Source organism: Lissotriton helveticus, chromosome 7 (assembly GCF_964261635.1).
Source record: "Lissotriton helveticus chromosome 7, aLisHel1.1, whole genome shotgun sequence".
Lineage (NCBI taxonomy): Eukaryota > Metazoa > Chordata > Amphibia > Caudata > Salamandridae > Lissotriton > Lissotriton helveticus.
The window spans coordinates 84,413,971-84,662,761 of NC_136068.1; the positions used below are offsets into that span (position 1 = coordinate 84,413,971).

Below are 248,791 nucleotides of genomic sequence, written 5' to 3' on the forward strand. Positions count from 1 at the left end.
CCGCCCCATCCTCTGCTCCATCACCCTCCTGTACACTCACACATTCCTCCGCCCCATCCTCAGCTCCGTCACCCTCCTGTACACTCACACATCCCTCCGCCTCACCCTTCCATCCTCTATTCCTTGTCACCCTCCTGTACACTCACACATCCCTCCGCCCCGTCCTCTGCTCCCTGTCACCCTCCTGTACACTCACACATTCCTCCGCCCCATCCTCTGCTCCGTCACCCTCCTGTACACTCACACATCCCTCCGCCTCACTGTTGGACTTTGGCCCTTAGGGCAGGTTCACCCCTAGACTTTTTGCGTGAAATGGTGACCTGGTAATGGTGATTTTTGGGATTCTGCGCACTTTCACTGTGTCCCAGTGGAAAGTGCGTGCGCACTCTGAGTGCATGTGCTGAGCTAGGCCTGCCCGCCCATAGGAATGCATGGGGAATGTATGTGTCCCTGGTAGTTCCTGATGCGTGGGGTGTACAGGCTTGAGTCTGGTATGTGTGAACTCGTGAGAGTGAATGCTGCGCAACGGTATGTGCGGCTTGTATGTGTCTAGTGGGGAAGCGCCATTTCTAGACATGGCTGTACGTGTGCTGTGAGGGTGCTGGCGTGTGATTGGCTGGAGCTGGCTGGCATGCCAGGCTCCAGGAAGTGTGGATGGGTCTGCCCGGTGGTGAATGGGAGATTAGCATGAGTCATGTGTGGGAGGAGTGTACCTGTGTCCTGGATGGGCTGGGTTTTCCCCACACAATGCTGGCTCCGCCCCCCTGTGGTGTGTCTAATGACCCAAGCCCTGCCAGTGAATAGAGAGGGTGGTTGAGGTAAACAGAGTACTCAAGAACCAGCTGCGACTGGTTCCGCCCCCACTCTGCACCCTCAGACAAAGGGAAATGGTGTATAAAAATGGGGCTGTGTCCCCACAGATGTTGTTCTCTTCCAGGATCCTGAGGGGGCTGTTGCAGCTGCTGGGCCAGAGGACCGCCACTTGGGGTGTCTCCCTGCCTGGAGACCCAGTGTGCTGGCTCTGGGCCCAGCCTTGCCCCCCCCTTGCCTGCCTGAAGGACTTTTAACTGGACTTGTGCTCTCCTAAAGCACCTGGGAGCGCTTTAGTGTCCATAGCGCTTAGGAGCGCTTTATTTTGCATATAGCGCTTGGGGAGTGTTGGAAATGGGATCCCCGGCTGGCCAGGGCTTTCGCCAAAGTCAGTCAGAGACCACCACTCCCAAGTCAGGGCAAGGGAGTTACACGCCAAGATAACCCCTACTCACCCTCTAGGTAACGTGGCGCGAGCAGCAAGGCTAAACTTGGAGGCGATGTAGGCTAAGTATTTGCGCACGCACCCCAGCAACAACAACCAAAGGCCCACCACAAAGGAAACTCCACACAAGGTTATATAAAAATAGCCTTTGTATTACACCAAAACACATTAGATAAAACACACACTTTACAATGTGCCAGAGGCACGGGCAGAATTTACAGGGGATATGTACAAGACAGGGCCACCTGGACCACTGTCAGGAATCAGAAGTAGCACTTTCAGAAATAGCACTTAGTACATAGAATATAGCACAAAATAGCACACAACCAGTAATTACTGGTAACCAGGATCTCACTAGCACCACCTGTACTAGGGAGAAAACAACCACCTATGTATTACAATACCTGTAGGGGTGTAAGAGGAAAACACATGATGCATCACAATACATTCAGAGGTGTAAGGCACATGACGCATAAAAACACATTCAGAGGTGCAGAAAGTACAATTGCGCCAAACCCACGTAAGTCACCACCTGTGACTGTCCCTGTGTCCCAATGTCAGGGGCCTAAACGTAGCAGTTGCCCACAAAGTGCTGGGCAACTGGTGCAGGGAAAGTTAGGGCAAAGTTGGAGCCTCTCTGGGCTCAAGAACCACCACTGTGGCACTGCGGGGCCTCTCTGGGCTCCAGACAAGAAATGGCCCTCCTGAGCCTCTCTCAGGCTCTTCCACAGAATGGGCACTCGAGCCTCTCTGGGGCTCGCAATGCAGAAGGGCTGGAGCCTCTCTGGGCTCCACCACGAGGGAATGGCACCCTCAGAGCCTCTCTGGGCTCTTAAACAAATAAGGGTACTGCTGAGCCTCTCAGGGCTCCAGCAACAAAGGTGCAGCCTCGCTGGGCTGTGGGGTCCTTCTCTGGGGACCCAGGAACACTTCGGGCGCTCTGAGCCTCTCTGGCTCGCCAAACCACTGCGGTGCTTTGGAGCCTCTCGTTGCTCCAACACTAAGGTGCCCCCTGAGCCCTCAGGCTCAAAACAAAGAGATGCTCTCTTGAAGCCCTCGTGGCTTCACTCCGCACTGTAGCGCTATCTCGCGCTACGAGAAAAAGGGGGGGGGGGTGGCGTACACCGACAATGTGTCCCGGCGCCCCTCCCTCCAGCACTGCCACACTCACCGGCTTCGCGCTGGGTTCCAGCGAAGGCGGGTCTCTCCCTCTGGTCCCGGGGCTCTCCTCCGGACGGGCGGGGCTCTCCTCACTCGCCGCTCCGCTCACCAGACGCTTAGGCGGGCTCTCCCCCTTCTCAGGAGAGCCCTGCTGGAACCAGCGCTGGCGTCTGGGCACTTCTTCTCCCTTCTTGCACCGGAGCACGGGGTGGGCTCCCGTCAGCTTCCGGTTTGCCTCGATGTCCTGTCCCCGGCCCGCCTGACTTCCGGGTCGCGGGGGCGGGCTTTCCGTCCGGGCCGCGCTCGGATTGGCCGGCCGGCCAGCCACTTCCGGGTCGTCGCGGGCAGCGCGGCGGCCCGTTCCAGGCACTCGTAGGCGGGGGATGAGTTTACCGAGGAGTGGGCTCCCTCGAGGTAAACCTAAAATATAGCGGCAAGGTCCCTGGCAGGGTGGGCACCTGCCAGGGGGCAAATTAACCAAAATAAGCGAGGTGGGCACTCGCTAGGCAGGCAAAGCGCTCCTCAGCGCTAAAAGGCAATTTACAGCGCTCCCTGCGCTAAATGCCAAATACAGCGCTCTCAAGCGCTAGAGGACCAAAATAGAGCGCTCCCAGGCGCTATAAGTAAAATAAAGGTCCCAGGTGCCCTCAGCAAGCAGGGCAGAGTCCCAGCAGTCTTTGGGCAGGCAGGGGGGGGCAAGGCTGGGCCCAGAGCCAGCACACTGGGTCTCCAGGCAGGGAGACACCCCAAGTGGCGGTCCTCTGGCCCAGCAGCAGCAACAGCCCCCTCAGGATCCTGGAAGAGAACAACTTCAGTGGGGACACAGCCCCATTTTTATACAGTGCATTCCTTTGTCTGAGGGTGCAGAGTGGGGGCGGAACCAGTCGCAGCTGGTTCTTGAGTACTCTGTTTACCTCAACCACCCTCTCTATTCACTGGCAGGGCTTGGGTCATTAGACACACCACAGGGGGGCGGAGCCAGCATTGTGTGGGGAAAACCCAGCCCATCCAGGACACAGGTACACTCCTCCCACACATCACTCATGCTAATCTCCCACTCACCACCGGGCAGACCCATCCAGACTTCCTGGAGCCTGGCATGCCAGCCAGCTCCAGCCAATCACACGCCAGCACCCTCACAGCACACGTACAGCCATGTCTAGAAATGGCGCTTCGCTACTAGACACATACATGCTGCATACACCATCTCGCAGCATTCACTCTCACGAGTTCACACATACCAGACTCAAGCCTGTACACCCCACGCATCAGGAACTACCAGGGACACATACATTCCCCATGCATTCCTATGGGCGGGCAGGCCTAGCTCAGCACATGCACTCACAGTGCGCACGCACTTTCCACTGGGACACAGTGAAAGTGCGCAGAATCCAAAAATCACCATCTCCAGGTCACCATTTCAAGCAAAAAGTCTCGGGGTGAACCTGCCCTAAGGGCCAAAGTCCAACATAACCCCCTTCCAGCCAAAACGCAGGGGAGAACAATCACCACCGTGATGGACTTCCCTGCTTGGGGCGATAGAACACGGACGCAGGCCCGCAACTGCAGGGACACCCTCCTGTTCTACGCCACGGTGAACCCATGGGATTCCTTCTAAACACACTGTCTGGACCAACTGGGCTACCCCACTGGTACTCCCAAGTTGTCCGCGGCCAGGACCAGGCCCTGGGCCACCCAGGTGCCACTGGTCCATGCCAATTCGCAGAGCGGGGGGTAGTAACCCCTGGCACATAGGAGCCATTCTCCACTCTTCCTGTCTGCAAGACAGGACTAGACTGCCACTGGTACTCCAGCCTAGGGCCTACAACCTCAGGCGGACCAGGAGTCTCAAGGAAGGCTCTCCTCCCCTTACCTCTTCTCCTAGGGTTCCTCCTCCTCCGGCGAGGGGTACACCTAGAACGCCATCCCAACCCAGGGCTTATCCACTCAGGTTGCACCGGGGTCAGAGGGGGGCTCTCCCACCCTCTGCACCCCCTTCCAGAGGTCTGCCCTCTCCCACCTGGAGAAGTTCCTCTGGAAGAAGAACCGGTCAGGACACTGGTTACAGTCGTCCTACCCTTCAGGTCAGGCTGATCCTGAACCTGGCCTCCCAACCTCTGGTCTAGAACCTTCGGTGGAACAATTGCCTGGCACTCCAGGACTTCTGGGGATTCACACGCAATCCCCCTGAGGCTAACAAATGTCACATCTGTTGCGTGACTGTCTGTCTGGCGCGGATCTCCCGCCCTCTGTCCACCTGACAGTGCGTGACGATCCCCCAGACCAGAAGTGGTGTTACCATGGTCACTACACGGGAACCTAGCCCAACTGGGTAGTCCCTGACCCACTGGTCCTTCCACTGGGGAACTCCCCCAATCACTCCTCACTCTGGACTCCTGTACCCTCCCTATCGGAGCGGTACTGCCAGACTCTAGAACCACAGGAGCTCTGGTTACAGACGCTCCAGGTCCTCTACTCACTAGGAGATCCTCCTCAACTGGGTTAACAGGACAGCCTAGGTCCCCAACCTGGTGTTCCCTCAAGAAACCACCCAGGTTCTGAGACAGGGCTTCGGGCCTCTGGGGGCTCTCAGCCACCCACTGACTCCTGCTCCACTGAGCCAGGCAGTCAGCCCCTACACCCTTCTCACTAACCAGGGACCTAGCTGGGCTACACTGAGCCTCTTCCACCACGCTGGGCTGGAAGATCCCTGACCCACTACTTTTGGAGTCACTCACCAATGACTCTACAGAACCTCTGGTCCCTTCCCAGCGGTCTGCTTCCTCTGCCAGCTCACATGGTTCAGACAATCCACACCCTAACAGGTGTTGGCGCAACCCTGGTGAACAACAACTGAGCAACTGCTCTCTGAGAAACATATCGAACAATCGGTCCCAATCATTTTTCGTGGGCTCCCGTACCCAATCACACAGGGCTTCACAACAGTCATCCTCAAAGTCTTCCCAAGACTGATGAGACGGTTTCCTAAGGTTCCTAAACCTCAACCTATTCTCCTCCTCTGGGGAAACAGGAACCATACTCTGGGAACTGGGACTTTCTAGACTGAGATTTAAATAGCTGCCACCACTGGACCCAACCCTCCCTGGGGGATCCAGAAACTCAACACTGCGCGCAGGGGATAGTCTACCCTCCAGAGCTACTTCGCCTCTGGTGGAGGCCCTCTCAGCCTCCTCTATCCTTTCCTGCACTAAGACCCTCTCGGTCTCTAGCTGTTGCTTCTTAACCTCCAGCTGTTGCTTTCTAATGCCCAGCTGTGCCATAGCCTGGGCATGCTCCAACCTGAGCCTCTCTAAAGCCAGCTGGTGCTCCCTTTCTCTCCTCCTATCTTCCAGCTCCTCTGGGGACAGGGAAAGGGATGAGGCGCTGCCTCCTAAACTGGACCCAGCAAGGGACTCCCTATCTATGGGGTCCTCACTCTCTGCTGGCGTCCCTGTGCTGTCATCTTCTTCCTCCTCAGACTCTTCAGGGCTCCCCTCTGCCCCACCACCCTCATGGTGTGAGACCAGGGCCCTCTCCTCACTGTGCTCACGCTCCCAGTCATCCTTCTGCCATTGGATCAGGTTACCCCTAAGTTGGGACTGGGTGTCTGACTCATTCACTGCAATGTCTCTCTCTTCGCAAAACTCTCTCAGTTCATGCAAAAACAGACCCCAGACATTAAAAGCAGACTCCATCTTGGCAAGATGATCACAGACACGTGCAACACAGGGGACTGAACAATCTGAAGTAAGAGGACTCAATTCCAAAATTTCAACAATCTCCTTATCAAAGAGAACTCATACTCATGCGTCCAGGAAAACACACCATTCATCCACACACACCCTCCCCTCGGATCGGTAAGGCAGTTTCTACCACCCCTGACTTCTCAACCTGACCAAAAGCGACACAGGTACCAAACTCTGGAAGCAGGGCGGGGGACAAATGTACTGAACACAATCAAATGACACTCTTCAGGAGAAGAAACAATGGAATTTCAAAAACAATCCCCTAAAATGTGGTCATCTAAATGCAGAGTTTTGTGGTGCAGCCAGCCGCTACTAAGGTACAACGCAAACACAAATCCTTATCCCGCCGCTTGCCGCCAATGTTGGAAATGGGATCCCCGGCTGGCCAGGGCTTTCGCCAAAGTCAGTCAGAGACCACCACTCCCAAGTCAGGGCAAGGGAGTTACACGCCAAGATAACCCCTACTCACCCTCTAGGTAACGTGGCGCGAGCAGCAAGGCTAAACTTGGAGGCGATGTAGGCTAAGTATTTGCGCACGCACCCCAGCAACAACAACCAAAGGCCCACCACAAAGGAAACTCCACACAAGGTTATATAAAAATAGCCTTTGTATTACACCAAAACACATTAGATAAAACACACACTTTACAATGTGCCAGAGGCACGGGCAGAATTTACAGGGGATATGTACAAGACAGGGCCACCTGGACCACTGTCAGGAATCAGAAGTAGCACTTTCAGAAATAGCACTTAGTACATAGAATATAGCACAAAATAGCACACAACCAGTAATTACTGGTAACCAGGATCTCACTAGCACCACCTGTACTAGGGAGAAAACAACCACCTATGTATTACAATACCTGTAGGGGTGTAAGAGGAAAACACATGATGCATCACAATACATTCAGAGGTGTAAGGCACATGACGCATAAAAACACATTCAGAGGTGCAGAAAGTACAATTGCGCCAAACCCACGTAAGTCACCACCTGTGACTGTCCCTGTGTCCCAATGTCAGGGGCCTAAACGTAGCAGTTGCCCACAAAGTGCTGGGCAACTGGTGCAGGGAAAGTTAGGGCAAAGTTGGAGCCTCTCTGGGCTCAAGAACCACCACTGTGGCACTGCGGGGCCTCTCTGGGCTCCAGACAAGAAATGGCCCTCCTGAGCCTCTCTCAGGCTCTTCCACAGAATGGGCACTCGAGCCTCTCTGGGGCTCGCAATGCAGAAGGGCTGGAGCCTCTCTGGGCTCCACCACGAGGGAATGGCACCCTCAGAGCCTCTCTGGGCTCTTAAACAAATAAGGGTACTGCTGAGCCTCTCAGGGCTCCAGCAACAAAGGTGCAGCCTCGCTGGGCTGTGGGGTCCTTCTCTGGGGACCCAGGAACACTTCGGGCGCTCTGAGCCTCTCTGGCTCGCCAAACCACTGCGGTGCTTTGGAGCCTCTCGTTGCTCCAACACTAAGGTGCCCCCTGAGCCCTCAGGCTCAAAACAAAGAGATGCTCTCTTGAAGCCCTCGTGGCTTCACTCCGCACTGTAGCGCTATCTCGCGCTACGAGAAAAAGGGGGGGGGGGTGGCGGACACCGACAATGTGTCCCGGCGCCCCTCCCTCCAGCACTGCCACACTCACCGGCTTCGCGCTGGGTTCCAGCGAAGGCGGGTCTCTCCCTCTGGTCCCGGGGCTCTCCTCCGGACGGGCGGGGCTCTCCTCACTCGCCGCTCCGCTCACCAGACGCTTAGGCGGGCTCTCCCCCTTCTCAGGAGAGCCCTGCTGGAACCAGCGCTGGCGTCTGGGCACTTCTTCTCCCTTCTTGCACCGGAGCACGGGGTGGGCTCCCGTCAGCTTCCGGTTTGCCTCGATGTCCTGTCCCCGGCCCGCCTGACTTCCGGGTCGCGGGGGCGGGCTTTCCGTCCGGGCCGCGCTCGGATTGGCCGGCCGGCCAGCCACTTCCGGGTCGTCGCGGGCAGCGCGGCGGCCCGTTCCAGGCACTCGTAGGCGGGGGATGAGTTTACCGAGGAGTGGGCTCCCTCGAGGTAAACCTAAAATATAGCGGCAAGGTCCCTGGCAGGGTGGGCACCTGCCAGGGGGCAAATTAACCAAAATAAGCGAGGTGGGCACTCGCTAGGCAGGCAAAGCGCTCCTCAGCGCTAAAAGGCAATTTACAGCGCTCCCTGCGCTAAATGCCAAATACAGCGCTCTCAAGCGCTAGAGGACCAAAATAGAGCGCTCCCAGGCGCTATAAGTAAAATAAAGGTCCCAGGTGCCCTCAGCAAGCAGGGCAGAGTCCCAGCAGTCTTTGGGCAGGCAGGGGGGGGCAAGGCTGGGCCCAGAGCCAGCACACTGGGTCTCCAGGCAGGGAGACACCCCAAGTGGCGGTCCTCTGGCCCAGCAGCAGCAACAGCCCCCTCAGGATCCTGGAAGAGAACAACTTCAGTGGGGACACAGCCCCATTTTTATACAGTGCATTCCTTTGTCTGAGGGTGCAGAGTGGGGGCGGAACCAGTCGCAGCTGGTTCTTGAGTACTCTGTTTACCTCAACCACCCTCTCTATTCACTGGCAGGGCTTGGGTCATTAGACACACCACAGGGGGGCGGAGCCAGCATTGTGTGGGGAAAACCCAGCCCATCCAGGACACAGGTACACTCCTCCCACACATCACTCATGCTAATCTCCCACTCACCACCGGGCAGACCCATCCAGACTTCCTGGAGCCTGGCATGCCAGCCAGCTCCAGCCAATCACACGCCAGCACCCTCACAGCACACGTACAGCCATGTCTAGAAATGGCGCTTCGCTACTAGACACATACATGCTGCATACACCATCTCGCAGCATTCACTCTCACGAGTTCACACATACCAGACTCAAGCCTGTACACCCCACGCATCAGGAACTACCAGGGACACATACATTCCCCATGCATTCCTATGGGCGGGCAGGCCTAGCTCAGCACATGCACTCACAGTGCGCACGCACTTTCCACTGGGACACAGTGAAAGTGCGCAGAATCCAAAAATCACCATCTACAGGTCACCATTTCAAGCAAAAAGTCTCGGGGTGAACCTGCCCTAAGGGCCAAAGTCCAACAGGAGCGCTTTAATTGCCTTTTAGCGCTGGGAGCGCTTTATTTTCATTTGGGCCTTCGCTGAAACCCTAGACCAAGGGGAGCTTTATGGCCTGCTAGTGCTCGGAGTGCTTTTCTCACCCCCTGCTTCTTTCCCCGGGATTTGCCTCAGCAGCGTGCCCAGAGCCGAGGAGGGAGGCTCGTCAGGGAGGCTGCTCTGCTATTGGCTGACGAGTCAGCCTATGCCCAGAGAGAGAGAGAGGGGCAGGAAGTCTCTCCCCACACAGCCCGGAGCCGAGAAAGGAAGCCTACAAGCTGGTGAGTGGGGCCCCGGGGGCATTCCTTCTTTGAGCCCGGAGAGGCTCTGGCCTCATACTTGTTTTATAGCCCTGAGAGGGCTCTGGGGGCAGTTCCGGATTCCGAGTCCCAGAGAGGGGGACTCCAACAGCTGGGCACAAGTTTCACTCGAGCCCTGAGAGGCTCCCCACCCCATTTGGTGTTCGAGCCTAAGAGAGGCTCGAGGCACCCCCAGAGGGACCCCAACAGCCCAGTGAGGCTGCACCTTTCTGCTTTTGAGCCCTGAGAGGCTCGAGGTGGCAGATTGATGAGAGGCTCGGGGGCATTTTCTGTTTGCGAGCCCCGAGGCTCAAGGGGGCAATTATTTCACGAGCCCTGAGAGGCTCTGGAGGGCCACAGTCATTTCTTAGGGCCCGGAGAGAGGCTCCAGGTGCCAACGTTGTGTTGAAAAGCCCAGAGAGGCTCAGGGGGACATTTTGTTGCTGCAGAGCCTGTGAGGCTCCCACATCGTGTTCGCCCCACCAGTGTTCTGAGAGCCCAGCAAGGTTCCCACATTGGCCCCATTGTTGTTCTTGAGCCCTGCAGGCTCAAACATTGTTGCGCCAGTTGCCCAGCACTTTGTGGGCAACTGCTACGTTTAGGCTCCTGGACATTGGACACAGGGCGTCCTAGCCCCAACAAGGCCAGAGGGCCTAGGGACAGTCACAGGTGGTGACTTACGTGAGTTTGGCGCAATTGTACTTTCTATGCACCTCTGAATGTATTGTTTATGTGTCATGTGCCTTTACACCTCTGAATGAATGTCATGCATTGCATCATGTGTATGTTCTTACACCCCTACAGGTATTGTGATACATAGGTGGTTGTTTTCTCCCTAGTACAGGTGGTGCTAGTGAGATCCTGGTTACCAGTGATTACTGGTTGTGTGCTATTTTGTGCTATATTCTATGTACTAAGTGCTATTTCTGAAAGTGCTACTTCTGATTCCTGACAGTGGTCCAGGTGGCCCTGTCTTGTAAATATCCCCTTGTAAATTCTGCCCGTGCCTCTGGCACATTGTAAAGTGTGTGTTTTATCTAATGTGTTTTGGTGTAATACAAAGGCTATTTTTATATAACCTTGTGTGGAGTTTCCTTTGTGGTGGGCCTTTGGTTGTTGTTGCTGGGGTGCGTGCGCAAATACTTAACATACATCGCCTCCAAGTTTAGCCTTGCTGCTCGCGCCACGTTACCTAGAGGGTGAGTAGGGGTTATCTTGGCGTGTAACTCCCTTGCCCTGACTTGGGAGTGGTGGTCTCTGACTGACTTTGGCGAAAGCCCTGGCCAGCCGGGGATCCCATTTCCAACATTGGCGGCAAGCGGTGAGGATAAGGATTTGTGTTTGCGTTGTACCTTAGTGGCGGCTGGCTGCACCACAAAACTCTGCATTTTAGATGTCCACATTTTAGGGGATTGTTGTTTTTGGAAGTTTCCTATTTTCTTCTCCTGAAGGTATCATTGTGCAATTGTGTCAGTACATTTGTTCCCCCGCCCCGCGCCCAGAGTCTGGTACCTGTGTCACATGTGGTCAGGTTGAGGAATCAGGGGTGGTAGAAACTGCCTTACTAGTCCGAGGGGGGGGTTGTGTGTGGATGAATGGTGTGTGGCACTAGGCAAGTGAGTGTGAGTTCTCTGGGGTAGAGAGCTTGCTGATACCTTTGTGAATTGTGTACTCCTGTGTTGGCTCAGACCCCTAGGTTCCCTGTGTAATCTTTTCTCTAGAACGTCCGCCAGAATGGAGCCTGCTTTTGATTTCTGTGTTCTGTTTAGATACAGTATGGGAGAGTTGGTAAGGTTCTGTGAAGAGAGAGACATAGGGGTGGATGAGTTAGACACTCAGTCCGAACTTAGGAGCAGCCTGATCCTATGGCAAAAGGGTCAGTGGGATTTTAAGCGCAGTGAGGAAAGGGCCCGGGCCTCACACCAGGAGGGTGGTGGGTCTGTGGGGAGCCCTGAAGATTCAGAAGAGGAGGAAGAAAATGATAGCACAGGGACGCCAGCTGATAGTAAGGACCCCATAGATAGGGAGTCCCTTGCTGGGTCCAGCGTAGGAGGCAGCGCCTCATCCCTTTACCTGTCCCCAGAGGAGCTGGAAGATAGGAGGAGAGAAAGGGAGCACCAGCTGGCTTTAGAGAAGCTCAAGTTGGAGCATGCCCAGGCTATGGCACAGCTGGGCGTTAGAAAGCAACAGCTGGAGGTTACGAAGCAACAGCTGGAGACCGAGAGGGTCTTAGCGCAGGAAAGGATAGAGGAGGCTGAGAGGGCCGCCACCAGAGGCAAAGTAGCTCTGGAGGGTAGACTATCCCCTGCGTGCAGTGTTGAATGTCTGGATTCCCCAGGGAGGGTTGAGTCCAGTGGTGGCAGCTATTTAGATTTCAGTGTAGGAAATCCCAGTCCCAATTCCCCCAGTCTGGTACCTTTTTCCCCAGAGGAGGAGTTAAGGTTGAAGTTCAGGGACAGTAGGAAACTGCCTCACCAGTCTTGGGTAGATTTTGAGGATGAATGTTGTGATACACTGTGGGCTTGGGTGCAAGTTCACACAAAAGATGATTTTGACGTATTGTTTGGTCTGATTGTCAAAGAGCATCTGCTCAGTTGTTGCTCACCAGGATTGCGCACACACCTGTTGGGGTGTGGATTGTCTGAGGCATGTGAGCTTGCAGATGAAGCAGACTGCTGGGAAAGGGCCAGAGGTTCTCTAGAGTCATTGGTGAGTGACTCCAAAAGTAGTGGTTCAGGGATCTTCCAGCCCAGCGTGGTGGAAGAGGCTCAGTGTAGCCCAGCTAGGTCCCAGTATAGTGAGAAGGGTGGAGAGGCTGACTACCTGGCTCAGTGGAGCAGGAGTCAGTGGGTGGCTGAGAGTCTCCAGAGGCCTGAAGCCCTGTCTCAGAACCTGGGTGGTTTCTTGAGGGAACCCCAGGTTGGGGACCTAGGCTGTCCTGTTAGTCCACTTGAGGAGGATCTCCTAGTGAGTAGAGGACCTGGAGTGTCTGTAACCAGAGCTCCTGTGGTTCTAGAGTCTGGCAGTACCGCTCCGCTAGGGAGGGTACAGGAGTCCAGAGTGAGGAGTGATTGGGGGAGTTCCCCAGTGGAAGGACCAGTGGGTCAGGGACTACCCAGTTGGGCTAGGTTCCCGTGTAGTGACCATGGTAACACCACTTCTGGTCTGGGGGATCGTCACGCACTGTCAGGTGGACAGAGGGCGGGAGATCTGCACCAGACAGACAGTCACGCAACAGATGTGTCATTTGTTAGCCTCAGGGGGATTGTGTGTGAGTCCCCAGAAGTCCTGGAGTGCCAGGCAATTGTTCCACCGAAGGTTTTAGACCAGAGGTTGGAAGGCCAGGTTCAGGATCAGCCTGACCTGAAGGGTAGGATGACTGTAACCAGTGTCCTGACCAGTTCTTCCAGAGGAACTTCTCCAGGTGGGAGAGGGCAGACCTCTGGAAGGGGGTGCAGAGGGTGGGAGAGCCCACCTCTGACCCCGGTGCAACCTGAGTGGATAAGCCCTGGGTTGGAATGGCGTTCTAGGGGTACCCCTCGCAGAGGGAGGAGGAACCCTAGGAGAAGAGGTAGGGGGAGGAGAGCCTTCCCTGAGACTCCTGGTCCGCCTGAGGTTGTAGGCCCTAGGCTGGAGTACCAGTGGCAGTCTAGTCCTGTCTTGCAGACAGGAAGAGTGGAGAATGGCTCCTATGTGCCAGGGGTTACTACCCCCCGCTCTGCGAATTGGCATGGACCAGTGGCACCTGGGTGGCCCAGGGCCTGGTCCTGGCCGCGGACAACTTGGGAGTACCAGTGGGGTAGCCCAGTTGGTCCAGACAGTGTGTTTAGAAGGAATCCCCTGGGTTCACCGTGGCGTAGAACAGGAGGGTGTCCCTGCAGTTGCGGGCCCGCGTCCGTGTTCTATCGCCCCAAGCAGGGAAGTCCATCACGGTGGTGATTGGTCTCCCCTGCGTTTTGGCTGGAAGGGGGTTGTGTTGGACTTTGGCCCTTAGGGCAGGTTCACCCCTAGACTTTTTGCGTGAAATGGTGACCTGGTAATGGTGATTTTTGGGATTCTGCGCACTTTCACTGTGTCCCAGTGGAAAGTGCGTGCGCACTCTGAGTGCATGTGCTGAGCTAGGCCTGCCCGCCCATAGGAATGCATGGGGAATGTATGTGTCCCTGGTAGTTCCTGATGCGTGGGGTGTACAGGCTTGAGTCTGGTATGTGTGAACTCGTGAGAGTGAATGCTGCGCAACGGTATGTGCGGCTTGTATGTGTCTAGTGGGGTAGCGCCATTTCTAGACATGGCTGTACGTGTGCTGTGAGGGTGCTGGCGTGTGATTGGCTGGAGCTGGCTGGCATGCCAGGCTCCAGGAAGTGTGGATGGGTCTGCCCGGTGGTGAGTGGGAGATTAGCATGAGTCATGTGTGGGAGGAGTGTACCTGTGTCCTGGATGGGCTGGGTTTTCCCCACACAATGCTGGCTCCGCCCCCCTGTGGTGTGTCTAATGACCCAAGCCCTGCCAGTGAATAGAGAGGGTGGTTGAGGTAAACAGAGTACTCAAGAACCAGCTGCGACTGGTTCCGCCCCCACTCTGCACCCTCAGACAAAGGGAAATGATGTATAAAAATGGGTCTGTGTCCCCACAGATGTTGTTCTCTTCCAGGATCCTGAGGGGGCTGTTGCTGCTGCTGGGCCAGAGGACCGCCACTTGGGGTGTCTCCCTGCCTGGAGACCCAGTGTGCTGGCTCTGGGCCCAGCCTTGCCCCCCCCCCCTTGCTTGCCTGAAGGACTTTTAACTGGACTTGTGCTCTCCTAAAGCACCTGGGAGCGCTTTAGTGTCCATAGCGCTTAGGAGCGCTTTTTTTTGCATATAGCGCTTGGGGAGCGCTTTAATTGCCTTTTAGCGCTGGGAGCGCTTTATTTTCATTTGGGCCTTCGCTGAAACCCTAGACCAAGGGGAGCTTTATGGCCTGCTAGTGCTCGGAGTGCTTTTCTCACCCCCTGCTTCTTTCCCCGGGATTTGCCTCAGCAGCGTGCCCAGAGCCGAGGAGGGAGGCTCGTCAGGGAGGCTGCTCTGCTATTGGCTGACGAGTCAGCCTATGCCCAGAGAGAGAGAGAGGGGCAGGAAGTCTCTCCCCACACAGCCCGGAGCCGAGAAAGGAAGCCTACAAGCTGGTGAGTGGGGCCCCGGGGGCATTCCTTCTTTGAGCCCGGAGAGGCTCTGGCCTCATACTTGTTTTATAGCCCTGAGAGGGCTCTGGGGGCAGTTCCGGATTCCGAGTCCCAGAGAGGGGGACTCCAACAGCTGGGCACAAGTTTCACTTGAGCCCTGAGAGGCTCCCCACCCCATTTGGTGTTCGAGCCTAAGAGAGGCTCGAGGCACCCCCAGAGGGACCCCAACAGCCCAGTGAGGCTGCACCTTTCTGCTTTTGAGCCCTGAGAGGCTCGAGGTGGCAGATTGATGAGAGGCTCGGGGGCATTTTCTGTTTGCGAGCCCCGAGGCTCAAGGGGGCAATTATTTCACGAGCCCTGAGAGGCTCTGGAGGGCCACAGTCATTTCTTAGGGCCCGGAGAGAGGCTCCAGGTGCCAACGTTGTGTTGAAAAGCCCAGAGAGGCTCAGGGGGACATTTTGTTGCTGCAGAGCCTGTGAGGCTCCCACATCGTGTTCGCCCCACCAGTGTTCTGAGAGCCCAGCAAGGTTCCCACATTGGCCCCATTGTTGTTCTTGAGCCCTGGCAGGCTCAAACATTGTTGCGCCAGTTGCCCAGCACTTTGTGGGCAACTGCTACGTTTAGGCTCCTGGACATTGGACACAGGGCGTCCTAGCCCCAACAAGGCCAGAGGGCCTAGGGACAGTCACAGGTGGTGACTTACGTGAGTTTGGCGCAATTGTACTTTCTATGCACCTCTGAATGTATTGTTTATGCGTCATGTGCCTTTACACCTCTGAATGAATGTCATGCATTGCATCATGTGTATGTTCTTACACCCCTACAGGTATTGTGATACATAGGTGGTTGTTTTCTCCCTAGTACAGGTGGTGCTAGTGAGATCCTGGTTACCAGTGATTACTGGTTGTGTGCTATTTTGTGCTATATTCTATGTACTAAGTGCTATTTCTGAAAGTGCTACTTCTGATTCCTGACAGTGGTCCAGGTGGCCCTGTCTTGTAAATATCCCCTTGTAAATTCTGCCCGTGCCTCTGGCACATTGTAAAGTGTGTGTTTTTTCTAATGTGTTTTGGTGTAATACAAAGGCTATTTTTATATAACCTTGTGTGGAGTTTCCTTTGTGGTGGGCCTTTGGTTGTTGTTGCTGGGGTGCGTGCGCAAATACTTAACATACATCGCCTCCAAGTTTAGCCTTGCTGCTCGCGCCACGTTACCTAGAGGGTGAGTAGGGGTTATCTTGGCGTGTAACTCCCTTGCCCTGACTTGGGAGTGGTGGTCTCTGACTGACTTTGGCGAAAGCCCTGGCCAGCCGGGGATCCCATTTCCAACACTCACCCTCCCATCCTCTGTTCCTTGTCACCCTCCTGTACAATCACACATCCCTCAACCCCATCCTCTGCTCCATCACCCTCCTGTACACTCCCACATTCCTCCACCCCATCCTCTGCTCCGTCACCCTCCTGTACACTCACACATCCCTCTGCCTCTCCCTCCCATCCTCTGCTCCCTGTCACTCTCCTGTACACTAACACATTCCTCCGCCCCATCCTCTGCTCCGTCACTCTCCTGTACACTCACACATCCCTCCTCCTCTCCCTCCCATCCTCTGCTCCCCGTCACCCTCCTGTACACTCACACATCCCTCCGCCCCATACTCTGTTCTGTCACCCTTCTGTACACTCACACATCCCTCCGCCCCATACTTTGCTCTGTCACCCTTATGTACACCCACACATCCCTACGCCTCACCCTCCGATACTCTGTTCCTTGTCACCCTCCTGTACACTCACACATCCCTCCGCCTCTCCTTCCCATACTCTGGTCCTTGTCACCCTCCTGTGCACTCACACATCCCTCTGCCTCTCCCTCCCATCCTCTGGTCCATGTCACCCTCCTCTACACTCACACATCCCTCTGCCTCTCCCTCCCATCCTCTGCTCCCTGTCACCCTCCTGTACACTCGCACATCCCTCCGCCCCATCCTCTGCTCTGTCACCCTCCTGTACACTCACACATCCCTCCGCCTCTCCTTCCCATCCTCTGGTCCTTGTCACCCTCCTGTACACTCGCATATCCCTCTACCTCTCCCTCCAATCCTCTGCTCCCTGTCACCCTACTGTACACTCACAAATCCCTCCGCCCCATCCTCTGCTCCGTCACCCTCCTGTACACTCACACATGCCTCCGCCTCTCCTTTCCATTCTCTGCTCCCTGTCACCCTCCTGTATACTCACACATTCCTCCGCACCATCCTCTGCTCTGTCACCCTCCTGTACACTCACACATCCCTCCGCCTCTCCCTCCCATCCTCTGCTCCCTGTCACCCTCCTGTACACTCACACATTTCTCCCCCCATCCTCTGTTCCGTCACCCTCCTGTACACTCACACATCCCTCCGCCTCTCCTTCCCATCCTCTGCTCCCTGTCACCCTCCTGTACACTCACACATACCTCCGCCTATCCTTCCCATTCTCTGCTCCCTGTCACCCTCCTGTACACTCACACATTCCTCCGGCCCATCCTCTGCTCTGTCACCCACCTGTACACTCACACATCCCTCCACCTCTCCTTCCCATCCTCTGCTCCCTGTCACCCTCCTGTACACTCACATATCCATCCGCCCCATCCTCTGCTTTGTCACCCTCCTGTACACTCACACAGCCCTTCACCTCTCCCTCCCAGCCTCTGCTCCCTGATACTCTCCTGTACACTCACACATCCCTCCTCCCCATCTTCCTCCCCATCTTCTGCTCCCTGTCTCCCTCCTGTACACTCAAATATCCCTCCACCTCACCCTCCCACCCACTGCTCCCTGACACCCTCATGTACACTGACACATCCCTCCGCCCCATCCTCTGCTCTGTCACCCTCCTGTACACTCACACACCCCTCCGCCCCAAACTCTGCTCCCTGTCACCCCCTGTACACTCACACATCCCTCCTCCCCATCTTCTGCTCCCTGTCTCCCTCCTGTAAACTCACACATCCCTCTGCCCCATACTCTGCTCCCTGTCACCCTCCTGTACACTCACACATCCCTCCTACCCCCATGCTCTGCTCCCTGTCACCCTCCTGTACACTCACACATCCCTCCGCCCCATCCTCTGCTCCCTGTCACCCCCCTGTACACTCACACATCCCTCCACCTCACCCTCCCACCCACTGCTCCCTGACACCCTCATGTACACTCACACATCCCTCCGCCCCATGCTCTGCTCCGTTACCCTCGTGTACACTCACACATCCCTCTGCCCCATCCTCTGCTCCCTGTCACCCTCCTGTACACTCACACATTCCTCCGCCCCATCCTCTGCTCCATCACCCTCCTGTACACTCACACATCCCTCTGCCTCTCCCTCCCATCCTCTGCTCCCTGTCACCCTCCTGTAAACTTATACATTCCTCCGCCCCATCCTCTGCTCGGTCACCCTCCTGTACACTCACACATTCCTCCACCACATCCTCTGCTCCGTCACCCTCCTGTACACTCACACATCCCTCTGCCTCACCCACCCATCCTCTGCTCCCTGTCACCCTCCTACACACTCACACATCCCTCCGCCTCACCCTTCCACCCTCTGTTCCTTGTCACCCTCCTGTACACTCACACATCCCTCCGCCCCATCCTCTGCTCCGTTACCCTCCTGTACACTCACACATCCCTCCGCCCCATCCTCTGCTCCCTGTCACCCTCCTGTACACTCACACATTCCTCTGCACCATCCTCTGCTGCGTCACCCTCCTGTACACTCACACATCCCTCTGCCTCTCCCTCCCATCCTCTGCTCCCTGTCGACCCTCCTGTACACTCACACATTCCTCCGCCCCATCCTCTGCTCCATCACCCTCCTGTACACTCACACATTCCTCCGCCCCATCCTCTGCTCCGTCACCCTCCTGTACACTCACACATCCCTCCGCCTCACCCTTCCATCCTCTATTCCTTGTCACCCTCCTGTACACTCACACATCCCTCCGCCCCATCCTCTGCTCCCTGTCACCCTCCTGTACACTCACACATTCCTCCGCCCCATCCTCTGCTCCGTCACCCTCCTGTACACTCACACATCCCTCCGCCTCACCCTCCCATCCTCTGTTCCTTGTCACCCTCCTGTACACTCACACATCCCTCAACCCCATCCTCTGCTCCATCACCCTCCTGTACACTCCCACATTCATCCACCCCATCCTCTGCTCCGTCACCCTCCTGTACACTCACACATCCCTCTGCCTCTCCCTCCCATCCTCTGCTCCCTGTCACCCTCCTGTACACTAACACATTCCTCCGCCCCATCCTCTGCTCCGTCACTCTCCTGTACACTCACACATCCCTCCTCCTCTCCCTCCCATCCTCTGCTCCCCGTCACCCTCCTGTACACTCACACATCCCTCCACCCCATACTCTGTTCTGTCACCCTTCTGTACACTCACACATCCCTCCGCCCCATACTCTGCTCTGTCACCCTCCTGTACACTCACACATCCCTCCGCCTCTCCTTCCCATACTCTGGTCCTTGTCACCCTCCTGTGCACTCACACATCCCTCTGCCTCTCCCTCCCATCCTCTGGTCCTTGTCACCCTCCTGTACACTCACACATCCCTCGGCCCCATCCTCTGCTCTGTCACCCTCCTGTACACTCACACATCCCTCCGCCTCGCCTTCCCATCCTCTGGTCCTTGTCACCCTCCTGTACACTCGCATATACCTCTGCCTCTCCCTCCAATCCTCTGCTCCCTGTCACCCTACTGTACACTCACAAATCCCTCCGCCCCATCCTCTGCTCCTTCACCCACCTGTACACTCACACATCCCTCCGCCCCATCCTCTGCTCCCCGTCACCCTCCTGTACACTCATACTTCCTTCCGCCCCATCCTCTGCTCCCTGTCACCCTCCTGTACACTCACACATCCCTCCGCCCCATACTCTGCTCCCTGTCACCCTCCTGTACACTCACACATCCCTACGCCCCATCCTCTGCACCGTCACCCTTCTGTACACTCACACATCCCTCTGCCCCATCCTCTGCTCCCCATCACCCTCCTGTACACTCATACTTCCTTCCGCCCCATCCTCTGCTCTATCACCCTCCTGTTCACTCACACATCCCTCCTCCCCCCCATACTCTGGTCCCTGTCACCCTCCTGTACACTCACACATCCCTCCGTCCCATACTCTGCTCCCTGGCACTCTCCTTTACACTCACACATCCCTCCGCCCCATACTCTGCTCCCTGTCACCCTCCTGTACACTCACACATCCCTCCGCCCCATACTCTGCTCCCTGTCACCCTCCTGTACACTCACACTTCCCTCTGCCTCTCCCTCCCATCCTCTGCTCCCTGACACCCTCCTGTACACTCACACATCCCTCCGCCCCATCTTCTGCTCCCTGTCACCCTCCTGTACAATCACACAATCCTCCGCCCCATACTCTGCTCCCTGGCACTCTCCTGTACACTCACACATCCCTCCGCCCCATACTCTGCTCCCTGTCACCCTCCTGTACACTCACACATCCCTCCGCCCCATACTCTGCTCCCTGTCACCCTCCTGTACACTCACACATCCCTCTGCCTCTCCCTCCCATCCTCTGCTCCCTGACACCCTCCTGTACACTCACACATCCCTCCGCCCCATCCTCTGCTCTGTCACCCTCCTGTACACTCACACATCCCTCCTCACCCATCCTCTGCTCCCTGTTACCCTCCTGTACACTCACACATCCCTCCTCCCCATCTTCTGCTCCCTGTCACCCTCCTGTACACTCACACATCCCTCCGCCCCATCCTCTGCTCCGTCACCCTCCTGTACACTCACACATCCCTCTGCCTCTCCCTCCCATCCTCTGCTCCCTGTCACCCTCCTGTACACTCACACATCCCTACGCCCCATCCCCTGCTCCGTCACCCTCCTGTACACTCACACATCCATCCGCCCCATCCTCTGCTCCGTCACCCTCCTGTACACTCACACATCCCTCCGCCCCATCCTCCGCTCCCTGTCACCCTCCTGTATACTCAGCACTCACACATCCCTCTGCCCCATACTCTGCTCCCTGTCATCCTCCTGTACACTCAGCACTCACACATCCCTCTGCCCCATACTCTGCTCCCTGTCAACCTCCTGTACACTCAGCACTCACACATCCCTCCACCTCTCCCTCCCATCTTCTGCTCCATGTCACCCTCCTGTACACTCACACATCCCTCCGCCTCTCCCTCCCATCCTCTGCTCCCTGTTACCCTCCTGTACACTCACACATCCCTCCGCCTCTCCCTCCCATCCTCTGCTCCCTGTTACCCTCCTGTACACTCACACACCCCTCCGCCCCATCCTCTGCTCTGTCACCCTTCTGTACACTCACACATCCCTCCGCCTCTCCCTCCCATCCTCTGCTCCCTGTTACCCTCCTGTACACTCACACATCCCTCCGCCCCATCCTCTGCTCTGTCACCCTTCTGTACACTCAAACATCCCTCCGCCTCTCCCTCCCGTCCTCTGCTCACTGTCACCCTCCTGTACACTCACACATCCCTCCGCCCCATCCTCTGCTCTGTCACCCTCCTGTACACTCACACATCCCTCCGCCACTCCCTCCCATCCTCTGCTCTGTCACCCTCCTGTGCACTCACACATCCCTCCTCCCCCCATACTCTGCTCCCTGTCACCCTCCTGTTTACTCACACAACCCTCCGCCTCTCCCTCCCATCCTCTGCTCCCTGACACCCTCCTGTACACTCACACATCCCTTTGCCCCATCCTCTGCTCTGTCACCCTTCTGTACACTCACACATCCCTCTGCTTCTCCCTCCCAGCCTCTGCTCCCTGTGACCCTCCTCTACACTCACACATCCCTGTGCCCCATCCTCTGCTCTGTCATCCTCCTGTACACTCACACATCCCTCTGCCTCTCCCTTCCATCCTGTGATTCCTGTCACCCTCCTGTACACTCACACATCCCTTCGCCCCATCCTCAGCTTCCTGTCACCCTCCTGTACAGTCACACATCCCTCTGCCTCTCACTCCTTTCCTCTGCTCCCTGTCACCCTCCTGTACACTCACACATCCCTCCTCCCCCATACTACGCTCCCTGTCACCCTCCTGTACACTCACACATCCCTCTTCCCCAGACTCTGCTCCCTGTGACCCCCTGTACACTCACACATCCCTCCGCCCCTCCCTCCCATACTCTGCTCCCTGTCACCCTCCTGTACACTCACACATCCCTCCACCCCATCCTCTGCTCTGTCATCCTCCTGTACACTCACACACCCCTCTGCCTCTCCTTACCATCCTCTGCTCCCTGTCACCCTCCTGTACACTCACACATCCCTCCGCCCCATCCTCTGCTCCCTGTCACCCTCCTGTACACTCACACATCCCTCCGCCCCATCCTCTGCTTTGTCGTCCTTCTGTATACTCACACATCCCTCTGCCTCTCCCTCCCATCCTCTGCTCCCTGTTACCCTCCTGTACACTCACACATCCCTCCACCTCATCCTCTGCTCCCTGTCACCCTCCTGTACACTCACACATCCCTATGCCCCGTCCTCTGCCCTGTCACCCTCCTGTACACTCACACATCCCTCTGCCTCTCCCTCCCATCCTCTGCTCCCTGTTACCCTCCTGTACACTCACACATCCATCTGCCTCTCCCTCCCATCCTCTGCTCCCTGACACACTCATGTACACTCACACATCCCTCCGCCCCATACTCTGCTCCGTCAACCTCCTGTACACTCACACATCCCTCCAACCCATACTCTGCTCCCTGTCACTCTCCTGTACACTCACACACCCCTCCGCCCCATACTCTGCTCTGTCACCCTCCTGTACACTCACACATCCCTCCTCCCCCCATACTGTGCTCCCTGTAATCCTCCTGTACACTCACACATCCCTCCGCCCCATCCTCTGCTCTGTCACCCTCCTGTACACTCACACATCCCTCCTCGCCCATCCTCTGCTCCCTGTTACCCTCCTGTACACTCACACATCCCTCCTCCCCATCTTCTGCTCCCTGTCACCCTCCTGTACACTCACACATCCCTCCGCCCCATCCTCTGCTCCGTCACCCTCCTGTACACTCACACATCCCTCTGCCTCTCCCTCCCATCCTCTGCTCCCTGTCACCCTCCTGTACACTCACACATCCCTACGCCCCATCCTCTGCTCCGTCACCCTCCTGTACACTCACACATCCATCTGCCCCATCCTCTGCTCCGTCACCCTCCTGTACACTCACACATCCCTCCGCCCCATCCTCTGCTCCCTGTCACCCTCCTGTACACTCAGCACTCACACATCCCTCTGCCCCATACTCTGCTCCCTGTCAACCTCCTGTACACTCAGCACTCACACATCCCTCCACCCCATACTCTGCTCCCTTTCACCCTCCTGTACACTCAGCACTCACACATCCCTCCGCCCTATACTCTGCTCCCTGTCACCCTCCTGTACACTCACACATCCCTCCGCCCATCCTCTGCTCTGTCACCCTCCTATACACTCACACATCCCTCCGCCCCATCCTCTGCTCCCCGTCACTCTCCTGTACACTCACACTTCCCTCCGCCCCATCCTCTGCTCCGTTACACTCCTGTACACTCACACATCCCTCCGCCTCTCCCTCCCATCCTCTGCTCCCTGTCACCCTCCTGTACACTCACACATCCCTCCGACCCCATCCTCTGCTCTGTCACCCTCCTGTACACTCACACATCCCTCCGCCTCTCCCTCCCATCCTCTGCTCCCTGACACCCTCATGTACACTCATACATCCCTCCGCCCCATACTCTGCTCCGTCACCCTCCTGTACACTCACATATCCCTCCTCCCCCATACTCTGCTCCCTGTCATCCTCCTGTACACTCACACATCCCTCCGCCCCATACTCTGCTCCCTGTCACCCTCCTGTACACTCACACATCCCTCCGCCCCATGCTCTGCTCCCTGTCACCCTCCTATACACTCACACATCCCTATGCCCCATCCTCTGCTCCGTCACTCTTCTGTACACTCACACATCCCTCCGCCCCATCCTCTGCTCCCTGTCACCCCCCTGTACACTCACACTTCCTTCCGCCCCGTCCTCTACTCCGTCACCCTCCTGTACACTCACACATCCCTACCCCCATACTCTGCTCCGTCACCCTCCTGTACACTCACATATCCCTCCTCCCCCATACTCTGCTCCCTGTCACCCTCCTGTACACTCACACATCCCTCCGCCCCATACTCTGCTCCCTGTCACCCTCCTGTAGACTCACACATCCCTCCACCCGATACTCTGCTCCCTGTCACCCTCCTGTACACTCACACATCCCTACGCCCCATCCTCTGCTCCGTCACCCTTCTGTACACTCACACATCCCTCTGCCCCATCCTCTGCTCCCCGTCACCCTCCTGTACACTCACACATCCCTACGCCCCATCCTCTGCTCCGTCACCCTTCTGTACACTCACACATCCCTCCGCCCCATCCTCTGCTCCCCGTCACCCTCCTGTACACTCACACATCCATCCGCCCCATCCTCTGCTCCGTCACCCTCCTGTACAGGCACACATCCCTCCGCCCCATCCTCTGCTCCCTGTCACCCTCCTGTATACTCAGCACTCACACATCCCTCCGCCCCATACTCTGCTCCCTGTCAACCTCCTGTACACTCAGCACTCACACATCCCTCCGCCCCATACTCTGCTCCCTGTCACCCTCCTGTACACTCAGCACTCACACATCTCTCCGCCCTATACTCTGCTCCCTGTCACCCTCCTGTACACTCACACATCCCTCCGCCCATCCTCTGCTCTGTCACCCTCCTATACAGTCACACATCCCTCCGCCCCATCCTCTGCTCCCCGTCACCCTCCTGTACACTCACACTTCCCTCCGCCCCATCCTCTGCTCCGTCACACTCCTGTACACTCACACATCCCTCCGCCTCTCCCTCCCATCCTCTGCTCCCTGTCACCCTCCTGTACACTCATACATCCCTCCGACCCCATCCTCTGCTCTGTCACCCTCCTGTACACTCACACATCCCTCCGCCTCTCCCTCCCATCCTCTGCTCCCTGACACCCTCATGTACACTCATACATCCCTCCGCCCCATCCTCTGCTCTGTCACCCTCCTGTACACTCACACATCCCTCCGCCTCTCCCTCCCATCCTCTGCTCCCTGACACCCTCATGTACACTCACACATCCCTCGGCCCCATACTCTGCTCCGTCACCCTCCTGTACACTCACATATCCCTCCTCCCCCCATACTCTGCTCCCTGTCACCCTCCTGTACACTCAGCACTCACACATCCCTCCACCCTATACTCTGCTCCCTGTCACCCTCCTGTACACTCACACATCCCTCCGCCCATCCTCTGCTCTGTCACCCTCCTATACACTCACACATCCCTCCGCCCCATCCTCTGCTCCCCGTCACTCTCCTGTACACTCACACTTCCCTCCGCCCCATCCTCTGCTCCGTTACACTCCTGTATACTCACACATCCCTCCGCCTCTCCCTCCCATCCTCTGCTCCCTGTCACCCTCCTGTACACTCACACATCCCTCCGACCCCATCCTCTGCTCTGTCACCCTCCTGTACACTCACACATCCCTCCGCCTCTCCCTCCCATCCTCTGCTCCCTGACACCCTCATGTACACTCATACATCCCTCCGCCCCATACTCTGCTCCGTCACCCTCCTGTACACTCACATATCCCTCCTCCCCCATACTCTGCTCCCTGTCATCCTCCTGTACACTCACACATCCCTCCGCCCCATACTCTGCTCCCTGTCACCCTCCTGTACACTCACACATCCCTCCGCCCCATGCTCTGCTCCCTGTCACCCTCCTATACACTCACACATCCCTATGCCCCATCCTCTGCTCCGTCACTCTTCTGTACACTCACACATCCCTCCGCCCCATCCTCTGCTCCCCGTCACCCCCCTGTACACTCACACTTCCTTCCGCCCCGTCCTCTACTCCGTCACCCTCCTGTACACTCACACATCCCTACCCCCCATACTCTGCTCCGTCACCCTCCTGTACACTCACATATCCCTCCTCCCCCATACTCTGCTCCATGTCACCCTCCTGTACACTCACACATCCCTCCGCCCCATACTCTGCTCCCTGTCACCCTCCTGTAGACTCACACATCCCTCCACCCCATACTCTGCTCCCTGTCACCCTCCTGTACACTCACACATCCCTACGCCCCATCCTCTGCTCCGTCACCCTTCTGTACACTCACACATCCCTCCGCCCCATCCTCTGCTCCCCGTCACCCTCCTGTACACTCACACATCCCTACGCCCCATCCTCTGCTCCGTCACCCTTCTGTACACTCACACATCCCTCCGCCCCATCCTCTGCTCCCCGTCACCCTCCTGTACACTCACACATCCATCCGCCCCATCCTCTGCTTCGTCACCCTCCTGTACACGCACACATCCCTCCGCCCCATCCTCTGCTTCGTCACCCTCCTGTACACTCACACATCCCTACCCCCCATACTCTGCTCCGTCACCCTCCTGTACACTCACATATCCCTCCTCCCCCATACTCTGCTCCCTGTCACCCTCCTGTACACTCACACATCCCTCCGCCCCATACTCTGCTCCCTGTCACCCTCCTGTAGACTCACACATCCCTCCACCCCATACTCTGCTCCCTGTCACCCTCCTGTACACTCACACATCCCTACGCCCCATCCTCTGCTCCGTCACCCTTCTGTACACTCACACATCCCTCCGCCCCATCCTCTGCTCCCCGTCACCCTCCTGTACACTCACACATCCCTACGCCCCATCCTCTGCTCCGTCACCCTTCTGTACACTCACACATCCCTCCGCCCCATCCTCTGCTCCCCGTCACCCTCCTGTACACTCACACATCCATCCGCCCCATCCTCTGCTCTGTCATCCTCCTGTACACTCACACATCCCTCTGCCTCTCCCTTCCATCCTGTGATTCCTGTCACCCTCCTGTACACTCACACATCCCTTCGCCCCATCCTCAGCTTCCTGTCACCCTCCTGTACAGTCACACATCACTCTGCCTCTCACTCCTTTCCTCTGCTCCCTGTCACCCTCCTGTACACTCACACGTCCCTCCTCCCCCATACTACGCTCCCTGTCACCCTCCTGTACACTCACACATCCCTCCTCCCCAGACTCTGCTCCCTGTGACCCCCTGTACACTCACACATCCCTCCGCCCCTCCCTCCCATACTCTGCTCCCTGTCACCCTCCTGTACACTCACACATCCCTCCACCCCATCCTCTGCTCTGTCATCCTCCTGTACACTCACACACCCCTCTGCCTCTCCTTACCATCCTCTGCTCCCTGTCACCCTCCTGTACACTCACACATCCCTCCGCCCCATCCTCTGCTCCCTGTCACCCTCCTGTACACTCACACATCCCTCCGCCCCATCCTCTGCTTTGTCGTCCTTCTGTATACTCACACATCCCTCTGCCTCTCCCTCCCATCCTCTGCTCCCTGTTACCCTCCTGTACACTCACACATCCCTCCACCTCATCCTCTGCTCCCTGTCACCCTCCTGTACACTCACACATCCCTATGCCCCGTCCTCTGCCCTGTCACCCTCCTGTACACTCACACATCCCTCTGCCTCTCCCTCCCATCCTCTGCTCCCTGTTACCCTCCTGTACACTCACACATCCATCTGCCTCTCCCTCCCATCCTCTGCTCCCTGACACACTCATGTACACTCACACATCCCTCCGCCCCATACTCTGCTCCGTCAACCTCCTGTACACTCACACATCCCTCCAACCCATACTCTGCTCCCTGTCACTCTCCTGTACACTCACACACCCCTCCGCCCCATACTCTGCTCTGTCACCCTCCTGTACACTCACACATCCCTCCTCCCCCCATACTGTGCTCCCTGTAATCCTCCTGTACACTCACACATCCCTCCGCCCCATCCTCTGCTCTGTCACCCTCCTGTACACTCACACATCCCTCCTCGCCCATCCTCTGCTCCCTGTTACCCTCCTGTACACTCACACATCCCTCCTCCCCATCTTCTGCTCCCTGTCACCCTCCTGTACACTCACACATCCCTCCGCCCCATCCTCTGCTCCGTCACCCTCCTGTACACTCACACATCCCTCTGCCTCTCCCTCCCATCCTCTGCTCCCTGTCACCCTCCTGTACACTCACACATCCCTACGCCCCATCCTCTGCTCCGTCACCCTCCTGTACACTCACACATCCATCTGCCCCATCCTCTGCTCCGTCACCCTCCTGTACACTCACACATCCCTCCGCCCCATCCTCTGCTCCCTGTCACCCTCCTGTACACTCAGCACTCACACATCCCTCTGCCCCATACTCTGCTCCCTGTCAACCTCCTGTACACTCAGCACTCACACATCCCTCCACCCCATACTCTGCTCCCTTTCACCCTCCTGTACACTCAGCACTCACACATCCCTCCGCCCTATACTCTGCTCCCTGTCACCCTCCTGTACACTCACACATCCCTCCGCCCATCCTCTGCTCTGTCACCCTCCTATACACTCACACATCCCTCCGCCCCATCCTCTGCTCCCCGTCACTCTCCTGTACACTCACACTTCCCTCCGCCCCATCCTCTGCTCCGTTACACTCCTGTACACTCACACATCCCTCCGCCTCTCCCTCCCATCCTCTGCTCCCTGTCACCCTCCTGTACACTCACACATCCCTCCGACCCCATCCTCTGCTCTGTCACCCTCCTGTACACTCACACATCCCTCCGCCTCTCCCTCCCATCCTCTGCTCCCTGACACCCTCATGTACACTCATACATCCCTCCGCCCCATACTCTGCTCCGTCACCCTCCTGTACACTCACATATTCCTCCTCCCCCATACTCTGCTCCCTGTCATCCTCCTGTACACTCACACATCCCTCCGCCCCATACTCTGCTCCCTGTCACCCTCCTGTACACTCACACATCCCTCCGCCCCATGCTCTGCTCCCTGTCACCCTCCTATACACTCACACATCCCTATGCCCCATCCTCTGCTCCGTCACTCTTCTGTACACTCACACATCCCTCCGCCCCATCCTCTGCTCCCCGTCACCCCCCTGTACACTCACACTTCCTTCCGCCCCGTCCTCTACTCCGTCACCCTCCTGTACACTCACACATCCCTACCCCCATACTCTGCTCCGTCACCCTCCTGTACACTCACATATCCCTCCTCCCCCATACTCTGCTCCCTGTCACCCTCCTGTACACTCACACATCCCTCCGCCCCATACTCTGCTCCCTGTCACCCTCCTGTAGACTCACACATCCCTTCACCCCATACTCTGCTCCCTGTCACCCTCCTGTACACTCACACATCCCTACGCCCCATCCTCTGCTCCGTCACCCTTCTGTACACTCACACATCCCTCTGCCCCATCCTCTGCTCCCCGTCACCCTCCTGTACACTCACACATCCCTACGCCCCATCCTCTGCTCCGTCACCCTTCTGTACACTCACACATCCCTCCGCCCCATCCTCTGCTCCCCGTCACCCTCCTGTACACTCACACATCCATCCGCCCCATCCTCTGCTCCGTCACCCTCCTGTACAGGCACACATCCCTCCGCCCCATCCTCTGCTCCCTGTCACCCTCCTGTATACTCAGCACTCACACATCCCTCCGCCCCATACTCTGCTCCCTGTCAACCTCCTGTACACTCAGCACTCACACATCCCTCCGCCCCATACTCTGCTCCCTGTCACCCTCCTGTACACTCAGCACTCACACATCTCTCCGCCCTATACTCTGCTCCCTGTCACCCTCCTGTACACTCACACATCCCTCCGCCCATCCTCTGCTCTGTCACCCTCCTATACAGTCACACATCCCTTCGCCCCATCCTCTGCTCCCCGTCACCCTCCTGTACACTCACACTTCCCTCCGCCCCATCCTCTGCTCCGTCACACTCCTGTACACTCACACATCCCTCCGCCTCTCCCTCCCATCCTCTGCTCCCTGTCACCCTCCTGTACACTCATACATCCCTCCGACCCCATCCTCTGCTCTGTCACCCTCCTGTACACTCACACATCCCTCCGCCTCTCCCTCACATCCTCTGCTCCCTGACACCCTCATGTACACTCATACATCCCTCCGCCCCATCCTCTGCTCTGTCACCCTCCTGTACACTCACACATCCCTCCGCCTCTCCCTCCCATCCTCTGCTCCCTGACACCCTCATGTACACTCACACATCCCTCGGCCCCATACTCTGCTCCGTCACCCTCCTGTACACTCACATATCCCTCCTCCCCCCATACTCTGCTCCCTGTCACCCTCCTGTACACTCAGCACTCACACATCCCTCCACCCTATACTCTGCTCCCTGTCACCCTCCTGTACACTCACACATCCCTCCGCCCATCCTCTGCTCTGTCACCCTCCTATACACTCACACATCCCTCCGCCCCATCCTCTGCTCCCCGTCACTCTCCTGTACACTCACACTTCCCTCCGCCCCATCCTCTGCTCCGTTACACTCCTGTACACTCACACATCCCTCCGCCTCTCCCTCCCATCCTCTGCTCCCTGTCACCCTCCTGTACACTCACACATCCCTCCGACCCCAACCTCTGCTCTGTCACCCTCCTGTACACTCACACATCCCTCCGCCTCTCCCTCCCATCCTCTGCTCCCTGACACCCTCATGTACACTCATACATCCCTCCGCCCCATACTCTGCTCCGTCACCCTCCTGTACACTCACATATCCCTCCTCCCCCATACTCTGCTCCCTGTCATCCTCCTGTACACTCACACATCCCTCCGCCCCATACTCTGCTCCCTGTCACCCTCCTGTACACTCACACATCCCTCCGCCCCATGCTCTGCTCCCTGTCACCCTCCTATACACTCACACATCCCTATGCCCCATCCTCTGCTCCGTCACTCTTCTGTACACTCACACATCCCTCCGCCCCATCCTCTGCTCCCCGTCACCCCCCTGTACACTCACACTTCCTTCCGCCCCGTCCTCTACTCCGTCACCCTCCTGTACACTCACACATCCCTACCCCCCATACTCTGCTCCGTCACCCTCCTGTACACTCACATATCCCTCCTCCCCCATACTCTGCTCCCTGTCACCCTCCTGTACACTCACACATCCCTCCGCCCCATACTCTGCTCCCTGTCACCCTCCTGTAGACTCACACATCCCTCCACCCCATACTCTGCTCCCTGTCACCCTCCTGTACACTCACACATCCCTACGCCCCATCCTCTGCTCCGTCACCCTTCTGTACACTCACACATCCCTCCGCCCCATCCTCTGCTCCCCGTCACCCTCCTGTACACTCACACATCCCTACGCCCCATCCTCTGCTCCGTCACCCTTCTGTACACTCACACATCCCTCCGCCCCATCCTCTGCTCCCCGTCACCCTCCTGTACACTCACACATCCATCCGCCCCATCCTCTGCTTCGTCACCCTCCTGTACACGCACACATCCCTCCGCCCCATCCTCTGCTCCCTGTCACCCTCCTGTATACTCAGCACTCACACATCCCTCCGCCCCATACTCTGCTCCCTGTCAACCTCCTGTACACTCAGCACTCACACATCCCTCCGCCCCATACTCTGCTCCCTGTCACCCTCCTGTACACTCAGCACTCACACATCTCTCCGCCCTATACTCTGCTCCCTGTCACCCTCCTGTACACTCACACATCCCTCCGCCCATCCTCTGCTCTGTCACCCTCCTATACAGTCACACATCCCTCCGCCCCATCCTCTGCTCCCTGTCACCCTCCTGTACACTCACACTTCCCTCCGCCCCATCCTCTGCTCCGTCACACTCCTGTACACTCACACATCCCTCCGCCTCTCCCTCCCATCCTCTGCTCCCTGTCACCCTCCTGTACACTCATACATCCCTCCGACCCCATCCTCTGCTCTGTCACCCTCCTGTACACTCACACATCCCTCCGCCTCTCCCTCCCATCCTCTGCTCCCTGACACCCTCATGTACACTCACACATCCCTCGGCCCCATACTCTGCTCCGTCACCCTCCTGTACACTCACATATCCCTCCTCCCCCCATACTCTGCTCTCTGTCACCCTCCTGTACACCCACACATCCCTCCGCCCCATACTCTGCTCCCTGTCACCCTCCTGTACACTCACACATCCCTCCGCCCCATACTCTGCTCCCTGTCACCCTCCTGTACACTCACACATCCCTACGCCCCATCCTCTGCTCCGTCACCCTTCTGTACACTCACACATCCCTCCGCCCCATCCTCTGCTCCCCGTAACCCTCCTGTACACTCACACATCCTTCCGCCCCATCCTCTGCTCCGTCACCCTCCTGTACACTCACACATCCCTCCGCCCCATCCTCTGCTCCTTGTCACCCTCCTGTATACTCAGCACTCACACATCCCTCCGCCCCATACTCTGCTCCCTGTCAACCTCCTGTACACTCAGCACTCACACATCCCTCCGCCCCATACTCTGCTCCCTGTCACCCTCCTGTACACTCAGCACTCATACATCTCTCCGCCCTATACTCTGCTCCCTGTCACCCTCCTGTACACTCACACATCCCTCCGCCCATCCTCTGCTCTGTCACCCTCCTATACAGTCACACATCCCTCCACCCCATCCTCTGCTCCCCGTCACCCTCCTGTACACTCACACATCCCTCCGCCTCTCCCTCCCATCCTCTGCTCCCTGACACCCTCATGTACACTCATACATCCCTCCGCCCCATACTCTGCTCCGTCACCCTCCTGTACACTCACATATCCCTCCTCCCCCATACTCTGCTCCCTGTCATCCTCCTGTACACTCACACATCCCTCCGCCCCATACTCTGCTCCCTGTCACCCTCCTGTACACTCACACATCCCTCCGCCCCATGCTCTGCTCCCTGTCACCCTCCTATACACTCACACAACCCTACGCCCCATCCTCTGCTCCGTCACTCTTCTGTACACTCACACATCCCTCCGCCCCATCTTCTGCTCCCCGTCACCCCCCTGTACACTCACACTTCCTTCCGCCCCGTCCTCTGCTCCGTCACCCTCCTGTACACTCACACATCCCTACCCCCCATACTCTGCTCCGTCACCCTCCTGTACACTCACATATCCCTCCTCCCCCATACTCTGCTCCCTGTCACCCTCCTGTACACTCCCACATCCCTCCGCCCCATACTCTGCTCCCTGTCACCCTCCTGTAGACTCACACATCCCTCCACCTCATACTCTGCTCCCTGTCACCCTCCTGTACACTCACACATCCCTACGCCCCATCCTCTGCTCCGTCACCCTTCTGTACACTCACACATCCCTCCGTCCCATCCTCTGCTCCCTGTCACCCTCCTGTACACTCACACATCCCTACGCCCCATCCTCTGCTCCGTCACCCTTCTGTACACTCACACATCCCTCCGCCCCATCCTCTGCTCCCCGTCACCCTCCTGTACACTCACACATCCATCCGCCTCATCCTCTGCTCTGTCACCCTCCTGTACACGCACACATCCCTCCGCCCCATCCTCTGCTCCCTGTCACCCTCCTGTATACTCAGCACTCACACATCCCTCCGCCCCATACTCTGCTCCCTGTCAACCTCCTGTACACTCAGCACTCACACATCCCTCCGCCCCATACTCTGCTCCCTGTCACCCTCCTGTACACTCAGCACTCACACATCCCTCCGCCCCATACTCTGCTCCCTGTCACCCTCCTGTACACTCAGCACTCATACATCTCTCCGCCCTATACTCTGCTCCCTGTCACCCTCCTGTACACTCACACATCCCTCCGCCCATCCTCTGCTCTGTCACCCTCCTATACAGTCACACATCCCTCCGCCCCATCCTCTGCTCCCCGTCACCCTCCTGTACACTCACACTTCCCTCCGCCCCATCCTCTGCTCCGTCACACTCCTGTACACTCACACATCCCTCCGCCTCTCCCTCCCATCCTCTGCTCCCTGTCACCCTCCTGTACACTCATACATCCCTCCGACCCCATCCTCTGCTCTGTCACCCTCCTGTACACTCACACATCCCTCCGCCTCTCCTTCCCATCCTCTGCTCCCTGACACCCTCATGTACACTCACACATCCCTCCGCCCCATACTCTGCTCCGTCACCCTCCTGTACACTCACATATCCCTCCTCCCCACATACTCTGCTCTCTGTCACCCTCCTGTACACCCACACATCCCTCCGCCCCATACTCTGCTCCCTGTCACCCTCCTGTACACTCACACATCCCTCCGCCCCATACTCTGCTCCCTGTCACCCTCCTGTACACTCACACATCCCTACGCCCCATCCTCTGCACCGTCACCCTTCTGTACACTCACACATCCCTCCGCCCCATCCTCTGCTCCCCGTCACCCTCCTGTACACTCATACTTCCTTCCGCCCCATCCTCTGCTCCATCACCCTCCTGTACACTCACACATCCCTCCTCCCCCCATACTCTGGTCCCTGTCACCCTCCTGTACACTCACACATCCCTCCGTCCCATACTCTGCTCCCTGGCACTCTCCTGTACACTCACACATCCCTCCGCCCATACTCTGCTCCCTGTCACCCTCATGTACACTCATACATCCCTCCGCCCCATACTCTGCTCCGTCACTCTCCTGTACACTCACATATCCCTCCTCCCCATACTCTGCTCCCTGTCATCCTCCTGTACACTCACACATCCCTCCGCCCCATACTCTGCTCCCTGTCACCCTCCTGTACACTCACACATCCCTCCGCCCCATGCTCTGCTCCCTGTCACCCTCCTATACACTCACACATCCCTATGCCCCATCCTCTGCTCCGTCACTCTTCTGTACACTCACACATCCCTCCGCCCCATCCTCTGCTCCCCGTCCCCCCCCTGTACACTCACACTTCCTTTCGCCCCGTCCTCTACTCCGTCACCCTCCTGTACACTCACACATCCCTACGCCCCATCCTCTGCTCCGTCACCCTTCTGTACACTCACACATCCCTCTGCCCCATCCTCTGCTCCCCGTCACCCTCCTGTACACTCACACATCCCTACGCCCCATCCTCTGCTCTGTCACCCTTCTGTACACTCACACATCCCTCCGCCCCATCCTCTGCTCCCCGTCACCCTCCTGTACACTCACACATCCATCCGCCCCATCCTCTGCTCCGTCACCCTCCTGTACACGCACACATCCCTCCGCCCCATCCTCTGCTCCCTGTCAACCTCCTGTACACTCAGCACTCACACATCCCTCCGCCCCATACTCTGCTCCCTGTCACCCTCCTGTACACTCAGCACTCACACATCTCTCCGCCCTATACTCTGCTCCCTGTCACCCTCCTGTACACTCACACATCCCTCCGCCCATCCTCTGCTCTGTCACCCTCCTATACAGTCACACATCCCTCCGCCCCATCCTCTGCTCCCCGTCACCCTCCTGTACACTCACACTTCCCTCCGCCCCATCCTCTGCTCCGTCACACTCCTGTACACTCACACATCCCTCCGCCTCTCCCTCCCATCCTCTGCTCCCTGTCACCCTCCTGTACACTCATACATCCCTCCGACCCCATCCTCTGCTCTGTCACCCTCCTGTACACTCACACATCCCTCCGCCTCTCCCTCCCATCCTCTGCTCCCTGACACCCTCATGTACACTCACACATCCCTCCGCCCCATCCTCTGCTCCCCGTAACCCTCCTGTACACTCACACATCCTTCCGCCCCATCCTCTGCTCCGTCACCCTCCTGTACACTCACACATCCCTCCGCCCCATCCTCTGCTCCTTGTCACCCTCCTGTATACTCAGCACTCACACATCCCTCCGCCCCATACTCTGCTCCCTGTCAACCTCCTGTACACTCAGCACTCACACATCCCTCCGCCCCATACTCTGCTCCCTCTCACCCTCCTGTACACTCAGAACTCATACATCTCTCCGCCCTATACTCTGCTCCCTGTCACCCTCCTGTACACTCACACATCCCTCCGCCCATCCTCTGCTCTGTCACCCTCCTATACAGTCACACATCCCTCCACCCCATCCTCTGCTCCCCGTCACCCTCCTGTACACTCACACATCCCTCCGCCTCTCCCTCCCATCCTCTGCTCCCTGACACCCTCATGTACACTCATACATCCCTCCGCCCCATACTCTGCTCCGTCACCCTCCTGTACACTCACATATCCCTCCTCCCCCATACTCTGCTCCCTGTCATCCTCCTGTACACTCACACATCCCTCCGCCCCATACTCTGCTCCCTGTCACCCTCCTGTACACTCACACATCCCTCCGCCCCATGCTCTGCTCCCTGTCACCCTCCTATACACTCACACAACCCTACGCCCCATCCTCTGCTCCGTCACTCTTCTGTACACTCACACATCCCTCCGCCCCATCTTCTGCTCCCCGTCACCCCCCTGTACACTCACACTTCCTTCCGCCCCGTCCTCTGCTCCGTCACCCTCCTGTACACTCACACATCCCTACCCCCCATACTCTGCTCCGTCACCCTCCTGTACACTCACATATCCCTCCTCCCCCATACTCTGCTCCCTGTCACCCTCCTGTACACTCACACATCCCTCCGACCCCATCCTCTGCTCTGTCACCCTCCTGTACACTCACACATCCCTCCGCCTCTCCCTCCCATCCTCTGCTCCCTGACACCCTCATGTACACTCATACATCCCTCCGCCCCATACTCTGCTCCGTCACCCTCCTGTACACTCACATATCCCTCCTCCCCCATACTCTGCTCCCTGTCATCCTCCTGTACACTCACACATCCCTCCGCCCCATACTCTGCTCCCTGTCACCCTCCTGTACACTCACACATCCCTCCGCCCCATGCTCTGCTCCCTGTCACCCTCCTATACACTCACACATCCCTATGCCCCATCCTCTGCTCCGTCACTCTTCTGTACACTCACACATCCCTCCGCCCCATCCTCTGCTCCCTGTCACCCCCCTGTACACTCACACTTCCTTCCGCCCCGTCCTCTACTCCGTCACCCTCCTGTACACTCACACATCCCTACCCCCATACTCTGCTCCGTCACCCTCCTGTACACTCACATATCCCTCCTCCCCCATACTCTGCTCCCTGTCACCCTCCTGTACACTCACACATCCCTCCGCCCCATACTCTGCTCCCTGTCACCCTCCTGTAGACTCACACATCCCTCCACCCGATACTCTGCTCCCTGTCACCCTCCTGTACACTCACACATCCCTACGCCCCATCCTCTGCTCCGTCACCCTTCTGTACACTCACACATCCCTCTGCCCCATCCTCTGCTCCCCGTCACCCTCCTGTACACTCACACATCCCTACGCCCCATCCTCTGCTCCGTCACCCTTCTGTACACTCACACATCCCTCCGCCCCATCCTCTGCTCCCCGTCACCCTCCTGTACACTCACACATCCATCCGCCCCATCCTCTGCTCCGTCACCCTCCTGTACAGGCACACATCCCTCCGCCCCATCCTCTGCTCCCTGTCACCCTCCTGTATACTCAGCACTCACACATCCCTCCGCCCCATACTCTGCTCCCTGTCAACCTCCTGTACACTCAGCACTCACACATCCCTCCGCCCCATACTCTGCTCCCTGTCACCCTCCTGTACACTCAGCACTCACACATCTCTCCGCCCTATACTCTGCTCCCTGTCACCCTCCTGTACACTCACACATCCCTCCGCCCATCCTCTGCTCTGTCACCCTCCTATACAGTCACACATCCCTCCGCCCCATCCTCTGCTCCCCGTCACCCTCCTGTACACTCACACTTCCCTCCGCCCCATCCTCTGCTCCGTCACACTCCTGTACACTCACACATCCCTCCGCCTCTCCCTCCCATCCTCTGCTCCCTGTCACCCTCCTGTACACTCATACATCCCTCCGACCCCATCCTCTGCTCTGTCACCCTCCTGTACACTCACACATCCCTCCGCCTCTCCCTCCCATCCTCTGCTCCCTGACACCCTCATGTACACTCATACATCCCTCCGCCCCATCCTCTGCTCTGTCACCCTCCTGTACACTCACACATCCCTCCGCCTCTCCCTCCCATCCTCTGCTCCCTGACACCCTCATGTACACTCACACATCCCTCGGCCCCATACTCTGCTCCGTCACCCTCCTGTACACTCACATATCCCTCCTCCCCCCATACTCTGCTCCCTGTCACCCTCCTGTACACTCAGCACTCACACATCCCTCCACCCTATACTCTGCTCCCTGTCACCCTCCTGTACACTCACACATCCCTCCGCCCATCCTCTGCTCTGTCACCCTCCTATACACTCACACATCCCTCCGCCCCATCCTCTGCTCCCCGTCACTCTCCTGTACACTCACACTTCCCTCCGCCCCATCCTCTGCTCCGTTACACTCCTGTATACTCACACATCCCTCCGCCTCTCCCTCCCATCCTCTGCTCCCTGTCACCCTCCTGTACACTCACACATCCCTCCGACCCCATCCTCTGCTCTGTCACCCTCCTGTACACTCACACATCCCTCCGCCTCTCCCTCCCATCCTCTGCTCCCTGACACCCTCATGTACACTCATACATCCCTCCGCCCCATACTCTGCTCCGTCACCCTCCTGTACACTCACATATCCCTCCTCCCCCATACTCTGCTCCCTGTCATCCTCCTGTACACTCACACATCCCTCCGCCCCATACTCTGCTCCCTGTCACCCTCCTGTACACTCACACATCCCTCCGCCCCATGCTCTGCTCCCTGTCACCCTCCTATACACTCACACATCCCTATGCCCCATCCTCTGCTCCGTCACTCTTCTGTACACTCACACATCCCTCCGCCCCATCCTCTGCTCCCCGTCACCCCCCTGTACACTCACACTTCCTTCCGCCCCGTCCTCTACTCCGTCACCCTCCTGTACACTCACACATCCCTACCCCCCATACTCTGCTCCGTCACCCTCCTGTACACTCACATATCCCTCCTCCCCCATACTCTGCTCCATGTCACCCTCCTGTACACTCACACATCCCTCCGCCCCATACTCTGCTCCCTGTCACCCTCCTGTAGACTCACACATCCCTCCACCCCATACTCTGCTCCCTGTCACCCTCCTGTACACTCACACATCCCTACGCCCCATCCTCTGCTCCGTCACCCTTCTGTACACTCACACATCCCTCCGCCCCATCCTCTGCTCCCCGTCACCCTCCTGTACACTCACACATCCCTACGCCCCATCCTCTGCTCCGTCACCCTTCTGTACACTCACACATCCCTCCGCCCCATCCTCTGCTCCCCGTCACCCTCCTGTACACTCACACATCCATCCGCCCCATCCTCTGCTTCGTCACCCTCCTGTACACGCACACATCCCTCCGCCCCATCCTCTGCTTCGTCACCCTCCTGTACACTCACACATCCCTACCCCCCATACTCTGCTCCGTCACCCTCCTGTACACTCACATATCCCTCCTCCCCCATACTCTGCTCCCTGTCACCCTCCTGTACACTCACACATCCCTCCGCCCCATACTCTGCTCCCTGTCACCCTCCTGTAGACTCACACATCCCTCCACCCCATACTCTGCTCCCTGTCACCCTCCTGTACACTCACACATCCCTACGCCCCATCCTCTGCTCCGTCACCCTTCTGTACACTCACACATCCCTCCGCCCCATCCTCTGCTCCCCGTCACCCTCCTGTACACTCACACATCCCTACGCCCCATCCTCTGCTCCGTCACCCTTCTGTACACTCACACATCCCTCCGCCCCATCCTCTGCTCCCCGTCACCCTCCTGTACACTCACACATCCATCCGCCCCATCCTCTGCTCTGTCATCCTCCTGTACACTCACACATCCCTCTGCCTCTCCCTTCCATCCTGTGATTCCTGTCACCCTCCTGTACACTCACACATCCCTTCGCCCCATCCTCAGCTTCCTGTCACCCTCCTGTACAGTCACACATCACTCTGCCTCTCACTCCTTTCCTCTGCTCCCTGTCACCCTCCTGTACACTCACACGTCCCTCCTCCCCCATACTACGCTCCCTGTCACCCTCCTGTACACTCACACATCCCTCCTCCCCAGACTCTGCTCCCTGTGACCCCCTGTACACTCACACATCCCTCCGCCCCTCCCTCCCATACTCTGCTCCCTGTCACCCTCCTGTACACTCACACATCCCTCCACCCCATCCTCTGCTCTGTCATCCTCCTGTACACTCACACACCCCTCTGCCTCTCCTTACCATCCTCTGCTCCCTGTCACCCTCCTGTACACTCACACATCCCTCCGCCCCATCCTCTGCTCCCTGTCACCCTCCTGTACACTCACACATCCCTCCGCCCCATCCTCTGCTTTGTCGTCCTTCTGTATACTCACACATCCCTCTGCCTCTCCCTCCCATCCTCTGCTCCCTGTTACCCTCCTGTACACTCACACATCCCTCCACCTCATCCTCTGCTCCCTGTCACCCTCCTGTACACTCACACATCCCTATGCCCCGTCCTCTGCCCTGTCACCCTCCTGTACACTCACACATCCCTCTGCCTCTCCCTCCCATCCTCTGCTCCCTGTTACCCTCCTGTACACTCACACATCCATCTGCCTCTCCCTCCCATCCTCTGCTCCCTGACACACTCATGTACACTCACACATCCCTCCGCCCCATACTCTGCTCCGTCAACCTCCTGTACACTCACACATCCCTCCAACCCATACTCTGCTCCCTGTCACTCTCCTGTACACTCACACACCCCTCCGCCCCATACTCTGCTCTGTCACCCTCCTGTACACTCACACATCCCTCCTCCCCCCATACTGTGCTCCCTGTAATCCTCCTGTACACTCACACATCCCTCCGCCCCATCCTCTGCTCTGTCACCCTCCTGTACACTCACACATCCCTCCTCGCCCATCCTCTGCTCCCTGTTACCCTCCTGTACACTCACACATCCCTCCTCCCCATCTTCTGCTCCCTGTCACCCTCCTGTACACTCACACATCCCTCCGCCCCATCCTCTGCTCCGTCACCCTCCTGTACACTCACACATCCCTCTGCCTCTCCCTCCCATCCTCTGCTCCCTGTCACCCTCCTGTACACTCACACATCCCTACGCCCCATCCTCTGCTCCGTCACCCTCCTGTACACTCACACATCCATCTGCCCCATCCTCTGCTCCGTCACCCTCCTGTACACTCACACATCCCTCCGCCCCATCCTCTGCTCCCTGTCACCCTCCTGTACACTCAGCACTCACACATCCCTCTGCCCCATACTCTGCTCCCTGTCAACCTCCTGTACACTCAGCACTCACACATCCCTCCACCCCATACTCTGCTCCCTTTCACCCTCCTGTACACTCAGCACTCACACATCCCTCCGCCCTATACTCTGCTCCCTGTCACCCTCCTGTACACTCACACATCCCTCCGCCCATCCTCTGCTCTGTCACCCTCCTATACACTCACACATCCCTCCGCCCCATCCTCTGCTCCCCGTCACTCTCCTGTACACTCACACTTCCCTCCGCCCCATCCTCTGCTCCGTTACACTCCTGTACACTCACACATCCCTCCGCCTCTCCCTCCCATCCTCTGCTCCCTGTCACCCTCCTGTACACTCACACATCCCTCCGACCCCATCCTCTGCTCTGTCACCCTCCTGTACACTCACACATCCCTCCGCCTCTCCCTCCCATCCTCTGCTCCCTGACACCCTCATGTACACTCATACATCCCTCCGCCCCATACTCTGCTCCGTCACCCTCCTGTACACTCACATATTCCTCCTCCCCCATACTCTGCTCCCTGTCATCCTCCTGTACACTCACACATCCCTCCGCCCCATACTCTGCTCCCTGTCACCCTCCTGTACACTCACACATCCCTCCGCCCCATGCTCTGCTCCCTGTCACCCTCCTATACACTCACACATCCCTATGCCCCATCCTCTGCTCCGTCACTCTTCTGTACACTCACACATCCCTCCGCCCCATCCTCTGCTCCCCGTCACCCCCCTGTACACTCACACTTCCTTCCGCCCCGTCCTCTACTCCGTCACCCTCCTGTACACTCACACATCCCTACCCCCATACTCTGCTCCGTCACCCTCCTGTACACTCACATATCCCTCCTCCCCCATACTCTGCTCCCTGTCACCCTCCTGTACACTCACACATCCCTCCGCCCCATACTCTGCTCCCTGTCACCCTCCTGTAGACTCACACATCCCTTCACCCCATACTCTGCTCCCTGTCACCCTCCTGTACACTCACACATCCCTACGCCCCATCCTCTGCTCCGTCACCCTTCTGTACACTCACACATCCCTCTGCCCCATCCTCTGCTCCCCGTCACCCTCCTGTACACTCACACATCCCTACGCCCCATCCTCTGCTCCGTCACCCTTCTGTACACTCACACATCCCTCCGCCCCATCCTCTGCTCCCCGTCACCCTCCTGTACACTCACACATCCATCCGCCCCATCCTCTGCTCCGTCACCCTCCTGTACAGGCACACATCCCTCCGCCCCATCCTCTGCTCCCTGTCACCCTCCTGTATACTCAGCACTCACACATCCCTCCGCCCCATACTCTGCTCCCTGTCAACCTCCTGTACACTCAGCACTCACACATCCCTCCGCCCCATACTCTGCTCCCTGTCACCCTCCTGTACACTCAGCACTCACACATCTCTCCGCCCTATACTCTGCTCCCTGTCACCCTCCTGTACACTCACACATCCCTCCGCCCATCCTCTGCTCTGTCACCCTCCTATACAGTCACACATCCCTTCGCCCCATCCTCTGCTCCCCGTCACCCTCCTGTACACTCACACTTCCCTCCGCCCCATCCTCTGCTCCGTCACACTCCTGTACACTCACACATCCCTCCGCCTCTCCCTCCCATCCTCTGCTCCCTGTCACCCTCCTGTACACTCATACATCCCTCCGACCCCATCCTCTGCTCTGTCACCCTCCTGTACACTCACACATCCCTCCGCCTCTCCCTCACATCCTCTGCTCCCTGACACCCTCATGTACACTCATACATCCCTCCGCCCCATCCTCTGCTCTGTCACCCTCCTGTACACTCACACATCCCTCCGCCTCTCCCTCCCATCCTCTGCTCCCTGACACCCTCATGTACACTCACACATCCCTCGGCCCCATACTCTGCTCCGTCACCCTCCTGTACACTCACATATCCCTCCTCCCCCCATACTCTGCTCCCTGTCACCCTCCTGTACACTCAGCACTCACACATCCCTCCACCCTATACTCTGCTCCCTGTCACCCTCCTGTACACTCACACATCCCTCCGCCCATCCTCTGCTCTGTCACCCTCCTATACACTCACACATCCCTCCGCCCCATCCTCTGCTCCCCGTCACTCTCCTGTACACTCACACTTCCCTCCGCCCCATCCTCTGCTCCGTTACACTCCTGTACACTCACACATCCCTCCGCCTCTCCCTCCCATCCTCTGCTCCCTGTCACCCTCCTGTACACTCACACATCCCTCCGACCCCAACCTCTGCTCTGTCACCCTCCTGTACACTCACACATCCCTCCGCCTCTCCCTCCCATCCTCTGCTCCCTGACACCCTCATGTACACTCATACATCCCTCCGCCCCATACTCTGCTCCGTCACCCTCCTGTACACTCACATATCCCTCCTCCCCCATACTCTGCTCCCTGTCATCCTCCTGTACACTCACACATCCCTCCGCCCCATACTCTGCTCCCTGTCACCCTCCTGTACACTCACACATCCCTCCGCCCCATGCTCTGCTCCCTGTCACCCTCCTATACACTCACACATCCCTATGCCCCATCCTCTGCTCCGTCACTCTTCTGTACACTCACACATCCCTCCGCCCCATCCTCTGCTCCCCGTCACCCCCCTGTACACTCACACTTCCTTCCGCCCCGTCCTCTACTCCGTCACCCTCCTGTACACTCACACATCCCTACCCCCCATACTCTGCTCCGTCACCCTCCTGTACACTCACATATCCCTCCTCCCCCATACTCTGCTCCCTGTCACCCTCCTGTACACTCACACATCCCTCCGCCCCATACTCTGCTCCCTGTCACCCTCCTGTAGACTCACACATCCCTCCACCCCATACTCTGCTCCCTGTCACCCTCCTGTACACTCACACATCCCTACGCCCCATCCTCTGCTCCGTCACCCTTCTGTACACTCACACATCCCTCCGCCCCATCCTCTGCTCCCCGTCACCCTCCTGTACACTCACACATCCCTACGCCCCATCCTCTGCTCCGTCACCCTTCTGTACACTCACACATCCCTCCGCCCCATCCTCTGCTCCCCGTCACCCTCCTGTACACTCACACATCCATCCGCCCCATCCTCTGCTTCGTCACCCTCCTGTACACGCACACATCCCTCCGCCCCATCCTCTGCTCCCTGTCACCCTCCTGTATACTCAGCACTCACACATCCCTCCGCCCCATACTCTGCTCCCTGTCAACCTCCTGTACACTCAGCACTCACACATCCCTCCGCCCCATACTCTGCTCCCTGTCACCCTCCTGTACACTCAGCACTCACACATCTCTCCGCCCTATACTCTGCTCCCTGTCACCCTCCTGTACACTCACACATCCCTCCGCCCATCCTCTGCTCTGTCACCCTCCTATACAGTCACACATCCCTCCGCCCCATCCTCTGCTCCCTGTCACCCTCCTGTACACTCACACTTCCCTCCGCCCCATCCTCTGCTCCGTCACACTCCTGTACACTCACACATCCCTCCGCCTCTCCCTCCCATCCTCTGCTCCCTGTCACCCTCCTGTACACTCATACATCCCTCCGACCCCATCCTCTGCTCTGTCACCCTCCTGTACACTCACACATCCCTCCGCCTCTCCCTCCCATCCTCTGCTCCCTGACACCCTCATGTACACTCACACATCCCTCGGCCCCATACTCTGCTCCGTCACCCTCCTGTACACTCACATATCCCTCCTCCCCCCATACTCTGCTCTCTGTCACCCTCCTGTACACCCACACATCCCTCCGCCCCATACTCTGCTCCCTGTCACCCTCCTGTACACTCACACATCCCTCCGCCCCATACTCTGCTCCCTGTCACCCTCCTGTACACTCACACATCCCTACGCCCCATCCTCTGCTCCGTCACCCTTCTGTACACTCACACATCCCTCCGCCCCATCCTCTGCTCCCCGTAACCCTCCTGTACACTCACACATCCTTCCGCCCCATCCTCTGCTCCGTCACCCTCCTGTACACTCACACATCCCTCCGCCCCATCCTCTGCTCCTTGTCACCCTCCTGTATACTCAGCACTCACACATCCCTCCGCCCCATACTCTGCTCCCTGTCAACCTCCTGTACACTCAGCACTCACACATCCCTCCGCCCCATACTCTGCTCCCTGTCACCCTCCTGTACACTCAGCACTCATACATCTCTCCGCCCTATACTCTGCTCCCTGTCACCCTCCTGTACACTCACACATCCCTCCGCCCATCCTCTGCTCTGTCACCCTCCTATACAGTCACACATCCCTCCACCCCATCCTCTGCTCCCCGTCACCCTCCTGTACACTCACACATCCCTCCGCCTCTCCCTCCCATCCTCTGCTCCCTGACACCCTCATGTACACTCATACATCCCTCCGCCCCATACTCTGCTCCGTCACCCTCCTGTACACTCACATATCCCTCCTCCCCCATACTCTGCTCCCTGTCATCCTCCTGTACACTCACACATCCCTCCGCCCCATACTCTGCTCCCTGTCACCCTCCTGTACACTCACACATCCCTCCGCCCCATGCTCTGCTCCCTGTCACCCTCCTATACACTCACACAACCCTACGCCCCATCCTCTGCTCCGTCACTCTTCTGTACACTCACACATCCCTCCGCCCCATCTTCTGCTCCCCGTCACCCCCCTGTACACTCACACTTCCTTCCGCCCCGTCCTCTGCTCCGTCACCCTCCTGTACACTCACACATCCCTACCCCCCATACTCTGCTCCGTCACCCTCCTGTACACTCACATATCCCTCCTCCCCCATACTCTGCTCCCTGTCACCCTCCTGTACACTCCCACATCCCTCCGCCCCATACTCTGCTCCCTGTCACCCTCCTGTAGACTCACACATCCCTCCACCTCATACTCTGCTCCCTGTCACCCTCCTGTACACTCACACATCCCTACGCCCCATCCTCTGCTCCGTCACCCTTCTGTACACTCACACATCCCTCCGTCCCATCCTCTGCTCCCTGTCACCCTCCTGTACACTCACACATCCCTACGCCCCATCCTCTGCTCCGTCACCCTTCTGTACACTCACACATCCCTCCGCCCCATCCTCTGCTCCCCGTCACCCTCCTGTACACTCACACATCCATCCGCCTCATCCTCTGCTCTGTCACCCTCCTGTACACGCACACATCCCTCCGCCCCATCCTCTGCTCCCTGTCACCCTCCTGTATACTCAGCACTCACACATCCCTCCGCCCCATACTCTGCTCCCTGTCAACCTCCTGTACACTCAGCACTCACACATCCCTCCGCCCCATACTCTGCTCCCTGTCACCCTCCTGTACACTCAGCACTCACACATCCCTCCGCCCCATACTCTGCTCCCTGTCACCCTCCTGTACACTCAGCACTCATACATCTCTCCGCCCTATACTCTGCTCCCTGTCACCCTCCTGTACACTCACACATCCCTCCGCCCATCCTCTGCTCTGTCACCCTCCTATACAGTCACACATCCCTCCGCCCCATCCTCTGCTCCCCGTCACCCTCCTGTACACTCACACTTCCCTCCGCCCCATCCTCTGCTCCGTCACACTCCTGTACACTCACACATCCCTCCGCCTCTCCCTCCCATCCTCTGCTCCCTGTCACCCTCCTGTACACTCATACATCCCTCCGACCCCATCCTCTGCTCTGTCACCCTCCTGTACACTCACACATCCCTCCGCCTCTCCTTCCCATCCTCTGCTCCCTGACACCCTCATGTACACTCACACATCCCTCCGCCCCATACTCTGCTCCGTCACCCTCCTGTACACTCACATATCCCTCCTCCCCACATACTCTGCTCTCTGTCACCCTCCTGTACACCCACACATCCCTCCGCCCCATACTCTGCTCCCTGTCACCCTCCTGTACACTCACACATCCCTCCGCCCCATACTCTGCTCCCTGTCACCCTCCTGTACACTCACACATCCCTACGCCCCATCCTCTGCACCGTCACCCTTCTGTACACTCACACATCCCTCCGCCCCATCCTCTGCTCCCCGTCACCCTCCTGTACACTCATACTTCCTTCCGCCCCATCCTCTGCTCCATCACCCTCCTGTACACTCACACATCCCTCCTCCCCCCATACTCTGGTCCCTGTCACCCTCCTGTACACTCACACATCCCTCCGTCCCATACTCTGCTCCCTGGCACTCTCCTGTACACTCACACATCCCTCCGCCCATACTCTGCTCCCTGTCACCCTCATGTACACTCATACATCCCTCCGCCCCATACTCTGCTCCGTCACTCTCCTGTACACTCACATATCCCTCCTCCCCATACTCTGCTCCCTGTCATCCTCCTGTACACTCACACATCCCTCCGCCCCATACTCTGCTCCCTGTCACCCTCCTGTACACTCACACATCCCTCCGCCCCATGCTCTGCTCCCTGTCACCCTCCTATACACTCACACATCCCTATGCCCCATCCTCTGCTCCGTCACTCTTCTGTACACTCACACATCCCTCCGCCCCATCCTCTGCTCCCCGTCCCCCCCCTGTACACTCACACTTCCTTTCGCCCCGTCCTCTACTCCGTCACCCTCCTGTACACTCACACATCCCTACGCCCCATCCTCTGCTCCGTCACCCTTCTGTACACTCACACATCCCTCTGCCCCATCCTCTGCTCCCCGTCACCCTCCTGTACACTCACACATCCCTACGCCCCATCCTCTGCTCTGTCACCCTTCTGTACACTCACACATCCCTCCGCCCCATCCTCTGCTCCCCGTCACCCTCCTGTACACTCACACATCCATCCGCCCCATCCTCTGCTCCGTCACCCTCCTGTACACGCACACATCCCTCCGCCCCATCCTCTGCTCCCTGTCAACCTCCTGTACACTCAGCACTCACACATCCCTCCGCCCCATACTCTGCTCCCTGTCACCCTCCTGTACACTCAGCACTCACACATCTCTCCGCCCTATACTCTGCTCCCTGTCACCCTCCTGTACACTCACACATCCCTCCGCCCATCCTCTGCTCTGTCACCCTCCTATACAGTCACACATCCCTCCGCCCCATCCTCTGCTCCCCGTCACCCTCCTGTACACTCACACTTCCCTCCGCCCCATCCTCTGCTCCGTCACACTCCTGTACACTCACACATCCCTCCGCCTCTCCCTCCCATCCTCTGCTCCCTGTCACCCTCCTGTACACTCATACATCCCTCCGACCCCATCCTCTGCTCTGTCACCCTCCTGTACACTCACACATCCCTCCGCCTCTCCCTCCCATCCTCTGCTCCCTGACACCCTCATGTACACTCACACATCCCTCCGCCCCATCCTCTGCTCCCCGTAACCCTCCTGTACACTCACACATCCTTCCGCCCCATCCTCTGCTCCGTCACCCTCCTGTACACTCACACATCCCTCCGCCCCATCCTCTGCTCCTTGTCACCCTCCTGTATACTCAGCACTCACACATCCCTCCGCCCCATACTCTGCTCCCTGTCAACCTCCTGTACACTCAGCACTCACACATCCCTCCGCCCCATACTCTGCTCCCTCTCACCCTCCTGTACACTCAGAACTCATACATCTCTCCGCCCTATACTCTGCTCCCTGTCACCCTCCTGTACACTCACACATCCCTCCGCCCATCCTCTGCTCTGTCACCCTCCTATACAGTCACACATCCCTCCACCCCATCCTCTGCTCCCCGTCACCCTCCTGTACACTCACACATCCCTCCGCCTCTCCCTCCCATCCTCTGCTCCCTGACACCCTCATGTACACTCATACATCCCTCCGCCCCATACTCTGCTCCGTCACCCTCCTGTACACTCACATATCCCTCCTCCCCCATACTCTGCTCCCTGTCATCCTCCTGTACACTCACACATCCCTCCGCCCCATACTCTGCTCCCTGTCACCCTCCTGTACACTCACACATCCCTCCGCCCCATGCTCTGCTCCCTGTCACCCTCCTATACACTCACACAACCCTACGCCCCATCCTCTGCTCCGTCACTCTTCTGTACACTCACACATCCCTCCGCCCCATCTTCTGCTCCCCGTCACCCCCCTGTACACTCACACTTCCTTCCGCCCCGTCCTCTGCTCCGTCACCCTCCTGTACACTCACACATCCCTACCCCCCATACTCTGCTCCGTCACCCTCCTGTACACTCACATATCCCTCCTCCCCCATACTCTGCTCCCTGTCACCCTCCTGTACACTCCCACATCCCTCCGCCCCATACTCTGCTCCCTGTCACCCTCCTGTAGACTCACACATCCCTCCACCTCATACTCTGCTCCCTGTCACCCTCCTGTACACTCACACATCCCTACGCCCCATCCTCTGCTCCGTCACCCTTCTGTACACTCACACATCCCTCCGCCCCATCCTCTGCTCCCTGTCACCCTCCTGTACACTCACACATCCCTACGCCCCATCCTCTGCTCCGTCACCCTTCTGTACACTCACACATCCCTCCGCCCCATCCTCTGCTCCCCGTCACCCTCCTGTACACTCACACATCCATCCGCCTCATCCTCTGCTCTGTCACCCTCCTGTACACGCACACATCCCTCCGCCCCATCCTCTGCTCCCTGTCACCCTCCTGTATACTCAGCACTCACACATCCCTCCGCCCCATACTCTGCTCCCTGTCAACCTCCTGTACACTCAGCACTCACACATCCCTCCGCCCCATACTCTGCTCCCTGTCACCCTCCTGTACACTCAGCACTCACACATCCCTCCGCCCCATACTCTGCTCCCTGTCACCCTCCTGTACACTCAGCACTCATACATCTCTCCGCCCTATACTCTGCTCCCTGTCACCCTCCTGTACACTCACACATCCCTCCGCCCATCCTCTGCTCTGTCACCCTCCTATACAGTCACACATCCCTCCGCCCCATCCTCTGCTCCCCGTCACCCTCCTGTACACTCACACTTCCCTCCGCCCCATCCTCTGCTCCGTCACACTCCTGTACACTCACACATCCCTCCGCCTCTCCCTCCCATCCTCTGCTCCCTGTCACCCTCCTGTACACTCATACATCCCTCCGACCCCATCCTCTGCTCTGTCACCCTCCTGTACACTCACACATCCCTCCGCCTCTCCTTCCCATCCTCTGCTCCCTGACACCCTCATGTACACTCACACATCCCTCCGCCCCATACTCTGCTCCGTCACCCTCCTGTACACTCACATATCCCTCCTCCCCACATACTCTGCTCTCTGTCACCCTCCTGTACACCCACACATCCCTCCGCCCCATACTCTGCTCCCTGTCACCCTCCTGTACACTCACACATCCCTCCGCCCCATACTCTGCTCCCTGTCACCCTCCTGTACACTCACACATCCCTACGCCCCATCCTCTGCACCGTCACCCTTCTGTACACTCACACATCCCTCCGCCCCATCCTCTGCTCCCCGTCACCCTCCTGTACACTCATACTTCCTTCCGCCCCATCCTCTGCTCCATCACCCTCCTGTACACTCACACATCCCTCCTCCCCCCATACTCTGGTCCCTGTCACCCTCCTGTACACTCACACATCCCTCCGTCCCATACTCTGCTCCCTGGCACTCTCCTGTACACTCACACATCCCTCCGCCCATACTCTGCTCCCTGTCACCCTCATGTACACTCATACATCCCTCCGCCCCATACTCTGCTCCGTCACCCTCCTGTACACTCACATATCCCTCCTCCCCATACTCTGCTCCCTGTCATCCTCCTGTACACTCACACATCCCTCCGCCCCATACTCTGCTCCCTGTCACCCTCCTGTACACTCACACATCCCTCCGCCCCATGCTCTGCTCCCTGTCACCCTCCTATACACTCACACATCCCTATGCCCCATCCTCTGCTCCGTCACTCTTCTGTACACTCACACATCCCTCCGCCCCATCCTCTGCTCCCCCCCCCCCCTGTACACTCACACTTCCTTTCGCCCCGTCCTCTACTCCGTCACCCTCCTGTACACTCACACATCCCTACGCCCCATCCTCTGCTCCGTCACCCTTCTGTACACTCACACATCCCTCTGCCCCATCCTCTGCTCCCCGTCACCCTCCTGTACACTCACACATCCCTACGCCCCATCCTCTGCTCTGTCACCCTTCTGTACACTCACACATCCCTCCGCCCCATCCTCTGCTCCCCGTCACCCTCCTGTACACTCACACATCCATCCGCCCCATCCTCTGCTCCGTCACCCTCCTGTACACGCACACATCCCTCCGCCCCATCCTCTGCTCCCTGTCACCCTCCTGTATACTCAGCACTCACACATCCCTCCGCCCCATACTCTGCTCCCTGTCAACCTCCTGTACACTCAGCACTCACACATCCCTCCGCCCCATACTCTGCTCCCTGTCACCCTCCTGTACACTCAGCACTCACACATCTCTCCGCCCTATACTCTGCTCCCTGTCACCCTCCTGTACACTCACACATCCCTCCGCCCATCCTCTGCTCTGTCACCCTCCTATACAGTCACACATCCCTCCGCCCCATCCTCTGCTCCCCGTCACCCTCCTGTACACTCACACTTCCCTCCGCCCCATCCTCTGCTCCGTCACACTCCTGTACACTCACACATCCCTCCGCCTCTCCCTCCCATCCTCTGCTCCCTGTCACCCTCCTGTACACTCATACATCCCTCCGACCCCATCCTCTGCTCTGTCACCCTCCTGTACACTCACACATCCCTCCGCCTCTCCCTCCCATCCTCTGCTCCCTGACACCCTCATGTACACTCATACATCCCTCCGCCCCATCCTCTGCTCTGTCACCCTCCTGTACACTCACACATCCCTCCGCCTCTCCCTCCCATCCTCTGCTCCCTGACACCCTCATGTACACTCACACATCCCTCGGCCCCATACTCTGCTCCGTCACCCTCCTGTACACTCACATATCCCTCCTCCCCCCATACTCTGCTCCCTGTCACCCTCCTGTACACTCAGCACTCACACATCCCTCCACCCTATACTCTGCTCCCTGTCACCCTCCTGTACACTCACACATCCCTCCGCCCATCCTCTGCTCTGTCACCCTCCTATACACTCACACATCTCTCCGCCCCATCCTCTGCTCCCCGTCACTCTCCTGTACACTCACACTTCCCTCCGCCCCATCCTCTGCTCCGTTACACTCCTGTACACTCACACATCCCTCCGCCTCTCCCTCCCATCCTCTGCTCCCTGTCACCCTCCTGTACACTCACACATCCCTCCGACCCCAACCTCTGCTCTGTCACCCTCCTGTACACTCACACATCCCTCCGCCTCTCCCTCCCATCCTCTGCTCCCTGACACCCTCATGTACACTCATACATCCCTCCGCCCCATACTCTGCTCCGTCACCCTCCTGTACACTCACATATCCCTCCTCCCCCATACTCTGCTCCCTGTCATCCTCCTGTACACTCACACATCCCTCCGCCCCATACTCTGCTCCCTGTCACCCTCCTGTACACTCACACATCCCTCCGCCCCATGCTCTGCTCCCTGTCACCCTCCTATACACTCACACATCCCTATGCCCCATCCTCTGCTCCGTCACTCTTCTGTACACTCACACATCCCTCCGCCCCATCCTTTGCTCCCCGTCACCCCCCTGTACACTCACACTTCCTTCCGCCCCGTCCTCTACTCCGTCACCCTCCTGTACACTCACACATCCCTACCCCCCATACTCTGCTCCGTCACCCTCCTGTACACTCACATATCCCTCCTCCCCCATACTCTGCTCCCTGTCACCCTCCTGTACACTCACACATCCCTCCGCCCCATACTCTGCTCCCTGTCACCCTCCTGTAGACTCACACATCCCTCCACCCCATACTCTGCTCCCTGTCACCCTCCTGTACACTCACACATCCCTACGCCCCATCCTCTGCTCCGTCACCCTTCTGTACACTCACACATCCCTCCGCCCCATCCTCTGCTCCCCGTCACCCTCCTGTACACTCACACATCCCTACGCCCCATCCTCTGCTCCGTCACCCTTCTGTACACTCACACATCCCTCCGCCCCATCCTCTGCTCCCCGTCACCCTCCTGTACACTCACACATCCATCCGCCCCATCCTCTGCTTCGTCACCCTCCTGTACACGCACACATCCCTCCGCCCCATCCTCTGCTCCCTGTCACCCTCCTGTATACTCAGCACTCACACATCCCTCCGCCCCATACTCTGCTCCCTGTCAACCTCCTGTACACTCAGCACTCACACATCCCTCCGCCCCATACTCTGCTCCCTGTCACCCTCCTGTACACTCAGCACTCACACATCTCTCCGCCCTATACTCTGCTCCCTGTCACCCTCCTGTACACTCACACATCCCTCCGCCCATCCTCTGCTCTGTCACCCTCCTATACAGTCACACATCCCTCCGCCCCATCCTCTGCTCCCTGTCACCCTCCTGTACACTCACACTTCCCTCCGCCCCATCCTCTGCTCCGTCACACTCCTGTACACTCACACATCCCTCCGCCTCTCCCTCCCATCCTCTGCTCCCTGTCACCCTCCTGTACACTCATACATCCCTCCGACCCCATCCTCTGCTCTGTCACCCTCCTGTACACTCACACATCCCTCCGCCTCTCCCTCCCATCCTCTGCTCCCTGACACCCTCATGTACACTCACACATCCCTCGGCCCCATACTCTGCTCCGTCACCCTCCTGTACACTCACATATCCCTCCTCCCCCCATACTCTGCTCTCTGTCACCCTCCTGTACACCCACACATCCCTCCGCCCCATACTCTGCTCCCTGTCACCCTCCTGTACACTCACACATCCCTCCGCCCCATACTCTGCTCCCTGTCACCCTCCTGTACACTCACACATCCCTACGCCCCATCCTCTGCTCCGTCACCCTTCTGTACACTCACATATCCCTCCGCCCCATCCTCTGCTCCCCGTAACCCTCCTGTACACTCACACATCCTTCCGCCCCATCCTCTGCTCCGTCACCCTCCTGTACACTCACACATCCCTCCGCCCCATCCTCTGCTCCTTGTCACCCTCCTGTATACTCAGCACTCACACATCCCTCCGCCCCATACTCTGCTCCCTGTCAACCTCCTGTACACTCAGCACTCACACATCCCTCCGCCCCATACTCTGCTCCCTGTCACCCTCCTGTACACTCAGCACTCATACATCTCTCCGCCCTATACTCTGCTCCCTGTCACCCTCCTGTACACTCACACATCCCTCCGCCCATCCTCTGCTCTGTCACCCTCCTATACAGTCACACATCCCTCCACCCCATCCTCTGCTCCCCGTCACCCTCCTGTACACTCACACATCCCTCCGCCTCTCCCTCCCATCCTCTGCTCCCTGACACCCTCATGTACACTCATACATCCCTCCGCCCCATACTCTGCTCCGTCACCCTCCTGTACACTCACACATCCCTCCGCCCCATCCTCTGCTCCCTGTCAACCTCCTGTACACTCAGCACTCACACATCCCTCCGCCCCATACTCTGCTCCCTGTCACCCTCCTGTACACTCAGCACTCACACATCCCTCCGCCCCATACTCTGCTCCCTGTCACCCTCCTGTACACTCAGCACTCATACATCTCTCCGCCCTATACTCTGCTCCCTGTCACCCTCCTGTACACTCACACATCCCTCCGCCCATCCTCTGCTCTGTCACCCTCCTATACAGTCACACATCCCTCCGCCCCATCCTCTGCTCCCCGTCACCCTCCTGTACACTCACACTTCCCTCCGCCCCATCCTCTGCTCCGTCACACTCCTGTACACTCACACATCCCTCCGCCTCTCCCTCCCATCCTCTGCTCCCTGTCACCCTCCTGTACACTCATACATCCCTCCGACCCCATCCTCTGCTCTGTCACCCTCCTGTACACTCACACATCCCTCCGCCTCTCCTTCCCATCCTCTGCTCCCTGACACCCTCATGTACACTCACACATCCCTCCGCCCCATACTCTGCTCCGTCACCCTCCTGTACACTCACATATCCCTCCTCCCCACATACTCTGCTCTCTGTCACCCTCCTGTACACCCACACATCCCTCCGCCACATACTCTGCTCCCTGTCACCCTCCTGTACACTCACACATCCCTCCGCCCCATACTCTGCTCCCTGTCACCCTCCTGTACACTCTTACATCCCTACGCCCCATCCTCTGCACCGTCACCCTTCTGTACACTCACACATCCCTCCGCCCCATCCTCTGCTCCCCGTCACCCTCCTGTACACTCATACTTCCTTCCGCCCCATCCTCTGCTCCATCACCCTCCTGTACACTCACACATCCCTCCTCCCCCCATACTCTGGTCCCTGTCACCCTCCTGTACACTCACACATCCCTCCGTCCCATACTCTGCTCCCTGGCACTCTCCTGTACACTCACACATCCCTCCGCCCATACTCTGCTCCCTGTCACCCTCATGTACACTCATACATCCCTCCGCCCCATACTCTGCTCCGTCACCCTCCTGTACACTCACATATCCCTCCTCCCCATACTCTGCTCCCTGTCATCCTCCTGTACACTCACACATCCCTCCGCCCCATACTCTGCTCCCTGTCACCCTCCTGTACACTCACACATCCCTCCGCCCCATGCTCTGCTCCCTGTCACCCTCCTATACACTCACACATCCCTATGCCCCATCCTCTGCTCCGTCACTCTTCTGTATACTCACACATCCCTCCGCCCCATCCTCTGCTCCCCGTCCCCCCCTGTACACTCACACTTCCTTTCGCCCCGTCCTCTACTCCGTCACCCTCCTGTACACTCACACATCCCTATGCCCCATCCTCTGCTCCGTCACCCTTCTGTACACTCACACATCCCTCTGCCCCATCCTCTGCTCCCCGTCACCCTCCTGTACACTCACACATCCCTACGCCCCATCCTCTGCTCTGTCACCCTTCTGTACACTCACACATCCCTCCGCCCCATCCTCTGCTCCCCGTCACCCTCCTGTACACTCACACATCCATCCGCCCCATCCTCTGCTCCGTCACCCTCCTGTACACGCACACATCCCTCCGCCCCATCCTCTGCTCCCTGTCACCCTCCTGTATACTCAGCACTCACACATCCCTCCGCCCCATACTCTGCTCCCTGTCAACCTCCTGTACACTCAGCACTCACACATCCCTCCGCCCCATACTCTGCTCCCTGTCACCCTCCTGTACACTCAGCACTCACACATCTCTCCGCCCTATACTCTGCTCCCTGTCACCCTCCTGTACACTCACACATCCCTCCGCCCATCCTCTGCTCTGTCACCCTCCTATACAGTCACACATCCCTCCGCCCCATCCTCTGCTCCCCGTCACCCTCCTGTACACTCACACTTCCCTCCGCCCCATCCTCTGCTCCGTCACACTCCTGTACACTCACACATCCCTCCGCCTCTCCCTCCCATCCTCTGCTCCCTGTCACCCTCCTGTACACTCATACATCCCTCCGACCCCATCCTCTGCTCTGTCACCCTCCTGTACACTCACACATCCCTCCGCCTCTCCCTCCCATCCTCTGCTCCCTGACACCCTCATGTACACTCATACATCCCTCCGCCCCATCCTCTGCTCTGTCACCCTCCTGTACACTCACACATCCCTCCGCCTCTCCCTCCCATCCTCTGCTCCCTGACACCCTCATGTACACTCACACATCCCTCCGCCCCATCCTCTGCTCCCCGTCCCCCCCCTGTACACTCACACTTCCTTTCGCCCCGTCCTCTACTCCGTCACCCTCCTGTACACTCACACATCCCTACGCCCCATCCTCTGCTCCGTCACCCTTCTGTACACTCACACATCCCTCTGCCCCATCATCTGCTCCCCGTCACCCTCCTGTACACTCACACATCCCTACGCCCCATCCTCTGCTCTGTCACCCTTCTGTACACTCACACATCCCTCCGCCCCATCCTCTGCTCCCCGTCACCCTCCTGTACACTCACACATCCATCCGCCCCATCCTCTGCTCCGTCACCCTCCTGTACACGCACACATCCCTCCGCCCCATCCTCTGCTCCCTGTCACCCTCCTGTATACTCAGCACTCACACATCCCTCCGCCCCATACTCTGCTCCCTGTCAACCTCCTGTACACTCAGCACTCACACATCCCTCCGCCCCATACTCTGCTCCCTGTCACCCTCCTGTACACTCAGCACTCACACATCTCTCCGCCCTATACTCTGCTCCCTGTCACCCTCCTGTACACTCACACATCCCTCCGCCCATCCTCTGCTCTGTCACCCTCCTATACAGTCACACATCCCTCCGCCCCATCCTCTGCTCCCCGTCACCCTCCTGTACACTCACACTTCCCTCCGCCCCATCCTCTGCTCCGTCACACTCCTGTACACTCACACATCCCTCCGCCTCTCCCTCCCATCCTCTGCTCCCTGTCACCCTCCTGTACACTCATACATCCCTCCGACCCCATCCTCTGCTCTGTCACCCTCCTGTACACTCACACATCCCTCCGCCTCTCCCTCCCATCCTCTGCTCCCTGACACCCTCATGTACACTCATACATCCCTCCGCCCCATCCTCTGCTCTGTCACCCTCCTGTACACTCACACATCCCTCCGCCTCTCCCTCCCATCCTCTGCTCCCTGACACCCTCATGTACACTCACACATCCCTCGGCCCCATACTCTGCTCCGTCACCCTCCTGTACACTCACATATCCCTCCTCCCCCCATACTCTGCTCCCTGTCACCCTCCTGTACACTCAGCACTCACACATCCCTCCACCCTATACTCTGCTCCCTGTCACCCTCCTGTACACTCACACATCCCTCCGCCCATCCTCTGCTCTGTCACCCTCCTATACACTCACACATCCCTCCGCCCCATCCTCTGCTCCCCGTCACTCTCCTGTACACTCACACTTCCCTCCGCCCCATCCTCTGCTCCGTTACACTCCTGTACACTCACACATCCCTCCGCCTCTCCCTCCCATCCTCTGCTCCCTGTCACCCTCCTGTACACTCACACATCCCTCCGACCCCATCCTCTGCTCTGTCACCCTCCTGTACACTCACACATCCCTCCGCCTCTCCCTCCCATCCTCTGCTCCCTGACACCCTCATGTACACTCATACATCCCTCCGCCTCATACTCTGCTCCGTCACCCTCCTGTACACTCACATATCCCTCCTCCCCCATACTCTGCTCCCTGTCATCCTCCTGTACACTCACACATCCCTCCGCCCCATACTCTGCTCCCTGTCACCCTCCTGTACACTCACACATCCCTGCGCCCCATGCTCTGCTCCCTGTCACCCTCCTATACACTCACACATCCCTATGCCCCATCCTCTGCTCCGTCACTCTTCTGTACACTCACACATCCCTCCGCCCCATCCTCTGCTCCCCGTCACCCCCCTGTACACTCACACTTCCTTCCGCCCCGTCCTCTACTCCGTCACCCTCCTGTACACTCACACATCCCTACCCCCCATACTCTGCTCCGTCACCCTCCTGTACACTCACATATCCCTCCTCCCCCATACTCTGCTCCCTGTCACCCTCCTGTACACTCACACATCCCTCCGCCCCATACTCTGCTCCCTGTCACCCTCCTGTAGACTCACACATCCCTCCACCCCATACTCTGCTCCCTGTCACCCTCCTGTACACTCACACATCCCTACGCCCCATCCTCTGCTCCGTCACCCTTCTGTACACTCACACATCCCTCCGCCCCATCCTCTGCTCCCCGTCACCCTCCTGTACACTCACACATCCCTACGCCCCATCCTCTGCTCCGTCACCCTTCTGTACACTCACACATCCCTCCGCCCCATCCTCTGCTCCCCGTCACCCTCCTGTACACTCACACATCCATCCGCCCCATCCTCTGCTTCGTCACCCTCCTGTACACGCACACATCCCTCCGCCCCATCCTCTGCTCCCTGTCACCCTCCTGTATACTCAGCACTCACACATCCCTCCGCCCCATACTCTGCTCCCTGTCAACCTCCTGTACACTCAGCACTCACACATCCCTCCGCCCCATACTCTGCTCCCTGTCACCCTCCTGTACACTCAGCACTCACACATCTCTCCGCCCTATACTCTGCTCCCTGTCACCCTCCTGTACACTCACACATCCCTCCGCCCATCCTCTGCTCTGTCACCCTCCTATACAGTCACACATCCCTCCGCCCCATCCTCTGCTCCCCGTCACCCTCCTGTACACTCACACTTCCCTCCGCCCCATCCTCTGCTCCGTCACACTCCTGTACACTCACACATCCCTCCGCCTCTCCCTCCCATCCTCTGCTCCCTGTCACCCTCCTGTACACTCATACATCCCTCCGACCCCATCCTCTGCTCTGTCACCCTCCTGTACACTCACACATCCCTCCGCCTCTCCCTCCCATCCTCTGCTCCCTGACACCCTCATGTACACTCACACATCCCTCGGCCCCATACTCTGCTCCGTCACCCTCCTGTACACTCACATATCCCTCCTCCCCCCATACTCTGCTCTCTGTCACCCTCCTGTACACCCACACATCCCTCCGCCCCATACTCTGCTCCCTGTCACCCTCCTGTACACTCACACATCCCTCCGCCCCATACTCTGCTCCCTGTCACCCTCCTGTACACTCACACATCCCTACGCCCCATCCTCTGCTCCGTCACCCTTCTGTACACTCACACATCCCTCCGCCCCATCCTCTGCTCCCCGTAACCCTCCTGTACACTCACACATCCATCCGCCCCATCCTCTACTCCGTCACCCTCCTGTACACTCACACATCCCTCCGCCCCATCCTCTGCTCCCTGTCACCCTCCTGTATACTCAGCACTCACACATCCCTCCGCCCCATACTCTGCTCCCTGTCAACCTCCTGTACACTCAGCACTCACACATCCCTCCGCCCCGTACTCTGCTCCCTGTCACCCTCCTGTACACTCAGCACTCATACATCTCTCCGCCCTATACTCTGCTCCCTGTCACCCTCCTGTACACTCACACATCCCTCCGCCCATCCTCTGCTCTGTCACCCTCCTATACAGTCACACATCCCTCCACCCCATCCTCTGCTCCCCGTCACCCTCCTGTACACTCACACATCCCTCCGCCTCTCCCTCCCATCCTCTGCTCCCTGACACCCTCATGTACACTCATACATCCCTCCGCCCCATACTCTGCTCCGTCACCCTCCTGTACACTCACATATCCCTCCTCCCCCATACTCTGCTCCCTGTCATCCTCCTGTACACTCACACATCCCTCCGCCCCATACTCTGCTCCCTGTCACCCTCCTGTACACTCACACATCCCTCCGCCCCATACTCTGCTCCCTGTCACCCTCCTATACACTCACACAACCCTACGCCCCATCCTCTGCTCCGTCACTCTTCTGTACACTCACACATCCCTCCGCCCCATCTTCTGCTCCCCGTCACCCCCCTGTACACTCACACTTACTTCCGCCCCGTCCTCTGCTCCGTCACCCTCCTGTACACTCACACATCCCTACCCCCCATACTCTGCTCCGTCACCCTCCTGTACACTCACATATCCCTCCTCCCCCATACTCTGCTCCCTGTCACCCTCCTGTACACTCCCACATCCCTCCGCCCCATACTCTGCTCCCTGTCACCCTCCTGTAGACTCACACATCCCTCCACCTCATACTCTGCTCCCTGTCACCCTCCTGTACACTCACACATCCCTACGCCCCATCCTCTGCTCCGTCACCCTTCTGTACACTCACACATCCCTCCGCCCCATCCTCTGCTCCCTGTCACCCTCCTGTACACTCACACATCCCTACGCCCCATCCTCTGCTCCGTCACCCTTCTGTACACTCACACATCCCTCCGCCCCATCCTCTGCTCCCCGTCACCCTCCTGTACACTCACACATCCATCCGCCTCATCCTCTGCTCCGTCACCCTCCTGTACACGCACACATCCCTCCGCCCCATCCTCTGCTCCCTGTCACCCTCCTGTATACTCAGCACTCACACATCCCTCCGCCCCATACTCTGCTCCCTGTCAACCTCCTGTACACTCAGCACTCACACATCCCTCCGCCCCATACTCTGCTCCCTGTCACCCTCCTGTACACTCAGCACTCACACATCCCTCCGCCCCATACTCTGCTCCCTGTCACCCTCCTGTACACTCAGCACTCATACATCTCTCCGCCCTATACTCTGCTCCCTGTCACCCTCCTGTACACTCACACATCCCTCCGCCCATCCTCTGCTCTGTCACTCTCCTATACAGTCACACATCCCTCCGCCCCATCCTCTGCTCCCCGTCACCCTCCTGTACACTCACACTTCCCTCCGCCCCATCCTCTGCTCCGTCACACTCCTGTACACTCACACATCCCTCCGCCTCTCCCTCCCATCCTCTGCTCCCTGTCACCCTCCTGTACACTCATACATCCCTCCGACCCCATCCTCTGCTCTGTCACCCTCCTGTACACTCACACATCCCTCTGCCTCTCCTTCCCATCCTCTGCTCCCTGACACCCTCATGTACACTCACACATCCCTCCGCCCCATACTCTGCTCCGTCACCCTCCTGTACACTCACATATCCCTCCTCCCCACATACTCTGCTCTCTGTCACCCTCCTGTACACCCACACATCCCTCCGCCCCATACTCTGCTCCCTGTCACCCTCCTGTACACTCACACATCCCTCCGCCCCATACTCTGCTCCCTGTCACCCTCCTGTACACTCACACATCCCTACGCCCCATCCTCTGCACCGTCACCCTTCTGTACACTCACACATCCCTCCGCCCCATCCTCTGCTCCCCGTCACCCTCCTGTACACTCATACTTCCTTCCGCCCCATCCTCTGCTCCATCACCCTCCTGTACACTCACACATCCCTCCTCCCCCCATACTCTGGTCCCTGTCACCCTCCTGTACACTCACACATCCCTCCGTCCCATACTCTGCTCCCTGGCACTCTCCTGTACACTCACACATCCCTCCGCCCATACTCTGCTCCCTGTCACCCTCCTGTACACTCACACATCCCTCCGCCCCATACTCTGCTCCCTGTCACCCTCCTGTACACTCACACTTCCCTCTGCCTCTCCCTCCCATCCTCTGCTCCCTGACACCCTCCTGTACACTCACACATCCCTCCGTCCCATCTTCTGCTCCCTGTCACCCTCCTGTACAATCACACATCCCTCCGCCCCATACTCTGCTCCCTGGCACTCTCCTGTACACTCACACATCCCTCCGCCCCATACTCTGCTCCTTGTCACCCTCCTGTACACTCACACATCCCTCCGCCCCATACTCTGCTCCCTGTCACCCTCCTGTATACTCACACATCCCTCTGCCTCTCCCTCCCATCCTCTGCTCCCTGACACCCTCCTGTACACTCACACATCCCTCCTCCCCCCATACTCTGCTCCGTGTCACCCTCCTGTACACTCACACATCCCTCCGCCCCATCTTCTGCTCCCTGTCACCCTCCTGTACACTCACACAATCCTCCCGTGCTACTAAGGATGCTGCCCAACTATTACAACACTTTACTGATTTTGCTGCTGATTTGGCACTTAGAATATTTTCAGAATTCTATATACTCTGTATAACTCTCCTTCTGAGAGCCTTCATGGCATTTATTTTTTATCACTTATTTTGAATTTTGTAATTGAACTCTTTAACTTTCTATTGATCTAGAACTCAGGGGAATATTATCATCAACTAGCGATATTTATCGCTAAAGAAGCTTAGCGACATTCTTTTTATCACCAAGCATCGCCGGATTTTATCGCAGAGATAACGTGCTATTAGCAACATTTATCTCCAATGCGATAAAATAACCGGCGATAGTGGCGAAATGCGTGAATATCGCTGGAAAATCAGTGATATTCATGCATCTTCGCCAGTAGGGTCTTAGCCAGAATATCCACCTCTTATTGGATATAATGGCTAAGAACTGGTCGGAACAGGCGTTAGTTTTTAGCGATATTCGCGCTGAGAGCAAATTTTTTTATCGCTACGCCTGCCTTGCTAATAGGCGATAGCGACATTAGCGACGGCTTTCAGTCGTTAACTGGTTGGGTACGCCCACTTTGCATGTCATTAGTGATAAATATTGCTGACATGCAAAGCGGGCCCCAAACCGGTCACTATCGCCGAAAAGCTGGCGCTATCTGATGTTAGCGACAGCTTGCAAATAGGGCGATGAAATTATCGCCGCTTTGCGTCCGAAAACGGCAGCCAAAGTGGCGATAATTTCATTTCGCTTGCCTTGATAATATGCCCCTCAGTTACTGAGTGCGGTTCATGACTTTTTAAATTAGTTTTCTCCACTAATTTGATGGTTAGGGAGGTGCCTTTGCCTTAACGCGCGCGGGCCACACAGCCTCATGAGATTCAGGTGTAACACCATTTCCATTCCACTAACCTCTGGGAGGACTGAATGAGGTACATTTTGAGGTGTCTAAATTTTGGGGTACAGTTTTGCTCCCACAATATTGAACCCTTGCAGAGTTTCCGTGCATGCTCGGTGGCGTGGGCCAGCAAAGGGAGGTGTGTATGGGAGCAGGCGTTCTATCATCTGGAAGGGCAGGCAGTCGCCCCAGCTCCCTTTCCTAGTATGTGCTGTGGAGCACAAACCAGGAGGTTGCACGGTCTTGGCTCTGCCTGTGATTGAATATCAGCACCAGAAGATCTGCAGCCGATAGCAGGCACGATGAAACATAATCAAGATTGGCACAGGATTGTTTGGCACTCGTTATGCAGTGCATTGGGGTCAGTTTCTCCTGCTCCTCTCCTGGTCTGCTGCTGCTTAGCCTGGAAGACAGACACGCAACGCCCAGAGGGCTAAAAGGGCTTTAGCTCCCCATCCTGTGTCTCAGCCCAGGCTGCTGCTGTGGGCTCAGCTGGGCAGTGTCTGGAGTCTTATCTCAGCCACTCAGTGCACCGGGCAATCCTCACGCCTCTCATTCTGCACTCACTCCTTTCACCCGACATTCACTTGGGCCCTCCTCTCACATTGCATTCATGCAGCTCACCCAACACCAATATTTTTCACCCTACACTTGCACCACTCACGCTGCACTCACTCACAGTATTCACCATCACCCAGCACTTACGTGAGCACACCTCTTCCTCGGCACATATACAAATTCCACAACTCTCATGAATATACACATATTTCTACAAAGGTACCAACAGAATACCTGCTCTTTCCGTAGTTCAAGATGCCTACTGCATTCACTCTGCAACAACAGGGCTGGTGCAAGAGGGGAGAGTGGACTGAGAATATGGGATGGCATGAGGAGGGAGACTAGGGCTGAAGCTTTGGGGTATGGTAATGGATTGAAGATCGTGTGACACCTTCAGCCCTTCCTGGATTTCCATTTGCCACAATGCTTCATTCCTGGACTTGTAGTTTTTATGTATATTGTAAGTTAGGTCTCAAAAAACCCAAAATGCAAAGTGTTACTGGATAAAATCCATGTTTGTTGAAGAATTCAAGCATTTTATAAGATCAGTTGGATGCAGTCTTATTACATGTTAGATCATGGATTAGTTCATTTCTAGTACTATGCATTTTCTGGTAAATACCAGGCATCTTTCCCCAATGAATATCAGAAGGTTTAACCCGATGATATTTATCACAAAACCCATATTTGCGATATGTGCAGTGGCATATGTGACAGCATATATAATTCAAGGATACTCTCAATGAGGGCCAGAATGTGCAGATACATATATCATTTTGTGGTCTTTAAAACAGGAAGGAGATGTGTTGGGATCTGCTTCTTACAGATCTCAGTGTATGTGGTTATCGTAAAGGAGGGACATATGTAGGGATCTGTTTCTTCTGTGCCCTTCATGGTCTGCTACTGACCAGCCTGGAAGATGTTCAGTATGGGAGGTCTGGATGCCATCCTGGGTATGTGCCAGTGTGGGAATCAGTGGGATTTGCAAACTGAGCAAGAAGCTACCCAGCTCCAGTTGGGGCATCTAGGCACATGTTGGTCATAATCTGTCCCTTACAACCTGATTGAGAAGATCCCTCTGTGAACTTATGAGTTCCACATCTTTGTACACCTTTACAAGGCCAATCAACAGATTGTGGTCAAAGGAAACACCATCCCATTGGCTGTGTCTGTCATAACACTTACACGGCTTACAGCAACCACCACCATGCAACATGCCAGGAGCAATCAGGTAATGGGTTGCCACACAGTCACTGACCCCAACCTGTGACGTGACACACAGCAAAACCCCATTCGTTGTAGTGATGACCTATTATCTATTGCAGGTACTCACTCAGCGCTCCACCATAGTACTTATCACTTCAGCACACTCAACCACCATTGCACAAATGGTGATACGGAAACACTGCACGAATTGCTGGCGGTTATTATGCCACGTATCGATTGTCGGAACATTGCCTAGAAAAAACCTTGTTTATATTGATACTGGAAACACTGTGTTCTGTTTGGGAATTTCACCTTATGATAAACATTGGAAGCCCTGAAGAAGTCTCTTAGGAGACGAAACATGTTGGCTCTGATGTTTGAATTATGAAAGAAGAAACTGTTTGTGAAAAATAAAGAACATTTTGATAAGAAAACCACACTCTGGACTTGGACACCTTTTTTTATTCCCCATGTGCTAAATTATTTGAACTGTTTTGATCAGTGATAACGAAGAAACATTCTGACATTATTGTAAAGAGTGCTGGAACCAATTTTGTGTTTAAAACATTGCACAAATGTCCAACCACACTTGAATAGCATTCATGTCGCAATAATGGTAACTCCCATCGCTGTCCTTACAAAAACAGTTTTTGTACCAGCAGTCTTGACTTCTCATCTTGTTCATTTGTACAGAAGCACGCGGGTCTTCGTAGTGGGTTGTTATTGTGCGAGAGAGCCCATGTTATATTTCACTGACAACATCTGGGCCATATGCGAGAAGGTACATTCAGCCATTGACTCACCACCAGTACTCACAAAGATGCCAGAAATGGATATGCTCGAATGAGTATGAAGCCAAGTAAGGTTTAATGAGAATGGGGTGGTGTTAGATGGGCTTGGTGGTAATACAATGGAAAACAAACCAATGGGGGCAAGGAATGTGGAATTAAAAGAGGGTATGGGCGACTGGGGGGGAACCATAAGCATAGGGGAATGGTTAGGAGCCAAGAAAATAATACATACGGTGTAAACTTAGACGGGAAGGAGGAGCACAAAGGATAAAAGGACAACAATTAAAAACGAAAAAGTGAAGGTGACCAAAAAAGATGCACTGAAAAATAGAAGTGGCCCTTGTCACAACCTTGCTCCTAGGGTTCCAGGGCCATCAGAAGTTATTGGGCTCCAACAAGAACTATTGGAGCCATCTATCACTGGAGTCCTGGGGTCATGGTACTATTAGACCACAAGATAGGTAATCATGTACCTCTCTTTAGAATTTGACTCCCTCGGGTAATAAAGTAGAGCTTTGCAAGGACTACTCAAAGAGTAGGTTTAGAACACACTATGCCATAGGAATACCCCTTAAAGGAAGCTAGAACTTCTTACTTCCTTCCTAGCGTCTAAGCTAAAAACACTATATTGTCTGCTCACCAGTGTGCTCTTCATGACCCCTGAAGGGCGTGATAAGACATAAGCAGGTTTTTCTTTAGAATGAAGCAAGTTCACCAACAGAAGCAGAAAGCACTCTTGCTCTGGGTCGCAGATGGTGCGGATGATGGTAATGACGGCTCCTCCTAGGTCCACATAGGTAGCAGGAGTTCTGTACTCCACTGACGAGTGGGCTCACGTTTGTAAGGTGCAGTCCATTGTCTTCTTACATCACACTCTCCTCGCGAGGTGATCCAGAGGGGCTTCAGTCACGATGCCGAGCAGATTTGTCTCGCGTATGATAGGAAGCTAGCGCTGTGGCAAACCTACCTCCTTCTCAGTTCTTCTGCTGGTCTATCCTTCATTGGTCCATGAGAGAGTCTGGAAGAAGGTCCTGTATGAAAAGACCAGTAGCTATAAGGGTAGCTGGCTAATCAGCTTGCAGGGTTTCAATTACTGGCAGCTCCTTCAAACCCAGGTGCATGGACATTGCATGATCACCACAAGCAGAGACCATGGACCACAGAAGCTTCCTTTGGGATGTCTGACCACTCCAAATGGAATGTCAATTGGGTCCCACTCAGCAGACCACATTTGACAGAGATGAGGCAGGAAGAGGGGGCAAGTGAGATGGACACTCTTCGGCAGACAGACTGAAGTACTTGCTTGGTATTTTGTTCTCTCCCCATTGCAAGAACCTTAAGTGAGGCTCTTATCCGCCCCCCTCCCCCCCCCGACTCAAAATGCCAGGGTTTGCGGAAATTACCTCACACACCATATGGCCTTGCAAGGTTGACCCCTTGTTGACCCCTCTAGCCCCTCAGCAGCTACCTGTCTGCTGCAAATGTCAAAAGGAAGGACAAGGAGTCAAAAATACCGAAATTAAATATGGCTGTTAGAGTACTGTATATTTTCTATGCATGACATCTAGAAACTTTATAAAGTAGGGGCAGTGCTAAGGGAAGCAGCTGCTAGCCCTGGCTACTCTTAATGGTCGTCCATGTTCATCATATCTAGGCCTGGTTACTGCTCTGTAACTGGCTGGCACCTTCAGGACTGGCTGTTAACAAACAGAGAGTGGGGAGAGACTTGAAGAATGATGCAGAACTAGGTTTGAATCAAGACCTGTTGCCCCCTGGACTTCCAGAGAGGGCTTGGGTCAGGATAGTAAAGTTAGGCTATATTTTGAATTGTTATCTGGTAGCACCAATGATTATCTGGAGGAAAGCAGTCTGAGAGCTGTCCCCATTTAGTGGTGGAGAGCCTTGTAGTGTACATAGGACAAGAGGGGACAGGATGTGGTGTTACAACCAGAGCTGCCAACTTTGAAACCGAGGAACCAGGTTTGAGTCTCCGCATCTGATCAATATCCTGTGATTCTGGGTAAATCACTTCATCCCTGTGGCATACAAAAGAAGTATTGGCAAAGCCACTAGGTCTTGCCAATGGGAGAGATATTGACTCTGTCAATTTCTTTTAGCCATGTTGCACAGCAGCATGGCTGCTCTGCAGGTTGGCTGAACAATAGAAAATAAAGCGGTATCATGCGACCAGAGCTGACTGCAAGGAGTAGCGATCTATTTTCTTAGTATTGGATTATTCTCTACCTCTTCAAAACAATGACATCATCCAGTGAGTGTAAGTGATTCATACAGGTTTTTGAGACTTAAAGATATATATAGTAATCTACTGTATAAGTAAAATTACTATTCTTTCTGCACCACCAAATTCCAAAGAATAATTTCGTCAATCCACTATGTGTATTAGAAGACTTTCTTTATTCTTCTTTTAAAAAAAAAACGCCAGAACAGCCAACGCGTTTCGTCCAGCTTCTGTGGACTTCGTCAGGGCTTGATAAATAAATGTGTTCCTCTACCGTTGTGAGTCCTTGTAGACAGGAACCTCGAGTAAAGTGTATGTCCTTCGTTGGAGCTGTTCCCTCCTGAATCCAGGGGCCGTTCGATATCACTCGGCTACTGCGCCGGTCTTAGCGGCAGTACAGATCGTCTTCATCCACGTCCTCTACTCTGCGGTAAGTGCCGTGAGACCGCCGGCGCAGCACATAGTGGATGGACGAAATTATTCTTTGGAACTTGGTGGTGCAATCCACACTTGTGAGAAAAACTGATTGGAACACTGTCAATTATATATCCCAGTCTTAAGGCGATGTTGATAGTCCCTATTTACCATCCACAGCGGGTAGGAGAGTACAGCGGGTAGAGTAAAATTGGCTGCTTCTATAGCCAGGTTTTAAGTTGCGTCCCAAATTCCAGTGGATTGGATTCAGCTTTTAGATGGAGGGGTGTAGAGTTCAGAGGAGGGCTTCTTATGTCTGGAAGGATCACCATCTTGGTATTTTGACTCTAGTTTGCATTTCGATCTCAGATGTCAAACAGGGGTGCACGTCTTGAATTTGGCAGATAGGAAAATATGCACCATAAACCATTTTAATTATTTAAACATAATCATTATGCTAACTGGGAACCAATGGATTGTTTAAGGCGTTGAGAAACGTAGTCACATTTCTTCAGATTTATTTAGATCCTACTGAATGTACCTGGATTTCCCTGAAAGCGAGCAAGACTTTTTCGGAAGTCTCTGGTAGACAGAGTTGCTGGTCTGGATTGTAAGTAAGCATTGGCAACGAACAGCCAATCAATCAATAAATTAATCAATCAGGTGTTTGTTAAACGCCACTACTTACCCGTAAGGGTCTCAAGGCGCTGATGAGAAAGATGGAAATAGAAGCATTCTTCGAACGGTTTTAAGGTGAAATAGAATCATTCAGTGGCTCCTGAGATTTGGGGTTCAAGGGTTAACAGTGACTCAAGAATTGTACCTAAGCTTCCGACTGATTGATTGGGTTTAGGACAATATCCTAGTGATGAAGCCAATAGAATGAAAATAGGTTCTCAGTTGGGGATTGCCACCATGTCACCTTTTTTCTGCCTCTAACACATGATCCTGCACCATTGTATGCACATTGTTGGCCACACACCGCCAAGGGATCAATGATGAGATGGTGGATATGAGGAAGAAGAAAGGTGGCTGGTAAGATGGCTCATTGGTTTAATTACTTGCTGCTGACATCTGCTGCTCCCCTCCAGACACAAGTTTCGATCATGGAAAACTCAACTCAGCCTTCCCGCTTTCTGCGGTTGATAAATTGGGTATTTATAATATTTATAGAATTTAGAGATAGCAACATCGTGATATAAAGTGTTACATAAAAAGTAGTAGCAGATATCAAATACATTAGAATTACAGACTGAGGTTTCTAAGTGAGTAAATGACCCACACAGCAACAAAGCCTCCCTTGACAGTTCTAAGTAGAGGTGGGAGTGTTTCAGTCCAGGCAGTGAATTTACAATTTTCCTGGATTCCAGAGCTTCCCAGACTCTCTTAAGGGTGAGCTGCAGGTCAGATCCTGTCACTCAGTTAGGATCAAAGCCCTAGAATCTTCGTTTCAGGGCTGTGACACTCTTGGGTTTGGTTTCAATCCTGGTTCCAATCCATGCACCCAAAATGGTAGTTTCCAACACTGTCATAACATTTTAGGTAACAGTTGGAAAATCCATGAAATTTCATTACATATGAAACTTTTTGAACATATGTGGGTGAAAGTATTTGCAAAAATACTTACTTTTTTTAGAACAAATATTACGATTCGGCTTTTTGCAGATTGTTTTCCACCAATTAGGTCAAATATCCTAGGGAGTTTTCAACTTTTGATGAAAAATCATAAATTGTGAAGAAAAGTAATACAAAACAATGCGAATAGGCTTAAATCCAAATTTAACAATGTCTTTTAAAAGTATTACATTCACTGAGCTCCATGAGAGTTACAATATCAAACACCCCTATGTGCCTCCAATCAGTTTAGGGCCTGGTTTACAGTTTACTCTATCATAAAATTGCCAGATAGTCTGCCCACCTTACTATCAGCTCTTTATATAGTAAGGCACTTTCGGCGGATGAGATATTCATTATGTTTGTGACGGAGTATCCCATCCACCAAACTCTACACCAGGCCCGTAGTTATTAAAGTCCTCTATACGGGTAAAGAACAGATTCTCAAGTGTGAAACCGTGGAATAAAACAGAGCTTCAGTTCTCACATTTATTGACTGGCTGAGTCTGCAGGTGGAGCAGAGCACAAGGAACTGTGGTACAGGAAGGGCCAAAGTCAAGTCTAGAGGGCCGGATCTGTGCTAGATTTTCAGGATCACCACTCATATTTCAAAAGAGACCCATATTGATTCATTTTGTGTAAATTTGTCCTACTTAGATATAATGAAAATCTATTGTGTATCTGGCCCTTCTGGACCTATGGTGGACATCCATGGTTCCCTCAGATTCCCATTGGTGCAAGAATCCAAGAAAACCTCTTGTTCTGCATCCTTCTTAGCAACACAGAGCCACTCGCCTGATGATTTCTTGCAGGCCAGCCGGCTACCCAGGGAGCCACATCCAATCCTGTCTAGAGATAGAACGAGCCCAACTTTCTCCCTTTCGTAGGTGCTAACTGGTAAACACCGACGGGCCTATTTACAAGCCCCTTGCGCCACTGGCGCGTCACTTTGAATATGGGTAAAAGTGATGCACAGGCAGCGCAAAGTGCTTGTAAATGAGCCCCTGACTGCGATTGAATTTCTCTGTGATCTCTTTCAAAGGTACCGTCTGTGCATGTGTAAAATCTTGACATAATATTTTTGGGTCACTTACATCGAAATACAATAATTTTGGAGTAATAAACTCTTAAATATAATTACATTGAAAACAAAAACGTGATGAGTACGAATACGTCTAAGGGGAGGAGGAATGGGTATGACTTAAGTATTAAAGGATGGGGAATCACTATGTGCAAGTGTTAGCGCATGGGGTATGGCAGTGGGCAAGTGTCAGGGGGTGGGGTATGGCTGTGTGTAAGTGCTAAAGGATGGGGTATTCCCATGGGTAAATTTTAGAGCACGGGGTATGGCAATGGGCAAGTGTTAGAGCACGGGGTATGGCTGTGGGTAAGTGCTAAAGGATGGGGTATTCCTATGGGTAAGTGTTAGAGGATGGGATATGGCAGTGGGTAAATGCTAGAAGATGGGGGTATGGCAATGGGCAAGTGTTAGAGCACGGGGTATGGCTGTGGGTAAGTGCTAAAGGATGGGGTATTCCTATGGGTAAGTGTTAGAGGATGGGATATGGCAGTGGGTAAATGCTAGAAGATGGGGGTCTGGCAATGGGCAAGTGTTGGTGTATGGGGTCTGGCAATGGGGTAGGTGTTAGAGGAGGGGTATGTCTATGGGTAAGTGTTAGAAGATGGGGTTTGGCCATGGGTACGTGTTAGAGCATAGGGCACGAGTAAGTAATCATAATATTGGTAAACTGAAACTGGATTAAGTATAATGCTAAACTGAGGGAAGGAGTACTAGTGTCACCCTTCAAAATGATGCAAAAAAAACCTCGACGATTAATTTGTGAATTACCAAAAAGCACGTGAGGTTTATGTAAATAGTGAAAGAATTGGAGGCCGCCATTATTCACCCCAGACTGTACCTGAAGTGATTAAGGATCCCAAAAATAACACATGGAACTGCTTAGAATGCAACTATTTAATGGATGCTTGAAGTTACGTCACATTACTGCTTTTTTTCTCACACTCAGAGTTTCTTGCTTGTGCTTCTTGAGGCTTCAAACACCCCTAACCCTCCCTGGGACCTAAAAAATCAGCGGGACACGGGGGTCCCACACTTTCAGAACGATTAACCTGCATTCTCAGTGGAGGAATACAAGTGCAGACACATACAACTACTGTCTTACACAGACTACTGCCCGTGGGTACTGACACAGAACAAGCCTGCATACTGACACACGCACCCAAACACATCTGTATACAGACACACGCACACAAACACATCTGTATACAGACACACGCACACAAACACATCTGTATACTGACACACGAACACAAACATCTGTATACAGACACACGCTCACAAACACATCTGTATACAGACACACGCACAAAACACATCTGTATACAGACACACGCACACAAACACATCTGTATACTGACACACGAACACAAACATCTGTATACAGACACACGCTCACAAACACATCTGTATACAGACACACGAACACAAACATCTGTATACAGACAGACACACGCTCTCAAACACATCTGTATACAGACACACGAACACAAACACATCTGTATAGTATACAGACACACGAACACAAACACATCTGTATACGGACACACGCACACAAACACATCTGTATGCGAACATAGACACGCTCACACGGATTGACAGACACGCACACATGCGTACATCAACACGTACACGCTGATATTCAAGCACATCTGTACCACTTCCAAACCAGCATCCACGCACAATCATATCCACACACCTACAATCTGACAAACATGCGTCGAAAAACAGTCGAAGAAACAAAACACTCCTTGACGCTGACACCTAGACAAAAACACGTGAGCACAGTCACTGAGAATCACAGTGTCCGAAAGACACACCCACTCATCTGCACACAGACATCTGTTTGAAAACAGACCCTCCAGGCACTGACACCGCACACAGTGCTGAGAGAGTGCACAGTAACACACACTGACAGCCACGCCCCGGCGCGGACACACATCTGTCCACACACACACAGGCTGACAGCCGGCGCTGTAGACACGTGTGCTGCTCGCACTCCGGCTGACGGTGTCTGCGCGCTGTCAGCACCAGTGCCAGAGGGGGCTGCGCCCTCAGCTGCAGCCAGTGCGCCCCGCACTGCACGCGCTGCACAGAGGCTCCCGCGCACGTCTCCGGGGAGCCCTTCAACCCCGGGCACCCATGGGTGCCCTCCCCGCCCTGCTGCTGTGCCTCCTCCTGAGCGCCCCCTTGCGCCCCGCAGCCGAGAGGAGGGACTTCGGGGCGCAGGCAGGTGAGTGCTGCAGCGCCTAGAATCCCCGGAGAGGCCGCCAGTTGTATTTATTTAATGCGAATTTATATAGCGCGAACATTTCCCGAAGGCGTCAGAGCGCTTTACAAAAGAACCAGTCGCGATACATAAGGATTTTGGATTACATGCGTTACATAAAAGTTTTAGGGGCAGATTTACAAGCCCGTTGCGCCATTTTTGCGTCACTTTTCCCAGGTTAAAAGTAACGCAAAAGTGGCGCAAGGGGCTTGTAAATCTGCCCCCTGGTTTATAGCGACATATGTAATGTAGATGGACCGGCGGTGGCAGTCCGCGTGAGCAAAGTGCACCCCAGCCAGTGTGTCACGGAATGTGCGGGGTAGTGTGTGTGTGTACAGGGAAACTGCACGCGACCTCACAGTGTAGGAAATTGCACAGTAATGGGTGTTTGTTAATACGACGGCAGTGTATGAGTGAGTGGCAGGAGTAAGAAACTACATTAAGTGCGTCGTACTATAAGGGACGTCAATCAGTGCGCGGGGTGTAGCTGCACGCAGAATCAGTACATTTATAAGAAACCGTACAGCACTGTGTGTGTCACAGTATGCAGGGGCGTTACATGACGGGTGTAGGGATGTGCATAAAACAGCACTGCGTGCGAAAAAGTGTAGAGCAATGAACATGTCATGGCAGGGCGGGTTATGAGTGTGCACAGGGGAAGTGTGCACAGTGGCTGCGTGTGCAAGAAATTGTACAACAATGAACATGTCATGGTAGGGGGGTTATGAGTGTGCACAGGGGAAGTGTGCACAGTGGCTGCGTGTGCAAGAAATGGTACAACAATGAGCATGTCTCAGTGCTAAGGGCAGCATCTGAGTGTGTGCAGGAAACGTCTTAGAGTAGTTAGATGAGTTCGAAATAGCACAGCACTGAATATGGTACAGAACGAGTGTGTACAGGTGAGGGGTACACAGAAGATACAAGGGGGGGCTTGTACTTCTCATAAAAGTGCATGGCATAGAGCAGCATAAGAGGGCGAGGGACACTGCACACAGTTGATGGGTGTGTAAGAACTGAACAGGACTGAGTAAAACTCGCTGTGATGAGGTTTATACGAGTGTGTGCGCATGGGCACCACACACAGTGTTAAAAACTGCACAGCACTGAGTATAGCAGAATGGGTATTTTTTTTTAGTGCATAGGGGCACCGCTTACAGTGTTACAAACTGCACAGCACAGAGTATAGCAGAATGGGTGGTTTTTTTTTTAGTGCATAGGGGCACCGCTTACAGTGTTAACAAGCATTTACAATGCAATGGTCTCGGAATTATTAAAGGTAGAGCTATTGGTATTGCTCATTACATTTTTTTTAAAATCATAAATAAATAGCATTGTCATTTACATTGCCAATAGCTTAATCGGGAAATAGATGGCATTGTCATTTACAATGCCAATAGCTTAATCGCTCGCATATGCATGCCCTATTACATTTACACCCACACAGAGCCACACACACATACAGAGCCACCCACACGGTCATTCACATAGAGCCACCCACACACACAGAGCCACCTACACAGTCACCCTCACACAGAGCCACCCACACATAGAGCCACCTACAAAAAAGCTATCCACACAGAGCCACCCACACATAGAGCCACCTACAAAAAAAGCTATCCACACAGAGCCACATACACACAGAGCCACACACACACACAGAGCCACACACACACAGAGCCACACACACACAGAGCCACACACACACAGAGCCACACACACACAGAGCCACACACACACAGAGCCACACACACACAGAGCCACACACACACAGAGCCAGACACACACACAGACACAGAGCCACACACACAGCCACACACACAGCCACACACACACAGAGCCACACACACACACAGAGCCACACACACACAGAGCCACACACACACACACAGCTACACACACACAGACAGAGACAGAGCCACACACACAGACAGAGCCACACACACAGACAGAGCCACACACACAGACAGAGCCACACACACAGACAGAGCCACACACACAGACAGAGCCACACACAGACAGAGCCACACACAGACAGAGCCACACACACAGACAGAGCCACACACACAGACAGAGCCACACACACAGACAGAGCCACACACAGACAGAGCCACACACAGGCAGAGCCACACACACACACACAGAGCCACACACACACACACACAGAGCCACACACACACACAGAGCCACACACACACACAGAGCCACACACACACACAGAGCCACACACATTTTTGTCCCTTTTGATGCTAACCAATTTTACAAGTTTGCCCATGTTTTTAAAGAAATGTTAACCATATGTATTCTTTTATGATACACTTTGTGTGAATCGACTAAAGATAATTGACATGCTGAACGGTATCGTGTTTCGCGTATCAAAAAAGGGAAATACCTCCGTGGAGCTTTACGGGACATCTGTCACAGGGCGAACTCCAGAGTTCAGAGGACGGACGCGCTTTCACAGGCCCAGCTGCCGATAGGCGCCTTCGAGAGAGTCACATAAGCCCCGCCTTTTTCAGACTGGGGGGCGTGTTTTTTAGGTTTGAGTGACGAATGACGTCACCGATAGAAAGAACCTAAAAAACACGCCCCCAAATCTGGAAAAGACGGGGCTTAAAGGGAGTGACGCCCCTCTCCTCCAATGTCTGGCCTCCGTTCAACGTACTTAATGTTTCTTGGGAAAGATTAATTTTTATTTGTCAAACGTTTCCAGTTTGCTCAGAAGAATTCTTGCACATCGGAAATCTTCACCTGCACAAAGCGCCCCCTTTGACTTGCATATTAACCCCTAAACAATGGCCGGGTGCATGCTAATGGTAGACTTGTTTCTCACGACCATCGCAGATCATAGCATACTACAGGGTCTATGGATGGCTGTCGGCCTGCTTCAAGATGCAGATTTGTAGATCAGTGAAAACAAATCTGTCCTCCAAACCAGTTTGTCGTTCAGTGCTCAGATGGTAATGCGAGAAGCACAGATCTCAAAAGTGTTTCCTTTAGAGGAGAGACTGTCATAAATTCAGAGCAAGAGTCAGTTCCTGGGGAAACTGTGAACAGTAGGACATATCTTTTCTGTTCAAGGATCTATGGTTTTGTGCATCTTCCTGAATGTCAAACTTCATATGTAACCTTTTGGAAAGCTTCTGGAAGACCGGTGTTCTCAGATGTCGAGGAATTGGGATAAACAAATCTTGATGAACAAACCATATGTTCACTTTGTAGTGTGATGATGCAAGAAGAACATGTTGCTCCAAGACGAACATGTTGCTCCAAGACGTCCCCTTTCAGAACGCTCTTAGGCCATTGTAACAGATATGTCAAAGTGGGGATGGGGAGCCTACAGTGGAAAACTAAACCTTGAGCTGAGGTGTCATACCATTGTGATGTAACTTAGGAACCTCGGCCTGACCCTAATGTCTTATGTGCGAACATTTACTTCCAAATCCACTTTTCTGCACACCATACACAATGCAAACTTCAATGCATTACCTCAACATTCTTCAAGAGATAAACTGATCTCAAGCCCTTCCAATGAGGCCATATGACATTTTGGCATAGCAGCCTCAGGGCAGTCCACTCACAGATCTGTAGAACGCAAAGGAAACCTAGTTCAGCTATCACCATGTGGAAGAACATCTGTGGGTGCTAAATGATGAAGTTATTTTCAAGATTATCAAAATACTGGGAACTCCTGCAATCAATTTATTTGTTATGACAAAATGCAGGCCTTTACCGACGCCCTAAGTCACAAAAAGTACAGCTCCGGTTTGCTGATTTGGCCCTAATTATACCGAAGCGCTCTATCACTGTGAGGTGGTTGCCATAATCTACTACGGACCTTGGTGTTTTGGTGTGTGCTCACCTTGTCTTGTGCCCTGACTGCTGCTTGTGACTCCCGCTGCCGTTTCCCCCGCTGCCGCCGCCATTTGGGATCAGGCGCGGCCGCCGAGAGGGGGAACGGAGACTACATCTCCCAGGAGCCTCTATTCTGCGCATGCCCACAAGGCGCCAGGAGGCCTTTAAAATCTCGACACTCCTCCGGCTGAGCGGGTTGCCATAATCTACTACGGACCTTGGCGTTTTGGTGTGTGCTCACCTTGTCTTGTGCCCTGACTGCTGCTTGTGACTCCCGCTGCCGTTTCCCCCGCTGCCGCCGCCATTTGGGATCAGGCGCGGCCGCCGAGAGGGGGAACGGAGACTACATCTCCCAGGAGCCTCTATTCTGCGCATGCCCACAAGGCGCCAGGAGGCCTTTAAAATCTCGACACTCCTCCCGCATCGCGGGACGCGCACGGGACGCGCGCGGGACGCGCCGGACGAAGCCCGGACAAAGGGCGGGCCGTCTGAGGCCGTCCGAGGTTGGCCAGGAGCCTCTATTCTGCGCATGCCCACAAGGCGCCAGGAGGCCTTTAAAATCTCGACACTCCTCCCGCATCGCGGGACGCGCGCGGGACGCGCCGGACGAAGCCCGGACAAAGGGCGGGCCGTCTGAGGCCGTCCGAGGTTGGCCAAGGTTGGGTTGGGCCCGGTTTCCTTGTTTGATGTGATATATACTTAGTTGCAGTTTGTAGCTTACTTCGGTTATCATTATTTTGTGCATCCAATTGTAACTGTTGTGCTTAGAGAAATATGCCTCCAAAAAAGCAAGCTACTCCTAATAACACTATTGACAACTATCTTGTACATGTTGTAGAAAGAATCAATAGTGATAGGAGATCTTCCTTGGGAATAGATTCACCTACCCAATCTCCCCTCATTGATATTGAGTCAGATGATCCTTTTGCGCTTCAGACAAACAGTAGTTTAAATGGTGAAATACTGGAGTCTCTTCCTGATACTATCATCATCCAGCCTAGTGGTATTGTCGCTGGTATTGAAGACATTAGTGTTAATGAAGCTTTGATAGAGATATCCACTAGTAATGAGTCCCCAATCTCCCCTGCAGCACCCATTTTAGTCCCGAGGATTAATGGGGAAAACCAAAAGGCTACGACAAAACGGGAGGGCTTAAGGTCAGCCAAGAATAAAGTAGCAAACCTTCCGAGGAAATTTTCAGAGGAAGAGGAGGCTGATCTGACTAGTGAGGCTTATGTTACACTTTCAAATGCCCAATTTAACAAATTACTGTCGTTGATGGAAACAAAAATCAAAGGTGTAGTTAAACCTCTGGTCAGTAAAATAGATAAGTTAACCTCCGAGGTTAACCGATTAGAAGGTTTATTAGAAAAAACTCTGGGCGAAGTAGGTAAACTCCCGGAAATTGTTTTTTCTAGGATCGAGTCTACTCTGAGCAAACCAGCCACTGTAGTTAATAGTGGACTTATCCCTATCCCTGCATCAAATCCTCCAATGGCACCTAAGATTAACTTCCCTGGTGATGCTCCTAATGTTTCGATTCCAGTTCCCGTTGTTGGTGACCCAATCACTGAGAAAGGGACTTTTGAGCTAGTAGTTGAAGCTTCCCCATTGGTTCTTGTCCTTGCTAACGTCCCTCCCTTGGCCCAAGGAGAACACGAAACAACATCTTCCTTAATAAATAAATCTTTATCATGGCTGACCAACAACATGGTAATTTCTCCATGGGGAAAGCAGCAACTCTCGGAAGAGCTCGTAAATGCGAGAAGGGTTCAGTGGATTGGGGACAGGGTCAAAAAGTTTAAGGGGGAGTGTGTTGTCCTTCACTTTTCTGACCCTGGGGTCTTGCCTAATATCTTGCCCAACATTTTACCACCACAGCGGAGATCAACTTCAATAGTTCCACTGACTCTGGACTTCTTCTACCCAAGGAAGGGAAGTGGTCCGAATTCAAGTATTCTGAGAACCAAATGGAACATTGTGACTAAGAGGGGGAGGAAGGATGTTGCCTCGGTGGACTGGGGCTTGGGGTTGGAAAATCGTTTCTCTGCATTATCAAACTTGAATGCTTGTGACTGACAACCACCTATTTGTAACTCTATGCCACTAATTGTATGTGCTGAAAGCATTTTTGGAGAGGCCAGCTACTTAACTAAAGATCGAACTAAGGGGTCCCCCTTTGAGGATCCAGCAGGCCCATCCAATGAAAATACTAATTGTAATGATACTGGTGGAAAGATGATGCATGAGACTATTACAAGCCCTAGTTCTGTCATGATAACTAACACGGGGAATCTTTTGTCTTGGAATGTGGCTGGACTATGTTCCAAGTTGGATTGTGCTGACTGGTTTGGATTTATTAACAAGTACGATCTTTGCATCTTCCAAGAGACTTGGGCGTGTGACCCTGTTTTTGCTTTGGTGTACATAAATTTTCATGTTCCTGCTTCTAAGGGCCCTAAAGGGCGTCCGATGGGGGGTCTTACTATATGGATCAGGCAGTCTTTAAAAACTGTTGTAAAATGTGTGGAGCTTGACCAAAAAGATATCCAGCTCATCAGACTCACTAGTGATCTACCCATCTCCATAGATATTTATAATATCTATGCTAGAGGTGGAAACAAAGGTAAATCTGAGGTTCTCTTGAGCCTCTTTAATCTCCTAGAGATACACTCTGCAGGGAAAAACATACTAATTGCAGGCGATTTAAATCGCACTTTCGAACCTCTCATCACTGGTGATTCCCCTCTCGGGGTAGAGGAAGATAAGCTATGGGATATCCCCACATTAGACACTCCTCCGATAACTCGCTGGACGGCTGACATACTAGGCTTAAATGCAATGTGCCTGGAGTACGGGCTACGAGCCTTGAATGGTCGAACCAAGTCAGATCGAGTCCCTGCCATGACTTTTAACAACGGGCGAAACAAAAGTCGCATTGATTATGTCATCTGTAGCATATCTATATGGTCATCTGTTAGGGACATGGTGGTAACAGTAAGGCCAGAAAGCGACCATGACCCTCTATGTGTCTCTCACAGTTGGTGGTCGTTTAAAGTAATAGCACCGACCCCTTGTGACCAACTTTTGCTCCCGACGATTGTTCCAACTAACGATATGCGCAGGTTAAGGTGGTCAGGTGTCAGGACAGACCAGCAGGCCCTCGAAAAAATAGAAGCAGCGACAGACAAGGCCATTGCGGCCCTGGAGAGCGTAGCTGGGACCCCACAGGGATATGAAGACATAACTAAAGCACATACGACTCTCTTTAATGAAGTTAAAAGTTACTTCCTAAAACCTGTACATAACAAGAGGGTCTGTCCCTATAAATCTGCAAAGTGGTATAACCATGACTGTAGGGCGGCAAGATCCAACCTAGGAGTTGCCATTAAGAGCAACAACCTGGGTGAGATTCGATCTGCTAGGAAGCACTATAAAAATTGTATTGCTAGGGCAAAAAGAGAATGGGACGAAGCCCACTGGCAGAAGTTGAAGTGTGCAAGTGATCGCAAACACTCTAGACTATTTTGGCACATTGTCAAATGGGGTCACGAAACGTCTCCAGAAGCTCCCAATAACAATGTCTCTCATGATGCATGGGTCAAATTTTTTAGTGAACAGTACTCTTCCAGGGACCAATTCGGTAATAGTTCCTGCCCTACTTACCTGTTCGCAGATGATGACATCTTTGCTCAGAGTGAAGTATTGTTTGCCCTGAAATCCGTTCACAGTGGCCGAGCACCGGGCATTGACGGAGTCCCTGCGGATGTTTTCTTAAATGACACCGATAGGTGGAGCAAATACATCTGCTTATTACTAAATCACATTGCCAGGGGTGCTGAAATCCCGGTATCCTGGCGGGGTGCTGTCATTATTCCGGTATATAAAAAGGGAGATCGTGCCCAACCTTGTAATTACCGCCCTATCAGCTTAATTGACACTGTTCAAAAGGTTGTAGGGCGTGTAATTATTAACAATTTGCTCGATTGGGCAGAGGACCAGAATGTTCTATCTCCTTTTCAGGCTGGGTTTCGCAGAGCAACCAGCACTGTGGACCAGGTCTTCCGTTTTCAATTGATTCAGTGGAGGACTGTGGTACTGGGTGGAGGTAGTCTTTACGCAGCATTCGTTGACCTACAGGCTGCATTCGACCTGGTGCCAAGGGCAAAATTGTGGGAGGTGCTGGCAGCTCTGGGGGTCCCAATGACCCTGTTGACCTTGATCATGAGACTCCATGAGGGTACTTACGCTAAAATCCAATGGGGTGGCTATGGAAATGACACTGTCGACTTTCCTGTTGAGCGTGGGGTTCGACAGGGTTGTTCAATGGCACCAACATTGTTTACCCTTTTTATTAACGGCATTGTTTCCCGCATGCAATCTCAGGCTGTGGATGCTCCCTCTCTCGCAGGTGTAAAAGTTCCTATTTTAATGTTCGCCGACGACACCTTAATTTTATCGAAATCCCCTAGCGGTCTGCAAAAGGCACTGGTAATTTTTGACAAGTTTTGTAGTGACCATGGCTTGGAGGTAAACGCTGCTAAAACAAAACTCATGGTTTTTAATCCTTATAGAAATTTTAAATCTAAAATATCCATGAGTGGGCGTCACCTTGAAGTAGTCAATTCTTTTACTTACCTGGGGATTCTTATTTCTAATGACAATAGATGGAACCAACATTTAAATATTGCAGTATTAAGACATAAGCAATTGGCTGGTACCATCATTAAGGAGCACAGTAAATCATTGACCAAAGCGATCAAACCTCCCTTGATCATATACGAGGCTAAGGCAATGGGGTCTGCATTGTATGGGGCTGAGTTGTGGGGGCAAGAAAACCTCCAGGAGTTACAGACATCGGAGAATAACTTCCTTCGTAAACTGACAGGCACGCCACAGAGCAGTCCCCTTTTGCCTCTTAGATATGACCTTGGCAGGAAAGAAATCTCGGCAATGTGTAAACTTCGTCCGATATTATATTGGCGTAGAATCTGGACCACCCCTGAGTTGTCACATTATGCAGAAGGGTTTGCTGATGTTATCAAAGCGGACCGATTTAACAAAATTAGATGGTTTAAATCACTAAAATTAGCATTATGTGAACTAGGACTAAATGAACTGTGGTCCGATCCAGCCGGGTCATCCTTCCCATCTAAGTTATTCATAAAAAATCTTTTCTGGGAACGGGTTGAAAACAGGAGTTTGCTTAGTACTAACAATGGGTCTATGACTACTGCTTTCCTTGAAGTTAAGCTGTTTCCTACGTATGAAATGTACTGGGATTGTATAACGAAACCCATGGATAGGAAACTGTTTTTCCAGTTAAGGGCTGGTTCTCTTCCTCTACGCAACTTAACATCAAAGGGGAGAGATGGAGATCCAGCTACTTGCCCAGTATGTGGGGAAGGAAAGGAAACGCTAGGTAATTTCTTGTTCTCATGTCATGTATATTTCGCTCCTAGACGTGTTTGGTTGGCTCCTATGTGTAGAAATCTGGGTACTAAAAGTAGTATGGTAGCCTTGCGTATTGTAAAATCTACCTCCCTAACCTGGATTATAATAGCGACTGCAAAGTACTTGGGGTGGGCGTGGGTAATTAGGCAGAGAATGCTAGTAGGGTAACTACTCTCTGCTTAGTTGAACAGAGACTGCTAGATTATCTATTCTCTGTTCCGTCCCACGTGAGGTGTCTTCTCGGATGAATAATTTTAAAAATTTTACTGACTTTTAATAGTGATACTGTATTGTTTTTTAACCTGATTTTTATCAAATGAACTTTGCACCTGTGATTGTATGAAGTATGCTGAAATGTAATTTTCTTTTTCTTTTATGTTCAATGTGCTTATGTCATATTCGATCTTTGTAATTTAATTGCATTTTATTATGTGTTTGTATGTCTGCTTTTATGAGTAATACTCGAATAAAGCACTTTTGAATTGAATTGAATTGAAATTGAATTGGAAGTCAGCCCTCCCCCCAACATTACACTCATGGCACATGGAGGCAGTCTGATGGTGCAATGCAGAAAGTGCAACCATTAGGAGAGAAGAATATAGGGGCCTATGGAAAACACAGATCTCGATAGAATGGGATCAAATGCTTGAAGCCCTTAAGGCAACCAAGCCCCCTTTTCCACAATGTCAGGGAAAGGGGGACTCGTGTTTTATTTGCAAACAGCCATGACCGGCCACCCACCGAGCTCGGAATAAGCTAAAGGATAACGAGGTGAGCCAAATAAAAGGCAGGGGGTGGGTTCCTTAGGAGTGTTCTTTCGAATTTTAATGTTTACATACGGTCATTGAATGACAATTGACCTCCGATAAATCCTCAATTGCATGTAGACGTTATAATATTGATGTCTTGCATAGCTAAATGCCTAAATCTTTAATTAATCTAATTTGAACGTAGAATTTTCTACGTATTCAATAGTTCTAGCTCCGCCTATGCATCCATCATTTTCACGCCCACACTTTATGCGGCACTCTGTAAAATCAATAAAGTATGTATTTAAAAAAAAATGAAACGGCACGCATTCACTTTCGTGGAAGCTTCTTCCATTTGGAGTGGTTGTTGGATAGATTGTTAGAGACATTCTTTTGACTTTTCCTTCGATTTCTGTGCCGCCCAAAATGGTTGTCAAACTCAGACAATGCAAGACAGCGATTAACATTACACAGGAGTGTTTGCAGCACTCGTGAAATAAGTATATTTAGCTGCAATTACCATATGCTGAAAATGTTCCCCATTAGCAACTTTTTCACCATTGCAGTGATTTAAAACGTTTTTGCCCTGCTTGTGAGTTAAAATGCTTCCTAAATGTAATGGTCTCCCCTTTTGAAGAAATAGTCAAAATGAATCTCTAGAGATTGTTTATTGCAGTTGGCCAGAGTGGAGAGTTCGCTTCCAGCTGTGTGTGCACAGAAGAACATTGTACCGTGTTCCATCATGATAAGGGCCCAACCTGTCTGCTCAAAGTAATTTTATATTTTCACCTGACTTCAAACAGTTTTGCACTAGCTTCGCCCCCTGATCTTTAGACACCGTGCGGATTAGTCACTGCCAAAGACGCGTGAGAAGGAATGACTCAGCAATTCAGTCCTACATTAGTCAGCGCAGGCATGTTATACCCTAAATACAATCGCCAACTGGGAACAGTGGGAGGAATGATTGCCTGTTCTCCTTCACCGAGACTGCAATTACCAGAATGCACTGGGGTAGCCAGTCGCACAGTTGGCATGAGGGGGGCATAGATGAGAACAACAACAGAGCTTGACAAATGCCAACAGCCTACAGTGCATTTCCTGGCGGCATATCATGCCCCCGTCAGTGATGTGGCACGAGGAAGTATGCAAAAAAAATGAAACGGCAAGCATTCACTTTCCTGGAAGCTTCTTCCATCTGGAGTGGTTGTTGGATAGATTGTTAGAGACATTCTCTTGACTTTTCGTTCGATTTCTGTGCCGCCCAAAATGGTTGCCAAACTCAGACAATGCAAGACAACGATTAACATTACACAGGAGTGTTTGCCACACTCGTGAAATAGGTATATTTAGCTGCAATTACCATATGCTGAAAATGTTCCCCATTAGCAATTGCCCTGTCACAGCAGGCAGGCTCGCTCGGCTCAAAGGCAGCCCACTGCAAGTGTATTCTTTCCTAGTTTGCACTCTCCCCCGCACCCCGCTTTTATAATATACATTTACCGGAGCTGGGATTGATCCGGTGCAGCGTCCAAAAAAACACTGTGGCTGCCGCACCGGGGCTCGGTCTGTGCAGGGGACACCTTTCCGCGGTCGGGCATTAATGGGGGCTAGGGACCACTGCACGCGGCAGGGCTACCGGCTGGGCTGCAGCATCGGAGGAGCAGAGAGGGTGGGGGCTCCAGTGCCAGAAGACACGCAGGGGCATGTAATGGCATCATCAGAGCCAAAGGGAAAGCATTACTTTAGGGCAACACGGGAGCAAAAGAATAACAAACAAATAAAACACGGCAGGGAAGGAATGCGTGCCAATAAATATTTTTCGCTGCAAGTTCGTTTAATTACGAAGGCATAGCGAGACTTCACCAATACACCAGAACATTCGTCAGGCGCTAAATTCTAGGAAGATCTGATTGCGCTATTTGTAAATAAATAACACGAAGGGGACCTAATCCACATTTGGGAAACTATTCCCGCTCGCCCTGTGACTAGGGAGTTTTCCGGTAGCCTCCATGAGTTTGGTTAGCCTGCACGTCAAGCCTCACAGCCTGCAAACAGATGAGAGGTGGACCGGGGCTCGGTGAAAAGCAGGCGGACTTAAGGGAGAGGTGCAGTGCTTATTTTCATACTTTACTCGGTCTGTGCAGGAGACACCTTTCCGCGGTCGGGCATTATTGGGGGCTTTGGACCACTGCACGTGGTGGGGCCACCGGCTGGGCTGCAGCAGAGCAGCCTACCCCAACCTTACCAACAGGATAATGGCGGCCTCAAGCTTCCGGAATTTTTCGAATTCGGGGGCGTGTTTTGCTGTCCTGAGTGACGGACGACGTCACGAGCTAAAGAACAGCAAAACTTACGCCCCCGAATCCGAAAAAGACGGGGCTTGTTTGGAGTGACTCCCTTCTCTTCCAATGGCTGGCTTCCTTTTAGGAAGCCAGCCAATGGAAGCGAACGGAGCTGAGAGGCGGGTTTAAACTGCCCGACTCCAAAACATAATTTCTCCGGACCGGAAGCTGCGCTTTGCACAGCTTATAGGTCCCTCGACCTAAAAACTGCACAGCACCGAGTATAACACTAAGGGGTATGGGGTAAGTGTGTATAGGGACAAACACGGCACCGCACTGAGTATTACAGTATGAAGGAGTATTATTTGAGCATACCGGAACACGTGTGTTAAAACTGTACAGCATGAGTATAACACGATGAAGGGGTATAATTTGGGTGTGATGTGTACATGGACACCGCACACAGTGTTAACAACTGCACAACGCCGATTTTACCAACAGGGACATGAAGACATATTTTTTGAGTGCACGGGCACACTGCATACAGTGGTAAAACTGGTACAGCACAGATTATAACACAGTATGAAGGGGTGTTACTAGAGTGGGTGGCAGGGCATTGCAGACACTGTATAAAACTGCACAGCATCCAGTACGACGGAGTATCAAGGGGTATTATTTGAGTGTGAGGGGACACTGCATACAGTCGATGTAAGCGTGTAAAGGTCAATACATCAATAAGTAGGTAATAGGATGAGGGGTACATGCGCATGTGTAAGGGAAAGTGCTGACAGTATTATAGCCTTTTGTTGTATTGTAGTTAGTTAAATAGCGCCTCATACCCCTGACGTATTCTAAAAGCGCTGTGATTCGCCCGGGCTTCCTGGCACCCTTTCCAGGTTCATAGCTGATAGGGTTTGTTCAGTGCTCTGTGACCCATATGGAAGGTGTTGGGTGAGGCGTTCATAGAGTGCACAAAATGCTGCTGTGCCTAAGCATGAGGTCTTGTGGCAAGTGTGCGGATAGACACCGCTGCGCATAGCTGCCATTTTTGGGGTGGTCGGCACTGGCAGCGCCATGGAGTGCGCAGCGCTTGGATAGATGGTGATGGTGTGTACCATCCAGAGTCCACCTAGGAGCAAACCATGGTGCAAGCCTTTGGTGGCTCTGCTAAAGGACCAAGGTGTATGGTTGGTAACAACCTCTGAAGGGACTGGTAACAACCAAAGGAGACACTGGTAACAACCAAAGGAGACACTGGTAACAACCAAAGGAGGCACTGGTAACAACCAAAGGAGGCACTGGTAACAACCAAAGGAGGCACTGGTAACAACCAAAGGAGACACTGGTAACAACCAAAGGAGACACTGGTAACAACCAAAGGAGGCACTGGTAACAACCAAAGGAGGCACTGGTAACAACCAAAGGAGACACTGGTAACAACCAAAGGAGGCACTGGTAACAACCAAAGGAGACACTGGTAACAACCAAAGGAGGCACTGGTAACAACCAAAGGAGACACTGGTAACAACCAAAGGAGTCACTGGTAAAAACCAAAGGAGGCACTGGTAACAACCAAAGGAGACACTGGTAACAACCAAAGGAGGCACTGGTAACAACCAAAGGAGGCACTGGTAACAACCAAAGGAGACACTGGTAACAACCAAAGGAGACACTGGTAACAACCAAAGGAGGCACTGGTAACAACCAAAGGAGGCACTGGTAACAACCAAAGGAGACACTGGTAACAACCAAAGGAGACACTGGTAACAACCAAAGGAGGCACTGGTAACAACCAAAGGAGACACTGGTAACAACCAAAGGAGGCACTGGTAACAACCAAAGGAGACACTGGTAACAACCAAAGGAGTCACTGGTAAAAACCAAAGGAGGCACTGGTAACAACCAAAGGAGACACTGGTAACAACCAAAGGAGACACTGGTAACAACCAAAGGAGACACTGGTAACAACCACTGGAGGCACTGGTAACAACCAAAGGAGACACTGGTAACAACCACTGGAGGCACTGGTAACAACCACTGGAGGCACTGGTAACAACCACTGGAGGCACTGGTAACAACCACTGGAAGCACTGGTACTAACCACTGGAGGCACTGATAACAAACACTGGAGGCACTGGTAACAACCAAAGGAGACACTGGTAACAACCAAAGGAGGCACTGGTAACAACCAAAGGAGACACTGGTAACAACCAAAGGAGACACTGGTAACAACCAAAGGAGACACTATTAACAACCACTGGAGGCACTGGTAACAACCACTGGAGGCACTGGTAACAACCACTGGAAGCACTGGTACTAACCACTGGAGGCACTGATAACAAACACTGGAGGCACTGGTAACAACCAAAGGAGACACTGGTAACAACCAAAGGAGACACTAGTAACAACCAAAGGAGACACTATTAACAACTACTGGAGGCACTGGTAACAACCACTGGAAGCACTGGTACTAACCACTGGAGGCACTGATAACAAACACTGGCGGCACTGGTAACAACCAAAGGAGGCACTGGTAACAACCAAAGGAGACACTAGTAACAATCAAAGGAGACACTATTAACAACTACTGGAGGCACTGGTAACAACCACTGGAGGCACTGGTAACAACCACTGGAAGCACTGGTACTGACCACTGGAGGCACTGATAACAAACACTGGAGGCACTGGTAACAACCAAAGGAGACACTGGTAACAACCAAAGGAGACACTGGTAACAACCAAAGGAGACACTGGTAACAACCAAAGGAGACACTGGTAACAACCAAAGGAGACACTGGTAACAACCAAAGGAGACACTGGTAACAACCAAAGGAGACTCTATTAACAACTACTGGAGGCACTGGTAACAACCACTGGAGGCACTGGTAACAACCACTGGAAGCACTGGTACTGACCACTGGAGGCACTGATAACAAACACTGGAGGCACTGGTAACAACCAAAGGAGACACTGGTAACAACCAAAGGAGACACTAGTAACAACCAAAGGAGACACTGGTACCAACCAAAGGAGACACTGGTAACAACCAAAGGAGACACTGGTAACAACCAAAGGAGACACTAGTAACAACCAAAGGAGACACTGGTAATAACCAAAGGAGACACTGGTAACAACCAAAGGAGACACTAGTAACAACCAAAGGAGACACTGGTAATAACCAAAGGAGACACTGGTAACAAACAAAGGAGACACTGGTAATAACCACTGGAGGCACTGGTAACAACCAAAGGAGGCACTGGTAATAACCACTGGAGGCACTGATAACAAACACTGGAAACACTGGTAACAACCAAAGGAGACACTGGTAACAACCAAAGGAGACACTAATAACAACTACTGGAGGCACTGGTAACAACCACTGGAGGCACTGGTAACAACCACTGGAAGCACTGGTACTAACCACTGGAGGCACTGATAACAAACACTGGAGGCACTGGTAACAACCAAAGGAGACACTGGTAACAACCAAAGGAGACACTAGTAACAACCAAAGGAGACACTGGTACCAACCAAAGGAGACACTGGTAACAACCAAAGGAGACACTGGTAACAACCAAAGGAGACACTATTAACAACTACTGGAGGCACTGGTAACAACCACTGGAGGCACTGGTAACAACCACTGGAAGCACTGGTACTAACCACTGGAGGCACTGATAACAACCACTGGAGGCACTGGTAACAACCAAAGGAGACACTGGTAACAACCAAAGGAGACACTAGTAACAACCAAAGGAGACACTGGTAATAACCAAAGGAGACACTGGTAACAACCAAAGGAGACACTGGTAACAACCAAAGGAGACACTAGTAACAACCAAAGGAGACACTGGTAATAACCAAAGGAGACACTGGTAGCAACCAAAGGAGACACTGGTAATAACCACTGGAGGCACTGGTAACAACCAAAGGAGGCACTGGTAATAACCACTGGAGGCACTGATAACAAACACTGGAAACACTGGTAACAACCAAAGGAGACACTGGTAACAACCAAAGGAGACACTATTAACAACTACTGGAGGCACTGGTAACAACCACTGGAAGCATTGGTACTAACCACTGGAGGCACTGATAACAAACACTGGAGGCACTGGTAACAACCAAAGGAGACACTGGTAACAACCAAAGGAGACACTGGTAACAATCAAAGGAGACACTGGTAACAACCAAAGGAGACACTGGTAACAACCAAAGGAGACACTATTAACAACTACTGGAGGCACTGGTAACAACCACTGGAGGCACTGGTAACAACCACTGGAAGCACTGGTACTAACCCCTGGAGGCACTGATAACAAACACTGGAGGCACTGGTAACAACCAAAGGCGACACTGGTAACAACCAAAGGAGACACTGGTAACAACCAAAGGAGACACTGGTAACAACCAAAGGAGACACTATTAACAACTACTGGAGGCACTGGTAACAACCACTGGAGGCACTGGTAACAACCACTGGAAGCACTGGTACTAACCACTGGAGGCACTTATAACAAACACTGGAGGCACTGGTAACAACCAAAGGAGACACTGGTAACAACCAAAGGAGACACTGGTACCAACCAAAGGAGACACTGGTAACAACCAAAGGAGACACTATTAACAACTACTGGAGGCACTGGTAACAACCACTGGAGGCACTGGTAACAACCACTGGAAGCACTGGTACTAACCAGTGGAGGCACTGATAACAAACACTGGAGGCACTGGTAACAACCAAAGGAGACACTGGTAACAACCAAAGGAGACACTAGTAACAACCAAAGGAGACACTGGTAACAACCAAAGGAGACACTGGTAACAACCAAAGGAGACACTGGTAACAACCAAAGGAGACACTATTAACAACTACTGGAGGCACTGGTAACAACCACTGGAGGCACTGGTAACAACCACTGGAAGCACTGGTACTAACCAGTGGAGGCACTGATAACAAACACTGGAGGCACTGGTAACAACCAAAGGAGACACTGGTAACAACCAAAGGAGACACTAGTAACAACCAAAGGAGACACTGGTAACAACCAAAGGAGACACTGGTAACAACCAAAGGAGACACTGGTAACAACCAAAGGAGACACTATTAACAACTACTGGAGGCACTGGTATCAACCACTGGAGGCACTGGTGACAACCACTGGAGGCACTGGTACTAACCACTGGAGGCACTGATAACAAACACTGGAGGCACTGGTAACAACCAAAGGAGACACTGGTAACAACCAAAGGAGACACTGGTAACAACCAAAGGAGACACTGGTAACAACCAAAGGAGACACTGGTAGCAACCAAAGGAGACACTATTAACAACTACTGGAGGCACTGGTAACAACCACTAGAGGCACTGGTAACAACCACTGGAAGCACTGGTACTAACCACTGGAGGCACTGATAACAAACACTGGAGGCACTGGTAACAACCAAAGGAGACACTGGTAACAACCAAAGGAGACACTGGTAACAACCAAAGGAGACACTGGTAACAACCAAAGGAGACACTATTAACAACTACTGGAGGCACTGGTAACAACCACTGGAGGCACTGGTAACAACCACTGGAAGCACTGGTACTGACCACTGGAGGCACTGATAACAAACACTGGAGGCACTGGTAACAACCAAAGGAGACACTGGTAACAACCAAAGGAGACACTGGTAACAACCAAAGGAGACACTGGTAACAACCAAAGGAGACACTATTAACAACTACTGGAGGCACTGGTAACAACCACTGGAGGCACTGGTAACAACCACTTGAAGCACTGGTACTAACCACTGGAGGCACTGATAACAAACACTGGAGGCACTGGTAACAACCAAAGGAGACACTGGTAACAACCAAAGGAGACACTAGTAACAACCAAAGGAGACACTGGTAATAACCAAAGGAGACACTGGTAACAACCAAAGGAGACACTGGAAACAACCAAAGGAGACACTAGTAACAACCAAAGGAGACACTGGTAATAACCAAAGGAGACACTGGTAACAACCAAAGGAGACACTGGTAATAACCACTGGAGGCACTGGTAACAACCAAAGGAGGCACTGGTAATAACAACTGGAGGCCCTGATAACAAACACTGGAAACACTGGTAACAACCAAAGGAGACACTGGTAACAACCAAAGGAGACACTATTAACAACTACTGGAGGCACTGGTAACAACCACTGGAGGCACTGGTAACAACCACTGGAAGCACTGGTACTAACCAATGGAGGCACTGATAACAAACACTGGAAACACTGGTAACAACCAAAGGAGACACTGGTAACAACCAAAGGAGACACTATTAACAACTACTGGAGGCACTGGTAACAACCACTGGAGGCACTGGTAACAACCACTGGAGGCACTGGTAACAACCACTGGAAGCACTGGTACTAACCACTGGAGGCACTGATAACAAACACTGGAGGCACTGGTAACAACCAAAGGAGACACTGGTAACAACCAAAGGAGACACTGGTAATAACCACTGGAGGCACTGATAACAAACACTGGAAACACTGGTAACAACCAAAGGAGACACTGGTAACAACCAAAGGAGACACTATTAACAACTAGTGGAGGCACTGGTAACAACCACTGGAGGCACTGGTAACAACCACTGGAAGCACTGGTACTAATCACTGGAGGCACTGATAACAAGCACTGGAGGCACTGGTAACAACCAAAGGAGACCCTGGTAACAACCAAAGGAGACACTGGTAACAGCCACTAGAGGCACTGGTAACAACCAGAGGAGGCACTGGTAATTACCACTGGAAGCACTGATAACAAACACTGGAAACACTGGTAACAACCAAAGGAGACACTGGTAACAACCAAAGGAGACACTATTAACAACTACTGGAGGCACTGGTAACAACCACTGGAGGCACTGGTAACAACCACTGGAAGCACTGGTACTAACCACTGGAGGCACTGATAACAAAAACTGGAGGCACTGGTAACAACCAAAGGAGACATTGGTAACAACCACTTGAGTCACTGGCAACAACCAAATGAGACACTGGTAACAACCAAAGGAGATACTGGTAACAACTACTAGAGGCACTGGTAACAACAACTTTAAGCTCTGGTAACAACCCCTGGAGACACTGGTAATAACCACTGGAGGCACTGGTAACAACCACTGGAGGCACTTCTAAGAACCACTGGAGGCACTTGTAACAGCCACTGGAGGCAGTGGTAACAACTACTGGAGACACTGGTAAGAACCACTGGAGGCAGCGGTAACAACCACTGGAGGCCCTGGTAACAACTACTAGAGAAACTGGTAAGAACCAAAGGAGTCACTGGTAACAACCACTGGATGCACTGGTAAAACCCCTGGAGGCACTGGTAACAACCAATGGAGGCACTGGTAACAACCACTAGAGGCACTGGTAAAACCCCTGGAGGCACTGGTAACAACCACTGGAGGCACTGGTAACAACCAATGGAGACACTGGTAAAATCCACCGGAGGCACTGGTAACAACCACTGGAGACATTGGTAACAACCACTGGAGACACTGGTAACAATCACTGGGGACACTATAGGCACTTGTAACTACCACTGTAGGCACCGGTAACAACCACTGGAGGCACCAGTAACAACCACTGGAGGCACTGGTAGCAACCAGTGGAGACAATGGTAACAACCAATGGAGACATTGGTAACAACAAATGGAGACACTGGTAACAACCACTGGAGACAATGGTGACAACCAATGGAGACAATGGTAACAACCAATGGAGACAATGGTAACAACCAAAGGAGACATTGGTAACAACCAATGGAGACATTGGTAACAACCACTGGAGGCAATGGTAATAACCACTGGAGGCAATGGTAACAACCACTGGAGGCACTGGTAACAACCACTGGAGGCACTGGTAACAACCACTGTAGGCACTGGTAACTACCACTGGAGGCACTAGCACCAACCACTGGAGGCACTGGTAACAACCACTAAGGCACTGTTAACAACCATGGTCTACAGAAGCAATAGAGGAACAACCACTGAAAGCACTGCTAACAACCACTGGGGGTACTGGTAACAACCACTGGAAACACTGGTAACAACCACTGGAGGCATTGGTAACAACCACTGGAGGCACTGGTAAGAACCAGGGAATAATGCTTGAGGATTCCACCCGGAAGCAAGGGAGACACAAACACTGGAGGCACTATTAAATACCCAGGGAATAAAACTTGGGGATTCTATTCAAAAGCATGAGAGGCACAACCACTGGAGGAACCGATAACAACCACAGGAGACACTGTTAATAACCAGGGTATACAGAAGCAACAGAGGCACAACCACTGGAGGCACTTCTAACAACCACTGGAGGCACTTGTAAAAACCACTGGAGGCACTGGTAACAACCACTGGAGACAGTGGTAATAACTGCTGGGGGCACTGGTAGCAACCACTGGAGGCACTGGTAACAATCACTGGAGGCACTGGTAACAACCAGGGTGTAAAGCTTGAGGATTCAACGCAGAAGCAAGGGAGACTCAGCCACTGGAGTTATGGTTAAACAACCAGAGTATACAGAAGCAAAAGATGCACAACCACTGGAGGCACTGGTAACAACCACTGGAGGCACTGGTAACCGCTGGAGGCATTGATAACAACCACTGGAGGCACTGATAACAACCACTGGATGCACTGTTAGACAGCCACTGGAGGCACAGTTAAACAACCAGGGTATAAAGCTTGAGGATTCAACCCAGAAGCAAGGGAGACACAGCCACTGGAGTTATGGTTAAACAACCAGAGTATACAGAAGCAAAAGATGCACAACCACTGGAGGCACTGGTAACAACCACTGGAGGCACTGGTAACCGCTGGAGGCACTGGTAACAACCACTGGAGGCACTGATAACAACCACTGGAGGCACTGTTAGACAGCCACTGGAGGCACAGTTAAGCAATCAGGGAATACAAATTGGGGATTCTATTCAAAAGCATGAGAGGCACAACCACTGGCAGAACCAATAACAACCACAGGAGACACTGTTAATAACCAGAGTATACAGAAGCAACAGAGGCACAACCACCGGAGGCAATTCTAACAACCACTGGAGGCACTTGTAAAAACCACTGGAGGCACTGGTAACAACCACTGCAGGCACTGGAAACAACCACTGGATGCACTGGAAACAACCACTGTAGGCATTGGTAACAACCACTGGAGGCACTGGTAACTACCACTGGAGGCACTAGCTCCAACCACTGGAGGCACTGGTAACAACCATTGAGGCACTGTTAACAACCATGGTCTACAGAAGCAATAGAGGAACAACCACTGGAAGCACTGGTAACAACCACTGGAGGCACCGGTAACAACCACTGGAAACACTGGTAACAACCACTGGAAGCACTGGTACTAACCACTGGAGGCACTGATAACAAACACTGGAGGCACTGGTAACAACCAAAGGAGACACTGGTAACAACCAAAGGAGACACTAGTAAAAACCAAAGGAGACACTATTAACAACTACTGGAGGCACTGGTAACAACCACTGGAGGCACTGGTAACAACCACTGGAAGCACTGGTACTGACCACTGGAGGCACTGATAACAAACACTGGAGGCACTGGTAACAACCAAAGGAGACACTGGTAACAACCAAAGGAGACACTGGTATCAACCAAAGGAGACACTGGTAACAACCAAAGGAGACACTGGTAACAACCAAAGGAGACACTGGTAACAACCAAAGGAGACACTGGTAACAACCAAAGGAGACACTATTAATAACTACTGGAGGCACTGGTAACAACCACTGGAGGCACTGGTAACAACCACTGGAAGCACTGGTACTGACCACTGGAGGCACTGATAACAAACACTGGAGGCACTGGTAACAACCAAAGGAGACACTGGTAACAACCAAAGGAGACACTAGTAACAACCAAAGGAGACACTGGTACCAACCAAAGGAGACACTGGTAACAACCAAAGGAGACACTGGTAACAACCAAAGGAGACACTAGTAACAACCAAAGGAGACACTGGTAACAACCAAAGGAGACACTGGTAACAACCAAAGGAGACACTAGTAACAACCAAAGGAGACACTGGTAATAACCAAAGGAGACACTGGTAACAACCAAAGGAGACACTGGTAATAACCACTGGAGGCACTGGTAACAACCAAAGGAGGCACTGGTAATAACCACTGGAGGCACTGATAACAAACACTGGAAACACTGGTAACAACCAAAGGAGACACTGGTAACAACCAAAGGAGACACTGGTAACAACCAAAGGAGACACTAGTAACAACCAAAGGAGACACTGGTAATAACCAAAGGAGACACTGGTAACAACCAAAGGAGACACTATTAACAACTACTGGAGGCACTGGTAACAACCACTGGAGGCACTGGTAACAACCACTGGAAGCACTGGTACTAACCACTGGAGGCACTGATAACAAACACTGGAGGCACTGGTAACAACCAAAGGAGACACTGGTAACAACCAAAGGAGACACTAGTAACAACCAAAGGAGACACTGGTACCAACCAAAGGAGACACTGGTAACAACCAAAGGAGACACTGGTAACAACCAAAGGAGACACTATTAACAACTACTGGAGGCACTGGTAACAACCACTGGAGGCACTGGTAACAACCACTGGAAGCACTGGTACTAACCTGTGGTAAATAAATAATTAATTACCGGTACTATTTTTGAATACATTGAATAAAACAGATAGCTCAATAAATAAGAGACAGGATTCGAGGTATCTGAGTCTAACAGGCTTTAATCAGGCATAAGGGAAGGGACAGGAACGGGATAGCCTGCACGGAAATGGAATGGATGGCAGCTGCAATGCCTCATCGACAGTGCAGCATATATATAGTATAATACATTACATTACATTGCATACAATAGGCGTAGCAGTAGGCGTAACTCGTAGCAGTCGCGAAAGATAAGAACAAAATGGTGTAACAAGAAGGCGTGTACATGGACATGTGATGTAGACGTCACAGAAGTGTCATAAATGGGGCGGAAACATGGAGGGGGCTACCTGAGCAGCTGGGACCTTTAACCTAGTGGTGCGCGCAAACGGGCTATGACGTGTGACTAGGAAGAACTGGGGGCTATGACTTCTGCACTAGAAGAGGAGACTAAAGTCTGCAGGGTCAAGACGACATGTACCTATGGCATATCTGGTATCTTGTGTTTGGAGTACATGTTGATAGAAACTAAAAGCTATCAGGGCAGAGGCCACTTGACTCTAAGGCTGGCGCATGCATCTATTCTACATGTATTGCGTGAGCTAGGAATATTAATACAGTATTTCTCTTGCATGGAGACATAAAGACTAGACTATAGCTGAAACTGTTTATGCGGTTCAGTAGCTTAGGAATGCAAAGAAGGAAAGCTGGACTGATAACTAGAAGCATAACATACTCTTGGCAGACAGGCAGGCAGAGCCAGGCCGGGCCGGGCACCGTGCTGCGCGGAAGTAAGTGAAGGGTCAGGGATGCAGGTGGGGGCTGTATCGCTCCTCGGAGCGGGTTCAGAAGACTGGAGCTTGAATCTGGCGTCCGGGCCCTTTTGAGGCCTAGAAACGGGGACAATTCAATGAATTAACGTATACACTGTAAAACATGGCAACATAGGCCTAATACTCGTTGCTTTCACGAGAACTGGAAACTGACATACTAGAGTTGGACACAACTGTAATTGCGTCTTTAATCGATCATAGGGGGATACATGCATATCGATCATGCACATATAACATAGGATGGGGAACACGTAGGGACATATAACATGGCAAAATTTACTTTTCCACATTCCCTCCTTGACCCTACGTTTCCATCAGGAAACATCAAAATTCATGATACCATCTGTCTGTTCATATAGCATCATTTGCTCGTCTCGAATTATTTTGGAACGGGATTTAGGACTAGGAATACAAGAGGTAGCACACAAGGTGTTCCTAGGGCCATGAAGGCTAGAAAGGGGGGTAGGGCCCTATCTGTAGCTGGCCCTAAGTTGTGGAACCAACTCCCGAAGGAAATCAGAGTATGCAGGGAACATTTCCCTTTTAGGAAGAAACTCAAAACGTTCCTTTTTAATTATTAGCTGGTTTAGGGCTTTGAACTATATTATGACGAGTTGCTGTTCTTAGTTGCTGCCAAAGGCGCGGAGATACTCCTCCGGGAGTCGATTCACAGCGCCATACAAACATGCAAATAAATAAAATAAATAAGCCGCAAATCGCAGGGCCACATTGTAAACAGAGGCAGCAACTGAATATGATCATTACTGCTATACCTATAAATGACAATACTTTCCATCCCCAGGCAGATATGATACTCCAGAGCCAACCGGACCATGTCCAGGTGCCTGGATCTTGGTGTAACTGGTGGGCAATTTTATGAAGTCTGGTTATAGCTGAATAAACAGACGGTGCGTTATTAGGAATGAAAATGCAGCAACTAGAACCGATGACTCTACAAGCTCCTCCCCTATCAGCCAGTATGACGTCAAGGACGAGACGATTTTGGAGCACGACAAATCTCATAGCAGATTGCTCTTCCGTTAAATTACCTAGAGCGGAAGTAGTCTCATTCACTACTGCTTCAAGGGTTCTGGTTAACCTACGTATTAACTTACTATTCTGGACCGGACCTATGAAGAAAAAGAAACCTTTATTGAAGTCTTGATATTGTTCTAGAGCAGTTTCAGTTTGATCGACAATTGGGGACTCAGTCTCCCTTCTATGTCTAACGTGTACTAGATGTGTGTCTCTGTGATAATCAGATGGGGCTAGAAAAACTGGTGGCAGTAGGAAGGCAATGTAACATGTTCCATCCCAATCGAGGGGCAGACGAACATATGCGGTCTGACCACAAACAAAATAAGAATGACGTGAGGCTTTGAAAATAGATTTCCCACTGTCACTATACTCGACCACAGTAGTACAATCACTATGTCCTACATGTGCGGAACCATTCTTTCTGACACATAATTCGCCTTTAACTGGTAGTACTGAAATAGCGGGCAAATCTGGAGTAGTATCGGACTGAACATTCAGAACCATGAAATTCGAGGAATAATTACCTAAATCATATACTTCGTTTTCTAGATCTAACCCTGTTCTATGGGAAAGACCTTGCTTGTCTGGGAAACATGTTCGATTCAGAAGGGACATATCAGTTGAGGATGACGTTAATGTGGACCATGCTCCACACGAACCATTGTGTGAAAACGGATAAGGAAAAAGTGGCAGAACTCCCTTCGGTGTCTGGAAAGGGGGAAGTCGACCACACACCCAACAATTAGTGGCATTGCTGGTCTGGTGTGAATAGTGTAACATTCTGATAAATGTGTTATTACGCATAGCAAGATGATAGGATAACTCGTGAGGAGGCAGGTCACTAAATGTGTGCTCTACTGTAACATTAGGAAACATATGTACATGTGAAATAGGAAAACATAAATGAAAAGCATAACTTATGCAGGTAACCATAAGACTCAGAAACATAAAAAATAACAGAGAAACGATGCATCTACTGCAAATATTCTTTTGGTAGCGTATTCTCTTAGAGTTTTGACTAACTCTCTCACTATGTGGGTCTATCTCATACATGTCAGGAACCTGTCTAACCGCTTCACCCGAGAGGGACTTAAACAATTAAACTGTCTGACTTGCTAGACCTCAACTTGGCTTTATACTCCTGCTGCGGAGTTTTCTCTAACAGGGGTAGTTTAGAGTCTGTGTCTGGGCAGTCTTTGAGAACGGGGCAGTCTTTGATAAATGTCTTTGGTCGTAATCCATGGAATTTCTTGATGTGGCTGGTATGCACCCAGCCTTTGCGTCCTTCGAGCTTGACTGCGGTCCTTGTTGTTAATAACACCAACTTGGGCTCCTTCCAGCGGGGCTCCAGCGGATTTGAACAATCAAAATTTCTCACGAGGACGAAGTCGCCTGGTATGACTTTGTGCGGTTTCACTTCGGTGTTGTCTGGAAAAGCAGCGGCGACCTGTGAATGACAAGAGTGTAGGGCAGACATCAAGGAAGCTAGGTAATCTGTCAGCATATTACTGGAAACGTCTGTAATCTTTCGGGGCATAGGTGTACCCCACATATTTGGAGGACGGCCGAATACGACCTCGTACGGGGACAGACCTGATCTGGAGTTTGCAACCATTCTCATATAAAAAAGGGCAACTGGCAGTGCTACCAACCAATCTACACCTTTCTCTGCGCATACTTTTGCAATGCGGATTTTCAATGTCTGATTATGTCTCTCAACTAGACCAGCTGCTTCGGGGTGCCGTACACAGTGGAACTTCCACTGGTACCCTAACAGAAGGGATACTTGTTTCATGAGTTCAGATGAGAATGGCTGGCCGTTGTCTGAATACACGACCCTTGGTAAACCATAGCGGGGAAAATACTCACGAACCAACTGCCTGGCAGTGGTCGCGGCTGTGTAATCTGGAACTGGATATGCTTCTGTCCATCTGGACAAAGCGCATACGACTACGAGGACATACTTGAAACCTCGACATCGCTCCATCTGAATATAATCCATCTGGAGGACTTCAAAAGGGTGGTCAGGAGGTTGGAATCCACCTTGTTCCACCGGGACACTTTTACCTGGATTGAACTGACAACATATCATACAGGTACGCACTTTCTGTTTGGCGGCTGCTCGTAAATGCTTGTTGAACCAAATGTTCTGGATACTGTCTAACATGGCCTTTTCTCCTAGGTGTACTGGACTATGTGCGGTATTAATAATGACTTGAACTATTGAGTCGGGGAGAAACCATGTGGCTTTTCCCTTCGTCAACCATCCCTGATCTGTCTGGACCCCTCCTTGTTCGGACCATTTCTTGATTTCATCAGAGGTAGCATGTGACTGGATATCTAGTACATCTTGTGTAGGGTCCTTAACTGTCATACAAGTTGTCTGATCTGGAATGTGTGTCGGTGTCTTGTTAACTGGAATGTCTGGAGTCTGAGCTGTAAGCTTGGCTGTACGATCTGCCAGGTCATTACCCTGGGAAATGATGTCAGTAACTTTCGTATGTGCTTTGCACTTCAAAATGGCAATAGCTGTCGGTAAATGTATTGCATCTAACAGAGCTTGAATGAGGAGACCATGCTGAATCTTAGTTCCATGAGAAGTCATGAAACCTCTCTCTTGCCAGAGCACTCCAAAGTCGTGTACGACTCCGAATGCATAACGTGAATCTGTGTATATGTTAACTTTCAGGTTCTTGGCACGTATACAGGCTTGGGTCAGAGCGACTAGCTCTGCTGCTTGAGCGGACAGGGTATCAATACGGTGTGTTTCTATAACTTCGGTTTCAGTAGTCACTGCATACGCGGCTACTAGTTCTCCTGTACTTGTTCTCATACATGAACCATCTACATAAAGTGTCAGGTCGGGATCAGGTAATGCAATATCTGTCAAGTCTTGTCTTGGCTTTGTCATGGTGTTAACAACTTCCACACAGTCATGTGTGGCAGGACTTGAAGTAACTGAGGGTAACAGTGTAGCGGGATTTAAAACGTTGCAGCGTCTGATTTCTATGTGTGGCTGAAACAGTGTCAGTTCATAACCTGTTAAACGTGCAATTGTCAAGTGTTGAGTCTGAGTTCGGTTTAAAAGAACTTCCACGGAGTGTGGGACTTGTACTGTCAGGGAATGTCCTAACACTATGGAATCACTTTGTCTGATAGCTAGAGCTGTGGCTGCAACTGACTTGAGGCACGCAGGCAGAGCCTGGGCTACTGGATCTAATGTGCTAGAAAAATAAGCACAGGGCTTGTATTGTCCTGCTTGATCTTGTGTGAGAACAGATAATGCAGTACCATCACGTTCAGTAACAAAAAGTGTAAAAGGCTTACTGTAGTTTGGTGTTGCTAGAACAGGTGCATTACATAAAGCTTTCTTTAACTCATTAAAAACAAGTGTATGTTCCTGGGTCCAAGGGAGGACAGTCGATACGGCTGCCTCCTGTGTCGTTAACTGTATCAGTGGTTTGGCTAGAAATGCATACTGAGGAATCCATTGTCTACAGTAAGAAGTGAGGCCGATAAAAGCTCGTACCTCCTTCTGAGTCTTGGGCTGTGGAAGATGCGCTATTAACTGGATACGGTCAGGTGTCAACTGCCTACCCCTCTTGGACAGTAAGTGTCCCAAGTAGACCACTTGCTGGACACAGAACTGAAGCTTTGAAGGGGACACCTTGTGCCCCATCTCGGCCAGGAAATACAAGACTGTCAGTGACGCACGTTCGCAGTCACATTCAGAACGGGCTGTAATTAACAGATCATCGACATACTGGAGTAGGGCAGTGTCAGTTGGCATGTGAATATTGTCTAGTTGTCTCTTAAGTGCTTGACTGTAAATACTAGGACTTTCTGTGAAACCTTGAGGAGCTCGTGTAAATTTATAGCTTCTTCCATTTAAACAGAATCCGAAAAGAAACTGGCTGTCTGGATGAATGGGGACACTAAAGAATGCGTTCTTGAGATCAATTACAGTAAAGAACGTGGCTTCAGAATCAATGGCAGTCAAGAGTGAGGAAATATCTGGGACCACTGGGTACTGTGGTATGATACATTTATTAAGTTCTCGAAGGTCAATCACTAATCGATAAACTGGAGGTGCATTTGGATCAGTACGTTTCAGAATCGGAATGATAGGAGAATTACATACATTGGAGTCAGTTTCTACAACTCCTCCTTGAACAATAAGTTTGTCAACAATTTTGGATAAGGCTGCTACAGCCTCAGGTGGCAATTTGTACTGTCTGATTCGTGGTAATACAACACCTTGTTTCAGAGTGACACAATAGGGTGTGATATGCATACAACCTACATCAGTTGGACCTTGTGCCCATAAATGCTGTGGTACATTCAATAATCTTGGATCAAAATCACGTAATACATAATGACCTTTAAAATCTCGCAGGAACAGTCTTACTCCCTCTGGGGAGCAACAAATTATGGCACCTAATTCTTTCAGTGTCTTAATGCCTAATACATTTTCTGGACATGACTTCGTAAGTAACAAATCAGTAGTTCGGGACAATGGACCAACTTCTAGAGTAACTGGTTTCGATATTTCATTAACAATAGGCTTTCCTGAAAATCCAAGGGAAACATTTCTTGAGCCTGAGAGCGGAGCCCCTGGAACCTCGTCATGACTGATGGTAGTCCTACTTGCCCCTGTGTCGATCAGAAACTTTCTGTCTTTCCCTAATACTTGACTATGTACATAGGGACCCTCTTGATCTACAGGAATCTCGATGAGAGGCAAGCCAACCTCCCTCTCTAGGCTGTTTCATGAATACGGCTGATAATCTGGATACTCTGTCTGTGCATACTGGTACATCTGCTGTGTAACATGCTGTGTTGCAGCGATAGGCTGCGGTACTGTAACTGTCTGTTGTGCGTTCTGCGGTGGCTGGGAAGTCTGTAAAACTTGTTCTTGTCTAGGCGGACGCGATCTCTCTTTAGTCTTACCAGTAGCTATGTTATGTTTCAGAACTGCACATTCGTTTATAAAATGACCTGGCTGTTTACAATAATTGCATGTCCCTTTAACGGGAGCTGTAGGATGACTGGCTTGATTCGGACCCCTCTTCTGACTGTCTTGTGGAACAGACTGTGCAACTAGTACTTTCATTTTCGTGTCTTTCATACGTCTTCTTTCATGTTCCTGCTCTTCCCTGATTCTGTTCTGGTGATACTGGAGCATCTGGAGCATCTGTGACGGAGTATTAGCTTGCCAAGAACTCTCGACTTTCAGTACTCGATTTTTAACTTGTGGACTTGAATTCTCGACTAGTTTGGTAACAAAAAGATGTGGATACGATTCACTACTTGTTTTCAGACCACTATTAATAATGAAACATTTCTCGAATCTAGAATAAAAGTCACTAGTATCTTCATCTTGTTTCTGTTTACAGGCTGAGATGGCATCCCAGTCTTCCTTTTTTGTGGCTAGTAATCTTGGCAAGACTTGTATTAACAGTTCGGGCAAAGCTTTAGCTTTATCCCCAAGACCGGTACCTGGTACTCGTGTATTATCTTCGGCTTCTAATGCGGACCAATCTATCTTATTCTCTCCCACCTCCCATTCTTTTTCTTTAAGTTTTTCATATATGCCCGCAGGCAACAAGACCTTTAACATTTTAATGATATCAGGATACGTGTATTCTCCCATACGGAGCATGTCTTTTAGTTCACGGTGGAACCCTGCTGGATTTTTATCATGACAGGGGATTAACTTCTTCATTTCTAAGAGTTCTATTTTCGTGATGGGGGTGTAAACAAATACTCGTTCTAGACCACCCCCCGTTGTCCTAACTGGATGTACTTCTCGTAACGGATTCTGTCTATCTATGTAGAATGACTTCCTTACTGGGGGTGGAACGGGAACAAAATGTGGAGTCAGGAACGTACTGTATTTGTGGCGCTGTTCTAGAATGACATTAATTAAATCGGTACCTAGACCTTTCCATCTGTACTGGAGTAACTCGTTCAATACATCATGTAAAGGACCTGGATCAGAATGCTGAACCTCATACAGTGTGATGAGGTGCTGGATCATATACATACCCACCAGACGTTGCTCGGCTGGGGGCAGTTTCAGGAACATTTGTGCCACTATTTCATCTGGAAACGTGGTAGAATCACTAGTCCATCGGACTGCTGATCGGGCTAGTTCTTGTTCATGCATGGTATTAAGTTCACTATAACCTATTCGTGATTTCAGAATTTTATCGGTAGCTTGGAATACTTGCTCAAGAGAACATTGTTCTGGCACTGGAGGAGGAAAACTTTTCTTGTAATCTGGACGTGAATGTCTGTCGGAAAGTCTAGTTCTACCTACATACGCTATTCTGTCGGGATTCTCGCTGTCTACCTCTTCACTTGAAGAGTCATTCTCTTTCTCGGCTATTTTCCTTGCTTTCTCTTTTTCGTGTATGTCTAGAATTTCCTTACGGATTTTCCTGTACATAGCGTCTATACAATTCTGTGTCTTGTGTTTTCCCTCGGCTATATTATCACTCCACTTTGTCAGGACTTTCATCTTATCTTTATCTTTCTCAGGATAGTCTTGTTCTCTTATTAAACAGTTAATCAAAAACTGTAAAATCAGATGTTGAGTCTCGACTTTTCTGTGTGCCATAGCTTCGTGAATACTTTCTGGATCCTCCCCTGTACGGATAAAACGATATATTCTATCTAGATGGTCCTTCATGTCTGGCAGAGTAACCAAAAAGGTGATAACTCGTCGTAAACGTACTGAATACAGTATCATGTAATCTTCACCTGGTACTGAAGCATATACGCAATCAGTAAGGTATTTCTTGAGGGCTGCGTAAGTAGAGACTTTCGGTGTACGTTGTAACGCTGCTTCTCTCAGCGTCATTTGTTTCGTTTGAGGCGGGGTGGTAGGAGCGCCTCCCGCCGCCCCTCCTGGGCTAGAGTCGTCAGGTAATACCGGACGTGCGGGTGCTGGTAACGTGACTGGTAAAACGGGTGCATTTACTGTAGGCTGGGCCGGGGGTACATTAACTTGGTCCCCGGGACCAGTGGCTGGAGGAACAGGGATTACATTATTAACAGGGTGCTGAGGTTGAACAGGCGGAATATGATTTGCATATTCTGGAACTGTATCGTCCAAATAGGACGAAAGAAAAATTTCAGCTGCGGTCGGTTTATGACGTAGCCTAGTCGGGACTAATGGTGGCGGAAAATTACTGGATGCTTCCGGGGTTGCCTTCGGCAAGCCCTCGGCAAGAAGAGGATACATGCCCCTTATAAGAGCATTTCTCTGTCTGTCTGATTGTTCTGCTCTAACTCGTTCACCTTCTTCTAGAAGTTCCCTTTCTTGGGCTCTCTCTGAGGATTCCCTACTTAACTCTGTTTTTCTGATTTCTTTTTCGGTTCTTCTATGAGATTCTTTGCGCCATAACTCGATGGCATCTTTCTGGGACTGTCGGGCTTTCTTTTTCCATAATGCCTCTTCTACTCGCATGATGCACTCGGCATCCCATGTACCTGATACAGGCCATCTATATTTCTCTTCTAGATCCTTGGTATAGTCGACCCATAAATCTAAATACAATATGGCACTTAAGCCATGCTTATGATACATAAAATGTCCTGGACTGTCCCTAGGCGGGACAGGAACTGATTTTTCGAGTAACCCTTTCCGGGTTCCTATCTGACGTAACTTGGAAAACAGAGGCATTCTAGACTTGAATCCAAACACAATACAATACACGATAAACACAGTAATGAATAGCAAAAAAAATCACTCATACCACGACATTGAAAACACATTAAATAACATTAATAACAGTTCGAACAGAATGTTACCTGGTACATTTAAAACATAATACTCGGACTTCTCGAGAACAGACTTACTAGAATTACTGGATGCACTGCTAAAAACAGTACAGAACATACCGGTCCCATAAAGAGACACGTCAGGACCCGTATCCACCTAAGTGAATACTTCGGACTGGATCTGTGTACCCAAACCCATCGGACCAGAGACAAATTAATTGACCCTGTCTAGATACTACCCCAGCAACGGTACTCACCGGGCAGCAAGAACGGAAGGCCTCGGACTGGACTGGACTGCTACGACGTCGGACTACGAACTTCGGACTTCAGTTACAGGTGGGCCTCCGGATACCTCGGACCTTGTACTCTCGGCTTGGGCTCTGGTCGGGACTCGCCGCATTCCTCACCGCCTCGTCTGGATGCTGGACCGCAGTCTCCGTCTCCTCCGTGGGCCTGAGGGATACTTGAAGCAGAAATATCTGCACGTGCACGGTATGGTTCCGTCACGGCTGCAGAGGGTCAGGGGGCCTGCGTGGCTTCGCCGGCGCGTGGGGAAAGGGCAAGTCCCTATTCGGGCGCCATTATGTGGTAAATAAATAATTAATTACCGGTACTATTTTTGAATACATTGAATAAAACAGATAGCTCAATAAATAAGAGACAGGATTCGAGGTATCTGAGTCTAACAGGCTTTAATCAGGCATAAGGGAAGGGACAGGAACGGGATAGCCTGCACGGAAATGGAATGGATGGCAGCTGCAATGCCTCATCGACAGTGCAGCATATATATAGTATAATACATTACATTGCATACAGTAGGCGTAGCAGTAGGCGTAACTCGTAGCAGTCGCGAAAGATAAGAACAAAATGGTGTAACAAGAAGGCGTGTACATGGACATGTGATGTAGACGTCACAGAAGTGTCATAAATAGGGCGGAAACATGGAGGGGGCTACCTGAGCAGCTGGGACCTTTAACCTAGTGGTGCGCGCAAACGGGCTATGACGTGTGACTAGGAAGAACTGGGGGCTATGACTTCTGCACTAGAAGAGGAGACTAAAGTCTGCATGGTCAAGACGACATGTACCTATGGCATATCTGGTATCTTGTGTTTGGAGTACATGTTGATAGAAACTAAAAGCTATCAGGGCAGAGGCTACTTGACTCTAAGGCTGGCGCATGCATCTATTCTACATGTATTGCGTGAGCTAGGAATATTAATACAGTATTTCTCTTGCATGGAGACATAAAGACTAGACTATAGCTGAAACTGTTTATGCGGTTCAGTAGCTTAGGAATGCAAAGAAGGAAAGCTGGACTGATAACTAGAAGCATAACATACTCTTGGCAGACAGGCAGGCAGAGCCAGGCCGGGCCGGGCACCGTGCTGCGCGGAAGTAAGTGAAGGTTCAGGGATGCAGGTGGGGGCTGTATCGCTCCTCGGAGCGGGTTCAGAAGACTGGAGCTTGAATCTGGCGTCCGGGCCCTTTTGAGGCCTAGAAACGGGGACAATTCAATGAATTAACGTATACACTGTAAAACATGGCAACATAGGCCTAATACTCGTTGCTTTCACGAGAACTGGAAACTGACATACTAGAGTTGGACACAACTGTAATTGCGTCTTTAATCGATCATAGGGGGATACATGCATATCGATCATGCACATATAACATAGGATGGGGAACACGTAGGGACATATAACATGGCAAAATTTACTTTTCCACAAACCACTGGAGGCACTGATAACAACCACTGGAGGCACTGGTAACAACCAAAGGAGACACTGGTAACAACCAAAGGAGACACTAGTAACAACCAAAGGAGACACTGGTAATAACCAAAGGAGACACTGGTAACAACCAAAGGAGACACTGGTAACAACCAAAGGAGACACTAGTAACAACCAAAGGAGACACTGGTAATAACCAAAGGAGACACTGGTAACAACAAAAGGAGACACTGGTAATAACCACTGGAGGCACTGGTAACAACCAAAGGAGGCACTGGTAATAACCACTGGAGGCACTGATAACAAACACTGGAAACACTGGTAACAACCAAAGGAGACACTGGTAACAACCAAAGGAGACACTATTAACAACTACTGGAGGCACTGGTAACAACCACTGGAGGCACTGGTAACAACCACTGGAAGCACTGGTACTAACCACTGGAGGCACTGATAACAAACACTGGAGGCACTGGTAACAACCAAAGGAGACACTGGTAACAACCAAAGGAGACACTAGTAACAACCAAAGGAGACACTGGTACCAACCAAAGGAGACACTGGTAACAACCAAAGGAGACACTGGTAACAACCAAATGAGACACTATTAACAACTACTGGAGGCACTGGTAACAACCACTGGAGGCACTGGTAACAACCACTGGAAGCACTGGTACTAACCACTGGAGGCACTGATAACAACCACTGGAGGCACTGGTAACAACCAAAGGAGACACTGGTAACAACCAAAGGAGACATTAGTAACAACCAAAGGAGACACTGGTAATAACCAAAGGAGACACTGGTAACAACCAAAGGAGACACTGGTAACAACCAAAGGAGACACTAGTAACAACCAAAGGAGACACTGGTAATAACCAAAGGAGACACTGGTAACAACCAAAGGAGACACTGGTAATAACCACTGGAGGCACTGGTAACAACCAAAGGAGGCACTGGTAATAACCACTGGAGGCACTGATAACAAACACTGGAAACACTGGTAACAACCAAAGGAGACACTGGTAACAACTACTGGAGGCACTGGTAACAACCACTGGAAGCATTGGTACTAACCACTGGAGGCACTGGTAACAACCAAAGGAGGCACTGGTAATAACCACTGGAGGCACTGATAACAAACACTGGAAACACTGGTAACAACCAAAGGAGACACTATTAACAACTACTGGAGGCACTGGTAACAACCACTGGAAGCATTGGTACTAACCACTGGAGGCACTGATAACAAACACTGGAGGCACTGGTAACAACCAAAGGAGACACTGGTAACAACCAAAGGAGACACTGGTAACAATCAAAGGAGACACTGGTAACAACCAAAGGAGACACTGGTAACAACCAAAGGAGACACTATTAACAACTACTGGAGGCACTGGTAACAACCACTGGAGGCACTGGTAACAACCACTGGAAGCACTGGTACTAACCCCTGGAGGCACTGATAACAAACACTGGAGGCACTGGTAACAACCAAAGGAGACACTGGTAACAACCAAAGGAGACACTGGTAACAACCAAAGGAGACACTGGTAACAACCAAAGGAGACACTATTAACAACTACTGGAGGCACTGGTAACAACCACTGGAGGCACTGGTAACAAACACTGGAAGCACTGGTACTAACCACTGGAGGCACTTATAACAAACACTGGAGGCACTGGTAACAACCAAAGGAGACACTGGTAACAACCAAAGGAGACACTGGTACCAACCAAAGGAGACACTGGTAACAACCAAAGGAGACACTATTAACAACTACTGGAGGCACTGGTAACAACCACTGGAGGCACTGGTAACAACCACTGGAAGCACTGGTACTAACCAGTGGAGGCACTGATAACAAACACTGGAGGCACTGGTAACAACCAAAGGAGACACTGGTAACAACCAAAGGAGACACTAGTAACAACCAAAGGAGACACTGGTAACAACCAAAGGAGACACTGGTAACAACCAAAGGAGACACTGGTAACAACCAAAGGAGACACTATTAACAACTACTGGAGGCACTGGTAACAACCACTGGAGGCACTGGTAACAACCACTGGAAGCACTGGTACTAACCAGTGGAGGCACTGATAACAAACACTGGAGGCACTGGTAACAACCAAAGGAGACACTGGTAACAACCAAAGGAGACACTAGTAACAACCAAAGGAGACACTGGTAACAACCAAAGGAGACACTGGTAACAACCAAAGGAGACACTGGTAACAACCAAAGGAGACACTATTAACAACTACTGGAGGCACTGGTAACAACCACTGGAGGCACTGGTGACAACCACTGGAGGCACTGGTACTAACCACTGGAGGCACTGATAACAAACACTGGAGGCACTGGTAACAACCAAAGGAGACACTGGTAACAACCAAAGGAGACACTGGTAACAACCAAAGGAGACACTGGTAACAACCAAAGGAGACACTGGTAGCAACCAAAGGAAACACTATTAACAACTACTGGAGGCACTGGTAACAACCACTAGAGGCACTGGTAACAACCACTGGAAGCACTGGTACTAACCACTGGAGGCACTGATAACAAACACTGGAGGCACTGGTAACAACCAAAGGAGACACTGGTAACAACCAAAGGAGACACTGGTAACAACCAAAGGAGACACTGGTAACAACCAAAGGAGACACTATTAACAACTACTGGAGGCACTGGTAACAACCACTGGAGGCACTGGTAACAACCACTGGAGGCACTGGTAACAACCAAAGGAGACACTGGTAACAACCAAAGGAGACACTGGTAACAACCAAAGGAGACACTGGTAACAACCAAAGGAGACACTGGTAGCAACCAAAGGAGACACTATTAACAACTACGGGAGGCACTGGTAACAACCACTGGAGGCACTGGTAACAACCACTTGAAGCACTGGTACTAACCACTGGAGGCACTGATAACAAACACTGGAGGGACTGGTAACAACCAAAGGAGACACTGGTAACAACCAAAGGAGACACTAGTAACAACCAAAGGAGACACTGGTAATAACCAAAGGAGACACTGGTAACAACCAAAGGAGACACTGGTAACAACCAAAGGAGACACTAGTAACAACCAAAGGAGACACTGGTAATAACCAAAGGAGACACTGGTAACAACCAAAGGAGACACTGGTAATAACCACTGGAGGCACTGGTAACAACCAAAGGAGGCACTGGTAATAACAACTGGAGGCACTGATAACAAACACTGGAAACACTGGTAACAACCAAAGGAGACACTGGTAACAACCAAAGGAGACACTATTAACAACTACTGGAGGCACTGGTAACAACCACTGGAGGCACTGGTAACAACCACTGGAAGCACTGGTACTAACCAATGGAGGCACTGATAACAAACACTGGAAACACTGGTAACAACCAAAGGAGACACTGGTAACAACCAAAGGAGACACTATTAACAACTACTGGAGGCACTGGTAACAACCACTGGAGGCACTGGTAACAACCACTGGAAGCACTGGTACTAACCACTGGAGGCACTGATAACAAACACTGGAGGCACTGGTAACAACCAAAGGAGACACTGGTAACAACCAAAGGAGACACTGGTAATAACCACTGGAGGCACTGATAACAAACACTGGAAACACTGGTAACAACCAAAAGAGACACTGGTAACAACCAAAGGAGACACTATTAACAACTAGTGGAGGCACTGGTAACAACCACTGGAGGCACTGGTAACAACCACTGGAAGCACTGGTACTAACCACTGGAGGCACTGATAACAAGCACTGGAGGCACTGGTAACAACCAAAGGAGACACTGGTAACAACCAAAGGAGACACTGGTAACAGCCACTAGAGGCACTGGTAACAACCAGAGGAGGCACTGGTAATAACCACTGGAAGCACTGATAACAAACACTGGAAACACTGGTAACAACCAAAGGAGACACTGGTAACAACCAAAGGAGACACTATTAACAACTACTGGAGGCACTGGTAACAACCACTGGAGGCACTAGTAACAACCACTGGAAGCACTGGTACTAACCACTGGAGGCACTGATAACAAACACTGGAGGCACTGGTAACAACCAAAGGAGACATTGGTAACAACCACTTGAGTCACTGGCAACAACCAAATGAGACACTGGTAACAACCAAAGGAGATACTGGTAACAACTACTAGAGGCACTGGTAACAACAACTTTAAGCTCTGGTAACAACCCCTGGAGACACTGGTAATAACCACTGGAGGCACTGGTAACAACCACTGGAGGCACTTCTAAGAACCACTGGAGGCACTGGTAACAACCAAAGGAGACACTGGTAACAACCAAAGGAGACACTGGTAATAACCACTGGAGGCACTGATAACAAACACTGGAAACACTGGTAACAACCAAAGGAGACACTGGTAACAACCAAAGGAGACACTATTAACAACTACTGGAGGCACTGGTAACAACCACTGGAAGCACTGGTACTAACCACTGGAGGCACTGATGTGGTGTTGGGTTCAAATCAGGCCTACATATTCTGCTAAGCTCTCGAACACCTTAGTATAGAAGTTGGCACGGACACTGGAAAAGGTAAAAGACAAGTTTATTAAGACCCCATGGGGTGGTGATACATTCCTACCGCACCCTTCGGCAGTGTAAGAAGTAGCACACCGAACAGTGGTGCGCGACCTCTTTTATACAGTTTAATAGCAATAAAAAGATAGGCGGTCACAAGTTACACATTTTAGGTACATATAAGGTCATTTTTGGAACACAGCCAGCAGGTGGGAGGAGTTAAACAGTACTGGTCAGTCATTACCAACATTCCTAAAGACTGACCAGCGAATGCATGATGCGCTTGTGCGCTTGACCAGTACTAAAAATAGCCTGTTGCCGAGCAGAACAAGGGACCATGAATATCAAAAAAGGACAAAAGGGCACACTGACCACGAGGCAGCGTGTTCATAGAAAACGGAAGTCAGAGGGATTCAAAATAGCCCCCGTTCGTTTTGGTCAAGTTAACAGAAAAGACCGTGTAGCTGTGCTAAACGCTAACTCAGGAGCTGCCAAAACACGACAGACGGCCCTTTTAGCGTTTAGCAAAAGCTACCTCATACTGAACATAATCAGAATGTTCATCATCAATGTTAATAGCCATTAGTTTCAATACTTTGTCGTTGATCAGTTTCTCTTGCTTAACAATAGCTCGTTTGGACGGAATACAGGCTGTGATACATACAGAACATAACGTAGGGCCGCATTGAATACATAGACAAAGGGTAAATAGTACTCCAAGAAAGACACAGAGAATCGTTAATAATTTCCAACCCCAAGTAGTAAGCAGAGTCCAGAACCACCCAGAAAAGGTCCATGCTCCATTTTCTGGATGGATCTCAGCAGCTATCTTATGTAATTTCGTAATTGAATCATACACAGAAGGTGAGTTATCTGGCACATACACACAACAACTACTCCCGATGACGCGGCATGCTCCACCCCTATCAGCTAGTATCACATCTAAAACCATTCGATTCTGAAGCGCTACAATTCTGGTAATTTGCAATTCCTCAGTAATATTCCCTAAAGCAGAGGCAGTTTCATTGGCGACAGCTTCCACCACACGTGTAAGCCGCCTTATCTTCCTGCTATTCAGTGCAGCTCCTACAAATGAAAATAACCCCAAGTTGAAATCTACATATTGTTGTAAAGTGGTATCAGTCTGATCAATTTCATCAAGATCTAATGTTCGTTTAACTCGGTTCAGCACGAAATCATGGTACAGAACGTAATCATTGTGATACATGGGAGGAGCAATAAACACCGGTGGTAATACAAAAGCTATATAACATGTTCCCAACCATCCCAATGGTAGACGATGGTATCCCTTATTTCCACAAACGAAATATGTGTTACGTGAAGCTACAAATGCAATTCCAATCGGTGTATCAAAGGTAAGTGTAATATTACATTCACTGCGACCTACAGGGATTGTACCTTTATTTCTAATACACAAATCTGCTTTTGTATCAATGACTGTTATCATATGCAAATTCGTCACATTTATAAATCTTTGATTCGTATATACACGAGGTGTAGAAACATTGTCCGGACGATACTCTTCCCATTCAAATTTAGTTCCTTCAGCATGTGGATAGCCTTCTTTATCGTTATAGCATATTTTATTCAATCGAAAAAGTAGTCCACCTTTCGTTGGCCATCGCAAGGTGAAGAGAAGAGTGTACCAAGCATGACAAGAACCATTATGAGAAAACGGGAGAGGAATGAGTGGTGTTCCTCCCCTCTTCTGATGTCCGGGCAACATTCCACATACCCAACAATTGGACATGTTGGTCATGTTATGAGTATGATGCAAAATCTGAATAAAGCTGTTATTCAAATAAGTCTGCCTATGTCTTTCTTCGTGAAAAGGCAAAGTAAAATGAAAATGTTCAGATGGACTCGGAGTGGTGGGCAGCAAATGTTCTCGTACAGGAAACAATAGTTCTATAGTCCAAGCTAATACTGCGATCACCACTACGGTCAAGACAAAAAAAATAGCACCAAGAATTCTCCCTTTTCGTGTCGAAGGAGATGCCATAGTTCACAAAACAATATTCTTCAAAAGCAACACTAAGCGGAAAAATAAAAACTATGGTTCTGGACCGAGGCTGCCGTTGATTTGTTCTCCGGGATTCAAGACGGGTGTCGCTACACTGGATAGAACTGATCCCCCCCCCTTGATATTCCCGGCTTCCGTTTCACAAACCTCAGAGCGGTTACCAACCAGTTTCAAAAACACAAAAGGGAATCTTATTTCCTGGGACGTAGATTGTACTTCACTTTATCAGAAACAACGTGGTCCGGGAAGGCTCCCTCCAATTCATCAGGCGTGACAGCTGGGCTCTTTTCTGTATCCAAAATCTTTCTGTAGCGGATAGCACCACAGGGCTCACCAGATCCGGAGAGACACGTCGGCAGTGCGTTGAATGTATCCACCGCTTCTTGTTGGTGACTCTCACAGCAGTTCGCGTAGCCAGCAGCACTTGTTCAGGGCCATGCCACCTCGGTTCCAAACTGCTGGATCGCTCAAATACTTTGACCATCACGTGGTCCCCAGGGCGGAGATCGTGAGCCTCACCAGTGGAGTTATCAGGGAGCGCCTCTCGAACCTGTTGATGAATAGAAAGCAAATCATTTGTTAATCGTGCCAAATAATCGTTCATCATTATACAAGGCACATCATGTATTAAACGAGGTTTTGGAATTCCCCAAATATTCATCGGCCTTCCAAACACCACTTCATAGGGTGTGAGGCCAGATCGAGAATGTGGGACTGATCGAATGGACAGCAATGCCAAAGGCAAAGCATCCGGCCATTTCAGAGATGTGGATGCCACTATCTTTGCTAGCTTCAGTTTCAGAGTTGCATTGTATCTCTCGACCAAACCTGCTGATTGTGGGTGAAAGACTGCGTGGAATCGTTGTCTGATTCCCAATCCTTTCAGGATGTACTCGGTTACTTTCCCGATAAAATGAGGACCATTATCACTCCACATAAGTTTACAAACACCATAGCGCGGGAAGTACTCTTTGAGTAACACCTTAGCTGTTGTCAATGCTGTATTGTCTTTCGTAGGGTAAGCCTCAATCCATTTGCTGAAGGCACACACCACCACTAGGACATACCTGAGATTATTACAGCGCTCCAGCTGGATGTAATCCATTTGCAGTACTTCGAATGGTGCAGTAGGTGGAACAAACCCTCCTTTGGGAGTATGAGTCCCTTGTCCAGGATTGTGCTGTAAACATATCAAACAAGTCTGTACTACTCTCTTAGCCGTGCTTGCAATATCAGCATTTTCCCAAACTCGTGTAAGCAATTTAGTAATTGCGAGAGCTCCAATGTGTGCCAGCCCGTGTGTCATTTGCACCATTGTTTGTAAATAGGCCATGGGTAGTTTCCATCTCTCCATATCTTTACTACGCCAGCAACCCTCATCATCCAATACTCCTTCAGTGGCCCATTTCATAAGTTCTGCCTCAGATGCTGACTTCTGTATATCTAATATTTCTTCTCTAGCATCATGCCACCGCTCGGCTTGTGACTTCACCACATACATGGGGAAATTATTTTGCAGCATAGCGGTCTCTCTCGCAATGCGATCTGCGAAAGCATTGCCTTGCCCTATTTTGTCCGTCACCTTTTTGTGTGCACTGCACTTGACTATTGCAACTTTCTTTGGGCATAACAGTGCATTCAGGAGATCGCGTACCAATTCTCCATGCATGATGTGTACTCCGTGTGAAGTCAAAAATCCTCGTTCCTTCCAGAGTAGGCCAAAATCATGCACTACTCCAAAAGCGTAACGACTATCCGTGTAAATGTTCACACATAGTCCAGCACTTAACTCACATGCTTTCGTTAAGGCTATCAGTTCAGCTGCTTGAGCCGATTTCTGGGGTATTCGTGCTGCTTCTACAACTGTCTTAAGTGTCGTGATCGCATAGGCTGCAGAAGTCGTACCATCTGGTAACCTCACGCACGATCCATCAACCCACAGTTCCCCATCTACATCTGGAAACGGTGTATCCTGTAAATCGATACGACCCTTTGTCTGTTCCTCAGTCAGAAAAACACAATCATGTTGTTCTTCCTTCTGAGTCTCAGCAACAGGATCCGGCAGTAAAGTAGCAGGATTCAGTGTCGTACATCGTTTTAGTGTGATGTGCGGCGCCAACAATGTTAGCTCATATCCTGTCAAACGGGCGCTGGTTAGATGCTGTGTTTTCGTTTGATTCAGTAACGCATCTACCGCATGGGGAACTAACACCAACAATTTGTGTGACAAAACTATTCCCTCACTTTGTCGTATCACAACTGCTGTTGCTGCAACTGCTCGAAAACATCCAGGCAATCCTCGAGCCACAGGGTCGAGTACCGCCGAGAAGTATGCACAAGGCCTCTGTTTGTCTCCGTGTGTCTGCACTAACACTGACAATGCGCACCCATCCTTCTCGTGTACATACAATGTGAAAATCTTCGTGTAATCAGGTGTACCTAACACTGGTGCAGAACAAAGAACTTGTCTTAATTGTTCAAAAGCATTCTGACATTCATCCGTCCATTCAATGGGGATCGGTGTATCTTTAGACAACAATGCCAACAATGGTTTAACGATATGTGAAAAACCCAATATCCATTGCCTACAAAAAGACGTCAAACCTATAAAGGCACGAACATCCTTCTGGGTGCGAGGAACTGGAGTGTCTAGGATTGCTTGAATTCGATCTGGTGTCAATGCACGGCCCTCCTTAGACAAAAGATGACCGAGGTAGGTCACCTTTGGTCTACAATATTGCAGCTTTTTCTTCGAAACTTTATGATTATGCTTGGCCAGGAAGGAAAGCAAGGAAAAGGTACTATTCTCACATTGTTCTGGCGTGTCTGCAGCAAGTAAGATATCATCTACATATTGAATAAGAGCCACTCCATCTTGTAATTCAAAGGAATCAAGCTGTCTTTTTAATGCCTGACTATAAATGCTAGGACTTTCAGTATAGCCTTGAGGAACTCGACAGAATCTGTACGATTTATTGTTCAATGTAAAGCCGAATAGATATCGACTATCAGAATGTACAGGGATCGAAAAGAAAGCATTCTTCAAATCGATGACTGTAAAAGTAGTTGCCGTCGATGGAACCAACGTAAGCAACGTGGTGATGTCAGACACCACCGGGTATTGAGGCACTACTATCTTGTTTATTTCCCTCAAATCAATAATGAAACGGTAAACCTTAGCATCTGTATCTCTTTTAAGGATCGGTAAAATGGGGCTATTGCAAACATTGTAGGGGACTTCCTCAACTACTCCTGCCGAAATCAAATCATTGACAATGTGTATCAAAGCAAGTTCACCCTCTCGGGAAATCTTATATTGTGGGACACATGGTAGAGATACTCCCTCCTTTACAGTAATACGTACTGGAGGAATTATCATCCGCCCCACATCCGTATCGGAAGTGGCCCACAACGTTTTCGGTAAGGAGGCCAGTACTTCAGATTCATGGAGAAAACACACTCGCTCTAATTCTGGGTAATTCTCATTCAATACAACTCGCACTCCTTCTGGGGCACAGCGAATAGTGGCTCGAAAGTGTTTTAACATATCGAGTCCCATAATATTATCTGGTGTATTTGGAGACAACAAAAAAGGACAAGGTGCAGCAAATTTATCAACATGAAATGCAACTGGTTGAGACAGTGGGCTAGAAGTAGGTGTTCCATCGAACCCTATAGCTGTAATTACCTCGCCAGACAGGGGAGCCCTTGGAACCAAGTATTTGGACAAGGCGCTACGAGTAGCTCCTGTATCGACCAGAAATTGATCAGTAGAACCCAGAACATGTGCTTCTATATATGGACCCCTTTGATCAACTGGTACCTCAACCGATTCCACACCCCATCCTACGCAATCCTATGCATAGTGCTCATCCCGTGGCTCAGCAGAACCACCCTCATTGATCTGATATTGATTACGATAATCAAACGTATTATGATCTGTCTGACCACGACCCCTTGCTCCATATCCTCCGCGATCATTCATGCCATAACCTCCTCGATCAGTCGTTCCATAGCCTCCTCTTGACCCCCCATAATTAGTTCTAGACCTCCCACTTCCTCGTCCCCTCAAATTACGCTGCTCTCGAAACACCGGACAGTCTGCAATCCAATGCCCAAACTGTTTGCAGTACGCACATTGATTCACAGAAATGTCAGAACGAGGGGGAGGAGCATTACTGTATGATCCTCGCCCTCCTCTATTGTTTCCTCTCGTAGCCTGGACCTGAGCTAACATTACCTTCGTCTTCAAATCCTTCGCCTTCTTTTCACTACTTTCTTTTGCCTCCAATTCCTGTCGTTCATAATATTGAGCCATAGTCAATAAAGAAGCAGGGGTTGCTGTGGTCCATGAACTTTCACTCGCTTTTAATCGTTTCGCAATCTCCGGTAGGAGATTAGCCACATACTTATCAACGAATAAGTGCCTGCCTGTATCTTCTGTCAATGATTGACCACTGTAATCATGGAACGCTTCCTCGAAGCGAGAGAAAAAATCAGAAACCGATTCATCCACTTTTTGTGTACAAGAAGCTAATATAGTCCAATCAATCTTTTTAGCGGGAGCAAGAGTCTTTAATTTTGTTAGTATGGCCTGTGGAAGGTCTAATATTAATTGACACGGCTTACATGCTGGTTCTCTATCTAAATCAGCCTGAACAAGATCTTTCCAAGTGGCCCCGAGAGTCGTGAGGTCATCAAACTTACGAATCGCCCTCCACATATCAGGAGGCAATATCAACCCGAAAAACAGGTCAATATCAACTAACGTCATAATACACGAAGAAATCGCGCTTTCAACATTTTCATAAAAAGCCGCAGGATTTTTACGGGGATCAGGTAAAGCATTCTTAAGCGCCATAACATCTGCTCTATTCCAAGGCGTATAAACCCAGTTATATACAAAATACCCTTTCGCATCTTTGGATCTTTTATCATCATCTGTGCCATCCCCTTTATGAGGGACATATAAAGGCGCAGCTTCTCGCATAGGTCTAACATTAATCGCAGCGATCTTATCTGTTTCAAAGATAGGGCATTCTTTGGATATCCCCGTCGCTCCGGACGCAGACGAATTCTTCGACTTTGCCAACTCCCGTAGTCGTGTCGCCTCATTTCGCAGTTGAATCAAACGCTTGAAGAAGTCGTCCGCATCTAAAAGAACAAAAAGACCTTTACGAAAATTCTCACGACCCTCGGATATCTCCTTTGGTTCTAACTCGAGAGAATATTTTCTGTACCGCTCAACAACTTCATCTCCAAAATGATCTAAAAAATACAGTCGCTCCTGATCAGACCACTGTTCCATTTTCGCAGTAATGTCAGAAACAGTAACAGTATTAATATTTAGCTTTCGTGCAAACGAACGTAATTCCGCAGTTCGTTCCGCATGTAACCTGGTACGCTGTGTTCGATCACTATCCTCGTCTGATTCCTCGTTCGGAGCCGTAGGTGCGACGTACGGAGGCGGACAACGATCTAGTAATGAAAAATCATCTGTTTCATTAGTAAGGACTGGATAAAGAGGACGCCTGATAGGGAATTGACCATTAACCTGTAAATTGCGTTCTCGTCTCTCCCTCTCTTTCTTTTCCTGTAATTCCTTCTCCTGTAGCTGTAAAGCTTTGTCATGTGCAGCCTTCCGCTGCACTTTCTCCGCCAAGGCTTCCTCACGCTTCGCTCGTTCACGCACCTCTTTCTCCCACATACGCACACAATCAAACATATCTTGTCTAGACCTTCGCTGAAACAAACACTGCTCTACATATTGTACCTTTCGAATGTCAAACGATCCATATAGTGGCCACTGTAATTCACGATCAGTCTTAGTATACTTATGCCATAATGTACTATACATTATTGGTGGAATACCGAATTTGACATACATTTCACGATTTGGAGTGCCCTCTGGGGGAGCCGGCTGTTTTTTACTTAATCGATAATTGGTACCATTTTCAGGACAGCACATCCTGCGGAGTGTGCTAAAAACAGGCATGTTTCAAAAAGTACCACGAGAACGCGATACTACAAAAATGACACCTAACGCGGTGTACCGTTCAAATCAAATAAATCAGAGAAATATCCCTACATGCCTGCCTATGTGAGGTGCACTTCACATATTCAAATTCAAATTCAAAGATTCAAACGTTAGCTAACTTCAAACAAATTCAAATTCAAATTCAAAATTCAAAAAGCCACAGTAAGTGTCAGTAGACTACCTCACCAATCAAAAGCTTACCAAATATTTTCAAACGTCCAAAGTCCAACTGCCAAGTTCTGTGGTCAAATCAGCCAAAACGGCACATCACGACAATCCAAGATCAGAATCTCAGTCGGAGACCGGCGCCACCTGGAAGGTCAGATCGGAAGGAAGGAAAAACACACCGTGGGTGCCAAGACTCGGGTCACTAAGTGGCAGCGTACGCGTCCATGGCGAGTTTCCTGACCTTCGTCACGACCTCTCCTTCGGGCATCCGAGTCGCCGATGAGTCCCTTCGTGGTCGCCAATTGTGGTGTTGGGTTCAAATCAGGCCTACATATTCTGCTAAGCTCTCGAACACCTTAGTATAGAAGTTGGCACGGACACTGGAAAAGGTAAAAGACAAGTTTATTAAGACCCCATGGGGTGGTGATACATTCCTACCGCACCCTTCGGCAGTGTAAGAAGTAGCACACCGAACATTGGTGCGCGACCTCTTTTATACAGTTTAATAGCAATAAAAAGATAGGCGGTCACAAGTTACACATTTTAGGTACATATACGGTCATTTTTGGAACACAGCCAGCAGGTGGGAGGAGTTAAACAGTACTGGTCAGTTAGTACCAACATTCCTAAAGAGTGACCAGTGAATGCATGATGCGCATGTGCGCTTGACCAGTACTAAAAATAGCCTGTTGCCGAGCAGAACAAGGGACCATGAATATCAAAAAAGGACAAAAGGGCACACTGACCACGAGGCAGCGTGTTCATAGAAAACGGAAGTCAGAGGGATTCAAAATGGCCCCCGTTTGTTTTGGTCAAGTTAACAGAAAAGACCGTGTAGCTGTGCTAAACGCTAACTCAGGAGCTGCCAAAACACGACACTGATAACAAATACTGGAGGCACTGGTAACAACCAAAGGAGACACTGGTAACAACCAAAGGAGACACTGGTAACAACCACTAGAGGCACTGGTAACAACTCAAGGAGGCACTGGTAATAACCACTGGAGGCACTGATAACAAACACTGGAAACACTGGTAACAACCAAAGGAGACACTGGTAACAACCAAAGGAGACACTATTAACAACTACTGGAGGCACTGGTAACAACCACTGGAGGCACTGGTAACAACCACTGGAAGCACTGGTACTAACCACTGGAGGCACTGATAACAAACACTGGAGGCACTGGTAAAAACCAAAGGAGACATTGGTAACAACCACTTGAGTCACTGGCAACAACCAAAGGAGACACTGGTAACAACCAAAGGAGATACTGGTAACAACTACTAGAGGCACTGGTAACAACAACTTTAAGCTCTGGTAACAACCCCTGGAGACACTGGTAATAACCACTGGAGGCACTGGTAACAACCACTGGAGGCACTTCTAAGAACCACTGGAGGCACTTGTAACAGCCACTGGAGGCAGTGGTAACAACTACTGGAGACACTGGTAAGAACCACTGGAGGCAGCGGTAACAACCACTGGAGGCCCTGGTAACAACTACTAGAGAAACTGGTAAGAACCAAAGGAGTCACTGGTAACAACCACTGGATGCACTGGTAAAACCCCTGGAGGCACTGGTAACAACCAATGGAGGCACTGGTAACAACCACTAGAGGCACTGGTAAAATCCCTGGAGGCACTGGTAACAACCACTGGAGGCACTGGTAACAACCAATGGAGACACTGGTAAAAACCACCGGAGGCACTGGTAACAACCACTGGAGACATTGGTAACAACCACTGGAGACACTGGTAACAATCACTGGGGACACTATAGGCACTTGTAACTACCACTGTAGGCACCGGTAACAACCACTGGAGGCACCAGTAACAACCACTGGAGGCACTGGTAACAACCAGTGGAGACAATGGTAACAACCAATGGAGACATTGGTAACAACAAATGGAGACACTGGTAACAACCACTGGAGACAATGGTAACACCCAATGGAGACAATGGTAACAACCAATGGAGACAATGGTAACAACCAAAGGAGACATTGGTAACAACCAATGGAGACATTGGTAACAACCACTGGAGGCAATGGTAATAACCACTGGAGGCAATGGTAACAACCACTGGAGGCACTGGTAACAACCACTGGAGGCACTGGTAACCACCACTGGAGGCACTGGTAACTACCACTGGAGGCACTAGCACCAACCACTGGAGGCACTGGTAACAACCACTAAGGCACTGTTAACAACCATGGTCTACAGAAGCAATAGAGGAACAACCACTGAAAGCACTGGTAACAACCACTGGGGGTACTGGTAACAACCACTGGAAACACTGGTAACAACCACTGGAGGTATTGGTAACAACCACTGGAGGCACTGGTAAGAACCAGGGAATAATGCTTGAGGATTCCACCCGGAAGCAAGGGAGACACAAACACTGGAGGCACTATTAAATACCCAGGGAAAAAAACTTGGGGATTCTATTCAAAAGCATGAGAGGCACAACCAGTGGAGGAACCGATAACAACCACATGAGACACTGTTAATAACCAGGGTATACAGAAGCAACAGAGGCACAACCACTGGAGGCACTTCTAACAACCACTGGAGGCACTTGTAAAAACCACTGGAGGCACTGGTAACAACCAACGGAGACAGTGGTAACAACTGCTGGGGGCACTGGTAACAACCACTGGAGATACTGGTAACAACTACTAGAGGCACTGGTAACAACAACTTTAAGCTCTGGTAACAACCCCTGGAGACACTGGTAATAACCACTGGAGGCACTGGTAACAACCACTGGAGGCACTTCTAAGAACCACTGGAGGCACTTGTAACAGCCACTGGAGGCAGTGGTAACAACTACTGGAGACACTGGTAAGAACCACTGGAGGCAGCGGTAACAACCACTGGAGGCCCTGGTAACAACTACTAGAGAAACTGGTAAGAACCAAAGGAGTCACTGGTAACAACCACTGGATGCACTGGTAAAACCCCTGGAGACACTGGTAACAACCAATGGAGGCACTGGTAACAACCACTAGAGGCACTGGTAAAATCCCTGGAGGCACTGGTAACAACCACTGGAGGCACTGGTAACAACCAATGGAGACACTGGTAAAAACCACCGGAGGCACTGGTAACAACCACTGGAGACATTGGTAACAACCACTGGAGACACTGGTAACAATCACTGGGGACACTATAGGCACTTGTAACTACCACTGTAGGCACCGGTAACAACCACTGGAGGCACCAGTAACAACCACTGGAGGCACTGGTAACAACCAGTGGAGACAATGGTAACAACCAATGGAGACATTGGTAACAACAAATGGAGACACTGGTAACAACCACTGGAGACAATGGTAACACCCAATGGAGACAATGGTAACAACCAATGGAGACAATGGTAACAACCAAAGGAGACATTGGTAACAACCAATGGAGACATTGGTAACAACCACTGGAGGCAATGGTAATAACCACTGGAGGCACTGGTAACAACCACTGGAGGCACTGGTAACAACCACTGGAGGCACTGGTAACAACCACTGTAGGCACTGGTAACTACCACTGGAGGCACTAGCACCAACCACTGGAGGCACTGGTAACAACCACTAAGGCACTGTTAACAACCATGGTCTACAGAAGCAATAGAGGAACAACCACTGAAAGCACTGGTAACAACCACTGGGGGTACTGGTAACAACCACTGGAAACACTGGTAACAACCACTGTAGGTATTGGTAACAACCACTGGAGGCACTGGTAAGAACCAGGGAATAATGCTTGAGGATTCCACCCGGAAGCAAGGGAGACACAAACACTGGAGGCACTATTAAATACCCAGGGAAAAAAAACTTGGGGATTCTATTCAAAAGCATGAGAGGCACAACCAGTGGAGGAACCGATAACAACCACATGAGACACTGTTAATAACCAGGGTATACAGAAGCAACAGAGGCACAACCACTGGAGGCACTTCTAACAACCACTGGAGGCACTTGTAAAAACCACTGGAGGCACTGGTAACAACCACTGGAGACAGTGGTAACAACTGCTGGGGGCACTGGTAGCAACCACTGGAGGCACTGGTAACAACCACTGGAGGCACTGGTAACAACCAGGGTGTAAAGCTTGAGGATTCAACGCAGAAGCAAGGGAGACTCAGCCACTGGAGTTATGGTTAAACAACCAGAGTATACAGAAGCAAAAGATGCACAACCACTGGAGGCACTGGTAACAACCACTGGAGGCACTGGTAACCGCTGGAGGCATTGATAACAACCACTGGAGGCACTGATAACAACCACTGGATGCACTGTTAGACAGCCACTGGAGGCACAGTTAAACAACCAGGGTATAAAGCTTGAGGATTCAACCCAGAAGCAAGGGAGACACAGCCACTGGAGTTATGGTTAAACAACCAGAGTATACAGAAGCAAAAGATGCACAACCACTGGAGGCACTGGTAACAACCACTGGAGGCACTGGTAACCGCTGGAGGCACTGGTAACAACCACTGGAGGCACTGATAACAACCACTGGAGGCACTGTTAGACAGCCACTGGAGGCACAGTTAAGCAATCAGGGAATACAACTTGGGGATTCTATTCAAAAGCATGAGAGGCACAACCACTGGCGGAACCAATAACAACCACAGGAGACACTGTTAATAACCAGAGTATACAGAAGCAACAGAGGCACAACCACCGGAGGCAATTCTAACAACCACTGGAGGCACTTGTAAAAACCACTGGAGAAACTGGTAACAACCACTGCAGGCACTGGAAACAACCACTGGATGCACTGGAAACAACCACTGTAGGCATTGGTAACAACCACTGGAGGCACTGGTAACTACCACTGGAGGCACTAGCTCCAACCACTGGAGGCACTGGTAACAACCATTGAGGCACTGTTAACAACCATGGTCTACAGAAGCAATAGAGGAACAACCACTGGAAGCACTGGTAACAACCACTGGAGGCACCGGTAACAACCACTGGAAACACTGGTAACAAACACTGTAGGCATTGGTAACAACCACTGGAGGCACTGGTAACAACCAGGGAATAAAGCTTGAGGATTCCACCCGGAAGCAAGGGAGGCACAAACACTGGAGGCACTAATAAATACCCAGAGAATAAAACTTGGGGATTCTATTCAAAAGCATGAGAGGCACAACCACTGGAGGAACCGATAACAACCACAAGAGACACTGTTAATAACCAGGGTATACAGAAGCAACAGAGGCACAACCACTGGAGGCACTTCTAACAACCACTGGAGGCACTTGTAAAAACCACTGGAGGCACTGGTAACAACCACTGGAGACAGTGGTAACAACTGCTGGGGGCACTGGTAACAACCACTGGAGGCACTGGTAACAACCAGGGTGTAAAGCTTGAGGGTCCAACCCAGAAGCAAGGGCGACACAGACACTGGAGTTATGGTTAAACAACCAGAGTATACACAAGCAAAAGACGCACAACCACTAGAGGCACTGGTAACAACCACTGGAGGCACTGGTAACTGTTGGAGGCACTGGTAACAACCACTGGAGGCACTGATAACAACCACTGGAGGCACTGTTAGACAGCCACTGGAGGCACAGTTAAACAACCAGGGCAGAAAGCTTGAGGATTCCACCCAGAAGCAAAGGAGACACAAACACTGGAGTTGTGGTTAAACAACCAGAGTATACAGAAGCAAGAGTGGAACAGCCACTGAAAGCACTGTTAACAACCAGGTTATAAACATTGATTAATCAACCCTAAATCAAGGGAGGCACTGCTACTGGGGCACTGTTAAGCAACCAGGGTATGAAAAACAAATCCTAAAATGTTCTACAGCAGATAACTTACTAAACCTAAGCCAATGTCACATATGGATGATAGATGGAACCTTCAAAATGTACACCAAACCATTCACTCAGCTATACACCATACATACCACACATTGAGTATATCAAAAAATAAATATACTATTCACATATGCACTAATACCTAATAAATAAAGAAAAACGTACTACGACCTACTAAACCACATTAAAATTACTACAAACAGCTTTTGCCCACATAAAATAATAATATATTGTAAACAAACTGTGATTCAAACCATTTTAAAACCTTACCCACAAACAGCCATACATGGCTGTTACTACCATTTTAATCAATAGATATGGAGAAACTTCCAACAATGGGCTCTTAGGGCCATATTACGAGTCTGTCGGTCCGCGGTCCACCAGACTCGCAGGGGCACGACAGTGGTGGTCATCGGACCACCCAATTATGACCAGGGCAGTCGGGCCATCCTGAGACCACTGCAACTGTCAGGGATCAGAGATCCCTGGTGGTGGTGTGGCGGTCCTGAGGTCGCTATACGCTTGGCAAGCATATTACGAGTTTTCTCATTGCCACAGCTTTCATAGTGTTGCGACCGCCATGAAAAGTGTGGTGTTGTGGAAAAAAGGGGGCCCTCGAGGGCCCCCTTGTGCCTCTGCACCAAGGGGTGCATGTAGGGAGGCACATGTTGTGCTTCACTGTGTGCATGCACCCCAGTACCTGCACGACATTGACTGCAGCAGTCCATCCCGTGCAGGTACTGATTTTGATGTTCCCATTGCGGTGCCTATTTCATAGGCACCACCGTGGGAACGCCAACGAACAGCCTGTCAGACAGAAGAAAACTCCTGATCTGGTGGGCAGTCCAAACATGGGCTTGGCGGTGCAGGCGGTCCCGCTCTAGCACCGCCAAACTCATAATAAGGCCCTAAGTGTTGCATTTGCAACAAAAAGTCAATTTGCCTTTGAAAGAAAAAAATAAATGATTGCACTAGCATACATTCCTGTCACAGAGGTAGCTAACCACAACAATTGACTTATAGAAAGTCCTTTCTACCAACAAAACAAACACAAACTTAGCCCCCTAATGGATGATTGTGAAAACATTTGGGTTGGCAGACTGCAGCACACTCAGCACTGATGCCACCCCAAATCCCAAATACCATGGTGGAATGTCCATGCCAGAACCATGGCTCAAGAAGCCAAAACCAACAACGCAGTAGAAGGATGGCACAATTCCTTCCAATCCACACTAGGCAGAACACAGCCTTCTCTTTATACATTTATAGAAGTCCTACAAAAAGAACAAAGCTACAAATAACAACAAAGGGAACAATCAGTAACCCAAATTAATCTTATACTTAGCAAAGAAACCAGTAAAATGTACAACATGCTACAATGTAAAGGAGAACTCTTTATTAATAACAAAGGAGTGCAGTACTTAGAATCAAAAGCCAAACCCCTTTTATAAAATAAATAATAGATTACAGAAGACGCAATAAATCCAAAGCATTATCAAAAAGTGCATTAACATTTTTTTTTTAAATACATAATAAACATATCACTTGTATACAACAGACAACAAATATATAAAACTACCATTTCAAATAAGACTGATGAATGAATATATTTTGTATATTAACTGTATAAAAACACTAATTTAACCACCCCTTAAGATAAAAAAATTAATTACAACCCATAAAATATAACTTAACAAATAGCAATCACATCACATTCACATCATTCATAAAATATAATATTTCCCACCCAGAACAAGGAACTTCTATATAACGTACTGTTCTATAGGTGCAGATCCTCCTCCGTATCCATGTACTAAAAAAATATAGTCCACTAAAATTGGAAAAATAAATTCTAAAGCTCCTCAAAAATGCAAAAAAAAGCAAAAATATTGAGATCCATCAACGCAATTCAAAGTCTTCAAAAACCATTAAAAAAACACAAAAGTGTTTAAAAAAACAGATGCTCTTGGAAACCAAAAAAGAAAAGAAATCAAAGTACAAATATTTGTTTATTAGAAACCAAAACTGATTTCCTTTCAAAATAAACTCAAAATCTAAACATCCACATAGACACCTTGATAAATGAAAACTTGTAAAATAGAAGATAATACCCACCCACAAAATAAAACAACTTAAAATTTAGCATATACATCACACGTAATCAACACAAACATAGCGTACCATATTATAACATAACAATATAATACTTTTCATTATTTGTAAATATTTTACCTCATTGCACCTTTTACTCTTACTCCCTCCTTTTCACCAGCACTCTATTAAGCACTTGCTTTCCGTTACTTGTTTTAGAGCAACTGTCCTACAGAAGTATGTTGTATAAATTCATTGTGTTTTAACAAATGTAATACAAATTGGGGAATTGAATTCTGATTGAATATGTTTTTGCCTTGGGTGCTAATGACTTTTCAATTTTTACACTCTCCATTAGGACCAAATTCCTTCTAGCAACTTACCTTACCCAGGTCCTGTGGATTGCTGGGTTTCCCCATTGAAGTGTAATGGTTCAGAGCTATACTTGGCATAAAGAACTGGTGTCATTCAAAACTGTCCCTTGCAAAAGAAGAGGGAGAGGATTTAATGCTATGTCTGGCATAAAGAAAGAGACACTTTCAGAACTATACGTGGCATAAAGAAAGGGTGTCAATCAAAACTATACCTGGCATAAGGAGAGGGGGTATTCAAAGCTGCACCTGGCATAAAGAAAAAGGTGTTTTCAGAACTATACGTGGCATAAAGAAAGGGTGTCAATCAAAACTATACCTGGCATAAGGAAAGCGGGAGGATTCAAATCTATGTCTGGCATAAAGAAAGGGGGGCTTTCAGAGCTATACATGGCATAAAGAAAGGGTGTTGTTCAAAACTATACCTGGCATAAGGAGAGGGGGATTCAAAGCTAAACCTGACATAAAGAAAGAGGGGTTTTCAGAGCTATGCATGGCATAAAGAAAACCTGTCATTCCAAGCTATACCTGGCATAACGAGGGGGGTATTCAAAGCTATGCCTGGCATAAAGAAAGAGGGGCTTGCAGAGCTATACACACCATAAAGAAAGGGTGCAGAGCTATAAGCACCAAAAGAAAGGGTGTCATTCTAAACAATACCTGTTATAAGGAAAGGCGGGATTCAAAGATATGCCTGGCATAAAGAAAGAGGCACTTTCAAACCTACATCTGCCATATGGACAGGTGTGCATTCAAAGATATTTGTAATATGAAGACAGGGATGTCCTTCAAATCTGTGCCTGGCATGCATGGAATCTCAAGAAGTCCACACCAAATATTAAAGCAATGCATAATTTGTTGAATCATGCCTGACAAGACTTTATGCTTAAATCCCCATTTCAGACCAGCTGTGCTGAGTTCACAAATGAGATGAGCTGGCGCGTGCTTCTGTTCCCATGGTGTGTGAGCTGCATTTCTAGAGCTTACCCCCAGATTCATCAAGAACACATTTTGCTATTCCTTAATAGCGAAAAATACCGAATCGCTATTAAGGAATAGCAAAATGCTATTCATCAAGAAATCACGTACAAAATAGCGATTTCTAATAATTCCTTAATTGCGACTCGCAAATTGCGAGTTGCAATTAAGGAGTATCTCCCCATTCATTCCTATGGGCCTATAGGCCCATAGGAATGAATGGGAAGACAATCTCTATTTGCTAATAGCAATTAGCGATTCGCAAATTGAGTTTGCGATTTCAAGGGTGCAGGGGTGTCCAAAGGACACCCTGTTGCACCCCTGAAATTGATGTGTGCACATATGTTGCGCGCACACATGCCCTTAGGGCATGTGTGCGCGCAACATGAAACTTTGAAAAATGCACATTAGTACATTTTTCAAAGTTTTTCCTATTTACCACGTAGTTAGACTTCGCGGTAAATAGCAGCCCCAGATTGCGAATTCGCAATTTTAAAATGGTTAATGAATTTCATTTAAGGAATCTCAAATTGAGATTCCTTAAATGCAATTAATCGCAATTTAGCGATTTCTAGAATTGCGATTTTTGCATTTGGGATGATGAATCCCAAATGCAAAAATAGCGCTCGCAAAGGGCCAGATTCTCAGCATAGATTCTCAGATTCTCTTGATACACGTGAGGCAGCATAACCGACATTTTAAAGGTTCCCTTGTCGTGGTATGTGGTCACACACACTCATTATGCGTGCTGCATCCGGTGAAAAGGAAAAGTGGAAGTGCAGTTTTCACACTAATAGTAGTACACCCATACTCAAATGTTACCCAAATTTTTGGACAAGAATTATTCTTGGATGAATGGGATGAGGGGATTCTCATAGTCAAACACTTAAGGACAAAGATCACACGTACTCAATATCTATTTGTGTTCTTATAAAGGTGCTGCGCCTACATAATCTCATGCACTCATTTCCTTACTTCATCAAAGGTCTCGCCCTAATGAGTCACCTATTCTTGTGTCACCTTCCTCTTGCTGGTGCACCGTCTCTATGAGAGGCCATTTTTAAAGTCCAAAGGAACAGGCCAAGGAAATGCGAGTGAAGGGTTGCGTGCCATTACGTGACTGCACTTGCGGGGATGCCGGGAAATGGAGTCTTGGCTAGTCACTGCAAGATATGCAATAATGTATTACGAATTGTGAACAATAGCTTTTTTTGTTTAAAAAATATTTCTTTATTAAAAAGAATATTACTTTTTAAAAAGGGATAGATTTTAGTGGGCTGAAGAAATCTTTTGTAAACCACAACATTGGGTATATATTGAAATTTAGGGGTCGATTACAATGTCATCTGGAAACTCTTCCAGCCAAATCGGTTTCGGAATCATTTCCCACCGAATCGGGTCCTGCGAGTCCTACCAAATGATTACTATGCTTCCGGACATTGTTCGGTCGGACTCGCATTGACTTCAATGGGAGCCTATGTTCCGAACGAGAACACAGGCTCCCATGGACAAAAGATGTGGTTGGGGAAAACCTTGCACCCTGTGGCAGGGACCCCATGGTGCCTGCCACACTGTACATGCATGGAAAGGGAGTCCATGATCACCCCACAGGCACGATTCAGAGGGCCCCTGGTTAAGGTGGGCCTGCTATGGGCCCCCAAAGTTAGTTTCTGACAGCCAAACTGTGTCGGCACAACCGAATTAGAAAGGCTGTCCGAATCTGACATCCAAATTGCTCAGCTGCAAACCCGGTCCGTAGACCGATACAATTCGGCTCCATTACTCCCAATGCCTTTTGGAACCGAGTTGGTCAGTTCGAACGCTTTCCAGCAATCATAATCGGTAGTTGGGAAACGTGTCTGAGTCGGTCGGAAAGGCGGGTTCAGAATCGGATTTGGATGAATGGAATACCGTTCGGAGCCTTTCTGGATGACATCGTAACCGAACCCATAGTGTTGCATAGCTATGGCATGTGGCCTCTACATGTACACTTTTTTATTCTTTGGTGTCACCAACAGGTCGTTCTGCTTCGCTTCATATATTATGGAGACACCTAGGAAGGGCTGGTGGATGGTTATGTTAATTAGACTCTTACAGGAGGAGTGTATTTAGTGAGTAATTTCTCCCTTGTTTCTTTTATCACTGGAACTCATTGTTTCAATTGGAGCCAGGGAATATCGTCATTCAATACCACTTCCCTTGCTCAGCCATTTTATGCCTCGCTCAGTACATACAGAAGAGCTACTCTACACATGCCACTAATAGCAGCGTGGTTCTCACTCACCCAATGTGTCTCCTAATCAGTGCAGACAGCAGAGCTACCGCTCACATGTCATATTGGTGGATATTAGCCATGCATTTGAACAAATATATACCTTGTCAAAGCAGGCAGTCCATGTACCTTCTGAGGCTGAGATAGCACCCAAAACACAAATAAAGGCCTTATATGGCAAGGCACTAAAGTACTCACAACATTGAGCCCTGTGATTAATGCTTTCCAACGGGGAAAGTCCCAGGTACCCTTGGTAGACTTGGTGAATGCTGACCTTGACTGTGAGTTTTGTACACTACATCCAGTCAGTAGAGCAGAGACACCAGACAGAATGCTACTCTGTATTAATGTGCTTCTGATGCTTATTTTTTGCAGTGCCAGTGGCCATTACACAAAACCTCAGGTCATGGCCCACAAATTTCAGACCCTGAGATAGGTACATATTACAGACTTTTTGGAGTATACAAGTAGCACCAGTGAACATGTGACTGTTGCAGGCCTCTGGGTTGTTCTGGTCAAATTTTGAGTATTTAATTTTTCATGTGAGAATATATATATAAGTGTATCCTCACCAGTGAAAACAAACAGAGCAAGAGCAAATACACATACAAACGTGTATTCCTTTATATCTTCAAGGGGAAATAATTTTCCCATGATGTAAAAACTTTTTTGCCAACACCCTTGCTAGTTTGAGGGGGCGGGGATGGGGTCTTTTCCGCTTCTAGCCCTGGATAGGAATTTAGGGGCCGATTTACAATAACTGGCGCATCACTGCATATCAGCAGGGATGCGCCAGTTATTGTGCGTCACGGCTCCGCCACCATGGATGCGCCGCATTCACAATGCGGCGCACCATGGGGCAAAAACGGACAGATGGGTGACGCATCTGTGCTGTAAAGGCAGCGCATTGCTGGAGTTGCGTCGCAGCTCCAGCAAGGCTCTGGGGTGCCCTATCTTTACAATGCTGCTTCAATCCTTACGCCTGCTTCAAGCAGGTGCAGGGTTTTGACGCAACATGGGCTCAATAGTGACTGAGTGAAATCTTGTAGATTTCACTCAGCCACTTTTAGGAGGCGTTCCTGCACCGGAACCCCCCCCCCCATGCAGGAACGCCTACTTCTGGTGTAGGGCTTTACAACGTGATGCATCTGCCAGATGCGTCACGTTGTAAATACCCTGTAGCATGGCGCTGGTTTTGCCCCACCGCTGCGCCACAAAAGTGACACAATGTTGGCGTAAAAGAGGCACAAGGGGCTTGTAAATCTGCCCCTAGGTCCATCCGTTGACACCTTTCCAGAGTGGGAAATTATCACAGACGACTTTGTGAATACCCAAAAATGTGTATGTTTGCGGGTGTTGACAAACACCCAGGCCGTGTATTTCTTCCAATGCCCACTCCTCACCAATGTCCTAGCACTGCTCAAGGATTTACGCACACAAAAAACTTTGCGCGAGTAAATTCTTCACTTATTGCAAAATCAACAATTGTGAATAGCAAAAATGGTGTTGCAATTGTGAAGACGCCTCTTTGAGCATGTGTAAGTCGCATTTTCAAGCACAAATATTTTGAGTATGGGGCCCAAAGGGTTCTGTGAATGGAATTCTCCAAGCACTATTTTAAGAATCCACAGTTGAACACAGTTCAGAGAGAGACCAGTGGTGGTCAACACTGGACTTAGGGTCTAAGGCCAACAAAGAAGCACAACAGGCATTGAAGTTGGCTTGCACTTGAAGTACGTTCAAGATGAGTGCCAACCCTCATTGGCTTTTATCTTGAAACTTGGTCGCGGCCACCATGTTGGCTTGTCTCCAGCTCTAATAAGACCCGAACCAGGCACTATAATCTCAGGGTGACCAACCTGGAATGGACAACTGGCATATTGGGTTAGGGCTGCGTCACAGCATAAAAGACTAACCTCAGGGGGTATGTTAGGGCAAGAGAGATCATTAAATAGCTCTGGAATCAGCGTTATCGACTGCTGCCAGGTTGGTACTGCCCTAATGCCTTAGAGTGAGGAGAAAAACATTGTCTACTCAAAAATTGCTATAAGATGGCAATCAACAATTTATATAACACCTAATTAAATTGCAAAAATAAATAATACTAGGTTTCCTTTGTGGTAAGGACTGCCAGTGTATTTTTGTGAATGAAGGGGGGGTTATGTCCACAGTAAACAGCAAGGACTCGCAAGATGGACTCCTACGCACCGCAGTGTGTGGATACAGAACTGTAAACTTGGGGCAGCAAAATGTCTAGTAGGGGTTGTTGAGGATCATCCATGCTGCCTCCACTCCCATAGGAGAATCGGCCAGTGCCAGGGAGGAAGGGCACCTAATTGCAAATAACTTCAGCAGTGACCCCTTTTGGCATCATAGGTCAACCTTAGGGTCTGAGAACAGTGCCCTTCACCAGGTATGAAGGTGTGCTCCCTTTCGTATTGTTGAGACTCAATCAAGGGGACACTTAGAGGATGGGCATCTCATCACTCTAATCATCACCAGCTTTCATTGGAAAGGGGGCACCGCACTGGGTCAACAAAAGAATCACCTTCAAGCTCGTCACTCATGCCTACAAAGCCCTCCACAATGCTGGACCTGCATACCTCAACCACTTCCTTTCCTTCTACACGCCAATCAGACATGTCCGCTCTGCCCTACTGGCCAGCATCCTACAGATTGACAGGACCACGGCTGGAGGAAGATCCTTCTCCTACCTCGCTGCGAAGATCTTGAACTCCTTGCAACTACATCTCAGGCAATCACTGCTGCTGCCTCAGTTCCAGAAGGACCTTCAAGCCCTGGCTCTTTGACTGAACCGCAGACCCCTCCCCCCTTCAGCGCCTTGAGACCCTAATGGGCGAGTAGTCACGCTTTACAAGAAACCTGATTGATTGGGCAGAAAGGGCCAGTACCTAGCCCTGCTAATTACATGAGCTGTTTCAGGGGTCTTTCTTCACAACAATCCATCCAAGAAAACAGGAGAAGGTCTTTTTAGTAACATGTCCTGGGTGACAATTTCAGAGAGAGGGCTGCCATTATCTCTCAGATCATCCCGCGGTATGTCCAGGACCTCAGTTTAGTAGCCAAAACAAATCCAAACCACTACACCAGTATTCAAGGGCAACAAGGAGCTAGCTACCTTGTTCAGTAACAATTGTTAGGGTTGCATCTTCGCAGAGAAGAGTGCATCTCGCCTCATTGGGGGTTTGGGTGGGGGGTTGGTCATATTGGGTTGGTGCCAAAGGGACACCCCTGGCATTTCCAGTAGAGGATCACCAGTCCTACAGCTCTACTCTTCTTGTGTGTCCCAGAGGAAGAACGCCCCTATGGTAAGAGGTCAGCATCTCAAAGATAGATGCTTAGGCTAAATAGCACATTATATCAAAGGTGAACCTTCTTTTACTCCTGCTCATGCCTAGCCCATTGACTCCACCCCTTTGTGGCACCCACTCTCTCTCTGTCTACCTCTTTAGTGAACCTGATACTGATCCTGAAGACAGAAGGCATGATCTAGATGATGAAGCAGTCCAGGGACCCAAATGTTCCCATGACATCCTAGGTGACATGGTGGCAGTGATAGAGGAGAAGGAGAGGAGGCCCATCCAGCCTAGACAGGGGTTCTAGATATGGATGTACATTGTACATAGCACTGTCATGTATGTCAATGAGAGGTAATTCTCTGAAGGTGGCTAATGTAATCTAGTCCAAGTCTCACTCCTCTATTTGATCATTAACAATATGCAAGGGCCAGCACTTGTATTGGTGGGTTTCAGTAGCAATGCACAACTCTTTTGTGCATATGGTTGTGCAGTGTCCCACCATCAGGATTTTCTGGGAAGAAGTGGTTACGGCTCTGTCGGGGGTGTGAGGTAAAGAAATAAAGGTAAGCATGGTGATTGGTGCATTGGTGACTTTTGGTGTGTTGGGGCAGGAAGGTGTTATCGCTACATGTATAGGAGATGAAGAGCAATTATTTTCGCTTTAATTTTATTGGCAAGAAGAGAAATTTGCTTGAAATGGGTATCACCTCTACCTCCAACCCTGATAGAATGGGCCTGGTTGGTCCACCGGATTAGTAAACTCGGTAGTGGTATTCTTGCCCAAAAGAGGGCAGCATTGTGGGAACCATTTCAAAGGTGTTGGAAGGGAAGAAAAGGAGAAAATATCTGGGGAACTGTCTGATGATTAAGACCTGAAAACCAATACATAGAGGGCTAGATGTAGGTAATTCTATTTTACCACTTCTTAATTACCGAATTTTACCGATTCGGTATTTAAGAAGTGGTAAAATAGAGGGGGGGGGGGATGTAGGTATTTCAGAATCGGTAAATACCGAATCGTTAATATTCGGTATTTACCGATTCTGTAAATACCGATTCGGTAATGCCCATTGATTCCTATGGGCATTGAAGCCCATAGGAATCAATGGGCAATACCGAATTGGTATTTACCGATTCGGTAAATACCGATTCCAGCAAGGGTGCAGGGGGTGTCACTTTGACACCCTCTAGCACCCCAAATACAGGCATGTGCGCCATGTGGCACACAGACATGCCCTAAGGGCATGTCTGTCTGTCACATGGCATAGGTGTGCATGCACAGATGTGCATGCACACCTGAATTCGGTATTTTACCACACAATAGGATTGTGTGGTAAAATACCGAATTCTGAAGACCTGTAGCACTGTAAACAGTGCTACCTACATCTTGGATTTACCGAATCGGTAAAATTACAGATTCAGTATTTTACAGAATCGGTAAATTTACCGATTCGGTAAATTTACCGAATCTGTAAAATTATGCCCCTACATCCCAAAAACCCATTTACCGGTCGGTAAATGGCCACCTACATCTGGCCCAAAGAGTCCTAAGGCCATCACGATGAACTAATTTATGTTGGATAAGGCCTTTCTCAGGATTACGGCATTGAGGGTGAGGATCTGAGCCTCTATTAGCGTCGCTGCCTGTTGCTTTATAAGGACAAAAGAAAAAAGAATGCACAAGTCTTTTGTGTTAACAGCAGCCCTCATTAACAGAACCCTATGATATGGGTTACATTAAAGAGGTGGCATTCATGTTTTTGCAGAAACCTTTGAAAAAAAGTTAAAATATGCTACATCGATTGGCGATTAATCTCCTAAGCCTCTTGGTTGCCAATCACAAGATGGAGCAAAGGTATAGATACCACACATCAGAAGCCAAAACCCCTCATCTATATATACCCTCCAAACACCTGCCATGTCAGAAGGGGTGGCAGGCATCCAATGCTGACTTGGCTACACAGGGAGAAATAATGGTGCCAACTTTGAGCCAGTCTCTACCCAGGACCAATGGATCACTTGGGATTCCGTCCTGGCATCCTGAGAATGTACAGGAGGCAGCGAGAATCCCTGGAGGTTCACTGAGCCTTTGGGTGGGATCGTGTAACTCTGCACACTTTAGAACCCCATTAATCCTTAAGATTTCTTCTGTGGGATGTGCACACAGCACTTTCATGTGGGTAGTAGCAGTAAGGGAATTCCCAGGTGCTTCTGCACCTCAGGGACAATTGCCAACATGCATTGGCCATTACTTCTGATTGATGTGTATCCTGAATATTGAAAATAGAATATCGACAGGTAAGTCTAGATTTTCTATACATAACACCACGTAAATATATCTACGCAGTGAATATATCTTGAGGTAGGTAGTTGTGGAGTTAGGAATAGAAAATCTGTACTTTCCTGTATGCACTATATACTATATTTTGTAACTCAATACTCTGTCTTCGATATTCTTGCACCACAATATTGTTGTTGTCGATATTCAGTAGTAGAATAATTGTAATGATGGGCTCCATTATGTGTGCATCACTCTTTCTGTGGTACCAGAATCCCTTCACTGCTCACTGTTACAAATCTTGACCTGCTGTAGAGTCCCTCCTGTACCAGGGTTTGCAGAGATCCCCTCCCTGCCAGCTGCAGGTTCCACCAGGCCTGCCTGCAGGGCTGACAGGCAGAACTGAGACATCAGCAGGGTGATGAGGGCATACTTGTCAGCTCGACTGATTTAGGAGCCAATTGCTGCTTTTTTGGCAAAAGGCCAGACTACAGAATCATCTGAGTCATCTTCCCACTGCCTTTTGGAAAGCTGTGGATTGCTAAAGGTGAATCTCAGCTCCCTTGGCAGGAAGAGAAATACCAGCAGGTCACTGAATGCTGTGCAGTGTCATGAAAGGCAAGCATCACAGCTCCTGCAGGATTTAGTGCATGACTTCACTGCACCACACAGGGGTGTCAGTGCCCAAAGATCACCCATATGTGTCTTTACTTGTGTTACTCGTGCACGGCTTTCAACTCACATGGTGCCACCGTGTGTCACATGATATGGACTCTCTTCACATACTAACACTTTATATTGTTATGTCTGTGTTGATAATTTTGGTTCTATGGCATTGTTTATTAATAATTTAAGTACAAAAAAGAATTGAATTGTAAATATTTCTTTTGTGCGCTGTGAGTGGATGAGATGGGTTGATTGTATGCTGGAAAGGTTGAATGAGAGACTGAATGTATGAAGCTCTATATTTGTAGTATTGAATGTTTTCATTGTTGCAATCATGATGTAAAAATGTAAAAAGTGTAAAAATTGCACTAATGCTTTGATTTTGAGAACAAAATAATAAAAAGAAAAGATTGATTCAGACAGAACTAGTAGTCTAGTACACATGTTGTTGGATGTTCAACTTGGTAGTACGAATTAAGATAGAATAAGACAGAAGTACTGGCGGTTGTTTAGTTAAATATTGTTCAGAGGCTTGGCCTTACTGTTGGGAGCCCAAACCCAATGGTGTTATTGGCTTGTTAATAGGGGGCAACTTCATAATCAATGGGTGTTGCTGAGGAACGCCCACAGCAACACCCATTGCCTGCCCTTTTCACGGTAACTACAGTGTGAAAAGCTGCTTTATTCACAAGGCAGCGTCAGCCACGTTGAGTGGCTTGGCTTAACGCTGCCTTGTAAATAAGGCGAGGCCCCTATCGCCACCACAACGTCACTGAAAGTGATGTTGTGGTGATGATAGGGGTTTGTAAATATGCCCCTCTCTGTTTAATTTATGGAGCCTAATGTGCTTCACATTTATTGAATGTATTGTTTTGTTGACCAAGCTCAGTTATGAACCTCAATCCAGCCAATAGTATTTTAAGGTCCCTAGATTTGCATTCAGAAATGTGCTAAAATGAGCAGTGCCAATAAATGGCAGCACTCCTTCTCTGCCAAACTCTAAACAAGAATCATGGGCCCGGATGCATCAAGCTAAAATCCGCTCGCAAAGGGGCAGATTCTCAGAATCTGCCCCTTTGCAACCGGTATTTTTTCATTTTTATTTTTTATATTTATTTGTTAAGGGCGGCTGCCACCCAAAGGGTATCCTGGCGCTGAGACTACATCTGTGCTACAGGCCGGACTACCCTTACATTATTCTCGGGAACAAGAAGGTCTTAAGGTCCCTTTTGAAGGTGATAAAATCTTGTCTGCTCCTCAGTGTCAGCGGGAGGGTGTTCCAAAGAGTAGCGGCCGTGAAACTGAACGCACGGCCCCCCATCCTCACTCTATTGATCCTTGGGACCGTCACTCGAAACGCGGAGGAGGATCTTAAAGATCTGGTAGCACAGTACCAGGAGAAGAGATTTTGGATCGGTATCGGCCCCTGTCCATGCAGGGCTTTAAAAACAAGACATGCTGCCTTAAATGAGATTCTCTGCTGGACAGGTAGCCAATGGAGATCAGCCAATGCTCCAGAGGAGGAGGCAGAGCGAGGACGAGATAGGGCCAATTTAGCCGCCATATTTTGAATCCTTTGAAGTTTTAAGATTAAGGTTTTGGGGGCCCCCAGAAGTAGTCCATTACAGTAATCTAAACGACTAAGGATAGAGCTGCGCACTACTTCTGTCCTTGTCTCTTTAGGAAGAAGCGGTAATATCTTGCGTAGGGCTCGAAGTAAGCCCATACACGTCGCTATAGTTCTGTTCACAGAAGCATCAAGCTGCAAGTTGGATTCGAACAGAACTCCCAGGTTACGGGCCGACTCAGCAGCCTCTACTGTACCAGGAATAGATGAAGGCCAAAAGTCGTCCAGAAGCGGACGAGGGGTGCGGTCTAGGGAACAATGAACAACCTCCGTTTTTGATCCATTAAATTGGAGCGAGTTAGCACACAGCCACTCGGCTGTAGCCGACATACAGTGATGAAAAGTATCTTTCGACACTGCCTTGGTACCCTCGAATGAGAAAATCAATTGGGTGTCATCCGGCATAGTTGATGACCGATATGCCGAATGACTTTATCAGGGCAACCAGAGGTCGGAGATACAAATTAAACAAGATCGGGCTAATCGCCGATCCTTGGGGGACGCCCTGATCCACATAATGAGTGGCAGACTGGTAAGGTGGTAATGCCACTGCCTGCTGTCTATTGCTAAGATAAGATGTTATCCAGCTCAAAGCCAGGCCAGTTACTCCTGTAGCCTGTAGACGGCTCAGCAATTCTGCATGGTCCACCGTGTCGAACGCGGCCGACATGTCAAGCAACACTAGAAATGCTGACTTGCCCATGTCGACACGTGTTCGTAGATCGTCCAACACGGCGACCAGTGCAGCTTCCGTACCGTGAGCCGGCCTAAAGCCGAACTGCGATGTATCCAGGCCGGAGTTGTTTTCCAGAAAGCTGGATAAAGTTCTTGTGACCCACTTCTCTACAACCTTTACTATAAAAGGCAGAAGCGAGATGGGCCTGTAGTTGGCCGGGCTTGAAGGGTCCAAAGAAGCCTTCTTCAGCAATGGTCTAACAATTGCCATCTTCCAGCTCTCTGGAACCACTGCTGTACTTAATGACTGACAGCAGATGGTGTGGAGCGGAGGAAACAGCTCATTTTGAAATGCCTTCCAGATCTTATGGGGCACAGGATCAAGTGGTGATCCTGAGGACACACCATTTGCCAGGAGGCAGAATTCTTCCAAGGAAGGGCACGGAAAGCAGGCCAGCCGAGCCGCCGTGACCGATGGTTCTACGAGGGAGAATAAGGAAGGTGTTGACTGTGCAGAGATCTGAAGTCCGCTCAAAATTTTCCTGATCTTCTCCTCAAACGCCGAAGCCACAGAGTCACACAGGTCCTGGGAGACAGGGATGGTCGAGGCAGCACAAGGCGGATGGGCTAGGTTGTTAACCAGTTTAAACAGTGCCTGCGGTTTGTTAGAGGCCTTGGCCAAAGTATCCACCAGAAATTGGGCCTTGGCTTTCTTCAGTTGGATCTTATATTCCTGCAAGGTCGCTTTATATGCTACCTTGTCTGGCTCCCTGTATTCTCTCCTCCAAAGTCGTTCCGCCTGTTTGCAGCGGAGTTTATGCTGGCCAAGATCCTCCGTGAACCAGGCATTAGTTCTTCTAAATCTGTCCCTTACCTTCCTTAGAGGAATCAGTTTATCCAAGGATGTCACGATCTGCTGGCAAAAGGCCTTATAACTTTTGTCCACATTATCCTCCGCCACAAAAGATCTGGACAGCAGGATAGGTCTAGTTGGTGATTTCAGAAGGCGGGACCATTGCCTGCCGAACTTGACAGCACCCGGGTCACCTGTCCCTAGTGTACCGGGCAGAAGGACAGACAGCGGAACCAATGCATGGTCAGTCCAGCATTGAGTGTTAAAATATTAGGTGTTCCCCGGGTTGTTTTGCAAAAGACACAGATATATTTTATGTCCTCACAGGCTACTATCAGTCACACATTCATTCTTAATTCCCCAAATATGTATTATGTGTTGTATCCCATTCAGTAGTAGAACCACAAGGCATTAATGATTTAGTTTGAAACAATGGGTTAAAAATTCTTAAATCTTTTATTCTAAAAAACAGACGTCCAAATATAAAAAGGATCAGTTCCTGATACAGTGCCTAGTGCGAAAAACTGTTATATCCTTAAGGCACACAGTTTTACTAAAGTTAAAAAAACATATATCACAAAGTCAATCAAAAGTTTTGCTTAGAAACAATGGTTAAGAGTGTCAAAGGATCAGTTCTTAATACAATGCCTAGTGCGAAAGCATGTTATATCATTAAGGCACACAGTTTTAATAAAGTTAAAAAAACATATATCGCAAAGTCAATCAAAAGTTTTGCTTAGAAACAATAGTTAAGAGTGTCGACGCGTTTCGGTGGATTAGGCTCTAGGCCCCACCTTCTTCAGGACAATTATTGTAACGTGAATCTGCGTTGTCTAGCAACGGTATCCTAACAGATGGTATGGATACAATGATCATCGGACCTCATCTTCATTTGGTTGTTAATAGTCGATTTATTCAATTACGACCTGTATTTCATGATACTGAGTGCTAGACCGGTGTGCTGTTCTATCCTCCTTGTATTATTTTGTGGAATAATCTCTATTAGTTATGACTTGCATGTGCAGAGATATTAATTTCTCTTGTTGCGACTTATTTCATTCTTTCACTCCCCTCATAGGTAAAATTATAGATGTCTATGTTACCAGTCGCTTTCAGTATATCGATTAGGCCGCACCTTCGTTTTTCAATTCGGCTCCTTGGGCGGGGTTCTTTTCTTGATCCTCAACCCAATAACCTCATAACGGTTCTGTGTCCTGCTACCACCGGTCTCAATATTGATATGATGTAGATAGTACAGTCCAGCATTGAGCCACGACCTCTCCCACAGAGACTAGATCTTTATCGGCAAATACAAGATCTAAAGTATGCCCTCTAGTGTGAGTAGGTGCCGTAACCAGCTGTGCAAGTTGTATATTGCTACATGCTTGGCAGAGTTCTCTGTATGCCAGATCTTGAGGGCCAGAGGGCCAAAGGTTGAAGTCACCTAACACTAATAGTCTGGAGTGGGAATTTGAGAGGTCGTAGATCAAATCAATCAGTGGCTGAATATCCGTGGTGGTTGAGGAAGGTGGTCTATAACATAAAAGACCCGCCACCAAGGTACTGCCCTGGGCCATGATGGAGAAGCCCATGAGCTCGAACCTTGATACCTCCTTCACCTCCAACTGTGTAAGCGAGATTGAATCTCTGACTATATAGCCTAATCCACCTCCTCTGCCGGTTGTTCTAGGGGAGTGTTTTATAAGATAGCCCGGCGGGCAGGCCCATCCAAGCTCTACTCCACAGTCAGTCTTAGTCCAAGTCTCTGTTACAAAGAGGATATCTAGATGTAAAGAGTCCATCAACAGAGCAATTTCCGCATGATGTTTTACAAGAGATCCCACGTTGAGTAAGCCACAATAAAGGGAAGTGGCGAGGGGAGGAGTCGTAACACGATCTCTACCAGCATTAGTATTCGTACCGGAAACCCCAGGATATATCAGGGGATCCGACACACGGGGTATGGCCGAGGAGGGCGCACCGGACGCGCCCGAGACGCGAACGGGCGCAAACGGGCTTACCTCTGGCGCACCTCCGGCGCGCACCCGCTGCGCGTCATCGCTGCGCTCTGACCGTCTGCCCATCGTTTATAGCCCTACATGTGGGAGGAGTGTGAGGGGAGGAAACTATTCCCCTATCAAAGATGGCGCCCGTAAATCGGCTGCCACGAATGCCCTCTCAAAGATGGCGTCCACGAATGGACCTAGTAACAGTCCCTAGCTGCCCTGATTCCTGCAAATGCAGGGTGAACCACCTTTTAAATGCGGGTAAGAACTAGCGCTATGCTAGAGGTACAAGGTACACGGCGCAGAGATAGTGAGCGGCGCAATTAAAAGTAACAAGTCACAAGTGAGGGAGTTTAAAATAAACAGCAGCCAGCGCGCTACAACAGCAAGTTGTCCCAAATGCAAATATCGCAATTTAAGAAATCGCAAAATTGCGATTACTTAAATTGCTATTGCATTTAAGGAATCTCAAATTGAGATTCCTTAAATGCAATGCATTAAAGTTAAAAAATTAGCGATTTCGCTAATAGGGGGCGCAAATTACCATGAAGTTGAACTTCATGGTAATTTGCAAAAACTTTGAAAAAAGCACTAAAGTGCATTTTTCAAACATCCATTTTACACACAAACATGCCCTTAGGGCATGTGTGAGTGCAAGATGTACCCATATGCAGATTTCAGGGGTGCAACAGGGTGTCCTTTTGACACCCTGGCACCCTTGAAATTGCAATCTCAATTTGCGATTCTCTGATTGAGAATCGCAAATTGAGATTGTCTTCCCATTCATTCCTATGGGCCTCTAGGCCCATAGGAATGAATGGGGAGGTATTCCTTAATTGCGATTCGCAATTTGCGAGTCGCAATTAAGGAATTTTAAGAAATCGCTATTTTTTAAGTGACTTCTTCATGCATAGCATTTTGCTATTCCTTATTAGCGATTCCTTATTTTTCACTAATACGGAATAGCAAAATGCTTGCTTGATGCATCTAGGGGTTAGTTAGCTCTGCAGCCATGTACAATAAAAGAATAATTATCACCTGAAAACATCTGCATTTACGTACTAGTCCAAGGATATTTAACCTTCATTCCAAAATAGCATCCCTAGGCTGGAAGTATGCAGAGAGATTGACTTTGTGGCCAGGATTTACTAATTACTGCCTTTTTAAAAAATAAATACAAACAAAGAAACAGACTGCAAACAGCGATCGTAGAATATATATCGATTTTATCCTTAAAACAAAGGATTTTCCTTTTCTGATCATAACAAGGCCAGCGGGGACACGTGCTGCTTATATTTCTGCAGACAGTTTTTGAGTAAAAAACACTGAAAGGTCAAACCTGGGACGTTGGTGAATTATCCTGTCTCCATGACGGTGACGATGAAACCTTGCCTAAGGGAAGGTATGTGAAGTGTGTTATTCCTGCAGAATCCCAGTGGGGCTGAGGGTACATTAAGGGCCTGATTCACAGAACTAACTTAAGACAAAATCCTAAACTTACTACCATTTTGGTATTCACAGAAGGCACTTACTCATTTTGGTATTCACAGAAGGCACTTACTCATTTTGGTATTCACAGAAGGCACTTACTCATTTTGGTATTCACAGAAGGCACTTACAGCCTGATTCATGAAGCGAAATAGCGCCCGCAATGGCTGCGAAAACGCAATTGCGGGTGCAAAACACGGAATCGGCATTCAAGTACGAAATAGCGAATTCGCAAAAAAATAATAGCGATTGAAATAGCGATTACGCTATAATAGTCGCAGACTCCGGGAAGTTGAGCATTAGCGATACGGAAATAGCGACCAACCACGGAATCTGCGAAATGAATAGCGAAACGCAATATTGTCTCAATCGGCATTCATGAAATAAATACATTAGCGAAAAAGCGCTAATTCGCACTTTTGCGCGGCGCAATTTAAGGACAACTCAAAGCAGGTGGTAACCATAAAAGCCATGATTAAGTAAAATTTGAAAAACTGTTGGCCAATCACCAACAGGTCCAGGCCTGACCAATCACACATAAGGACATTCAGCAGCAGCATTAGGCGTTCCACAATGCCTGGGATGTACATGGTGGTGAGGCGGCGAAGGCTACAGCGAGCAGCACGGAGGAGACGCATGAGGCAGGCAAGGATTTACCGGCAGCGGGTCACCTTGCTGGGCCAAACCAGAGAACAGATTTATGCAAAATACATTCTGAATGGGGAAATGATCACCTGGCTGATACAAGAACTCGACCCCATCATGCAGCACCCAACAAGGCGAAACAATTCTGTGCCCACACATGTGCAGGTATTGTGCAGCCTGCACCTCCTGGCCTCCGGCAGTTTCCAGGGCATAGTAGCCGCTGCTGGGGGGATATCCCAGCCCACCATGTCACGCTGCCTCCACACTTTTGTTGACGCCATGCTCAGCCAGCTCCACCGCCACATCACATTTCCCACGAGCCAACAGGAATTGGACCTGACAAAACTACAATTTTATAATGTCGCCCATTTTCCCCATGTCCTCGGCTGCATAGACTGTACCCACGTCGCCATCTGCCCACCAGCTGGCACGGAGTATATGTACCGCAACAGGAAGTCCTACCACTCCCTCAACATACAGATGGTCTGCAATGCCAAGACCATCATCACTGACATTGTGGTCCAGTACCCAGGGAGTACCCATGACTCCTTTATCTTCAGGCACAGCGGACTCCACACACGACTGATCAGGGGAGAGTTTGGGGAAGGACACCTACTTGGTAAGTACACTTTGTCGACAATGTCACATTGCTATGAAGTAACTGCGCTGCACAGGCAATCAACATCTGCTCCTCTCATTCAGGTGACAGTGGCTACGCCCTACGGGAATACCTCCTGACCCCTTACCTCAACCCTGCCACACCTCAGCAACGGCGCTACAATGTTGCGCACATCCGGACAAGGAACTGTATTGAAAGGACATTTGGCCTGCTCAAGAGCAGGTTCCGTATACTGCACAAGACAGGTGGGGCCATGTATTACAGTCCTGCAGCGTGCTGCCGCATTGTGGCTGTCTGTGCAATGCTTCATAACATTGCAACCAAGCGCCGGATACCAGTTGACATCTCAGGCAGTGAATCTGAGGGGGACGACCGGCCACCAGCACATGCGCACCATGCACGCGGGGAGAACCCAGCTGAAGGCCACAGACGTCGCAACCACATCACAGCTAACAATTTCTAGCCCACCCCCTTCCCCCACCCCACATATCACAATTGCATGCAAAATGTAATGATTACACAAGGCGAATGTGTGCAGCAAAATAAATGTATTTGTTTGATTCACAAGAAAAAAGGGTCATGGTATCAACTATTTACAAAATACAGTATTCCTGCATACTGCATGTGAAGGTTCATGGCAGGCTTAGCGTCAGCCTGCGCCAGTGTCCCTCACACAATGTCATTGGCGCCTCCGGCGCGTAATGCCCAGGCGCCTGTGAGGCTCTTCCTCATCCTGGGCAGCTGTACCAGGCGTAGCCCTGGTGCTGCGCCTAGGTGGCGGGACCTGCGTGGCAGAGTGGCTGCTCACGCTGGAGGCACCCTCACTCGCATCGTCTCCCCCTACAATGGCCGGTAGCACAGGTGTATGCAGTGCGGTCACGGCGGTGGTCAAGTGCTCCAGCACCCGGGTTATGTCCTCGCAGCACTGGACCAGTTGGTGTTGCTGGGTCAGGGAGCGCCGCGACAGCTGGGTGGTGGCATTTGCTGCCACATAATTTGACCTACTATAGGTCGACAGCCGGCTCAACAGCTGGTGGTGGCGCCTGCTTGCAACACTGCGGTGCTTCACGAGCGCTGCAGTATTGTCCTCCATTGCCGCCGTCATGCGGTCCATGGCCGCCGTCATGCGGTCCATCCGCTCGCCGACTCCCGCCACATTGCGGCCAATTTTATGCAGCTGGAGCTGGATGGCTCCTTGCTGCTGCGACTGGCGCTGGTGTATTCGGAGCATGTGCCGCTCCACGCTCATGCAGGCATGGAGATGCCCATTGCCCCTCCTGCTGTTTGGCCGCTGTGTTGCGGATGCGGCTGGCCCAGATGTGGTTGCACGAGCTGCAGGTGGTGTAGCAGCTGGTGTTGCTGGTGCGGCAGGCACTGGAGGCACATTGGTGGGGTGCCTGGCTCTGGCAGCCGGTTGGCCGGCAGATGTAGGAGCACGTACGGTGGGGGGCCTGGCATTGGCAGCCGGTGGGCCGGCAGATGTAGCAGCAGGTACGGTGGGGGGCCTGGCCTTGGCAGCCGGTGGGCCGGCAGATGTAGCAGCAGGTACGGTGGGGGGCCTGGCCTTGGCAGCCGGTGGGCCGGCAGATGTAGCAGCAGGTACGGTGGGGGGCCTGGCTGCTGGTGTTGGTGCAGCGGCAGGGGCTGGTGGCTGGGTATCGGGTAGGGATTCCTCCTCCTGGGCCTCCTCATCAATCAGCAGCCTCTCGCTGTCACTGCTCTCATCGCCACCTGTGAGGGTAAGTGGATACTCATTAGGTGCATGTGACTGTCAGACGTGCAGATGTTAAATGCATGCTGGGTGTCATTCCCTGGATGGCTGTGGATTTGCGCACTTTGGAACCTTTCTGGCCGCATTGTGGTACTACTACATTGTGGACATACTACGTCTCCCACAATGCTTCAGGGCATTTCCTGATGCACAACATAGGCATGACTAAGGGCCAATGAGTGAGCCTATTTGGTCAGGGACGGTCATAGGGGACAGGGTCGCAGTCGCATGCCACTTACCTTGGGTGTCTTGGGTGGGGCGGGAGGAGTCCAGAGGGGTCACGCCAACACACGCCTCCCTCTCCAAGGTGTCCTCAACCTGGTCCTCCAGGGGTGTGTTGGGTGGGACAGTCGGTCCGCCACCTCCAGTGCCCGATGCCTCACCAAGGCGCTCCGCCACCCTCTCCTTGGCACGCCCTCGGAGGTCGTACCAGCGCTTCTTCAGCTCCTCCAACGACCTGTCCGCCACGCCCACAGAGTTGACGCTGGAGGCTATCCCCAGCCAGATCCTCCGCTTCTCCTGCTCTGGGACCCTCCTGGAGTTGGCACCAAAGAGCTGGTCGTGGTTGGCCACCACCCCTTCAATCAGGTTCTCCAGCTCCTGCTCGGAGAACTTGAGCTTGCGCTTGCAGCCAGCGCTGTTGCTGGGGCCAGGGACAGGTTCCTCGGACATGGCGGTCGCTATTTCTGCCGTATCGGGAGTCGCTAACGGTGGTTTAGCGTCTGCTTTCCCTCGTGCACACTCGAAGGATAGCGTCACTGTGGTGTTTGGGGGTGGGAACTGGCTGCTTCCTGGTTGTGATGTCATCACGGTGCTCGGAATGCGTCTTCCCGTTTTCCAGATCCCGCGAGAATGCGACTCGCAATCCCGATCGCACGGGATTGCGAGTCGCAATCCCGTGCGATCGGGATTGCGAGTCGCAATCCCGTGCGATCGGGATTGCGAGTCGCAATCCCGATCGCAGGTAGCAGGAAATAGCGATTTTTCTGCGTTTTTTGTAGGTCGCTAACGGCTTTAGCGCCCGCGTGCGAGTCGCTATTTTTTCCCCGAAAAGTACATGAATGCCGTTTTGCGTTTCCTCAATAGCGAGTCGCTATTAATCGCTATTAGGGACACGCAAAACGGCCCGTACATGAATCAGGCTGCATGGGCCATATGTATCATAGTTCCGTTTTGCGAATTCTGAATAGCGATTTTTAAGGAATCGCTATTTAGAATTCGCAAAACGGTATGTATGTACAAAATCGCTTTTTTATAGCGATTCCTTACCATTCCTAATTTGCGATTAGCAAATTGCTAATCACAAATTACCCATTCATTTCTGAAATTAGGAATTTTTTCAAGGGCACAGGGGTGTCTCAAGAACACCCTGCTGCACCCTTGAAAAAGACATTTGGGGGCATATGGTGCACAGCGTCATATGGCACCTTTGGTTTTTTGGAAAAAAGCTTTTTTAAAAGAATTCGCAACTTACCACCAACTAGAAGTTGGTGGTAATTTGCGAATCCTTAATTGCATTTTTTGAATATTTTTTCTTGGATACATTGCATTTAAGGAATTGCAAAATTTGCAATTCCTTAAGTGCAATCGCAAAATAAGGAATAGCAAATTTTGCGATTCCTTATTTTGCTTCAAACATGTTACATACATACCATTTAGGTAATTCGCAAAGGCCGAAATTCGCAGAATTTTGGCCTTTGCGAATGCTAAATAGCTTGAAACATATGGCTCTTACTCATTTCAGTATTCACAGAAGTTAGGAGTCCTAACTTTACTACTCCAAAACTGAGAAAAATCCTAACTTTAAGACTTTCGGTATTCACAGAAGGCATTTAGGAGTCCTAAAGTTAGGAGTCCTAACTTCTGTGAATACCAAAATGGTAGTAAGTTTAGGATTTTGTCTTAAGTTAGTTCTGTGAATTGGGCCCTAAAAGTCTTGCAAAAGGTTGGCCTTCAGTTTAGCTGTACAAACCCATTCACATGCTGGGGGAAGCAGGCTGGAGTTTTGTATTCCTGCAGAATCACCCCAAGGGAAAACCTGTGTGGACAAAGCTGAGGAAGGATGAAATGACAGCCTAGATGACCTAAAGCTATTCTGACATGTAGTGACACATGAAAGAGTTGTTGCAGCTTCTCTTTACAGCTGTCGGAAACAAGAAGAGCTGTTCATGATTTAAGTTCACTCAAAGAAGTTGAGCATTGGGCGCCCACAGTCATGTGTTGTGAGGGGTTCTTAGAAGAGCCATGTGAATGTGATGCTCTTTACAGATTCAGGGCCTCATTTATGAAAAGTGACGCATCGCTGCATGAAAACAGCGATGCGTCACTTTTCACTGCGCCCTCCTTGCGACATGCTAGGTGCGTCATATTTACAGTATGACGCATCATTTAGCAAGGAGTTACAGATACGTCAGTATTTCTGATGTTTCTGTAGGCGCAAAAATTACGCATTGCTGGAGTGTGTCACGAAAGTGATGCAACTCCATTAATGGATCATTTCACATGGGCAAGTCCCCCATTTCAGATGTGCCTGCGTCAGTCTTAGGCGTAAGATATTGACGCATTTTCATCCTAGAAGTGACGCAGTGAAACCTCATAGATTTCACTGCGAGTAAGCCTGCGTCAGTTCTACGAGGCTTATTTGCCTCAGAACGCTCACACTGCATACATTATACCTGGCGCAGGTGAAATGTGGTGCAAGGGTTTACAAAGTGACGCATCTACCTAGATGCGTCACTTTGTAATTATGATGCAACATGGCGTATTTTTTACCGCTCCTTGCGACATGCTGGATGTGTCATATTTACAGTATGACGCATCATGTCGCAAGGAGTTACAGATACGTCAGTATTTCTGATGTATCTGTAGGCGCAAAAATTGCGCATTGCTGGAGTGTGTCACGAAAGTGACGCAACTCCATTAATGGATCACTTCACATGGGCAAGTGTCCCATTTCAAATGTGCCTGCGTCAGTCGCAGGCGTAAGATATTGACGCATTTGCATCCTAGAAGTGACGCAGTGAAATCTCATAGATTTCACTGCGAGTAAGCCTGCGTCAGTTCTACGAGGCTTACTTGCGTCAGAACGCCCACCCTGCATACATTATACCTGGTGCAGGTATAATGTGGCGCAGGGATTTACAAAGTGACGCATCTACCTAGATGCGTCACTTTGTAAATATGACGCAACATGGCGCATTTTTTACCCTGCTGGTGCCCCTCAGTTCTTGTCATATGAGCTCGGGTTGTTTTAGTTCTGATGGCGGGTGTTATACTACTTTTCATGTGTCAGGTGTGTTTTATGGCTGATTAGCTGTAACAGTAAAGGTGTGATGATAATGATCACTTCCTGTACAATCCCATCAAGAGATGTTAGCTCCCCGGAATCACATTGTTGGGGTTCTGGATCGAAGGGGTACAGCTTGACCCCAGAGCTGTGAGGGCAGTAAAACTGTGTTGCCCCAGTGCTCATCAAACTTAAATGGCTCCCTCTCCAAGTATGTTAGTTTTTAGATCAGCCTTTATCATTTTACCGCTTTGAATCTAGGAGCAAAAGCTAATGAAGAGAATTAATTACCATATATTGCAGTCTAAGCCAGCAGTAGAGTGCCACGAACGTCTAGCTCGGAAGCAAAAGATGCAACTAGACCCTTCCTCCGGTACACCCCCAAGATGTTAAAACTGCTCCATCCTCATACTTGTAAAATCACGGTACATTCGCGCAGTGGCGGCTGCTAGGGAAAAGTAGTGGTAGGGCAGAGGGTGGGAATAAAAAAAAGTTGAATAAAAGCTCACTTACCTGAGTATGGCCGCCGCCTCTCCTCCGTCCTCCCCCTGTTCCCGGCTCCCGGCGGCACCCAGGCTCCCCAAAGCCAATCACGACGATGTTGTCACCAGCATGAGGGCAGAATCGTGATTGGTCTGAGCGCCATGGTTCGGTGCTCAGACAGGGACTGGGAGCCTTTGCATCTTCTCCACCCAATGCTAAGTGCACATCTCTGTTTGGTCCGTCCACGACAGCTGGCCAAACGGCCATGCGCACTTAAGTGCACTAACCACTCCTCCCTCTGCTCATTACATAGCCCAGCACCACCCCACCCTAACCTGGCTCCTACTAAAAACAAAATGCGAATAACGTAATGTTATTAACGTTGTGTTATTATCATTTTATTTTTCCCTTTGCACTCAGTGGGGCGACGCTCTTCCGCCTTAGCGGAGGAGCCGCCGCTGCATTTGCAGGTCATTTCAAGACTAAACTATGGAAATTCACTTTATTTAGGGCTACTGGGGGTTCTTATCCGCAAATTGCAGATGGTCCAGAATGCGACTGCAAGGTTAATTCTTAACCTGCCTACAGGGCAGCCCATCTCCCCTACCTGAAGTCACCCACTGGCTTCCTGGGGACAAGCGGATCACATTTAAGGCCCTGCACCTTCTTACAGAGCAGTACATAGGAGAGGCCCCTCCTATTCAAGAGATGGATTCTTGGAGTCTATGCCCAGTATATCACTCCTGTGCAACCAGGGCCTGCTGACCATCCTCAGGTTTCGCAGCGCTAGAAGAGGCGGGCGCTCCCTCTCTTACTCAGCGGCGAAAATCTGCAACGACCAATGGTCAGATTTAAGTCTTCCAATGAAGGAAACTTGGGGTCTGGAAACGTTACTTCTGTGGTAGAGACTGGCTTCTTACCATCCTATGGGATAATGGCTGTGCTATGGAAAATAAATAAATAAATAAATAAATAAAAACCTTTAACTGGCCATTCTTCTTCGGTAGTTGGGTGTACACACTCTTCCCTGCAGCACTTGGTGGTGGGACTGGTGCATTTTTGTCTGATCTATTTAAACATATTGGTAGCCCAGTTGTAGAGGTTGAGACACCTTCTTCACCATAATGACTCTCTCAATCAATCCATCCGGGAAACAATCTTTGCAACGCAGTCATTACATCGCACTACATTTACAACACAGTCATTACATCGCGACATCCTTTACAACGCATGTCACTACAACACATCCATTACATTGCATCTCACTACAATGCATGACACTACAACGCATGTCACTGCAACGCATCCATTACATCGCATGTCATTACAACGCATACCATTACACTATCCAACACTTACCCTACTGTTGCACCCCCTGGAGTTAGAATAGTAATTTTTACCCCTTCACTATCCAACACTTACCCTACTGTTGCACCCCCTGGAGTTAGAATAGTAATTTTTACCCCTTCACTATCCAACACTTAACCTACTGTTGCACCCCCTGGAGTTAGAATAGTAATATTTCCCCCTTCACTATCCAACCCTTACCTTAAATGAAATGTAATGGTATCCATTGTAAAGGTATGGGTTGTAAAGCTATAATGCGATGTAATGGAATGCGTTGTAAATGTAGTTTTAAAACATTTGTTGTAGTGATATGCAATGTAAATGTATACATTGTAAAGGATGTTGCGATGGAATAACTGTGTTGTAAAGGCATGCATTGTAAAAGTATGCGTTGTAACGTTATACATTCAATCCATCCATCAAGTACAGAGCCTTCCATTGTTTTCAGTCTGGAAAGTTCTTTCTCAGGATAGCACCTGCATAACATGGATCAATGTAATTTTATAAGTTGTACATGGCTTCTCCAAGTTTGGTCAATCCACTGTCCCTCTTGGAAATGATCCATGTGTGAGTGTCTTTCGAAGATCTCATAATTCCCAATAACCGTGTTCTCTGTGACTATGTACAACGTATTGACCTTGCTCTCAGGCCTGTCTTTGCTGCTGGAGTCAGCTGTTTTTGAATTCATTACAAACATCTTGAATACACCCATATAGGAAAACATAGCTCTGGCCCTTGGTGAAATTTTTGTCTGATAATACACATGTTATAAAGAAATTATATTTATCTTCCTCGTTGTGGGGAAAACATCATCATGGTACAGACATGTTGAGAAGGGACAGTCCGCCATGGCGTTGCGCCGCAGAGAAACAATTGCATTGGGCAATCTGTAGCGCAATATGTACAAATTATCAATACATCAATAATTTCCTCACCATGATCTATCCCCCTACATAACTGAAACTGGGCTTTGGGAACCTGTTGTGAGAAACATATCTCAATTGTTTCCTCATGACTAAATATATATGTTGTGGGTCTGTGCTGTGACCTTATCTGTGGTTTTGCCGGTCCCTCCCACTCTGACCATCCATGGAAGCCTTTGATTCCTGATAAGTCCAGGGGTTCACATGCATCTGCTTTGAAGTTCCCCACAAGTTACGGATGCGTCTCTCTTGTTATGTGTCGCTATGTCCTGTAACTGCCTCTTCGGGTGACTCTACCACTTTTTCACTTTGTCCACCGCCTTGGATGTAATGAGCATTGACTTGCTCAGGAAGTTCTTTCCATGATCCAGATGTTGTGTTGGGAGCAAACTGGAATACCAGGTGGCTCAAAAGACAGTTATGGTGCTTAACAACAAACTCTGCCGCTGCCACAAATTCGGGATCAAGAAATTTACCTTTGCGCTTCCTGGTGGGTCCCTGACGCTGATGTGTCAACTTTGTTGCGACAAGTGATTGAATCTGCAGGAGGAGGGATGTAGATCCTGTTAACCAGAGTCTCTGTGTAGACCCAGGACACAAGATGGCTGCCCCCTTCACTCACTCGGTTTGTAGTCCTCTAAAAATCATTTTTACTAACATTTGGCTCTACAGCTGCTAAAATGGGCCTTTTATAGTCTTATGTGCCAATAGTGCAGCGCGGGCTCTATTGCATTGGGCATTAGATATTTATTGCATTTGATATTTGTTGTCACACTGGTTAAAAAACAGCATTTGCGATTTTTATTGGGTACGATATTTCCTGTATGTGGTTGTTTTCCACATCCATTAAATACTCATTTTCCCGTGTGTGCTAAAAACTCATGGCTCAAGATAGCACTATATCTACCCAGTGGAACTGGTATATATTGTCACTGATTTACCGTAAGGCTTGGAATAAAGGTTATGTTTTATGTTTATGTTTTATGCATTGTTATGCTTTATGTTTTGATACGTTTTATGTTTTTTTATGTTTTGTAATGTTTTATGATGTTTTGTTATGCTTAATGTTTTGTTATGTTTTTTGTTATGGTATGGTATGTTATGTAATGTTAAGTTATGCCGATTTTTAGAGCGCACTAGCACCTGGAAGGGTCTCCTAGCGCTGAACAGGTGTGAGTCTAGGCACACCGAGGGCCTAGTGGGACTACTCGAAAAGCCAGGTCTTCAGCTTCTTGTGGAATTCAAGAAGTGAGGAGGGGGCTCTGATGTGCAGTGGCAAGTGCTTTCATGCCCTGGGGTAAATGTCAGAAGCAGCTGAGAACACTCAGCTTTCACTGTGAGAATACAAACTGCAAAAACATCTTTTGCAAAAACAAAGGCTAAAAATACACAATGACTACATTTCCATCTTGCACACATATGTCCCTACAAATATTTTGACTAATTTAGAAGTAGGTGGGGATGGAAGTAAGATATGGATCAATGCAGAATACATTAAAGAAGAAGGGACTTGGACAGTGTATCATAATCTCTACTTTCATCCCTAAATGCATAGCTAACAGGCTGCAGGAGCTTCATACACAGACACTACAGTACAGATAGAGTACAGATAGCCTTTGTGCACCAGGAGGCACCCCCCACAGCCTTCCTATCTCTCTGTGAGAGAAAAGCATCTGAGTAGCAGCCTCTTTCTGAGGCAACCGGAAGCAGATGTGCCGGGAGCCATGTTAGAGTCAGGCCACCAAGCAGATGTGTGTTTGATAGAGAGAGGCAAGACAACAAGGAGGCACCCAGACACATGTTGATACTTATGAGACAGGCACTGAAGATCAACATCAAAGAAACAAAAACACGTTTCACTATTGACAAAGTCTGCTCTCACAAAGGCAAACCACAAGATAGCTAAGGGGAATAACAGGCCTGCTTTCGAAAGTTTTGGGCAAGCGATAAGAGACAAACCCCATCTGAGAAAAGTAAATGATGCAGTTAATGTTCCTGATGCAGATATGTGGTTACTTTTTGCAGGCCACTGGCTCAAAGCTATTAAAATATGTCAGAGGGTTAATGAGACAGCCACAGAGGTCTCTGTATAATCATGGAAATCACAAACACATCAGATCTCAAGGACACAGTGCCTGAACTCTTGGAAAATGTAAAAATTTAACAGGGAACATCTCTTGTGAAGGGTCTGACATGACACCCAGGATCTACAGCTCTACTTTAAAGTCTCCTTTGCTTCAGACATCCAATGCCTCAGATTTGCACACACACGATCCAGACCTGGATGTCCATCTCCTGCAGCTCCACCAAACCAAGGCAGGATTCCTTGCGAGCTACAAAATTCGTTTTTATTAATTACATTGTTTACTTTCCTCCAATTATCTATATTCCGGTTTTTAGCACCCCCCACCCTGCCCCTCCCCTGCCCGGCCTTTCTGCCCCACCGGAACTCCCTCCACGGGCCGTGGCTGCAAAAGACTAGTGTCAAACCTTTTGCGAGTGTGCTGAGGCAGAAGCTCTGTGACGTACAAGTGTGGTAGGTGGTGACTCCTCCCCCTATCAAGTCAGAGATGGCCTATCCTGCCAACAGCTAGTCCTCCTTTGTCTCACTCTCTAGGAGCAATACACAAAGACCAACTGCCAGATACATTTAGTCATGCAACCCAGGATACAGGCCGCAGGCAACAAATGGTTATCACAAGAAAAATTCTACTTTTTAAAAGTGGCATTTTTAGAATTATGACCTCAAAATCTGATTTTAAATTACAATTCTTTAGACACCAAACTTGACTTTCCAGTCTGTTATCCTATGGGAGAGTTAGGCCTTGCAGTAGTGAAAACACAAATATAAGAGTTTTTCACTACAAGGACATGTAACAGTTAAAAAGTACATGCCAAACTTTTTAAATACACTGCACCGTGCCCTCTGGGCTGTGTAGGACCTACCCTAGGGGTGGCTCATAAGTATTAAAAAGGAAGGTTTAGAAAAAGTTCATTTTTACAGGTCAAAATTGCAGAATAAAACTGCACACACATACTGCAATGTCTGGCCTAAGACATGTTTAAAAGGCTTCTTAAGTGGGTGGCACACATAGCTATGATGACCAACTAGTAGCATTTAATGTACAGGTCCTGGATACATGGTGAACCACTTTACTAGGGCCTTAAAATGAAATGAAATGCTGGTTATAAGCTAATTTCACCATGTTTAAAGGAGAGAGCACAAGCATTTTACCACTGGTTAGCAGTGGTAAAGTACACAGTCCTAAAGCCAACAAAAACAAATTCAGGCAAAACAGGAGTAATGCAAAACGTTAGGGTGAAGGTTACTCTAAGTCTGACAGGTCTAACAGTGATCCTCCTGCAGAGTATCTCTCTAGCCAATGTTGGTCTGTCATGGAGATCTTCTCACAGAGTGTCACCAAAGTCAGAGTCATTCTGTGAAGTGATCTTCCTGCAGAATATCTCCCTAGTCTGGGTCAGCATGCGAGGAGATTCTTTAATTGAGTGTCTCCCTAGTGATGGTCAGTGTATGAGGTGGTCTTCACTCAGAGTGTCTCTCTCCAGAGATCGTCAGTGTGTAAGGATGTCTTCCGGCAGAGGTGTCTCCCTATTCATAGTCATTGTGTGAAGAGGTCTTTTCATAGAGAGTCTTCCTAGTAAGGGTCAGAGGGTGGGAAGGTGTCCACACAGAAAATCCCTCCAGTCAGTGTGTAAGGATGTCTTCTCATGCTCAGTGCCTCCCTAGGGTCAGTTTGTCAGTCGATCTTCCTGTGGAGTGTCTCTCTAGTCAGTGTCATTGTGCGAGGAGATCTTTTCCTAAAGTGTGTCCCAGGGAATTATTTCCTCTAATTGAGATTGGAGGACGACATAGATCAGTATCTGGTAGTACAACTGATAGGACAGGAACAAGGGAACCCTACTCACGCGGAACCAGGGTAATAAACTTATTATCAAAAGACAGAGGCTCCTGTGGACACTTAGGGCCAGATGTAGGTCGCCAATTACCGGTCGCTAACGGCCGATTTCGGCCGTTACCGACCGGTAATTGGTTTTTGAGATGTAGGGGGCCCGAATTTTACAGAATCAGTAAATTTACAGATTCGGTAAAATACCGACTCAGTATATTTACCAACTGGCATATGCATCAACGTTCGTAAATACCAGTCGGTAATACCGAAAAATAACGAATCGCTAATATGAACATGCAAACCGCGATGCATCAAAGTAATCGGTAAAAAATACCGAGTCGGTAATAATCGCTAATAAAGAACGAGTAAACGCCAGCGCGAGTAACAAAAACCGTAATCGGAAATACCGAGTCGGTATTACCGGATCCGGTAATAGCGGAATCGGTAATACCGAAAACGGGAAAATAACGCGACGCTTCGGAAGCAGGCTGATGACATCACAACCAGGAAGTAGGACACCCACGCTGCATTCAGTGTCCGGAGTTGCACAGAGGAGGAGGCAGAGCTCAGGAGCTGAGGTCCCACACTGAACCAGAAGCAAGCAGGAAAAAGGTAGCAGGACAGGATGGAGAAGGAGGCCCCCCAGCATGGAAAGGACACATCCCGAAAGCGAAAACGAAAGTTTTCAGATAAGGAGCTGGAAATCCTCATACAGAGTGTGAGCAGCAACCATGATCGCATATTTGGCAAGTTGTCGCTTAAGGTGCCAGAGGCAGAAAAAAGGAAGATGTGGCTGCGCATCATGGACAAGGTGAATGCCTGCGGAGTCACCCACCGCAGCATCGACGACCTCAAAAAACGATGGTACGACCTGCGTAAGAGGGCCAAGGAGAAGATTGCGCAGAGGGTCAGGGATGCTGCTGGCACAGGAGGGGGACCATCAAACGTGACGCCTAACACTGACCTGGAGGATCTAGTGGAGGCCACCATAGAACGTGAAGCTGTTGTGGGGGTCACAAGTCTGGACACCTCAGGTGCTGCGGAAGGAGGACAAGGTAAGAGGCATGCCAGCGTAACGATGCAGCGTGTACGTAGTCCCTGCCCACTCCCCCATGCCAGACCCAGTGCACATGTAGCGTTGCCCTACACACACACCCTCACCACTGTGTTGCACCATGGGAGATGTAGTCAATACATGAATGGGTGCATGCCTGAGCCCAGAGATGAATACAGCTGCCAAGGGTCAAATGTCAGTCAACAAAAGTAATTTATTGTGAGATGCCACAGCTATTGTCACATACCATACCATGATATTAACTATGCACTGTTTCACACACAGATGCATCCCCCATCGATTCAGACGACAGTGGCCACCTTGTCATCTCAGAGACGCCAGTGTTGTCAGAAGCGGAGTGCTCAGAGGGAGCTGAAGTCATGTCCTCCCCTTCACCACCACGCCGGACAACACCTCCACCGTCCTCCCGGCCGAAGCAACCACCACCGCCACCGTCCTCCCGGCCGAAGCAACCACCACCGCCACCGTCCTCCCGGCCGAAGCAACCACCACCGCCACCGTCCTCCCGGCCGAAGCAACCACCACCACCACCATCCTCCCAGTCCAAGACACCACCACCACCACCCTCGCGGACCAAGACACCACCACCACCAGTGCTGCCCACTCCGCAGAGCCACAGAGCAGATGTTGCCGCCCTGTCCGTGATGGAGTCAGATCAATCTTCATCACACCCAAATGTTCCACGCCAGGCTGTCGTCACTCCAACCAGCCACACTGCAGGCCGACAGCGCATCAGGCAGAGGGTTGTGTCCCCGGGTCGGGCTGCTGCAAGACCGGTCGATCTGTCCGGAGGGTACGGAGTAGTGGAGGCCCGGATGCTGCGTGTCCAGCGCCTGCAGGGGAGACACATGGGTGCCATGAAACTCAGCATGACACAACTATGCAACAAACTAGGCTACATGACTGCCGCAGTGCGTGAGCACACCACTGCCGTATCTGCGGGCAACAAAGACATCAAGCTGTGCCTGCAAGAACTGACACGTGCCATACTCGCAGGCCAAAGGAGTGAGCGCCGGCGTCACAGGCAGGTCATGCTGGCAGTGAATACCACAAACAAGGCCATCAATAAGATGTGCAACAGCACGGCTGTGCTGTCACGCAGGTCCGTGTCCCTGCAAGTGGATCTTGGTCATTTATGTGGGGATGTGGCAAAGGCCCTTGAGAGGGTGACCACTGCAGTGGAGCAACTGCAGCCAGGGTCAGCCAGTGTCAGCAGTCTGGGGGCGGAAGAGGGGAGTGAGGCAGCCTCCAGTGTCAGCAGCGTCTCCCTGCCGGACACCAGCGTGAGGAGGCGCAGTGGCCGCAGTGCAACTGCCACTGACTCCCATCGTGTACAACCCGAGGAGTCACAGGACAAGAGACTGGGGGTACGCGGCAAACGGAAGTAAACATGTGGCATAGTCACACTGTCCTTGGTGAGGTAACCATGGACAGACCAAAGTGCCTCACGCGCCACCTGTTCTGAGAAGGGACATTGCTAGTTTTTTTCGCTGCGGCAGCAGCTTGTTTGTGTTACGTTTTTCTGCACCAGTCAGGTGTCCATGCCCATTAAACCCTTGCAAAACTGATCCTGTTGTCAAGTCACTCTCTTACCTGTCTCAGAAATGATTACGTGTGATGTATGCCCGTCTCCTTTGCCCTTCAGCTGTGTTGGGCACATGTGCCTGTTGGTGTTGTGGGGGGGGTTGCTGGGCACGCAGTTCTTCCTCTCCCTCCACCTCTATGTGTATCCCCATGCGCGTGGCGATGTTGTGCAGGATGGCACACACAGCAATTATCTGGCAGCAGGTCACTGGGTCGTACTGCAAAGCACCTCCAGTCTTGTGCAGTATTCGGAAGCGGCTCTTCAGGATGCCGAATGTTCGCTCAACCACATTCCTAGTACTGATGTGTGCCCTGTTGTAGCGCTGCTCTTGCGGGGTAGCTGGGTTGAGATAGGGCGTGAGGAGATATTCACGCAATGCGTATGCGCTGTCACCTGCAGGATGGGGAGAGAATGGTAATCAGCATTAATGGAATTATACATGTGGGGAAGGAGTGGATGGGGAGTACGATGATGCAGCTATTTGTACCTAGTAGGTGTCCCTCTCCGAATTCTCCGTTGATCAGGCGCCTGTGGAGGCCACAGTGACGGAAAATGTAGGCGTCATGTGTGCTCCCGGGAAATTGGGCTACAATGTCGGTAATGATCAACTTGGCATTGCACACCACCTGAACATTTATTGAATGATACGATTTCCGGTTGCGGTAAATGTATTCGGTGGCTGATGGAGGACAGATGGGGACATGCGTGCAGTCGACACACCCGATGACATGGGGGAATTGTGCCACCTGGTAGAATTCCCGTTTGGTGCGGGTTAGCTGCTGGGGGGTTCTGGGGAAGGTGATGTGGCGATTGAGAAATGTCAGCATGGCCTCTAGAAACCGGTGGAAAAAGCGTGATAAGGCACTTTGCGACACGCCTCCTGTCTCAGCTATTACCCCCTGGAAGCTTCCAGATGCAAGCAGGTGCAGGCAGCATAGCACCTGCACATGGGCAGGTATGGCGTTGGTCCGACGGGTCTCGTGCTGCAGTAAGGGTGTCAGGTCTGCTATTAGGTGCATTATCATGGCACGGTTCAGTCTGTACTTGACGTACACCTGTTCCTCGGTCTGCCCCAGCAAAGTGATGCGAACCCTGAAGATCCTGTCCTGTATCATCCTCCTGCGCTGGGCCTGGGCGTTGATCCTCCACCTCCTAGCAAGCACGTACAGGGCAGCCATTTTGGTGTACATGTGGGGTTTCCCAGGGCATTTATGAAGGGTAACTGATTGTCAGCACCTGCTGATGGGGTTTAAATTTTTTTTTCTGTCCTTCTGTTAACTTTACCTCCTGATTGTGATTCCCCTTATTTTGCTCATGCTAAATAGCGATTTTGGGGATTTCCGGTATTAGCGACTGTTCATGCATACCATTTCCATTCGTTATTGCCTATTCGGTATTTCCGAACTATTGCTTTGTGGTTCGGTATTTCCGAATGTCTGTTTAACGATTCGGTAATTTACCGCGGGGCCATTTAGCGGTTCTTTATTTTTTTCCGATTTTCGGTTTGATGCATTGCAATTTATGGTTTTGCGGTCGGTATCGGCCTGTTTTTCCGAATCGCTGTTTTACCGGGAGGTATTTCCGTTGATGCATATGCCTGCAAATCGGTAATTCCAGATGTAGGTGGCACTTAAAATAGTGCCACAGGCCCTAAAGAATTCGTTATTTACCATGAAATACTATCTCATGGTAAATAATGAATTCCTGTATGTGTGTCACATTGCACACAAGCCAGAATCAGGGGTGCAACAGGGTGTCAAACTGACACCCTGTGCCCCTTGTAAATTCGGTAATTTTACCGAATCGGTATTTACCGATTCGGCAATTGACATTGATTCCTATGGGCCTCAAGGCCCATAGGAATCAATGGCAATTACCGAATCGGTAAATACCGATTCGGTAATTACCGAATCTTACCGATTCGGTAAATATACCTACATCCCGATTGCCAGTTCTTAAATACCGAATCGGTATGATTCTGTTTTTAAGAATCGGTAATCGGGGATTACCTACATCTGGCCCTAAATGAAGTAATCTCAATGTATATGAGCACAATGGCAATATATTGGGTTATAGTGATATTGGAGAGAGAAGGAAGCAAATACACCTCTGATTTGTTTTTGAATCAAAAATATTTATGTAATTCATGAAATGAAATACTGTTACAAAGTAATACATTTGAACATATAGTTCTGAGTGAACGGTGTCTCAGTGAAAAACGGAACCTAGAAAATTAGTGACATATATGTGAAATATATACAAGGTTTCCAATGCTTCATATAAATGACCATTTACATATATATGTACAGTATACAGCGCTAGATACAGTGATTGGTGCTGATGAACAATGGTTCACCAGCGACAAGTTGCATAAACGAACCATTGAAGCATCCTGATGAGGAAACTCCAAAGGAAGAGGCTCACCAGAAGGACCCAGACAGGTGGGGCCAAGCTATGGAGCTTTTAGAGGACAAACTGAGTTTCCTATCCTGGCAGGTGTTGCTTCATGTTGGTGCTCAACATTCAATGCCCTCCCTACGAGAACTCCCAAAGGCCTGTTGGAAACTCAGAGAAATAGTGATGCTATAAAGTATTTTAAAAAGTCACCAATTATTCAATCCCCCCACATTGCCAGAAGAGAAGGTGTTTCAACTTCGATGGAGAGTAAGACACCTTTTTTTATTATTTTTTTTATATTTTATTTATAGAACTTTCAGTGACAATGTACAATGATGTGAACATACCCCTCCCCCTCCCCCACCCTCCAATTGTGCAGTGATTCCCCTTAGCATTAGACACCTGTCCTCATGGTTTCCAATGTTTACACAGCCTTTTAGCCAACAACCCATTCAGTAGGGCAGGCGGCGTTGAATGTACTAACGTTTGAGGAGTTACATTATCCAGGAAGTGACAGGAAATTCCAGCGTCAAAAAGCACAGCACCGTGTCCCTAAATCAAAAGAGTGCTCAACATTCCAGGCATGTCAGACTTGGCGGTCAGCTTTAGGTCCCCTGCGGTCCCGTTACAGCAGTGCTGTCTGCCCGTGCCGCCAGATAAGTATGGTATAGCCCCCAGAAGTTCTTAGGTCGACTGGTTGGGGGAAGGAGTTCACTATAGCTCTCAGATTGCGTACAGCAGTACAACATATCATGCGCCCATCTCTGAGGTGTCGGCTTTGGTCGTCTCATCCAGCAGCATGCCACTACTCTACGCGCAATTAAAAACCCCATGTCAGCTAGCCTGCGGACTGCTCCCGGAAGTTGTTTGGTGTAGCCTAGTAATGCAATCAAAGGGTCTGGGGAAATTACAACATCTGTGATAGTGCTAATTTCTTCAAAAATCTAGACCCAGAACTCACTAATTCCCGGGCATAGCCTTGCTAGGTGTAAAAAATCAGCATCCGGTGCATGACACCTCTCACAGTCCGCTGTGGCGCGGAGACCATATCTGAAAAGCCTAGCAGGTGTCTAATATATCCTATTTAGGAATTTGAAGTGTACCAATCTATGTCTGCCATTCAGCGAAATTTTCCTGGTGTTAGTGCAGCAATATGTCCAAGTGTCGTCATCTAATACCGTCTGTAAGTCTGACTGCCAGGCCAATCACGCTTTGGTGTATGTATGTTCCCTGTGAGCTTGAGATAGGTTGTATAAGTGAGATAGCAGCTTCTGCGGTGATGTCGCCTTTATGACATATGTGAGTTCTTGCACTTCCGGCGGTTCCGCCATGTCACTCCCCAGAAGTTCCGAAAGAGCATGTCGAACCCTGAAGTATTGGAAACGCGTCAAGAGTGATGGCGGTTCAATACCAGTTACCACCTGTTCCCAAGTCTTGGCCACTCCGTCCTGGAACAGGTCTCCAGCAGTCGCTAATTTAAGTTTCTGCATTTTGACTACCACTCCCTTTTCTCGTAGCGGAGGCAGCCATCTAGTTCAGTCAATGGGCATGATGGGGGAGTACAGCAGGACGCCGCTTTGCTTCTGAAGAAGACTATGCCACGCATGATTTGTGGCTGCTAGGGAGTCTAGATTCCCCGTCCTATGATCAGGTTCAAAAATCGTGTGTGGGAGGGAGAGAGCGCTAGCAAACAGGGTTTCCATTGTAACATGTGGTATGTCTCGATCCCCATGCACCCATGTGTGCAAATGAGCAGCCTGCGCTACTCGATAGTAAAGCTCCAGGTCCGGTGCACCTAGGCCCCCCATCCTGTACGGCAGAGTGAGAAGGGACCATTGCGCACGAGGTTGACCGCCCACCCACGCAAGCTTCGTCATCACTTGCTGCAGCCGCTGGAAAAATATTTTAGGAAGTACCATCGGGATATTAATAAATAAAAATAAAAATCTAGGGAGCACTACCATTTTCATTATGGCGATCCGCCCCAAGAGAGAGAGCGGAAGTTTGCACCAGGCAGTCACGTCGTCTTCCAGCCTACTGAAAGCAGTGCTGTAGTTTGCTCTAAATATGGTCTCTGGGTCTATGTGCAGGTGAACCCCCAGATATCTAATTGGGTCCGTGGTCCAAGTGAGTGGATACTCCATGTCAGTAGGCTGCGTTATAGGGGTCAAGGGGAATGCAAGCGATTTTGACCAATTGACTCGAAGTCCCGATAGCGCACCAAATCGGACCACTTCCCGCAGGACCGAAGACAGGTTGTTATCAGGGTCACGGACGTATAGCAATGTATCGTCCGCGTACATTGACACCACTATCTTGTAGCACGGAAAGCACACACCTTCGTTGCCATGGTATTCCCTTAGGGCGCAAGCCAAAGGCTCTGCCACCAGTGCATACAGGAGAGGCGAGAGCGGGCACCCCTGTCTGGTACCTCTGGTGATCAGAAAGGAGTCCGTAACCAGATCATTTATTCTAATCTGGGCCCATGGTCTACAGTATAGTGCCCCTATCATCTGTAGAAAGGGCTGTCCGAGTCCCATGCGCCGTAAGACCATCCTCATGAACATCCACTCCACTGAATCGAAGGCCTTTTCCATATCTAGGAAAACTGCTAGGGCCTTCCTATCTTGGCGTACATGTTGCATTGTGCCCAAGACCTTTCGGATGTTATACGTCAGGTTCCTGCTCGGAATGAAGCCAGCTTGTTCCGGGGCTACCAGACTAGGTGCCGAGTGGCCAAAACCTTAGCAAACAGTTTGGAGTCTACATTCAGCAAGGACAGGGGTCTATATGAGCTACATGCTTCCCTCGGCTTACCCGGCTTGAGGATAGTGACTATAAGAGCCTCCCTCATTGATTCCGGCATGCATCCCTCATCACATATATCGTCAAAGAGAGCTGACAAGTGAGGCATTAGCTAATCTTTAAATGTTTTGTAGAAGCCCGCCGTCAGACCGTCCGCCCCCGGGGCACTTCCAGACTTCATACTCGCTAGAGCGTCAGCGATTTCGTCTTGTTCAATTGGGTGCATGAGGAATTCCCTGTCTGAATCCGTTAGCACGGGGATAGCAATATGGCCCATGTAGTCCTCAATATCATCCTCAAGATCCCCACCCTCAGTCGCGTGCAGCTTCTCATAGTAGGTTTTAAATGCAGCAGCTATGTCAATTGGATCTGTTAGTGTTTCCCCAGTGTCGGATTGTAACTCTGTTATTTGTTGTAGTTTTCTCCCTCCCCCTATGACCCTAGCTAACAGCGCACCAGGCTGGTCACGTTCTCCATATGTCCTAGCAGTGGCATACTTTCCCATATGTTTGACTTCTCTGTCAGCTTCTTCGTGGAATTCCGCCTGAAGCGTTTTAATTTCCTCGCCCGCCCCACTATTAGCACTCTCTCCGTGCCTCTTCTCCAGGGCTTCTAGTTGTTTCTCAATCTCTGCCAGTCGTGCTCGTATGGCTTTCAGTACGCCTGAGTGTTTGGAAATCACCACAACACGTATGTATTCCTTGAAAGTCTCCCAGATAGTTTGAAAACTGTCCACCGAGCCTATGTTAGTGTCAAAGAATACCTCAATTGCCTCCGCAATTTCCCCCCTGAACACCGGGTCTAATAAAGAATATGGCGGAAACCGCCAAGTGTATGGCGGGATGACCTTGCTCCTAGTGAACAGCTCCAAGAGTACAGGCGAGTGGTCTGCGAGTGTCCTAGGAAATACTCTACACCCACCTATCATGTCTAATTTGAGGACCGGGACTAGCCAATAGTCAATCCTGGTGTGTAAGTCATGATACGCAGAATAGTGGGTGTAGCCCCCTTGTTGTGGATTGCGGGATCGCCAGGCGTCCTCCAAGCCCAGACACGTCATTACTCCCTGCAGTTCGACGGCAGCAGCCGCAGGTCTGCGAGGTGGGCCCGCAGACCTATCAAGGGCAGGGTCCAGGGTGAGGTTCATGTCCCCCCCCCCGCCCACCAAATGTCGCTAGAGTTGTATCGTCGAATTTTGCTCGCCAGGACCCGATAAAATTCGGGGGAGTCGAAATTGGGACCATATGTGTTAACGATTACCAAGGACATGCCTAGACCAGTACATCTAGTGATCACATATCTGCCCTCCGAATCTGCTTCCAAGATGTGTTGAGTCAATTTAGACTTCGGGTTAACCCATGTCATGACCCCCCTGGCGTGTGTTGTGAATCCCGCTACTGCTACATTGCCCTCCAAGCCTCTACATTTCAGCATCGTACTATTATTAGGCAGGTGTGTCTCCTGAATCAAGGCTAGGTCTACATGATGTCGCTGCAGGTAGCTGAGCACATTTCGTTCTTTCCTGTGGTCATTGAGACCCCGCACATTCCATGTGAGCGCTTTAAGCTTAACAGGAGTCGTGTTTCCTACGCAGTCAGCCATATCCCTATTAGAGTAGCAGTGGAGCGCGAGGTGAGGGTATGTGGCATTCGTTCACGCCGCGAAGAGCATTCGCCGCAAACTTGACTTGTAATGCAATTAGCTGTGTCAAAACCTGGTGTCAAGGAACACGGTGTATCTGCACAAGTACAATAACATTTCCCCTTTCTCAGAAACCTGCCCTCCCCCACCCACAACAGACAAACCCCAACTCGGCCTAGCATGACAAGACATCCCCCCCCAAACATTACCAGAAACCCCAAACAGGCCCCATTTGGAACCATTAGGGCTTACAGCGCTAGGGCAGAGGTCGCCAGGGAAGCAAATAACAACACTGCACCAGAGTGCACCACAATATCGCCCCTAGCGCCATCACCCCTGTGTTATCAGTCAACTTGAGCCTAAAGCGTACCACAGTGCGCCCTCACATACCCCCCCTTAACAATCTTTTCACTCCCCCCAATATTACTCGGGCAGATCAACAATATTGGTTGTGCTATACATGGGAGCCACCACAGCACCCAGTAGGTGGAAGTCTCTGGTTGGTAAACTGGCTAATATGTAATGGAAAGATTTCACCCAGCCGTAGGTCAGCGGTTCGTTCATAGGCCCCGTTAGTACTTGTAGTCCTTTGCTGTACAGCAATCAGAGTTCTCCGTTGAAGGGGCTCCAAGCCCTGCACAAATCTCCAGCTGTATCACAGTTCCACCAGCGGAAAAGCCCACAAACGAAACGGTCAACCTATTCCTGTTCGTCCAGCCGGCTGGTATTGTCCTGATCGCCATCTTGGCTCCTGGGGCTGTTCCTATGTTCCTTAGTCCATACCTTCAGAGATTTTTGGAGCTCTCTAGGGTCAGTGAAGAAGTTTGAGCGTCCTTGTCTATTGATCCGCAGCTTGGCCGGGTACATCATGGCGTAATCAAGCCCCAGGTCTCGGAGTTGCTGCTTGTACGGAGCAAAACGCCGCCGTTCCTCCTGTACTTTTGCGGTAAAGTCAGGGTATATGGAAATATCAGAACCTTCGAACTGCAGCTTCCCTTTCTCTCTGGCAACCCTCAACGCCATATCTCTGTCCCGATAATTCAGAAGTTTTGCAATGATTGGTCTCGGGGGAGCCCCCGGGCGCGGGCGTGGTCCCAACGTGCGATGCGCTCTCTCCACAATGAACATGGGTGAGAAGATGTCGTCTCCCAGCAAGGTAGTCAGCAATTTTCCCACAAACAGCTCCATTTTCCCTGTTTGCGTCGTCTCCGCAATCCCCGTGATGCGTATGTTCGAGCGTCTCGAGCGAGCTTCCAAGTCTTCTGACTTATCTTGTATGACCTGAAGAAGTCTCCCGATCTGTTTGCGATCGGTATCGAGTTCCGTCTGCGCTTCCTCAACTTCGGTCAGACGCCTCTCCGTCATGTCAAGACGTTCCGCATGTTTGTCCACCCTCTCTGACATACGGTCCATGCAGTACGTGAGGGCGTCGATCTTAGTTCCTATCGACGCCATGCTGTCCTGAAGGCCCTTCTCCATTGTCACAAGCAGATCTTTAATATCCGAATATATGGAGCCCTCCTGGCCTTTATTCTGTTGCGTTGGCTCGGGCACTTGAGATGACGGAGTCCTCGAACGCCGCTGTTCGAAGGCTAGTTTTGTCTGCGTTTTATCACCTTTCCCCATAGTGGCTCGCTAGGTCGCTAAAACGATGGGCCTCGCAGCACGTGGTCAGGAGTAGACTGCGGCGCTGTAATCCGGCCACTGGCACCGCCGCAGACCGCTCCGGCAAGTCTAATACGATCTCCACTCCTCTATCCCGGTAGAATTCAGTGTCCCACCTCGTGGTGCGGCGTGGATGGCAGCGTGTTTCCTCTCAGCTCGGCTCACCCTCTAGCCGTCGTGCGCTGCTTAACCGCACCGAGCCCCTCCAAGTAGGAAGCTGGGAAAGTGGGCAGCCAGGCTTCAATGCCCTCAAAGGAGGCGCGGAAAACGCCCGCACGTTATGCAGGGGTCACAGTGGTGTATGTCGTGCGTGCCAGGTACTTCCACTGCGTGGGGTCCTACGCCGCGCTCCCCTACACGTGTCCGGGGCAGGCTAGTGACGAGGCTCGCCAATTGCCCGCAGCAGTTCAGGGCTTCAGTGCATGCACAAGTCTATCCCCTCGTGTCGGTGCCTGCGGGGTAACCAGCGCTGAGGCCCACAGGCGGCCCTCGCAGTGCCGACCTCTTCCAAATTCTAACCACCAGGTCCGCAGCAACCAGCTGGCACTCCAGGCCCCGTTCACTCACCGGCAGTGCAGGTCCCCACGCTGGCGCACCTGTCAGCCCGAGGCAATTTCCGTCCGCTGGGCCCGCCGGGTCCGAGGCCCCAGTACCGGCCGCACGTCAGTGCACGCACGCCGGGGAGTAATCCAGGTCAGTCCGCCCAGTCCCCCGGAGCACCCGTCCGCCTGCTCGCCTCGCTCCAGCAGTCCGGCGACACCGCAGCCCCTCGCGCCGATAGCAGCAGTCGCAGGGGGACTCAGGGCACCTCTGCAAACGCCCAGGCTCCGTTGATTGCAGGATTATTTGCAAGGATCGTGGGTGACGGCGCGGAGCTCTTTCCTTAGGCGTCCGCCATCGATGCTGGCAAGCTCCGCCCCCCAAGAGTAAGACACCTTTATTTCTGGAAGTTCTGTGACCATGATTGGTCTCATTGTAAGGGCAGTCATCTGAGTGGGAAGAGGTGAATGGATAGGCACAGAGGTCCACAACTTGTCTCCAGACCAGGAAGCCCCTATGGAGTGACAAGCATCAGTCACGCAATAGAAACTCAGGATTATCCAGTTGAGTCTATGGACCCAAGGATTCAGGAAAGCTTTCTTGCTCCCTCAGCAAAACAGTCTATTATGAGTGGCCCCGCTTAGAGAGAACATCTCATGGAGTGCGGAACTGGATTGTGGATCAAGGCCGGTCTCCTGTTTGATCACTGGACCACAGAAAGGGATAAGATCCATCATCTCCTTCAGAATTAATCAGCTTCATTGGGTGTGACCGAAGCCGAAAAAGCCGCTGGTAGACTAATTTGTGCCAGTCGTGACAGAGACTTTTTCTAAATTTGGCCTGACCACAAGAACCACAAACAATAACTTCCATCTCTACTCCAGGAGAGAAATACTCAAGCACTGACAAAGGTTGTTCTAGATGTCTTCTCTTACAGAGATGAAAGTGCCACACTGAAGGGTAAGACCCTCAAGCACTAAATACAGGTTGAATGGGTATTATCACTTTTGGGGACAGGCCAGTGAGGCCCAGCCCAGAATAACTGGGATTTGGCTCTATTTTGACCCGGTCCTAACATCTCTAGACTACTTTGAATCAGAGCCCAGAGGCCAAAGCTGTTAAGCAAACCTAAGATGCTGTGAAAGGGACATTCTACTGTGTCGCCTACCTTGTAGTTATACTTTGCTTGCCAAGAGTCCTGAGCCAGACACAGAACGTCTGTTGCCTGAAGTCCAACTTAGCAATGGAACATTGACTTAGGAATGGCGGTGGGTGGAATGTTTAGTTTTGCCTGGGGAATTGGCATCATTTCGGTCACTCTGTGTTCTCTTTAACGCTGAGTTCTTGTCAAATTCTGCAAATTGTTGCATGGCAGAATTTTTCTTAGGCAAGGCTCCAGAAAATGCAAGTTTGCGAGTGCAAGTGAGATTTAGCATCTCCTAGTGCGATTTTTTTAATGCGGGCAGTCGTTGGCCGCTATAAGCGGCCGTGGTCATTTTGGTCACTCTGCGTTCCTCTTTAACGCCGAGTTCTTGTCAAATTCTGCCAATTGTTGCATGGCAGAATTTTTCTCCTGCGAGGTTCCAGAAAATGCAATTTTGTGGAGGAAATCTTCACAATTTCTGCCCACCCATACTTAAAAAGTGTCTGGGAAGAGCAGCTCAAACCTGCCGCCAAAGCCACATAGAATGCTGGAACTTCCCCTCCTGAAATGGCCGATGGCCGTAAAATGAAAATGCCCAAAGTTGCATCACTAGATCACTTCCCAGTTTTATAGTGGAGCAAAATCCTGGATTGTGACCTGGAAGTGCTGATGGGAGGTGGGAACCTGTCACTCAGGTATGTGACAAGAATTCCTATGCATGGAATAATACCTGGGTGGTGTGATATGGGAAGGGTAGGATGTTGATTCCAAGGTCCCTCATAGATGCTCTGCTGTGACATCATGTCTCTGTCTACAATGTCCTGATCTTCTAGGTGATATGTCCAGTCAGTGGCCCTACACATTGAGCTTTCTGTCGTTTACCACTCATGTGTTTTATTGCCCCCACCATGCAGAGTGCTAGACCATGCTGAACTCAGGGTGATCTGAAAATGTAACTCCAACCACAGTGTAGGGGTGACTACGGCACCCTCACAAGGGGAACATCCTTTACAACGAAGTACCTTTACGACGCAACCATTACAACGCAACTTTTACAACGACTTGCGCTGGGGGGCGCTCTAGGATAGGGAATAGTTTCCAACACCTTCCCTACTATCCACGGGGACTGGAGTTGGAATAGTAAATTAAACTATTCACTATCCAGCGCCCCCCAACGCAAGTCGTTGTAACGACTTGCGTTGTAAAACTTGCATCGTAAAGGCATGCGTTGTAATAGCATGCGTTGTAACGTCATACATCCCCCTCACAAGGTTATAGTACCCACATTCAGACACTGGCAGGCCAGACCAGCTATTGAGGCACAACAAACTGCTCAACACATCCTTCTCCACAGATGTCCAGTGACCACTTACCACTGCTTGTAATGCACACCCCAATAGGCCTTCCCGTTTGTGTTATACTTGTTGAGCAGAGTGCAAACAGGGGAATCCCTGCATAAGACCCTGCCTTGTGTTTCTTCAACCCATATCCCCTCTCCTCTTTTCTGATGAAGATGTACCCTGCCTATTTACTGAGGAATATGTACCCCCTCCCCAACCTGGGGGCTCTAGAGCAGGTTTCTGATCGCTTTAAACTTCAGAAAGAACTCTGGAGCCCAGTTCAAAGTAGGCATTTGACTAAGACTTAGAAGCTGGTTCCTCCTGTCCCCTTCCACCACATACACACACCTTCCCCGCCTACACGACAAGGCGAAAACTAAATGTGAGACATGGAGAAGTGCGAGAGCTGTAGGGAACCTTAATTGAATGCGACTAGTGCAAGAATGAAGAAGAAACGTTCAGCCTTTAGAGGCAGGCAGTCAGTGTCAAGGAGTTGACATGTGGCACAGGGGCATAACCCACTGAGATAAGGATTTGTATTGATCTGGACCAGGTCCAAGTTGGTGCAACTAAAGTATGTACATTTCATGTGATCTTAGTTATTCCCTAGTTCATGACATATGGGGGGATGTGTACAAGGAAGTGGTGGAGCGTGTCGTTAGCCTCCTGAGCTTAACGACACGCTTCGCCACTTTGGAAATGCAAGGCTTCACCATATTTACAAGAATTTGGTGCAGCTTTGTGTTTCCCCCTGCGATGGCGCTAATTTTAACAACTTAGTGCCAACACAGGCACCTTTGCACCAGAGTGCAAGGGTGTCTGTGTGCAGGGGAGGATTGGTTATGTGTAGGAAGGTGTTTGCTGCATATAAACAATCCTAAAATGCCATTTTGTAACTTTCATGTGTGCTGCTTCATGCAGCACACATGAAGGTTACAAAATGGATTTTTTTTAACTCGTTGGCCGCTGCCGCGATTTCGCGGCAGTGCGGCACTTCCTTAAAAACGGGTTGGGCCGCGTCAGCCGTTGGACATGCGCAGCACTACGAAGGTTGTGCTCGTGACGTCCAACGGCCGACAGAAGCACTTAAGGGTTTGTTTATGTACACAAAGGGACACCTTTCTGTACATAAACAAACCATGGCATTTTGCTTTTTCCGTGTGTGCTCCACAAGGCAGCACACACATATGCCCCATAATAGGTGAAAAGAATGTGAATTTGTTTGCACTTCGAGAGAATACCTTCATTACTTCTTGACTGTGCCAAAAAGGACTGTGGTGCACTGTGGGTTGGTTAGTTAAAGGTCTAGAAGTGGCTAAATAGGGATTTCAACTGACGAGCTGGCCTTAGTGCCTAAACATGTCTGTTTTCTTGAGGATAAACATTGATTTCTTTGTTCATTTCAGATTGAGAATGTGATTAAACCCTGGGTCCAAGAGATTGGAACTCCCCAGTCAGTGAAAAATCCACACTACATGCCTGGTATCTGTAAAGAAACTTGTGCCTGCATGAGCTTGGAAGGAGTGGTTGTGGTACCCACTGGGGCTGTGATGCTAGAGAGTTATCCTGAGTTTTAGATAGAGTATGCAGCTCATCCTAAGGGAGGAGAGGCTAATAAATTATTTTATTTACTTGAAATGGTATGTCCGAGATGCTGCTTTTGGGAATACGATGAAGGTGCGCGTGCAGATACACCTATTGCAAGTTTTAATTCTCATTCTAAACAAGACATCTTATGATCCTGTCTTCACGGTGGGAGAGGCTTGGAGGAGGTTCTGCAGCTGGGGCGAGATGGAACACGGATACATCTAGGTACCCCCTAGGCTACAGAGGCTGGACAAGATGAGGGTAGGGATTATGGCTCTACTGGAAATTAAGTTTGGTGCATTTGCATAGCGCTCTTCTGCCTTTTGGATAGATATACCTTCTGAAAATACAAAATACATGCATAAATACGTACAACGTTAAGACATTTAGAATGGATGACTTTCATATCAGAAGCCTATATAGAATCTCTTGCCCGCTGAGTGCACACTTATTGGACTCAGATTTGTGCAGGAACTGCCCATCCAATGGAATGTGTGCATTTTGGATCCAAGTCTGTGCAGAAGCTGCTCACCCAATAGAATGAAGGCACACTGGATCCAAACCTGGTTAAAAGCTGCGTTCCCAGTGTAACGCCTGCACACAGGATCCAAGCCTCTGTAGATGGTGCTTGCACAAATAAATGAACACTTCTGGAACCCATTCAGGAGTTGTTTGCCCAAGGGAATGTTCACATAAAGGATCCAGTCCTCTTCAGATGCAGGGTGACCATTGGAATTTGCTTGTTTGGATTCCAGAATTCATTAAAAGCCGATCGCAACAGCTTGGGTTCATAAAGGAATCAAACCTCTATAGATGCTGCTTGTCCAATGCAATGCACGAGTTTGGGATCCAAACTCAGAAGCTTCTCGCCCAATGGAATGAGCATGTATAGATCCAGACCTCTACAGCTGCTTCTTGTCCAATGGAATGCATGTGTTTGGGCTCCAAACCTGAGCAGAAGCTGCTCGCCCAATGGAATGAGCATGTATAGATCCAGACCTCTACAGCTGCTTCTTGTCCAATGGAATGCATGTGTTTGGGCTCCAAACCTGAGCAGAAGCTGCTCGCCCAATGGAATGAGCAGGTATAGGATTCAGACCTCTACAGCTGCTGGTTGTCCAATGCAATGCAGGAGTTTGGGATCCAAACCTGGGCAGAATCTTCTCGCCCAATGGAATGAGCGTGTATAGGATCCAGACCTCTAAAGCAGCTGCTTGTCCAATGGAATGCAGGAGTTTGGGTTCCAAACCTGAGCAGAAGCTTCTCGCCCAATGGAAGGAGCATGTGCAGGATTTAAGCTTCTGCAGATGCTGATTTTCCAATAAGAAGTGTATGTCTGGGATGCACACCAGACCAGAAGTTGGTTGCCCAATTGAATGCATGTATTCTCAATTAAAGTCTGTGCAGCTGCTTACTGACTTGAATGTGAACATTTGCTGTCACAGATTTGTACAAACGGGAGAAAATCTAATTGAAATAACACATTTTGGAGCTGAATCCAAAATGGAAGCTTCTCATGCAACTGAATGTGCAAGTTCTGAGCCTCAGACCACCACAGAAGCTGCTCTCCTGTTCCAAGCATTGAGACTAGAGGTGAAGCCAGATCCACAGCTTCCAGCTCTGTCACATAAGCGCGTTGAGGACCTGAAACCCAAGAAGATGCTTCTCACCATATCAAATTGAGAGCTTGTTTGGGACCTGATGCTACCGAATCTCCCCACAGTTCTGCTGTGTGTGATCTTCTTTCTAGCTGAATGTTTTCCATTTGTGCTTGAGCGGTTTGAGGGATTTAATTGACGCGGATCCGGTGGTAAGTCCTTCCAGATGTGAGTCTCTGGAGCAGCCAAGGATCTGTCCCTGCAGTCATCACTTTCAAAAGTTGCTGTCTTGACCTGAAGCAGTGCTTCTAATATAAAGATTTGGGTGTCTATGTGCATCCCTTCCTGCATCTATTTAGGTTTCTTCTTTATTCCTGTACTTGAGTGTTTTTAGTGTCCGCGGTCATGTCGCTGAAGGCCACAGTAGTCTAGGCTTGGGCGCACCAGGGTACTGTACCAACAGAATCTTTTTAGCGTAGATTTGTCGCTGTGTGGTTCTGAGGTGTTTGGACTTTGTCCAGATTTTTCATATGGCACACACAACTGCCACAATGACAGCAATTTATGATTTTAAGTGATTTAATAAGGCATCTGTTTCAAGATTTGAGCGTGTTGTATAAGTGTGCCAATAATGTTGATGAGAGATCAGTTCAGTCGTTTTATAGAAAATTACTCACAAAAGATTTTAAAAAAACACAACGCAAAATGTCTGGCCACTTGTATAGTGCTTAATGTGGTCACTATTCATCTTTAAAGCGCTACGGGCAGCAGATGATAAAGGGAAAAGACAGAGAGAAAGAAGGGAGGGGGTGGGAGATAGTTTGATTCAATCCAACAGTTTTTTTATCAATTTAGGAAGGATGAAAGGCTGGCTGAGCCTAAATTCCGAGCTTGCCCATCCATTGCTTCATTACGGACAAGGGGGCAGAGGCACAGTGCAGGGCACAGTGCAGGGCGGTGTATTTGAAGTCTGGTGATTAGTTGAGAGCCACAACCCGGTATAAACGGAGCCCGTCTCTCCCAGCGCCATGATACTCTGCGTTTATAAATATAGCACGAGGAGCCATTACAGCAAACCTTGTAAGAATTCCCTCTCCCCAAAACAGCGACTCTTTCTCTCCTGTGACCTGTAGAAAACGCTGCTAATTTAATTTCATTACCAAGAGAGCCTCAGCTTGTGGCGCCTGACGTCAGAAGCCTGTGAACTCTCAGGCCGAATCCAGCACTCGGCCCTGCTGTGCAGCCACCGAACTGTAGTTGTGGTTATCCATAAATAGGGCTCCCGGTTTTATGTTTTTTACCATTTCCGTCTGTATTTATCCATATTTATTTTTTGCTAATTTTATCTGCATTTATCCATATTTGTTTTGAATCTTGTGGAAGAATGAATCTGATATTAGTATATTTCCACAATTACTTTAACCAATACATATGCGCTCATGCTTGAATGTCTGCCAGGATTCAGTGCTGTGAACACCCACAGAAGATAAATCAGTCCACTTATATGAAAATATGCAAATTTCTGTTTCAACGTTGTGCATATCTACTGCTGTTAATGTCTCTTTACTAAAATTCTTTTCTTTTTTTAACCCCCTTATCTATCAATCCACACATCTATTGGCATTCATGACAGACAATATTTATACTTACTCAAAAAGCAACCCAATTTCCGTTTTTATCCACATTTAAAGATAAATACAGCCAAGAAAATGAATGTTTTCTGTCTGTATTTATCTGTATAAATCAGTAAAAATGGAAACCAGAGAGCCTTAACCATAAATTAGCCAGACAGCGCCACCTTGTGTCAGACTGTCCCAAGCTCCGGTTTTGACAGTTAAGTGCCAGTGTCAAGCACCGGAAACCACGGCTCAAATTAAGCTGTGCTGTGCAGCCTCCATGCTTCTTGACAACCAGGGCTGCAGTATTTCTCTAGAGTCTAAGGGTTCCTCCAGCCCCATCACAAGGTTTACTCTAGCAGCTCTATCATTCTTGTAAACTCATAGGTCTGGCCTTGGGATTTCGAGCACTCTCCCCTTAGCTGGGAGCTCTCGGGGATTATCCCTCCCTCCCTTATTGTCACAATCAGTGTTATCTTAAAGATTTTTGAGACCCTGGGCAAGACATATTTCGGGGCCCCTGTCTGTACTTTCACAGTCAATTTCTGCTAATTGAAGCCCTCATGATGCAAAAAAACTCTAAATAAAAGTTTTTACATAGTTGAAATATGTCTTTCCAGGGCCCCCAAAAATCCATAAAAGGCCCCTGGGCAAAGAAACACAGACTCAGACATATAGGTAGGCAGAGTGGAGAGAGGTTGAGATTTGGAAATAGATAGAGGTGTGCTAGTTAGAGAGAACATTTATTTTCTCAGGGGCCCCTTGGAAGGTGGGGGCCCTGGGCAATTGCACACATTTTTCCCATGCAATAAAACATCTGTGGTCACAATGTGTCTTTCACTGACCTCTCAGGGTCTCGTAAATGCTACAAGGATTCATTTTATTTCCCTTCTTGAGAATTCGCAGATCCTGGCCCCACTCATGAAAATGGTTGCTGTACCCCCCTCCCCCCTCCCCTCCTGGGATGGCTCATGGTCTACCAACGTGTAAAAACTTGGGGGCATACTCTCAAGGACTTATCGGCAAGTTAGCAGCACTTTATCGCAGCCAATGTGGCAATAGATTTATCGCCCTATTCACAAGCTAGTGCTAACAGCCGATATCACCAGTTTTCCTGTGATAGCGGTTGCAAAAAACATCGCCACGGTTGTCACCAGCAACCACAGCTAATGAGATGCAGAGTAGGCGTACCCGTGCAAAAAGCAGAGACAACACCACTTCGCAACATTCTCAACGACCAGCCAGATCGGCGATAAGATAAAAAAACATGCAATAAGGCGCATTAGCAGCAGGGAATTAACACCTGCTCTTTCCAGGTATTAAGTCGGACGACAACCTGCACCAGAAGTAGGAGCCCAGCCCACAGCCACACCAGAAGAACAACAGATGCCATGGAGCTACTGATCATGATGCTCGGACACCCAAGAGGGCCACAACACCCACTGCCACCACCCAGTAACCCCCCCCTCCCCCAGGCCCCCTTCACCGAACAAAGACATTTTACATCAATTTTACGAAATCATGAACAAAACAATTCGCCTGATGTCGCACAATTACAACAATTAACATTCATGTGTGGTCAGAAAAAGGAGAATCATTCATTCATCTTTGAATATCCAACAAATTATTATTTTCATATTAAACTCAAAACAACTATTTGGAAGAGTGATGGCGGGTCTTCTCTGGACAATCTGTAAGTCACAGCCTGCAAGACAAAATACAAGATAAGAAGGTGTGTCATGCGCTCATCAAAGGACAGAGAGAGAGAGAACGAGAGAAAGAGAGAGAGGGAGTGAGAGAAAGAAAGGGAGAAATAAAGGGAGAGAGAGAAAGAGAGAGAGAGAGTGAAATGAAGAGAGGGAGACAGACAAAGAAACCCCCTCCTAAAGAACCCTCAGCGGACCCCACCGACCTCAAAAACTACAGACCCATCTCCCTGCTCCCTTTCCCAGCGAAAGTCATCGAGAAAGCCATCAACAGCCAACTCGCCACATTCATTGAAGAACACAACATCCTCGACTCCTCCCAATCCGGCTTCAGAAAAAAACACAGTACGGAAACCTCCCTCCTCGCCGCAACAGACGACATCCGCACCCTACTGGACAAAGGAGAAACAGTAGCCCTCATCCTCCTAGACATATCAGCGGCGTTCGACACAGTCTCCCACCGCACCCTAATACGCTACGACGCAGGAATCCAGGACAAGGCCCTCGACTGGATCTGCTCCTTCCGCTCCGGCAGGACGCAACAGGTCAGACTCCCCCCTTTCGTCTCAGACCCCACACCTACCACCTGCGGAGTCCCCCAGGGCTCCTCCCTCAGCCCGACGCTCTTCAACGTCTACATGGCTCCACTTGCCCCCATCGTCAGAACCTACGGACTCAACATCGTGTCATACGCAGACGACACCCAGCTCATCCTCTCCCTATCCAACGAGCCCAACACCGCCAGACGCAACTTTCGAGAAGGCATGGAAGCCGTTGCCAAATGGATGAAAAACAGCTGCCTACAACTAAACACCAACAAAACAGAAGTACTCATCATGGGCCCAAACCCCGACGCCTGGAGCGACACCTGGTGGCCCACCGCCCTCGGAAACCTGCCAACCCCCACAGACCACGCACGCAACCTGGGAATCATCCTGGACTCCGAGCTCAAAATGGACCGCCAGATCAACTCTGTCTCATCTTCCTACTTCCACACCCTCCGCCTCCTTCGTAAGATCTTCAAATGGATCCCCCTCGAACACCGAAAGACAGTCACTCACGCCCTGGTCACCAGCAGACTCGACTACGGCAACGCACTCTACGCCGGAAAAAAACAAAAACCTCATCCGCAAGCTACAGAACATCCAGAACGCCGCCGCAAGACTGATCCTCAACCTGCCAAAACACTGCCACATCTCCCAGCACCTGCGCACACTCCACTGGCTCCCCGTCGAGGCGAGAATCACCTTTAAGATGGTCACCCATGCACACAAGGCCCTCCACGGCACCGGACCAGCATACCTGAACAGCCGGCTCAAATTCCACGCACCCCAAAGGACTCTACGATCAGCCCAGCTCTCCTACGCCGTGGTCCCCCGCACCAGAAAGACCAGATCGGGAGGCCGCTCCTTCTCCTTCCTCGCGGCCAAAACATGGAACGCCCTTCCGCTCCACCTCAGACAGACAACATCGCTCCCCATCTTCGCAAGAAACCTCAAAACCTGGCTCTTCGACAGACCCCCTCCTTGATGGAATGGAACCTGCACCCCCCCACCCCTAGCACCTTGAGACCCTTTCGGGTGAGTAGTTGCGCTTTAACAAACTCCTGATTGATTGATTGAAGAAAGAGAAGGGAGAGAGAGGGAAAGAGGGAAAAAGAGAGGGAGGGGGAGAGAGAGGGAAAGAGGGAAAAAGAGAGTGAGGGAGAGAGAGAGGGAGACAGTGAAAGGAAGTGAGGGAGAGAGAGAGAGAGAGAAAGAGAGAGCGAAAGAGAGAGAACGAGAGAAAGAGAGAAAGAGAGGGAGAGAGAGACAGTGAAAGGAAGAGAGGGAGAGAGAGTGCCGACACTGCGGACCCGGGCCTCACTGCTCACCTGCTGCCACTGGTGTGTCTCCAACCATGGGCCGGTATATACTGCTGTCCACCAGATCCCTTATCTGAAACAGAGTCCATATTTATGAATGGCAGAGATTATATCATTGCATACGCCATCATCGTTTGCCCGCCCCTGCGCGCACAGGCTGCTGCACCCCAGCCCCCCCCCCCACGCCCAGCGGTGATTGCCTGCCCCTGCGCACCCAGGCCTCACTTCTCACCTTCCGCTACCGGCGTGCCTCCAAGAGGGCCCACCACGGGCCGGTGCAAGCTCCAAGCCTAGGGCTCAAGACCTTGGCAGCCTCCACATCATGCAGCCCCGCACCGCGGGCCACCAGGTCAAACACGTGATTCTGGGTCTTGATTTCCCAATAGCAGGCAGCACACCCGCTCAGCTCTTTAGGTGCCACTAACTGTGAACCGCGAGGCAACGCCAAATGGGGTAGGCCCGCGCTGCCCGCTGGCTCAGACCTACACTGAGGTCCAGCAGGGCTCACACAAATCCTCACTAGTCCGGACCACCAGGACGTCGCATCATCGCAGGCTGCACACCCGCTCAGCACTTAAGGTGCCCCTACCTCAGTGCACCGAAAGTCACCGTCCTGCGGCGGTAAGCCTGTTCGGGCCGCAGTTCATCCGGTGCCACACACTCTGTGCAACGCAAGTCATGGATCCTTTCTGATTGAGTCTCGTGATATGCCAGGCGAACGCAGCCATGTCACCTCCGGCAGTGGAGAAGAACTGGGACACGTAGCGTCGTTCCCCCCCTTTCATACATAAGCGGAGTGGGCTGGCCGGAGTACGCCAGGCCAGCTTAGTGGTGTCAATAATTATCCCTGGACTCTGGGCGTGGTTGATTTCTGGGCTGGACAGGAAACCAACTGATGCGTGTGTCTCTGTTGCAGTGTCGGTGCCACACAGCCCACAATCGACAATGTTGCAATGTTGCATGCACCCGGAGGATGGCTGTGCACGAAGGCATTGTACAAGGAGCGCAAGGCCACTCGGGCTCTTGGCTCATACATGCCAACTGTTGTGTGTGTATTTATATTGGTGCACCATAAGCCTAAGGCCTAGCCTCAATTACAGTGCGAAAGCAACATCACATTTCCAGAATGCAAGCAGTAGTCAGACTAACATTAGGGATGTAAGCTCTTTTGTCTCAATACATAAGGTGGAAGGACATTGCAGCTCCGACCTTGGTCTTGCATACGGCAGGCACCCGCTGAGAGAGATACCATAGCAGATGATGACGACTCCCACATTACGCACTGAGCTAATGACAGACCAACGTATCCACACCCCGCAGTTTCACTGGGTGTTCCATGTATGTTGACGCATTGGCAAAGTTTACATACGGACTGCAAGACAATGTACATTGTGGCTGTTTGTGAGGAGATGCCTTTTTGATGCGGGACAGTGGATAGTTGTACTACATCACGGATGTGAGGTTCTCCTCGTACATTGTCTTCTCACTGTTTTCTTACTCTGCTTTTATGGTGCCTTTTCCTGCATGACGCGTGGAAATTGCAGTCATGTCGCTGGTTGTCGCTGATTTTTGTATCAATGTTTGGGACATCGCCGCTTTTTCCGCGTTCGGGTTTCGCATTTTTTAGGTGTTGCATTCATTTTAACACAGTCATTTGACGCGTTATCGTGAGACTATCGCATGGTACTGCCGTGTCGAGAATACAACGTTAACACTGCGTTATTTTCCCACGATAGACTGTGATGTGAAGAGTTGCGTTAAGCTAATTTTGCGATAATTATCACACGTTCTTGTGAATATCCCCCTCAGGGTATTACCATAAGACTTAGGGTTGTCGGTGCTGTCCTCATGTGTCATGTTGGTTTCCAATCTAGGTTTGACACTCAGATGCAGGATTTTCTCCTCTACCTACATGAATGGTGTCTCAGAGGTAGCAGTGCTGTTCTTATATGTTGTGCTGAGAAGTTCTAAATCTGACCCTTATATTCTGAATTTGTTGCCACAACTTCACTCCTGGGAACTCTCGGTTTCTGGCCCTCAGTCTTAAGGTGAACTTGGTCAGGTCGGTGCCTAGTCTAGGGTGGATCCCGCCCAGAAGTTACTTCTGTGCAGTGCTCGGAATAGAAGTGGAGGAGGCACAGGATATAAGGAGTGGTGGAAAAAGGACACTGATGCTCACTTAATTCAATCACTTGTATAGTGCTTAATACTGGTTGTATTCTCCTTCATGGTACTTTAGTGAGAATGATAGGAAATGAGGGTGGTATGGGGAAGGGCGTAGCACCGGGGAAACAGTAAAAAGAAGGTATTGCCAGGTGCTGAGAGACAACAGTTGTTTAATTTGGAAGGAAGCTACCTCCACTTCTCAAATGAGTGCAATACTGTCAAGAGGAGAGTTCCAACATTCACAGCAGGTTACAACACTTTTAATGGAAGAGTGCTGCCACTTCTCAGTAACAAAGCTGCACTCTGGTTTTTTGAGTACTTTCACTTCCTCATTTCATTTCTAAGAATCAAATTCCATTCTCAACCTCCCCAATCATTTTTTTCTCTCAAAGAGTTAGCCAATCCTTTAAATGTTTAGGGTGGCCTGTTTTTCACACCTATACACACTCATTACCTCTGCGACGTCTGCTTCCAGTTACTGTTAGAACAAGCATGGATACGTTCGATAAGTCTGGATTTAATGTGCTAATGCATGCAAACACAGACATCACAAGTCTTGTTATATGTTTAGCTGGCACAATTGACGTTTAAAAAATTAATTCTAGTCATATTAGCTCTGCCAGTGCTGGGAAACAAGAACTGCCTTCTGTATGAAATGCACAAGCAGTGTGAAGATTGAGTGCTCTTATCAGACTTAAAATAGTCCCAACATGCACTCCAATGCAAGCATTTTCTAGAAGGTAGGCTGTCAAGCCGGACCTAAAAAGTGGGCGACATGTCAACAAACGTTTGCACTGGCTGCTTTGCAAAGCTTCTGGATTGTTCATGAGAGGGGTGCTCATGTTTCTGGGCAGCCAGTGTTATCCTCAGAGCCCCTAGTGGCACTTTTGCACTGGAGTAGTGTGGCTCACTGGTTAGAGGCGGCAGGCCCGAGAGCAGAAGTCAGCCCGGGACCGGGGTTCAATTCCCGACGCGGCAGGGTCGTGGACCTTGGTCAGCGGACTCGATAATTCTCGCTTCGGTGCTTACTCTAATCAGGGGTTCCACTCGGCAACTCTGGGCATTAGCTTGCCTAATCTCCACAACGGCCCCACCAATTCCGGGGGTGCCTGGCTCCACCTTGGGGACTCCCAGCAGGGACCATCCCACAGGGAAAGCCAGGACGGGTTCCCCAGAGTTATACAGCGCCGGGACGCCCCGTTGCTGGGGCAGCTGTGCGCTTTACAAGTATACTACATTTACTACCGGATAGACACTTTTTTGACGCTCCGGTGACGCAATGTGCCACAGCATATTTAGAAGGCTACGCAAAAACACTTTTAGTGGCCTTTCATGGCCTTGTAAATATGAGCCCTATTACACAGAACACTGTGTCAAAGCGGCGTTCATGGGTGTTGCTGTGGATGTTTCCACGCAACACCCATGGAATCTGAAGCATTCCCAGATTTACGAGGAATCGTAAACCCGGGAATGCAAAAAAATCTAGCGCCACCCCAGGGGTGGCGTTGGGGAGTGGCATAGATGAGAAATATCCTTATTTCTCCTCATTTTTTCTTCTTTCTATGTGTGCTGCATCCTGCAGCACACACAGAAAGGGGAAAACACCTCTCGTGACTGTTTTTGTGCAGGAAGGTGCCCCTTCCTTCACAAAAACAATCACCCCTAAAAACCAGACTCCCTTCCACCATGGCGCAAGGGTGCATGCGTTGGTGCATGGCATCCCATTGTGCGACAGCGCAGGGGAAGAGGACAGGAATGACGCAGCACAGTCCTGTCTTTTGATGCAGGGCAGCGCGGCAAGATTCCTTGTGGCGCTGTCCTGCGCCAAAACCTCGTAAATGAGGCCCTTAGTAGGGTTTGTGCTCACCTGGACCTTCTATGGAAATGAATTGCACTGAGGAGACAATTTGAAGGATTGCATTAGGACGATGGTGATTTAATTGTTATTCCAAATTAGTACAGGATGCTGGCCCACCCAACATTTTATAGTGATTAGACCCCAGGCCAATGCCCTTTGCTTTGGGGTAGAGGTGGGTGAGTCAACAAATTTACAGGGAGAGACACTGACTAGCCAAGGACCTGGCTGGGTTCTAAGAGCCCGTGCACAAGCAGAGCCCTGAACATGTTTGGTGTGTAAATCGTGCAACAAACATTATGTAAAAATATGATAAAGTCTCCTCAAAATTCAAAAAAGTGTATTTCATTAACATGCAGAAGCGTTTCACCTTAGTACATCAGATGATGTCACTGGATTGAGAAGCTTTTATTGGAAGTGAGCATGAATTTACATCAAACCATGTCACTTCCCTCTGCCCTGATGACAATACCTAGTGAACTAAGCAAGCAAGTCATTTTCATGTGACTGTTTACTAGTGCCCTAGAATCTTGTTATACATGGAACAACATTATAATCTATTAGATCAGACACAAGAGAGGTTTCTGTACAGAGCACATCCTGAATTCATGAATGCCAAGGAGCTCTCTTATGTGATAATGAAGAAAAAGGAGGCAAGGTGAACTAAAATATTTGCAGAGGGTCACACACTTTGGTGAAGCAGAGAAACCTCAATTGATCCCAGGTTTTCTAGTTTTACTTTGTGTAACTCAGCTTCCAGATGGGTATCTCTTTGTCTCCTGTTTCTTAGCGCATGTGGTTAGAGTGTGGATGGCAGGCAGAAGTGACATAAAAATTCGACTAACTTTGGGCTTGGATGTCCATGACAACCTCTACGTGAGCCAGAGCCAGGTATCTGCCGCGAGTCGTCAATGGCTCACCTAACTCTACTTCAAGCCTCATCTTCCTGTTTCTGGCCAGTGATTTCATGTATTTATGTGCCATAAGGAAGCAGGTGTGTCCATCCTAGTTCCAGGAGGGTGGTTCCTTTCCAGATTTTCAGGATGATCACAGACTAAGTAAATTGGTTCCATTTAGATTTACTTTATGTAATATGTCTTTTGTGGACATCTTGAAAGCCTGGCATTAATCGATCCAATCTTGACCTCTTGTGTACACTCAGTCTCTAAAGTAAAAAAATAAGAAGGTAATCAATGGAACCTCATGAAGCTTCACATAGCTATCAGGCGGTGTATGCAAATTTCAAATGACTAGTGTGGGACCATCACATGAGCAAAAGTGAGATGTAATTTGTTACTGCTCCTGTTGAATCTTGGGTAAATCACTGTATGAAAAGAGAGAGGTGTAAGCATGATGGTCAAAGAGCCTGAATTGTTTGTGTCTCTTGCAGATGCTGACCTTGCAGCTTGTCGAGCATCCCGCCACGCCATGGACCTTCTGCTGCTGGTGGACATCTCGGGCAGCATCACCACGGTAGAGCTGAGCCACACCCGTGACCTTGTTCAGCGTTTGGCAGGTGGCTTCGATGTAGGACCAGACCGGGTTCAAGTAAGTATGGTGCTGGTCAGTGACTGGCCTTCCTTGGTGGTCAACTTCTTGGAGCCCCCATCCAGGATGCATCAGGCTCTGGGAGCGCTGGAGTATGGGTCTGGAGACACCAACTCTGGACGGGCCTTGGATTACATTCGCGAGCATGTTTTTGTGCCTGAAACCGGCTCCAGGAATAATGTCTCCAAGGTGGTTCTGTGGATTACCGACGGTCTCTCCACGGATGATGTGGTTGCACCATCCAAGCGCCTGAAGGAGGCAGGGGTGAAGATCTTAGTGGTGTCCACTGGAAGGAGGAGCTTGGGTCTGCATACAGTGGCCAGCGAGCCGGCCGAGGACACACTCTTCTTTGTGGGGACAGACAGCTTACCATCTGTGGCCGGACTCCTCTGTCGAGCCATCATAGGTAAGAAACCTGCTGCAGAGCCTGGCTGGTCGTGTAATAGTCAGGACTGGTCAAATCTGACAGTTTTACCACAGAAGGGGCGCAATTTGTCATTTGACCTCAGGCTATGGGAACTGGTGTAGGTTGCTGGCTATGGAGGATGCTGTGGAAGCTCTGGTTCTGAGGGAAGGGGTAGGAGTTCTGGCTAGGATGGATGGTGTAGCAGTGCTGGCTCTGAGGCATGGTGCAGGAGCACTGGTTGTGAAGGGTGGCAAAGGAGTGATAGTTCTCCGGGATTGCGTTGGAGCACTGGCTCAGGAGGATGGTGCGGGAGCGTTTGCTGTGAAGAGTTTGTAGAAGTTGTAGATCTGAGGGTTGGTGAGAGAGTGCTGGTTGTGAAGGGTGGTGTAGAAGCTGTAGACCTGAGGCATGGTGTGGGAACGCTGGCTGTGAAGGGTAGTGTGGAAGCAGTAGATCTGAGGGACGGTGTATAAGTTGTAGGCCTGAGGGATGGTGTGGGAGTGCTGGCTGTGAAGGATGGTGTAGAAGCTGTAGACCTGAGGGATGGTGTGTAAGTGCGGATGTGAAGGGTGGTGTAGAAGCTGTAGATCTGAGGGATGGTGTGGAAGCTGTAGATCTGAGGGATGGTGTAGAAGATGTAGATCTGAGGGATGGTGTAGAAGATGTAGGCCTGAGGGATGGCGTGGGAGTGCTGGCTGTGAAGGATGGTGTAGAAGCTGTAGATCTGAGGGATGGTGTAGGAGCTGTAGATCTGAGGGATGGTGTAGAAGATGTAGGCCTGAGGGATGGCGTGGGAGTGCTGGCTGTGAAGGATGGTGTAGAGGCTGTAGATCTGAGAGATGGTGTGGGAGTGCTGGCTGTGAAGGGTGGTGTAGAAGCTGTAGACCTGAGGGATGGTGTGTAAGTGCGGATGTGAAGGGTGGTGTAGAGGCTGTAGATCTGAGGGATGGTGTAGAAGCTGTAGATCTGAGGGATGGTGTAGAAGCTGTAGATCTGAGGGATGGTGTGGAAGCTGTAGATCTGAGGGATGGTGTGGAAGCTGTAGACCTGAGGGATGGTGTGGGAGCGCTGGCTGTGAAGGATGGTGTGGAAGTTGTAGACCTGAGGGATGGTGTGGGAGCTCTGGCTGTGAAGGGTGGTGTAAAAGCTGTAGACCTGAGGGATGGTGTGGGAGCGCTGGCTGTGAAGGATGATGTAGAAATTGTAGACCTGAGGGATGGTGTGGGAGCGCTGGCTGTGAAGGGTGGTGTAGAAGTTGTAGACCTGAGGGATGGTGTGGGAGCGCTGGCTGTGAAGGGTGGTGTAAAAGCTGTAGACCTGAGGGATGGTGTGGGAGCGCTGGCTGTGAAGGGTGGTGTAGAAGTTGTAGACCTGAGGGATGGTGTGGGAGCGCTGGCTGTGAAGGGTGGTGTAAAAGCTGTAGACCTGAGGGATGGTGTTGGAGCGCTGGCTGTGAAGGGTGGTGTAGAAGTTGTAGACCTGAGGGATGGTGTGGGAGCGCTGGCTCTGAAGGGTGGTGTAAAAGCTGTAGACCTGAGGGATGGTGTGGGAGCGCTGGCTGTGAAGGGTGGTGTAGAAGTTGTAGACCTGAGGGATGGTGTGGGAGCGCTGGCTGTGAAGGGTGGTGTAGAAGTTGTAGACCTGAGGGATGGTGTGGGAGCGCTGGCTGTGAAGGGTGGTGTAGAGGCTGTAGTTCTGAGGGATGGTGTGGGAGCGCTGGCTGTGAAGGGTGGTGTAGGAGCGCAGGCTTTGAGAAATGTGTGCATGCTGAATTTAAGGTATAGTGTAGGAGCACTGGCTATGGAGCCTGGTACAAGACCGCTGGCCTTGATAGATAGTGTGGAGCTCTGGCTGCGAAGGATGGTGTCAGAGCACTACCCCTGAGGGATGATGGAAGAGTGCTGGGTCTGAAGGATTATGTAGGAGCGGACTAAGACACTTGAAACTGCGTTACACACAGTCTTGTAGATAACCCTCATAAACGCTTTGTATTAAGGTGATGCGGTTTATCTGGTTGTCCGCCCCACATAGACGTTATGGCATTGATCATTGGGTCATCTAATGTGCTGTATGCCTACCTGAAGCCTGAGGTCAACTCTGGAGTAGCGCAGTAGTGTCCAGAGAAAAGGTGAAGCCACATAGAAGGGTTAATATTAAAAAACACACCTACATCAAAAAATTCACTTTATTCTAGGGTAGATGTGGTATGTTGTTAAAAATAACAAATGGGTATACAGTTGGACCAAGTTACTGGGTCCTTGTATAACACTTAAAGACAAACTGTCAACATGTTTCTGCTCCCCTTGGCCCAGCCGGGTCTATGGAGCATTCGTCAGGACAAATATACATTAAAAGTTATACTCACACTCTTTTAGTGTGGTATGTCAGTGGTTCAAATTCTACTCACTGTTGTTAGAATCTGAAGGTTCTATTAAACCTAGAAAAGAAATGGAGGTTATATACATATATTCTATGCATATAATATTTCTCTTGCTCTGTGGCTAGTACACCCTATTTTGTATACAGCAATTAATCGCTCTTTACTGTTATTTTCGGGGCGGGAACATTTTTCATGATTCATTTGATTAGTTTTAGCAATAGTGGGAGACTGTATGGCGAATTACTTCGGGGAAGTTTATCATGTGAGGTAGCGTTTACTGAACCTGGTAGGGTTATTGGTAGCGTGGATTGGCTTTTGCAAACATTGCTCAGTCAATGGTAAGGTGATATAGTAGTATATATGTTTTTTACGATCTTCTTTGTGAGTATAACAAACACCATATACTGATTTCACATACTCAGATTATTATTGCCCAGTTAATTTCTCGGATGAATTTAATGCACAGTTCATAACATTGTATCTTACTAGTTTCTTTAATAAAACCCAAAGCGCGGCGTTATTAATTTCTCAGTTGATTTGGTATACAGTTCATAACATTGTGTCTTACTCATTTTGTTAATGAAACGAAAAGGCGGCGCTGTTTTTACCTTATTTATCTGTACTTGCGTGTCCTCGGGGGAACGGACTGCATTGGTCCCAGGCTATAAACAGAATAAGAGGGAAAGGGGGTGGGCCGTGGTTTAATACTTTACCGTCCCGAAGTTGAAGACCCGTTATATGCGGGCTGCGGGAAGCGGGGTTTTGATTTCACGACCTCTTCCTCCTTACCCGCATTGAAAAGCGTATTCCGCGTCTGGTGCTGGCGCTGCCCCCGGATGCGGAAACGACGTCAGGACCTGGTATTTGTATTGTCAAGGTCATGAAAATAGATGACAGACACTCCTACCTCGTAAACATAAACATAAAAAACATACTACCATAGTACTTCCTTTGTGTGTTTGTCTTTTGTAAAAAACGGGATGTACAACAATTGTTAAAGTGAGAAGATATATCAAAATAAAGTTTTTCGTCGCGGGCAAATTCTTAGCGAGAAACTATTAGGTTCCTGTATTGTAAATACATTCTAGGAGGGTACATGAGTACTAGGTGACATTGTTTAGAAATCCCATGTTCCAGCAGTTGACATATTCTTAACAAAATACAATTTAGTTCCTATATCGTGGTCTGATGGTAGGAACCAAATTCAAGGGCATTTCAAGGGAATATAAGGCTATTAAATGTCATTATTCAAAGAGCCCATATTCGTTGATGATCATACAGATATCAGAGTGTATAGTTCATATTTTCAAAGTGTATTTAAGCAAAATGATGCCATTGTACATTATCATTGAGACCCCTCTGGTGGGTTTGAAGTCTATTTACCCATCTTTGTTCCTTTTCGTAAAGGACTCTCTCTGCATTTCATGATTTGTTTTTTAGCATTTCGATCACTGTCCATCTCAAATCTTCAATTTTGTGACCAGTTTCTACAAAATGTGTACAGAGTTTAGTGTTGTTCTTTTTCAATTTTATATTGCTCTTATGTTCCCCAATTCTGAGCTTAACCTTCCTGCAGGTCATACCAATGTACTGTTTTTTACATGGACATGTGATCATGTAGATCACATGTGATGAGTTGCAGGTGGTATGTTGTCTCTGAGTCCAGAGTAATGTCTCTGAAAGTTGTAGTGTTTTACTGGTCTTGGTTGAATTGCAGGCTAGACAGGACCCACAGGGGTAGTGACCTGTTATTTTGGTCATTGATGGATTTCTCACCATTTCTGTTATGGGTTGTTGTCTTGGATGCGTGTGCACAAGTATATCTTTCAGATTGCGAGTTCTCCGGTTCGCAAATCTTGGCTTGGGCCATTCCAGATTCCCTGAGGTCACAATACGCCAGTTTTTGTTAATCAATTTCTGAACTTTGTATGTGATAGGACAGTATGTTGTGACACAAGTGACCAGGTCTTTAATAGGTTCCTTTACAAAGGTTTCAAGTAGGGCTGTTCTCGGTTGATTGTTCGCTCTTTTTCTGCATTTTGCGATGGTGGTTTTATTATAATCCCGATACTGTAGTTTTTTCGTTAGGTCTTGTGCTTGTTTCTTGTAATCAATTTGTTGACTGCAGTTTCTTTTCAGTCTAAGGAACTGACTGTAGGGCAGATTGTCTCTCAGCAGTTTCGGATGGAAGCTTTTATATGATAGTAAGCTATTCTTCGCTGTCGGTTTTGTGAAGGTCTTTGTTTCAATTTGCCCATTCTTTACGAAGATAGTCAGGTCTAGAAAATCTATACTAGTATCATCAGCTGAGAACGTGAATCTCAAGCATTCGTCTCTCGTGTTTAGCCAATCCATGAATGACTTTAGATCTTTGTCTTTCTTCCAGAACATCAGAATATCGTCAATGTAGCGCTTCCAGTAAAGCACATTGGTAGCAAATGGGTTGATGTCAGAAAAGATGTTGTTATTTTCAAATTGGCTAACATACAGTCCCGCCACCGAGGGGGCAAATGCACTGCCCATGGAAGTTCCATGTTTTTGTTGGAAAAGCTGCCCATCAAATTCGAAGTAGTTTTCTGTTAACGCTAGCCGGCAGCACTCTAAGACAAAATGGCGTGGAGTTTGGTAGTTCCAGTCTGTTGAGAATAAAGTGTCTTCTAGCATTTGTAATGTCTCTTGTTGTGGTAGGCTCGTATATAGTGATTCTACATTGAGTCCTACTAGCAGCATTGTTGTGCTGTCGAAAGGCATCTCATGTATTTGATTGAGTAAATCCCGAGTATCTTTAAGATAGGTCAGTGTTTTTTGAACAAGTGGTTTTAAAAATTGGTCTGCAAACTGTGATAAGGGCTCTAATACTGAACCTATCCCCGACATAATGGGGCGGCCTGGCGGAGGGGATCTATTCTTATGTATTTTTGGTAAGGAATGGAAAAAGGGGATCTTTGGTTCCCTTGCAATTAGGTATTCAGCTTCCTTCTTTGATATCCAGGCGTTTGTCACAGCTTCGTAGACTATCATGGCGATGTAGGAGCCCTGACTCAGAGGCATGGTGAGGGAGTGCTGGGGGGAATTGTGATATGGAAGTGCTGGCTCTCAGGGATGGGGTGGGAGTGCTGGCTGTGCAGGATTGTGTAGGAGTGCTGGCTCTGCGGGATGGTGTAGGATCAATGAGTGCAAATGATGGTGTTGGAGACCTGTAGAGGATGGTGTAAGAGTGCGGGCTCTGAGTGATGCTGTAGGAGCGCTCACTGTGAACAATGGTGTAGTAGCTCTGTCTCTATGGGATAGTATCTGAGAGCTGGCACTGAGGGATGGTGTAGTTGCATTGGCTATAAAGGATTGTGTAGGAGCACCGGCTAAGAGGCATGGTGTAGGAGTACCGGCTGTGTGGCATGGTGTAGGAGTACCGGCTGTGAGGCATGGTGTAGGAGTACCGCTGTGAGGCATGGTGTAGGAGTACCGGCTGTGAGGCATGGTGTAGGAGTACCAGCTGTGAGGCATGGAGTAGGAGTACTGTCTGTGAGGCATGGTGTAGGAGTACCAGCTGTGAGGCATGGTGTAGGAGTACCGGCTGTGAGGCATGGTGTAGGAGTACCGGCTGTGAGGCATGGTGTAGGAGTACCGGCTGTGAGGCATGGTGTAGGAGTACCGGCTGCGAGACATGGTGTAGGAGTACCGGCTGTGAGGCATGGTGTAGGAGTACCGGCTGTGAGACATGGTGTAGGAGTACCGGCTGTGAGACATGGTGTAGGAGTGCTGTCTCTGAGGCATGGTGTAGGAGTACCGGCTGTGAGGCATGGTGTAGGAGTACTGGCTGTGAGACATGGTGTAGGAGTAACAGCTATGAGGCACGGTGTAGGAGTACCGGCTGTGAGGCATGGTGTCAGAGTACCGGCTGTGACGCATGGTGTAGGAGTACCGGCTGTGACGCATGGTGTAGGAGTACCGGCTGTGAGACATGGTGTAGGAGTAACAGCTATGAGGCACGGTGTAGGAGTACCGGCTGTGAGGCATGGTGTCAGAGTTCCGGCTGTGAGGCATGGTGTAGGAGTACCGGCTGTGAGGCATGGTGTAGGAGTACCGGCTGTGAGGCATGGTGTAGGAGTACCGGCTGTGAGGCATGGTGTTAGAGTGCAGGCTGGCACAGATTTAGCAAGAGTCCCAGTTGTTGGAGTATTGTAAGAGACCCAAGCATAGGTGATGGCCTAGAAGCACCGGTTGCGAATGGTGAAAGAAGAACGGTGAAAGAGTGCAGCTTCTATACCAGATGGAGGATGGTATAGGACCATTGGCCGCGAGATGCAGCGTAGTAGCGCTGTCTGTGGAGGATAGTGTAGGAGCGCTGGATGCGGAGAATGCTCAACAGCATTAGTTGTGACATGCAGTGTTGGAGCTTTAGCTGTGCTATGTGGGCGTAGAAACGCTGGTTGTGGAGGATGGTGCATAAGTGCTAGTCGTTCCCCAGGAGGAGAAAGGTTGAAGTCACACTAAAAAGTTACCACTGGTCTCGGTAGGATCACAGTTGGGCATCCATTTTGTTGGATGTAATGCCCTCACACACCCTTGCAGGTGTCATGCTTCATCATCTGGGCTGCTCCTCGTTGGGTCGGAGGTGCAATACCCAACGGGCTCACCTCAAAGAGGGGCTCTTTACCAGAGATCTTTTTCCAACAGCCGTTTGGTGAAGTGTGGGTGTGGGGCCAGGAGTGTGTAGACTTGGTAGTGAGTTAAAATAAGGCTGGGAGTACCTGTAGGAAGTTGTTTTTATTTTGGGGGTCTCCTGCCCTAATAAAAAAGTGTGAAGAACAGCACTTGGCGGAATTCGATGTTCCTATTTCAGTGCTGGTTAATAATCTATAGTGGTCAACATGTTTCTCGCATCTGTGTAGGTTCACTAGTGATTCTTCAGGACCTTGAAAACTATTAATTTATAATTGTCCACAATAGAGGACCTACATTCCTGTACAGTCAGTTTGTTTGGTTGTCACGAGAAGAAAGGTGCTAATTGTGTTATGAGTCTGTGATGGGCTGGATCTTCCTATTATGAAAACACCAAGCCATCATCAGTACCTGGCGGTCTGCACAGTGGCTGAGGCTTCCATCAAGGTATGGAGTTTGTCCTCGTGTGCTCGCCGGTACGACCTACCCCTATGCCGCCAGTTTTTTTTGTGTTTTTTTTTATTCGACACTTTGGGGCACTCGCTGCAGCTGGACCTCCCACTCCAGCGGAGTGGAAATTCGCCCTACACCCCTGCTCCCCCTTGTTGAATAGGCATAAGTGCTAGTCACGGGGATGTGCGACAGCATTGGCTGTGACGTGTGAAACATCGCTGGCTGTGGAGGTCAGTGTAGGAGTGCGGGTTTCGAAGGGCGATGTTGGAGCGCTGGCTGTGCATTATGATGTGGGAACTCTGGCTTTAATAGATGGTGCAGGAGAGCTGGCTGTTGGGGGTGGTGTGCAACTGTTGGCTGTGGATGTGCATGTACTTTGACTGTGGGTGATACCGTAGGAATGCTGCCAGTGTGGGACAGTGCAGGGACACCAGCTGTGGAGGATAGCGTACAAGCACTGGCTGTTGAAGAAAGTGGAAGGTGAAGATAAGCCGGTTATGAGGAATGGTGTATACGTGCTGGCTGAGGGGTTGGAGTAGGAATGCTGGGTCCAAGGCATGGTGCAGGTATGCTTGCTGTGGAGGATGATGCTGTAGGGGGTCGTTGTAGTGCTAGATGTGAGGAATAGTGTAGTAGTCCTAACTGCGGATGGTTGGAAGAGCTCTGGCTGTGAAGGATGGTATAAGACCAGTGATTGTGAAGGTATGTATATCAGCACAACACGATCTTTTAGATTGCGGTACTTTACAACGCGGTTTCTACAACGCAAGTCGTTACAGCGACTTGCGTTGGAGGGCACGGATTGAGGATTATTATAATTTTATATTCCAACACCAGCCCACGTAACAATATTCCTTAACCAACAGCGCCATCCAGCGCAAGTCGTAGTAACGACTTGCGTTGTAATGGCAGCGTCGTAAAGGTAGTGCGGTGTAAACACCACGTTGTAAACAATGTTTCCCTTGTGAAGGATGGTGCAGGAGTGCAGGCTCAGAAGTCTTTATAGTAGTGCTGGCAGTGGGTGTTGGTGTGGGACTGCTGGTTGTGGGGCACTACATGTGGTTTATGGTGTAGGGGTGCTGATTATGTGGGATGATGGTGGTGTGGGAGCATTGGCATGATTGATAAAGACAGGGGACTGGTTGTGTTATATAGTATCTTTTTAATAACACCTACCTTCATGATTTTTCTCTCGTCCTGAGACTCCGTTGCCCCCCAGGCCTTGCTGGTGTCAGAGGTGTCCCCCCACAGTTTTCGAGTGTCCTGGCCATGGAACTTCGGCAGCAATGATGACCACCTCATCATTGACTACAGCCAGGTCGGTGGTCCTGCTGGTGAGGACTCCAAGCGCTTCTTGAGGAGGATCCGGGGGAACATGGACAACACCATCCTCAGCGGGCTCACGCCCAACACCACCTACGAGATGACTCTGCTGGCTCCCCGGGGCCACAAAGCTTTGTGGGCAAGAATCAAGACTGAAGAAGGTGAGACCACCACCGTTCAGGGTCCTTACCTCTCTGTCTCATTTTGTAATTCCTCCTCCTGCTTCTCTGATCTCTACTCATACTACCATTTCTCTGTCTTCTACACTTGGGGGCAGATCTACGAGGAAGTGCTGCAGCATGGCACCACAAGCCCTTTGGCTATGCCACGTTACGGCACTTCCGAAGCACAAGGATGCAACATATTTACAAGAATATGTTGCATCTCTGTGCTTCCCCTGGGCTAGTGCATAAACTGCAGCCATGCGCTGGCGCAGGCACCATGGATGCCTGAGTCGTGGGAAGATTGTTTTTGTGCAGGAAGGGGCACCTTCCTGCACAAAAACAATCACTACAGGCATTTTCCTCCTTCAATGCGTGCTGTAGAATGCAGCATGCCTTGAAAGAGGAAAAAACGAGGAGAAATGAAAACATTTCTCCTCGTTGTGCCTCGCTTCGCCACCTCTAGGGTGGCGTAGCATTCACACGCATTTCCAGATTTACGATTTCTCGTAAATCTGGAGTTTTGTCTTGTTCCATGGGTGTTGCGTGGGAACACCCACAGCAACACCCATGGAACGCCCCTTCAACGCAAAGTGCTGCGTGTGAAAAGGCCGTATTTACAAGGAGAGGAAAAGCCACGCAGGGTGGCTTTTCCATGTCCTTGTAAATATAGAGGATCCCCTGCGCAACTAGTACGTCACGAAAGTGGTGTACTGGTGGCACAGGGGGCTTGTAAATTTGCCCCTTGGTGTCTTCAAATTCTATAGCATGGAATCCATATAGGAGTAATGAAATATTCAAGGACCTTTAGACATAGGATCTATTCACATTTAAGTATGACTTTCTGATCATACTTTGAGGTGTTCTTTTTCTATTTTTGTTTTCTTATTCTGTGGGCATCCTGAACATTGCATGCTACTTTACAACAGAAGTTGAACTTTCTTTACTTTTACTTGGGTGAATTAAAAAAAAAGATGCCAAATTACCTCCATCATGTTTAACTAAAGAAATTCTACAGACTCCGCTTTCCTGTTCCTATGAGAAATGTATAGTAGCTGTCATAAGTTTTCTGAAATGTATTCAGAATAACGCCCAAGCTTTGGCCTCTGGCAACACAGACTTACTCAACATAACGACTTTAGACAAAGAACAAGGGGCCAGATGTAGGTAAATCTATTTTACCGACTCATAAATACCGAATTTTACCGATTCGGTATTTATGAATCGGTAAAATAGAAGTACCGAGATGTAGGTAAATCCAGATGTGGATTTACCGAATCTTTAAAAGTCGGTATTTACCGATTCGGTAAATACCGACCGGTAATGCTCCATTCATTCCTATGGGCTTTGAAGCCCATAGGAATGAATGGGGCATTACCGGTCGGTATTTACCGAATCGGTAAATACCGACTTTGACAAGGGTGCAGGGGGTGTCACTTTGACACCCTCTAGCACCCCCAAAAAAGGTACGGGGGCCATGTGGCAGGCATACCTGCCCTAAGGGCAGGTCTGCCTGTCATATGGCACAGGTGTGCATGCACACATGTGCATGCACACCTCAATCGGTATTTCACCATCAAATTGAATTTGATGGTAAAATACCGATTTCTTAGTCTTTGTGGGACTCAGAAGAGTCCCACCTACATATCAATTTTACCGATTCTGTAGAAATACCGGTTGGTAAATTTACCGACCGGTATATTTACAGAATCGGTAAAATTACCGATTTGCCCCGTTTCTGTCCTCCTACATCTCGGTAGCCAAATACCGGTCGGTAACGGCCAAATTCGGCCGTTACCGACCGGTATTTGGCTACCTACATCTGGCCCAAGGTAACCTGTGAAACACCTGCGCATTACATGAGAATGCTGCTTTCCAGACAGCAATCAGTCACGTGAGACTCACAGGAGTACTTGTTAGCTGGTTCCAAACCTTCTTTCACCATGAATAGGCACATTCAAAAATACACACCTAGATTGTATTTTATGACTTTTATTAAAATTGTTTCCTAGTGCGTTTTGTGAGTGTCATTGTGAATATAAAAATAAACAATATTGGTAAAAATTGTAGCGATAAAAAAACTGCAGCATTATAACGGTATTGTAGAGTTTCCCTGCCAGTTCAGGCACCCTGCCGCCATGTTGCAAGGGTGCCGGCGTTGCAGTGACGATTGTTTATGTGCAGTACACCTTCCGGCACATAAACAATCAATAATGGCGATTTGCACCTTCTAAATTCAATTAAATAAATAAAGAAGCACGCCCGCTATAGTTGAAGCGGACCTCGCTGTCAAAGTAAATAAATAAAGAAGCGTGGCCGCTGTAGTTAAAGCGGACTGCCATTACTAATTAAAATATAAAAGCAGGCGGCATGCTGCATTATAGGAAAGCATGTCGTGGGTGGAATAGGGGAAATCATTAAAGAAAATAGTGCTCACAGACTAGATAAAGCAGACCGTGTAAAACACCAGTAAAAAGTCCAGTCCTCATGGGAGGTTACAAATACAGACAAGGCGGTACCAAGGAGGGACTACTAAGCCTATCCATGATTCAAAAGCAACGATTTAGAAAGGACAGTAACAGGAGCCAATTGAAAAGATGGGCGGGAAATGGGCGGAGCTTTAAGTCCATAACTGAATATAGCATGCCTCGCAGAGCAGCAAATGCTCTGCCCAGGCTCCTCGTTGCGCCATTCTAACGTCTAGTATTCCATTGCATCCGTTTTTGGCACTGCCTCAGCCTTGTCAATCTGGGGCATCGTCAAATAGCAATGGGTTTTGCAGTGGAACGCCCACAGATACATCCATTGCATGCCACTATCGACGCAGTGGACTGAGGCGGAAAGGGGCATTTTACAAGGCCACGCAAATTGGCTTACTGCCACCTTGTAAGTACGGAAATTGGTGCTTGAGACACTAGAGTGTCAACAAAAGTGACGCTCTGGTGGTGCTGAGGGCTTGTAAATATGCCCCCTAGAAAGAGGAGGTAACGAGGAGAAAGAGAGATATTTCTCCTTGTTGCTCCTCATCTGGGTAGGCATAGCATTTTGGTGCATTCCCAGGTCTACTAGCGCTGCAATGGATTTATGGAGCCACTCAGGGCCATGCACGGTGGTCTTGCGTAGCTTCATAAATCACATTTTGGACATGCATTGCACATATACTACATTGTGTGGTGCAAGCGCAATGCAACCCCACTCATAAATATGGTCTTAAGAGTTGAAGACGGCAGCCACCAAGCGACATGTAGTCCTTGAATGAATTTGTGGAATTATATCCCCTTTTAAAGAAACTAAAGCGGTACTGGGTGTAGACTGTGAGATTGAGCATACATGTCTGTCGGGTGGGGAATGGGCCGAGCTCAGCAAGCACGCATCGTTCCATGGTGAAGTGATGTTCCCAAAGATGAGGACTTCTGATTTGTCTGTGTTGAGCTGGAAACATTTGTCCTTTATGCAGTGGGCGACATTCATCATACATCTGTGAAAGTTGCCTCTGGTGGTGGAGGGGTCTTCTGACAGCGAGAGGATGAGTTGGGTGTCATCGGAGTAGGAGATGATGTTGAGTTTGTGTGATCTGACAGTGTCGGCCAGTGGGGTGATGTACGTGTTGAAGAGAGAAAGGGCTGAGAGTCGATCCTTTGGGGGTGCTGCAGATGATCTTCTTGGGTTTTGAGGTGAATTGTGGGAGACGGATTCTCTTCGTTCTTCCGGCGAGGTATGGAGCGGTCAATTAGAGGGCATCTGCCTGGAGTCCGATGTGGTGGAGTCTGTTGATCAAGATGTGAGGGGAGACAGTATCGAAGGCAGCCGACAGGTCCAGGAGGATGAGGGATGCCATTTCGCCGTGGTCCAACTTAGAGTAAATTCGGCTCTAACTCAGCAAAGAATTCCAGAGTGCTCGAGCCAAGAGACAGACCATCCATCAAGGCAGGAATTCAGAAGCATACTAAAAATATATATTATTAGGTCTATATTCGAAGTGTGCGTAAAAGGAGACAATTTTTCACATATTGTTCTATGAGCTCAAAATACAGAGCGCTGAGCTAATACACAATGTATCTTTCCTCTCTTTCGACCTTTATTTACTATTATTTCCCTATTCACGTTCCATTCTCTACCTCGCCTTCCCCTCACCCTTGCTTTTCTGCTTTTATTCCACACCTCGGTCCTGTCCACGCCTTTCTGTTTCATTCCTTCTATGTGTATGATTTCCCCAGACCACCTTGTTGCCCTTTCACCTGTCTCTGTTCCCATCACTTTTGTGTCGCATTCTTCTTTCATCTTTATGCGTCTTTCTTCTGTTCCCATCAGTCTCTCCATGTTCTTTTTCCCTCGTACTACCTTTCTTCCATCACTCTTCCCATCTTCCCTCGCTTCATGTATTTCTTCTCTGTCTAAATATATCCTTTATCTCTCTCTCTCTTTTACACCGTCTGCTCCCTTTCCCGCGTCCCTCTCTGTTTAACTATACCCTCTGTGAATGTCTCTCTCTTACACTCTCCCTCTCTCATTCTAACACTCCTCCTCCCCGCCTCCCCCTGGTTTGCTTCTTCTGTCTAGCTCACCCCCTTCCCTCTGTCTGAGTTTCGTTTTCCTCCGTGTGTGAATTATAACTTGTTTTGACAATTCGCGCACTTGTTGGCAGTGCGCCGCCCTCTCCGAACGCACCGGCACATTAAGGGCCTGACAAGTTAAGTGCAGGCTCTGACGTCTGTAATGTAATAATCACAGGCTCAGCTCCTGCCTGCTATGCGTTTACAGATCTCAGACTAAGCGGCATATTATTAGGTTCTGGTATTAACCTGGGCTGCTATGGGAATTCACAAGGGCATATTATCAAGCCTATTATCCAGACCCTCCAGCTTATCGCGATTTCGCGATTTGCAAAAAAATCGCGAAATCGGCCGATCCGTGCAAATGCCGCGATATTTGCACAAACGCCCGCGAAATCCGCCGTTTCCGTGTGAGCCGCCAATCATCCAGCAGCGGCGAGGGGCGACGAGAGGAGGAGAGCGGAGAGCAGGAAGGAGACCAGGGGGAGAGAGAAGCGGCAGCGGACACGAGGAGAGCGGAGAGCAGGAAGGAGACCAGGGGGAGAGAGAAGCGGCAGCGGACACGAGGAGAGCGGAGAGCAGGAAGGAGACCAGGGGGAGAGAGAAGCGGCAGCGGACACGAGGAGAGCGGAGAGCAGGAAGGAGACCAGGGGGAGAGAGAAGCGGCAGCGGACACGAGGAGAGCGGAGAGCAGGAAGGAGACCAGATACGACGACTCTTCTCCAGCCCCCAGGAACACGGAAGTGGGAGCGGCACCCCGGCAGGCAGGAGACAGCCGGCGAACAGAGAACAGGTACGTCCTTCACGCCGTACTTTCTGGTGGGGACCCGACGCACACGGGGCACGCGGTGGGCCCCCGGGGGCCAAAAATCCTTTTCTTTCCTGTCCGGTGGGGGCCCGCCGCACACTGGGCACGCGGCGGGCCCCGGGGGCCAAAAATCCTTTTGTTTCCTTTGCTGTGGGGGCCCGCCGCACACAGGGCACTCGGCGGGCCCCCGGGGGCCAAAAATCCTTTTGTTTCCTTTGCTGTGGGGGCCCGCCGCACACGGGGCACGCGGCGGGCCCCGGGGGCCCAAAATGCTATTTTTGTACTTTGTTGTGGGGGCCCGCCGCACACAGGGCACGCGGCGGGCCCCCGGGGGCCAAAAATCCTTTTGTTTCATTTGCTGTGGGGGCCCACCGCACACGGGGCACGCGGCGGGCCCCGGGGGCCCAAAATGCTATTTTTGTACTTTGTTGTGGGGGCCCGCCGCACACAGGGCATGGGGCGGGCCCCCGGGGGCCAAAAATACTTTTGTTTCCTTTGCTGTGGGGGCCCGCCGCACACAGGGCACGCGGCGGGCCCCCGGGGGCCAAAAATCCTTTTGTTTCCTTTTGCTGTGGGGGCCCGCCGCACACAGGGCACGCGGCGGGCCCCCGGGGGCCAAAAATCCTTTTGTTTCCTTTGCTGTGGGGGCCCGCCGCACACAGGGCACGCGGCGGGCCCCGGGGGCCCAAAATGCTATTTTTGTACTTTGTTGTGGGGGCCCAAATCCAGGTTTTTAACTTTGTTGTGGGGGCCTGCTGCACACAGGGGCACGCAGCGTGCCCCGGGGGGGGGGGGGGGGGGCAAATTTGTGTTTTTTAACTTTGTTGCACTGTACTGATCGATCCGGGCATTATTGTTTTTACATTATAACCAGCAGCACAATACTGGTCTAGATTTGGAGTACTCAGAAGAACTGAACGTACATGGCCAAGATTAACATGCCTTTTAACCAAAACAAATGGGCTGAATTGTAAATAAACAAAATGTACATAGCTCCATGTTGGCAAATAACTCAAACAGTAAGATATCGGTGTTTGTTGTCGACAAAAAAAACAAAATAAAATGCCGCTAAATGCCGCTAAATTTCCATTTTTGTGCCGCTAAATTTTCATTTTTGTGCCGCTAAATTTGCCAATCCATGCCGCTATATCCTGGGGGGTCTGATTATCGCTGCTTTAGCGGCAGTTTCCTGATAAAATGCCCCCAATATATATATTAGGAGGTGAAGGCAGTGGCATAACATATGCCCCCCCAGCCCCTGCGGTGCGGGGGGCCTGAGCTCCAGGGCCCGCCCCTGAGCAAAAGTGGTAGGTGGTGGGTTGGGGAGGGAGCCCCCTCCGTGTACCCTACAGGGGTGCCCCCTCAAGTTACGTTACGCCACTGGGTTAAGGCCCAATCTGCAGAACTCTCATTGAAAACTGCAGGCTACAGATTTCAATTCCATGAAAGCAGCTCATGAGGTTAACGTGCCTGCTGTAAAGGTCTGTCTGTGACCTGCAGATCACCTGTTCCCATATCACTAAAACAGCTGAGCAAGGGCTTTAAGTGGGACGCAAAACATGAGTGGTCTCCGAAAGGGGCGCAGCATTTGCAATTAAGGGCATGTCTTACGCACATTAGGATCACCTCTTGGTGGAGGCCAACAAGACGCATTGACCTTTCAACCATGACTATGCCAATGGACAAAGACATACCAAGGAGGAAAATGGCTGTTAAGGGTCCTACATATTTCTTATCAAGCCTTTTTGATTGTGAAAACACTATTTCACATTAGTTGTTCAGAAATCAATCATTGGTATTTGCCTGTAAAGTTAAGGACATGAATATAGGTCCCAATATGGTTTTGGTGAAAGCTTAAAGCCTGCAGTAGGCATCATTGTGTAACCTGAGGGTCACAGGCTGCAATCCCAGTAGGATTGCACGTGAGGTCAATGCACCTGCTGCAGAGATCTGTCTGTGAGTAGTATGCCAACGGTTCAAATCCAGCATGAAATCTCACGGTGTGATTCCGCACCTTTAGCAGAGATCTTTGTTTAACCTACAGGACACAGGTACAAATCAGAGGAAAGTAGCACACTGGGTTAATGCGCATGCTGCAGAGACTTGTGCTTTAACTGCAGGGCATAGCCTCCAATTTCTTTGTTGATACTTGCGTAATATGTAGGTCACTGTTACAAATCAACCCAGAAAGCAGGGCACAGGTCGGGGGGTACTCACGGGTGGATGGCTTCCACCCACTGTTTTCACAGGGTAGATACCTTCCCCATTGCTAAAAGACTAGGCCCCAGTGAAATCTGCTGGATTTGTCCGGCTGAAACCGGGCCAAATTCAGCAGCATCTGCTGCTACTTGTCTGCTTTCTGTTCTGAGCAGCAAAGGTGCAGGGGGCAATGGGTATTCTTATTTGAGTTTCTAGCTGGGCCTATGGACATCATTTAGGGGTAATCAGGGGATCACAGCTGTAACGCCTCGCATGACCCTTGCGACCCCTGACACTGCCCTTGCGACCCCTAGCCTCAGGAGTGGCAATATCACCAGTGCCAGGAACACAGAGGCAGCTCACCCGTATGAATGTCAAATGGGGCTCCACTGTTGTCTCGCATTTTTTTTGTTAAACCATTAGTGAATAAGGTTTCATTATACACTATTAGTGTAATAAAAATGGAGTACCATTAGCTGGAATATGACCTTTCCTAAAAGCTGAGGTAAGTTAAGAAAAAGCTGCTTTTACATGTATGTAGTTTGCATGCATGCAGTTGAGTGTGTGTTTATGTGAGAAAGTGAGTGTGTGTGTAAGTGTGACTTCTGTGTGTACGCATATGTGTGCGAGTGAAACTGAAGGTCAAAGGGCACGTGATGTCACTTTGCCCCCCTGGCTTTGTGGTGAATTGACTTCATGGTTGTGCCCAAAGCAAAGGGCCATCAGTATGCATGCACTATAAGAATGTCAGATGTATCTGTCTGTACGAGTATTTATGCGAAGAACAATGTAAATATCACTATTTTTAAAATGTAATTGTTTTATAGCTCTAGGTATCCCATTTTAGGGCATCAGAGCACTTTACATCATACTTACACATTATACATAGACAATAAACCCCACAGGTGTTTACATCAATGTACTGGTTGTGTTTAACCATGGGCGGCTTTACTGTGGCTGGAAGTTAACAACACACCCCGGCTGGATGCCTATATGTGACATTTCAATGGTTTATTGCATAGATCATGGATGTTTCCACGTTTTTCGGCCTAGCCCTGTCCTGGATGCTTGTGTGTGACGGATTATGGCATGCTTTCTGGCCTGGGTGCTTATGTGTGACATTTCCATGCTTTCTGACCAGAGGGCTTAAATGTGACATTTCCACAGTTTATTGCTTGGGTGCTTGCTTATGTGTGATTTCCATGGTTTATGGCATGGGTGCTTATGTGTAACATTTCCATGCGTTCTAGCCTGAGGACATGTGTGACATTTGCACGGTTTATGGCTTGCGTGCCAGTTGAGCGTGTGGGTGGAGCCAATAGAGGAAGTGGGTGGAGCTAGTGAAGGAAGTGGGTGGAGCTGGGAACAAGGGGTGTGGCCTCTGACAAACATTTGAGCACCTGGACTTCATATTTTACAAATTAAGCACTGCCGCGGAGAACTCTGCTCTGCCCACGGAGTATGCGGAGATTTGCCTACTCCGCGTTCGGCAGAGAATGCGGAGTAGGCAAATCTCTGCACACTCCACGGCGGAGCGGAGTTAACCAGCCCCGCCTCCACCCCCCTAGTAAGAATGAAATAAATATACATTAAAGGTAAAATAATAAACACTTACCTTGACTGCGGCGTCGGCGGGCTGTCATCCTCCTCATCCTGGTCGTTTCACGTGATGTTCGCGCCCACGCATTCCTTGTGAGAAATGCGCGTGCGCGCATGCGCAGATCACCGTGAAACGCTGAGGAAGAGGAGGACGGCAGCCCGGGGAACAGAAAGGTGGCATGTCAATCTTTGCAAAGGGACTTCTGAGCATTCAGACAGCATCATTTATCGCTGCATTTTTGGTAACTTTTGAGCGCATGAGCTAGAAACAAAAACATTTTTTGTTACATTTCTGCAGATTATGCAGCCTTGATGGATTATGTGTCAAATGTGGCAAATCTATAATAATGCAAAAAAAATCACACAAAAATCACAATCGCATTATTTTAGCGGCCCTGGATATATGAAGCAGGTGCCTTAACCCCACACAACATTTTTAAATGCGGCCTTTACGACCAATTAAGCCAGAACAGATCTACTGTAACATTTCTCCGGACACATTAGGTGTCGGGTAGGGCGGGCTAAGCATACTTTGCATTCAAGGACAACCCTTACCTCTGGAGAGCTCCAGAAGCTAAAACAATCACATCTACATAGAATTGTGATGTACATAGTATAGCACACCTGGCGGAGAGGGCTGGCATGGGAGTTAGTTTGTGTAATCCTGGGGTAAAGGAAGTTTTACACTGACAAAAGGCAACATTGTTTATTATGTATCATACAAATGTGTGAGTCTCCTGCCTACATCAGGACTGTTGGCGAACATAATATATGTCTTGTCCCTTGGCTTCATTATCTACTTCACCATCTCTGCAAGCATGCTGGATGGTTTCCAAGTATGGCATGGAAGATGCTCACTTCCTATCCCATGACTTGACCACTGATCTGTCTGACAAGTTTCAGCCGTGTTTTCTGCATTTACTAGGGCCTCACTCCAGTCATAGTACCTACTTTAGATGCTCCTAATTCAACACTGGGGTTGTAATTAAATCAATTTTCCCCAATGGTGAAAATCTAAGGTCTCACTTCGATGATTCAAACATGTCTGCATTAAACGTGGGCGGAGAGCTCTGCTCCGCCCACAGAGTGTGCGGAGTGTTGCCGACTCCGTGTTTCGCAAATAGGCGGAGTGGGCAGCACCCCACGCACTCCACGGCGGAGCAGAGTTGACACCAGCCCTATTAACAATAGTTATAGAAGCTTGAACACAATTAAAAGTTTTAAAAATGCCTTACCTGAGCTGCGGCGGCATCTCTTCCTCCAGCGTGACTTCTTGATGACAACTGCGCATGCGCGAGTGCTTGTGCATTTCTCATGAGAAATGCACATGCGCAAGCACCCACGCACACCGGAAAGTTTTGGACACGAGCCACGGATGACGCTTCCCACTACTCCTTGAATCACTGATACCGGGCACACACCTGTGTCTTTCCCTTGCCATCCCTTTATAACGTGGAATGGACGTGAGCCAGGGGATTTAGTATGTTACACTGACCCAAATCGTTCACCATTTTACACACATCCGTGGCTGCTATTGAATCTTAACACTACTGCGACCAGATCGCCTCATAGACTGATCACTTCCCACACACCCTGCGGTACAGACCTGCCGGGTTGGAATTATCACCGGAATCTCGATTATGCTGCTTTGCTTTCAGAATCACAGCCCTGAAGAAGTCATGGGAGTATCCTCCTAGACGAAACACGTGTTGGCTGATTGCTTTTCAACGCAAATGAAATTAAAAGGAACAAGAAACAACTCTTCTGCGAACTTTATTGAAATTGAATTTTCTCATGGACTTACGTTATAGTGATCTTTTTCTAAAATACACCATTGTATGAGTGCCCAGGATTTAGGAGTACTGTTTCTTAGATGTTTCTGAGTTGATTTTAACAAAGCCTCCCTGTTGTCTTTTTTTGCACTTTTATTAGCTCTGTTGATGACATGCTCAGGTTATAATTTTTTATGTAATTGGCTCATTACATTTTTTTGCGTTTGTTACATGACGTCAATTCAGACCAATTTCTATGCAAATGGAGAAATTGCCCCACGGGTAAGTTTAATTTCTTATGGTTAAATATCCTGAGGCAATATAGCATGGCCCATAATGTCTGAATTAACATATGTACAGAATATCCAGTTATAACTGTGTCTTTCATAGGGAATATCATTTACCATTATTAGAATACCGCATGCAGTGTGAAACCTGTATTTGTTTGATAATGTCAACATGTGCTAAACCTGTCAGTGTATACAATGGTGTTATGCTAGGTAGGTTTATAAATGTTATAGTTTTGAAATTCACAGATTCTAAAACTTTTAATGCAACACATGACTGTGCTTTGTTATTGGTGCCACGTTTAGTTTGCCTAGTTTGTACTACTTAGTGGCTTGTCTACTGTAGTTAGTCACACACCAAACGCCATCCATATTTGGGCCGTCAATTCCTTCAGGCAGGGTCAACTCAAGTCACAGGCTTAAGTACTGATTAACTTTCATTTGTTAAATCTTGCAATGCACTAAAATATACTCATGATAGACCTGTTAAACATATATTTGAGGTCTTAAGAAGATGTCATTTCTAGTGATTCCACTTTCTTTGAGGTCATGGCTATGATGCAACTTCCTGTGGTAACACTTCCTGTCCTGTCATACTCGAAGGACACACACAGTGATGTCACTTGCTGACTGCCTAGTCCGCTCACTTCTTTTTTTACGGCAGCTAGAAAGATAACTTGAAAACCTACTATACCAACAGCAGGTTTAAACACACAGGTTTGTATTCTGGCTGGGTCAGCTTGTGCTTTTGTATCATTGGACTGAAGTAAACAAAAAAAGTGATGGGTGGAATGCTTGAATTAATCTCAGAACCTTGTAGTTACTCTGGGCCAGATCCCAGCCCATTGGTTTTTGACCAGCCTGGCACCTTGGATTAGACCCAGCCATATGCAAATCAGGCTTGGTTTTGCTCCAATGGGAAGTGTTCACCCTGAACTAACAAGAAAGGTCTTCTCTGCACAGGAACAGAAGCAAATCAAGGCTGGTTAAGCTCTACTTGGGGTTCTTCAGCCAGGTGCAGCCTGGTTCCAGTTGCACAGAAATGGCGCCTCGTCTGGCAGTTCGGGTGGGCTGTTACCATCTGGAGCATGGTTGGTACTGATTTGCATAAGGTGGGCCTTTGTCTAGATAGGCATGGTGGGTGAAAAATGATGGACTGGAATGTGGCCCAAGAGATTGCCAGTGGCTTAGATTAATTCAAGAATTACTTCCAAGACCTTGATGTTGTTGCAGTTTGGAATCATTACAATGAGTGCCATTGACTTCACGATTATTAACACCAGCCTTCCTGGTGTAGAGCTGCTGGTCAAAGAGCTAAAGTGGCCCTATGTACCAATACATGCCGGGTACCGCTGGCTTTGCTGCAGTGTATGGTGTCTGCTCTATAAAAATGTTGTTTAACTTTACGCCATCTTCTCCTTCCCTCTCCCATTTCTGTCTCGTCTGCACAGAGGAGGTTGCCCCGGAGACGGTCCTTGTGCGAGAGCGTGGGGTGCACAGCCTGGGCCTGGCCTGGCCAGGGAACCGGAAGCACGTGCAGCGCTACCAGGTGCTATATGGACCGCTGTCGGGCCACCCTGTCCAGAGCGTCACTCTCAATGGGAGTGCCGAGGGGGTGGTCCTGGGCCCCCTGAGACCGAACACCGCGTATCTGATCTCTGTCCGGGTAGAGCTACGCAGCGGGCGGCACCGGACCCTGTCCGTCACCGAAAGGACACGCCCAGGTCTGAACTCTGCTTACATATTCATGAGCACCTGCACAGCTATTGTCCACTCTCCTCCAATGGGCATGGGCGGGGTCACGGGGGCGGTTGCCCCAGGTGCAAATTCTTAGGGGCATTCTTAGGGGTGTAGGGGCATTCTTATGGGTGCAACATTTTTTTTTTCCATTTCAAAGTATTTCATTGAGTTTTACAGTACAATCGCTATTCCTCTACAGAATACAAGTAAGTCTTGGTTTAAAGAGAAGAAAATGGATACTTGCCTTGCCCCAGGTGCTGGCAACCTATCCTACGCCGTTGCAGCTTCACATTCACAGAAGCCTCACCCAATCATGCGGAATAGTAGCACACTTAAGGAAGGCCAACCTTCCAACCAGACACCACAGTGCCCACTTCGCTTAAGCATCCTCCCTCTTGCTCCTTCTCAACTCACCCCACTACATGTAAAGTGCAACAAGGAATCGCACGATAAACGCGTGACTCTGGTCATGACGCACAACTTTGAAGCATTTCCCACATAAGCCGCACTACAAACCCACGCCATTCCACCAAACTACAAATTACCGAGTTGTGTGGTATATGTCTGCCTATATAAAGGCAACCAAAATACACAACAATTGTCCATGTAAGGCCCACCTTGTGTGACAGAGACTGTTTACAGGACATATAGATTTGTACACGTGGTACATTCTAGTCATTGCATATACAGATCTGTTCATGCATGCTACTGCAGGTACAGATTGGGTCATGTGGCACACACTGGTCGTTTCATATTCAGTTCATTGTATCTGGCAGACACTGATCATTGCATAGGAAGAGTGGTGCACGTGGCACAGAGAGACTATTGAATGCACAGTTATTTTCCTATGGCACACAGACCGTTCCTATTATACATGGACGACAGGTTGGACAATCTCCGGTTGAAGACCATGTTTCTTCAGAGAAGGAATGGGTTGAAACGTCGAATCACCATTAGACATAGATGACAGATTTGGTTGATGCATGCTTTCGTTACTGAACGTCCCTTAAACCAACAAAGTAGCTTTGGTTGTTTTGAGAAAGCCTTGCTCCCAGTCCCAGAAACACACTGATGGACGCCCCTCTGCAGAGGCGACTCACACAGGTATTGTTGTACACCTAAGTGGAATTCCTCTAAGTTGAAAAACATGTTTGCAGTTCACAAAATGTGTATACATATGGCTTATCTCACATGTAAAATGACACCAGTGCTGCGTAACTCTGCACCAGTGTTGTGTATTTTACAACAGAAAAGAATTGGACAGATTGTGGGTGCTACAAGGTGTTGACACCTGTCTAAGTAAGTGATCACTCACTACTAACCTGTGAGGTTTTGTGTATTGACAAACGTTTAGCAGGTGGGAAACATCCATTACAACACAGTCAATACAACACAAGTTCCATGACAACTCATGCCATTACAACGCATGCCATTACAACGCATATCCCTCACTTACTAACACCTTCCCTGAGGTAAGCACCCGGCAGTGTTCGAATAGTAGTTTTTGTTGTAATGGAACATGCGTTGTAATGGCTTGCGTTGTAATGGAAGTTGCGTTATAAAAACTGCATTGTAATGGTATACGTTTTAATAATTTACATTGTAAGGTCATACATCCTTAGCAGGTACATTCCAATGCTGGCTATAGACAGAGAAAACACAGTCAAGGGCAGAAGTAAATCCCTACCAGCATGAGAAAGGGGAGGGATCATTCCCAAAATTGATGGTAGTGTAGGGAAAAATGTTTATCGTGGGAAGATTTTTTTTTTAAGTGCAAATGTACTTACGCAATGGACGTATGTATGCTTATATATAAAATAATTATATTTATACATGAGTAAATGAGTATTCTTGCAATTTACAAAGTATTCCAGAACGACTCCTGTGAAACTGTGACCCCCGTTTGGAGCCACAGACTTACTAGCAATGTGTAGAGGGCTGGTTTGGGTTGTTCATCACTTTGAACTTGTAGGAATGTATATTATCACACCAGGACATCAACACTTTTGCAGCCCCCATATGTTCACCATGTGTTTTGAAAGCTTATGCTGGACCTCAAAGTTTTATACAAGGGATGGTGGGGGGTACAAAATGGAAGCATCTATCTTTTTGCAGGACATTATTGTTTACTCTCAAGCTGCAAATAAACACTAAGAACAACTCATGAATAAGATCTTTGATTGGGTGTTTAGGAGTTAAGCACAAGTAATACTTAGACAGGGGAAAATGGCACAAACCAATTACAAAATGGCATAATGGAATTCCTACCTTGGGAATCATCACTTGTGTTGGCCAAAGAATTTCCATCTATCATTATTTGATTGCCTCAGACATGAATTTGAATATCTCCCCCGGTATTTGGATGCACCAGCGAGAATCTAGATGACTAAGGAAGTGTTTTGTTATCATAACTGGTATTTAGATATCCCAACCAGTATTTGGCTGTCTCGGCCAGTATTTGGTTGTCCCGGCCAATATTTGTCTGTCTCGGCCAGTATTTGGTTGTCTCGGCCAGTATTTGGTTGTCCTAGCCAGTATTTGTCTGTCTCAGCCAATATTTGGTTGTCCTAGCCAGTATTTGTCTGTCTCGGCCAATATTTGGTTGCCCTAGCCAGTATTTGTCTGTCTCGGCTAGTGTTTGGTTGCCCTAGCCAGTATGTGTCTGTCTCAGTCAGTATTTGGTTGTCCTAGCCAGTATATGGTTATCTCTGCAAATATTTGAATGTCTCTGCCATTATCTGGTTGTCTTTGTCAGAAGTTGTCTCTGCCACTATTTTATTCAATCAACCAGTATTTGGATGTCTCAGCCAGTATTGTGTGTTCTCCATTATTACTTGGTTGTCTTAGCTAGTATTTCGATGCCTTTGAAAGCATTTGGTTGCCATTTCCAGAATCTGGATGTGTCGGCCAGTATTTGGGTATCTCACCCAGTATTTGGATTTCTCAGACAGTGTTTTGATGTCTTAGTCAGTATTTGATTACCTCAGCCAGCATTTGGATGGGTGAGTCAGTATTTGATTATATCCAGCAGTATTTGGATGAGTTAGTCAATATTTGATTCTATCCGCCAGTATTTGGATGAGTTACTCAATATTTGATTCTATCCGCCAGTATTTGGATGAGTTAGTCAGTATTTGGTTATATCAACCAGTATTTGGATGTCTCAGACATTGTTTTGATGTCTTAGTCAGTATGTGGTTGTCTCAGCCAGTATTTGAATGTATGAGTCAGTATTTGGTTATATCATCCAGAATTTAGACATCTCACCCAGTATTATTTGATGTCTTAGCCAGTATTGTATTCTATTCACCAGCATTTGGTTGTCCCAGCTACTATTTAGTCATCTCAACCAGTACTTAATTGTCTCAGCCACTAATACAGCATCCCAGCCAGAATTTTGATTTCTCCAACAACATATGGTTGTCCCAGCCAGTATTTGATTGACTTAGCGAGTATTTAGTTGTCTCAGCCAGTATTTCATTTTCTTCACATGTATTTGGTTGTTTTCACCATTATGTTGTTGTTTTAGGTAGTAGTTGGTTGTTCATGCCAGCAGGTCTCAGCCAGTATTTGGATGTCTTGGCAAGTATTTGATTTTTTCAGCCAGTATTTATTTGTCTCTGTATTAGGACGTTTTCACCAGTATTGTGTTGTCCCAGCCAGTATTTGGTTGTCCGTGCCAGTAATTGGAAGTGTCAGCCAGGGTTTGGTTATTCTTGGTACTGTTTGGATGGCTCAGAGAGTATTTGATTGTTCAGTTAATCAATTCCCTTTTATCAGTGTCTACCAGCGTTCACCGCGTTGTTTACATCTTCTTCCAAGAAGGTATTTCTTCTGATCCACAGCCAGTAGAAATCTGGTAGTCATGGAACCAGCCAAGGCTCCTGAAGAAAAGGCAGAGTTCCCAAAGCTCTGAGGTTACTTTTGTCAAATTTCATACAACTGCGTAAACTGACTGTCGGGTGCTACTTGTCTCGAAAGCTCAGAAGCATAAGTAACAGGAAAGATCTTACCTCAATGATAGATAGACTGGACCCCGTTTGTACACATGATTCACCGGTTGATCTGTGCTCTTATGGAAATCCAGGTCTTGGGTTTGGCCAGACCACAAGGCTCTCGGCTCTCTATTTAGTGCTGGGATGGAGGCCTGGGAGCTGCTCGGTGGCAGGTTCCAGTTGTCTACTTGTTGACTGCCTTTGGTATTGAAGTGGATGGAGGTAGACAAGGTACACGAATAGCAACATGAAACAGCATAATGTGTGCAAGACCCACTAGGGTTAGCCGTCATGTTGTGTTGACTGTGATGCAAGGAGGCTGTATGATGTACTTGAATGGGTAGGTCCTGAGATGGGAGACCAAGACGAGGTCAAGTGGTTGCAAAGAAGGTCAAAAATTGAAGAATGACTAGAAATATCAACTTTGTACTGGAACTTGTATCCATGGAAGGATAGTGGTTTGGGTGTTTGTGCAGGAAGGTGAGATTAATCAAGAAGGGTGTTTCTGGAATGCAGACTGCTTCCTGCATAATTGGTTGAATGGGGGCGTGATGCGAGGATGAATGAATCTTGTGTGAGTGGTGATAATGGTGCAATTATACATAATAATTGTGTGACTTATAAACCGCAGAGCTACTTCAAAAAAAAGTGTCCCAGCGCTGAAGGTCCAGCACCCACAAGTCACATGTGCATCAGTGTCCATTGAATGGGCTCAGCTTGAACAACCAGGTTTTTACATTTCTCCAGAAGAAGGATTCTGAAGGGGCCTGATGGACTGAGAGGGGAAACAACCTTTACAACGCAGTCATTAGATCGCACTACACTTACAACGCAGTCATTACATCACAACATCCTTTACAACGCATGTCACTACAACACAGGCATTACAACGCATACCATTACAACACATGACACTACATCGCATGTCACTACAACGCAGGCATTGCAACGCATACCATTACAACGCACACCATTACAACGCATAGTACCCCTACACTATCCAACACTTACCCTACAGTTGCACCCCCTGGAGTTAGAATAGTAATTTTAACCCCCACACTATCCAACACTTACCCTACTGTTGCACCCCCTAGAGTTAGAATGGTACTTTTTACCCCTATACTATCCAATACTTACCTTAAATACAATGTAATGGTATGCGTTGTAATGGTATGCGTTATGTACTGTCATGCGATGTAATGGAATGCGTTGTAGTGGATGTTGCGATGTAAAAATTGTGTTCCAAGTGCATGCGTTGTAAATGCATGCGTTGTAAATGCATGCGTTGTAACTTCATACATTCGAATGAGAGAGGGAGAGAGTTCTAGAGTTTGGGCGCTAGATAGCTGAAGAAGCTACAGACAATGTGTGCTCTCTTAAACTTTTTCCACAAGACGAAGATGGGCTAAGTTCGGGAGCCCCCCCCCCCCCCTTGGACCAGGCACCTTTCCTTCAGGATCAGACCCACAATCTGACACTAAATACTCAACTATTCCTGGTTACCTATGGCTCGTGCAGTGATGTTGAAAACACGGCTCATTGCCTCTCTTCTTGACTTTGCTGCCACCCATGTACCAGACTTGGACAGTGGGACAGCGGCCAGGCGATCTACTGTCGTCTACCAACTACTCTCTTTTTTTAAAACCAGTTCTGCAAGTCAGAATATAAACATCACAAAATAAAGTAATGGATGGAGTGTTGAAACTTTTCAAACACTCACTCCCCTGTTAAATCAGAATACAAAATCGTCTTGTCTCCCACAGAGTATAAATCACTGATAGAATGCAAAACATTTGAATGTAGTTCATTTCTTTGATGTGGCAGACAGTGCGCCTAGAGGCAGGCATGGCCAGTTGAAGCTCTTGATAGTAGCCAGAGGCACTCGTCCCTGTGCTACAAACTTCAAGCAGCTGTGTGGAAACAACATCTGGGTGACAGTGGGGGAGACACAGATCAAACATTCAGCAGATAAACACGAGAAGCCCAACAAGCCTCAGATTTGTGTCCAATAAAACGTCTTCATTTGAAACATGTTTATATGACATTGTTATTGCCTCAGGGGCAGAACAGGGCGGTCAGCGGGTTCAACCAGGTGGGCAACTGCAGTCAGGGCTTTAAGTGGGATGGAAAAACTTGGGGGGTGGGTCTCTCAAATGGGCGTGGCCAATATAATTAAGGGCATGGCTTAAAAGCATGTAAGCTAAAACTCTGTGCTTAGCATAGTGTGCCGCCTGACTTGTATTTTGCTGTTTCTGTCAATGCATCCAGATAAATGATACAACAAGTAACATCATACCTACAACAAGTCAGGACTATTGGCTTTGTCAATGGTTGTTAGTTGCATAAGATAAATAAGCAGCAACTATGGCTAGTATATAATATTGAAAAAGCTTGAAGCCCTGGTGACACCACGACAATGCTGCTGCTCCTGAGTTTCAAAACGATAGGGGAAATTCAGAGAGAAAATGACTCTCTTTAAAGGATTTCCCTTCCCCTACAATGCTCACCTGGCATGACGTCATGCCGTAACTTCTCCACTAGTGAGAAGTGAGCAGTGTGAGCATGCGCACATCCATGTGCCTGCTGTCACTGCAGTCCGGAATAAAACAGACCGCCTGTGCCAGGGCACAAAACAGGGCCCGTTTCGAGACCTCCTTTAAAAAACTGCTGGTGCTCAGCACCGGGGAGACCCGGCCCACTTAAAGCCCTGGCGCTACCTCAATGACAACGAGCACTCCTTTAGTAATGACCAGGGCGAGGTCGATTGTTTTCATCCATCATCAGGACTGGCTGCCCTACAAGTAGCTAATTCCCTTTCCCTCAGGTGGTGATCCTAGGTTTGGCTTTTGTGCTCTCAGCCTGCATTCCTCTGACGTCATCTTCTGGACACTCCAAGTTCGTTGTTGGGAGGTCTTCTCGTTTCAGATGGTCTCTTCTTCACTGGAGTAGGTTTGTCCCCTGGACTTATTCATTCCTTCTTTTTACCTTTGTTTGTTGTGTCACTAATTCTCGCATGTTCCAGAGTCTTAACTCTTCATGTTATGTATATGTTATAAAATGTATAGAGCGCATAGCTGCCCCAGCAATGGGGCTTCCCAGTGCTAGTCCAAAATAGAAACGAACTTCAACAGACATCCTAAGGAAGAAAATGCCACAAAGAAAATCCTAAGAAGAAAAGAGCCAGGGGCAATATTATCAAGAAAGTGCGATACATTATCGCTGCTTTTATCGGCAGGAAACTGCCGCTAAAGCGGTGATAATAGGCGTGATAATACGCCCTTGTGAATTCCCATAGAAGCCCAGGTAACACCAGAACCTGGGCTTCTATGGGAGTTCACACAGGCATATTACCAAGCCCCTTATCGTCGCTTTAGCAGCAGTTTCCTTACGATAAAAGCGGCGATAATATATCGCCTTTCTTGAAAATATGGCCCCAGGTTTTCAGAGTTTTCCTGAAGGATAAATGGTTCTGGATGTTCCGATAGAAGGAGGAAGCGCGTTCAAGAGAGCTGGAGATTTTGCGTGAAAACTGCGGCCTCCCGCTCTTACTCTCTTAACCTGAGGAACAGTAGCCAGATTAAGGTCAGCCGAACACTGCAGACGTGAGGATTGATAAAGGGATAACAGATTAAACAAAATGGGGTCGCCCTGGTAGGATAAGAGCTTATGGGCAGTACACGACATCTTGAAGGGCGCACGCTTATCCACAGGGAGCCAGTGTACTTTGCGAAAGAGGCCGGAAGAAGGGCAATATTTTGGAAGAGAGAACAACAGCCTAGCCGCAGCGTTTTGAGCCAGCTGGAGTCTTCTAGGTGTCTTGATTCAGTTAAGGTCCCTGCAGACATCTGGCGACCTGTGGACATAGGTCAAGAAGAAGCTCTTGGAGAATGGGTCTCTGACATGAGGCCTGCTGCCCTGAAAGGATACATGTATGCAGCAGACAAGTGTCAGGGTTTTGGACCACTTGAGAGATGCTTCGCTTCACCATGGTTGAGGTGTCTGGTTTGTGCCTGGCTCGGTTAATGTCTGGATAGTTCCTAAGTGTTCCGCAAGAACATACCCAGAGACAGTAGATTCCTCTCCAGGTCTTCCCGTCCTTCTGGTCCGCATTCCCTAGATGCATAGGAACATTTCTGATCATTTCCTTTCCTTCGATTCTGGTTTCTGGGAACATTTGTCTCAATCCTGACTTCCTGGTCCATCCTGCATCTCACAAAGGCCTTTACTTCTCAGGAATATCACTCCAGGAAGACTGGACTTTGTTTTAGAGCCTGCTTGTGAGGACAACTTGTGGTGGAGCAATGGTGCCATGAGCCCTGACGTAAGCAAGGGAAATGTGCCACCTTCTCCTGGCTGCGTAGTAGAACATAACCTTAACTATAATGCAATGACTCCCCTGGGACCTGGTGCCACTGCACCTGCTGCACTAATGATAGTGACACCCATGAGCATATCTTCCTGGACCCTGAAGAGAGAGTACACTTTGCTCCTAATCGCAGACACCATTTTCCAAGCTTGCACTTTCTTTTGAAAAAATATTATTATTTGATGTGCTGCCCGTTTGGTTCAATTGAGGTGAGCCTGGCCTGCCACCACCAATCCTGGAACAGTGGTGTGCGCATGAAGTGGAGTCACCTGCTCACCTTCAGGTCAGGTCAAGGCTTCCATCGCCTCACTTTCCTCATTGTATTCTGCCCGGTGGCCTTTCAAATTCTCCAACTTCCTTCTACTCTTTTCAAGGCTCAGAATTAGGACACGCATTTCACCTCTAGTTCATTCCACTCACTTGTGTAGGTAATATGCAGCGTCCCTATAAATATGTGATTCTGGGGTCGCAGCGTGATCTGCAGAATTATGGGTTTACCCACTTGCCACAAAATCCAGCAAAATATTTCTAGCTGAAACGGATCAAAAAGGACTAAAAACAGTGCAGCGCCTGGTGGCGCGCAGTGCTAGACAGGTAGCAAGGGTTATCATTTGCTGAATGTTGTAGTCCTGGTAGTAATGAGGGGGAACATTTGCCAGGAAAGTATTACGACAAATCGTGAAATAATACTCCCCTGGTAAGTGACATATTATGCCACATAATTCCAGTTGTTTTTGACCTGCGGTTGGCTGTATTTTGATCTGTTTTTCTTGTTCCATTTTGTGGCATACTCTGAGGCCTGGTGCTCACTGCATTTTCAGTTTAAGGCGTCATCGCTGAGTTATGGCCCTAAGGCTAGGAGGTGGTTCGCGGGGCGTCCATCGCCATGTTTCTCACAGGAGCCCTTCTCCATACGCAGATCCCTTCTTCGGCCTGTGAGCAAATCAATCAAGCAGGATTTATAAAGCGCTGCTATTCACCCACGAGGGTATCTAGCCGCTGAGAGTCCAGCTGCTCGTATGGAATCAGTTGAACAGCCAGGTCTGGAGTCTCTTCCTGAACTCCTTAAGAGCAGGTGAGGACCGGAAGTGGAGGGGGACTTCGCTCCATGCTTGCCTCTAATGGTTCGATGGCAGAGGACGCACCTTCAGTTCACTTTATTGAGGGCGACATAACTTCTTGCCCTGGTCTGACTTTCACAGACTCTAAAATAGCCATAGGCTGAGGGTTCGATTTCCTACTTCACTTATTGGCTGTTTCAGTTTGGGTCAAATGTCTTGGATGGCCTACAGAAGTGAAGCAGCTGAAGCATAGCATGCCAGGATTCCTCTGCATGATGACAGAAGATGGTTAATAAATAAAGACTTGTGAGAAAACGCACAACTTGCTTTTAACTGCTGCAGTAGGATTTTATTAGGACTTTACCAACTTCAAGATGTCAATTAAGTTTTATTTTAATAGTACTAAAATTACTAAAATATTTTTTTATGGAAAGCAGGAGAAGTCGCACACAAATAAGAAACATGAGTTTTGAGGCAGAATAGTCCCACAAAAAAAGATTTACCACGACAATTCTACCTCCAAAACTCATTTATTGGGATTCTATGCCGACAAAAGGCTACAAACTTCATGAGCACTTGGTTGTAAACTTTGCACAACTCTGCAGGTGGAATTTATATTCTGGGAAAATCTTTACAAAAAGAAAGGGACTCCATGAAAGCCAGAAGCAGCATCAACTCTGGAGAACCTTAGTTACAGGTAAATAACTCATTATTCAAATTTGTGGGTAGAATAGGTGTCTGCTCTCTGGGTTTAAACATGTTTCACTTACTGCTGTTCTTGAGTTCCTGATCTGTGAGTGATAGTCATTCTGTCTTCTCCTCAGCTGTGCCTCCGAGACCCCCTCCCCACAGTCTCATGCTGACGGACGTCACTTCCTCCAGCCTGGTGGCATCTTGGGCCACTTCCAGGCGGCCGGCTCTGAAGTACAGTGTGCAGCTCGGAGCTCCTGGGGGCTTCTCTCGCTCGGTGACGGTGCCGGGGCATGTTCACATGGTTGTTCTGGAGGGCCTGAAGAAGGACACTTTCCATTCTGTCTGCATCCGGGCGGTTTACAAAAGAGGCAGCAGCATGGCTGCCTGCGCCAAGGAGAAGACCCTCTCAGGTGAGACAAGGAAAACGGAATGCATTTAAAAAAGAAAAGTTTAACTTTTCAGTTTCATTTTTTTAAGGGCAGGAAGAGGTCTCAGGGACCACTGCCTGCTCTTAAAAAATATTTTCCCACATACTCACAGAGGGGAAGGGGTCCCCTGGTGACCCCTTCCCCTTTGCAAGTAGTTAACCACCTACTTATAGTAGGTGGTAAACTGCAAGTGTTTTGCGGCCACAAATGCTGCTACAAAACATCAGTACATAGCATGTTGACTTGCTAGTAGGAAGGGACGCCCCTTCCTAATAGTGAAAGTCGCTAAATGCTATTTTGCGAGTCAGTGACCCGCAAAATAGCATTTGTACATGCTATTGCCCTTTGTTGCAGCCGCAAATGGGAGGATCTCCCGTTTGCGGACGCAAAAAAGGCCCATGGTCCTTTAGCCTTATTATTTTTAGTAACATAAAAACATAATTGTTACATGAAGTCTTTAACAGCTTCCTAAAAGAAGATATTTATCAAAGATAGGTTTGATTTGCTGGAAAAACTTACAACTGCTGTTTGCTTCTATGATTATTAGCCAGTACTAAGCGGAAGGAAATGAGACTTAAGGAACATTCCTCTTATTGCTTCATAAAACAAGTTATATGACAGATGCTTACATATCTCTGTATTGAACTTTACTTACTTTACTACTGAGAAAAATCCTAACTTTAAGACCTTTGGTATTCACAGAAGGCATTTAGGAGTTCTAAAGTTAGGACTCCTAACTTCTGTGAATACCAAAATAAGTAAGTGCCTTCTGTGAATACCAAAAAGAGTAAGTGCCTTCTGTGAATACCAGAAAGTTTAGGATTTTGTCTTAAGTTAGTTCTGTGAATCAGGCCCTATATTAACAGTGAGACATTCCCACCAAAAATAAACACATAAGTTAAGAAAAATAAAACATTTCCATACTGTTACTTCTCAATATTGAAAAGCCTTATCTGCAGTAAAAGCCAATTAAATCACCAATTACCATATTTCTTATTAAATTTCTACCTGAACGTATAACTTGTCTGCTAATTGTCAGCTCTCTGATACTTTGACGGATCAAGCTCATGCTATAAAAAAACTCCTCAAATAAATGATAAAATTAATCAGTTTACCTTTATTTGTAGAACCTGCCCTAATCAATATTCACTCCTCATGCATTATCACTTTTAATAACCTCCCCATTTGAGCCAGTAGTATCTCTGTCTTCAGCACATTCCTTGTTAACATGGGTTATTAAACAAAGTTCACAGGTTCTTAGCCTGTTTTCAGGAGTTTCAAAATCTGAACTCTCGCAAGAGTAGGAGAAGTCCTACCCCACACTTTGTCTTCAACATGCTTGTTGCAAGTGGCTAGTTTAAGTCACTTATATTTCCTAAAATTTCACAAATCTTCAATAAGATCCCTTTTCAAAACTGTCACCTATAATTAGTATACATCTCCCCAGGCTTCCACGTCTGAAGCAATAATGATACTTGGTATCCCAAAAAGTTTTCAGTTCATTCAAGGTGATGTGCAGCTGAAATATTCAGATTCTTTCAGGGATGTTGGAAGTGAAAAGCAGAACTCAAAATATGGTCTATTTCTGAGGCTTGTTTTCACACTTACATATTAGCATTGAACCTTTAGTCTACATATGTTTTACAATTATGCAAGTAGAAAACATAAGACATTGATAACTAAGGGGCCGATTACGAGTCTGGAGGTCTCTGACTTCCCTATTCCGAAGCAGCCATTCAGACCATCCACCCTAGTGGTGGCGCAGCCGACAGGGGTGTCCAATATGCAACACAAGGCCGCCGCGGTCCGCCAAGCATATTTCGAGTTTCCCCACTGACAGCCTTTTCATGGCAGTGAGTCTGCCATGAAAAGGTTGACGGTGGGGAAACAAAGGGGGCCCTAAGGTCCCCTATGCCCTCGCCAGCATAGGGATGCATTCAGGGGGGACACAACATGTGCCTCCCTGTTTGCTTGCACCCCAAGTTCCAGCACGGCATGGACTTCATAGTCCATGCTGTCCTGGAACTTCTTTTGCAATCGCATTGTGGTGCCCGTTTTCAGGGCACTGCCGTGGGAACGGCAAAAGAATAGTCTGCCAGACACGAGTTGTACTCATAATCTGGCGGGCATACCATGCACGGCTTTGGCGGTGCTGTGCTGGAGGGTCTGATGAGCCCACAGACCCCCAAACTCTCTGCGGAAGCAGTACATTTGTGACTTCAGCTTCTCCTTCTTCTCTTCCTGGAGTGGGAAGAGGGAGGTGCAATCTATTGCCATGTGCCGCTCTGAGAGGGTGGGGCAGAATGAAAGTTGCTGGAGTTGTGACCAACAAAGGCTCTTCTGTGGACCTTGCCCAGGCCATGGAATTGGGGCACCAAGGGACTTGGAGAAGCCGTGGTGGCTGAGCGCTCTTCCATTACAGACCATTAAAGTGGTGCCTTGCAGGGAACGGGAATGGCCGGTTGAGGGGTGAAAAAACTAAATATTTTAAAAAACTTAGCTCTTCATGGTCACCATCTCTCCTCCATCATTGCTTCTCCTCCTGACAAGTCCCGGAAGCAGGAAGCACACAGGCTCCTCTAAACGAATCACAATGCTGCTGTTCGCATGCGCTAATGAACATGTGACTCCCTGTGTGCATGCACCCCCAGTTCCTTGAAAGTCTATGCCCTGCAGGAATTGTCTTTGATACTCCAATTGCAGTGGGACTTCAAAAGAACCTCCCGCCAGAGTAAAAATAAGTCATAGTCTGGCATGCGGTCTTTATGGGCGGTCTTGGAGTGGAGCGGCAGATTGGCGGCCCTGCGCTTAAACCACTAAAGTCATTAAAAAAGGCCCCAAAGGGCCTGATTTAGAGTTTGGTGGGCAGTAGATCTAAGATAGGGTTGGTAGAGAGCACTACGGCTGCCACTCTGATATACAGTCATGAACCAAAATTATAGATCATTGCTAGCCCACCTGCGATCTCTGTACTGTCAGAGGAACTGCACTGAATGGCTGCCATCGGTTTCAAAAGACTTTCACTAAACTTTTTGTTTTGCAAAAAAAACCTCTCAAAGTGGTAGTTGCATTTGAAAAATAAATAAGTAATGACTGACATTTTCCCCAGGGTGTGGTGGTCATTATTTGTGTTTTCCAGTTCCGGCGGTTAACGGAAAGCAGAAAAAGTAAATCAGACCTTCAGTCCTAAATAGGCCAATCAACGTGATGCTCCAACAGCCAACACTCAGTCAGGCCACAGGCGTGAGCTTTTGAGTTCAAAATATTTTATTGAGTTTTCATATTAAACAACAAATACAGACAATACAGAAAAAAATATTAAGCGATAATACCTAACCATAATGTAAAATTTACAAGAACATCAAGTGGATCATAATAGGTAAGAAAATATAAATATTAAGTGAAGAAGAAATACAATAAAAAGATAAATCAATTATAAATATACAATTAAGAAGATAAATATATCAATAGGTATCCAAAAAGATTGAAAAAAGTTAGCATTATGATTAATCCCATTCAGGGACAACTGAGCTCATCTTCTTGTAAAAATTACCCATGACCACCATGCATGAACTGATAATGACGAAACATCCTTTCAACAAAAAGTAATGGATTTTAAATCAGCAGAAATAAGAAAATTAAAAAGTTTACCTTCTATGTCAGTTACATTTTGCAAAAGCACAACAGATTTGCATATTAACAGTTTGTAAGAAACATCATCATGGATATTTAATATCTTTTTTATAATATCCCAAAAATCAGACCAAAATTTAAAAACTAAAGGACAATCAAAAAGCATATGCTGTAACGATCCAGGATATAATTTACAGGCCAACATGTTGCAGATTGAAGAAGTTTAGTACGGAATAAATGTAATGAAGTCCATAAACAATTGAATAAATATAAGAATTAGTTTGATAAAGCGAAACAGGTAACCAACCTGAAATACTATTAAGCTAAATATCAATCCATGTGTCAATAGATAAAGAAAGTGAGAGCTCATTATTCCTAAATGCTGAGATTATATTTAGATTGTTTCCTAGAGAATTAGATACTTTTTTATATAAAAGAGAAACACCATGATATAACGGGGAAACAGTTTGAATACATACAGCTAAATCTGCTTTAACATTAGACGGAATACCCTGAGGAAAAGAGTCTAAAATTGAATTACACAAGTACAAATTTGATAAAGTCAGATTGAGTTAAACTAAATCTTGATTGCAAAGCCTCAAATGATATGAAAGCATTGTTGGAATAGACATCTTTAAGATAAAAAATACCAGCATTAATCCATGAATGCCAGAAACTGTCATTTCTATTTAATTTAATAACAGTACTATGCCATAATGACAAGTCTTCAGTATTAAACATAGGAGATAGAAAAATTAAATCCAAGTCATTAAAAATTAGTTTAGTGGATTTAGGGATAGCAGATTGGCGAAAAAATGATGAGTTATTAGACATGGTTAGCAAGGTGGGTAATGGAAATGGATTTACTATAGATTTCTGTATATGAAGAGAAGTAGGAGGATTCTTTAAAAAGGAATGATTACACCATATGGAACTTTGTTTTAATATAAATGCTTTATGATACAGAAGAAAGTCAGGTAAGCCAAATCCTGCATAGAATTTGGGCATTTTTTAATTTTTTATGACCAATACGAGGTAAGTTATTTCTCCAAAGAAATTTGGAAAGAAATCTATCAATATCAGTATACAATTTTAATGAAAATTGAGTAGGAATCATGGCAAGGGTGTAGAACATTTTAGGAGAAATAGTCATTTCAGTAGAGTCCTTTCTTCCCCACCATGAGAGATGAAGTAAAGACCATTTAGACGTTTTTTCTTTAATATAATTTAAGATAAAGTTACTGTTTAATGTTGCTTTTATGAATGACGAGAATAAAATACCAAGATATTTCAGTTTATCCTTTTGCCAAATAATATCAGCCATAGGTAACAGGAGTACAAAAAATGTTTAAGGGAACATTTTTGGTTTTGTTAGTATTTAGTTTGTATCCAGAAACTATGGAATACTTTGCAATAATTTCTAATAAGGAAGAGAATGAAGATATCGTATCAATAATAAATAAAAGCACATCATCAGCATAGGCTAAGGTTTTGATAGTGACATCCTTAATAGTGATTCCTTTGATATTATCACATTTTGTTATAGAGGTAAGGAAAGGTTCAATACCAATGAGAAACAAAAGTGGGGAAAGGGAGAGCATTGTCTTGTGCCTCTAAAAAGGGAAAATTGACTTGAAACTTAACCATTGATAAATAAACGAGCAGTGGAAGCAAAATATAGAGCAGAAATCATGCGGATAAATGAGGCACCAAAATTAAATGACAACAAGGTCTGAAATAAAAAATGCCAATGAATTTTATCAAAAGCGTTCTCAGCATCCAAAGCTAAAATTCCTGAGGGTAAAGTTAAAGTGGAGCATTGTTCAATAACATGTAGAAAGATCTTGTATTATTTGTAGAGTATCTGTCCTTCATAAAACCAGATTAATCTGGGTGTATAATAGAATCCAATACAGGGGCTAATCTAATCTAGTATTTTAACATATCATTTACAGTCTTGATGAATTAAAGATATAGGACGATAATTTGACACAATAGAGGGGTCTTTATCCGGTTTGGGGAGTACAATAATGAAAGCATCAGCAAAAGAACCTGAGGTAGTTCCTGAAGAACCAAAAAAGATAAAAAGTTGAAATAAATAAGGCAAAAGTTGTAATAGAAATTCTTTATAAAACTCAGCTGGAATACCATCGGGACCAAGAGACTTATTTTTTTAAAGAGATTTTATGGCTGATAAAATTTCATCTGTAGTAATGAGTAGATGCATCCCAATTTTATCTGATTGTGAAATCTTTGGTAAACCACATGTAGTTAAGAAATAGTCAAGTAAAGAGGCATCATGAATACCAGGCTTGTTATATAGATTAGAGTAAAAATCCAAAAATTCTTTAACAATATCATTGTGAGATAATGCTGTTTTTCCGTTAGGGCCATGAATAGAAGTTATTTGAGTTTTATCTTTTTTTTATATATAAATAATTAGCTAAAAGTTTTCCAGATCTGTTGGCATTAAAACAAAATTTAGCTTTAGAATTAGAAATTTGGATGCCAGCTCTTTTACTAAGGATTGAGTTCAATTCATATCAAAGCTTTTGTAGTTTAACTCTATACTGAAGATCATTGGAGGTAATAAAAAGTGTCTCAAATTTTGCAATTTGTTTTTCCAAATTTTTAATATTTTTACTAAATGTTTTATTTTCGTAAGCCATATTATAAATAGTTATCCCCTAATGTGAGCTTTAAAAGCATCCCATCTGTTGACCATAGAAGTGGAACCTTCAGGGTTGAGTAAGAAATAATCTTGAATGGCAGTTAAGAGTTTTGGTTTATTATGTTCATTAAGATCAATTCCAGAATTCATTCGCCATCTAGATTATTTTGTAAAAGTTGAATTTAAAAGAAATCAAAGCATGATCTGAAATATCAGTATTACCAATCTTAGGAGTAATTACAGATTGAATTAATTGTATGGAGACTAATAAATAATCAATCCTAGAATGAGAATTATGTGGGTTGGAAAAGAACGTAAAACATTTTTCTGTAGGGAAGTGCAGTCGCCAAATATCAACTAACTTGGTAGTTTGAATAAATGTTTTAAAAGCAGGAAAACCCTTAGGAGGGTGAAATTTAGTACTAGATAATCTATCTAGTAATGGGTCAGCAATAACATTAAAATCACCTCCAACAATTAAAGGAACTTTACCCAACTTTAGAACCTCAGTAGTAATATTAGACCAAAAAACAGGATCATCTGCAGTAGGGCGATAAACATTAAGTAAAAATATAACTGAATCATGAACGTTAATTTTAACTATTATATATCTCCTATCAACATCCGAAGTTTTACTCAAAACTTGGCAATGTAGTTTTTTTGCAAAGAAAATAGCCACACCATTTCTTTTGCCCATAGCAGGCGAAGAAACAATAGTATCCACCCACTTTTTCTTCATATAATTTAAGATTTTGTCGTTTATATGAGTCACTTGAACAAAGCAAAAATCTGCCTTACAACTACCTAAATAATCTGAATTTTTAGTGCGCTTAACTGGATGACGTAACCCTTTAACATTTAATGAGACTACTTTAATATTGTGAACATTAGCTATAATAAAAAAGAGAGAGAAAGGTCAAGAAGAGGAAAGAAAGAAATAGAGAAAGAGTATGAGAAAATAGTAGCTCCAGAACCAGCAAAATGAAAGGAAGAAAATAAAACAGTGAAAAAACGACAAACAGAGTACATAAATATCAAGAATAAAACGCGCACACGCTTTAAAAGCATGACCGGAACCATTGGAGCCCAATGCAAGAATAAACCATCAATTTGTCAGAAAATACGTGACTAACTGTAATCAAGTATTAGAGTCATGAGTATCCATGGAGTGTTGTGATTGTTGATCCAAAAACTGTCTTAATTCATCAGGACGATGAAAAGATTTTGACAGATTATCTTTCCAGATGTGCATTGTTGAAGGATCAAAAAGACCATATTTGAAACCAAAACTTCTTAGTTGAGGATGAAGAGCAGTGAATTCTTTGTGAATTGAAACAGTCTCCTTGGCAAAATCTTGATGAATAAATATTTTATTTTCATTGACCATCAATGAAGGGATTTCTCGTGCTGCTTTCCTAATTAAAACCAGATGGTGATGCCGGAGAACTTTAAAGATCATTTGTCTAGGGTTTGTGTGTTGAGGGTTGCGATAAGAAGGAATTCTGTGTGCCTTATCAATTTCACATTTTTCTGGAAATTTAATTTGTAGGAGGCCAGGAATCAGATTTTCCAAATATAGTCTGCAGTTGGTACCCTCAACATCCTCTGGCAAATTAAATATGTGTACGTTGTATTGTCTGTTGCGATTTTCCGTATCTAGAAGTCGCGTAGACAAAGGTGATATTTTCGCCACAAGTGGGGTAAAAGCTTCTAGTTTGACCTTATTATCTCGTATTTTAATTGAATTATCAGAGATTTTCATTGACAAACTAGCCATTTCTTTTCGCACATTTTTAATCTCTGAGGCAATTGAATGTGTATTGGCACGGAGTGCTTGAATTTCTTCTAATATTAAGGATAATGAAGGTTCAGATGACTCTACCACTTTTGATTTAATTGGCGGAGGTGAAACCTGCTGTCTCCTTTTATTATGAAGAGTATTTTTGTTATCCATTTTCTTGTATTAAGGATTACATTTGTATAAATAAAAAGACTTGAGAAAATATAATGGTGTTAGTAAAGAAATCCTTACTATGGCTGGTGCAGCAGTTAAATGGGCTGTGGGAGTGACTAGGCCCAAGCCAGGTCCTCTCCTGAATGTTCACTCCACCCCCCTGACTAACAAGCCTGGCAGTACCTGAAGGGAGAGCTGGAAGAAGAAGCTGGAAGATGAAAAACACATTTTTTTCTGGTCAAAAATGAGAAAGAAACACCACTCCACATCACAGGTACTGGTTTTAACAATGCAGCAACCTCATTGTAGCAGAGATTCTGACAGGAATTTGTCATTAAAAGGCAAAAACGGGTTAGAAAATGCCAGAGCTCACCGGGAGGTGTCCATTTTGTATCGCTCACTCACGCGTCCCCGGGAGTGAGCTTTTAATTGACAGAGCAAGTGAGGCACGGCCTATGGAAAGATGATGGCCTGTCTGAGACTAAATAGGGCAGGTGGACAAAGAGTTTGGCAGGCAGGATACCCTATCAGGTTTGTGATGAATACCCTGTCTGCCAAACTCTAAAGTGGGCCCTACATCTTGCGACTTCTTAAGCCGATCAGTAGTAACTTCCAGGAATTGAGATGTTCCAAGAAAAGAGTAACCTCACCCAGAGGTTGAAAAACTGAACAAAGTTTGGGGCTTGAAGTAGGATGAGCCTGAATAGCCACAGTAATCAGATCAACAGAGGGCAAGTGGACACAATCACTATTAATTACTGAAGCACCATAGTTGTTACTCACAAGCACATGAAAGATGCAGGGGGTCGCTACAGTGAAGCATCTTGAAGTTAGACAAAGTACATTGAACTCACATCCCACCAGAATTTCAGATGGTCGAAGGAGGTCAACCAGGTAAGGTAGGGTCAGCAGCTGCCTCTCGGTGTGCAGTTCACTCCCCCGGGCCCACCCGTTGTTTAAAGCGCCATGCAGGTGGTGGCATGAACAGGCAGAGAACTCCAAGAACTTTAAGGATCCATTCACTTTTAGTGATCTCTGTAGCCTTTAAGCCTTACCCATTACCTTATCCTCAGCAGCAAGTAAGATGCTGTTGACAACTGTCCTCCCCTATGAAGTCATTGATGCTTAAACTGCGTGCAATGTTTCTGCCACCCCTTAATGCTCATGCAACTAGTTAAATGATATTTAGAGTATTAATTTAATTGAGTCATCTGATGAATTCACCTAGACTACCCCCCCTTCCACATCTGACCAGATGCTCTTTCTTAGAGGTCCTGCTGGTCTCAGATATGACCTTTATTGAGAGAGCAAGGGTGGAAGAACAATGGGAGAAAAGTGGGTTTATTACCCAGATTTTAAAGTAGGGGGGCCATTGGCCAATATACCATCCAGATCTTGAAGTGGAAACTAAATGGCGACAGACAGAACGTGTTTCACTGACGTCGCGTTGCACATCGACTCTCCTTGAAGCGCTATACCAAAGGAGAAAACTCTGTGGGAGCTCCAAGATCTCTTCATTTTGTTTAATTGTGGTCACTGAGGTGTTACGCCTCTGCTAAAATCATGCCAGCCGAGCCAGCATTATAGAGCAAGGCAGGAGGTGCTATTTTATGTTAATGTGACTACTTGCTTGGCTGACCCGAGAAAATGATGGATTTTAGGAGATGCTCAGCACCTAAATTACCACAAATAAATAATTGCCATAAAATGAAGAGGCCTTGGAGACACCTCACAGTTTGTTTCTTAGGATTGTGATTGCAAAATGCAGCTTGGTTTCAGGCATGTATGATGTGTCACTGTGTTTGGTCTTCACTGTCTAGAAACACTCTAAACAGAAAAGCACACCTTTGCATCTTATGACTTTGCACGTGTACCTATGTGTATAAGGTGTCATTTTGATTTAATGTGTGATAAGTGTCTTTATTGGACTCTACATAATAAAACTACTTGAATAACAATAATGAAGTAACTGAACACAAAACACTGACATTTGGTGTTAAGTGGAAGAGAGAAGGATGTAATTCTACAGTCTCTGAACTGAACAATAAGCATTCCTAGGCTCAAATCGTAGGTTCCTCACTGGACCAATTGTGTGATCCATGGCCTTTGCTTCCTTAAGCATCCAGTTTGAGAGCATGTTGATGTAATTCAGTTCATAAGCTCTACAAAACCCCCACATGTATATGGTTAATCTAAAATAATATTGCTTCCCCATTTAACCCCTTCGGTGCGCATAACGGCTCCCGGCCTTCATGAGTCACGGTGGGCGTGTGCGGAGGATGGCCTGGGGCCGTCCGAATAACGCCCACTATTTAAATCGCCAGCACAGGGCGAACATGTCATGCGTCACGGTGGGCGTGTGCTGAGGACGTCCGGGGGCCATCCGAATCCCACCCACTATTTAAATCGCCCGCACAGGGCGAAAATATGTGCAGCGCCGAATGGGTTAATAACAACATGGGATATATCAGACCTGCCAACTACATCAAACATCACACAGTGTGAGAAGGGGGCCGGGGTCTTGGAGGGGAAGAGGCCTCATGTGAGAAGCACTGAAAAGGCATTGGTGCCCCCACCCAGTCCCCAAAGCATGCTGAAGGTGTTGGCAAAGTCCTGGGGTGTTTTCTCACCTGTTCATGGATGGCGGCAGTTCTAAGCCTCTGAAAACAAGCTGAAAACAACTGTTTACCGTGGTTTTCAGTTTGTTTCGGCTCCTCACCGGGTGACCGTGTGAAGGCAGTCGATATCGTGTGTCACACTGTGGCATTTTGTGAGTTGGCAGGTCTACTGTATGAAAAGAGAACATGATAAACTGAAAGCAATTGAGTATCTTGTGGCAATGTTGTCAGGGCATGGATGTATTGTTTAAAGTTTCATGTTTAAAAAAAATATTACATTCAACAAATCACTTGTTTCAGTGATATAATCGTACATACTTAATTAAGACACTGAAATGTTGAAAGCTATTTTTTTTTTCATTTTATAGACTTTATTATATTGTTTCATGACATTAGTTGCCTGTTTACAGCTCATGCTTTTGATCTAAGAACCAAGCCATGCTCTCCCCAAGGCTCCCCATGTCCCCCAAGCAGGGGCGGCTCCTTCATTTATTTTTCAGCCCCAGAGCTGAAAAATAAAATGGTACTACGCTTTATTTATTAACTGTCAGGACGGGGCGGGCATCATCAGAGAGCTGCGTGCCTTAAAATGCGCATGTCTGTTTAGCCGGCCATCTTGGGACGGCCAGCCAGACATGCGCATTTTAAAGTTCTCTAACCTAGCTGTCTTAGACAGCTGGGTTAGAGACAGTGCAGGCCTTGAGTGCTCTTAGGAGCGCTGGGAGAGCCTGCTCTGTCCAATCCTGGCGCTGCTTTCATTCTGTGAAAGCACTGCCAGGAATGGATAGTGCAGTTTCCTGCATTGGAAGCTTCCTGGAAGACACCCAAGGGAAGATAAAGTCACACTGTGGTGGTAGTGATTTTTTTTTTTTGTGCCCCTCCCACAGCCCCACCAGCCTAGGTACAAGCCTGCCCCAAAGACATACAGGGCCTGAATTACAAAGGTTACTTACACTTTTGAGTAATCCACAACTTTTCAGTAAGTTTACTCCATTTTGCTTATTCACAAAATCACACCCTTGGGGTCTCCTACGCTCTCGGGCTAGAGACTTTCTTTAACACTTCTTTGGATCTGTCAGTAACTCTTCTTGTGAGAGAGACGCATTAAAGCTTTCCTGGGCTAGTATTTCATGGAACAGATGCTTATACCTTCTAATACCGTCTCCAGCTTGGTTTAGCCTCTAGGCTGTCCATTCATTTCACGTTTGGCTTGTCGCTGCATGGGAGACAAATGAAATTGCACATTTTTTTCACCCTGACGCTGCAGAGTTGTGTTGATCCAGACTAGATCCATCACTTTGGGGTTTTTCCGACTGGAAAGTTCTCCAGGTGCAGTAGAGAATGCCCCCTGGTTGACCCCGGCACATTCCTGTCTCCAAAGTTATCCAGCCTGTCATATTTTGCATATAGTTTTAACACATGTTAGCTGGCAGTGATGGGGAGTGAGGTGAGGCAGAGAACACACAGACGGGAAATGAGACATCTTTAAAAAACCTTCCAGGTTCAAGTTCCTCCTCTTCCTGGCTGGGGGTCTTAAGAGTTGGTCTGGAGGGGGGATTGGAAAAATCCTCCTGTTTATGGAGGAAGAGGTAACCCCTCCGCAGGAGAATTCTCCACCAGGGGAGTCCACTCCTGGAGGATTATCTCTGCCGTATGGATAGTACGTTGGAGGTAATTCCACTGGAAGATTCTGCACCGCTGGAGCATACTCCTGTAATATTACTTCTTCTAAAGGGATAGTACCGTGCAGGTAATTTCACTGGAGGATTCTGCGCTGCTGGAGAATACTCCAGTATATTTTTATCCGCCAGTGGCATAGTACGGTGGAGGAAATTCTATTGCATGATTGTGCACCACTAGACTGTACTCCGGTAGAATTACTTCTACCAGAGGGGTATGTACTTTGGAGGTAATTCCACTGGAGGATTTTGCACCACTGGAGAATACTACAGCAAAATTACTTCCACCAGAGGGATAGTACAATGGAGGTAATTCCACTGGAGAAATCTGCACCGCTGGAGAATACTCCGGCAAAATTACTTCCACTAGAGGGACAGTACGGTGGAGGTAATCTCACTGGAGGATTCTGCACCACTGGAGAACACTCCAGCAGAATTACTTCTACCAAAGGGAAGGTACGGTGGAGGTAATCTCAATTGAGGATTCTGCACTGCTGGAGAATACTCCAGCAGAATTACTTCTACCAAAGGGATAGTACAGTGGAGGTAATTCCATTCGCGGATTCTACACCGCTGGAGAATACTCCGGCAGAATTACTTCCACCAAAGGGATAGTACAGTGGAGGTAATCTCACTGGAGGATTCTGCACCGCTGGAGAATACTCCGGCAGAATTACTTCTACCAAAGGGATAGTACGGTGGAGGTAATCTCACTGGAGGATTCTGCACCGCTGGAAAATACTCCGGCAGAATTAATTCTACCAAAGGGATAGTAAGGTGGAGGTAATTTGACTGGAGGATTCTGGCTGCTGGAGAATACTCCGGCAGAATTACTTCTACCAAAGGGATAGTATGGTGAAGGTAATCTCACTGGAGGATTCTGCACCGCTGGAGAATACTCCGGCAGAATTACTTCTACCAAAGGGATAGTACGGTGGAGGTAATCTCACTGGAGGATTCTGCACAGCTGGAGAATACTCCGGCAGAATTACTTCTACCAAAGGGAAAGTACGGTGGAGGTAATGTCACTGGAGGATTCTGCACCGCTGAAGAATACTCTGGCAGAATTACTTCTACCAAAGGGATAGTACGGTGGAGGTACTTTGACTGGAGGATTCTGACTGCTGGAGAATACTCCAGCAGAATTACTTCTACCAAAGGGATAGTACGGGGGAGGTAATCTCACTGGAGGATTCTGCACCGCTGGAGAATACTCCGGCAGAATTACTGCTACCAAAGGGATAGTACGGTGGAGGTAATCTCACTGGAGGATTCTGCACCGCTGGAGAATACTCCTGCAGAATTACTTCCACTAGAGGGACAGTACAGTGGCGGTAAGTCCACTGAGGATTCTGCACCACTGGAGAATACTCCTGCAATATTACTTCTACTAAAGGGATAGTACGGTGGAGGTAATCTCACTGGAGGATTCTGCACTGTTGGAGTATTCTCCAGCAGAATTACTTCTACCAAAGGGATAGTACGGTGGAGGTAATCTCACTGGAGGATTCTGCACCGCTGGAGAATACTCCGGCAGAATTACTTCTACCAAAGGGATAGTACAGTGGAGGTAATTCCATTAGCGGATTCTACACCGCTGGAGAATACTCTGGCAGAATTACTTCTACCAAAGGGATAGTACAGAGGAGGTAATCTCACTGGAGGATTCTGCACCGCTGGAGAATACTCAGGCAGAATTACTTCTACCAAAGGGATAGTACGGTGGAGGTAATCTCACTGGAGGATTCTGCACCGCTGGAGAATACTCCGGCAGAATTACTTCTACCAAAGGGATAGTACAGTGTAGGTAATTCCATTAGCGGATTCTACACCGCTGGAGAATACTCTGGCAGAATTACTTCTACCAAAGGGATAGTACAGAGGAGGTAATCTCACTGGAGGATTCTGCACCGCTGGAGAATACTCAGGCAGAATTACTTCTACCAAAGGGATAGTACGGTGGAGGTAATCTCACTGGAGGATTCTGCACCGCTGGAGAATACTCAGGCAGAATTACTTCTACCAAAGGGATAGTACGGTGGAGGTAATCTCACTGGAGGATTCTGCACCGCTGGAGAATACTCAGGCAGAATTACTTCTACCAAAGGGATAGTACGGTGGAGGTAATCTCACTGGAGGATTCTGCACCGCTGGAGAATACTCCGGCAGAATTACTTCTACCAAAGGGGTAGTACGGTGGTGGTAATTTGACTGGAGGATTCTGGCTGTTGGAGAATACTCCGGCAGAATTACTTCTACAAAAGGGATAGTACGGTGGAGGTAATCTCACTGGAGGATTCTGCACCGCTGGAGAATACTCCGTCAGAATTACTTCTACCAAAGGGCTAGTACAGTGGAGGTAATCTCACTGGAGGATTCTGCACCGCTGGAGAATACTCCTGCAATATTACTTCTACTAAAGGGATAGTACGGTGGAGGTAATTCCATTCACGGATTCTACACAGCTGGAGAATACTCCGGCAGGATTACTTCTACCAAAGGGATAGTACAGTGGAGGTAATCTCACTGGAGGATTCTGCACTGCTGGAAAATACTCCAGCAGAATTACTTCTACCAAAGGGATAGTACGGTGGAGGTAATCACACTGGAGGATTCTGCACCGCTGGTGAATACTCCGGCAGAATTACTTCTACCAAAGGGATAGTACGGTGGAGGTAATCTCACTGGAGGATTCTGCACCGCTGGAGAATACTCTGGCAGAATTACTTCTATCAAAGGGATAGTACGGTGGCAGTAATCTCACTGGAGGATTCTGCACAGCTGGAGAATACTCCAGTATATTGTTTTCAGCCAGTGGCATAGTACGGTGGAGGAAATTCTAATGCATGATTGTGCACCACTCCGGTTTACTTCCACTTCCCACCAGAGGGGTATGTACATTGGAGGTAATTCCACTGGAATATTTTGCACCACTGGAGAATACTACAGCAAAAGTACTTCCAACGGAGGTATAGTATTGTGGAGGTAATTCCACTGCAGAATTCTGCACCGCTGGAGAATACTCCATCAGAATTACTTCCACTAGAGGGACAGTATGGTGGAGGTAATCTCACTGGAGGATTCTGCACCACTGGAGAACACGCCCGCAGAATTACTTCCACTAGAGGGATAGTACAGTGGAGGTAATCTCGCTGGCGGATTCTGCACCGCTAGAGAATACAACAGCAGAATTACTTTCACCAGGGGGATAGAACGGAGGAGGAAATTCCACTGGAGGCTTCTGCACCGCTGGAGAACACTCCGGCAGAATTACTTCTACCAGAGATATAGGGGCCGATTATGATCGCGGACGGACTTGAGTCCGTCCGCGATCAGCGAGGATGAGGGAACGTCCGCATGGGCTGCGGCGTTCCCTCCTGTGCTATTAGGATGTGACCGCCACCCTGGCGGTCACATCCTCTATTTTTAACATTGCGGGGGGTGCAGCTTCAAGCTGCACCCGCAGCAATGTTAAAAATGCACGCATTACATTGCAATTATATGTAGAAAGTGGCAGGCACCGCGCGGTGCCTGACGCTTTCTGCATACAAATGCAGTACCCCCCATGTGCACCCCCCACCCCCCCCTTCACCTAGGGGGCCCGCAACGGGCCCCTGCAGTGAAGATCCGTATGCTTTTCAACGGCGGTAAACCCGCCGCGGAAAAGCATATCTTGGCAGCAATCCTAATATGGCGGACGGTGTCTGAGAGACACCGCCACCATATTAGAGCTTTTCCGCCGCGTTTGTAAGCCAACCGCGGCGGAAAAGCGGCGGACGGAAACCAGGACCCACCAGCCATCCTAATGTGGCGGTGGGTCTTTGGTGGGTCCGCTGCGCTTTTTCGGCATCCTCCGGGCCGGCGATGGCTTCCGCCGGCCTGGAGGATGCTGAAATTCCGCAATCATAAGAGGCCCCAGAGTACGGTGGAGGTAATCTCACTGGAGGATTCTGCATCGCTAGAGAATTACAGCAGAATTACTTCCACCAGGGGGATAGTACGGAGGAGGAAATTCTACTGGAGGATTCTGCACCACTGGTGAATAGTATTGCAGAATTACTTCTACGAGAGAGATAGTACGTGGAGGAAATTCCATTAGAGGATTCTGCATCGCTGGAGAACACTCCGGCAGAATTACTTCTACCAGAGAGATAGTACGGTGGAGGTAATCGCACCGGAGGATTCTGCACCGCTAGAGAATACTACAGCAGAATTACTTCCACCAGCGGGATAGTACTGAGGAGGAAATTCTACTGTAGGATTCTGCACCAGTGGAGAATACTACTGCAGAATTACTTCTACGAGAGAGATGGTACGGTGGAGGTAATTCCATTAGAGGATCCTGCACCGCTGGAGAATACTCCGGCTGAATCATTTCTACTTCAGGGATAGCACGTTACAGGTAATCTCACTGGAGGATTCTTCACTGTTGTATTTACTCTCGCAGAATTATTTCCTCCAACAAAACAATATTGTGACCTATTCCACCGTGGCCCTCACAAAAATTGTGCACATATATCAACATTTAAAAAGCGCTCTATTTACAAAACGTTGTGATGACTATTGAATAGGGTGAATCACCACCGTCACACGAACAACACCCTGAATCAAAGTCTATAAAACAATTAAACTGTTCTGCATAAACTTGTCGAAAGTGCCCTTTTACAACAATTTATTATTAGAATTTCTAGTGTTGAACCAATTCATTTTTTTGATGAAAAAACTAGAACAGTTAGGAATTAAGAAATATAAATAATATCATTAGATATATATTACTACATAAAGTTGTGCCAATTTCAATAAATGTTTCATATATAGATACATCATTTTTTTATTTCCAGCCCCAAGGAGCATTTGACTTGTTTAATTTCCTTCACTTTTTTGTCTACACGTTTGTCATTACTTCCTGCTTACTATGTTTCCACATAAACACGCTCCCGCCTTGTGTTCATAAGTTCTCTTTTCCTGAGATATCAAGTCTACTTATTGATTAATTCATTATGTTGTATAAAGCATAGTAATGGATACCCTATAGTTTCATGGATCACATAGTATAATATGTTGTAATACAATACTGTGAAATACAAAAATACCATCCAGTAAAAATTATAATACAAAAATAATATGGTTACAAGGGTGAGTAGAATATGCACAGTGAATCTCCTATATTATCATGAAACATTTTCAAATACAGTCAATATTTAGAGACTACAGCGCATGGAAATATGCAGCACTTTTCATAATTCCAAAGACAGTACACATACCAATAATTACAATAGAAAAGAATGGAAAGAAAGTCAAAATTGGAGGTGACACTCAATTAGCAGGCTTTTAGCTCCTTTTAAAAGAATTTAGTGGCAAAATTGTCCAATGTCCAATGTCTAGAGGGATGGTATATCCACACCCTAGGTGTTGCCCATCTTAAAGCTTGGTGTTCTGAGAAGAAGGTTCTCTGTGCTCAGAAGGAGGTTTTGACTAACAGAGGTGTTCAGTTTCTAGTCAAGGTAGTTTGACGTAACCAACAACACAGCTTTGTGCATGGTGCACACTTGTTTAAAGATTGCTACCTTGCTTCTATCTGGATCCACTCCAGAAAGTACAAAATAGGCGAGATGTACTTGCACCTTCTTGCACCAGTGTGCAGCTTGGCAGCTGGTAGGGGGCCTCTCTGAGGGAAGCTAGATGCAACATGTGGATAGCTCTTAGTGGGGAACTTCCATGGTCTAGTCTTAGCAGAATGAGATATTGGATTACTAACGTAAAATTGTAGTCCACTTAAAATTTGTTTGATTCCACATGGGGGTTTCTTCTAAACTTGTACTCTCTTTGACATTGAGTTCATGTGTGCTTGAAGGCTTCTACTTTCTTCCAAGGTGAAGCTAAGAGATCTGGCTATCCATAATTGAAAGATCCCACTTTACTACTCTTATGTGTTGATCTATGTTGGATTATGTATATTACATCAGGCGATCTCATTTCATAAACATATTAAGCAGTGATATGACATTAATTCTAGGATGTCCTCAAGTACATTGGCTATAAACTCAACATATTTAGGAAAGCAGGCTTTTAGAAAAAGGATGGTGTCATCTAAGTGAAAGCAGTATAAAATGTGAGAGTAGTGGAATTTGGAGGTAAGACGCTCCATTGAAAGGTTGAAGAAGGTATGAGAGAAAATGAAAAGCAAATATGATACCATGAAATATTTTTTGCCACATTTTATATTATCTTACAGCACATACTTTAAAAACAAGTGTTTGGTTTTTTACTTCTGTTCAGAACATTCACAATGCACCTTTATAAAATGTCCAGGCTTTTTGTCCGGTAATGTTACAAGCTCCATGAAGGCAAGACCTGCCTTGTTATTGCAGATTAAAGGGCTTTTTATGATTGTTAGAGGACCTAATAGAGGACATTTGTATTTCCGCTGGAACATCTCCAACATCAGGTACTGGTCTGGAGGAATATTGTGTGTTTGAGGTCCTGTTAAATTGGATTACGGGAATCAGATAGGGATGGGAAAGGTACAAACAAACAATTCTTCCACTATTTGGAAAAGCAAATAAATTCAAACTACTCTACATATCTTTAGCTCAGTGAAGTGGATGAGAAGTTGTGTGTTTGTGTCCGATTCTGACCTTCTACTTCTCATTTCTGCAGCTCCCATGCCCAGAAGACAGGCGAAGTGCCCGCCACGCACAGCGACCGGCAGACAGCAGAGTCCATTTGGAAGAAGGAATTTGGGACCGTTTTGGAACGATATGAGGATGCACAGGCTGGAACTCTTTCGCCCGGGATAGGAAGTGTCTTTGAGGGGTGATCCCATTGAGATCCAGGGTGGACATTTTTTGGGAATCCAGGGAGGTGATCATAATGCAGTCCTGGCAGGTGATAATATTGGGACGCTGGGAGGGGATTGTGTCCGTGTCCCAACACCTGATCTTTATGAGATTTTAGAGATATGGCGGTCATCAAAGTCCTGATACCTCGTCATGGGGAAGAGATTCTGTTGGGATTCTGGGTGGTATGATTACTAGGATTCTCAAGTCTTGATGAGGTGATCTTATTAAAGTCATAATGAGTGGGTCTCATCCCAACTTCTGGGGGGTGAAATGAAATGAAATGAAAAATTATATTTATATAGCGCCAACCACCCGGAGGCCTCGCAGCGCTTACATTGATTGCTAAGGCGGGCTACCAGGGAAGTTAACAAATTTTAGTGTACAAGTGTGTTTTCAGCGCTTTCCTGAAAGCCATCCTGTTTGGGTTCCCTCTCAGGGCGAGGGGAAGGGAATTCCAGAGCCTAGCAGCCGTGTGGGAAAAAGAGCGACCACCCCACCTTGCTTTGTTAATTTTTGTTGTGGTCGCTAGATGCAAAGATCCGGAGCAAAGGGCTCTGGGGGGGGGCATAGGGCACAACTAAGGGGAACAGGATGGCAGGGCCAGTTCGGTGGAAGGATTTGTGCACAATGCACATGGCCTTGAACTGAGCTCTAGCAGCAACTGGGAGTCAATGAAGATCTTTTAAGGCATGCTTGGCTGACTGCCAACGAGGGATGTTGTACAGTAGGCGAGCGGCACAGTTTTGTGTAACCTGGAGCCTATGGGTCACTGCTACCGGAGCGTGACCCTTCCATAGTCAAAGAGATGAGCTCAAATTAGGGTCACTGGAGGTGACTATGAACAGTTCAGCCCACCATCTCATACTCAATTCTGCAGGGAGGTTTCTCAGAATTCTTACGCTTCTCAGGCCTTGGAAACAAGTGACCTAAAGAATACTCAATTCTTCACAAAGAGTTTAAAATCGTTTGGGGTTTGGGGACACAACAGAGTCAAATGACACAAAGAGACAGGCAGAAAATAGCTCTAATTTAAATCACACCCTATTACAAAAACAGAAATATAGAATACAGAAATAAATACCAGGATTTCAAGCACAAAGATACTAGTTGAAAAGGGATTTAAAGCAGTTTGTTTGATTACCACTAGACAGGGATTGGGGCTTATTTCACACACAAGCACTGTGGACCAGGAAGAGTTTGTAAGAGACTCAAAAGGGCACCCAACTAACCTTGTATTATCCATCCATATGCAATGCCCCAGGGCTATGTAAAAGTGTACTACATTTCCAGGAAACCAAGAAGAGAATTTCTGGATTTGCCGGGATTTTGTAGAGTGCGAGGAGTGGAGGTGGAATGGGAAGGGTGAAGGAGAAATTTGGATTCAGATTTGTCATCACCTAGGGCCCGATTACGAGTTTAACAGTGCGATGATAGGTCTGCCCCGCAGTCGCACCGCCAAACCCGTGGTCAGGCCACCCACCAGATTATGAGTTAAAATCATGTTTAGCTGGCTTTTTTTGGCGTTCCCACAATGGTATTACACAATGGTGCTTTTAAAAATAGGCACCGCAATGGGAATGCCAAAAACAGATTCTGCACAGCATGGACTCGAAAGTCTATGCTGTGTAGGAAGTGGTGCGCATGCACACAGGGGGCCACATGTTGTACCCCCCTGGGTGCATACACAGGGCGTGATGCACAAGGGGGACTGTAGGGCCCACTTTGTTTCCTTTCCACCAGGACTTTCAGGGAGCAGGAACCTTCAGGAAAACCCTGGTTGAGCGGAACCTCATAAGATGCTTGGTGTCCTGCCAAGCATAATACAGCCCCTGGACCAATGCGCCACCTCCAGGGAACAGCGGGAAAAGGTGTGGCGCCACGGCTAGGGCGACTGACTCCGGAATCTCAGGATCACGGTTCGATCCCCGGCACCGGCGGCAGATTAGCCCAGCACCATGTGACTCTGGGCAATAGCTTGCTTAATCTTCCCTACGGCCCCCAGCGCCTAGAGACCCTTGCGGGGGATTGTGCGCTTTACAAATGTAGATTATTATTCTCTGGCACCGTTGGCAATCCCATAGCAGTCCCAATGCCCAAGTCCTAATTGGGCGGTCGGGAGACCTCCACGAGTCTTGCAGTCCTTGGACCACCAGAGTAGTAATCAGGCTCTTAGAGTTTTACAAAGCATCTTTGCTCCCAAAACATAAAAAAAGGATATTACTAGCAAGTCTACAACAGTAGCAAGCATTGGGATAATGATGATGTTATCCAGTAAGAGGGATGCGTTTAGTAAGCCCAAAAGTACAATATCATGCATAAAGAAAAGGGTTGTATATGATTTGATAGAATAAATGATTTAATGGAATACATTACAGAGAAACCATTTAATCTAAAGTTTTAAATGGGAATTTGCAGGATGAACAGCATTTACTTTTTCATAGAAAACAATTTATAGAATGTCTGTTTTTCAAAATTGGCTTTCACATATTTATGTTTTGAGGAGTAAATGTAATGTTTGCAGCTCTTACTTTCAGAATCATTTTTGTTGAGGGGTTTATTTCAGTGCGTTACTTAAGCAGACATTACGTCTGATTCATGTCTTTTACATTGTCAAACAGTTACTTCGGATGATTTCAATTTGCACCCCTAAATACCATCTACTGCTGACTCCCTCACAACCCCTAAACACCATCTGTCCTTGTCCCATAAAAACCCCTCACCGCGCTTAAATGACACCCTTTTTTGACTTCTAATCTCCTCCCATCCCTCAACTCTAAAATCCCATTCTACCCCTAAACTCCAGCATCACTGAACCCTAAAAACACCTCTCCATGTCTAGACTACACCCATTCCTTACCACTAGACTACACCCAACCTTGAACCCTAAACGCCTATTCTACCGCCCAACTCCAGCCATCTCTGAAACGTAAAATCCCCTTACTAACCCCAAATTCAAACCATCCCTGGAGCCAATAAACCCATTTCTATGCCTAAATCCCACCCATCCCTGACCCTTAAACCCCCCATCACCCCTAAACTCCACCCATCCCTGAACCTAAAATAAACTCACTACCCCAAAATGAAACCCACCTCTGACTGCTAAAACCCCTTGCCTCCCCTCAAGAACACCACTCATAGATCCCTAAAAACCCCTCACCACCTGTAAACACCATCGATCCAAGGCTCCCAAAAACCCCTCATCACCCCTACACTCCACCCATACCTGCACCCTAAAAACTGTTCAAAACTCGGCCCATTACTGAAACTTAGAACCTCTCAAAAGCCCTAAACTCCACCCATCAGTGAATTCTAAATACCCTTCAAAACCCTTACACCCCACCGTTCCTTGAACCCTAAACATCCCTCACCACCCCTAAACTCTACTCATCTGCGAACCGTATATACTCCTCAGCATGCCTTAACTCCACCCATTCCTGATTGCTAAAAAAATACTCATCACCCCTAAACTCCATCATCCCTCTACCCTAAAACTCATTTCTTTATCGGCAATCCACCTTTCCCTGAACTCTCAAAGCCCACCTACTGAATGCCAAAACCCCTCACTACCACTGGACTCCATCCAATTTTAATGTAATTTGGTATTGCTCCTTAAAATGATCTTTACTTTAAAATGTTTCCTTTTCTTTTTTTTGTATTTCCTTAAAATTGTTTTTCCTTAGTATTGGTTTTCCTTCAATTTGGTTTCTCAGTGTTTGTTTTTCCATTAATTCACATAGAATAAAGAATAGCTTAAAGGAGTGACAGCTGACATTGACAACATCAACAGTTAGAAACCTTCAGAGAGCACTGCTACTACACAGTTAGCTCTAGATCCAGAGAGTAGACAGAAAAAGATATAAGAAATGCCCAGTGTCCAGAATATTCTCCTGTGACACATGCTGTTACCCAATGCTGTCTGCACATTTACTCAAAAGTGCACATACACATACCTACCATGGCGAGGAGGCAAGCTCGCATTTGGTAGTAAAGCTGGGGATCAGAGAATCCGATAAAACACTGCAATTCGTAGGCAAGTAGGGACTCCTCAGTCCACTGCATCCAACTGAGCTGCAGTTGAACATTCTTAGCCACTCCTCACCCATCCTGCTTACCTTTACAATAGGGGAGCATTAGAAAGAAAAAGGAAGTTTACTAGAAATTATATACATCACGTTCTGCTGCTGTCTGACTCATGGGAATAGGGCCAGCAGAGATAGAAGGCGCCACCTCTGAGTCAGACACAGACCCACTGCAACTCTTAGTCCAGCTTGTTAGTTTGTTTGCTCATAGCTACTCCGGCTTGCGTGCCCTACCACCTGATTGAAGTCACCAATTTAATTTATGCTGATTGCGATTCTGTATTTTAATACCATTTTGTCTTTTTTGTATGTTGTTGATACTCAATGTCCGTCTTCCCTATTCTTGAACCGCACCATCTTGCCAGGGATGCCCAGAAAGGAGGCTGCACACAGCAAGAAGGATGGAGGGAACGGAAGGGATAAGGCAGAGTATAGCTACACAGTCCCACCCCTCACTTGTCTCTTTGGGGTAAACAGTGGTCTCCTAGTCCTTGACCAATCTCTACCTGTCTATCTGCCTCAACCCCAGAGGTCCATTGCCACTGGATTCAAGCTAGCCTGGCTGAAGACAGCTGAAATGCCAGAAACCGGTCCTAGGAAGCTTGTTTCCGGTCCAGGGAAGGCATGGCTTGACAGTTCGGGCTGGACTGTTCCCATGAGGCACAGGGTCAGACTGATTTGCATATGGCCATGTCTGAACTGGGGCTGCAGAGTGGGCTAAAGAACGGTGATGGATTAAACCTAGATCTGTTGATTGGGGGTGAGTGTTTGATTGGTTCAGATGCTCCGTCCATCAACACCCCCTTTTGTACCGCTCAACCCCAGAGGTGACAGTAGCATTAGAACTGGATGTGGAGAAAGCTCCCACACCAGAGGAAATGAAAGGACCCCCCCCCCCACCAACTTCTCCTAGAGTAGTGAGGTGTAGTGCTGTGGCAAAGGAGGGTCGTATTCTGGTGCCCGAGGAGAACAACTGCGTGTATACTTCATCACAGAAGCTCTACTAACTTCTGCTCCACTTGCACAAGATAGCAAACACACGCCATGTTGCCCATGAGGTTGCTTTGTCATGATAGTGCTTCAGGGGCAGCTTGTGGGATGAGCAGTCAGTGTTGGACATATCCAGGTTCATCCTTACCTTTAAAGGGAACTAAGTAGCTCTGCCCAGAGGGGACAATTCAGTGTTCACAGAAACCCATACGAACGTGCGAGAAGTAATGCTTGCTAACAGACACAATGCACTGCCTCTGGTTACATTCTGTTATATTTTTTAACCTGGTAAGTTTTGAAATATGTAAAGTATTTTTTACTGAATAAACCTTTTCTGTTATACATTTTAACTTGTTTCTTTTTCTTCCTCAACTGTGACTATTTGTTAAACTTGCTAAACGTTACCATCTTGATAACATGCCTTTGAAGATGACCAGTGCTATGTGATCATGCAACACAGCACCTAGAACCATGAATTCAAAAAATGCACTTCGAATACTATACCCAGACGTATAGTCACTTGGAATGAGGTCTGCTTATTCCCCATATGTATAGTATACAGCAAAGAATGCTGGACTATTTACCCCATGATCCTTTCAGCACTGTGCTCAAGCCTGGTGGTCATTTGAACTCACTGCCTCTATTTAACTCTGTACCACTTTCAGCATGGTGTTTGGACAAAATATTGTTTTAAAAATATCTGGAGACATAATGCTACCAGTGGATGCTTTGTTGGTGCATTATTTGTTTTTCTTCTTTGTGTTTGATGTCGGTGGTTGCTATGGCCCATCCTGCTGGATAGACTGCCCTGCTATTTTTGTCCTTTTGTATATGTATGTGTGTATATATATATATATATATATATATAGATAGATAGATAGATAGATAGATAGATAGATAGATAGAGAGAGAGGGAGAACGAAACATCCAGCGAAAACCAACTCTCCTGCTGTGTGCCAATCTCATCCACCAGCGTGGTTGGTGCAGGGCAAAACGGGCACAGGACCCATTATAAATGTGTTCACTTCTCCTGCTCTGCCACTGGCAGCTTCTCCACCCCCTCTCTCTCTTTTCTTCCTCTTATTGCCTGTCTCTTTCTTGCTCCTCCTCATTTGCTGAAAAAAGTAACTTCAACAAACTGCTCTTGCCCTCTCGTTCCTCTCGTTTAATTTATTTGTGACCCTGTGAGATGAATTCAAAAAATAAAGAAACACTTTTGCTGCAAATGTAATCTTTCTCTGACATTTTTATATTCCAAAGAGGAGTCTCAGACGGAAGTTAGTTTCCTTATTTTACTTTATAAAATAGGTACCTCAGCTCTGTGTTCAGGGATGTGGTCTTTTTAAACCATACTGCTTATGTTTTGTAAGAATATAAGCAAGGGGCATTGAAACGTTTCCCTTTTGGGCCCTGTTGTCATGACTACACTTTACAGCAAAAACACTCATTAATTTCTGAATAATAAGTGTAAAAGCGTTAAGTCAACCATGTTGTTCCTGCTTACATTTCACATGCTTTACTTTACTTTGCAAACTTCCAGTCTGACGACTGTGAGGCCTTGTCGTTCAATACTGAGTTAGCAATAAAAATTTGTTCGAAGGATTCCTTATCTACCGGCCACCGGGCCCTAAATCCTGTTTCCTAAGTTCTATCAGCTCCCTTTCGAGGCTGATATCTGCAACTCAGACTTCACAGTCCTCAGAGACTTTAATTTTCTTCTAGATCAGCACGATGACAAGGATACCATTGCACTGCTCGAATCACGGATGCCTTTGATCTCGCTCAACATATAACAGGACCCACTCACGGCGCAGGGCACACATTAGACGCGCTTTTGCCCAACAATAGAGAAATTTCCAGCTTTAAAGTGCTTCCTCTAGCCTGGTCAGATCACTCAGCCATCCATTTTATGCTCAATTATACAGAAGCTGGCACAGCTCCTAAAAAGTGGCATATGCCAGCACAGTAGAGGGCTTGGGCGAACCTTGACCTAAATCAATGACAGCAAGAGCTCACTATATCTGCTCCACCATCAGCTGAAAACCCAGAGCTATCTGCGTAGAACTATTCAAACTGGCTTAATTTGGCCTTCTCCGTTACAGCCCTACCAAAGAGGCTCGCCAACGTAGGATTCTTCCTTCCGCCCCTCGGTTTCTCAGAAGCCCTCAGGTTAGAAAGACAAAGCTGCAGACTTCAAGAGAGGAAATGGAGGGCTCAATACAACTCTCATTAGAGAAATCTATAAACTCTCATCATCTAAATATAAGTCCCTCCTGGTCAAGGAAAAGACAACATACGTCTCCTCGCTAATTGAATCCTCTAAAAATTCATCAAAGATTTATATCATGTGGTTAATAAACTTACCAAACAGCCTGAGCGCAGAGGTGACTGGGTTTGTCAGTCCTTCTGTGATAAGATTACTTGGCACTTTAGGAGCACAATTTATCAAATTCTTGATTTATTTGATAATTTTTGCAATCATATTTTGCCAGTCGGTCACGACACAGGGGCTGGTCATCCTGTCAACGTCTTTGACTCTTTTCTCCCGGTGACCACAGCTCAAACTAAAGACCTGGTATCAACCACCTTGTCAGGCTCCCCGAATGCTCCTTGTCCACCATCTGTCATTAGGTGGGTTCCTGACATCATTGCATCCAACCTCACCAACATCTTTAACACCATGTTCAGAACAGGCATCTCTCCATCCATCTGGAAACAAGCCTCAATTCTGCCACTTTAAAAAAAAGCTAATTTGGACCCGATAGACCTGGCCAACTATCGGCCCATCTCCAGACTTCCTTTCCCCACCAAAATAGTCGAATATGTTATGAACACCCAATTAAACCAGTTCATCATAAATAACAACTGCCTTGATCCTACTCAATTTGGGTTCCGATCGGAACACAGCACCGAGACGGCCCTGATCAAGGCAACAGATGAACTTAAGTCTAACCTGGAACATGGAGGGTAAGCCACTTTGATCCTGTCGGATCTATCAGGGGCATTTGACACGGTGGATCACTCTATCCTGATCCACAGTTTGGAAGCAATAGGTATCAAACATCTTGCCTTAAAATTACTATCATCCTTCCTTTCCAACAGGTGAAACTCAATCAAAATAGACTCCTTCTCATCAAACTCTTTCTGCCTGCCCTGTGGTGTCCCGCAGGGGTCTTAACTCAGCCCCACTCTTTTTAATGTGTACGTTGCAGAGCTGGACCCTCTTGTCCAGTCCTTCTGTTTTTCACCCACCTCATATGCGGATGACATCTCCACCTCAAACAATGCTAACGATACCAGTTATCATCTCCAGAGCTGTATGAGACACATCAACTCTTGCATGAGCAAGCATTGTCTCAAGCTCAACGCCGGGAAAACCAAGATGATCTTGTTTGGCAATAACCCTCATTTCTGGTCAGCATCTTGCTGGCCTGCAGCAATGGGATCTCTTCCTGCCCCCAAAAAGAAAGCCAAGAGTTTGGGGGTCATTATTGATGACCGTCTAAATCTAGGTACACAAATAAACGCTGTGATCTCTTCATCTTACAACACTTAGAAAACACTAAAGAAAATACTACATTTTCTTCCCACCACTGCCAGGAAAACAGTCCTATCTACTTTAATACTTGCCAAAATAGACTACTGCAATGGCCTTTATAATTGTCTGCAAGCCCAATATGTGAACAAACCTCAAGTGCTCCAGGACTCAGCAGCCAGACTTCTACTGGGACTGCCTAGGCATCACTCTGTCATTCTTGGGTTGAAAGATCCCCACAGGCTGAAGGTAAAGAACAGAATTAACTTTAAGTCTCTCTGTCTTACTTACAAAGCCCTCCATGGCTATGGACCTCTCTTCTTGATGAAAGCCCTCTCTTGGGACACCCCTACTAGAAACTTAAAATCATCAGGCATGTTCGAAATAAACACAATTAAATTTAAGAAATCTTAATGGGGAGGAAGCAGTTTCTTGGCTGGAGCCTCCATATCATGGACATAAGGTCAGCTCCCTCTCGTCTTCAACTCAGGAAGCTCTTGAAAACACGGCTATTCAATCAGTAGGCATCTTTCTTCTTTCACCTCTGCTTGCTGAACTACCGCCAGGACACCTCTGGGTATACGCTGTGCTTTACAAGTTCTGTTAAAATAACATAACATAACAAAATCTTGCATTCCTTATGAGTGTTTGCTTTTTCCAGGATGTTGTAACTTTTTTTTTCATGCATCATATTACTCTTGGTTCCCTTCCTCATACCAATTCCCCATTTTCTGGTTCTCCAGCGGCACAAGGTTATGGCAATAGCACTATGCACATAGGATTAACCCACTCCAAATTAAAAAACAAAAGTAAAAAACATTGTAACTTTCAACACCAAAAGCTCTAACATTTACAAATATGAGACTGATTGCATTGCAAATGCTTGTTTGACGTTATTTCCTAACTATATGCTCTAACATTTGAGAGTGTGTGCATGAGTGTCTCAGGGGGTGTGTGAGCGCCTGAGTGGGTTCTGCTCGTTTTCTGCCTTTCTTCTGCTCACTTATGACCTTTATTTTGCCTCTCTCAGCTCATTTCTGACCTTTGTTTTTCCTCTTTCTGCTGGGCCTGGATGGAGCTCACAGAGTTTCACTCCACAGAATTCTGCAGAATTACCAAAAAACTCAACCAAATTCCATGGGGTTCCATGAGAGGGTGGAGTATTGCTCCGCCACCCCTAATTAAGTCCCCTTGAATGTTGATAGTGGTTAGGGGCCAAGAACTCTTATTGTTGCCACCAGTAGCTCCCACACAGCGGGATTGCTGAGACCTCGCCGGAGGCCCTCCTCCTTTCTCAACCACTCTTCAAATGCACTTCCTGGCATACTACTGGTAGGGGATAAAGTCCCTTTGGTCGCTGAAGGCCCTTGGGGGCAAAGAACTCCTATTTTTGTCACCAGTAAGTAAC

The 248,791-nt window shown here is 48.9% G+C and overlaps 1 protein-coding gene across 1 annotated transcript; it reads left to right on the top strand.

The window, feature by feature from the left end:
• Nucleotides 1–73,485: 73,485 nt before the first annotated feature.
• Nucleotides 73,486–239,042, top strand: LOC144766629 (von Willebrand factor A domain-containing protein 1-like). Its single transcript, XM_078650414.1, has 6 exons — nucleotides 73,486–73,613; nucleotides 186,339–186,902; nucleotides 195,600–195,881; nucleotides 208,551–208,823; nucleotides 219,086–219,364; nucleotides 238,598–239,042. The coding sequence occupies exons 1-6, from the start codon at nucleotides 73,523–73,525 to the stop codon at nucleotides 238,735–238,737; spliced, it is 1,629 nt and encodes a 542-aa protein (XP_078506540.1). The 5' UTR covers nucleotides 73,486–73,522; the 3' UTR covers nucleotides 238,738–239,042.
• The last annotated feature ends 9,749 nt before the right edge of the window (nucleotides 239,043–248,791 follow it).

Excerpts from the sequence above, each read along its gene's own strand:
- LOC144766629 (XM_078650414.1), top strand. The coding sequence starts at position 73,523 with ATGGGTGCCCTCCCCGCCCTGCTGCTGTGCCTCCTCCTGAGCGCCCCC. Across the intron at positions 186,903-195,599 it reads CCTCTGTCGAGCCATCATAG|ACTCCGTTGCCCCCCAGGCC; the intron begins GTAAGAAACCTG and ends TCTCGTCCTGAG. Across the intron at positions 195,882-208,550 it reads AAGAATCAAGACTGAAGAAG|AGGAGGTTGCCCCGGAGACG; the intron begins GTGAGACCACCA and ends TCGTCTGCACAG.